Here is a 245933-nt window from a genome sequence, read left to right as displayed (position 1 = left end):
GCGAAATAGAGGTGATATCAGAATAGTCAACCAAATGATGACAGCACGATGTCACTTACGATATCGTCACAATGACGCTTACGTTATCGTTACAATGACGCATAAACAATATAGGGAGATATCGGAACTATGGGCAAAACGACGACGACACAATGACGCTTACGTTATCGTTACAATGACGCATAAACGATATAGGGAGATATCGGAACTATGGGCAAAACGATGACGACACAATGACGCTTCCGTTATCGTTGTAATATCGAATACGATATTGTTACGATAGCGAACGCTCTGTCGGATTAGACATCGTTTTATATCGTGACCCGATGACGCAGCGATATAGTATTGGTAAATTTTACGATATCGTCGTACGTTATGTGCTACTAGGGTATTCGCCGAAAAGGGAATACCTAAATTAAAACTTAAGCGTAAAAATAAAAACAAGTCATATTAACAATAATTATTTCACAGTTAAAACCATAGCTGCGGAGTCGGAGTCAATCTCATTTTGGGAAAAAGGAGTCAGAGTCGAATATCCAAGAATCGGAGTCAGTCATTTGTCCTCGGTGTATAAAGTTTCGCCAAAGCTACGAAATCAGAGTCGAAGTCGGAAAGTCGGAGTCCGATTAATTGTCGGGCACAGGAGACGGATTCGGAGTCAGGTGTCCCTAAATTCTCGGAGTCTGGAATTCGGCGTCAAAAGCTATTTTCAACAAATTTTGTTTGAAATAAATCCGCCTTCAAGTATGGAATCTACATTGACTTTCAGTTTCCCCGTAGGCGCTAATGTTAAGGTATTTGAACTGTTCAAAATTGAACGGAAAATTGTTCAAATCAAAAAAATATTTTATATACAAGTTTTTCATCAAAAGCTTTTTCCTACAAAGTTTGTTTGAAGCAAATTCGCCTCACAGTTCGGAATTGCCTTGAATTTCTCCGTAGGCGCTAATGTTAAGTTTTTTTTGAACTGTTCAAAATTGAACAAAAAGTAGTTCAAATCAAAAAGTGAAATATAGGAATGAGGTGTCTCGCCGAAATCTTTCGAACAAAAAAAAATTGTTCGAATCGGACTATTCATTCAAAAGTTATTGGGGAGGGGGGGGGACAGACAGACCGACGACAGACATTTTCCCCCATCTCAATACCCTACTTTCAAATTTTTAATTTTTCGATATTTATTTAATTATTTTATTTATTTTTGACTTTTTTTTTTTGTTTTTCGCGATATTTTTAAGATGCATTAAGCCTTCTTTCATGCTTTTTTCTTCTTTTTCTGACTTTTACCGGGAAAGTAGGCTAAAAATGATCTTACTTCGGTAAAGACTAATGGAAATAAATTTAATTTCGAGTTGATGCTATTGAAGGAAAGTTTGAGACAGTCGAAGGCCGCAGTGAAAAACAAAATCGAAGAGAAATTTGAAGAAAAATTGAGTACCGTTGAAGGCCGATGCAATGCTGTAGAAAATAAATTGGAAGGAGAAGATAGAAAATTTCATGAAGTTAAAGAAGACATCTTTAAAGACCTGGAAAGGAAATTAGTGACGCTTAGAAGCGGTGCTGCTGACGTTGTGCATTCGGCTACACGACCTTCAATTAAGCTCGCCACATTTGACGGCAAATCCTCGTGACAAGTGTACAAGACCCAGTTCCTGATAGTTTCCGAAGCAAATGGATGGGACTCGGTTACCATCTTGCAGCATCCCTGAGAGGTGACGCAGAGGACATTCTTCAAACCTTTTGGGACAGCCAGCGCCTGGATTTTGCCGCCCTCACATCTGCGTTGGAGCTTCCCTTCGGCGAGAAGTGCAAGAAAGATTTCAGCCGACCCAGTTGAAGTCCCGTTTCCAGAAAACCGGGGAAATCCTGCAAGAACTAGCGGCGTACGTCGAGAGATTGTCTCATTTGGCTTTCTGCGACTGTCCTGCAGATGTTCGAGACAACCTAGCACTCAATTACTTCGTCGACGGAGTTCGGAATTCTGAAATCCAGAAGGTCCTCCGGATGGCGAATGTAAACGACCTGAAATCCACTTTGGTGTATGCGATGAGATACGAGGCCGCCCAAGAAGCAACCCGTGTGGATCGCCATCTAATCCGGACTCAGAAAGCTGATGAGTCTGATTCCAGGTCGTCCCACCTCGCTGAACTTGAGAGACATTTCGGTGACATGGCAAGACATTTGAACAGCATAACAGCCCAAAAGAAACAAGAGCAGAAATGCTGGAAATGCGGTAGTGAAGGGCACCTGCGAAGGAGTTGTCCGGCTCGCCAAGCTACGCAAGGGAAGGAAATCACCACCACCAGAGCTCTGCAGATTTCCTCTTTTAGTAGTGGCAGTAATGAACTTTTCATTTACGCACATGTAAATGGGAATCCCTGCAAACTGATTGTCGACACTAGAGCCAATGTGACAATCATTGGGACAGATGTGGCCCGTGATCTTGGATTGAAACTGTTGTGAACATCGCCACGCGTAAGTCTCCAGACTGTGACTGGTGACAAAATCGAGATTGAAGGTAAAGTGGACTTGGAAATATTGTTCGGGAATGCCACCTACCATCATACGGCATTCGTCGCTGCTATCACGGACCCCTTCATTCTCGGATTGGACTTTTTAAAAAAATATGACTTCAACCTCGACTTCACGACTAATGAGCTGCACTCGACGAGAGAAGACATAACCGTTTTCCCCGCAGAAAGTGATGTAAAATCCGCTCATCAAATAATAGCCCAAATAGATTTATCGATTCCTTCAAGGTCAGAATGATTAATACCTGGCTCCATTGAAGAAAGCAATAGTTTTTGATTTGGACTCATTGAATATCCCAACTTAATCAATAACCCAAAAGGAGTGCTAGTAGCATCTACGCTTGTGGACCTTTCTAAGGGTGTAATTCCTGTGAGAATCGCCAACGTGAGTGAAAGGCCAAGGAATATCCGGAAAGGTGAAGTATTGGCAACTTGTACTCCAGTAAACTGCATCATTAGAAGAATCAATTTCCCCGAGACTGTGTCTTCAGAGTCCTTGACATCGAAGTTAATTGGGAGTGCGCCATTATCGAAAGATCAAAGAACTGCTGCGGAACAATTGGTGGACAACTTCAAGCATCTTTCATCTACATTGGAGGATGTTGGCCGTACGAATTTATCGCAGCATAGGATCTACACTGGAGAACACCCCCTATTAAACAGCATCAGAGACGACTACCGTTCGCCAAGAAGGAAGAGGTTGAGACCAGTGGCGGATCCAGCCGATTGTTTTAGGAGGGGCCATCCGAAATTTTTGAACAAACTCCGAACTCCCCAGAAATTTTATGAAAATGAAGTTTTAGAAACTCAATTTTCAGGGTATCGAGATTGGGTGAGGGGTAAAGTTAGGAATCTCCCTCAAAAATGTTTCAAAATTTAAATTTTCGAGTATTTTTGAAAATTAGGAAACTAAAAGCACATTTTGTCAATTTTTGATGATGTACAGAGAAAGGTCAGGTTTCGGGCGCTGGCCCCAAAGTACTTTTTGCAAAATAAAGCTTAGATACCAAAATATTTTGTCATTATACATTGAGAAGTTAGAAGAGGAGGGGTGCTCTTCTAGCTCTTCAGCTGTTCAGCCTAAAAATGCACCTTTAGGTAATGTTTGCTTACATTAAAGGAAGTGTAAAGGTGCTTAGAATCCTTCCTTCCTGGAAATGTTTTGCCTATAAAACTCTAAAAATTCGATTTTTAACTATATTTATACATATTTTAGAAAGGGATGGAAGATTCGTGAGCTCCTCTAAAAACCTCCTTTTAAAGCTATCATCACGATATAAACTAGGAAGGGAGGGGGTTCCATCAAAACTCGTTTGTAATTGAAGTTCCAAAAAAAAAATTAAGTTACTTTTAAGCAAGTTTAAGTGATAGGGCTGGATGAGCTAGTTTCCGTTGACATTTTTTCCAAATAAAAGACTTAAAATGCAATTTTTTGCTACATATCAAGGCATTTGTGAAAGGGCATAGGAAAAGAAGATTCTCTCCCTAGTTTCGAAATTAAAGCTATAAAAACGAAAATTTAGGCTCTCTGGTCTAATGAACAATAGGTATACTCTGAGAGCAGCAGCATTTAGAAATCGTCCAAGTGTATGTAGTTGGAATCAAGAAATGATGTAAAAGATGGAGAAACATTTTGGAAAAAAAGTTTTGTTTTGAGGACAGGGATATAATTTATCTCCCAATTAAGGCCTATCCTTCTTTTTCAGTAAAACAGATGTGTTAAATTTTGTTATCTTCTCAAAATATTTTTTTCTTTTTTCCCTTAAAAAAATTACTACAATCACAAGGCTTTGGGAGGGGCCATGGCCCCCTCTAGATCCGCCCGTGGTTGAGACCCTCCTGAAAGAGATTCAGGAGAATGATGTCGTCGAACCCTCATCTAGTCTTTGGGCCTCTCCCATCGTTTTGGTCCGAAAGAAAGATGACTCCACCAGATTTTGTGTCGATTATCGACGGCTGAATGAAATTACCAAGAAAGACAGTTACCCTCTTCCACGAATAGACACCTTGGACACTCTTTCCGGACACAAGTGGTTTTCGACCCTGGACTTGAAGAGCGGCTACTGGCAGGTTGAGACACACCCTGATGACCGAGAGAAGACGGCGTTTGCAACTGGACAAGGCTTATGACAGTTTAAAGTGATGCCCTTCGGCCTCTGCAATGCACCAGCTACGTTCGAGCGTCTTATGGAGACAGTGTTAAGAGGACTCTCCTACGAATCCTGTCTGGTCTACTCAGACGATATCATCATCGTGGGACGCAGTTTCGAGAACATCTGGCTAATCTTAGGGAGGTGCTGCAAAAACTTAAGGAAGCCAATCTGAAGTTAAGCCCGTTCAAATGTAATTTGTTCCGCCGGGAAGTGAAGTATCTTGGTCATATCATCTCTTCTGAGGATGTATAAACCGACCCAGAAAAGGTATCTGCGGTCAAGAGTTTGAGTCGTCCCGAAAACATCCATCAGCTGCGAAGTTTCCTGGGGCTCTGCACGTACTACAGGAAGTTTGTGAAGGGTTTTTCCAACATTGCACGACCTTTGCATAAGCTGACGGAAAGCAAGCTAAAGTTTGAATGGTTCAAAGAATCCGAAGATACATTTCTACGACTGAAGGAGGCTTTAACATCAACGCCTATCCTCAGTCGAGAAAATCCTTCATCCTCGACACTGATGCGAGCCACGAGGGCATCGGAGCTGTTTTATCCCAAGAAATTGACGGCAATGAACATGTCATCGCTTACTGGAGCAAATGCTTATCAAGGACGGAGCGAAATTACTGCGTCACCAGAAAGGAGTTGCTGGCCATAGTCAAAGCTGTAGAACACTTCCATCATTACCTCAACGGCCGAAAATTTCTGCTTCGGACAGATCATGCCTCGTTAACTTGGCTTTTGAACTTCAAAAATCCAGAACGCCAGATAGCCAGGTGGATACAGCGGCTCCAGGAATATGACATGGAGATCAAGCACCAAAAAGGGTTGTCTCACGGTAATGCAGACGCTTTATCAAGGAGATCCTGTCCTGTGAACTGCCACTATTGTTCCCGAATTGAAAAACAGTATGGAATGACTAGCCCTACTGCTTATCAGGTGACAGTGACTTCAACATCATCAGAACCTGATCCATGGAGTGACGATCAAGTTCGAAACGATCAACTTGAAGACCCAGACATAAAACCAATTTTGGAGTTCATGGAAAGTGACAGTCGGCGACCTAGCTGGCAGGACGTTTCCATCTTCAGTCCTGCAACAAAAAGATACTGGGCTTTATCGAACTCGCATTTACGGAACGGCGTACTGTACCGAAAATGGGAATCTGACGACGGCAAAACATTTAGATGGCAGTTATTACTTCCCCTATCAAGGATTTCAGATGTTCTGAAGGAACTACATAGTAGTGCGACTGGAGGACATTTTGGTGTCTTGAAAACCCTCAATAAAGTTCGAGAGCGCTTCTTCTGGAGCAAGGCGAAGGATGACGTGGAGAAGTGGTGCCATTCTTGTGACGCCTGTGCTGCCCGTAAAGGACCGAAGAAAAGAAGCCAAGGGAAGCTACATCTGTACAACGTTGGAGCTAATTTCGAACGAATCGGGATCGACATCCTGGGTCCTCTACCAAGAACTGCTGATGGGAACAAATACATCCTTGTTTCCATCGACTATTTCACCAAATGGCCCGAAGCATATCCCATTCCAGATCAGGAAGCTACCACCGTAGCAGAGACTCTAGTCCAGCATTGGATCTCGAGATATGGATCATTTTCGCAGATTCATTCCGATCAAGGGAGGAATTTCATCTCTGCTGCGTTTAAGGGCCTATATCAAATTTTCGGAATTGGAAAAAACTAGGACTACACCACTGCACCCTCAATCGGACGGTGGAGAGACTAACCGCACAATCCTGAATAATCTCTCGCTTATGGTCTCCAGAAATCAACAGGATTGGGACAAGAAGCTACCTTTGTTCCTGCTGGCCTACCGCAGTGCTGTCCACGAGACTACCGGATATGCCCCATCTCAGATGCTCTTCGGACGAGAGCTTCGGCTACCTTGTGATCTCGTCTTCGGTCGTCCTCCAGATGCGTTTAGAACGGTGTAGCATTTTCTGGAATATTTGAGAGGTCTCTTTCGATTTCTATAAATAGCCGTGCCGCATGATAAAAAGTCAGTCTCGATTGAGAAGTTGTACTGAGAGTGTATTAGCTCTGTTTATTGCGACGCATTTCGCTGTGTTGTTTTACGTATTTGGATGTAAATACGTGTGTAACCGTTGAGTTTACGGTGTTGATTGATATTTGCTTAATTGCTGATGATTAATTTAGCATATTTAACGATCTTTCCTGTACATGGTGTAAATAAATCTTCTGTGTTTTTCTCAAGAACTGTGTCGTCCTTTCAAGAAAGTTGGAAATCGCACCGGATCCGTTACAATATCTATGTTCCAAAACAATTTCCCGGGAGAGAAACCCCCGGACCCGCTGAAATTATGGATGTTCTGCATCCGATTTAAATGGACACTCTCCTGTTAGTTTTACCACTACAAGGTGAATAAAAAATAATAAAAATAAAAATAACAACTTTTCAACAGTGGAATCATTAAAAATCGAGACAATAAACATCTTCTACGTTAATATATTTTTATGCGTGTATGTGTGTATGTTTGTGTGTGTGTTAGGGCAATGTACGAATCCGGGCCCCTCCCGAAAAAAGCTTTTGGATACGGCCTTGGTTACCAGCCTGGTGATAATGCTACGGTTAAGACATCTGAACACCAGTAACTTTCCCTTTTCAATGAACTCCCAAATATTTTAGATTTTCCAAATACAGATTGTTTCCGTGGCGTAACTAGGTACCGCAAGACCCCGCACCGCGGGGAGGGGAGCGGAGTCAGAAAGGTCCCAAAAATTTCCCCAAAAGGTCCGCAACGATTTGTCGAATAAGCAATTTTTATATTGATTGATCTTGATTTGCAAAAGAATGCATAACTTTTAAAAGACTGTTTGCCTATTTTCTTCATATTTTTGTAGTCTCAATTACCCCATGTAAGGCCTCAAAAGACAGGTTTTTATATCAATTTTTCCACAAATTTCCCGGGGGAGAAACCCGGACTCCTCGAAATTATGGATGTAATACAACCGACTTAAAGGGACACTCTCTTGTTATCCTTACCACTACAAAGTAAATAAAAAAAATTATAAGAAATAAAAATAACAATAGTCCAGTGGAATCATTAAAACTAGAGAAAAAACATGTTCTAAGTGAATGTTTTTATGCATGTATGTGTGTCTATGTGTATATACATGTAGTTATCAAAACAATAGAAACACTTGAAATGTATAAAGAATTCTCTATTAGTATGGTATTGGACCACCTTTGGCATTTAATACAGCTTGGATTCGTCGAGGAATTGATTCATACAAGTGTTGAATAGTGTTCAGCGGAATTTTGTACCATTCTTCATGGAGACATTGTGAAAGCTCTTGGAGAGATGCTGGTGGAGGATGTCGATTCCGTATCGATTGCTCTATAATAGACCATAACGGTTCAATTATATTGAGATCAGGTGACTGTGCTGGCCAAGGCAGATGTTTAATTTCGTCTTCGTTTTCATCAAACCATGATTGGACAAGTCCTGCTACATGGATAGGTGCATTATCATCTTGGAAAATTCCATCTCCTACTGGAAACAAAAATTACATCATAGGATGAACTTGGTCAGCTAAAATCTCTCTGTACTTCTCGCCAGTGATCCTTCCTTTTAGGGTTACGACAGGTCCAGCGGAAAACCAAGACATAGCTGCCCAGATCATGACAGATCCTCCTCCATGCTTGACAGTTGGAAGGAGAGCATCACGATCATACGATTCTGCTGGTGTCCTCCAAACGTATAATCGTCCTGTAGTAGGGAAAAGTGTGAAAAACGATTCGTCAGACCATATTACTTTCTTCCAGTCATCAATCAACCAGGATTTGTGAGTGTGGCACCACTGTAGACGACGTTTAGCGTTAACATCTGTGACAAGTGGCTTGTTAATCGCTACTCTGCGATTCTGTTTGTGAAGATAATTCTAACGTATTCTAACTGTAATAACTGACATTGGTGAATTCAGATGCTGATTGAACTCTGCGGTCACTTTTGCTGCTGTTTGCTTTTTAGACATTACAATCCGCTTTAATACCCGTTGGCCCACTATTTTGCTTTGCCGAGCTTGTCTTACCGCTCTGTGTGTATGCTGTCATAATTTTAGACATTGTACCCATAGACTAGTAATAAGAGTAGACTGAGCTTTCCCAGACTTGCTGATAAAAAAATTGGTTCATGGATACATCATGTGACTGGTGGGAGGCTGGGCGAAAACTTTGGCAGCATGGTTGCTAGATGGCAACATTATCTATAGTTTGGCACTGACATGTATTTTAAGACGTAATGTGTTTTCATTATAATTTTTTTCCAGGTGCAGAGATTGAACTGTTTTTCTTTTAGTTATGCATTATTTTGACATTAATAATTAGTTTTTGATCACAGTTTTCAGTAACTTTTATTTCATTTGGAACTGCTACGTCAGCGTTGGCGTGAACGTAATGGCGTAAACGTTTTGCGTTAACGCACAAATGTACTAATCGGTATCTTAAATTGAATTTGTAGGTAAAAAATCTTACCGTTTTCCGATTCTTTTTGGGCGCTTGCATCTTTAATTGCTTAGAGAGTTATTGAAATTGACTGAAAATATGCACAATACTATCTAAACGAAAAACTCACTATAACAAAATATTTACAACTTAGAATAACAAATTGACAAATTTTACTCCATAAAAGATCATTCTTCCGTGTTCCATCAATTCTATTTATTTTATTTCTCGCGGGCGTTGATCGTCTGCTACGATCAACACCCGCTGTTGCTAGGATATCCATATGAGTCACATGGTTTGGTTTATGAGCAGCGAAAGGGTTGCCATAGCTCGGTCTGTTCTTATTATTATTAGTCTACTAGCCGCCTGCGGCGACCAGCTGGTCCGCCTTTTTACGCCATTCGCCTTTTTGCGCCAGAGTTGCCGCCTTCGGCGGCTGCTTAGACAATTTAGCGATGGTATTAATCAACGTTTTTCTCTTTTTTCTCAATATTATCATTCGCCTTTTTACACCGATGTTGCCGCCTTCGGCGGCTGCTTAAACAAATTTCATGGCGGTATCAATCAATCTATATCTATGTATATCATTAGTAGTTTGAATAAAATATTTTCTAGATCTATCTCCAGTTCCGTCGTTTGGAATATTTTTAAAGGAGGGGGTACGACGTACTCTTCATGCAAATTTTGTCGAAAAATAACAAAAAGCACTTCCACTTTTATGTGAAAGCATTGTTTTTTCAAAGTCATGGTGTGTGTGGGGAGGGGGGCACTGACACCCCGTTGAAATTCCTTAAATGACGGACATGCCTCTTTCATGCTGTCCATCTGCTATATCGAACTCTATATTTGTCTATCTATCAATCTATACGATCTGCGCATATCTACCTCCTGACAGTACAATCTTTTTTTATTTATATAAGTATTAATTCGAAAACAAAAACATTTTTTGTCCACTCAACCTCTATCTATCTCTGTATCTACCTAACCTAACCGCCAATTCGTAACAGAAACGAAGATCATGCAAAAAATCGCGGACTTTATTTATTTAATCAAAATAGCCCTCAAAAATAAAAGCTCTTTGTTCCCCGTAGTGTTCAAAAAGTAGCGCTTGCAAAAAAAAAAAAAAAAAAAAAAAAAAAAAAAAAAAAAAAAAAAAAGAAAGAAAGAAAGAAAAAGAAAAAAAAGAAAGGTGAAGACAAGGCAAACGATTTCAGTTGGATCACGTGATGAGGTACACTCGGAACTCAGCCGGCAAGCGAACAGCGCGCGTTGTGTTCTGCCATTAAAAAAATTGTAAAAAAAAAACTATTGCGTATTTTTCAAAACTTTTTTCTTCTGAAGAGGGCGGAATGTTTTTACTATTACCAACTAAAATTTTAGAATTGAGGGTTCAATACTTGTCGCAGGATGGGTTTCGAAAAAAACTAAACCCAGAAAAAAATGTAAAATAAAGGTTTTTTCAAAAATCAATAAAAAATACAAAAATTGCCCTATCTTCAAAATTTTTTCAATCATCATATTTAAAACTAAATTTCCTACATTATAGTACAAAAAATATTTCTGTGGTGCGATTGGTTCGGGGTCTGTGAGGTAAAAAGTACTAAAAAGTGCAAAAAAACGCATAAAACATTAAATAACTTTTTTTCTAATAAAAATATCAAAAATCGAAGCCCGAGGTGCACTTTTTCAGCAAAAACTGCACCTGTATACCAAATTTCATCTTTCTAGGCCTTACCGTTTTCCTGGGATGCGCGCCACAAACACACACACACACACACACACACACACAAACATCTTATTTTATTATATGTATATAAGATGATTGTACCTCTAGAAACGCCAAAAAGTTTAGATGTTTCAGTCACACTTGCTCCATCAGCTAGACGCAGTCCAACAATTTGTCCTCTTTGAAAACTTGAAAGGTCCGACATATCACGAGATTAAAAAAAAATCCAAGACTTCCAGAATTTCAACAGAATTTCAATTATGCTACCCTACACTTCCAGAACATGTACCTTGCCATTTATAAAAAAATCTGGTAGCCGTTTTTATTTATTTATGCTTACGAAGCTTATTCAAAAACGTCAATTTTATCCACAAGTGTTTCCATTATTTTGATCATTACCTGTATGTATTAAGACAATGTGCGAATCCGGGAACCTCCCGAAAAAAATTGGATACGGCCTTGCCCATTACAGTCCAACCACGGATTATATGGATTTGGCAAATGTCCAGTTAAGACAAGCCTATCTGAATGAAAGGGAAAAGTAAATTTTTTTGATTCGCTTGTTCCGTTCACTTGAATGAGACTCTGCTTAATTTAAAGGCTAACTTAATCTGCAAAAGCTGTTGCCCTGAAAACTAACAGATGCGTCTATTTTCATCTGCAAACTATACAACAGGTGGTCTGACAGTACTAGCGGACCCAACAGACGTTGCTCTGTTCAAACTTAGTAAATTGAAAAAAAATCAATAAACTATCAAATGTTTGGACCATTTTGTGGAAAAAAATATGTTAAAATAAATTTTTTTTAGATACTTGGTGTGATTTAATTATTATTTAATTAATTTATTTATTTTGTCTCCGACGCCTAGATGAGTAAAAGGACAACGTGTGGAGTTAGTTAAAGCAGTGGCTGTTCTCAAAATTTTTGTTAGTTTGATGGCTCTTACCGTATCTAAAATACGCAGGAAGATCCCCCTCCCCCCTTTTAACACCGATGATAAAGTTCAGGACGGTATTATCCCGCACGCGTTACGAATCTGTGCACTTTAATGGAAAAAAAATGTGATTTATAATTTATTTGAACATTTATTTTTTCTAGAACAACTAGATAAAAACTAAGAGAGAGAGAGGAAGAATTTTAAACGGGTAAAAGTGCGGGAAAGTACGTTTAATTTTGTTTATAATTTTTTTTTCTTATGGCGCGGGCACGTAGCATTTGCTACTTCTGCTCTATGGCTAATCCGGCCCTGATCGTTGGATGACATTAGTTAACGAAGATATTAATTAAAATCCTCTAAAAGGTTTTTCGCAATTTTTGCAGTGAAAGCATAGTTAACAATTTTAAAATTTAATACCAAAATTAAGCAAAAAAAATTTCCGCGTCTGATAGAATGCGTTTGGAACTTCCATGTTCCATAGAAAACGAATTATAACGTTTTTTTTTCAAAGCAAATTTCAATAACGACTAAGCCTTTATGCACGCGAATGATAACGAATTCATTGTTGGCCGACAAGGAAACTAAAAGCAATGATTTCAAATTTTTATCTGTTGCAAATTTCTATTTAATAGCAAGTAAAATACTGGACATTGATTTTTAATAATCTAAGGCTTTTAAAAGGAGTTTCAATTTTCCTTCTTGATTCTACAGTAGCGACTCAGTCGGGGATTTTTAAAATTCTTAACTATCCCTGGATAAAAACATTTAAAACATGATCTAAAACGGTGTATACTGGTAGTATTTCTTAAACCTTTTATTGAAAAGAAGAAGGAAAAAAATATATATATATATAAAGTACCTAATCGATACAGTTTTTATACTTGAAAAGATTTTTTTTCTTAACCTAGAATTTTAATTTTCTACTTTTCATTAACGGTAATTCTTTATCAACACTAACAATATCGATTGTATCAGTCGTTTCTGTAAAATGTTGTATAAAATGTCGTTTTTAAAAATGAACCCCTGAACCCAAATATGCAGGCTGCGTACTCGCAGACCCCGCGGTGGGGAGGGGGGGTGGCACGGTATTAAAGGACCCGACGACCCAAGAAACTGAAAAAAAAAAAAAGAAAAAAAAAAACTAGCACTAAAACTTATTAACGTTGCAAATATACACTGCTGGCCTCTGGGGAGAGGCCCTGCTGATTTAGTTGCAGGGGGTCCAAAATTTATAAATCCGAACCTGCAAATATGACCACTACTTCCCCCTATTACCCACCCCGTTTTGGAATTCTGGATATCAACCTTCTACCCCTCCCAATTTTTTCTTAGCCAATGTTTTTATTTGGAGTGGGAGGGAGCATTATATTAATAAAATTCTTCTGGGGGACTAGAAAAAAGAAAAGTTTAAAAAGATGAGCATTTGTAGCAAGGAGGGACCCTCTCAGGGTGGTAATCCCCCCTAAAATATTAAAAAATTCATCAAACCGAACTGTTTTTTCCACAGTTTGTCATCGATTGTACTTTTTGATGTACAATCATTTACTTTTTGATGTAAAATCCAAGTATCGGCTTCACCTCTATGAGCCCCATGTCCGAAGAAAAGTTCAGGTTGAAAAAAAATAATAATACTAAAAATAAATATAAATAAATAAATAATTAAAATGAAATAAATATAAATTTTAAGAAATAGTAAATCTTGAAGCACCGAATGTTGGATATAAGTCGCATCACAGATCTTCAGTCACAAACCTTCACGGATCATGAATATTTATTGAAGTTACGATCCCACTGAAGATTACGAATGAAATTAAGTGCGCCTATAATTTAGCGTTAATATCTTCTTTATATAAGTAAAACACAAAATCCAAATGTATATGTACGGGGTAAATTCAGAAACTACTGGACCGATTTCGTCAAAATTTTTAGTTTATGTAGGTTAGTGCTGGGAAGGTTTGTAGAAATTTTCGGAAAAATATCGATGAATAGTTCTTTTTTAATTCGAAATTTATGTTTTGGACTCAAACATGGATCTTTCTACCAGGGCCGGACTAGGTCCCCTAAAAGGGCGCCAACCTTGGCTCTCAAAGCCCCCCCCCCCCAAAAAAAGACACAAAGGCGCACAAGTTCAAAGGGCCAAATGAAAAAAGTCGCACAGGTTTGAGAGAGCAAAAAGAAACATGCGCACAGGTTCGAGTAGAGGGCACAGAGAAAAGAAAACGAAGGCGCACACTTTTGATGGCACAAATGAAAAAAAAAAGGAAAAAAGGTTCCAGGACGGGGGGGGGGGGGGGTGCTCAGGGTTGAGAGTGAAGAAAAAAAAACGGAGGCGCTCAGGAGATCAAGGACGCAAAAAAAAAAAAAAAAAACTAAAATAAAAATAAAAGAAGGCGCACATGTTCAAGGACGCAAAAAAAAAAAAAAAAAAAAAAAAAAAGCGAGAAGGCGCTCATGTTTAAGGGCGCAAAAACAGGCGCACAGGTTCGAGGGGAGAGCGAAAAAAAAGGGGAAAACAACCGAAAGTTCACATCTTCGATGGCACAAATAAAATAAAATGAAAAGAAAAAAAAAGAAAAAGATTCGAGGGCGCAAAAAAAAAAAAAAAGCGCTCAGGTTTGAGAGCGAAAAAAAAGAGCTCAGGATCAAAGACCCAAAAAACCGAAGGCGCACGCGTTCGAAGGCACAAATTAAATAAAATGAAAAAAAAAAGAAGCTTCAGGAGAAAAGGGCGCACCCCCCCCCCCAAAAAAAAAAAACCGAGGGCGCATAAGGTTTTTTAGTCCCGTCAAGGGAAACACGTGAAGGCGCAATCACGTTAGTTAAGGCAGTGACTGCTTGCAGGGGCGGACTGGCCCTCGGGTCGATGCGTCCTCGAACGTCCTCTGTGTGCCTTCGTTTTTTTTTGGCTCCCTCAAACCTGTGCGAATTTATATACATTATTTTTGGCGCCCTTTAACCTGTGCGCCTTCGTTTTTTCACGCCCTCAAACCTGTGCGCTTTCGTTTATTTTTGCACCTTTAAAGCCTTTGCACCCTTGAACCTCAGTTCTTTCGTGGTTCTTTCGAAGTTAAGGTTGGCGCCCTCTTGGGGGATCCAGTCCGCCCCTGCCTGCTTGTCGATTTTTGTGATTTATAATCCTCTCCAACGAGATTGTCCTCTCTCTTCTCCTCTTTTTATGTCAGTGCCAATGATAATGGTCCGCATGCATGTCAGTATCCATTATTTCATGCTCGTGCCTCAACGAGAACTGAAGAGTAAAAAAAAACATTTTGATGTTGATTTAGTGATACATCCCTAACAAAACGCCGTCTTAATTTAAAAAAAAAAGCCTTTTCGATGTTAATGTTGTGTTTTCAGAATTTGCCGCCCCAAGCAAAGTGCCGCCCGGGGCGAGTGCCCCCTTTGACCCCCCCGCGCTACGCCACTGCCAACAGACACACGTGGAACGCAATGTGTTACCTTTTTCTTTAATTTTGTAAATCACCGCAAGGTATTATCGTATTCGAACGGTGGAGGTGCGAATTTTTCCTCATTCTGTGTTTTTCAGTTTCTTTACTTACCTTAGCTCGTGATAATCTTTCAAGTAAATTCACAATTTTTGTTATCAACCCCCCCCCCCCCCAAAAAAAAATCCCATTAATTTTTTTTGAGCAATCACGATTGTTATTGTTCTCATTTGACGGTATTTGGCGTTGTGGTTCCTTTTTCAGCTTGGATCAGGGGCCTCTGCAGCACCACCGCCCACCTTCGCGACTCCTCTGGTCCTGATCCTTGTCCCCCAGAATCCACTTCTGCTGGACAGTGGCGTCCATGTGTGTGTCCTACACACGCATGCTCATACCCACATACGCACTCACACACACGCGCACCTTTACACACAAACACTCACATACACCTACGTGCACACACATAAGCTCACACACACTCAACTATACACACGTAACCACCCAAAAGGGAGGATATGCTTGGGGGAAGGGGGGGGGGGGCATTTCTAGAAAAAATTACTCCAATGAGTAGGGTCTTGTCGCAACTCTTGATTGCGAAAAACATAATTTGAATTCAAAGTTCCAGAATTCAAATTAGAGTTGATTGAGGAAAGTGGGTCACAGTTTTTTTTTTTTTTTGTTTCTTTCAAACTTTTTACAAAAAAATAATAAATTGCACTTCTTTACTGAAACCCCGCGAAATACGTCATCTCAGGCACCTGGATCACTTTTGATAAAGCAAAAAATATTTTTAGAGAATATTTCGCATACAAATTTCTAAACTTAAATAAATTTAAAATTTTTAAAACGATATAATGTTTAAAATCCACTTGAGAATAACTTTAGGTACTTTCAAACTGGCAACGTCTACCCCTGTCTTGTTGAACAAGTGAGCAACGCTTTTTACGCGCTTTTGCAAGTCTTCAAAATCGGCAACATGGAGAAGAGGATTGAGTTAGAAAAACGGGGAAGGAGTCCTTCAGTGGTAATGTTTTTCAATGCAAAACTTGTTGATAAAATTTTATTATTTTTTTCCGAACGATTAATTATTCTCCTGATGATTGTTTTTAATTCTTGGACTTCTAAACTAACGTGATGTACATTTGTTAGCAATGGCGAGTCCCGTGCCTCCATACTGATGTGCGTTCAAAAATAGGCGCGAGCCCACCGCTGAATTCTGATTATAGCTTAGATGTTTTTTTAATGCTTTTCTGAGGCAGCAGATCGAAGCATTTTGGTATTAATTATGAGTTTAAATTTTTGTGGTGTGTTTTTTACTTCGATAATTTAATTTATATTGCATTTTACTTCAGTCGTTGCTTCTCTAAATATGTTTCCCACATGAGTTGGGGATGCAGCGTAGCGTAAGAATTAAACGTAATTTGAGCATTTTTATAAGATAAGCCGACATGTTGTCGGAATAAAATGGATGGCTAAAAATTCTGTAACATAAAATTCAGTTCTGCTGATTATTGCTGAAGAAGCAATGTTTATGTGAAGTTGCCTGTTGTTTATTAGAAGGAAAATGGTGTACGGGGAGGGGGTGGAGGCATGAAGATATTTAAACTTTTTAAAATTAAGGTCTTTGCGCGTATGAATGATCAATGATCAAGACTTAAATTATGATATTATTTTGATTTTTATATTCATTGAATTATTAAGTTTACTGGGGTTATGTTCTATTTTCTAGCCATTAGGTAATTTTAAATTTGCAAAAGTAGCCGCGTTTCGTGAAGAACTTATTTGGTACGATTAAAACTTGAAAATGAACTTTTTTAAAAATTTCAATCCTGGTAATATAATTGGAAAATATTGTCCCCAAGGTATCCAATTAAAAATATTATCTGTTTTCAATTTGAAGTTTGTAAATTATTTATTGAAATTGTTTCAAAAATGTACATAATTCGCATATTTGATGTGCCAAATAAGCTATTTTTGAATGGGTAAAAGTGCATTGAAAAATGTTTTTTATTTTTCTGTGTTGAAAGATGTTTGTTGTAGTTGGAAGTATTTATAGAAAATAAATCAGAAATAGTATGATGTGTCTAAGGTTGCTATTCTGCAGTATATTTGGTTTTACAGCATTCAAATTGATTAATATGAACTGTAGCTTCAAAGTTCCGAGTAAGGTACCCTGTTTTTGTCAACAAAAATGAATTCTGAGTGCACTGATTAATTGTAAATATAAAGTTTTAATTGCATTCTGACCATTAAAGCACCACCTTCTTTCCTTTAAAGTTTGGAGAAGTTCAAGAAATTCTGTTAATAAAGAGACCTAGATGTTTTACACAGATAAAATAAAAAATACTATCTGCTATAATATGTAAAATTTAAGTCGATAACTCATTACAGACGGTTGTGTTTTTGTTAAAATTTCTTACATTTATGACGGGTCTGATTTTCTTCTCAATGGCAGCAAAATGCATGAAAATGGAATTTCAAAGGTCCAATTTAAAGCACCTCCGGATTAATTTTTAGTCAATACTAATGTTAGTTTCTGATCAAGTTTTTCTCGAGATATTAATTTTATAGTTCCTAACAAATTGATATGTTGAACTGTGAAAACATGAAATCCTTTTTAACAATGAACTTTAAGGGACCCTTTGTAACAAGAATTTTGTCCAACCATTTTCTGTCTGAGGGCCTTGCCTCACATTAAAATCATTAACAGGCCTCATGGATCAGTTTTGTGGGCCGTAGGTTGGGCACCACTGTGTTAGTGGTTTCAAATAAAAATTAATTCTATTACAATTAATAAGAATCATAGGCAGCTGGTGCAAAAAAATAAAAAAAAAAAGAGGGAGTCAAAAGAGGTGTGAAGAGTTAAGAAGCGGAGCTACGAAAGTTTTTTTTCTCTGTAATATTAGACTTCAATTTTTATGTTTAACATTAATGATAAAATGACCTTTGAAAATGTGGAACATGGCCATAAAGTTTAGAATAGATGGCCATCATAGACTTTCTCCTTCTGATTCTAAATTTTATTCTTATGGGAAAAATACGAAAAAAACCCCATTACTTTGATTTTTGGCTTTTATTTTTGAGAAATATATTAATTCATCAAGCAAAAAATATTTCTCAATCGTTATTTTGAACTCTAAAAAGTGAGAGGGCAAGGCTGCTTTACTTTTGGAAGTGAGGGGACAGTTGCCCCCCCCCCCCTCCCCCGTATGAGCGCCCTATGTAGCGAATCGAGAATCACTATTGAGAAATTGGCTCATTATTTTTAAAATTGTTAGTTCCATGAAAATAAATGAAAAGTTCTAATTTTTATAAAAAGTATTATTTTTAAAAAAAATTCCTTTTGTATTTATAAGAAAACTGTGTGTTGATAATTTGAAAAAATTGATAGTATTTAGAATTCTATACGGCTGACTTTTTTGATGTATTAAAAATTTAAAAATATAATTAACTTGAAATAAGGCATCAGAGTTGATTGCACCTCCCCCCCTGCATTTAGGAAATTTTATAGATTTGTGTATGGTGTGTATAGATATATGTATATTTTCATCGTCTCAGAGCAACAGTAACATTAGTGGTTATTTCTGAGATAAGATATCTTACTGTTGCTCTGAGGTGACAATATGTATCAAGCAAGGTTGGCAAGGTTTTGGATACTACTGTGGAAACCATGGTAAATACTGTGGTTTTTACTGTCCTTTCCAAAAGCATTGAGTCCGAAGGTGTCTTAACTATTTTGTGATAAAATATAAAAAAACAGAATAAAATGTGCCAAAGTTATGTTTTATATTGAATATTTATTCAATGGAGGGGTGAACATTCAAGTATAAATATATACATGGTGTTCCGTTTTAACTGCAAGACCTCTATTTTCGCAATCGTTAGTCCTAGGTGCACACTTCCAATTCCAAAAATGTTCAAAATCAGAATCAGAGTTAAGATATTGAAAGTTTGAAGCAAAAGTAGAAAATCAGTCGAAAAATACAGAATTTAACTTTTTATATGGATCCTAGGTCCTCTTACTTATATTTAAAGAAATAATCTTCATTGAAAAATGAAACGAAACTTACACGAAAAGCAGTGTTTGGTGACTTACACCACTTTACACTCCCCTTCAATAACACCTTTTGGGTGGGATATACAGCGATTAAAAAGGGTTTAAAATTATATTTGTGCATAGAGTGGTTTTTCAAATTGTTCGAAGTTTGTAGTGTTTTTGTGCAATATGGCATAACATTTGCATTTGTTTTTGAATAGCAATGAAAAATATAAATACTTTGTTTTTTACTTTCTTCTATATCTAATATATAGAAGAAAGTATTGGATTCGTGCAAATTTTCGAATTTCGAATTTTGACGGATTCGAACGTTTTGAGGTGTGCTGAGTCCATTTCGACTATTTTTGGAAAATGTCTGTCTGTCTGTGTGTGTGTGTGTATGTGTGTGTGTCACGTCTGTGTGTGTCCAGTTTTTTGTGGCCGCTCTACAGCAAAAACTACCGCATGAAATCGAACGAAATTTGGTACACATATGTGCCCCTATGTGAACTTGTGCCCATTGGTTTTTGGCGCGAATTCCTCCAAGGGGGGTGGAGCAATGGGACGTTTTTTGAGTTACGCGTGATTGCTATTCCTCAGGAAGTAACTGGCGGAATCAAACAAAATTTGGTCCATATGTTGCCAGTAACAGAAACAGGTGCTGATTCAGTTTTGGTGTCAATAACTCAAACGGGGGTTGAGCTATGGAACGTTTTTCGTCGTCAATTGTGACTGCTGTATCTCAAGAAATAATGAACGGAATGAAAGAAAAATTTATTGGCAAGTAGTCCTTAGTGGGTATAAGAGCTGATTTTATTTTGGTGTCAACAGCTGAAAAGGGGGTAGCGCAATCGGCCGTTCTTTTTTCCCATTGTGAGTGCCCTAGCTCAAGAAGTAATGCTACGTTCTGGTTGAAATTTGGAATATATGTGAATCCATATGTAAACAAGCTTTGGTTCAATTTTGACGCCAATCGCTCCAAGAGGTGTTGATTTTTTTTTTTTGAATAAAAATAGTTTTATTAATGCAACAATAAGAAAGATAAATCGTAATAGATTGTCGTCTGCGTATTTCCCGTGATTTTAATTGCATGGAAATGATCGGAAATATTATCTCAATGATTTAAAATTTTTAACTGTTGCCATCTTATGTTTGTCAACAAATAAAATATTTGTAATTAATTCAAGCAAGGCTTTTAAAATAACTTTCAATTTTCGCTCTTTGCTTTGCTTTTGCAATAATTCAGACATTGGGATGGTCGTCAAGTTTTTGCATCTGTAATTTTGTTTTCATTGGGAATATTGCTTCCTCGTCAAGCATGGGGAGGGATCAGAAAAAAAAAGAAAAATATAGAAGAAAGTTTCGTGATGGCCACAACATACTAGTTTTACTTCGACTACCTGTCATTCTTCTGAAAGGGCGATAAGTTCCCCTCTCATCTTCTGTATGGTCCCTTAAAACTTTAAACTCGAATATCTCTTTGAGTTTTCGTAGCACAAATTTCAAGTTTTTTTGTGTTAGTAAAAAAGTCGGGAATTATGGATTTTGTTTTTTGAATTGAAAATACATTCAGTCTGAAATGAACGGCAAAAAAAAAAAAAGAAAATATTTGTTGAAAATTTTTTGAATGATTACTGCTGACTCGAGAACAGTCCAAATAAGATTGGAAACATATTGTCATAGCAGAATGTTATTTTTAACAAATCAAGAAACATAAGGTCGCTACTTTTGGCAACAGAGACTTGATTCTTTGGTTGTCATTTTCAATGAAATGGTCACCTGTTGGCGACTAATGACCTCTAATCTAGAGCTTTAACCTGGTGTTCAAAAATTGAAAATTCTGCTTCTTAGCTCAAATTATGAATATTACATTACTGATATCTGAAATATGATGTTCCAGGTTGTCAATGCCAGATGACTCATTCTTGATTGGATATGGTTGCTGTTGCTAATTTTGTTATGTTTTATGGACCATAATAACTATTTTTTTTTTTCAGATAAAAGATTTGAATCTTGATAACTGCCGGAGCACACAAATTGTCGGTTTAACAGAAGAATTTTCTAATCTTGAATCTTTGAGTTTAATAAATGTTGGACTTATAAGTTTGAAAGGTTTTCCTAAATTGCCAAATTTAAAGAAAGTAAGTTTTTTTTTCGTTAGTAGGTAACTCTTTTCTATTGGATATTTTGCATCAGCATTCATAATGAAATTTTTGTTTCTTAACTGTGTTATCTTTTGCAGTTGGAACTCAGTGATAATCGCATCTCTGGTGGTCTCACTTGGTTGCATGGAAGTCCGAAGTTAACACACCTTAACCTCAGTGGAAATAAAATAAAAGACATTGAAACACTAAAACCTTTGGTAGGTTCTTTAACTTAAAAATAAAAATAAGAAAAAAAACTTTTTTGGTCCAATCTAGTTAATCACTTCCCAAATATTATGCATCAGATATTCAAATTTTTATTTTTGTCTGCTCAGTTGAGGCTTATATGTTTATTGTATTTTATCACAACAGTTGCATATGAGTTAAGAAATGAAACAAAAAACCCATATGTAATTAAATTTAAACAATAGAATATTTTAAAAAATATTTAAATCTTGCAACACTGTTTAGCACTGAAAATTACTTCGAAAAAATTAATATTAATCGATATATATCAAAATTTTGGAACAATGAATTCAACATGCAAAGTAAAAATGACCACGTCTCTGAAATAAGGTTTCTATGGAGGACTCAAATATGTGTTAATGTCACAGTTGGGAATAGTAAAAAAAAAAAAGAAAAAAAAAAAAATATGGGTGAAAACCAAAGTATTTTTTTTTTTTTTTGCCGAAAATTATGTATTCATAAATTTATAATGCATGCATTTTAATGTTTTTTTTTTTTAAAATTTATGTTCAGTATCCTACATGAACACTAATTTTGTTAATACAATTTAATTTTCCTGTATACCAAAGCATTTTCTGCTACTTTTTTAAATTAACTTTGTAACACTAAACTAAATTAGTATATCGATAGTGTCAATTAGTAGGAATGTTTAAAATTTTTAATATACAGTATCCCTTTATCATATCGCATTTGCCGAAAAACAGAAAAGAGTGACGTATCTGAAAACTTGATGTAACCAAGGTCATAAAAAGTAACGGTTCAATTAATGTATAAATTAATGACATGTACACCAACAAAAGATTCATTTATTTATCATGTTACGACGATTTTCTTAAAAGCAAAAGAAAATTAATCTGCTAGATTTTCTTATTTAAAATAAATAATTATGGACTATTTTCTCTTGTTTTTTGGTGAAATACAAATAGAAAATTACAGCCAACGCATTAATGGCATGGCAAACATGTCAATTTTGTTCATTGACTTAAAACAGGAGAAAATACTTTTTCTGAGAAATATACCTTTTTATTTTCAGTGATGTTAAAATAACAGCAACCTTTTTTCCATTTAATTTTTCGGGTGGAAGAAAAAAAAAATGTTTGAATGAGCGATATGACGAAGGGTTACTGTAATTACATTTGATCTGACACATAAACGAATGCATGATAAAATCTCAAAATTTGTAGAAAGAAAATAAAAGTATAACCCAAAATCAGTGGTTGATTGATTTGACTTAATCTATATAATTTTTGGTGTTTTGTCAAAAAAAAAAAAAGCTTTTGGCTAATTTTTTTAATAGTTATATGTATAAGAAAGCAAAAGTTACTGTGAAAAAAAGTATCTTTAAACATTTGCATATTTAATGTTTTTTTAAAAAGAAAATACAGCTATTAAATAAATTTTTTAATGTAAAATTATCTTTTGAGGGGGAAAAAACTATTTATTCCACTGCCTCGAAATTTCCTGGAATTTTACATATCTTACACACCTAAAACTTTAACCAAAAAGTGCTAATGTGACTGACATTAAACAGTCAGTAGTAAGTAAATAGTTTAATTTAATTTAACTTGTGTAAAAAGTGAGAAGCTTGATCAAGTGGGGAAGGCAGCTTAGTATTTAGACAATGTAAAAAACCTTTTTTGGGTTCCAAATATCTCTCAGTATAATTAGTCCTGTTTAGTTTGATTGAAATGTCTTTCTTGGTTTTTGAGATATTTACATGTTTTATTCGAAGTTACAAATAGCTCCATTGTAAGAAAATGTATTATTTGTTCGAAAAGACTCTTGGTCTGTATGATTGTCTGATGATTCAATAATTCCTGGATGGACAGTAGTTAATGCAGTCTTACAAAAGATTACTGCAGGTTTCTACATGCTCTACTGTCCATGAAGTGTATTATCCCTCCCACCCCTTAAAGGGAGAAACCCGAGTGTTGGGTAGATAAACCAAACAATCTGAAGGTATGATGTCACAGCCGTATCATATTATGTCACAGCCGTTCAAGTAGTTAAAGTACAATGAAACCTGTGTAAGTTGACCACTACTTTAGTGGTCAACTTACAAAGAGTTTGTTATGATTCACAGCCAAATTTGGTGCATATTGGTGGTCAAAATAGACAGGTGATCAACTTACAAGGGTGGTCAACTTTACAGGTTTTACTGTACTGGTTATTCAAAACTGACATTTTAATAATAGTATTTGGCATTGTTTTGTGCAGATCTTATCTTGTCTGACCACATACTTACATTATAAAAATGGTTTTTAGGAGGAATTCAAAAATTTAAAAAGTTTGGACTTGTTCAATTGTGAAGTTACAAATGTCGAGAACTACAGAGATGAAGTATTTGGCCTAATTAGTAGTTTAAAGTATCTTGATGGTTATGATAGGGAAGACAAAGAAGCTGATGATTCAGAAGCAGATGATGAAGATGGTAAATATTCAATTGATTTTGTTTAAACTCTGATTGAAAGATAATTCATAATTTATTTTTTTGTGCTGAATTCTTAACTTTGAAGAACTTCAAGGTTTGAAACTTTGCATTTATTAAATATAGTGTAGTAGATAGAATCTGCTGTATCAGTTGATCGAGTGATAAATCCTTCTACAACTACTTTGAGGAACCAGTTCAAGTATAAACTTCAAATTTAATGTATCAATTTGAAACATCCATGTTTTAAATTAAAAGTTTGTTGTCTCTCAACGTCCCCCTAAAGCACGGGTCCTCAACCAATAGAACACTTAACGCAAGACCTAAGCCATTGCCTTAGAAGTGAGCTTGTCTCCCAATATCTCCTATCCTGTGAAAAACAGCTATCTCCACGACCAAGCAGATACAGTGAAACCTCCCTTAACGGACACTCCCGAATAACGGACACCTCTAATTAACGGGCATTTTTGCAAGTCCCAGTCCCTCAATATAGGCCATTCCATGTAATTCACTCTGAATAACGGACACTCCGAATAACGGACAGTTATTTCACAAAAAATTTTCCTTGCGATCGTAGCACTTCCGTTTTTTTTTCTTTTCACAGAATATCTTAGTAACTTGCTTGCCTTACAAAGCTTTTCATCCTCCACAACTGATACCCCCCCTCGTCAATTTCCTTATTACTGTTTCTTGGAATTAAAAGGGTGGTAATGGGCAGATGCAGCGTTTGGGGCTTAAAAGTTGGGGGCAGGAAAAAAAAGGAACTAAAAGGCATGGTACTTTTTGCGGGCAGCAAAAAATGAAAAAGAAAATAAAAGTCATAATTTTGTAACGGCTAGTTTTGAGAGTATTGAAGCAGATAAGTGAAAACTGATGTCAGGTCTAACAATTAACGAACGTTTTTTCAAAGATTTTAATGAATTTTATACACAATAACTATTCAAAAGTTAAGATAAAAAAGAGGAAACTGGGCGCTTTTTCTAACTGGGGCTCCCGGGAGATGCAATTGAGCAGACCGGCGCCGGTAGTAGTCGGCTTTATGGTGCCGTGGTTTCGTTGGGTTGTTTAATTTTTAGATATGAAAAAGATTTGCCCATATTCAAGGTCATATTGCCAACTGTCAATCATGAAATAGTGATACTCGAGATAAAATAAATAAATTAACCATAAAAAAATGTGTGGGGGGAGGGGGGTTGCTCGGCCGAATCGCCGCCGTTGGTAATGCAAAAAAGAGATGTCAAACTGTTTTAACTGTTTACTTTAATTGATTAAATGCTTTTTAAGACAAGTGTGTGCTGTCAGTATACCTTAATTAAGAAAAAAAAAAGATTAATTACACTTGACGTAAAATGTAGTAAACCTTTCGCAATTGTTTCGATTGTGTTCTACAAAGGGAACAACAGCCCATTTTGAAAAAGGTAAAGTAAGTAATTCCTCCTAATAGCGGACACCTTCCAATAACGGACAAAACTTCTGGTCCCTTGACTGTCCGCTATTCGGAGGTTTCACTGTAGTTCCTGTCCATTTCTTCTCCAGAATAACGAAGTGAGCAAGGTATATTGGTTAAGATACCTATTCGCTTCAAATGAGCGGCAAAGCAGTCCTTTCCAGTGCAGGGGGGAAATTGTAACTGCTTCTCGTCTGCTCATTCTATGCTCCTGCAGACTTTTATTGGTATCTCTTTGGACAGTGAAGTTGTGGTGATGCATATAGCCTTAAAGCAGTTATTAGCAAGCAATTCCAAATTTGAAAAGGCAGTCATTCGTTTCGATTCTCTAGAAGCCATTCGATTGATTAGCGCTGTCGATCATCCATTAACGCCTGAAACATGCCAAAGTCAAGAATTCTTGAAGTCTTACAAAGAAAAATATAGTTGGCTTTATTTATTTTTTTAAACATTCATGCTTTTCTTGAAATTTTTTCTATGCCCCTGCTCAGGGTTCGCCAATACATATCATGATATAATTCACGATATACATCCGATAATTAATTTTTCAACTACAGTGTTTTCAATATAAAAAGTATATAAATCATAGTAATATTGTTCATTTATTATTAAAAATAAACAAAAAGTTATGTACTACATTTTTATGATGTATTAATGCATCAATAATATAACAAAGTAATACAATATTCCTTTTTTACTTGTATTTTATATTCATAAATTATTAGTAATGTAACAATTTGAATTCATATAAAAAGTGCCTAATTAAATGTTAAACATTGCTCAGCAAAAATGTAAATGTCTTTCGACTGTGCACCGCACCGACTAATGCATATTATTTATTTCTGATGAATCATCTAACTGTACAAGTAGCTAACAGAAGAAAAAATGAGTAAACCAGCTAATGCCAAATTAGCTCCTTTAAAATTGATAGAGACGTAACACGAGATATTATATATAAATAATGAAAGAAACCTTATTTTTAAGTCTACATATTGTAATTATAATATAAGAAAAAATGATTTGAGGATGCATTTGCTATTTTGTGAAAATATCGGATACATATCAAAATATCCGATATATATTCAAAATGTTGGATATTTTCGAAAATATCATGATTTTTCGAACCCTGCCTGCTTTAAAGCAACATTTGTTTCGTCTCTTTCTGCATTATTGTGTTCAGAGTTTTCTGTAACCATAATATAGTTGGCAATTTTATCGTCCTAATATTCCTAACATGATCTCTTAAAGCGTCATCTTTAGCAAATGAAGATGATGATGATGAAAATGCTCACGAAGATGTGGACAGTGAAGATGAAGATGAGGAGGAAGAAGGTTTGTTATCTTTTAACTAATAAAGAAAAAAGAATCTGTTTTAACCAAAATAAACAAATCGTTTTATATTTTATTTACTTAGATGAACAAGATGATGATGATGTCAATGTTGAAGATGAAGAGGATGAAGAAGATTTAGATGATGAAGATGGTGATGATGATGTAAGTCAAATGTAGTTCTCATTATTTGCAGCTATTTTTTAACTCTTCGTTTGGGGACACCAATTTTTAAATCATTCTTTCAGTCAAGTGTTGAAGCCAGTGTCATTTTAACTTTAACAAGAGTAGGAGTTGTCCTAAAAGTCCTAAAATTTCAAATTTTGTCCTAAAATTTTGAGTTTTGTCTTAAAATTCTTAAATTTTTTATTATTTTATTCCCTACTTGCACAGAAACATTAAATTCAGCCTAAATATAAAACTTTTCTTTATGATAAAGCCCAAATTCTAAATTTCTAATTAGTTTTTTCTTAATTAAATGTTTTATGTGGTTTTTAGCCCGTTTTTGTGTTTCATTCGTTACTGACCCTTAACCAATATAGCACCAGGAAAAAATTTTTGTACCATAGTGTAAGGAATTTAATTTTAAATATGATGACCGAAAAAAATTAGGTATTTCTTTCTGAAAAAGGGGGGGGGGGGTTCTAGAGGATTTTTTTTCCTTTTCTCAAACGGCAACTTTTCAATAGTTAAATATTTCATAGGGGGGTACGGGATTCCCTTTTTGTCCTAGATGTATCATGTTTTTTAATTGTTGTTTTTCTGCTGGGGAGTTGAATCTTTTTTCGTACAGGACACGGGATTTCCCTTTTGTCCTAGATGTACCGTGCTTTTTAATCACAATTGCTTATCGGCCAGAGTTTGTTACGCTCGCTAATTGGGTGGGTTACTGTAGCACGGTCGCTTCCGCGGGCCGTTTTGCTGTATCTATTTTATGTTACATATTTGCGTACAGCAATTTTGGCATAAAAAGGTGATTGACACAAAACGCAACTGGAAATAGGTATAGAAAATACAAAAAAGATAGATATTGATTAATTAATACCGTTGCCATGTTTATTTAAACGGCCGCCTTAGACGGCAAACTTGGCGTAAAAACAGGGGGTAGGAGCGTGGATTTTTTAAATTCAACGGACTTCCTTTAAATTCTTAGCACGGGCATCGCCATGCAGGTACAGCTAGTTTTAGGATAAAATAAACTTCATAGACCCATAGAAATTTTGTCTAAAAAATAAAGAGAAAAACCTATGCTGCCGCTGCTGCTTTTTTTTTCTAGAGAAGGGGGGGGGGAGATGCAGTTAACTGAAACATATGCTCAATTTTAAGCTGATTAAAGTGAAGAACCAACGTAAATAAAGCACAAATTTTTAAGAAAATACAGCATGTAGCTATTTTGATGCTACCATGGAGTACTTCATCAGTGCAAAAAGCTCACCAACACAACTGAAAGTCGCGAGAGAACTGACAACAACCAACTGGACACCGGTATTTATACCAAAAAAGGCTATCCAATAGGAATTCACTACACAAGACTGCAAATAACCAATCAGCAAACAGCATGTCACCCTGGGCTCAGAGCAAGGGGAAGAGACAACCAATCAGAAGCCAGGAGACAAAAAGAGTGAAAGACAACAAAGAAACGGAAATTATTATAGAAATTGCTTCCAAATTTCATGAAAAAAAGGAGTGCTGGAGAAATCATTGACAAGAGAATGAGAATTTTTCCAAATATAGTAAGCCATTAATCTTTGCAGATGAAAAATCGAAACAGTGACCAGAAGTCCAACAATGCTGAGCGATGGAAAAACAAACAAGTTCTTTATGTTTAACATAATTTTCATGCTCTTTCAGACGGTACTTAAGAGCAAAAGCACGTTTAGTCTGTCCAACGTAACCAAGTCCACACTTGCAGGAGATGCTATAAATACCCCAGTTGCTATGGCAATCAATAGAAGTTTGATTTCGATATAGCTTTTTCTCCAGTAAATAAGGTAAAATTTAAATTTACAAACTTGAAGGACCCTATAGGTTTTCAAGATTGAATTTGAAACTTTTTATCATTTGCCACAAAAATTAAGCTTATAAATTACATTTAAAGTTTAAAAAGAAACTTGATATTTGTTGTCCTAAAAATGTCCTAAAATGTTAATTGTGTCCCAAAATTTTTGTAATCACCACTCCGACCCCTGCTATAATATTAATAATCATAAAAATAAATAAAAAAATTAATAAATAAAATGCTTTCAAACAAAACCTGCCCTAAAAGAATTAAACTAAACAGCATTTTCAAATATTAAAGGTGCCTTACTCTCATCATTAAGTTCATCTGTGTCAGGAATTAATTATGTGTATTGGGTACCCAGTGAGTAGGTAAAATATTTTTTGGGTATATACAGGGCCTGGGTAAATAACCATAAATTAGATAATTTTCAAAAAAGAAAAGTCAAACTTGATAAATATGTATTATACATAATATACGAAAAAATGTTATTGTAAGATTTGATGAGATTATTAAAAAAGTAAATTGAATCATAGAACCTTTATTTGCAATGTGATAGTTGAAAAAATTGGTTTCTATCTGCCAAGTGGGATAAGAAACAACAAATATTATGGTCATTTTCTACTATTCCTGTTGTAATTTGAATTAACAAAAAAAAAAAAAAAAAAAAAAGAATGAAACATAAGCTGCAGTACTTCATTATGATAAGCATTTTTCTTACTGTATGTTTTCAATCATTCTTTTACAGGAGGATAGTGAAGGCAATGATTTCAATCTTGATGGTGATGAAGATGAAGAAAGTGAGTTTTTTTAATGCTATCTTAATTTTATTAAGATAACATTTTTTTGTTGAAAGATAATAAGTCTTAAGCTAAGATTATTATTATTAAACATTCAATTAAAATCTGTTTGTTAAGTAAACATTTAAAAAAAAGTACTTTGACAGAAGGTTGTGTAACACCTGAACCAATGGTTGGAAAAACTACATTTTTTTTGTAGCGAATTACACTACAACTACTTTATTATAAATGTAGTTAACTACAACTAATTTTTTCAAAATGTAGCAACTACAAACTACTTTTAAAAAGTAGTCGCTACTTTGCTGCATTTTAAAAAATAAATAAATGAAAAGCATTGGATTTAAAATGTGAAAGAATTGCTACCAACTACTTTTTTTTTTTTTGTATCAAACTACTCTCTATTCTACTTTTTTTCAAAAGTAGTACACTACACTACAAACTACTAAAAAATGTAGCTACTACAGTAGCGTCACTACTTGTAGCGCTCTACTTCCAACCACTGACCTGAACAATCAAATAATTTTCAAGGAACCGGTTATAAAAGTGGGTTTTTTTCATTTAAAAAAATTATGTAAAAATAAGTGTACAAACAACAAATTCATTCAAATTTTTATTTTTGATATTTTTTGGATTGAAATTTTAAAATTTTATGAAAAAACAACAAGCAAGCAGCGAAAATTTAAGAAATACATCTTTTAAGCATTAAAAGAGAATTTTATTAATCTTTTTTGTAATTTATAAGTAAAGATTAGTAAATTTTTCTTGTGTGGTAAATTTCTAAGCATGAGGTACAGAGGCCAATGTCACAATCTGGACAGTAGTACCGAATTTCCTTCCTGCATCCCTGCAAATACATTTAAAAAATCGACTGGTGCTGCCATCTAGTGTATAAAAAGAGAAATAAAATGTGTTCCGGGCAAAAGAAATGAATTGATTTTAATCATTTCGTCGCATTAATATTGCACACCCCAGCACGGTAATATCACAGACGCAAGAAATGGAGATCAAAACCCCAGCCCGACATTTTCACAGGAGCGAGAGGGAAGGGGTTAACAACTTCCTTTTTTTTTTGGGTAGAATCACATCTTGAAACGTTAATAAGTTTGCAAACATAGCAAGATTTTCCGAGAACTACAGTAAAATATTTGCAAAATCTGATACTTGCTGATTAGTTTGTAATCGTAAGGTTTTTTTTATCAAAAGTAGCCAATTGAATCGGCCACCTTCACGAAATCTTGATACATCGTTCGCATTAAGGAGTATTTTAAATAAATTATCCTCCTCATATAAGTTGGTAAGCAAAGCAATGCATTGATGGGGGGGGGGGCATCATTTATTATTCTGGCTGCATTTTCAGGCATAAAATAGAAGCAAGACTTCCGCAAAAAAAACGTCCATCTTAAAAGTTTATCTTAAAAGGAGTACGTTCGAGATATAGAGACAACTTTATATTGAAAATATAAAATTATTTTGGGACGAAATTGAAACTTCGAGATAAAGCAACATTTGAGTTATGAGGATTCAAGGTATTGGAATCGACTGCATGTGGGATTACTATAATTTAGGGAGGGGCAGCTATGGCTCCTGTCCACCCCCAATGATGGGTCTGCTGTCAAGCATGCTTTATTTCTCCTTTTTGCCCTCTAAAATCTCTCATCACTGTAAAGTTTTTTTAAACAAGCAAAGACTTGTGTTGCCTGTATCAATCAAGAATATACAATGCTGCTAAAAAATTCCCAGATTTTGAGGCAATCTTCTTCTTCAAGGATTAGGCATATAGCCTGTTCCGGCTTCTTGGTCGCCCCACCGTTTCCTGGGCCTACCACGGTCTTGCTTGCCCCTTGGTCTGTAATAAAAGGCAGCTCTTGGAAGTCTCCCTCGTGCCATACGTCGAACATGGTTTTGGGCAATCTCCCGCTTTAAAAAAACTTAATATTTTTTAAGTTTCTATTTTTGGGAAAAAGTATTTTGTGTCAAAACTGCTCATATCTTGGCATTAGAATACATACCTGCCAACTCTACTGGATTTTCCGGGAGACTCCCGGATTTTTGACATTTCTCCCGGTCTCCCGATTTTTATTGAAAATCTCCCGGTTTTTATTAATCTCTAAAAAAAATCCCTCCATTTATGGATTTTCTCGAAAATGAAAAAAATAAACCCCTTTAAAATAAAGTTTTACATCGTTTTAGCGCTTTTACTCCATGGTTTGAAAGTTTCCTACTCAATTTCAAACTTCAGCACATTGGAATCTGGCAACATCAGTCCTTGTTTACATTTGCGATCTCGCTTCGCGCACTCATCGCTAAGCATATGTTGCTTAATTACAATATTTCTTCTTGTACATAAAACGACTGCTATTATCGGGCACTTTGGGCCGAAAAAAATAAATTAAATCTTGTTAAAGACCTGAAAAAACTTGCTTATGATTAAATTTTTACAGATAATTGAAATTATTTTTTTTCCCTAAATAACTTTTCATTCAAAAAGTATTACTTTAACTTTTATTCTTCCATTTAATATTTTCATTAATTTAACTCTGTGTATATGACTCAAGGAACTTGCATATGATTGCACTTTAAGAGATAATAAAAAAATCTCTATTTTCCTCTCAATAACATGGAAAAAAGTGATATTGCGCTACATTGAAAAAATCTACTGGATTTTTTTCTTTGAATGTTGGCAGGTATGAGAATAGAATTTCCCTGCAATTTTTAATCATGCGACAATTTTTGCAAATGTACTCTTAAGTGTTTAATTATCGCTTATATTCCAGCACAAAGGTATTTATTTATTTGGATCATCTTAAACTGTTTCCTTACTTTTTTACATAGCTCCTCGTGGTCAAAAAAGAAAAAGGGATGGCGATGATGGAGACGAGGATTGAAAAAACTTTCCAGTGGCATTGCTTCATCTATTCATCCTAACATGTAGAGTGATAATGTGTACAGCATATTTTATATCATCTTTCCTTTACGTTTTGCTGTTCCCAATCAGCATATGAACTGCAAAACTTAAAAGATCTACAAAGATTGAGACCAAATGGGAGGAAGTGGATCGCCATCTGCTTTTGAGTCGTGCCTGGTAGTTTGTACCCACAGGATCCCTATGCAATCGCTGCACTGACACTTTTTACTTTTTTGAAGCCGTTACTATTGTAAATTTGTTATCAAGTACTAAAAATTGAATGCTCTGATAGTTATTCTTGCATTTGATTCCAAGTTGTGATTGTTATATTTTATAATTTATTTTTGTGTTCCTTTTTTGCAAATTACTTATTTGATGCAGTCAAGTCTTATCCCTTTTAGTTGCTTCAACAACACAAAGCTTTACCATTATATTTCATGAAACATTTTTATAATGAATTATCGTATAAAGAGTTCGTGTTGAATAAATGGATTACTCTCCAAACCCACATTTCGTATTTGAATTTAGTGCAAGTAGGACTCCAGTCCTGCACAGTTTAAAATATGACCTTGACTGACTAGTAATTTTTACAGCTTATTAAATGTCAGTAACATTAACAAAGATGTTAAATAATTATTATAGGAAAAATGAAGTTTAAAAGTGTAAAGGTTTTCTACTGGGAGAGAAAGTTGATTTTTCAATTAACAACATTCCTGTGTTCAATGCTCAAATTTTTTAATTTTGTCTTTTTTGGAATTCTGTTTAATGATAACATAAATACTCATTTTCTGAAAGACTTGACTGTACCTAATGATTTTAAAAGCTATTCCTAGTTTGATTTTGTTTGGCTCAAGTTGTCATTGCTTTTACATCCATTGCTTACTGATGTCACAAAATCATTTAAGAGTAACAAGCTTATCTCGAACAAGCTTGTATATCACACTTGTTAATAAAAGTTTTTTATGGAACATTTCTTTCTTGCAATTTTTTATTTTTATACTAATTTAGTGAATAATATGTGAAGAAATTAAACAGGATACAAACAATGCATGAACGTAGAATTTAGTTCTTAATATGAAAATTTCTCCCAGATGTTGAATTTGGGAAATCATACTTTTCAGTGTATTGCAATTGCATTTTATGATTTTATCTGTATTTTAAAGTTGTAAATATGAAACAAATACATAATAGCATATGTTTGCAAATGTTATGGAGCTTTTATTGAAAGGAAATTTAATAAAAATTGCAGCAAGTAGACGTATTTTATGTCTGATATGTATAAAGCAATAAGATTTTTTTGTTCTGTTATCTATGCAAAAGCCATTTTCCTGATAGCTTGAAAATTGATTTTCTAGTTTTAGAATTTTTTATTCAACCCTTAAGAAAGGATATGATGCATATTTTTAAGATGTACATTGCTTTCTATGTACAGATTTTAAAATTTCAGACCTTCATGTATAGTAATAAAAATAAAGTTATGACTCAACCAGTTTTAGTATAAATAGAAATGTTTCACGAATATATTTTGTTTATATTAAATTATTCTGATATAATCGAATAGTTCCATATTTATGAGTAATGCTTTTTTAAAATTGCATGTTCAAAAATGCATGATTACTTTGCTTTAATGACTAGCGATACTGTAAGTAATTCATGATTGCTAATATTCCATCCTATTTGTACCATTTGTAAGTTAAGATTTTTATAAACCATGCTCTAGAACCAATACTCATACATGGTGTCCGTTTCCACAAACAGTGCCTCATTTGGTCTCAGTACTCTTCTTACATTACCTCTCATTCAAAAATGAATTTTATGCATATTCATTGTAGTCTGTCCAAAATCATAATGTACAGATATCTACAAAAGGAAAAACCTTTTCAAAGGCATTGAATTTAGTCATCTGTCGGAGAAGAACTTAGCGTGTTGGATGCACTTGTGATGAATGAATGAAATTAGAGTGGAATTTGTCTGCAAAGTGTTCAGAGCTTCATATTTATGATGAGCAAATATATTAAAACATTATTTTCTGTTCTGAATTGTTTTGTTTCCATACTCTAAATTAAAAAAAATATATATATATATTTTTATTATTTTGCCTGGACCAAAAAAAAAAAAAAAAAAAAAAGCATGGCAACAATAAACTGCAGTGAAATGGCTGCTGTCAATGCATGTGTGACGTAATTTTCATTTATAAAAGGGAGTACAATTCCTTTTTGAGGAGGTTTATTGGGGGTTATGAATTGCAGAATGAATGATTTCCTTGAATTGACATTGATTTAATATTAACCATGGATATAAAGTATTAACATGATGCAGTTTTTTTGAGAGAGAACATTATTAACAAAAGGCAATCCTATTGTAATGAATGTGTCAATTTTTGCAAAGATTTTAAATGTTAGTTTGTTTCATTGCGTGAACTGTTTAACTCTACAACATAATGCAGTTAAATTTTGAAGGTTTCTATAAAAATATTGAAACATTTTTGCGTGCATAAAAAGACATAGCATAAAATTAGTCCATTACTGAGCCAAAAATTTTGTTTCTGCAAATCTTCAAAATTTAATTGTCTTATACCCAAGTAGAGACCATGCAATGAAAAGTCTTACATTTGGAGTCTTTGTAATGCGTTATATGTAACAATTGATGCATCTATTATAATGGAATTGTCCAAAGAAGACAATTTTGTGGTAAGTGAGCTTAATGGGATACGTATTGCGTTCTTGATCTGCATTTTTTCCCCTTCGAAGGGCAGATTTTAAATTATTGATAAGTGTTGTATCCTTTCGTGCCAAGCTTTGAAATGTTGATTAAAATTCATAAGATGTTCAAGCTTTGTGTCAATCTAATGATGCAATGAATTTATCATTATGTATATAAATTATTTTCTTTTTCATGTTATCTCATTTTTAAATATTTATTTCTAAGATGTTAATGCTTTAAATCCTGGGATGTTTTGTCTGTAATTGAATTTGTTTATTCTGAGTGCTAAGACAAGTTGGTTGATGCTTTGGGTCTTAAAGTTACATTGGAATAAAATAATACATTTTTAAATACACAGTTGAATACTTGGTATCATTTCATCCACCTTGAACGACAAATCACATCAGAATGTGCACTGTTTTGTTCAAGAAGTACAACGGTACTTCACAGAGGACGATTCGTAAATTATCTGCTAGATTTTCATATTTTATCTGATGTGCTGCTAATGAAGGATTTTTCACATCAATATCTCCCTTGCAAAGAAGAATGCGGTATGGATCAGTTTTGTCAAAGTAGTTCTTCCTTGGAAATCATAAAGCTGAGAACTGTGTTGGATTGATTGAGACCCTTTTGAAAAGTACCGCTAAGTAGGCTGTGGAGTCTCAAACTACATATCCTTGATTCCCACCTTGAAAGCTTCAAAGAGAATGTGAGTGCATATCCCATTAAGCAAGGGAAGACTTGCTGTTACTGCAAAATGGGCTGTGGAGAGTCGAAAGTTATGTATCCTTGATGTCCACCTGGCAGCGCCGACACTAGTAAATACCGACAGTGCCTCCCCTCCCCCCGTTGAATAATTGTAATAATATTTTAATAAAATAGTAAAGTTCTTTAAAACGAAGTGAGTTTATAGTTAAAATCTAAACTGGGTTTTGCATATCCAAGCAATGGTACACTTTTTAAATTATCTTTTTTAACATAAACGTGCATCTTATGGCACTGAAACCGATATTAAAATTTTCAAATCACGCAATTTGCTGCCTCTAAAATTTAATTGAATTTCTAGTTAAATTCCTAAAAATGTCTTGCATATCCAAGCATTGATACTCTAAATTATTTTTTTTAGCATTGAAGCAGTTAATCTTATGCACTGAAACAGATATTCATACTTTAAAAAATAGTTTCAGTTTCGAAATTTGCCGCCCATAAAATCTGCTGATCTAGACCCCCTACCCCAGTAGCCGGGCCTGTTTCGTGGTATTACGTCATTGCCTACGTACACACACACACATCATAGTACGTAAACTTGGAAAGTTTACCTGTTAGTTGATAAAGATTTCACATTTCTATCTTGTTTTGTAGCTACAACATGTTCCAAATTATGTTTGTTAAGAAATTATTAACACCCTGGAATTTTGTTAGAATTTCGCCTATGAAATTCTTGAATTTGCACTCTGACCCCTGCCTATAAATCACAACTGTTTTCAAATGTCTTCCATATGCGTACCTATTTTGGTTAAAACTAATATCATTAGGCTAATATTTTTCTGTTCTGTTTTATTAAGTTTTATGGGGGAAGCAGCTCGGAAAAACTATTCTTAAAAATGGAAGTTTTAAAGTGAAAAAACAGATTACCACATATTAAAAGCAAAGATGTGAATGAGAAGTTAGAAGAACTTTCCTCGAGTAGTAAAAGGAAACTGAAAAATGCCGGTAGTTAGTCTAATGGTGAATTATTTAGGAAACAGAAAAATTGAGGCAGGGGCATTCCAAGGTATTTTTGACATTTATGTAGAGTCCGTAACGTGACCTTTTTTGCCATAACTTTTTAATTTACTGTTTGATTAACATGTTATTTTATTTTGATCTTTTCCTACCAACACACTAGCTCAAATTAAAATAATTTGCAAATCAAACGGTAAATTAAAAAGTTATGGCAAAAAAAGGTCACGTTACGGACTCTACATAATGTCTAAAATACCGTGGAATGCCCCGGCAGTGAGAAGCAAAGGGATGTCAGTGACAAAATTAAACATTTGGAGATAACCAGTACACATGGTAAGTGAACCTCTCCTGTCTTGGGGCAAGAGGTGGTACTTGTAGCGCCAGTAGTTGCTGCTATACAGCATGATTTAGAAAAAAAAAATCAGTGAAAGCCTACCTAGGATGTTATCTTTAAACGCATTTTACTCAAAACTTGAAAATGTCCACTTACATCCCTTTGCTTCTCATTGCCTCAATTCTTCAAAACTTTCCAAAAAAAAGTGCTAACCTTTGATAACGTCTGATGCATATTGCTGCAAACTAATCCAAAACAAAAAAGAGAATAAGTATAACTTTTAAAGCTTGTATGTCATGCACCTTTAAAAAAAAAAAAAATCATTTTGCATGTTAATTTATTCCCTAGAAACTTAATGTTATAAAACACTATTTATTCTCCGAACCATAGCAACTGTAGCACCTTTCAAAGCTTATGTGCACAGTTTGAACTTGCACAATCCATAATTTTGTTAGTTGTGAATTAATGACTGACAGAAGAAATAAAAAATACCATAAGCAGTGCTGTTGTTGGGGGGAAAAAAAGTTTGGAGGAATCAAACCAAAAGAAAAGGTGGTTTGAAACTAATTTACATTACATTATGTTCTCAGAAGTTGAAATATGAACTCTTTCATTTGGAACATTCCTTTTATAATTCAAGAATAAGTAACTGAGGAAAATAGTGCTTAAATCAGATTTAAAACTTTTAAATTTTTATTTACCAGGTTACAACAACCCATTCGTGTGGCAAAAGTCAATAAATGAAATTTATTCCATTTTTAATGCACTTAAATAAAATTTGGCGTGAGAAGAATCTGAGAATGCAATAAATATATTTAGGAAACATTTAAAACCCCTTAAGTCGGAATTATGAAATACTTGACCAAAAATGTTTATAATTTGGTACACAGTGTACTATGGTAAAGGGCATCTTATAGACAAAATTTCAAGTTTGTAGGATTAACTTCTTTCATCCTTTTAATCATAGATTAAAAGTTTTTTTTTAATGGCAAGTTCAATACTCCAGACTTATATTTTTGAAATTAGTACTTCATATAAAATGTTCTTCAAACAACAATGAAACATAATATAAGCGTTTGAAACAATAAATTAAAAATTATACATTTTTAAAAAACTCAGGAAAAAAAACCTCGTTTTTTAGAAAAGAATTCATGGTTGGAAAAATAAGCCACTCTCTATCTTCCAATCCTTATATCTCAGTGCTGTCAATCCGAAAACGAAAAATTATATCACATATTATAATAGGCAGAATGTTAAGAGTCAACTACAAAAAAAAAAGTAATTTAATCGATTATTAAACTATTAGCGGCTGTTTAAAGTGTGTCTGGTATACCAGACACCAGGTCTGAAGGGGGAAAATCATTATATGGTTAGTTGGCCTCACTAAGGCTTGTGTTGTATATTAAGAAAATTTGCAATTAATAAACAAACCAATTTAAAAACAGCAAATACATAAAGTACTGTAAAGCTTTAAAAAATGCTACATGTAAGCAGTTGTGTTCCTATAGGGTATACTCCATATACAGCCGAAACTGTCCATCTTGAAATTTTTAATTTCCCTGCATTTTCAGCCAAAATTCAATGTATTTTCCATGCTTACCTCGAAAAAAACCCCCAAATACCTCTATATCTGGAATTCCAGCAATGCTGCCATTTTTGAATTTGAAGCCCAGCAATCTTCAAAACAACAAACAACTTTGATTAAGGTGAAAAAACAACGTAAATAAAGCACAAATATTCGAGAAAAATTTCTCGAATATTTGTGCTTTATTTACGTTGTTTTTTCACCTTAATCATATTGTAGCACAAAGCTTATATGATAATTTTTCATTTAACAAACAACTTTCCTTAAACACAGAAACAGTAACATTGTCCTCAAGGGCAGTGTAAAAGAGGGAGAAATGCGTCATTTCGAGCGCTTTCTCAGAAGCAGAAGAGAAGGCAGAGAATGGGACGATGAGGAAAGGGCTGTTCTTGATAGATTTGACATGTGGGGTGACTTTTTCAAGTTCGTGGTTAAAAGTCATTCAAATTAAAACCCGTTTCACTATCTGGTTTAGGTACTATTCCGTGAGTGATCTTCAGGGTTCGTACGGGTCATGGAAATCCTGGAAAGTCATGGAAAAAAATTTTACAAATTTCAGACCTGGAAAACAAATATTTTTATTAAAAGTCATGGAAATTTATTTGAAGTCATGGAAAAATGTTTTGGGTTGTAAGAAAATTACAATAACTTAAAGAACGCTGCATATAAATTGAACAATCTCAAAAACAAATCTGAGTTTTGGAATCCAATTTCGTCTGCTTCTGTAACAACCGCTCGTCTTTTTTTTTTATTTTTAATGTGATTTTACTGCTGGGGCATCAATAATTTAAAATTCACCATTATTTTCAGCACTTCTTTTATTATATCTACAGATTCTGTAGTAGTGGACATTCTTGATTTTGCCATGCCCCCTCAAAAAGTGTAACTCAACTGCATCAGAGTTTGTTTCAACTACTTTTAAAAAATTCACTGTTAAATTTATCAGAGTTAATCTCAATATTTTGAAGGCTGTAGGAAATGAAGATTTTAGTCAGGCAATAGAACATAGAAATAAGGGAATTCTAATACTCTAAAGCAGAGGTGCCCAACATACAGCTCGTAAAACTGATCCTTGTGGCCAGCTGAAATATATCTGGTTTAGAAAAATGAATTTACTAAAAGTGTGGCTTTAATTTAATAAACAAATATACTGTCAAGTAACGTGGGTGATTAGATGCACTACTGACACCAAAGGACAATGTTTTTATGAAGTGAATTTGTTATTGGAAACTTAGTAATGACTCATTCAATTTTTGTCCCATATATTGCCCTATTTATTAAATATTTAGTAGACATTTAAACATCAGTGTATTGCATTCATTATATTTTTACTTTACTTGAATTGATATTATAAAGACGAATAAGAACAATTTATTAAGTTTCTGCAGTGTGCACTAATATTTTTTTCAGTCACAAGAGCTCCCATGAGGTAGTGGCATTCACGTAAAAGTTTTTCTAAAGCCCATTTCCAAAAGTTGGCAAGTTAAATAGTACTACACTCTTCGCATGAGATTGTCATGAAAATTTTTATGAAGTCATGAAAAAGTCATGGAAATTTTTTATCCAAATAGAGTATGAACCCTTGAAGTTGTAATTGCGTAGAAAACCAAGATGATAAGCATGAAAAGAAAGCTAAAAAAATTTTCAAATGATGAAAAAGTGAAAATTCTAGAATTTTTGGACAGCAATCCATTAATGAAGAAAAATGAAATTGCCGCCAAAGTTAAGTATGTATAGGCCAAGATGGGTTTTCTGCCATTGCCAACCTCGAGAGGATAGTTGAATCTAAAAAAAAATCAGGCACTGAAAAACAATAAAAGACTTACATATAGCCCTGGCTATAGGGCAGTAACTTACTGAATAAAAGACTTATTTTGTTTGCAAAAGGTATGCTTAAAATTTCATTACTGTCAAAATGATTCCTTAAACTTGCAATAAAGTGCTTAGCAGAAAATAGTAGAATAAATACCTAACAAAAAACTAATACAGAAGAATTTTAATCTTTCGCATGTATAGTCTTTGGTATAAAATTCAAATTTTCATGATCAGATTCCAAATTTCAATAAGTTTCTCAAAACCTCTTTATTCCGAATTTTTTTCCCTTCCCGTCAAATTCGAGATAGACAGACAGGTTCGACTGTACGCATATAATACTCTCGAACATTTTTTAGATATATAGCCTACACTCTCAAGCTTCAAAAGTTTTCATATTATGTATATGATCGCATACAATTGTGCATAACTGATTAGGGCATATACCCTCAGAAAAATGGATGGGAACATCACTGCATGTAAGACATTTTCTACTGCTACAATTTTCCTCAATTACCGATTACATAAACAATCTTTTCAGCTGTTCAGCTTCTATGTCTAATAAATTTTATCTTGCATTTTATTTAAAATCATTATAGTAATAATTCCATGGAAAATAGGAATGGAGATGGTAGGGGGAAAAAAAGAGGATACCCTTTTGATTTGTAAATAGAATGTTTGATATTCTGTATTAACATTTAAGAAAAAAATTTAAAAAAAAATTTGCCGCACCCTTTTTTATATTTTCCAAAATACTAAATTTTTATTCAAAATATGAATCAGAAAGTGCACTTGACAGCATTTTAAAGGCACTTTTTGGATTTTCAATGCATGAAATATGCTTGAAAAGGTATTAAAAATATATTGCATATACATTATATGTTTAAAAATATGAACTTATAAGAATGTTTATTTTAGAGGAAAATTGTAGCAGTAGAGATAAGACATTTGCTACCACTACAATTTTCCTCAATTACTGATTATGTAAACGATCTTTTCAGCTGTTCCAAGCTTGTATATATGTCTAATAAATTTTATCTTGTATTTTACTTACATAATATATTTTTGAAAAGAAAGATGTTGCTTAAGACAAGAAAATCAATACACAACTTTTAAAATGGACGAGTAAATGATCTACAATGTATAATAATGCCATCAATTTTAGACTAATGATTTTGATTAAGCTAACTCACACAATAAGATACTTCTTTTTAATTGCAAATTGTTAATACAAGTACTTTTAAACAACCGAGTGCATTGTATAACAATGGAATAAATAATGGCACAAATAATGATAACAGTAAAATACACATAAGAGCTATCTTATTACAAGTAACACATAATTTTGATTAAAATTATTTTATAAGGCAATTAATTGTATTTGTGAAAACAATTAACATAGTAAAAAAGTCTATACATATGAAAACAAATATTCATTAGAATATTTAGTTTAAAAGATTTCTCGACAAAATACAAAAATGTTATACTTTCGTACAAGAAAATTCCAACTTGTATAAAAAATATGATACAAAACTGACATATATTTTTACAAAACAAAGATGTGAAATAGGAATAAACATTGTACAAACTTACAGTTAAGTTGAAAAATACCCGTCTCAGATTAGGTGGGGATACCTTGAAGGTGCACAAATATAAAATGTCTTAAACACAAGTGCAGAGAAACATTAGTCATTATTTCAATCACATTGAAAGAGTCTGATTCTTGCAATGTTCAAGTGATAATCGTCATAAACATTCCCTGAGTTTGTAGGATTCAATGGATTTTAAATATTCATGTCAAAGTTAAATTTTATTCTAGTTAAGTATCTAAGAAAAACAGCTGCAGAAGAAAAGGGTCACTGAAACTAAAACTAATATTGATTAAATAATAAAAATCTACAAACAATCGAAGTAGAATTAAAAATGGAAAAGAAAGAACTATTTCTTTATTGCAAACATTTACTAATTAAATTTTAGCCGAAAATACAAAAGCTAAATTAAACTGGCATTTCAAGTAAAGGTTGAGAGTGTATTTTAGAATTTATACATATCCAACTCATTACCTTTTCTGCAATTATAATGTGATTTTAAAATTTATGTAATATTTAATTCTAAGGTCAGAGAAAATATTCTAGGCGTTAAAATTGTTTACTCCATCAGGCCTTCAAGGACCATCAACAAGTTAGCCTAAATAGTTCATACACTTAACTAAAGTAGGTAGAGTGTTTTTGAAAGCAATTCTTAAACTTTAAAAGGCCATAACAGTGAGAGACAGAAAGGTGAAGCAAGTGGTATGTAGGATCGACAGGTCTGGAATTGGTCATGCACTGGTTTTCAGAAATAGTTCCAAGATTGGACATCAGAGGGCATAACAGTCACCAAGTGCCTTCTAAATACTGTATGAAAGTTTGCCTAATGAACAAAGATCAAATCACGCCACAGTGATTTTAACGTGTGCTTTTTGACAACAGTAACAGGTAACGACCAAAAGATTAAGTTTGAAGTGCAATGTTCAGGAGTATGTGCACCAGTCTTAGTAGAGTGACTTCAAACTTTATTCTTCAGTTGTGCTGCTCAATAAGCACTTTATTACACCATTTAAAAGACAATTGTGACTTCAGTGCTAGCTAATGTCCGATCTTAGAACTACTTCTAAAAACTGCTGCATAACAAATTCCAGACCCAGTTTCACCTTTCTGACCACTGTTACGTCATTTCAAAGATGGGACCTTTCTGAAACCTAAATGCACAGTGTTTTGTTGCCCCTTTTAAGATATGGCTTCTGCAAACAATTCACAATTGTCACAAACATATAAAATCCATTTCTTTACTTTTTAACTACTTAAGTTTGTCATTTCATGCAATGATAGGTTCTTCATCTTCTGAACTGCTTCTCATACTGACAGTTACTGCTTTATAACGCTGAGGTACAATGATGTCTTCTTCATCAGAAAATTCATACCTATAAATTTTTCAAAAGAATTTAGTAAAACGAATACTTTTTGAAGCACTAAATTATCAAGATAGATTGGAAAAAAAAAAAAAAAAAAAAAAAAACGTTTTCACTAAGAGTTTTGAAACTGCCATCTCAAAAATCCACAAAAGAATACTGAGAAAAAATGAACAAGTAAACTTAAGTATGCAATGTACCATAATGTCATTAATCAAATTTTCTATCTTAAAACAACTGAAAAAAGAATTCTCCCTCCTCCCATGATTTACAAGTACAAACAGCAATAAGTTCTGTGATCAGCTGGGTTGGTCTCAACCTCCAATAAGAATCAAGAGCCCTCTACAAACTATTCACCCCATTGTAAGTCACAGTGCTATCCAGTACGCTATTTGAAATGCCTAACCCTATTGTAGTGACATTTCCTAATTTCATGGCAAGCTAAAGATTTTAAACGCTTATAACAATGGCTCTAGGTTCTGCCATCTGTGCAAAAAGTTTGCCAATCAACGTCTTCCATTTGAATCAAAGATGGAAACTTTTTTTTGTTTGTTTGATACTATAAAAAATAAGTTTTGTAGACCAGAATCATAATCTAAAATTGGGAAGTTCATTTACTAAATCAGTACCCCCATCCATCCCCAATGATCAATTTTCAGAGAAACTTAAGATTTGGTTAAAAGATCTACAACAACTCTTTTTTTATACACTAGGGATTACAAAAATCCACATGAGAGGGAAGGGGGGTGGGATCTCTTAGATATGGACTAACCTAAGTAGCGGGCATATTGTTTATTTCTCTTCTATGCCAAATTCCCTGAAGTAGACAACTTGAAACATTTATATCTTTCTTTGGAATTGATAAGTTTAATCTAGAAGTATATTTTTTCATACTTTTTTTATTTCAATCTTAACCCGTTCGCACCCAGTGTCACGCGGACGCTACGCAACAATTCCTCTCTTATCAGCCCAGCGGCACGTAACCGCTACGCGCTCTGATCGACGCTGATGTCCCAGCGTCACATATACGCTTTCTCGAAATGGACGATTGAATTGAATATTTAAACGATAATAGATGGCGCTAAATGGCTATAACTTTGATCTTATTCGAGTCACATGGTATTTGACCTTCATGTACACGCTTTAGTTTCTTATTTGGGCCTCTCAATGGGATAGATTTTTTTTTATGTAAACATCAGTGAATCACTGCTCTGCGCATACGATTTATGAGGTCTCAATTGCTCGTTTATATCTTTGCTTCTCTTTTTTTGTGACGAGTAATTGAAAGAGATATACATCTAGCTGAATAAATTATGGGGGAGAGGAGGATGGTTAAAATATTTTTGCTTATGTGTTCCAGACTTTTGGGATTCCCCGTTCGATGAGAGTACAGGAATGATTTCGAGCGGCACTGAAGTTTATGATTATTTTTGAATCCTTTCTGATATTGTTCTTCTTTATTTATTCTTTTTCATTTGGAGACTGGAACATTGCAATAAAAATGGTTAGCGAAGTGAGTGAAAGGGAATGTTTTCGAGAGAATTATGAAGCAATTTTGAGATTTGTTGCGTGGGAATTGGACTATTTTAAATTCGTTGACCTAAGTTGTTTAATTAAATTTACATATTTTTTTGCTACATTTCTTTTTCTTTGATTGCACACTCAAGATGTCTAACTCTAACTTTGTTTTTGTGCACATATTATTTAACTTTGTGCACATAGTTCAAGTTTTAGTATTCTACTTATTTCACTTCCTTCTAATAATGTAATAGTCTTTATATTAATAATTAGTAATCCGTAGTACATTGTTACAGCAAATTTAAAATTTCAAGCCATTATTTTGAGATGCTGATTTTATATGAATATTTTTGTTCAGTTAGGCTTAACTGCTGTAAATGCTCGGGCCGATGGCGGCGTTCCATTTCGGAACGTTCGGTCCCGTAGCTGCGCTCCCTGTAGCTGCGCTTCGTTTTCTTCGTTTTCCATGCGCTGGTCCTCAAGGGGTTAAAACTAAAAAAATGCGAATGCCAATTCTTCACTGTATTGCATGTTGAACTGCAAGCATTGTGTGTGAATAACAATGTTTAAATCAACTATTATTGCTAATATTCTCTTATTCTAACAATTTTCTCCAAATTAATCAAAAGAAAATGCAAAAAAAAAAAAAAATAATAATAAAAAAAAAGGATAAGTATTCTAATTGCTTTTTACTCACCATGGCTTATCTGAATTTGCCTTTTTTGATTTCTTTTTAATCTAGGAATAAATAAATAAGTTGATTAAAAGAAGCACATTTGAAAGGAAGATAATTATTTGAAATTTGATGCAAAATATATTTATTTTTAAAGAATTTAATTATGATTCCAAAAAACCTGTGCATAATGCTTTTGCATTATTTGCAAGTTTATCTTAATAATTTTAGATGACTGTTAGCAATTTTTTACGCTTTTTAAACATGTACACAGGCACTTATTGCTTGATAATATTTGGGGGAAAAAAAACAAATCATAATCACAACACTGAAGACTCTCTTAGTCAAGAAAATACAAAATACTATTGGCTGCACTTAACATCTGCATAGATATTCAGAAAGAAAAAGAATTCAAGTTTAATGCAGTGAAATCCCATTACAACGAACTCCCCAAAGGACCTATAAAATATTTCATTGTAACCGAATCGTCTTAAAATTTGCCTTATTTAAAAAAAAAAAATTATTATTTTGCAATTCTACTCTCTCTCTAATACAGCTTAATTTGCGACATCAACCTTTACTACCGATCTAAAATATAACTAAACACATTAATTATTCTGAAAAAAACAAAGGGAAAAATATTGAACACTGAACTTTTATTCATTGGTCGTCAGTACAAAACGTATTGCTATTCTGTTCGAGAGAGATTTGGTCCCAGAGAACATAATAAATAAGATTCTAATTTACGAACGTCACTTACACTAACCACAAGAAAAGCTGAAAACTTGCTGACCCCTTTGCAAATTTGCAGCGTGCCTTACATTTGGTGCGCGGAAATCGACTGCTCATGACAAGAAACTGACTTGTTGTCACACATCAACTTACGTTTCAGCATGTGCGAATTTCCACCTTGAATGGCCCTGTTTGGAAAGTACAAACGGAGCTTTCACGATACAACTTGTGAAACTTGTTTTTTAGTTTCTGGAAAGAGCATCAAGTATAAAATATTCAAGCTGAGGTTGAGAGAAACATTTCGCTGTAACGAAGTTTTGAAAAAATTCACTTCGTTAAAAAGAGATTTTTTATACCGTATCATCTTAATGGGTTTCAAAACAGAGCCGAACGTTTTGCTCCTTGTGACGGATAATTTGTTGTATCGGTATTCGTTGTAACAGGTTTCTCTGCCACTTAATTTGAAATTAACAATATACATTAAAACAAAGGAAAGTCCCTTAGTTAAAGTGCTTTCACGCCCTAGTTTGATTCATGGGTTGGGCTCAGTCACATCAGCTTTTCATTCCTGCGTTGATGAAATGAATATCAATCGTGCTTCAGAACTAAACACTGGGGTTCCACAATCAATTGGCCACCTGACCGGTATGTATACACATATAGAAAAACATTGTTCTTTCTTTTTTATTTTTAACTACAATTAATACATTCAGAGGCTTGAATTCATTTTTTATGTAGAGGACAGACTCTTTTTTAAGGTTTATGTTTAAGAAGGATAAAGAAAAATTATATTATTTGAAAATTAAAACCTTCTGTGCATTCCCATATTGCAAAATAAATATTCAATACCTTATGTTATTTGAAGAACTTTATCCAAATTCTTAATAATTACTCACTTTTATTCCACTAAACTTAAATTTTTGTTACAATTTAATAATTGCTTTTAATTCTAGAGTTGGGGCAAGACTAACTTGGCATCATACAAAATGGCATGATGAGGATTTTTGGAGCCTTCACAATGCTGCCAAGTTAGTTTTGGCCCCAACTACAATCAAGTGCAAATTCCATTTTAAGTAAAACAGTATTAAAGGAGAATATTAGCATATGCAACATTTTTAGCAATTGGCTTACATGCACGAAAATGCTCAGCAAAACTTAAAAACTTACTTTTGCTTCTGTTCTAGATTCATTACTCATAGTCTCTTTGATATTCTGCTCTTCTTCGTGCTCTAAATTTGACACTTTTATAACTGTCAGGTGTCCAGTTTCCTCTATCTTGCCCAATGGACTAAGATAACGAGTACTTTCAGTTTTAGAAACATCACTCGGGGGTGATAAGGCACTTTCAGTTTTCGACACTTCGCTCGGAGCCGGCGACTGGCGGCCTGCAGTAGAAGAATCTAGTGCAGATAACATCTCCGTGGATGCCGAAGTCGACTTGTTCAGAGAAAAGTTTTCCTCCCCACGGGATGGGGACTCGACTCGAGACGCCGATGATGCCGGCCGAAAAAGTGTCTTAGAGTCCGATGTATGCCACAAATCCGATGTCTGAGAGCCCATGAATGAATCATGAAGTGATACCGAAGCTTCCAAGGAGTCTGCAACACAAGATGACAATGATGACTTCTGAACGTTGACACTGCAGTCGTCGTCTGAATGATCATGCGACTGCTCCTCATCTCCAAGAGAAACAGGTGGAGCAGGAGGCGGATCACGTCTGGGTGGCAGTAAGCCACGCCGATTTCTGATTGGAGCTTGAGCCAACTGCTCAGGGGTTGCTGGAAATCTATTTCCATCAACTCTTTCGCTGCTTTCGGATTCTGGAGTAGTTACCGCTGGCTTAGGTTCAACTTTAGTTTTGATGGGATAATTTTTCTTCGCTGAATTGTCAGGTGTTGTTATTGATTGACTAGGAGGTGATGATACAGCATCGGCTGCAGCAGATCTGGAGTAAGTTTCGCGAAACTCTTCGGGCGAGATTTCATTTTTTAAGGCACGTGTAGGAGCTTTTGATGGCCAGCGCCCTTTCAGGGCAAATTTAAGCAGGAAACTTTTTTTCTTTATTGCTGTTCCTATAATAGGTAGTTCAGGATTGTGAATAGGTGTTAAACTATCTGGCACATCTGCGCTGGAGAAACTGCGATCTACTTCCAGACTTTCGCTGTCTGTACTTATACCAGGAATATCGGTAAGCAAAAGATCAGAAGATAAGTCTTTTACAGTTTTCTTTTCTTTTTCTCCAATAGCAGATGTTATTTTCTTCTTTTGAGTACCCTTGATTAAGTCTGGTTCTACAGAAATATTATCATTCCTTGATAAGTCATCATTTGATTCATTCTCTCCCATACTTGTGGGTGCCTTTTCACTCTCATCCTTAGTGTTAGTTTCTGAAACTGAATGGTTAGACGTGTTTTGGGGGTAGCTAGAGTTAGTGGTGGCAAATGGATTGGGATGAATACCACTACTGCTGCTGTGACTTCCAGAAGCTTTCGATCCAGATGATGATGGCCGACATGAATATGGACTGAGGGTCTCCAATGCGGAACTTGAAGAGCTCTGTTCATTCTCTTTTTCAGTGTCATAAGTTTTAGCAAGTCTTTTCTTATGACTTGAGCATTCTTCACTATCACTACTGGAGGGCTCCAGAACTTCAAGAACAGAGCATGTTTCCCCAGATTGCCTCAAGTTAGGATTTTGTTTGAAAAACATGCGCAAATTGACATCTCGATTGGCCGGCTTCACTGGTGTATTCGAGGGAAGATTCTTTAGATTAGGGGAGTCCGACTTCACAGTGCAATTTATATCGGGCTCATTTGAGGAAGCTATGAGTTTTTCTTTTGACATTTTACGCCTCGTATCCAAGTATGGCACAGATGTTTGTGGGGAGAGAGAATTCACAACATCAGGAGCAGCTAAGTAATTTGAAAAAGGTTGTTCGGTTGGCATCTTCTCTTCATCTTCACTGTGCCAGCTTCCATCAGAACTTTCTGGGGTAGATGGAATAGGCGGACTCTGGTTGATTACTTTATCCAAAATGTGGCTGAACTGAGATCTACAGAGAAAAATATTTAATTAAAAATAGTGTATAGTAACTAAAATCCAAATATATGAGAAAAATATTGTACAGTGCTGGTAAAAAAAATTGCATCACCCTCACATTTTCACAACAATGAGATATGTGAGAAGTTTTGGTCAACCGATTAACGATGAATGTATGTGAAATTCTGCAAAACTTATGAAATAAACATTTAACAACAGGAATCCGATAATTGTTCACTTTATTTATGGAAATACTTAGCGAAAACTGTAAACAAGTACAATATGAAGTGCATCCACCTTGCCAAGTGGACGACGAAAAAGTGAGTACAGGTTTTAATTGTAACTCTTTCTGTTCAAAAATAAACAAAAGAAATGTGGAAATGTTTGAACATCATAAAATATAACCTAATCTTTTGTTGGTCGTCCTCTAGCTTTATGATAGCTTGACAGCTACAGGGCATTGAATGGATGAGTGATTGAATGTATTCTTTACTGAGTTCATGGTTCCGGACACTAAGTACTGATTCTCGGAGTTTTGCAAAAGATGCTGGCTTATGTTTCATCACTTCTACACCCATTCTATTCCAACAATTTTCGATCGGATTTTGATCGGGGCTGTTTCCGGGCCAAGGCAAACTGCTGACCCATTATCATTTTTCCATTTCTGAACAATGTGTGAGTTTAGACAAAAAAAATTACTTAACCCCGTGTCAATTTAAGTCTCGTGGCAGGATAAAGGTTTTTGAATTGTTACTTACCAGTTTTGCCCTATGGCACGGAGCGGAATCATCCTGGAAAATGACGTTTGGAACTGAAGTAAAGTGATCCCGATAGTAGGAAGCAATTTCTCCTCCAAAATGCCAATATACACCCGAGCGTTTACTGTTCCTTGCACAATGTGAAGCCCACCAACTCCTTAATCAGAAATACATCCCCAAATCATCTGGGGTACGGGATGCTTGACTGTGTGTTGAATGCGGTCGGGATGATATTCCTCTCCTTTGCGGCGTCTAACTGTGTGCTGTCCATCGGATCCATGCATATTGAATTTGGATTTGTTCGAAAACACAACTGATTTCATTGATCGACATTCCCCCTGTTACAATCCATGTTTTTGGTCAACAATGGCTTCTTTCGTGGTCGACGCGCCAAACCCGCACCACACAGTCGTTTTCGTACAGTAGACTTGGATGCATGAACACCCAATTCGCTTTGCTCACAGACTTTGCTCTTTCTGATTACCACTCATTTGCATCAATGAGTCACGCACTAGCTGAGCAGGGCCTTGGTTTGTATTGAACGACAATGTGAAAAAAGGATTGAGATGAAGGGTTCACAACAAAACAGGAAAATTTTTACTAGTTTGGTATTCAAATTGCCCAAAAGATGAAAGAAATGTATAACCAGCTATGGAGCATATTTTAAACAGTTCCACTCTTTTATCTTTCTTCAGAATTTAACATAAGTTTTTAGGAAAACAATTCTGCTTTTCATACTTGCACACCTGGGACACTAGCCGTACGAACATTCCCCCCCCCCCCCTGAAAATCATGGCATTGCTTAAAGCTGTTTTAGATATCTTTTGCTGATCCATTAGCGAATTTTTATAACATTCACATCCGAGTAACTTTAAAACAGTCTTGGGACATTTATTTAAATTGCAAAACACTTGATTACATAAAACATTATCATAAATTTTATTTAAACTACCTTAAAATGTCCAAAGGCTTCTTCTTATTTTCTGATGGTTTTACATGCTTTCTGGATTTTTTCCATCTGTCTTCTACCATAAGTAGATTATGCTCTTCATCAGTCATAACGGTAGATAGTAGTTGAGAATAGTCATCAAAGAATCTGTTTTTTACATGGGATCTAGTAAGAAAATGCAGTAGTATTTAAAAAATAAGGCTAAGTAAGCAACTAAAAATTGTGAACATAAATAAAAGCATTATAAAAATAGAAACGTAATAGAGAGAAGACTCGACTACAGCCCTGTCTAGGGAGGTGGTGCTCTGCTGTGGGCAGTGGAGGGGACCAAGGGGTTTTTTTTAGAGTGGGCAGAAAAAGTAGAAATTCTATTTGACTATTTCCACAATTTATACATTTACCCATTCTAAAAGTTTGTTGTTAGATTTTGTTTTTAATTTTATCTCACATCTTAATCTTTTCCTTTTATTCCATAAAATTAGATAACTATTCCTAAGTTAAAGAGAGATTCATACACACTATACCTCTGTATACGCTGGAGCACAAAACTTAAGGGGGGATGTTATTTTAAGTATTCTATTTAGAAACTGATCTGCAACAACATGTGTGAATTTACATGAATGCCAAATGTATTCTGTGTTGTGAATCTTATGCAAAACCTGCATTTACACTTATCTTTGACAGCAAAACACATAGACTTCAAGAGGCTTTACTTAAAAAAGTGAGTGTTATTGCCTCCCAGAGCTCCTGGAGCATGTAGTTTTGAGAATGCCAGGATGTGTTAAGAATTGCCTGGAATCACAAGGTGGCCATATCCATTACCAACACAGTCTGATGTTTATTTGTTGTAAGTATTGAGCTTTTTTTTGTACAGCCACATATTTGGACAGTAAGCACTTCAGTTCTAAAAAGAAAATTGTGCAAAACAATCTGTTTACATCCTTTAAACAAAAGTTTTGCATAAAATCAAATTGTTGTCTGTTATTGCTATTGTTTGCCTCTTAATCTGACACAAGCTTGATACTAGATTTTTCTTCCCCCTCCCCCCTTTTTTTTGCATAAATCTATTTTATGCTTAGTTTCTCAGTGTATAATTGAAGATCCCATATTTCGTTGGATTGTGATATCAGACTACTACTAAGATCTAGCACTTTAACCAGATAGACACCTTTGCAGATAGTGAATGATATTTGAAGAGCTTTGCTGAATCCCCCATTGGGGAATGTCCCCCAAAATTTCTTTCAAGATGCAATAGGAGATACCTGAGAAGATCACCACTGCACTCCAACCCCCCCCCCCCCCCCGATAATTAACATTAAAAAATAAAACAGGAATAACTAAAATTGTGATTATTGTAAAAAAATTAATATGTGAGTCAGAGTCAGAAAAAAATATAAATTATCTTCGCACGCAACTCAAAAGTATCTGCAAGCTAATCATTGCCTATCACGTAAAAGAAGGGGGGGGGGATTGTCCGGATTCAAGAAAAAAAAACATTTGAAATCATAAGAAATAAAAACTTGCTGTATTTTCGGGTGTAAGCGCTGCGGCACGTACGAGAAAAACAAGTTTATAAATTGCCGATGCGGTGGATACAGCAGGTGCAGCGCATATGGTTTTTTCTTAGTGTACAAAATTTTACAGAAAATAAACTATTTTGAAAAGAAGGAAAATGAAATGCTTTGATCTTTCTTTGAAATGATCGTAAATGTGTTTAAAATGTGCTTTGAATAAAAAATAACCAAAATTTTCCTTCTGAATTTCTGGTAGCATTATTAAAAACGCTTTTTTTCCCCCCAAGCAATCAACTATGCAAAAAATTGATGAATTTATAATCGCCGTTTCCCGCCTTTTTCGCACAGTTTAGCTTCTACTGTAATTTAAGTTTTTATTAATTAACGGTAAGGTAATATAAAATTATGTCAGAATGTGTTTTATGTCTTTAGTTTTTAGTTAAAAGGATAAAATCGGAAAAATGTCCAAATTTTCGAGTGAAGATCGGAAAAAATTTCGGGAATTCTTATTTCACGGAAAAGTCTGAATCTCTTGCTTTAAGCATCGTTTTTGGACTAAGGTGCTGGCGAGTATATCCTATAATTACTTCAAAGTAAGTTCATAACTTTTTAAACATTCATAAAGGCGATTGTTCAAAGTTTTATTCATGCTCAATGTAAAAACTTTCGGCAGCGATCGAAATTACACTAAGTCTGTGGTTGTTGAATTTAGGGTAGTTAAGAAATTTTATTTTGAAATATTTAATCTGTTTAAATTGCGTTCCAGATACATTAAAAAAAAAAAACTAACAGAAACAACTTTTCTTTCACATTGTTCGTTCAACAGAAAGCTCGGCGCTTACGCCGGGTGCGGTGCAAACTTCCAAAAAAACGGCAAGTTCGAACTTACTGGCCGCATATGATAAGCTTTACAGCCACAGAGGTGCTTTTGAGCTTTTGTGATATATGAGCACACAAAAGAAGAGGGAAAAGGAAATACAAAGCCACATGAAAAGAATTGCGCAGCTGTCACCACTTGTTGCATAGGAGAAAAGAGATGATTTAATATTTTGATAATTTTTTAACAGAAGGAAAAAAAGGGTAGCTGGAAAACTAGAACATTACTCGCTATTATAGCGAGATGTGCATTTCCGCAATGAATATATCCGCAAAGCAGCAAATATTTTTTTACAGCAGCGAATGTATCTGCGTCCGTCTACATCATCTAGTTATGATTACTACGTTTTACATTAGCAATATTATTTTTAAACAAATTAGAAGTAAAGAATTAGAACCTATGACTGTCGCGAGATGTCGCGAATGTATCCGCACAGCAGAGAATATATTCACCTTACGCGCTTGCATATATTCTATCTATTAATAATTTTTACAAATTAATTAAATAATATCAGTTTAAAACAAATTAAAAGTGAAAAATAAGAACTTGAACGATTATTGCGAGATGTCCGTGCCCACAGCGAATCAATCCGCACAGCAGGGAATGCATCCACCTTACGCCGCTTGTATATATACAACCTATTTATACCTTTTACAAATTAATTAAATAATATCAGTTTAAAACAAATTAGAAGTAAGCAGTAAGAATTTGAGCGATTCTAGCAAGATGCGCGTGCCCGCAGCGAATACATCCACTGAACATGCGGGTGTATATACTATCTTGTAATAATTTTTACAATCTAAATAAATAATATCAATTCAAAACGAAATGGAAGTAAAGCAGGGTTTCCGCTACGGTCGCATTTTTGGCATAATGCGAAAATACTATCTGAATTGCGAAAATAAAGCAATGCATTTTCGCTTTTTTGCTCAGAGAGGAATTCATCCTAGAGAGGAAACATGCATGGCGATAATCAACGTAATCTTTTTTTAAATCTTAACTAAGATGTTTAAACTACTATTAAGTTCAATAACTATTAGCCTTATCCATCATTATGTCCCCCCAGTAACTGCTTTATTATCAGGAGGGTACTGCAACGTTCTAAATCGTGTTTTCTTTTTTTATTTTATGTTTTAAAAAAATAGCTGCTGTACTTATTTCTTCAAAGATGTCACAGATGAAATATGTATTTTATTTTCAACTGGAGTTAAAACACACTGAGGCACACATAAATGTATGAGAATGAATTTTAGCATTTTGCTAACATATTTCCCTCAATTTTAGCTTTTATGCTTAAGAACTTTTAAACCCAGCTTAAACCCAGAAATAAAGATATTACTTTTACTTCTTACTCATTTCAAATTGATCTTCTATTGATCTAATCTTTATCTTTTATTTAAGAACTTTTACGATTATCAGATGACGGGCAACTCCGCGGGGTATCTGCACACGGCATGCACGTGCGTCTACATTATCTAGCTTTGATGTGAGCATTAGAGGGTAACATTTCAAAAAGTATCAGTGTAGGCTGACAAGTGAATGAATAATTGAATTTTGAAACAAAAAATAAGGTTTCAAAAGCTTTTTCTTAAATGAATTGACAATTATACCTTCTTTCCATACATTTCCTATAAGAAAACGACTAGAAAATACTGTTTTTTTTTCCACTGGTTGGGGGTTGGTTGCTCATTTAACAGGCTTGGTGCACTTTGTTAAAATTTCAATTCCCCCCTCCCCCCAAAACACTGATGTAAAACTAGTTTTATGTCAGTATGCTTCAAATTTTTAAAAATAATTACAAATATTAATGTAAAAGTTCTTAAGGTCGTATGCCAAATAATTGTTTCAAAAGATGTAATGACTTTTTGAAAATGAAACTGCCCTTTACATGTTTATTCACTCGTCCATCTACCTAAAACACTTATTATTTTATTTATACTGAATAATAAAAAAAAAAAACATATGAATGCAGTGAAGAGCATCAAATATGTCCCCCAAAGCAGTAAAAAGTATCCAGCAGCTATTGTATTCATCCTACATACCTATCGCTTGAATTTAAATATTGGGTAGAGTTTCCATGGGTAATAGTATGAACCAGTTCCTTTTGACGATGTTGTAACCGCTTAGTCAATGTAAGAAGCTGGTAAGAAAAGATAACACATAATTACAAACAGTTGAGTCAATATATGGACACAAACATTTAGGACAGTCAAGTTGGTTTACCTCTTTAAAATAACTTTTTATCTCTGCATTTTCTTTCTGAAGCCTAAAAACAGAAAAAAAATTAAATTAAAAAAAAAACATTTTTATTTGAAAAAAAAAAAGTTTTTTAAAGAAATTAAAGAGCACATATTCACATGTGGTCATGTATACCTCTTTAAAATTATTATATGTCTTGATAGAAATTAGCCACTGAGTAAGGGAGAATCAATTGACAAACGTAACAAAAACTCAAAAACTTGAATTTTAACAGTAAAAGAAAAGTATGCAAGATCCTTTTTTTTGGCACAGATGTAGTGATGTAAAATACCTGGGTATTTATTTTTAGGGGTAAATACCCAGGGTATATACCCGGGTAAATATCCAAAATGGGTATTTACCCGGGTATTTATTTCAAAAATTAATATTCAACTAAAATACTTTTCTGTATGTATTCCACTATGAATATATATGAACAACCATATACAAAACAATAAATTTTTGTTCAAAAGTTGTATTTTTGATCACGTATTTGAAGAAGAATTGTGTGAAACAATTTAGCAATCTAATATGATATCCTCATTAGATGTGTTGGATATGCCTAATCAATGTTGATAGCCAAATTTCAGATATAAAAAGCCATTCTACAAAAAGTAAAAAGCTTAACGGGTTACAAAAAAAAGCAAGCATCAATTTTTTAAGGTCCTTGTCTTTTATAACCCAGTAATATGTTCCTGAATGACATCAAAATGTAACAAAATGTTGCTCAATTTATTATTACTGCTTATTTTCCTATACCTTTTGCAGAAATTTCCTCCAAACCTAGTTCAAATGTTCAGGCGTATTCTGCATATATAATGGCAAATAACAAAAAAGGAATTGAACATTTGAAAAAGGGGGAGGAATAAAAACAAAATTATAAACAAAGCCAAAGAAAAATTGCTTTGAGATTGAACTCATCAGCATTGGAAATCTCAAAGTTTTTTTCGTACCAAGACTACAAAGCAACACAAATGGATAGTTAGGCAAATGCATTACAAATTCAAAAAAAAATGCATACTTTGAAGCGGCAGCCAAATTTTGAAAAGATAAAAAATGGGGAGAGAATGTAATGAATATGTATACAAATGCCTGGTGTGAAAATAATCATTTACCACCGGCAAAGACAAATTCAGGAAAACTATATCAAAATTCTCCTTTAAATTTTCCTGTCATCCTATTTAAGTTTTAAAATAGTTCATTTTAAATTCTGACAGTTTTTTTTTTTTTTTGATAAGATTTCACTAAGCTTTTAACTAAAAAAATTATAATATATAAATTTTTATATTTTTAATCTTCAATTTTATGGTTTATTTTTTAAAAAGAAATTCATCACCTTTTGATATCACTTTTTTTTTTTGCAAAATGCGCAATTACTAAGGAATTTATTTACCCTGCCTTCGGATAAATACCCAAAAAAAAAAAAAAAAAAAAAATTACCTTCCCACCCTACATCACTAATTGCGTGTATTAAAAGTAGTTTGAATCATGAAGTACAGGGGGGGCAAGTGCAAATGAGCAAGGCTACAGAAAACAACATTTTGATTTGTTTTTGCTTATTAATGTGAAAACTTTTTCTATATTTGCCCAATATCACCTAAACAGCAATAAAATAAATAATATCATAGTCTTAATAACTTCTCAGTTTATTCTTCCAAACATCCCTACTGCTTCCTTTTTTTTTTCATTTTTGATATGACTAACCTAGATTGTAATTTTGAAATCCTGGAGTTCATCATTGAATTGTTTATACTCCTCCAATTATGACATTGAAAAGAAAGATTCTTTTCATACGATATGTTTCTTTCATAATTTCATCAAGTCTTTCAATAAAAAATACTATAAACTGTAATACCCATATGTGTGTTTCAGTTTTACCAATTATTTCATATTTAGATTTAAAAAAAAATCCCATTCACTTTTTGCATTTTTTTTTGTAAAATAACCAGTTTCTGGGTATTTACCCAGGCCTTGGGTAAATACCCGGGTAAATACCCAAAAAATATTTACCTACCCACTGGGCATTTACCCGATCCACATCACTACACAGATGTAAAAGAACATATATAAAATATAACTATTTATTAGCAGTTTTTAAAAATAAATATTTTTGAAAGAGGCTTGAATATTTGTCAAAACTATAATAGTATTTCAGAAATAAAATACAATATAAGGCGATAACAGTGTTTTGAAAAAGAAGGGGGGGGGGGGGGGGGCATTTCTATACAAAAAAAAAAAAAAGACTTTAAGCAAAAAGTTAACACTTTTCTCCTGACATCAGTTGAAATCTGCTGTAATTAAAGCAAAATTTCAACTTAGACATTCACAAAAAAATGATAAATAAATAGAAACCTGCGTATAGCAATAAACTTGTCTGTAACAATATTTTCTTCAGTCTTGGCAAAATTCTAATTTACCCAATGTATTTTCAACCCCCATATAGTGATAATCCCATTTCTGATGCAACCCTCTATTACGATAATTTATGCCTTTTTAAACTATGTGTCAAATAGGAGATAACAAGGATGGAAATGTAATTCTAAGAAAATTCAGTACAATTAGGAGAGAAAAGCTGAATTATACTGAAATTCAAATGATAAAGAATTAAGACAATGAGGCAGAAGAAAACTTAAGAATTTCTCTGCCAATCACAGCCAAAAAAAAAAAAAAAAGCACACTAAATACAGTTGGAACAAATAAAGTAAACACTAAAAGAAAACATTAAAAGTTCCATCAAAGACGATGCTAGCAAAAACTTTACTGGGTAAAAATGTCCCTAATTTTGGAAGTAACAAAAACGTCCTTGCCTAGTTCGAATAATTTTTATTTTCATTAATCATAAAAACTTAAAATTGCCAAAAGGTTAGATTAGGTATTAAATTATTATTACACTTAATATTTATTTAAATTTTAAATTACTTGAATCGATCATGGTGTTTTAAAATACATTATGTGCACTGGATATGTACGGGGAAAAGTTTGCATAAATGTTCAAACTGTCTATAACAATATTATTTTAGGTCACAACCCAGCAGCAGAACTTTTTTCAGCAATCTGTGAAGCAGATTAAAAAATAGTTTGCAAGATAAATCAATGTTAAATTTATCACAAAGCCTAAATCGGCACCGAGAAATGCTGAAAAATAACATGCTAATACAAGAACATGCTACCTGTGGATTAAACCCAGAAAATACGGTACAAGTCTTCATTAACTGAAATTAAAAATTTTTTTTTTGTCAAAAATGTTAAATATTTTTTCTTGGCCACCTAAGAAATTATCTAAAGGCATTTCTCAAGAATCTGGAAGCACTTCTGAGTGCCTTAGTTGTTTCTGTGCCAGAGAGTCCCAACAGTATGGTTATAGAGAGGTTTTACTGTATTATTGCTATTTAAGTAGTTTAAATAGTTTTCTAATGATCATAGCATTCAAATCATGATTTGCAGCATTAAAAGAACTCATAAATATATGAGTGTAGAAAAGATTAACTTTTTTCTTTTAGACAAATAAATATCTGTTCTCTAACTAACAGCCCAATGATGTAAGGAAAGATATTTTAATTCCTTTTTCCTCAAATTTTTAATTACGACACTTTTTTTATCCACTAAAACCACAAAACTTCAAACTACTAGTGCCAGTTTAAAATCATGACTAGATTTCAATTTCGGTTTTACTAAAAAGGTATCAATGCTAGATTAGTTTCAGTCTCTTTAAAAACATTTTTTTCTGTTTTATGTGGGGATTTTTTTTTTTCGAACCTGAAAAAAATTCCAGAAATAAGGAGAGGGGGGGGGGGAGGAATTGGAATAAAGGCGAGAAGGGATAAACCCACCCCAAAAATAGAGAAGAAAAGAAATAAATACAGAAAAAAGTAAAATTTACTTACTGTTGTACTTCTGTATGTTGTCGCAAATTCAGTGCTGATAAATTATAACAGGACTCCAAAGCTACCAAATAATCACAGCACTCTTTTTTACAATGCTTAACAGCCAAGTCTAATGGTTTCAATCCATGTTCATTTTTTGCTTTTAAATTTCCAGAATGCAATACTAATGCCTGAAATAAAGAAGGAATTGCAATGTCTAAAATATGACAACCTAAGAAATAAAAGTAAAAACAGACTAATTGAAACAAAAATTTTGAGATTTAAATTTAAGGAGTGTAAAAATGAAATAAAGTCATAACATTTGACAATTTACCAACATTTAAACTTTCTCATTCTCAAATTAAAAAAAAAAAAATGAAATTCAGAATTAAAATATTATATATATATATATATATATATATATATATATAAGCAAAAAAAAAATCTTTTAACAAATTAGAATTTGTATAACCGCAAGAGAAATTATATATTTAATGTGTTTCAGTAAGCTAAATATAAACACAAATGTACAAATGTACAATGCTGCCTATCAATTTTGTAGCAAGGATAAGTCTGGTAATGCAAAGAGAGTTTAAAAAAATTTCACATACACACACGCACACACAGGTAAACAATAAAAAATCTCAGACATCCAAAGCACAGTATTCAAATAACAATTTTAAAATCTTAATTCACCCACAAAATTTCTAAATTTAACCAAGGGCACCCATATAGGGGGGCAAGTGGGGGCTCAAGCCTCCCCTATAAAATTAGAACTTCCTTGCTTTTAATACTTTTTTCTGTGTAAAAATGAAAAAAACATTTCTTCTCCAGCCTATAGTGAATAAGTTATTAAAAATATCAAATTTTACTAACTCTAATCTGTAATAAAATCTGTTTCTGTGGGGAAAATATCCTGCTAAACCATGGGGAAAATATCAAAGCCCCCCCTTTAAAATTTTGCATATGGGCGCCCATGAATTTTAACGTCATAAAGATTAAACAAAAGGGTATCTTTAAAGCTCTTTTTAAAGGTACACAACACATTATTTAAGATAGTAATATGATAAAAAGCTAATTAGAAGTAAAATACCTTTACACAAGCAATCTGGCCATACTTTGCAGCTAAATGCAAAGCTGTATTTCCCTCAGGGTCAATAATATTGGAATCAAAGTCTTGAGCTGTCATATAACTTAACAACCATTCAACAATAGCATCCTGTAAAATACAATTAAAAAGAAATCCTTTTATTGCAATTCTTTAAAGCTTAATTAATAAGAATTAATCATAAGGTTTTGAAATGAATACAATTACAAACCAGACGACCACCAACACGTTTTAGGCCTAAGTGGCTTGATTTATACAAGCTTGAACTTTTCTGTGTAAGATACATAGTTAATGAAGAGTCTCTTTTCCCCCCATGAAGTTTTTTAAGAATACATTATTAAAATCAGTGGTGTCCAACCTTTTTTGACCAAAGGACACACCTCATATTAAAATGATTCTTGCAGGCCAAAACACACACGTAAAATTTCAGAATATTTTTTTAAAGATAATTAACATGGGAAAACATGGAAAATAAAATAAAATAAAAAACCAGTAAATGTTTTTATTATTAGTATGCTCTTGTCCCCCGTACCTACCATTATTTATGGTTTAACCAGTTAGATGGGACCCTGAAGACAGTTCTGATTTTTTTTATCTAGACCAGAAACCAAGCAATCCCTGGTCAACCACCTCCAGAGGTATCGTTTCATTTGGAGGGCTTTTTGACCACGAGCATATTTAACATTCCCCAGTCATCATTAATGAAGACGGTGGATCTTCGACCAGCTAGGGTTGAACCCGGGACCCTCTGGTCACAAGTCTGATCCCTTACGGATCAGTTTAGCGGGCTGTAGGTTGGGCACCACTGATTAAAACCAACCAAGAAAAACCATAGCAATGCATATTTTTTTAAGTCAACTACTTAAAATAATATATCAACTTTCTGGTCTCGTAGATCATGTTCCATCAATGATATTTTGGGCTGATGACAAGTCTCAGTCTGCTTGAAAGCCCAAATGAATTTGAAGAGGTCTGTACCATGTGGATTTTGAAAATGGCCTAGAAGCCTGAACAGTATTTTTATTATTAATGCTGGACGTGAAAGCTTTCATTTCTTTAATAAGCTTTCATTATACTTGCTCTGTTTGTGGGTAGGTGGGACAAGCTTTTTAATTGATGCCAAAAACAAAAATAAATATCAATTATAAAGTTGATTGTTAATAAAGTGAACAAAATTATTTTCAAGGCTGGTATTAAGTAAGCATGGAACTTATGGACTTATGAAACTTTACAAAACATTGAAAATAATTTCAGGTTTTTGAGGTTTTCCTTGATTCAAGATTTCAATTTAACATCTTTTTTTTTACCAGATACTACTTGTCACATTCAACTCCTTGAAATTAAAAGGAGAGCCTCATTCCTACACTTACAGAAAACAATAGAGTACCATATAAGAGGTAAAAATTTTAACATATTTGTCACATTGCATTGATAGTTTCATTACCTGTCCATATCTAGCTGCTACATGGAGTAAAGAACAGGAATCAGTTTGTTGTAGAAGTTGAGTCTTACTAATGGTGTTTTGAATAAGCCACTTCACAGCCAACAGACTCCCATGCTAAAACAGAAATAACACATAAGCAACTTTTCTTTACTTTCACATAAGTTATGCACAGACATGAAATATGTAGTAAAAACTACCTTAATTGCAAGAGCAACTGGTGAAAACCCATTCTTATTTTCATCTTTTAGTGCATCTACATGATGTTGATTATAAGAACATAACCAACTCAGGCATTCAAAATTGTTGTGGGCGGCACAAATATGCCACAGATTATTTCCATGATCATCGGACAGATTTCGAACAAGTGCAGGGTCAATGTCTTTTAATGCCCATTTCTGAAATAAAATAAAGCATAAGGAAAAGATGAGCCACATTTCATACACTGATCTTATCAATTGAAAAAAAAAAAAGATTGACATGGATTCAGGAGCTCAAAGCAGCACTTCTGAGTTTACCAAAAATATTCTGGCTGAAAGAAAAATATTCCAGAAAATAGGTGAACAAAGACATAGAACAAATTAAAAATTAAATAAATTAAAAAAAGAAAAAAAACGATATGGCACAAAAGCACAAAATATGTCTAGAAGGCCTGCTTCCTCTACAATTGTTAGGAAGTGTTTCCCTAAACATTAAGTCTTACAAAATTCACAAAATTTCATGAGCCCATATGCTATAATGGCATAAATGAGTAAACAAAATTAATAAAATATATGATTTTATAGATCAATAACAAATATTTGTGTGTCAGCAACTGCACTTATTATGATACTGAGAGGGACAAAAAAAAAAAAAAAAACCTCTCAATTGTATTTTTGGGACATTAAAGTAATGTACAGAACTTTTAGTGATCAAGGTTTTTAGTAGCACTACTTGTAAAAACTAAAACTGGAATAATTTTCCACAAACATCCTATAACATTTCAAAAAAAAAAAAAAAGCTGTTTGAGTATTAGAGAAATATTATGTTATATTTTGTATCATTAATAATAATTTTTTCTGTTAGAAATGAATAGAAATATAAAACAGCAAAAAGTACAAGTCCTTATCCTGTGACCATAAGACAAAAAAAAGAGAGAATTATACTCAGTAGATAGAACACAGAATAACCAGAAGAAAAATTTCTAACCCTAAAATTCTCTTGAAAAATATGTTGGAAAATGTTCAGTGGGAAAAACATGTTTCGTTAGTACTTTAATTTAAAATTATTTTAATATAAAAACTTAGTAATTTAAAAAGCACAAGCTTCAATTGCTGGGAAAAAAAAATACACTGAGCAATTAGTCATATTTTCAGTTTCAAATAATGAAGAGAGTGAAGTCACTTGTTTTTTTCTTATTTGCGTTATGTATGAAAATTAAAACATCAACATGTTAACTAAGCATAAGATTAGGATACAAACCATTTTTTCAGCATCTCCTTTCTTAGCAGCTGTAAATACTTCTTGAATCCAATTAGGAACGGCTGCTTTTGTTCTGTTCTGAAATAACGATTCCGGTTTATTGGACGGTGCTTTGACGACAGGATCAATAACTGTCAATAAACTTTTGGATTTTGTTCGTGGACTCAGATCTATTTTGTCCTTTTTGAAAGGAATCCATTGCTGTGGCACGTCTTTAACTTCACTGTCAGAAAAACACTGTCGAAGGACTTCATCCTCGTGGCAGGCATCCTGGACATGCTTGCGATTGCGAGGATCTTCTTCCACGTGAGTGGAAACAGCCTTCCGCAAATATTTCAAAGTTCTTTTTAAGGAACTACAAGTAAAGTTGCCATCATCAATAAAGTTTTGCCCATTGAAATTATTCAAGGCATCATACTGAGGTTTAACAGGAGGAGCTGTAAAATTAGTTTTGTTGATGTGATTGTCAATGCCGAAATTAGGAGAATTGAAATAATTAAACTTCGGGACTCTATCTCTCCTCGGAGCAGATTGGCGGATGTGCTTGGCTCTCGGCTTGTAGACATAACGGTTCAAAACTGCCGATTCGCTCACAGCCGACGAGAAACCTCCCTCATCTTCTCTATCTGTAGCTCCAGATGCCAGCTCACTGAGAGTGTCAATGATAGAAACAGTTTTTACTTTCCCAACATTTCTCACATGATGTCTTTTCGGAACATCAATGGGGATGTCATAGTAGTTCAACAAGCCAAGTTCGCTGTCATCAAGGATGAATTCCTCAAGCATTTTGTTATCTTGATAGCATCTATTAGATGCGTTTTTATCCGGCCATAGAGGTTTGTTTTCGTATGGCAGCGTACCATGATTGAAAGGAGGACCAAAGTTTCGGGTGTTCTTCTTTGGATGTTCCTAATAAATAAAAATAGTGAAGTTTTTAAAATTGGAACTTAAAATAAAATTCAGTGATGAAACTGAAGATCACAATGAAATACAACAAATGTAATTTAAGTAGAAAAGTGCTAAAATAAAATAACAGAACCAGGCCGAATGCTATGGTGAACCTTTAGGATTTCCAATTTTATGACACCTTAGATACAAAAAGAAAAAAGATTAAAAATAATTTTGAAGCATGCTGCAGCAAATTGTGAATCTCAATACTGTAATTTTAGTTTAGATATTCATCTCACTCCAGGTCTCTCATTTCAATTTTTCTTGGGGAGGGGGGGGGCAATCAATCCTTCTAAATGATTGACCTGGCTCACTCATTCGTGATAATTTAAAAACAGTATAACTTCAATTTAAAGATACCCAATTTAGCGATTTCCTCAGTTTAATGATATCCTTGATTTAACGATAACTTTTTCCAGTCCCTTGGCCATTGTTAAATCAAGGTTAGACTGTAAATGTCAGTCATAATTTACCTTAATTAAAATAGCATTTTCCTTGGCTTCATTTCATTTAATATTAAATTATTTTCTGGATGATTACTTTTAAAACTATAAGGTTAAGATATTATCATAGCTATTATGCGATCTCTCAAATCCTTGGATTATGACAAATGTGAGAACAGAAGTACATTTCAACTTCACTTTTTTTCTATTGAAATACAGGAGCAACTGCCTGATATGCTGTAAATGTGGCAATTTGAAATTCTTCTTGACAGAAAACTTAGATACATTCCTGCCCAGTAGCAGAAACTTTCTAGTCAGTTTGCGACACTATTTTAGGCAGCTGAAAATAATCTGCAGCATTATTATTTTTAACTTAAGTTTTCATAAAATACACAAGTCCCTTGTAAAGGTCAAGATTCAGAAATTTTCCAACTGGCCAGTGGCCACTAAACCCGAAACACTTAGTGGTCACCACTGTCACCAAGTTTTGAAGTATAAAAGAGAAGGGAGGGAGGCAGTCTTCACTACTTTCATAAAAATAAATTGAACTTTTCACACTATGGAAAACAATTATTCAATGCATATTTATTAAAATATGGAAAATTTAAGTTCAAATAGGTTTTTGAATTTTTTTTTTTTCAAAAAAAGTATAAAAAAATAGAGTAAATGAGAAGTTGGCTGAAAACTGCATTTTAGATAAAAGTTTTAGTCTGTAGCAAAGCCTCCAAAGCAATGATGATCAAATTGTGTAGACAATAATTCAAATTTGTCATGAAACTAATTTAAATAAAAACATGATTTATTGAACATTTTATGTTATTTTCAATAGTTTGCGTTGAGGTAAACATCCAATTCTTTTTTTGAAAACTTAGTAATAGTCTCGTCTATTTCCATCTTGCGAATGACCAAACATGACGTCTACGCGAGAACAATTCATGATTATAAACAGATTTTTGAATTTGTTACATCATAAAAGTAGTAATAAATTCAAAATCTTTAAAAAGCTACAATTTAGATGAAATAGTCAGTTTTTAGCATATTAGCCTCTTAAAGCAATGAAAATAATATTCTAAAGATGAAATTTTGCTTTTTTTAAAGATAATAATTCAGAATTATCCAGGGAAAAAAAAAACAGCACATTTTGCATAATTTTCAATAGTTGGCATTGCAATAAACATCTTGTTCCGTTTATGAAAACGTGGGCACTTAAAGAGTCTTGCATTCTTGCGTACCAACATCTTGGGAATGACCAAACATGGCAACTACGCCACATATTACGAGATAAATTTCTAAAATTTGTTGCAAAAAATAATTTAAAAATAAAAATCCTCAGACTACATTTTAGTTGAAAAGTTTTTAGCACTTTTGCTTACAAAACAATGAGGATAATGTGAAATTTTAAATATAAAATTTTTCATTTCTCCAGAAATTTGAATAAAATTTAAAAAAAAAAAAGACAAGACGATTTGCAACACATTTTTCGTTATTTTCAATAGTATGCAGTTAAAACATCCAATTCTGCTTTGTTTTCGAAAACTTAGGCACTTAAGCATCTTATCTACTTCGATCTTGTGAATGACCAAATATGGTGACTATGTTTCTAGTTGAAATGCTGAAAGCATTGCCTTTCCGGCCAAAAAACGATCTCCAAACGATCTTTGCCAAGTTGTATTTCATTTTTTTTTTCTTTTATTTATTTTCTTTCTTTCTTTTTATTCTTTTGTAAAATTATTTGCAGGCCACTGAAAAATCTGCGACGCAAGTCCCTCCCCTCTCGCAATTTCTGCTACCCGGGCACTCCTGGGACTACCCAGAGATTCAAAATAAATAAATAAATAAAATGATAATAATAAAAATAACTATGTATGTAAGAGTACTATAAACTTTTAATTTTGCATGCTGCAATTAAAAAACTTAGACAAGTTTAAAGCAAAGTAGTGCACTTGTTTGAATTTGTAATGGAAATGAAAGTGTAAACTTTTATTTAGCAATAAAAAACATAGCAATCAAAAGACTCTTTCAGAGTACTGAATTTAGAACAAAAAGCAAAAAGAACCCTTATAATGGTATCCATTGATGAATTTGTTTTAAAAAGCATCATAAATGCAATAGAAAGATTTAAATGTCCCATTAAGTTATGAGCATAAGTTTAAATTGTTTATAAAAACATTTTTCTCTCCAGATGAAGTTTACAAAACTGTTTCATATTGCATTAAGGGAAAAAATCATAAACCTTGCTCAGCTTTGTTAGGAGACAAGAATGGAAAACAGGAACACTACATTAGCAGTTTTGTCAACAAACCTTCGGAGAATGAGTCAGGTTCGTTTTTATCTAGCATTAAAGCACTTGGGGATACGATTCTTGTGAAATTTGTATTAAATTTTATTTGGTTAGGAGTAGTGATGTAAAATACCTGGGTATTTATTTTTAGGGGTAAATACCCAGGGTATATACCCAAAATGGGTATTTGCCTGGGTATTTATTTAAAAAATTTATATTCAACTAAAATACTTTTCTGTATGTATTCCACGACGTATATATAACCAACCATATACAAAACAATAAATTTTTGCCCAAAAATTGTATTTTTTTCACAGATTTAAAGAATTATTGTGTGAAAAAACTTAGCAATCTAATATGATATTCACACAACATGTGTTTGATAAGCCTAATCAATGTTGATAGCCACATTTCAGATATAAAAAGCCATTCTACAAAAAGTAAAAAGCTTAACTGGTTACAAAAAAAAAAAAAAAAAAAGCAAACATCCTCTCCAATTATAACATTGAAAAGAAAGATTCTTTGGTTCACACGATATGTTTCATAATTTCATCAAGTCTTTCAATAAAAAATATTATAAATTGTGTAATACATATGTATGTATCAATTTTACCAACTTTAAAAAAAAAAATCCCATTCACTTTTTGCATTTTTTTTTTTTTTTTTTTTTTGTAAAATATTCAAAAAAATATTTATTTACCTGCTGGGTATTTACCCGATCCACATCACTAATAAGGAGTAACTTTGAGGTTTTTTTATGAACACATTTTAATTCCCCAATGTCAATTTAAATAATTATCTTCAGAATCAGTTTTTAAATTCCATAGCAAAAAAGATCTCTCCGAAAATGACACGCATAACTGAATTGATGCATTTATTAAAAAAAAAAAAAAAGTGTTCAGTGTAGAGAAAGTTTATCAATAAAAACAGCACATTAAAAATAAAAAGCAGATGCAACAAATATTACACTGTTAAAACAGGTTTCTTAAAGTAGAGACAAAATCGCTAATTTTTTAAAACATCACTTACTCAAAATTTTGAATTGCTTATTTTTCAAAAATATGCAATTTTGTTTCAATTCCAAGAAACCTGTTTCAACACTACTGATGAGGGATTGTAGAGCTAACAATTAATGTGATAATTGTCCTGGCTAGTAATATCAAATTATTTCGCAAGAAAGAAAAATAAAGCAAATAAAAAACAGAGTCAGCAGAACCCTGAGCCTGAGAGAAACCTGTACATCCATTTCAGAACATTCTGATGTTTTAGAGGGATATGCATGTTATTCTTTTTTCATTTATTAAATACAATTTAATTAGAAAAAAAACCCCACTTATTTCACTATTTCAATTTTCTTTTTGATTAAATTTCTTCAGAAAGAACTACTTGTTTAAGAGAAATAAAATTACACAAAAAATTCATACATATATCTGAATTTTAAATATTTAGAAATCACAAAATTATGCATAAAAGTGGCATTATTCATTTTTTTCCTTCTAGCTGAAGTCAAAAATTTTGGGAGCCTCAAACACAGTCGTTGTTATATTTTTCAGAGCTATATCCTTAAAAAGCAAACAACTTACTGCATAAGGGTTCTTAGGCCATAAGCAACTGCACTGAACACGGCCATTTTTCAAACAGCAATCACTTGAAGAGTAACTTTCTCGATTTGATAAGGTTCTACTATTTGGCCAATCCTCATGTTTTTGTCTGTTCCTTCCCCCTGATTAAAAAATGTAAATATACAAATAAATAAAATAAATAAATAAATAAATAATATAATACATTAGTTATTTAAAAAACCCTAGCCATTAGCTTGTTCGAAATGCTGAAGTTTTAAAACATAGATTTTAAATTTCAACACTAAATCAAATTCCCTCAGCCATTTTAAGTGAGAATAATTTGATCATGTCATACACACATTGATCATAAAGTTAAACATTAATATAGAAATATGATTAATTCACCTTTTAAGAGCATTCACTTACAGTACATAAAATTAAAAAAAAAAGAGTATTTGAAATTTCTAAACAAAGATGAACAATATTTTTTTACAATACAGCAAACATGTTTAGATTTAAGAATATAGGATGAATACAATTTATAATGCAAGTGGATAAAGCAGAACATTTTTCACCAATTATTGTCAAAAGTGTATGTTTTCCAAAAAGAAATAGTTGCTGCAATGTTACAGATGGGACACCAAACTTTTCCCTAAAGGTGATATATTTACAAATACTCCCATTTCTTATAAGTATATGCATGTATTTTTTAATTTTAGAAATTGAGAATTGTTAACATTTGGCTATTATTTGTTGAAAAAGCAGTACTTATAGTTCATTTTTACATTTCTTTAATGGCAGGTGTTGCTGTAATTTTGTAGCTATCTTTCAGCATCCGCTTACGGTTTACGATATTTCCTTTAATTTACTCAATAGTACACAATGCAAAGCATATTGTGCAAAAAAAGCTATTTTCAATATAAAATTCGACGTACTGAAACTTTTTCCCCCCCAATAAATAGTCAGAAACATTTATGAGAGCACAGTAAAATTTTACTGCATTAGATGCAGCGTAAAATATGAAACAAGCGCCCCTCCCCCAACTCAACGAAAAATGTCATTAGGAACTTGTTATAAGGAACCCGTTAAAGGGATTTTAAAAAAAAATAAAACATCGAAAGTGTAAAAAGCGGCGTTAACTGCGAGCATAGCAAACTTAGATCGCGAATTACAGCAACGAGGTTAAAAGATCGTCCAAATCGAAAATTTGTGACAGCACATTCCAAGAAAATTGTCCTTCAACCAGGCAAGAATTATAATTTGGCGCAATAACTAAATCTTTGCGAGCGTGGATACAAGGGAGGGGCGATCGCCACTTCCTTGAGGGACTTGGCACCGACAATGTTTCGAAATGGAGATCCTAAAAACACAAGTGTAGCTATCTTTGATGACGTGAGAGGAAGGAATGAGGTTCCAAACTCCTCCTAGAAACTTAACGAAATTGAAGTTTCAAAACGGCAATTTTAGATGATTTTTGGTGACGTTGGAAAAAGAGAGTTTTTTTTTTTTTCAAAGGCTTCCCCCAGGTCTTTTTCAAAATTTAAGTTGAAAAGATGAGATTAAAGACCATATCATGTAGCGTTAGGGAAAGGGACGGAGTTCAGGCACGTTAAACCCAGAATTTTTTCGAAATTGAAGAACCAAAAAACGTAAATTTTGACGACTTTCCATGATGTTAGGAGGAAAAATATTCCCAAGGAAATTACGATATTGAAGTTTTAAAAACACAATTTTAAAATACCTTTTAGAACGGAAAAGGAAAGGAATGGATTACAAGGAACTCATACCTCCCCTCCTTGGTCCCCTATACTTTAACTGTTTTAAATAGAAATGATAAGTGGCAAGCCCTAGCATGTGTAAATCAAATACGTAGCAAGAGGTAAACAAAAAAAAAAAGTCCATCGCTCCCTCGTCCCTACTTAAAAAAATGTCTGGGAGCTCTTGAATTTTTATCATCATGGTTAGTTAGTGCTATTTCATTAGTTTTGGGGAAGGAAGTTCAAAGGTATCTCAGTAGACGGTTCAAATACCACAAGAACATAATCGAAAGAACTTCTGTTCTACTGTGTTTACCACTTATGTTACTGGGTACTCTAATCAGAGAGAGAAACAACTAAAAATAATTTGACTTTGGGTGTAGGTAACAACTGGAAGCAGTTGTAAACAAAAACTGCAGAAGAGTATTATGTGAGGCAAAATCAACATATTGGAGGCGGGTTTTTTTTTTTTTTTAAATTCATGAAATATAGGTGCGGTGAGATCTCTGGTATTACAGCTTCAAACTAGCATTTTTCCTGTCCAAATTTCATTTTTGAAAAGAATGAAAAATAAGGATCATTTATGATCGTTGATTTCTATCACAAGAAAATGAAATATTTCCCAAGATTACGAGTTTCAACAGATAATAAGGCATAAATTGAAACGAATTCTTATGCAGGTAGACATTGCTGAGAGTTTTTCAAAACCAGGGATACAACTTCAAACGGGGGAAAGGGGGAGGGGGGCACATGACTAGCCAATACGAAAGTCTGATCATTCGCTGATAAAATTATAAATCCATTTTCTAATGACAGAAGGCAGAAAAAGTATTATCAGGCTATCAACTTATCAGATTCACGAAACCAAAAGATCAGACAAGATGCGCTAGAGAAAGGTAAAATAATCCATTAAACCACGGCGAAAGAAAGCATAAGAAAAATCCTGCAGTGACTCGTGTGTGCTGCGCAACTTGGAAATGATGAGTGGACGATTGCACGTAACACTCCCAGAAGAGCCATTAGCATTACACGAAATCGAGTGATCATTTCAAAAGACGCGTAGCTGAACTTTCACCCGGGACACGGAACGATATGGTCTCAACCCCAAACAAAGGAATGCGAAGGGCACGTGGGCAGCAATTAGAATGCGGCCGTTCCTAAAACATTCTGCCTGCCCCTCTACCAGATCGGCACCACAGCACCTACAATGCTTGGAACGTTAATGGCAGGATAAAAACTTGCCTATTTGGAGACTACGGAATTTTTCCTTCAGCTCAAGTGGACGTAGATTTTTCATTTCATCTCTCTGGAAATTAAATGGACGAAAAGAATGAACTAGTATAATGTGGCCATCACGAAACTTTCTCCTATATTTTTCCTTTTTCTGATCCCTCCCCATGCTTGACGAGGAAGCAATATTCCCAACAAAAACAAAATTACACATGCAAAAACTTGACGACCATCCCAATGTCTGAATTATTGCAAAAGCAAAGCAAAGAGCGAAAATTGAAAGTTATTTTGAAAGCCTTGCTTGAATTAATTACAAATATTTTATTTGTTAACAAACATAAGATGGCAACAGTTAAAAATTTTAAATCATTGAGATGATATTTCCGATCATTTCCATTCAATTAAAATCACGAGAAATACGCAGACGACAATCTATTACGATTTATCTTTCTTATTGTTGCATTAATAAAACTGTTTTTATTCAAAAAAAAAATCAACACCTCTTGGAGCGATTGGCGTCAAAATTGAACCAAAGCCTGTTTACGTATGGATTCACATATACTCCAAATTTCAACCAGAACGTAGCATTACTTCTTGAGATAGGGTACTCACAATGGAAAAAAAGAACGGGCGATTGCGCTACCCCCTTTTTAGCTGTTGACACCAAAATAAAATCAGCTCTTATACCCACTAAGGGCTACTTGCCGATAAATTTTTCTTTCATTCCGTTCATTATTTCTTGAGATACAGCAGTCACAATTGACGACAAAAAAACGTTCTATAGCTCAATCCCCGTTTGAGTTATTGACACCAAAATTGAATCAGCACCTGTTCCTGTTAATGGCAACATATGGACCAAATTTTGTTTGATTCCGCCAGTTACTTCCTGAGGAATAGCAAGCACGCGTAACTCAAAAAACGTCCCATTGCTCCACCCCCCTTGGAGGAATTCGCGCCAAAAACCAATGGGCACAAGTTCACATACGGGCACATATGTGTACCAAATTTCGTTCGATTTCATGCGGTAGTTTTGGCTGTAGAGCGGCCACAAAAAACTGGTCACACACAGACGTGACACACATACATACACACACACACACACACACACACACACATACATACACACACACACACAGACAGACAGACATTTTCCAAAAATAGTCGAAATGAACTCAGCACACCTCAAAACGTTCGAATCCGTCAAAATTCGAAATTCGAAAATTTGCACGAATCCAATACTTTCTTCTATATATTAGATATAGAAGAAAGTAAAAATACCTACCGTTTATCCGAAGAGCCATATCAGTTGTTGAACTTCACATATCGAAATAAAATGTGCACTCTTAGATTTTGGCGATCGAAGTACATGTGGCCGAAAGAGGTAAATCAAACTAACAGGCAAAAATTTCTCTTAATTCTAAATATTAAAACAAGCGGGGGTGGTATCTCATGCGACTTAATTTAGTACAGACCCTTTACATAGCTAAGCCATTGTGAGCATCTTAGATTAGGAAAAGCAGGGGCAATCACAGGGGGGGGGGGGGGAGAGAAGAGACACTTGTTGGCCCGGACCCGAGTCTGAAGGGGGTCCAATATTTTTAAAACTAGGCGTGAAATATAAAGGTAAATAATATGAAGTGGGGGGGGGGGGGGGCGGAAAAGTTATTTGTGACGGGCCCCAAAATTTCTGTGCACGCCCTTGGGAATAAGTAAATGGATTGAGCAAGTCCAATCATTGGCTTTGCAAAAGCTGAATCAAAGACTCCAAGTCATGTGACTGAACAACGACGAATGGTTGACATGTTTTGCGTGAAACTAGTCAAAGAAAACTGACTATGCTTTGGTTTAAAATCTATCACGTGATTTGGATCTTTGCTTCGCAAATGAAAGTCTTCACTCCCTCCATTTTATCTCTTCTCAATGGTGAAAACAGTACAGTGCCGGATCTGAGGGGAAACAAGTTGGACGGCAACCAGGGCCGGATTTGGAAGTGTGGAGGCCCCGGGGCAACGAAGGAGTGGAGGCCCTTAAGCAGGGTTCGAAAAGATCATCATATTTTCGAAAATATCCGATACTTTGATATATATCCGAATATTTTGATATATATGTATATATCCGATATTTTTGACCCCTGAAAGTTAGGATATTTTGTAAAAAATTTATTGTCGGGGCCCCTTTTCTGTGGAGGCCCCGGGGCAGTAGCCCCGCCTGCCCTCCCCCTAAATCCGGCCCTGACGGCAACGTCAAAAGTAAATACAGGATCTAAGAGCGTATCAAATGTGGTCCATGTCCCTCTTGGATAAGAGCAAAAAATTGTGAAATTGCCTTTGATTCCTTAGTTTCGGAAAATTTCCGAAGGAGAGAGCCATCGGTCAATCTTAAAATTATACTTTAGGACTGTATTTACAAAAAAAAAAAAAAAAAAAAACCCACGCCAAGTGCCTCATCTGCCGTAACTCAGCCGATTAGCGAGTGATGCGAACTCCGATCGATTAGCAACACGATCAAAGAAAAAAAAAATTAAATTGAATTTTGTCATCTTGAATTCAAATTATGTTTTTCGCAATCACGAGTGTGTGCGTGTATGTAGGCGTGTGTGTTTGTGTGTAGGGGGGGTATGTGTATGTGTGTAGGCATCTGTGTTTGTGTGCAGGCATGAATGTGTGGGTAGTTATGTGTGTGTAGGTGTATATGTGCGTGTGTGTGGGTGTATGTGTGTATGTGTGTGTAGTTGTGTATGTATGCGTGTGTGTGTATCTCATGGAAGCAACCTGGAGACGGTTTTCGCTATAGGAGCAGCATCGTGAGGTGCCGGTCGACGGTGATGGTGCGGAGGGTGCTGGCGGGAAAATAAAATGATAGCACACCAAAACAGTCAAATAAAAGCAATAAGCAATCGTGACTGCTCAAATAAGTTCCTTGATTAAAAGGAATCCTCTCTCCCTCTCCCCCCCCCCCCCATGTAAAATAATCAATTTATTTTACTAAAATGTGCGCAAACAGCCTTAGCTAAAAACAATTATTTGCAGTTTAAATATTTCGTTAAATAAACAAAAAATATATCAAAATTACATTAACAGTAGCTTTTAAATCGTAAAAAAATCCCGCAATTCTATTGCTTATCGGTAAACGCGCCAAGCGACCGCGCTGCAGTAACCCACATAATTAGCGAGGGAAGCGAACTTCCACCGATTAGCGATCCAATGTTTTTAACGAAAATTATCCAGCATAAAAACAACGTAATTAAAAAACATAAAAGGAAATCTTATATCCCTCAAAATCTAAGAACATTTTTAAAATATACTTACATCGTCGTCATGCCTGCTACGTCTTTTCTAATTTCCATTTTAATGGAACGTTTGCATTTAGTTATGACTCGATTTGTTCATTTAGCAAATAATTTTACATGTTACTAGACCATTTAAAGTCTATTTGGCGAATTACTGGGGTTTTTTATTTGGCGGACTTTTTTACTTGAAATGGCTTGGTTCAATTATTTGGAAAATTACTTTTCATTTTATTAGTTTTGCTTCAATTCTTGTTTTTTTGTTTAAAAAAAAAAAAAAAAAAAAAAAAAAAAAAAAAAAAAAAAAAAAAACATAGTGACAAAATAATGCATGGTTTCGCCAAATAAATAGTTTCTACGTAGGTTTAATCAAATATGCTAACAATAAGCTAAACAAAAACAATCGCCAAGATAAATAATGTGCCGTAAAGTACCTATAACGAAAAAAAAACCGTGTCTCCGATATAACTAAAGGTAACAGTTTTTAAAGAGAGTCGACGCGACGGCTCTTTAAAAATACTCGTCTGGAATTGTTTCGAAAATATTCATCAGATAAAAAACACTTTTCAAATAAGAGAAATATTCCTCAATATCGCCATTAGAACAAAACATATACACTCACCCTTAAAAATAACGTAAACAAAACCAGTAAGAGTCGGATTTTTTTAAAGACTACGCATCCATTAAATTCGAAAACCTAACCAAAAGGGAATATATTTTAAATGCCCACAACACCTAAACTATAATTATAAAGCGTTTGGATGATCGTGCTTTATTCAAACAAGACAAGTGCTTGAACCAGAAGACAGTGAACCAATTCTTAGTTAAAAAATTATATGAAAAAAATGTTTTGATATTTTTAATGTCTTGTTAACAATTCTACGTAATTTTTTTTACAAAATATGTTATTATTTTTTTTTATCTTAATGAACGGATAAGTCTGCTTATTTCAGGATTTGCTTTGCACGGTTTATCCGGATTTTCAATCATCCGGATTATCTTTGGTCCCAGTTTGTCTAGATAAACGAGGTTTTACTGTATGTACCACAAACAAGTAGTGACTTTAAGCAGCATAACATCAAAATTCAACAGTTTTTGGAGCAGCTCAAGGTACTCTCTCGAAGTAAAACAAAAATATAGTTTGGAATTACTTTTGTCATTTATAAATCTGTAGTAAATTTGAAGTTAAATGTTATGCCCCCCAAACATATATTGCGGAGCTCTCCAGGTCGTGATGCGACTGATTTTGTTGTTGTCACTAGGAAAAAAAAAAAAAAAAAAAAAAAAAACCGTCACATTTCTCTCGTCCGGAATTCTATTTGCAGATTGAACCCTATTGCTTTGATATCCATACGGAGCCATGATATGATCGATACAGAAGTCAATTTTAGAAGTTGTTCAAAAATGCAGGGTCGTCGAGAGCCAAGGCAGGTCAGTTTGGTCGCGGGCCCCTCTCTATCCCTAAAACTTGTCAAAGTTATGCATGCTACTCCAATTCCGAAAAGGACCTCCTCATGAGACTAGCCCCTAATTTCCGACTAGACTGACATGGCCTCTCGTCGGCCCTGCATATATGATGTCCCACTTGGAGGGGGGGGGGGGTAGGATCAAAATGGCGTGTATCCGCCAAAACAAAACCCTTTTGCCACTAGAGTTACGATCCTGCGTACTATGGTAAAATTGCAGAATGCATTACCTACCAAGTGCAGAGTCCTCCCCTCCCTCAAAACCACAAGAGAGCCTCCCACAAGAGAAAAATCTCCCCCAAAACCCCTCTAAAAATTTCAATGGTGCAATATTGCACCATGATCCCCCCACCCCCTCTTCCCAGTGGGGCACCACTGCCCAATGATCTTATTAAAAATCATCATAAAAAAAATCCATGTAAACGCATCGAAAACAGGGTATCCCGAGAGGGAGGCAGCCGGTCGGAGATAGATATATTCCTCCAGATAATGTTCAGTGATTGCAACGGCAAATTTGGGGCCACACATGTCAGACAATACACGGTCCTGGCGAAAAATGTGAAAAATGCCAGTGGTAACGCAATGCCATTATCAGATAATGAGGAGGATAATAAGGGATGATGTTCGGATGAAATCGTGAGCAGAAAGCTGGCGTTGAAACGTCACGATCACGCTCGATTCTTTCTTTTTGACCACGCGCGAAAAGCCCCCCCCCCTTTTTCCCTCCGAGGAGAAGTTACGTAACGTGCCGCAGGTCACTTCATTCGGCACCGCTTAGCTTTATGACTTAGATGATGCCCGTTCCGCTGGCCGGTACAACACCAATTTCAACAGGCTCTCTATCGCACAAGAGTCAGTTAACGTTACCGCGAGTGTGTCAGTTTTCGCGAAAATAAAGGTATCGGTGTTTTCGCGAAATTTGTATGAACAGAGCCGAAAGTTGAAATATTTCGCGATTACAACGTGATCGCGAAAATTAAAGGCTAGCTTTTACCACCTGGGGCGTGCACAAAAATTTTGGGACCCTCACAAATGACTTTTTCGCCCCCATTCATATAGTTTACCCCTACATTTCAAGCCTAGTTTTAAAAATATTGGGCCCCCTTCAGGCTCGGGCCCGGACCATCAGGTATCCTTTCTCCCCCCTCTCCCTGGCTTTTCACAGGGGCGTGCACAGAAATTTTGGGTTCCGTCACAAATGACTTTTCCGAGCTCCCTGCATAATTTTACCCCTATATTTCACTTCCTTACAGTATATTAAAGCAGCACCTGACTACCAAACCAGACACAACACTACCAAAAATATCGGTTACGTAACAGATAAAGAAAAACGGGGGGGGGGGGCAATCTGTTTATTATGGGTCCGGCCTCATAACTTTCTTATTTCAAAACGCAATACAACGTATTTTATGAACCAGAATATTTTTTTTTCAAAGTTTTTTAACAATGTAGGCAGAGCTAGGGGGTTGGGGGCGGGGGTAGACGCCGCACTCCAAAATATTTGGTTTTTAATTGCAAAAAGAGTCTAAATGCAATGAAATTTGCTTTAACCAAATTTTATTTTGGCGAGTCCCACAAAATTTCAAGGCGAGTCCCCCAAAACATTTTTTTTCCAACTAGAGTAGTGAATGAAGTTACATATCTCAAGTTTTGTTTCAACCTATTCTGAATATCACACCAGGGCTTGCCCCATTGTCTATATACTGCAGGCCAATTTCTGATGTCCTATTGGTATATTAGTGGATCAGAGCCGTATTTAAGGGGAAAGTTATTAGGGTTCAAACCGCCTCCGAAAGTTTTTAAAACTATTCCAAAAAATGCTTTTTGAAAAAGTTTTTTTCCGAAAAAAATATTATTACTATTTTATTTTTCGATTTCACTTGAAAAGTGAAATTATTATTACAGAAGAGTTGAAGGGCTCGGGGGTAAGAATGTGATATGCCACATAATGTGAATTTTTCAGTAAGCTAATTTTCAACTTATAAAAGATAGTTATAGATTTTTTCAAAGGTATTTTACATTCGATATTCTGTAATACTAAAACCAGATATGTTTTTCTCCAAATGACAAAATCCGTTGTCATGTTTATTTCATTTTTAGCAATGAGAAACAAAAGTAAAAGTTTTGATCGAAAAGTCACTCCTTTTATGGCTTGTCACATATCTGCCCCGAGCACTTCATTTGTACAAACTCGGCTTTATTTGCAGTATTTATTTTTATTGTAGTTATTGCGAATATCTGTTCCTATAAACAATACCGTGTTTTCCTTCAAATTTTGAGTAACTGACGCGAACAAAATCATGGAAATTCTTTAAATTTGATAGTGTTAAACTCAATATTTATTAACATACCAAACAACTCAAAAAATATGAATTTAAGAGGTATTACTTTGAATGCGCGAATAAGAGTAGACGCCTCTATTTTTTCCAGTTGTTAAAAAGACATCGAATATTTTACACGGATGAAGAGTGAAGTTAATACACACATCAGATTTCTTGCCTTCATTTAATAGATGTGTCATTTTTTATATTTGCTCATGTTAATGGGAGGTTCTCGAAAAAATGTTCCGTGAGTAACGCTAAGTTTATTTTATTCAAGTAACTATTAATTAAATATGGGATTAACTGTTATGCTTTGACACAGTAAAGAACCAATTATCCGGGAAGTTTGGGACCATCGCTATCCCGAATATATCTGAATTTCCCGGTTTTCTGGATCGCTAAAACGCGCTACTGGCCGATTCTTTGTAAATTTTTAATAAATAGTTATGCATATTAAAATAAGAAGAAAACAGTTCAGAAATGCCTTTAAATATCGAAATATTAAAAAACTAATAGTGAGATTATGATTTAAACACCAAAAAACTTAAGTTATTCATAATACTTTTTTTTGGGGGGAGGGGGGAATCCAACACTTTTCGATGTTTTAAAACGAAAGAAAATAAGTTTTTAAACCTAAATGTGCGATTTTTCTACTATAGTGTAAAAAAGAATTCGCTTTCATGATCACGTTTTTTTTTTTTTTTTTTTTTTTTTTTTTTTTTTTTTTTTTTGTAAAGGTTTTGTGTTTCCGATTACGGTAGTTATTGATAACTAATGCTTTTGCATTTCGTTAATATCAACAGAAATTTGATTTATGAGTTCTTGCAGCCTTATTAGTCTTGCGTTTAATGGATTTCTAGATTTCACGATCAACTATTCGGAAAATTCGCGAATCTGGTTTTCGGCGTTTCCCGCACTTTCGCGACGTCACTTACGCTAAACGCCTTCAATTATAGGCCATTCAATAAAATACTGCATTAGATTAGAATTGTTTAGAAATTATTAAGAAATTAATGCGACAATATTCATTTCCTTAGCTTTCAGTTAGAATAAAAGACAAAAATTTCAGAGTTACTAATGTACTTTTCATCAAGAAAATATTTCGGAAATTTTGCTCAGCAAAAAGGATAACCACTTGAAGTTGGTGTTTGCAAACATTTTCTCGAGTTATACTTGGGTAATGTGGTGTTTATTAAGAAATTATTCAATATTCTTTTTTGTATTAAAAAAACATGCTTAATTTTCCCGAAAATTGCCAAAAATGCTTATTTTTAAAAAATGGCGGGAAAAAGTTGCCGGTTTTCTGGTTTCCCGGTTTTTTGGTTCCCGGATAAAATGTTCTTTACTGTAGTATATTAAAGCATGTATTATTCCCCAACAGCCTTATTTTTTGAAGGCTTTGGTTAGTTGGAAAAAAATAAAAAACTTAGTGTTGCGCACGGGACATTTTTTCGAGAATCGCCCTAATACCCTTAGCAGTTCCCACTAATGTAACAAAAATCATTAGAATATAAACATGAAATAAAATTTTATCGATCATTTAGATTTCTTGAGAAATGGATTTGGTAAAACTAGAGATGCACCGGATAGTGAGTTTTCTGGATACCGGATATCCAGCGTCTCTTAAGTCTACCGGATTCGGATCATTTGGCTCAACAGTTGATGTCAGTTACTTAAATGCTCATTTTCCTTTATGTAATGCTGCTTCAAAACAATAAATCAAATTTGTTTCACATATCATTTCTTTAAAAACGAATTAATTATGTTCAAAGATATTTTTAAAACTTCTATATTTTAATGCATAGGGCACTAGAAAGGCTGCATATAAAACGAAACACAAAAATATTTTGTTTTATTTTTAGATTTCTTTCAAGGTAAAAACTTCAGGCAAAAATATTTCTGTATATATAACCACAGTGTAAACTTATATAAATTGTTAGCTTAAATTTCGGAGCTTTTCTGTTTTAGGGATCATTCAATTAAGTTTTTATGAGTGCAATACTTGCATAAAATATTTTATTAACATTATATCCATGCTCAATTGATTTTTACGAAAAACCTTACCTTAGTTAATTTGTTTCCTTTTCTTAATTTTAAATAAATTACTATAATTAAAGCTCGCTTGCATTAAAATGTTTCGGTTTTGCAAACGGGATGTTTGAAAAGGGTTCGTTTATCGTTTGGGACTGTCCATATTTTTGCTAATTGTTTTTTTCTCCTGAATTAATACCTGTATGTATCTCTATGTATTAAAATCAAGTTTTGTCAAAAGAAATTGTGTCTGTAGCTCTAGATTAGTGATGGGATTCAAGCACACTATTATTCTAGAACCAGTACGATTAAAATTTTTTGAGGTTCTTATGGGGAAGGGGGGAATAATTATGAAAATTACAATACAATATATTAAACACATAATAATAAAATCTCAGGTGCAGGCTGCACACTAAATAAAGTGATTTTATAAAGGTGACTCACACGCTGCAAAAAATAAATTTAAACATTCTTAGTAGAAATTGCGCAAAAAAATTCATGAATAGAAAACTCACCACATGATAAAACATTCACAATGTCATCTAGTTCCCCCAGATGATTCGTGACCAGCCCCCTGCTACAACCCGGCCGATTCTGGAATAAATAAATAAATAAATACTAATTAAATTAATGAGAAGAATAAAGAACAAAAACACCGAATCAGAACTTGATTCATAACATAAGCATAAAAAAAATCACTGAAAAAATAAAACTTGAAAGGATCATGCACTAAATTATTTTGTACAAATCGCAATTTCTTTTCGAGCCTGTACATAATTGATGTCAACAACAACCAGGGGTGCCCATCCCCCCAAGCTCAATGGCGCAAATTCCCCCCCCCCCCAAAAAAAAAAAAATTCTCGCTTTCGAATTGGGTTAAACATAACAGTTTTTAGAGTGTTTAATTTCCAGTCAAATTCATGGGGGGGGGGGGGGGGGGGGAGCGCTAACAAATACCATTTGAACTGAAATGTTGTTGGATTGTTGACCCGCCTTGCCTTCCCTGATTTTGAAACGTGGACCTTAAACAAATTTTGGGTACCCATGAATTTTGCTAAACCTTTTTTTTTTTTTTTTTTCAAACGTATGAATGATTAGAGGGACAACTTTCTGGCTTGGGATGGAGTCATTACTAGATGTATACAACATGAACCGTGAAACGGAAATTTATTGTCAATTAAATAGGGGGTCCGGGGAGTTTCTCCCCCAGAAAAGTTTTGAAATTGTAATTTTAAAACCAGTTTTATACGATCTCTGGTGATGTTAGGAAAATAAAATAAAAGGTTAGGTGACCCCTTCCCGGTAATTTTTCAATATTGAAACTTTAAAAGCGCAATTGTAAATAGTCTACCGTTGTGTTAAGGAGGACTTTCCTTTGTTTTCAAAATTGTAGTTCTAAAAACGTAGTTTTAGACTATCTGTGGTAATGTTATGAAAGAAGAGATCCTAGGGCTCGCCCCTGGAAAATTTTCAAAATTAAAGTCTTGAAAACACTATCTATGGTTGGGAGACAAGCAGTTTTCTGAAATTGAAGTTCTGAAATCGCAATTGTAGCCACCTTTGTGACGTTAAGAAAAAGGGTTTTCGAATGCTCTCCCGGAATTTTCTCGATATTGAAGCCCCAAAAACCAAATTTAGGACGACTTTTTAATAATGTTGACGACAGTGGGGAGGAGGGAGAGGGGCGTTCCACTTAAATTTCCGAACTTGTAGCTTTAGAAACACTTTTGATATATCTTGATAATGTCAGTGGCAAGTAAATTTCGGTGCCATTCCCCCGGCAATTTTTTGAAATTTATACTCCAAAAACGCAATTCTAGGCTTGTCTTTGATCGTGTTAAGGAAAGAGGGGGGAATCAGGGGCTCTCTCCTATAAATTTTTCAAAATTGCATGACGAGAAACGCAGTTTTAGATGACTCTTGATAATAAAGAGGATGTTATTCTGGCGCTCAAATCTTCTGATCCAACTTTGAAATGGACACCAACTCCATGTCGTCTGTGAAGCTCCTTTTATTGGAAAAGAGACACGGTCATTAAATTTTGGAAAGAGCACCAGGGTTGTCGCTATTTCAAAAAAAACTGGGGGGGGGGGGGGGAGGTACGCTTTTTGCGGCCCCTTAGTTTTTTTCAAACGCATGTTCGAATGTGCAGAGAGAGAAGATTTGGCTTCTGGTTTAGCAGGGATAGTCATATTACTAGACCTTAGAACTAGCAATATAAATAATCATTAGGATAATATTCAATCAGAATTAGGGGGTGTCGGAGGGCTACCTTCTTGCATTATTTTGCAATTTGAAGACATAAAAACGCAGTTTTAAACTATATTTAAAGTTTGGGAGGAAGGGGAGAAGAGTTCCAGAGGATAGCATCTCCCGATAATTTTTCTAAATTTAAGTTCCCAACACAATCGTACGTTATATTTAATTATGTTCAGAAGAGGGGTCCAGGGGCTCTCTCCCTCGGGAATTTTCCCCCATCGAAATTTTTTGAAATTTTGAAGGCTTAAAAACGCAATTGTAGACTTTTTTTGTTAAAGTCTATTGCACCGCCAGTTTCTTGAAATCAAAGCTCCGGAAACGTAATTTAAACCAACCTTCGATGAAAGGAGGAGGGAGTTTTGAAGGGGCTCGTGACCAGAAATGTTTCGTAATTGATGCACTAAAAGCGATATTTAAGACATTTTTCGATGATGTTGGCGAGAGAGAGAGAGGCATTTTCTCGAAAAAAATTTCGATCCGTAGAAACCGCAGTTTTAGAAGATTTTTTTATAACGTTAATGGGTGGAGAGATTCGGAGTCCTCTCCTGGCAAATTTTCAAAATTGAAAATTCAATTAAAGTAATCGTAGACGATTTATTAATACTGCTAGAGGGGTAGAAGGTTTTGGAGATCTCTCCCCTGAAAATTTTTCTAAATTGAAGCCTTAACAATGTTATTTTTGAGGATCTCCGGTAATATCTGGAGGACGACAGTTTCGGAACAACTCAGGGAGTTTTTTTTAAATTAAAGTCCAAAAGACGAAATTTATTCGACCTTGAATGAGGATGAATGATTAATTGAGAGGGCATTTCTCGGAGGTTACGTTGGGAGCACTCTCATGGTTTTTCGAAATTGCAGTCCTAAATACTCAGGTGTAGGCCAGCTTTAATGACGTTAGGCTAAAGAATGGGGTTTGAGAACAATTTTTCCGGGATTTTTTCAAAACCTAAATTTTAAAAACTCACTTCCAGGCCAGCTTTGGGGACGTAAAAAGAAGGGTTTGGAGTTCCTCACTCTTCCTTTTAGTCTGGCTACGTCCCTCCTATCTTCATTGTAAATTTTAATTACTGATAAACATATTGTGGTAATATTTTCTTCCAATTTTCCTTTGCCAAACACGATTATTTGTTTGGATTTGCCATAGTAAAACTTTCAATTCCCCCTCAACTAATATTTTTTGTTTTCTTGCAATACAAGCGTTTGCTGCCTTGGAAAAAGGACTTTTAACATTTTGAACGGATGTGGTAATTTTCTGCGATACTTTAGGTCTCTATTCCACTTCATTTTATTTTAAATATGCCACCTGCATCTCTTGATTAAGCTGTGATTAAATTACGACTTTTACATTCAAAAATTTAGAACTTTTGGTGTGAGTATTCATTACAATACATTGAATCTCTCTTTGCATTTAACTGTTTTATTATTTTTTTTCCTCTCTATTTCCCATTTATTTTGGCGACCCATACATTTTTCTCAACTTAGCAATGATTTTCAGGACAATATTTTTCATCAAAAAAAAAAAAAAAAAAAAAAAAACATATAGGAAAGTTTCGGCGAACCCTATCCTATGGGCTGTTCTAATGAAGTTGTCCTATTTATTTTTGTTTCTTTGTTTCTTTTTTCTTTTTTTTTTTTTTTAACTGAAGAACCATAAAGCATAATTTTGTATAACCAGGGCCGTCGAGAGACAAAGCGTGCACCATGTTAGTTTTGTCGCCTTTCCTCCCTCCCATTATGCTAATTTTACTCTATGCACAATACTTTAATTTGAGCCGAGCCCATAGTTTCCGACTAAGCAGACATACCCACTTTACGGCCTAGTGAAGAGTGTACTGTACTGAATACTTTATTATTTTTTTTTTTGTTAATAAAAATATTTGAAGCGTACATTTCCGCGACTCTTAATAAAAGAGAATCATGGATGTTCCCAAATTGTATTTTAAAATTACATTTTCCATTCAAATTTTACAGAAAAAATGCTTTTTGTTACTATTATTTTAATTGTTCATTTTTAATTACCATTTTAATTTTTTAAAACAGCGAAGAGTTTCCCTTTCTCTTCTTTCGTTTTCATCGCTAAAATGAAATTGGCGGCCCCACTTCTGAAAAACTGGGGGTGTAGCACCCCCCCCCCCCCCGCCGTCTTGGCGACGGCCCTAAAGAGAACGTGAAAAAAGTATTATTAATGCATCTATTTCTTGTTCAGTAAGTTTAAATATTTTTTCTTTCCAAAATTCAAGAATTTCATGTTCTAAAGAAAAAAATGTTCTGGAAAAAAAAATCCCCCCCAAAAATTTTGATGGCGCAACTTGCGCCATAATCCCCCCTTGTGGGCACCCCTGACAACAACGCATTTTCAACAAATTTGACTTCCGCCCCTCCCCTTGTCACACGTCACGCTGTTTTTCATAAACTTGATGTTATGTAAAAAATAACAGATTTTTTAAAAAAAATACTAAGCACTTTTCATAATGCACTCAAACGGACAAAATAACTTTTCTGGGTCAGAAAGGACAATTTCAGTACCCCTGTAATCCTCCCGTTAAAACGTGACATCATTTTATTTGTGTACGATCCTTTAGCATTATCCTTTTCATTGATCATTAAGTGCTTAGTTTCATAATAATGATGATGATGATTTTCTTCTGGTAAAGAATAGCCAAATCGTCATTCTTCTACACTTCATCAAGTTTTGTGTTATGCAAAGTATTTTCCTATCGTTTTTTAGTGCACTTTCCCACAAAAGTTCAAATTAATAACAGTAGTTCAGAAATAAATCTTTATCTTCTTTACTAATAATAAATCTGAAAGTCTCTCTGGATGTCCGGAGGATGTCTGGATCTCTGTAACGCGTATAGCGCCTAGACCGTTCGGCCGATTTTCATGAAATTTGGCACGAAGTTAGTTTGTAGCATGGGGGTGTGCACCTCAAAGCGATTTTTCGAAAATTCGATTTGGTTCTTTTTCCATTCCAATTTTAAGAACAAAACTATCATAAGATGACGAGTAAATTACGAAATTATCATAACGTGGAACCGTAACATGGGCACAAGCCAATTGGCGAGATACGAAATTATCATAACGTGGAACCGTAACATGGTTACAAGCCAATTGGCGAGAAAATTCACCACAGATTATTTGTAAATATACAGGCGAACCAAAAGACCTTTTAATTTTTCTATTACGGGCAAAGTCGTGCGGGGGTACCATTAGTATATGAATAAATACTTAAAAAATAAAAATAAATAAAATAAAAGTTTTGATTTTCGGTACACGCATGTCTGCTTAACCATATGCCTCTCCCAACCCCCATTACTAGTTCGATTAGAATGTCATTTTATTTGAATTCTTCCTCCTTCGGTTGAGGGGGGTATTTTACTAATGTTCTAATTGTAATATGTCTTTATTTTAACGTCATTCTTCTTTGAGGTGGGGGCAGATATTTTTATTTTGTTTTATATGTGATGGGTGGGTATTTTAATTAAATTTGTTCTTCTACGGGGTGAGCAGAGATTCGCATTTTATACTTTGTTCAAATTATAATGGGTATTTTCAATTATTTCTTCTTAGATGTGTGGAGGGGAATCTCCCTTTTCTTCAAAAATTTTTTCATTTTGTTATAGTCGCAAGGAGCATTCTGATTATTTTCCTCTTTCTGAAGGTAAGGGGAGCAATTTTCATTTTGTCCTGCGTATTTTACTACACCCCCTAACTTTTATTTCGAGGCAGGAGATTTCTGTTTTTTTTCTACAGGGTGCGGCGAAAGGTATGCCCTCATTTTGGAGAGCAATAAATAAAATACTATTAAATAATTAAATATAGAGGATTGGATTTTTTTTATTACCTTTAGTACTTCAAACAGTTTTTTACATCAACGTTTAAAAACGATATCTGCAAGATGGGGGCCTCCAGTAGTAATTAGTGATGTTCCGGATATCCGTAGATATCCGAGGGAAAATTAAGATCTGTATCCGTATCTTCTTTAACGGATCTTAAACGGATCATTTCTATTCTAAATTTTTTTAAATATTTTAATAAAAGATTCTTATAAATTCCGTTTGAATTAGGTTTTATTCCCTATTTAAATTATAAGGTATCATTTCAGAAGCCAATTCGTACCCCCCCCCCCCCCCGTTTAAAAAAGGAAGAGGAAATATAAGTTTTAAAAGTGTGTATCAGATGTATTTTTGTGGCACCGTAGCTCCTAAATAGATGAACCAATTTTGACAGTTCATTTTGCGTTCAAAAGGTGACTTGATCGAAACTATTCTTAACTTAGCCTCGTTTTCGTAGAACTTTAACTACCGGAGATATTAATTAAAAACCGATTTAACGTTTTTCACAATTATGATAGTAAAAATTTACCCGTACGTTAAAAATGTTGTCCCTAATTGAAAGAACGAAGTTTTCTGCGTTTGATATTTATATATTTGAAACTTCCAACTTATTTACAGTAGGAGCTCTAATCTCGTTAAGTAAATTTTAAATGCAATTCTTAGCCTTTATACGCGTGATTGGTAGCGATTTCATAGTCGGAAGATAAGGAGAAAAAGCTCAATGATTTAAAATTTTTACCTGCTGTCAGTTCATATTTGTTAACAAATGTGTGTTCTGACCCGCGAAATTCATCTTAATATGAGGTCAGCTTTCTGGGACATGTTTTGTATTTTAATTTTTAATTTAATATTAGTTTTTGTTATTTATTTAGGGTTTCTCCTATTCTTCATTTTTGTTTTTCTAGACATTCTTTAAAAAAGTGACACTAAATTCTCTATTTACTGTTTGTAAAGGTGTTCCCGGCTCTGTATTTCGTCGGTCGGAGAAGTTCGGTGGAATGGGTCAGCGCTGCATTTTTGCTGAAATAAAATGGGAAAAATTATTTCTAGCCTGTCCAGTAGCAGCTTTACACTCTTGCTCCTGTATCCTACACCTACCGAGTAAGCTAGAAATAATTTTTCACATATCATCCAAGCATTAATGCAGCGCTGACCCATTCCTTCCAACTCTCCCTCAATTTTAACGGAGATTTCTTTAAAGAGTAAATCATAGTCTTGATTATATTTTTTGCCGCAGTTGACATTTTTTGAAGAAACTGCCATTATTCTGACGGGAATACGTTCCGCAACGAACTTTACAATTGGATAGTTGAATTGGGTAAAAAAAAATTAAGATCCGTATCCGTATCCGCGGATTTACTAACGATCCGGCACATCACTAGTAGCAATGCACTGATGCAGCCGATTTTGGCACATCTGAATCGGAATGGCGTTCACCTCTTCGATGATTCTCCTTTTCAGTTCTTGTAGGGTCGTCCCCATACCCTACAAGAACTGAAAAGGAGAATCATCGAAGAGGTAAACGCTATTCCGATTCAGATGTGCCAAAACGCAACCAGAAGCTTCCGAAATCGGCTGTATCAGTGCATTGCTACCGGCGGCCGCCATCTTGCAGATATCGTTTTTAAACGTTAATGTAAAACGAGGTGATGTGTGCATCACATGACTTCCTTTTACTCCAATTTAATGTCATTTCTCCATCATTGGCAATTTTAATGTGATTCAATTGTTTACTCTCTAAATATCACCAACAGTGGTCAAATTAAAATCAAATTTAAAATTAAAAAAATCGCCAAATTTTAAGCCAAGTTGGCGGAAAAACTTGGCGACCTAAAGACTGGCGATATATTGCCAAACGTCCGACAAATTATAACACCACTTGAGTTTACATCGAAATTAACAATGATTTCCCCTCAAAAAAGGGCAAAAGACCCCCTTAAAAACATTCGATTGCAACCAAAATTGAAGGTGCACAACTAGGTACCACTAGGACCTAGTGGTACCTAGTACTACTGGTACCATTACGTACCAAATTTTAACTTTCTAGGACATACCGTTTTTGAGCTATGCGAGATACATACACAGACACATACATATGTACATACAGACGTCACGAGAAAATTCGTTGTAATTAACTCGGGGGTTGTCAAAATGGATATTTCGGGTGTCTGTAGGTTTTTAGGCACATATCCATGTGTGGTCGGGTCGAAAAAAGAACTCAACATTCATTCGGGGGTGAGAAAAATGGAAATTAAGGCCGATTTTTGAGTGAAATTTTTTTCGCGAATACAATACTTCCTTTTTTGTAAAAGGAAGTAAAAACTGAAGTACAAAAGGTAATAAAAAAATTCCAATCCTCTACATTCAATAGTATTTTATTTATTGCATTCCAAAATGAGGGCATACCTTTCGCCGCACCCTGTAAATTTAATACGCAAATCAATTAAATTCAGGGGAAGGGGGAGGCTTTGAGGTACAGTTGTCGTTTTTTAACGGATTTTTCATTGGCAACATGGAATACGCTTGGAGTTGTGGGCCCTTAATTCAACATAATGATTTTTTTTACTTCAGGGGGGGGGGGGGGAGGTCGAGAAGGGGCTTCTTTTAAGCTCATAAGCGCCAGTGTGCGGGGTACAGCCAATTAGTTATGCAAATGGTTTTGGAAAATCAATTGATATTCTTTGGACTCTTCTCTGGGATTTCAATGTAAAAATGCTTATCCTTTCTTAAACTAACAGAATATATTTCAAGATAGATTGTTGGGAAAATTTTTTCAAGCTGTACAGAAACCCGTGGGAAAAATTAGACTGTTGTTTATAAACGAAGATTCTATTAGTAGTAGATTGTGGTTTCATATCTCATATTATTTTCTGTAGAAGGGTAATAAAAAAAAGATCGGGGGGGGGGGGGATACACATAATCAGTTTTGGTACCTTTCTACGGTCAAAAAAACAAGTATGGATGGGGGGGGGGGGAGTCATCCCAAAGTCTTCACAGGATACTCACATATTTTCTGGAATTTTTGAGAACATTCAGAGTATTGAGCCATGTGCTAGCTTAAAGCTTACGCTTTCCGACATTTCATAACTACTATTCCAACCGTTATTAATGTGATTAGGGATTACAATACCGGACCAAAAGTTCAATCCCGGTATTTGGTATTTTTAAAACGTGATACCGGTATTAATACCGGCATTTGAAATTTCTCAAAAAATGCTTGAAAACATTGTTTTGTTGCCTCATTTCATATCTTTGTACAAAAATTGTATCATTTCTGAAAACATATTGTGAACAAATATAAAATGAAGGAACAAATGTCATAACAAAAAACCAATATTTTTTAAAAACATAAGGCATCTATTGAACTGCCTCTAAGTCTGGAAATAATTTAACGCTCAACTTTCTAAAAGTTGAAAATACTCTTTCTGAGTTCACGCAGGTCGGTGATACTGTCAACAATGCGCGATACACCTCTTCTCTTTCATCTTCAAATAATTCGGTCTCTTGCGTGTTATTTTTGGAAAAATCCTTTTGTGTATGTGTTTCTTTTGTATTGAGTGCATACTTGCCAACCCCTGAAGGAAAAAAAACAGGAGATTCCACTAGAGCTATATAGGTGATTCACCAGCCACATATCTTCACAACAGAATTATTGAATTATGTTTTTAAATAACATGAATACCAAATTCAAAGTGAAATGGGGATTTTTGGCAGATGTAAGCTAATTGGTAGCAGCAAGAAAAATATACTGAGAAGGAAAAACAAATAATAAGGAGAGAATTTGTTTAAAGTTTCGTACATAACCCAGTCTCTAACGAAAAAGTAGCTACAAAAATTTTAATTACTAAAATCCGAAAAAAAAAAAATCAATGCATAATGAAAATAAAATATAAAATAAGAAGGTATAGGGTAGCACATGTTAAAATAACTTCAAATTTTCAAAATAATTGAAAAATTTTCAAGATGCAAAAGGACTGAAATCTGCTGCAATTTTCGGCAAAGCACGTGCTTCGTTGAACATGCAATGTGGAAAGCATCCAAAAAATTAATTTTTACTAAATGAGTTATTAATTGGAAAAATTCTTATTCCCTGACATTGGTAGACTAGAAAAGGGCGCCATCTATTGAGAAGAAAGTGAAACTTTTTGATGATTGACTGAAAAGCTGCAAAAACGGGAGAAAATCGTAAAAAAACGGGAAATCAGGAGATGCAAGCAAAAAACGGGAGTCTCCCGTTAAAAACAGTAGAGTTGGCAAGCATGATTGAGTGTATTATCATTATAATTTTTTTTAAGATTTATAGCTAGTTGTAATTTTTTTCCGAGAGACGATACTTTTCCAATATTATCATTTTCTCTTGAGCAGGAGAGGTTAGTGTTTGATTTTTATTATTAGCCCTTTGGATTGAAATTTACGATAAACTTGTTAGTTCTTATTCCTTTACGAGCTCTTTTCAAAATTCTTTACAATAGGGAAGTTTTCGATTTTTCAATTTTATTTTTATATGATAGAGTAACATGTATGAACATCATAGGTGAAAAAAATTTTGCGATACGATAAGTAGTTTTTTTTTTTAAATTAATTTTTAAAGTTCAAGCGCTTGTGACGTCAAATGGCACAGGAAGTGACATCATGCGCTCTTCCGGCAGAGGAGAAGCCGAAGGTCACGCATTCGACTTCGAAGGCGAAACGTAAAAGGCTTATCTCCTCGCATTTAACTCCTCGCGTTTCTGGAACATTAAACCTCTCATCCTCTCGAAAATATTCGAATATCATCATTGATGTTACACGAGAAAGATTATTTAGATTGTGCTTTAACGAATCCGGTCTCCATAGTGTGTTCAAAAGGATTATTGAATTTCTAAAAAATATAAATATCAGTGCCTCAAAATGTTCCTAGCGAAAACAAGGGATCTTCGGCGGAAGGCTGCCCATTCGCGCCCTGTGACGTAGGCTCGTGACGTTTCAGAAGAGCGCACTTTTGCGCGTGGATTTTTAAAAATTCATTAAAAATCAAGCACGGTGTTTTAAAATTCGGCGATAGTGAATTTTTTAGTTTTGAGGGTCAATTAACAATATCCAATAGCCAAAATATGAACATTTAATAGGTTGCAACTTCCCTATTATAATTATGCAGTTTTGTTCGGATACAGTTTAACACAAAAAGTCCTTGCGAGTGATGAGTGTTAGAAATCTACTGAAGAAAAAGAATATTATTCCAGAAATCTACATCGAAGAAAGTGATGCAACAACTTATCTTCATCGTCCATCACCTTCTTTTGAGAGCCGTGAGGATAAAAATTTGCTTCTGGGGCATTCCACGGTATTTTTGACATTTATGTAGAGTCCGTAACGTGACCTTTTTTGCCATAACTTTTTAATTTACTGTTTAATTAGCATATTATTTTATCTTGGTCTTTTCCTACCAACACTCCAGCTCAAATTAAAATAATTTGCAAATCAAACGGTTAATTAAAAAGTTATGGCAAAAAAGGTCACGTTACGGACTCTACATAAATGTCAACAATACCGTGGAATGCCCCTTCTAAAAGTGGAAAATTCTAATTTTGGAAACGAGTCAATATACGGAACAAAAATTCATTAATTACTGCTGGTTTTTTTAATATATAATACACGTAATGTGCTATTACTATTGTTACAAATTCTGTAAATAGTAATTATTTTTGTGATTAATTTGTTGTAATCTAGATAAATTTGGCATTTATTGCGTTATTTTCATCTAAAATTATCTAGTAACGTAACCTGTAAATAGTTTCTTGTAATGTACATACAACCCCCTGACATTCGACTGATGTATACGGTCCCCCTATTTTTCATTGATAAAATTCGTGAAAGAATAAAAGAAAATATAGCCCAGTCAATAAAGGTTTCGTGTCGCAACTAATTTAGGGAAAGCTAAATTTTTGCAGGTTGTTAGTACATAAAGTAGACATTAAAAAAAATACCAAGTCCCGACCCCCACCCCTCTTGCTTTCTCCCCCCACCCCCTCCGAAACATTGCAAGAGCAGTACTATGATTATACGCTTTTCGTGTCGCAACTAATTAGGGGAAAGCTGAATTTTGGTAGGATGTTAGTACGTAATGTATTCTTTAAAAAGTACAAAGCCCCGATCCCCACCCTTCTCGCTTTCCTCCCCACCCCCTCCGAAACATTGCAAGAGCAGTACTATGATTATACGCTTTTCGTGTCCCAACTAAATAGGGAAAAGCTGATTTTTTTTTTTCAAGATGTTGGTGTACAAAGTATACACTAAAAAAAAACACAAAATCCCGACTCCTATTGCTCCCCCCCCCCCCCCCCGCCCCGTCCGAAACACTGCAATTGCAGTATTATGATTATACGCTTACAGCTCGAAAACTAATGATGATACCGCAGTATATCTTTTTTTTATTTCACTTCTTATAATATTATAAACCAGTGGTGCCCAACTTACGTCCCACGGGTCACATCCGGCCCATGAAACTGATCAGTGTGAACCGTTGTTTTGCGAAATGTTACAACTCGAGGACTGTAGCAAATGGTTTCTGAAAAACAGGTTGCATTAAAAAAAAAAAGTCATCAAGTTATTATAACTACAATTTTTCTGTTATAAGGGGTCATTTAACAGTTTGTTGGCTTGTTCTGAAATATTGTTACGATGCATTCCAGTACAGTGTCCACACATAGACGTACAATCGAACCCAATTTTACGACAGCTACAGTTTGTAACACAATGTTTTACAGTTGCAAGATATTAGTAGGAGAATTTCACTTGGAGCAGAGAGGTTATTGTCATGATCTTAGGAATCAGTCTGTCGCTTGAAATATATTTCCAAACCCATTCTTCTGATGAAAGTTTAAAACCTAACCAAGTTTAAATAAAGGTTTGTGAAAAGCAAGTAATCACAAAAATGTCCACCAACTTCAGACGTCACTCGTCAACATCTTTTTCAGGTTTCCACCAGAGTTTTTAGGGTCAACACCAGATTCAAACTTGGTTAGGTTTTAAACTTCCCCCAGAAAAGTGGGGTTGACATTATACTTCATGCAACAGACTGATTCCTTAGTTCATGAAGATTACCTCTGCTTCAAGTGAACTTCTCCAATTAGTATCTTGCAATTGAAAAGATTATGTGTTTCAAAATGTATCTGTCGTAAAGCTAGGTTCGATTGCACGTCTATGTGTAGACACTGTAATGGAATGCACTGTAACAATATTTCGGACCGAACCATCGAAACATTAGAAGATTGCCCTTTATATAAGACTTAAAAATAAAAACCAAAAGTAATATTAAACGTTAATAATATCCGCTGCGAGAAAAATATCAGTTCAAATATATACTATTCCTGATTTATTTAAAGCTTAAATAGTTAGCCAAGCATTAACATTATTTTGTAGACAATCGCCGACACAAACGAATTATAAACTTTTGTAACAAATAATTGCATTATGGTAGTAAAAACTTTAAGTGAACGTCATTACATTGTTGATCCATTTCAAGAAAATGACTATTATCATATTATTACCTATAAATTTTGTTCAAACATTTTTTTCCAAAGCGTAATGATCAAAAGCTATTAATTTGTTGAAGTTACTTTTTGGTTTTTGTTGTGAGATTTCTGCATATGATTAAGTTGGTAAAATGGTGAAACTGATCCCTCTACATAAAAAGTGTATGTTTCAGAATTTGTGTATAACAGTGGTCCCCAACAATGTTGTCAGAAACCAATTTCTAAATATTTGGCTAACAATTTTTAACATTGGCATTAATCGTGCTCTTCGAGTAGTAACATTTCACAAAACAACGGGCAACGCGGATCAGCTTCGCGGGCCGGATACGACACCTGGGCCTTAGGTTGGGCATCACTGGTTTATAATATTGTTAGGAGTGAAATAAAAAAAGGAACACCCCGGTAACATCATAATTTTTCAAGCTGTACGCGTATAATCATAGTACTGAACTGATCAGTGTGCAGTGTTTCGGAAGGAAGGGGGGGGGGAGCAGCAAGAGGGGTTGGGGTCGGGACTGTCTAGGTTTTAATGTACACTTTATATACTAACATAGTGCAAAAACTCAGCTTTCTCTTAATTAGCTGCGAAAAGAAAAACGAATAATCATAGTACTGCTCTTGATGGTCTAAGTGTTTCGGAGAGGGTAGGGGGGAAGCAAGAGGGGTAGGGGTCGGGACTTTGTGGCTTTTTAGTGTGTACTTTATGTACTAACATCCTGCCAAACTCAGCTTTCCCCTAATTAGTTGCGACACGAAAAACGTATAATCATAGTACTGCTCTTGCAATGTTTCGGAGGGAGGTGGGGGGGGGGAAGCAAGAGGGGTGGGGGTCGGGACTTTCTGGTTTTTTAGTATGTACCTTATGTAAAAACATCCTGCCAAAATTCAGCTTTCCCCTAATTAGATGCGACACGAAAAACGTATAATCATAGTACTGCTCTTGGAATGCTTCGGAGGGGGGTAGGGGAGAAAGCAAGAGGGGTGGGGGTCGGGACTTTGTATTTTTTTAGTGTATACTTTATTTGCTAACATCCTGCAAAAATTCAGCTTTCAATAAATTAGTTGCGACAAAGCCTATTTTTTTACCTTCATTGACTGGGCTAATACGAGAAGCATTTCGAATTTTGTGAAAACTTCTTTCGAGATTTATAAATAGCCACAGCCGACAGGGGAGTCAGTCTCGAGTTAGTTTTTCTTGTGAATCGTGTCAGCGGTGCGCTGGAGAGCATGTATTAGCTCTGTTTTGTGAAGCCTTTGAGCTGTATTTTTGCGTATTTGGATGTAAATACGTGTGTAGCCGTTGAGTTTACGGTGCTAATTGATATTTGCTTAATAGCTGATGATTGATTTAGCAGTTGTAACTACGCTTCCTGTACATAGCTGTAAATAAATTTCCTGTGTTTTCTCAAGAACTGTGTCGTCATTTAAAGAAAGTTTGAAGTTGTATCACGAACTCTTAACACTATTTTAAAATTTTGTAACAATAAAGTACGTAACTCGAAAAGATAGTGCTCACTTTATAAAATATAGTGCAAGAAAATAATATTTGCAATTATTATCTTACACTTCACACAAAACCTAATTTATGCAACACTCATCGATGTTTACCCTTATCGAATTGCTAACACATCAGTTGAGGTAAGCCCAAATACATGGAGTAATATTTCATAATATTTATCATTTGAAGTTTTATTTATTAATAAGATTATTCATAGATATTTTATAACGAACTTATAATAGTTTCGGACTCAAACCATAGACTAATAACTAGCAAAAATACCCGGCGTTGCCTAAGTCAGAAATAGATGTAAAAAACAATCGCTACTTCCTTTCGTTTTCTGTTTTAACTGAAAGAACTCAAAACATATCACTTTGACGTGGTTAAAAATCGAGCTTTTTCCTTACCCATTAAAGCAAAATAGCAATAAGTATAAAGAACGAACGAATATTCATTTAGAAACGAAAGCACGAATTTAAGAATATAAAAATTTCAAGAATTTCCAAAATATGAACTAACAAAAACAAAGATCACTGAAAAAACCGTGCACTTTATTTCATTAAATAGTACAGACTCAAAAGAAACTAGTATGTTGTGGCCATCACGAAACTTTCTTCTATATTTTTCTTTTTTTTTTTTCTGATCCCTCCCCATGCTTGACGAGGAAGCAATATCCCCAACAAAAACAAAATTACACATGCAAAAACTTGACGACCATCCCAATGTCTGAATTATTGCAAAAGCAAAGCAAAGAGCGAAAATTGAAAGTTATTTCAAAAGCCTTGCTTGAATTAATTACAAATATTTTATTTGTTAACAAACATAAGATGGCAACAGTTAAAAATTTTAAATCATTCAGATCAGTGGTTGGAAGTAGCGCGCTACAAGTAGCGACGCTACTGTAGTAGCTACATTTTTTAGTAGCTTGTAGTGTAGCGCACTACTTTTTAAAAAAAGTAGTGTAGTGAGTAGTTAACTACAAAAAAATAGTAGTTTGTAGCGATTTCTGGGAACTACTTTTAAATAAACTGAAAAAAAAAAAAAATCAAGGTTCAAACGAATTTAACTGGCGCAAATTTTACACAAGGTACATCATCAGATGCAATGAGAAATAAGACTCATAAAAATACCAGCTGACCTCAGGCATTTCATTTTGACGCCATACGATCTACCTGTTTGACGCCATTAGTTTGTCATCGAAATTTTCATATTTCATCAATATTTTTTGGAAAAAAGCACTTATTTTCGCGAAAATGAAGATAGCGGTGCTTTTCGCAAGTTGCAAATTTTGTGAATTTTATATGAACAGACTGAAGATTGAAAAACAAAAATATTTTAGCGGGGGTTAAATTTTCGATAGTATTCACCTAATAAAAAAGAAGCTACTGAAAATGTTATAGAAAAGGAAAAAATTGAACTGTTCTGGAGGACTTACAATAAATACGAGCATTACAGTGTATGAGAGTATGATAACGGGCATTTTTCATAGTGTCTTCTGATGAGCTAATTTATCAATCGTTTTTGTTCAAACCTCTTACGGTGTGTGTGTGTGTGTGTGTATTAGGATGCCCCCCCCCCAAAAAAAAAAAAAATCAAAAGTTGATTTTTCAAGTCTTATTATATTTTATCCTTTTACGTCAAAAAAAAAAAAAAAAAAGAAAAGAAAAGAAAAGAAAAATCATATAATTCGAACAACGGCAACAAGTGCCCATTATGTCTGAAAGTGAGAACCAGCACTTGTAATGCTAGGCAAAATTAAAATAAAATGTTTTTTTAAAACTCAAAATTTATGTTGATAAAACATTGCTCCTATACCCCACATATGCACCACAAAAACATGTATTTAAATTAAAAGCCATTTATATGTCCCACATGTGGCCTAACATTTATAATTTTCATCAAAAAATTAAGTTTTTGATACACATTTTCAGAAAAGTAAGATTTTACGAAATTATCAAGCTGAAAAAAAAAAAAAAAAACAGTAAAATAGAAAAGTGGGTAATTAGTATTAAATAGAAATTTTTGTTTTCCTGCAATTTTTAAGTCACCCACGTAGTACTCAAAGATATGGATTTTTTCCAGGTTGAGTTAAAATTTTCATTTAAAATATATTATGTATTTATTATTCGTTTGTAATTGTTGATTTGTAAATGTGTTCGCCAGTAATTTTTGAACTTGATATTCCATTTAAATTTATATGTAATTTTTTGAAAGATAACTGACAAAAAAAAAAATCATTTTTTAAAATAAAATTATAAATTTTAGGTCAAGTGTGGCATATCAAAATGTTTTTTAATTTGAATAAATGTTCTTGTGGTACATGTGGGGTGTTGGGTACAGAGGAAATGTTTTATTAGCAGAAATTTCGAGTTTCTAAAATTTTTTTTTCCTTTTTTTCGATTTGGCCTAGCATACAAGTACTGTTTTACACTTTCATATGCAAGTCGGCACGGATTGCCGTTGTGCAAAATTATATGAAACTTTTTTTCACGATTGTTTTGACACAGGAGGAAAAATACAAGAGGGTATGCGACTTGAAATATTGACTTTCATTTTTTGAGGGACAACCTATTGTGTATGCTTTTTACTTACTTATTTTTTAGAAAGTAGCGAAGTAGCGACTACATTTCAAAAGTAGTTTGTAGTTGTTACATTTTGAAAAAAGTAGTTGTAGTTGTAGTTAACTACATTTGTAACAAAGTAGTTGTATTTGTAGTTCGCTACAAAAAAAATGTAGTTTTTCCAACCACTGATTGAGATCATATTTCCTATCCTTTCCATACAATTAAAATCACGAGAAATACGCAGACTATTACGATTTATCTTTCTTATTGTTGCATTAATAAAAATATTTTTATTCGCAAAAAAAAAAAAAAAAAAAAAAAAATCAACACCTCTTGGAGCGATCGGCGTCAAAATTGAACCAAAGCCTGTTTACATATGGATTCACATATATTCCAAATTTCAACCAGAACGTAGCATTACTTCTTGAGATAGGGCACTCAAAATGGAAAAAAAGAACGGGTGATTGCGCTACCCCCTTTTTAGCTGTTGACACAAAAATAAAATCAGTTCTTATACCCACTAAGGGCTACTTGCCGATAAATTTTTCTTTCATTCCGTTCATTATTTCTTGAGATACAGCAGTCACAATTGACGACAAAAAACGTTCTATAGCTCAACCCCCGTTTGAGTTATTGACACCAAAATTGAATCAGCACCTGTTCCTGTTAATACCAACATATGGACCAAATTTTGTTTGATTCCGCCAGTTACTTCCTGTGGAATAGCAAGCACGCGTAACTCGAAAAACGTCCCATTGCTCCACCCCCCTTGGAGGAATTCGCGCCAAAAACTAATGGGCACAAGTTCACATAGGGGCACATATGTGTACTAAATTTCGTTCGATTTCATGCGGTAGTTTTCGTTGTAGAGCGGCCACAAAAAACTGGTCACACACAGACGTGACACACATACATACACACACACATACATACACACACACATACATACACACACACACACAGACAGACAGACATTTTCCAAAAATGGTCGAAATGGACTCAGCACACCTCAAAACGTTCGAATCCGTCAAAATTCGAAATTCGAAAATTTGCACGAATCCAATACTTTCTTCTATATATTAGATATAGAAGAAAGTAAAAATGGTCGAAATGGACTCAGCACACCTCAAAACGTTCGAATCCGTCAAAATTCGAAATTCGAAAATTTGCACGAATCCAATACTTTCTTCTATATATTAGATATAGAAGAAAGTAAAAAGAAGCTCTCCACTATGTTTCTTTAAGGATGCAAAAAGTAGAGTTTCCAAATGTTTAAACGACTTTAAACTCATGTCTGCTCCGGAGAAGCCTTGATTCAAAAATTTCATTATGATTACTTTTATTATTGCTGTTGTTAGGCAACGAATTTTTGTAACAATGGGTTTTATATTCGCAACTTCAAAGCTCGAATACGCTACCTTGCGGTGATAACCAATACTAAAGAAAAAGGTAAAACATTCCATTCCACGAGTTTTCTTTGGGGTAAATTTTCGGCTTCACGCAGTTTGTGGTGTAATGTAAGAAAGCTTCGCACAAATACGATGAAAAAGTACTGTCATTCACTAAACGTCAAAGCAAGTTATAATTTATGGCATTTGTTTGTTTCACCTTTTTTCATCCGCCATTAGACAGTGGCTGCTGCGTCCCCTATAATTTATTGGAGTTGCGAATTTAATTATTTAATGGGGAAATGATATGAAATTTACTGTTTTCCACCATAACTTTTTACAACTAAGATTTTAAGGAATAAATTATAGCCAAAGTTGCTCCCTGATAATGTAGCTATCTATGGTGAAAAAAATGGTTAAATTCCCTCCAGTAGTTTTGAAGTTTACCCCGGACATCCGGACAGAGATTAGTCCTTTATGTATAAAGATGAGGATGCAATTCCTAAGAAAGCAATAAATATCATGCTTGCTCCAGAGAGGCCTTGTTTCAAAATTTACATTATGAGTACTTTTAATATTACTGTTGTTAGGCAACGAATTTTCGAAACAATGGGTTTAATCTTTAATCATTTGATGTGGAAATTACATGACATTTACTTTTTTCGATCACGACGTTCTTAAACTAAGTTTTTTAGCAATAAATTATAGCCTAAGTTGTTCCCCGACTATGGTGAAAAAATGGTTAAAATCTCTCCAGTCCAGTAGTTTTGAAGTTTACCCCGGACATCCGGACAGAGATTAGCCCTTTATGTATAAAGATAAGGATGCAACTCCTAAGAAAGCAATAAATATCATGCTTGCTCCGGAGAAGCCTTGATTCAAAATTATCATTTTGATTACTTTTAATATTGCTGTTGTTGGACAACGAATTTTCGAAACAATGGATTTTATATTTAATCTTTTCATTGGGAAAGTACGTGAAATTTACTGTTTTCCATCACGACGTTCTTAAACTAAGTTTTTTAGCAATAAATTATAGCCTAAGTTGTTCCCCGACTATGGTGAAAAAATGGTTAAAATCTCTCCAGTCCAGTAGTTTTGAAGTTTACCCCGGACATCCGGACAGAGATTAGCCCTTTATGTATAAAGATAAGAGTAGACCGAGCTTCCCCAGACTTGCTGATGAAAAAATTGGTTCATGGATACATCATGTGACTGGTGGGAGGCTTGGCGAAAACTTTGGCAGCATGGTTGCTAGATGGCAGGATTATCTATAGTTTGGCACTTGACATATATTTTAAGACGTAATGTGTTTTTATTATAATTTTTTTCCCAGGTGCAGAGATGATTCAACTTTTTTTCTTTTAGCTATGCATTATTTTGACATTAGTAATTAGTTTTTGATCACAGTTTTCAGTAGCTTTTATTTCATTTGGAACTGCTACGTCAGTACTGGCGTAAACGTAATAGCGTAAACGTTTTGCGTTAACGCAAAAATGTACTAATAATAAGAGTAGACCGAGCTTCCCCAGACTTGCTGATGAAAAAATTGGTTCATGGATACATGATTCTTTTTGGGCGCTTGCATCTTTAATTGCTTAGAGAGTTATTGAAATTGAATAAAAAAAATGCACAATACTATCAAACGAAAAACTCACTATATTAACAAAATATTTACAACTTAGAATAACAAATTTACAAATCGGACTCCATAAAAGATCATTCTTCCGTGTTTCATCATTTCTCGCTCGCGTTGATCGCCTGCTACGATCAACGCCCGTTGTTGCTAGGATATCCACCAGTCACATGGTTTGGTTTATGAGCAGCAAAAGGGTTGCAATATAGCTCGGTCTACTCTTATTATTAGTCTATGACTCAAACAATGTTTTCGGTGCGTACTGTAAGTCAAAGAAGTAAATACCTTTACTGATAGATAATCTTAACTTATTTTGATGTTTATATTTATTTTGTACGCACCTAAATTCTCATGTTGTGGCTTCTTTTACACTTGTTGGCTTTCATTTTAGGAAAAACGCAGTTTAATAAGCTTTATTTTTGAACGGAGTTTCATTTTTTTGACTGATAATAAAAAAAAAACGCGTTTTTAACGACTGCCTGCCGAATGACCCACCGAGATTTTTTTACCAGATGTTTTATCACACTCAGAGGTACCTGTGCACAAAATTTGGTTAAAATCGAAGGGGGTATACTGTCAGGAAATTTCGGTCGAAGTTACTCCGTTTTCGAGTCAAAAATTAAAAGTAAACCCTCACAGAAAAAAAAAAATTAAATGAGTTCTACAATTTAAACCCAGTTTAAATTCAAGTTTACATCATACTAAAGAAAAATAAAAAAAATCAAAGGTCTGTGATAATTTGTTAATGAGTTATAGCCATTTATACCAGTCTTTATGTCGATCAAAATGGCGGCAAAAAAATCATCTTGGTATATATTTAAAGGCTCGAAACTTTTCAACCTCTTCATAAATCTCAAAATACTTCGTATTCTCATAACCAGCATCAAAAAGTGCACTAAATTTGCATGAAATCGGAGATGGTGGGGGGCATTTTCAAAAAATCCAGGATGAAAGACACAACAAGAAAGACACGTGAATCAAGTTTCAGAAGGTTGTCACTTTTTTTCCCTCGATTGCGACGGAATATTTTTTTTTTTTTTTTTTTTTTTGAGGTAAAAATTTCTCCTTTTGATTTGGCGATTTATCTTTCTTTTTTTGGAGGGGGGGGGGATTTTAGTTGTATTTATGGAGAGTTGCGTTTAATTTTTCTGGGAATGTTTGATTTGCCGTTTTTTTTCTTATGATGATTTAAATGATTATTTTGGCGGGAAATTTTGTCGTTTTTTTTTCTCTAATTGAAGTCTGATTGTTGAACATGCGTCACTTGACAAAACATTTATTTTCGAGGTAGACCGTGCAAAGCCAGGCAATGCAGCTAGTTGTAAATTACGCAGAATTGAAATAAAATATTGTAATTACCTTGGCCGGTGCTGATCGCCGGGGCTGGGACCAGCAATTGCCAACCCTCTCATCTCGAGCCATGGGTGGGGGCTATGGATCCTGCAAAAGATTCAAACATTTTAAAACGCAATGGAAACAAGATTAACATTGAACATAAACATAGGACATACCACTTTTAGTAATAATTAGGCATTCAACACTCTAAAAATGATGAATACATTGTCACAAAATTATTTGTCCTAAACTGTTCACTTTATTAAAAAATTGGAAGATATTAATGTCTATAAAATTTTGGGAATTCCGGAGTACCCACCTAAGGTTTGGGGGGGAGGGGCGTCATTTCGCAACTGCTCCAGTGAAACTTTTAGGGGGATCGAGTGTTATTTGGGTCATTTTTTCTTGCTGGGGGGCTCTTGTTTGAAGGGGGGTTCTTCGTTTTTTGGGAGGAGGGAGGGGGACATGGTCAACCCTGGAAAATGCTTTACATGAAGTAAAAACGCTGAAGCGTGGGTATTAGCTTACTTTTATGAAGTTTTTGAATTTGTTTTGTTGCAAACATCAAGCGATTGCTTTGCCTTAATGTAGTAATACATTATCATTTTAACACTACATTTAATATCTAGTTTCCTTCTTCAATTACACATGGCTTGTGTTGAAGAAAGGTTCTTTTAAAAAATAGTATTTAGCCAAATTTAATTTTAAAAACTGACTTTTAATTTTTTAAAAAATTGCGTCATGGGACGCTCAGCAGAACTTTTATAGGATTAAATTATTATCATTATCTAATCCTATGAAAGTAACAATTGGCTTATCTTAATATACAGTGGCTCCCAAAAGTCTTCGTACACCTACGACTTTCAACGAAACAGACACCAATCCATTGGTTAGAATTAATATTTCGAAATAGGTATTTAATTATAAGATCTATGATCAATTTTTAACAAAACTACATGAAAAGTTTTTAAAAAATATTAAAACTTAATTTTTTAAAAATCAAAAACCAAAAAGTGCCGGAAATTTTATCTCACAAAAGTCTTCGTACACTTTATAAAATGTCTATATATTATTGACTAAGCTAACTTTTGATCAAGTTATTAATTAGTAGAATATCATACAGTATTCATAACACCTTTAAAACGTCTAGGAATATATTTCATTCTTTTTTTTTTTTTTTTTTTTTTGCGTAATTTCTAAGTAAGTGTTCAACCACACTTCGAGTCTTACTGTTTCTAGCTCTATTTTCGTTTTAAAGCCCTATTTTCGTAATCTAGCCTCCAGATATCTCTAAACTTTAAATCCACGTGCTCCCATTTTGTGCATTGAAAAAGGAATTCCTTGTAACGCCAAAACACGTGTGTGCAGTGTTCCTGCACTGTGCTTTTAACGTTGTTTTATTTCCTTTTATTTTTTAAGCAAAGGTATTTTTATATTTTTTATAACTAATTTTTGCTTGTAGCAAAAATCCATTTTTAAAATAAAAATTCCATATTTTCTATACTTACCTTTTTTGCATAATTTTTAATAAATAAGTTTAATTAACTTTGAGGACATAATAAAGATTTATTCCATTGAAGCATTACAAACTTCATTATTCTCAAAATTTAAATTTGACTTATAAATTTTAATTGTAAATGATTGCAGAATATATTGCCTGCTCTTTTTTATATAAATTTTAGTATATGCCTTGGACAATATTCAATTTTTTTGCAACTACTCGGTATTGGCCGAGTATCTGATCAGAATTTGGCCGAGTACCGAGTACTCGGCAAATTGGCCGAGTACCGAGTCGTTACCGAGTACTCAGTACGTCTCTAAAAAAAACTAAAATAAATGAATGATGCTAAGTGGTTATTTGATGCACTAACAACCGGATGAGACTAGTTTGATGTGGGAACTTTCACTGTCAGATGCTAAAAGAATGTAATAACAGTCACGAAATCAATATTTAGTAGTCAATAACGAAGCCTATACTTCCTTTCAAAAAAAAAAAAAAAAAAAAAAATCGCATTGTCGATGAGGAATTCGAGTTAACTCTAAAATTTGTAACTCGGAAAAAATTCGCGTTATAGCCATTTCGCGTAAGTTGAATCGCGTGGTAGCGAGAGTCGACTGTATTGCCTATCTCTCGGTAAGTGTATTCAACATTTTGTCTTTACTTTTTACGTAGTTGTTAGGTTAGGGTAGCCACTTTTGCATAAACATGCATCCTCGTGTACCTTGAAACCAAGCTCCATCTTGTACCTTGAACCACTGGATCAAGGTACAATAGGTTGTATTTTTTTTTTTTAATAGGTAGGATTTCATTATGTCTCGAAGTAAAACTGGAATCAAGAGGGATCCAGTTGATGTTGAGGCATTGAAAAATGCTATCAGGGTTCATACTCTATTTGGATGAAAAAATTTCATGACTTTTCCAAGACTTTTTCATGACTTCAATGAAAATTTCCATGACCTTGTTACACGAAGAGAATAGCACTATTTAATCTCAAACTTGGTAATATTTGGAAATGAGCATTAGCAAAATGTCTATATGAATGCCACAGCCTCATTGCAGCACTTACTCGTAATGGAAAAAATATAAGTGCACACTTAAAAAACTATTCCTATTTGTCTTCAACATATAAATTTTCGTAAAGTAAAAATGCAGTGAAACAAATATGATGATGCTTAAATGTTTTTTTTTTTTAAACAGGCAGAATGATATTGAATGGGACAAAGGTTAAATGAGTCATCACTAAGTTTCAATAAATTTGCTTCAAAAGTTTCCTTTTAGTGTCAAGAGTGCCTTTAATCATCCACATAACTTGACAGTATTTTGGTTCTTTAAAGTAAAGCCACATAATTTAGTTCTTTATGTTTCTAAACCAGATCTTTTTTGAAAAAAACATTCAGTAATGAATCAATCTTCTGCTTCAAAAGTATATTTGTTTTGTTTACAAATTTGCATATTTTCAAATGCATATAAATTAATAGGTTCAGAAATTCCAGAACACTTGTAATTTCCGACATTGAACGTAGTAGTGGGTCGCATGGATTAGTTTTGCGTGCCGTATGTTGGGCACTACTGTTTTAGAGCATTAGAATTCCTCTTTTTCTGTATTCTATCGCCTGACTTATAGATCTTTATTTTCTAAAACATTCAACAAATTAAGATAAACTCTGATAAATTTAATAATAAAGTCCTTACGAGTGATGGAATCGAACTTGCATGCAATTGAATTGCTTTTTTTTGAGCGGGCGTGGCGAAACTAAGAACGTGAAATTTTGCTACTACAGAATATGAAATATAAGAAGTGTTGAAAATAACAAAAAATTCAAAATAAGTGATGTCCAGGCAGTAAAATCACATCGCAAAAAATGGCAAGCAGCTGCGACAGAAGTGGATGCAATGAGATTTAAAAATTCAGATTTGATTTTTGAAACGTTCAGTTTTCCACTTTTAATAGCTTTTAAGTGCTATACTCTTAAATCACTCAAGATTTCTAATGCTCCTTTGGCTACTGTTCCTTTCTCTTTGTCCAGGACATTTTTCCATGACTTGAAAAAAAATTCCATGACTTTCAATGAAAATTTCGATTTTCCATGACTTTTCCAGGTCTGAAATTCTGTTAATTTTTTTCCATGACTTTCCAGGATTTCCATGACCCGTACGAACCCTGTGCTATTGAAGCAGTAAGAAGTAATGATCCTGACAAAAAATGACTCTTAGAGAGGCCGAAAAAGTATTCAAAGTGAGCAGGTCAACCATTACTAGGCATTCAAGAAAGTTGAATGAAAGTGGGTCCAATAACTTTGAATACAACGTAAGTTATGCAGTTAAGCAAGTACATGAGGTCTGTCTCAAGGTACACGATCATCATGTACCATGGACCAAATTACATAAAATTTGAGAAATATATACAAAAATAGAAAAAATATTTTTTTTTTAAATCCGAAATATTTTTTTACCTTGCAGAAAGGCTTGAAGTTAAGTTTTAACAACCAAAAACCATAAAAACCACACATTCTTTTTCTGAAAACCAAAAAGTTTTAGAAGTGGTCCAAGGTACAACGGTCTCCCCTACATTCAAAATAATAGTTTAAAAAACTAAAAAAAAAAAAACACGCTTTCGTAGCAAAATGAACTAAAAAGTGAAAAATAATCTTGGGATGATAGTAGTTGACCAATCATTTAATTATAATGTAATACAAAAAAGCGTGGGGTGCTATCTACTAGCATTTTTGCTTGGACAACAAATGGAAGAAATTCAAGACAACTGATAAGAAGCCCCCCACGCTTTTTTGTATTACATTAAAATTAAGTGATTGGTCAACTACTATCATCCAAAGATTATTTTTCACTTTTTAGTTCATCTTGCTACGAAAGCGTGTCTTTTTTTTTTTTTTTTTTCAGTTTTATAAACTATTATTTTATTTTTCGGTTTTTTAGTCTTATGTTAAAGAAGTATCAGGCGACGAAAATATTTATAGAACGAGTGCGAGGTAATATTTTAAAGTTAGGACAAGGGCACCCCGATGGGAAGCTAATGTGAGTCGTTGATGTATGTTTGCGGAAATCATATTTATATTACTTTGAAAATTTGAGATGCATTTGAATAAAAGTTTTTTTCAACAATGGTCTAATCAGCAATGAATTTCCAATTGAAGGCTCGCCTAAATTTTGGCATGAAATTAGTTAAAAACAATTATATTTCATGTTCTAATTACCTTGGAACATTGGAACAAATTTTGTCTGATGCAGAAAAATTAAAAGTTTTTGTAGATATTTTTAAATAATTTTTGCGAGCATTTTTTAATGTATTTTTCACATTGTTGGATTTATGCCAAAATATTGATTAAAATTGGAGGAACTAACAATTAAAAGAGTTAATTAATTTGATTATACAATATTGCATTGTCATCGGGTCTGAGGTCGCGTGCCAAATTTCAAAAGAATCCGATCGCAGGAAGTGGCCGAAATTTGAGCTGCAAGATTCCGTTACAAGATACATACATACATACATACATACAGGTGACCTAATAAAAGCGTGTTAAAAATGTTAAAAGCTTCGTCTATGTTTAAAATACGCATTTACTCAAATTTTTACACAAAAGGTTTTTTTTTAACAAAACACATATTTTTTGCTCATTAACACAAAAGATATTTTTTCACAAATTTTATAAAATCCTTACTTCAATAGAGCGCAAATTAAGTTGCACGGTTAAATCTTGCTGATTTTTTTTTTTTTTTACTGCGTAAACTTCACACATACGTCTGTATGTGCGTATGTATGCGTTTGTACGTATGTATGTCGCATAACTCAAGAACGGCATGTCCTAGGAAGTTAAAATTTGTAAGTAGACTCCTAGTGGGGTCTAGTTGTGCACCACCCATTTTGGTTGCATTCGGGTGTTTCTAAAGGGGTCTTTGCACCTTTTTGGGGGGGGGGGGAATCATTGTTAAATTCGATGAAAACTCAACTGGTTGAACGATGAAACTGGTTTTATAATTTGGCGGATACTTGGCGATATATCGCCAGTCTTTTGGTCACCAAGTTTTGTCACCAAGTTTGATGTTTTTTTTTTTTAAATCTGGTTTCAATTTGGCCACTGTTGGTGATATTAAGAGAGTAAACTATTGAATCACATTAATACTGCCAATAATGGGGAAATAACATTAAATTGGTGTAAAAGGAAGTCATGTGATGCACACATAAGCTCGTTAATAGAAGAATAAATCGAAAATACCCTTTTTATGAGCAGTGGCGGATACAAGGGGAGGGTCACAGAGGTCACGAACCTCCCCCCCCCCTCCCCAACCGTCGACAATAGTATTCGTTCACATTGTGTTCAAAGTCTATATGAATAAAAGTTCAAGGATTTCAGTAGTGTTTTCAATTCATTAATTAGTTTTGGAAGTAAATAGTTAGAATTCTACTTCTTTTCATAGCTTATGAAATTTTTAACGTTCATGCCCAATGAGTAACGTTTATGCTTTATTCCTGATCATTTCTGATCGATTTGTTGCTTTTTATTGACACTTAAACAATTTAAAAAAAAATTCGTACTCAAAACAGTAAGTTCGTTCACAGGGGAGGGGCATTTTTTAGCATGAGCCCCCTTGCCCCCCAAATTGCATTCTGCATCCGCCCCTGTCTATAAGTGTATTATAGACCTGGGTCTATAAGTGTATACCTGAGCAGAGAGGGCAGGCAGTGAGGGCGAAATCCCCGGAGCCTGGCCCGGGAGGGGGCCTAGGCGCCTCATCAAAGAGAAAAAAAAAAATCAGAGTATATGGTACTAACGAATTTTATTTCGGTGTTGGAAATGCAAAAACTTCTCTCAACATTTTAGCACATTATTCAACATCTCTATGTTCATAGCATCTAGTGCTTGTGGACCAGTTCCTTAGGGGGCTATTTTTCAGAGACTTTTCTATTGGAAGGAAAATGACCAGTAGCGGTACCACCGCTAATTAGATCAAACTCGTAAGCCGTTTAACTTACCACCCAAAGATACTCCAGATATATCCTATGTGTGACAATTCAGGGGATCGAGCAGGCTATAGAAATAGATAATGGTGAAATCGTCTCACATCCTTGATGTGTGTGACGAAGCGTTGTCCTGTTTAATAATTGCTCTTGGCAGCTCCACCGCAAGTGCCAACTCATCTGGCCCGGAATACGATTGGGTGACGTCACGCTAGGGGTTCCCAACCTAAGTGTCGCGACCCCCAAGCATTTCTTATGTGGTCGCGACATTATCCCTACATTTAAAAATACTTCACTTCATAGTTTAAAAATTAAAACACATAGAGGGGAAATGTCATCGTTTTAGAGTAGTATCAATACTTGAGCGCAGGTTGCGAATCCAGGAGAAGGGCTATAGGGTAACCCCCTCCCCCCTATACCAGAGTACCTGATGCCACAACGTCCTCTAAGATTATCCTTCATTTTTGTTTAGGGACTTCCACCCCAAGAAATTTCTACGAAAGAATCCCGAATTCACCTCCCTCTAACATCATCTAAAATTATCAAAAATTTCGTTTTTGGAACTTCAATTTCGAATAATTCCTGCGAGAGATTCTCTAAACTCCAGCTCTTATCCTGAAAGATGTCCTGTAATTGCGTTTTTAGGACTTAATTTTGAGAATGTTCCCCCCCCCCCCCCGGGAAGAGTCCTAAACCCCATCCCGTCTCCTAACTTCATCAAAAATAGCCAAGAAATGAGTTTTTCGAACTTTAAAATCGAAACACAATTTTAGAGGAGAGCCTACCGTCCTGTTCACAGAATGAAAGATAGCATTAAATTTCTTTTTTAGGACTTAAATTTCAAAAAAAATTTCAGGTGAAGGTTCTCCAAACATTTCTCCTTATCATCAAAGATAATCTTCAATTCTGTTTTTGGAACTTAAAATTTTCAAAAAATTCCTTGACAGTCCCCCCCCCCCCCCCCATTGATTCCCTTCACATCATAAAAATTCGTCCTGAATTTCGTGCTTAGATTTTCAATTTCGAAAAAAATCCGGCGGAGAGGCTCCGAATCAAAACTTTTTCCAGGGAAAGCTTCCCGAACCTCTTTTGTTTCTAAAACTTCAACAAAGATGGTCTGCAACTGAGCATTTTTGTAGGATATTTCATTTCCATTTTTGAAAAATTAGAGATCATCCCCGATCCTTCTCTCCCCTCCCCCTTTCCCTCTCGTTAAAAATCATCTAAAACATTTTTAGAACTCAAATTTCGAGAAATTTCAAAGGTAGAGTCTACAAACTTTAACCCTCATAAAAGTCCCTGAACTTCTCCTCCTCCTAACATTACAAGTGTTCTTCGTGTAAACTGAAATTTTAGAACTTCAGTTTCGAAAATTTTCCGGGGGAGGAGGACCTTTGCGAATGTTACACTTAGGAGTGTACGTTTATATGGTTATTTCTCTTTCCCCGCTTCACGTAATTTTCCGTGAGTCCCCTCCCCCTCCCAGCAAAAAATAAATAATTAAATAAAAATAAAAATGAGTGAAGAATTTTGAAAGTGTAGAAATTTTTGTTTTACATTATAGTGAATAGCCTTTTTTTTTTAACCAGCTTTTTTTATATTTTTTACGCAGAAAAACTACTAAATACGATTGATTCCGTTTTTCCGCTGTACACTGACTCGTGGAATGACGCCTAGAATTACTATGAAGCAAATATCGCTGTATAGAAGGCGCAATTGAAATTACTGAAATTTAAATAAGGGGTGAGGGCAATCAGCAGGATTTTTTTTTTTTTTTTAATGGTTGCAGGTGGGCCCACATGTTTGTATCTTTCCCCGGGGCCCGGTTGAGCTCTCTGCGGCCCTGTACCTGGGCAATGCAGGAATAAATTTATTGGTATGAAAAGGTTTATGAAGCTCTACTCCTTTGGTTAAGCATTCGTTGTTCCGTTTAATCACTCTAGAAAACAGGACATTTCACTCTGCGAGGACAAAGGGACAGGATATCTGAAAAAGGAACTCTCCCGTTCAAAAAGAGAAGTATAGTCGGTTACCATACCTTAATCGCAATTATGGACACTGCGGAGAAATGCGCGGCGTCGGCAACGATTAAAAGAAATAAATAATAATAATAAAAAAAAGTACCCCGAGGTTAACTATGGAAGCTCGATTTAATTACAACCATTTCCAGAAAGGTAACTCATTTCGATTTCAAGGTGGAAAGGAAATGCTTTTTTTTTGAAAACATATCATTTACTATGGATTCCACACCGACTAAATTTTGTTCTCCCGTTACTTCATTAAAGCTGAAAGTCGCCACTGTTATGCAAGCGAAGTGGCGCTCCCTATTTCAAGGTCAACTTCCTCTTCCAAGTGGAAAGAAAAGTCATTCATAGTCCCAAGAATGTCGGACTCGTGTCAGGGTTGCGAGAAATTAATAAATGAAAAAGTATAGAATTGAAATAAAAACACGGGAGCAAAGGGGGAAAAAAAAAGCGCATACATTTCCTACTACCGATCTGAGGGTGAAAGGGGGAGAAGGAATAGTAGAAACACACACCGGGGTAAGGGGATAGGGAATTGCATTATGCACGAATGGCATCCACCCCTCGAAAAGCAACTGCAGCTTGAAATCCTTAAAACTAGTGTTATCCGCCTTGCTCAATGAAGAGGTACGTCGTGGGACTGAATACAAACTACAGGGTGTTTATTAAGCAAGGGCGCCTATATGGGGGGTGGGGGCAAGTGGGGGTTAAAGCCCCTCCCCCATTTTTGAAATTAGAACTTCCTTGCTTTTAGTAAAAAAAATTTAAAAACATTTTTTTTTGCAAAAATGTAAAAACATTTCTTTTCCAGCAATTAATGAATAATTTATTAAAAATGTCAAATTTCAATAACTCTAATCTGTACTGAAATCAGTTTCTAAGGGAAAAACATCCTGCCAAACCATTTGGAAAATAACTGAGCCCTGCTTTAAATTTTGCATATGGGCGTCCTTGTATTAAGATAAAAATACATTCGAAAAAACTATTTATGATAGATCCGAAATCATTGCTGTAAGCAATTGCCTGATTCGTGATATTTGTAATGTAGAAGCAAATTTTCAAAAATGTAGAAGCAAAGTTTCACCCGGCATACCATGACGGGCGACTTTCTAGTCCTATTTAATAGTGATCAATTCCAAAAATAAAGCAAACTTTCGAAGGATGAAGAGGAAAAGGCGTGGAAAAAGAGATGTGTACTACGAGCATATAATTATTTTTAACATAAACGTTCCACATTTTGTGTTAAAAAATAACAAAACATTCAAATGTAATAGTATTTAAAAAATTGCAGTTGCTTTTTTTTTCTTTTTTCGTGATATCAATTTTTTTTCAAATATGAACGAGGAAAATACATTTAAACACCAAGTTTTTGAAGTATTTTTTCAACTTACAATGCGCGAAAATATGCTAGTCGAAGCGTGAAACATATTTAATACGACCGATATAGAGGATATTCCAATAGTCACACAACCCCCGTAAATTTGTTTCTCCCTTCGCTCGATTATCCCCGTCAAAAAACTACATGTACAGTGAGTATATAGGTGTATAGGTTTCTTTTCACTATGACATTTTATCTGCTGCCAAATTTCCGGGGGCGGGAGCATCCAGCCCCAGGCATGTATTCGAATTTTGACGTCTTGAATTCAAATTATGTTTTTTGCAATGACAAGTTGCGATAGGAGCCTACTCGCTTGGTTTCTTAATCCACAAATAAATGGATATGAAGAAATTCGTACCCGTCATATTATGACGGGTGATTTTCTCGACTAGGAAATACGAGGCATGTCCAAAAAAAAGGTAATTAGTATGCGGCAATAAATATATAGATATTATGGTCAATTTGCCCCCGTACATTCATCATAAAAATTATATTTGAGGTAGTGAGAAGCAAAAGGATGCAAGTGGCAAAATTAAAAATTTGGAGATAAACCAGAACACAAATGGTAGGTGAACCTCTCCTCTGTCTTGGGGCAAGCGATTGTACTAGTAGCCCAGTTAGGTGCTGTTGTACAGCATGATTTAGAAAAAAATTTCAATGAAAGTCTACTTAGGATCTGATCTTCAAACGCGTTTTACTCGAAACTTAAAATAGTCCACTTGCATCCTTTTGCTTCTCACGGCCTGATTTATAGAATATAATGTTTTCATATTTTTATTTCTTATTAATCTTAAATGTTTGGAATTAGTAATTTGGAAATTTTGCATTTAGATGAGGTTGTGCCATTAAGTTCATCTGTATAGGGTGTTTTTACTTTATTTATAAAAAACATTGGTTTTACTCACACATACACATTTAAAAAAAAAATTTTTTTAGTGTAAAATCTGATTGAGTTAAAAGCTTTGAATGAACGCAGACTATTTGAAACCCATGACGACGAAAAATAGTCTCTCTCTCAAAAATAAATAAATAAATAAATAATAATAATAACAATAATAAAACGAGCTGGACTCAGGGTCGGACTGGGTCCTCAAAAAGGCGCATACCCCAATTTTTCTGAAGGCGCATGCCAATGGGGGGGGGGGGGGGGGGGTCACGGAAAGGATATAGACGATCATTTTAGGGGAGCAATCAGTGGCGGATCCAGACGATCCTGTTGAGAGGTGCGATTGAGTAATTTATTAAGGGGGGGAGGGGGGACTAATGAATAAATTTTTAAAAAAGTTTAAGAACTGAAGCATGTTTTTTTTTTTTTTTTTCCGAATAAGTTGCTTCGTTCAAAGAGTTTGAATGAAAGTTATAAGTGTTTCGAGTATTACACACACAAGAATAAAAAATTGAAAAAAGAATTTTTACTAATATTCTTGATCTATTATCTAAATTACACCCTTTAACTTTTGATTCGTTTGAAAACTTGTGAAGTTTTTTCAGTTGTTATTCAGGTCCTCAACTGTACTTTTTTCCTTATAAAAGAAAGGTTGCAGCACCAAAATGGCATCTCTTTTTAACAGTTTACGTACCGAACATAATGAAATACTAAAATTGAATTTGTAAGTAAAATTTGAAGATCGTTTTGAATTTATTTGTTGACTGAGTTTTGTTTAATATTCGCCCAAAGGAAGGAGTGTTTGCAGGTTTTCTCCCGAAAAGTTTTGTTCGGAACGCATTTTTAGACTATTTGGAGGTTAACAAGTGAAAGGGAGGTTTGGGGGTCCCGTTCCGGATTTTTTTTTTTTTGAAATTTAAGGGTATATTTTTGAAAACACAATAATTTGCTATCTTTGTGTTCTTGAAGGGAAAGATGAGAGACATGTGTTCACCCCAGTCGTTTTAAGATAACTTCAAAAACGCAAGTATTGCTAAAAAGGTTTTTAGTATTGGGGGGGGGGGGTTTCCCCCGGAAAAAATTTTGGAATTGAAGTCCTAAAAACGCAGTTGTAGGCCATCTTTGATGAAGTAGCAGAAGACATGGGGTTCAGAACTTTTCAACAGAAACTTTTCGATGTAGGAGTTCCAAAAACGCTGTTTTAGACGATCTTTGAATGATGTTGAAAGATGAGGAAAAAAAGACATGGGGGCTCCTCTCCGGAAATTTTTTGAAATTGAAGTCTCAAAAACGCAGTTGTAAGCCATCTTTTATGACGTAGGGGTAAGAAACGGGGTTTGGAACTTTCCATTGGAAATTTTTGGAAATTGGAGCTTTAAAATACAATGGTTAGCCATCTTTGGTAGCGTAAAGGGAAGGGATGGAGTCAGGAGTAAACCGGCAAATTTTCAATATTGAAACTTCAAAAACATAATGTTAGTGGGTCTTCATTAACGTTAGGAGAAGGACTCGAGATCGAGGGCTGTCCCCCGGAATTTTTTCGGAATTAAAGTTAAAAACGTGATTGAAAGCCGACGACATTTTCGAAACGATGTCGATTAACGACATTTTCGAAAAAAATTTCGATTCCGGATATTTTTTTCGAAATTAAAGCTCCAAAAATTCAAAAGTTTTGACAATCTTCGATGGCATTGGAGAGAGGGGGTTGCGGGACTCTCCCCTGCAAAATTTTTGGAATTAAAGTCATAAAAACACAGTTGTAGACGATTTTTTGTGATGTGTTGGGGGTGGGGGGGGGAGAGTTTGGTGACCTTTTCCTGGAATTTTTTTAACACAATTTTAGACAATTTTTGTTTATTTGGGAGAGGAGAGATTTTGTGGACTTCCCATTGAAATTGTAAAATCTTGACTGTAGGCCATCTTTGTTAACTTTTAGGGGAAGGCACGTTTCACTAGTTTTTTTCAATCACGTGCCAAAAACGGCAATTTACAAGAAATAATGAATAAGTACATTCGGAATTTCGGAAGTCGCCCAGTGATTTGATTTCGCATCTTCTGAGTGATATTTTTTCCACTAGGCGACATTGATGTCAAGTGATCATTATGTTATAAAATGCGCACTGCTCCATATCTATACGAAATGCTCCATATCTATACGAAATTCAACTTTTCCACTATGAAATTCATTAAAAATAAGAGTTGAAAAACTCACTGACAAACGCCTAGACAACTGTATTCAAACGGCAACCACTACCGACTCTACCAATAATAATAAACTTGTTTATGTAATTCAAAAATGCAGTTTTAGACTAACTTCGATGATGCTAGAAGATAAAGAGAGAAGGTCTAGTGGCCTCCAACTCCAGAAATTTTTTTCAATTTTAATCCTAAAACGCTATTGCCGTCCGTCTTTAATGACGTTAAGGGAAAAAATGTGATTCGAAACTTTCTTCCAGAACGTTTTCGAAATCGAAGTTCTAGAATAGGCAGTCTTTTTGATTGAAGATCTCTCCCTTTTCTTTTTTTTTTGAAATAAGAGTCTTAAAAGCGCTCTTGTTGGTCATCTTTGGAAACATTACGGGAAGGGAGGGGAGGGGATAGAAGGAACTTTTCCCGGCAATTTTTCGAAATTGAAATTCAAAAGACGGAAAAGTTTTAGACGATAACATTAGGGAAAGCGGGCTTGGAGGAAAATTTTCGAAACTTCAAAATGAGGGGAAGGTATAAGAGCTTTCGAATCAATTAGAAAACTTTCGTTCTGAATTTGCAAGACAAGTTTTTATTTTTGTTTTTCAGCGAAGGCGTTTGCATTGCATTTCATCTTAAAAAGTAGGAAGGGCGCACCTGCCCTCGGGCAGGTTGGCAGGCGGGCCAGTCCGAGCCTGGCTGGACTTAGCAATGCCTGAAACTCTCAGAATCATAAACGTTCCGAATTTTGGAGCTCGTCGACCTATTATGAATCGACAACAAAATTTTCATAATGGTTGCACTTAACAAGGGGTGCCCACCTAGCGAGGGGGGAGGGTCATAACGCAGTCTGCACATTGAAATTTTTAGGGGGGTGTGTGTGTTTTGAAGGGAACTTTCCACTTTTTGGGAGGGGTGAATCTTGCTTTGGAGAGTGGGCTTTGCGATATTTAGGGGGCTGCACTCTTGTTCTTTGGGAGGGCATCCCTGACTTAACAACGTCAGTCATTGTCTTCAAAACTATCTCGTGCAATTTTACGTGAAGGGTGATGTTTCGAAAAAAAAAAACGAGCTGATGTGTGCATCACATGACTTCCTTTTACTCCAATTTAATGTCATTTCCACATTTTTGGCAATTTTAATGTGATTCAATTGTTTACTCTCTAAATATCACCAACAGTGGACAAAGTGAAACCAAATTAGAAAAAAAAAATCGCAAAATTTGTCGCCAAGTTGGCGACAAAACTTGGCGACCAAAAGACTGGCGATATATCGCCAAGTGTCCGACAAATTATAACACCACTTGAGTTTACATCGAAATTAACAATGATTTCCCCACAAAAAGGGGCAAAAGACCGCCTTAGGAACATCCGAATGCAACCAAAAGAGAAGGTGCACAACTAGACCCCACTAGGAGTCTACGTGCCAAATTTCAACTTTCTAGGACATATCGTTTTTGAGTTATGCGAGATACATACACACATACATACGTACATACGGACGTCACGAGAAAATTCGTTGTAATTAACTCGAATGTCGTCAAAATGGATATTTCGTGTGTCTCTACGTTTCTAGGCATATATCCACATGTGGTTGGGTCGAAAAAAAAAACTCAACATTCATTCGGGGGTGAGCAAAACGGAAATTAAGGCCGACTTTTGAGTGAAAATTTTTTCGCGAATACAATACTTCTTTTTTTGGAAAAGGAAGTAAAAATAGAAACTAACTTAAATTGCACAAAGAAATTGAGTTTTATATCAAATTTTTACTTTCATTTAAATGATTATTTTAGGATGTTCATTGTTTTAAAATAATTTCCGGTATCAGACCATCATGATCAGCTTAAATAAATCACATTTAAAAAGTTTCAGTCCCTCACACTGGTGGCGGTTCTCAAGCGATGCAGTAAACTGGAAATTTTTAAATCGGTTTTCTGCAAAATGCTTAGAAGTGAGATACGCCCCTTCGTCTTTTTAGCGACCAAGTGATGGTTTAAAAATTCATTTTTCTAAGTTGTATTTGAGAATACCAGCGATTTCACACAACCTCACTCAAAAGGTGATGAAGTCACGCTATTTTTCAAACATAATGTAATGAATAATTGCGTGATGTCATACTCCTTGTTACTCCCTTCACCCCCCTTGATATAAACTGTCACAATTTTACGATTTCCCTCTCCCTGAAAACGAGACATCATTGGTGGACAACCCCTATATTAAAATATACATCACAAGTACGTCAAAATGAAAATCCTGCTCTCCATCCTCCCTTCAAACAAAAAGTTCCACTCAGAAATAAACAATCCTGCTTTCCTATACATCAATATCACCTCTATCCATATCATCTGAATCAGTTTTAAAAATCTTGCAAATTGTTACGGCGCAGAATTATGCAACAAGGATTGCGCAGAATGACCCGCAAAGACATATTTTTTTTTATGTTGCCACACGGATTAAAACGTGTTTACATTTGCTGTGACTAACAAAACCAACCACGCAACGTAATTAACTGCAACCAGGGTTCATACTCTATTTGGATGAAAAAATTCCATGACTTTTTCATGACTTCAATGAAAATTTTCATGACCTCGTTATACGAAGAGAATAGCACTATTTAATCTCAAACTTGGTAATATTTGGAAATGAGCATTAGCAAAACGTCTATATGAATGCCACAGCCTCATTGAAGCACTAACTCATAATGGAAAAAATATAAGTGCACACTTAAAAAACTAAACTATTCTTATTTGTTTTCATCATATAAATTTAAGTAAAGTAAAAATGCAGTGAAGTGAATATGATGATGCTTAAAAAGTCAAATATTTTTTTAAAAATCAGGCAGAATGATATTGAATGGGATAAAAGTTGAATGAGACATCACTAAGTTTCAATAAATTTGCTTCAAATATTACCTTTTAGTGTCCAACAGTGCCTTTAATTATCCATGTTACTTGACAGTATTTTGGTTCTTTAAAGTAAAGCCACATAGTTTAGTTCTTTATGTTTCTAAGCCAGATCTTTTTTGAAAAAACCATTCAGTAATGAATCAATCTTCTGATTCAAAAGTATATTTGTTTTGTTTACAAATTTGCATATTTTCAAATGCATATAAATTAATAGGTTCAGAAATTCTAGAATACGTTTAATTCCCGACATTGAATGTAGCAGTGGGTCGCATGGATTAGTTTTGCGTGCCGTATGTTGGGCACTACTGTTTTAGAGCATTAGAATTCCTCTTTTTCTGTATTCTATCGGCTGATTTAAGATCTTTATTTTCTAAAACATTCAGCAAATTAAGATAAATTCTGATAAATTCAATAATTAAGTCCTTACGAGTGATGGAATCGAACTCGCATGCAATTGAATTGCTTTTTTTTTTTTTGAGTGGGCGTGTCAAAACTAAGAACGTGAAATTTTGCTACTACATAATATGAAACATAAGAAGTGTTGAAAATAACAGAAAATTCAAAATAAGTGATGTCCAGGAAGTAAAATCACATCGCTAAAAATGGCAAGCAGCTGCGACAGAAGTAGATGCAATGAGATTTCAAAATTCAAAATTGATTTTTGGATCGTTCAATTTTCCACTTTTAATAGCTTTTATGTGCTATACTGTAAAATCACTCAAGATTTCTAATGCTCCTTTAGCTACTGTTCCTTTTTCTTTGTCCAGGACATTTTTCCATGACTTTTCCAGGTCTGAAATTCTGTTATTTTTTTTCCATGACTTTCCAGGATTTCCATGACCCGTACGAACCCTGTGCAACAAAGGAAACAAATGTTAAAATTTTTGTAATTGCTATAAGATACGTCAGTCGAAAATATTATCACACACCCACACAAAACGAGCAAGCATAATGACTTCTTCACAGGAAGTTTTCAAACTCTCCTGCAAATGTGCTCATAATACACACGTAAACACGCTCATGTGCTCGTAATACACATGACCGAGTGTATCAAGAGAACTTCGGAACACAAGAGGGCAGAATTACCATTATGAGCAGAATTCGCCAGCCTTTGCCCTACTCTATAAAAAAGCAAGCTTTAGATTTCAAGTCCTGGCAAAATAACTATCGAGACGAATGGAGAGAAATTTGAAGAGAGAATGAAGAGAAATTTATCAAGAAAATAGAATTTTTCTGTTCTAATGCGCAAATATATGAGTAAATGAGTTAGAGTATACGATCGAAGTCGAGTGAAATTGCAATATAAATTACGTAATCAAGCATTTTGAAGAGACTTAAAAAAAAAAAGAAAAAAAAAAGGTGCAATAAAGCAGATATTTGCACACGAATTAAAAAAACAATTGAATGGCTTCTTAAATTTAGTCGAATTTTTGATAGGGGATCATCCACAAATGTCTCGCTTCGAGGGGAGGAGGGTCATGAAATTGGGACAGTTTGTGACAAGGGGGGAGGGAGGGTGGAACAAGAAGAGTGACAGCACACATTTTGGTAGATAAAATTTTTCGCAGGCCTCAGTGATATATATTCCTCCCCTCAATAACATTCGCTAGACTGGAGATACTGAAATAAAATTGCCCTTTGTGTCATTAGGTTAATTTCGGTTTAATTTGGAAAAATACACCCTCGAGGTCTTGGAGAACACACACAGGCAACCTGTCGGGAGAAATCTGCTGTCTTGGGAAGAAAATGGCTCGTGGGTTACTGAGAATTATTCGATCAAAACCTGTTGGATCGAAGTGATCAAACCGACCGTTGTTCTCACTAACGACATCACGAAGGGATGCTCCATCGGAAAAAAACTGGAGATCATACAACCGCCCGTTAAAAGGCGCAGGTGAAATCTCCGGCGGCATTTTTGTAGCCCGGGTCCCCTCTCTTTCTCTCTCAGAGCAAAATAAGGAGGACAGAAAATGAAAAGCGAAGGAGAAAAGAAAAAAAAAATCCCGCATAAGAAAATCAAAGCCAAGAAGAGAGAGAGAGAAACAGGGGTGGGGAGAGGCAAAAGAAAAAATAATAAACGAATGCAAGAAAAGAGCGCGCGCCACGTGCCCTCGCATACCACAAGCACTTGCCCCACCTTGAGGCGCGCTCGCAACAACAGGAATAGCGGCCGAGATGCCGTGTATAAAGCAGAGAAACGAGTAACCGACCGTCTCTTCCGCACTCGCTCCCAAGAACGGAAACTATTCTGCCAGCCATTTTGACGCAAAGGGGGCCCGGCGCCCCCCCTCACATTCTTCAACAGGGAGAAACGGGAGAGGGGGGGGGGGCATGCTTAAAAAAAATTATGAAAATGTCATGCACATATCTGGGCATCCGAGATATTGCTATCGTATTTCTTAAGTATTGAAAATGCTTCTGAACATTTTTTTTTAGAGTAGTGAAATTTAAAGAACTCACAGAAGAATATAATGGTAATAATAGTGCTGCCCACGATGGGGAAGGGGGGGGGGGGCGAAACTAGGCATTGGTAAAAGGTAGGGCACTTACTTTGACTTGCATAGCAGGGCACTCCTAAATGTTTATAATAAAATTCATCAAAAGAATTTCAAGCATCTTATTCATGTGGGACAGGGTAAAGACAAGCAATTTATGTAGGACGGGTGTCATTAATATCAGCTCACAAAACAGGGGGAATTGCATCATATATCGCTCATGGGCTGCAATTGCGACACCATTAAAAAAATCGTGGTTTTTTTTTTTTTTAATTTTTATAAGTGGGTTTAAAAAATTTTCATTGATAAGGAAAATGCATGAGAAATGCATTTTACTTCCATCTTATGGCGCAATATTGAATTATGAGTTGCGCTAGTATTGCTCCTGAAAAGAATGTATTTTACATTTAGACCTGTTCTTAGGCCAAAACGCGTGTTTTTTGAGTTGTGCCCCATGAGCGATATATGCGGGGAAAGACAATTGGCAATTTGAACTAGAAAAAGGGTACGGGGTCCCTCCCTCGGAAAAATTCCGAAATTATAGCTATAAAAACACATTTTTTAACGATCTTAAGTGATAAGGGGGAGTGGAGGTTCAGAGAACATTCCTGGTACATTTTTCAAAATAGAAGTTTTAAAAACACGTTGTAGACCATATTCGGTAACGTTAGAGGAAACAGGTAAGGTTTCAAGGAATCTTACCAAAAATTTTCGAAATTGAATTGCCAAAAATGGAATTTTATACGATGTCACATGATATTAGGTTGTTAGGGAACGGGGGGGGGGGGCATCGTAACGGGGGTTTGCGGGTTGAAGTCGTAAAAAATGCAATGGCATTCCATCTTTGAAGTTAGCAAAAAGCGTGAGGTTCAAAACTTCCCCGCGGAATTTTAAGAAATAGAAGTTCTAAAAAAAAAAAATACAACTGTAGACGATCTTCGGTGATGTTAGGAAGAAGGAAGAATTTGAGGGCCTTCCTATGGAATTTTTTCGAAGCTAGCTATCTTTTGTAACGTTACAGAAGTGTGGGATGGGGATCAGAGACTCTTCCTCGTCAATTTTTTGAAAACTGAAGTTCCCAAAACACCATTTTAGACGATTTTCTATGCTATAAGGTGTAGAAAGTAGGGGGGCTCTAGCCCGAAAAGTTTTTAAAAACGATGTCGTAAAAGTGCTACTGTAGGCCATCTTTGATGACGTTCGGGGAAGAAATGGGAACAATCCCCCAAAAGTTTTCGAAATTGAAGTCCCTTAAAACGTAATTTTAGACCATCCCGTTCTACAGAAGGAAGGTTCGAAGGCTTCCCCCCAAGAAATTTCTTGAAATAAAAAAACTCAATATCGCAATTGTAGGCTATCTTTGATGACGTAAGGAGAAAGAATGAAGTTCGGACGGGAATTTTTCGCAATTAAAAGTCTTAAAAATGAGATAGTTGGTCACCTTTGACGGCGTTGAGGAAAAAGATGAAGTTCGGTCCTCACCTCCAGAAATTTCTAAAAACTGAAGTAACCTAAAACGCAATAACAAAGGATCTTAACTAATATCAACAGAGGAAGTAAGAAGGAGAAGACTTCGGGCACTTTCCCCCGGAATGTCCCCCTTTTAAGTATAATTTCAAAGGTAAGGCATCGCCTACTGTATATCATATCTCACGAAATTTTTGAGCATGAGTTTCTTACTTGTGAAAAGAATCGTCGTATATGACGCATTTTGTCTAAAAATTAAACGTGACAGCTTCGTGTCTTTCCTCCGCGTAGGAAAAATCGAAGATCCTGCACAATTTAAATTTCTTAGTTTACAATGGTGGCTCATGGGTCAGAATACGCTTTGCTGACTGGGCCAAAGTTTAGCTTGTCCGCCTCTGTCCCCATCCAACCCTTAAGAGTGTGATCATTTATGGACAGTCCCACTCTCCAATTTTCAGAATCGATTTTTAATTTTTTTGGTTGAATGCAAAACCTTTTGACCTAAATTAGGTTTTTATTTTTACTGATACAGCGGCAGTGAAAATTTTGTCAAATTTTAACAAGAGTTTCTGACTCAGTGAGGAAAGAAACGACTTAATTTACGAAATTCGTTTTTTAGTGAAGAATCCTTAAAAGAGGGAGTAAATAATTCAGAGAATGTACACATATAGTTTTATTAAATTGATAGGAGGGCCAGCAACAAGGGATGTGGGGCATCCATATTCCAAAAGATGGTGGTAAGACAAATTTTCCGACCAAACATGGCGACGCATAGTCGACCTATATCCGAAGCAAGTGCAATTAAGTGCAGCATAGCTCTTTCTCGCTCGACTAACGAAAATGTGGTCCCCCCCTCCCTCTCCCTGGCATTTGCTTGGAGGAAACTTACATCATTAATGCGGTTTTCTGAGGGGAGGGGGAAGAGCAATCAATGAAGATGATGAATAATGAGAGAAGGGGCAGATGGACCTACCGACCCAAGTTCCCGAGTTCCACAAATATTGAAATTGTCCATCCGAGGGGTGAGCGCAGATGTAAGGACGAGGAAATAAAAACTCAGAGCTCATAAAATTCCTATGAAGATCGATGAAGAAAACTCAAGATCATGCAAATAAGGATTCTTATTCTTTTTGTAATTGCTACAGTTGTGATTATTAATCTTAAAAATCATCCAAATAAGGATTCTTATTCTTTTTGTAATTGCTACAGTTGTGATTATTAATCTTAAAAAATGACAAAGTGAAAAATTGTGATATGTGTGTTACAATGTAATCGGTAGTCAGACAGTATAAACACCAGGTTTTTTTTTTTTTTTTTTTTAAATAAAGAGAGATCAGCATGTGCAATCTTCTTCACTAGTTTGTTCATTAGAATTTTAAAGTATTTTTAATGACACATTATGAAGCGTCACATTCGGGACAAAATTACCGTTTTCCGTGGAATGCAGCCTTAAAGATTCTAGTTTGAAAAACTACTACATAACACCCTAAATGTGATCTTTCAATATAATTATTTCATTGGGAGAATTTCTTTGAAAAACGCTATAAAAATCTTCTACAGCAAAAAAAAAAAAGTTTTAGTCATATCTTGACTTGATACAATTATACAAAAAGTCAGGGTTGTCAACTGCTCCGCACTCCGCATTTTGCGGAGTTGCTCCTCGAAAATGGTGAAACTCCGCGGCTCCGCAAAGAAGTTCTTTTACTCCGCATTTCCCGCCCGAACGCTTTCAAGCTTAAATTTTACTATTTGATCCCAACAAACATGTAAATATGGGAAATTAACGATTGCCTATGCTCAAAGATTGAAAGCTATTTTATTAATTTAAAAATAATACTTTTTCATACTAGTGCTCAAAATGATTATTAAAGCTCAAAAACAATTTTAGATAAGTGGCTTTAGTTATTTTTATTCACTTTTATACAAAACTGGCCAAAATGCCAGGCGTTGCCTGGGTTAGTAATAATTATGAGAAACAATCGTTACTTGCACTTGTTTTCTGTTTTAAGAGAAAGAATTTAAAACACACCTTTTCGACATGATTAAAAATCAAGCTTCCTCCTCACCCAATAAAAGTAATATAGCAATAAGTATAAAGAGAAAAACAGTATTCATTTTGAAACGAAAGCACAAAATTTAAGCATATACAAATTTGAAGAATTTCCGAAAAATGAAATTAAACTTCACATGTTTAAAAAGATTTATCAGTTAATACTAATTTTTTTTTAACATGGAGTCTTATCTTCTCTGTATGTCTATTGAAGTACGAACTGTTTAAAAAAATGTAGCCGCTCGTAATCCCCATATACTTGCTTTAGTTATTTTGGTAAATTTATATTTTTGTGGGTTCTTTGTGCTATTTAAAACGTTTCCGAAATGCGGGAATCGTTTTGGGATACGTTGGATAATGCTCCCCCTCATTACTTCGTAAAACGGTATGTTACTAATTTTCGTTTAAGACATATTGTCGCCAGATGCCGAGACACTTTTGGTCACCATAAAATGTCGCTAAACAGTTTCATCCGAAATGTTTCCAAAATAAGGAGTAAAAATTGGCGATTGTTTGAATTCAAATGGAAAATAATCAGCCAAATCCATTTGCCAAATCTTGTGGAAAAAAGTTTCTTTAAGATTTAACTTGAGAAAAGCCTCGAAGAGTCAAGCGAAACCATAGAGTAAGATATATACATAGAGAGGCTCCGTCTATGGTAAAAAGGAGATGAAATTGAAGGCGGAATTATGGGATACAGCGGTGTAATGATGAGCGGGGTTATGATAACATGATCGCTTCGCGAGAATAGTTTTCACCAATCTCGCAAAGACACCGAATAAAGTAGCTGGCGGATTGGTTTGCATTTTAATCCTTATATCAGGGGTCTGTCCAGGATTTTTTACAGGGTCCGTTTTTTGTGAAAAATCAAATAATTTTGTGAAAAATGAATTAATTTTGTGAAAAATCAAATAATTTCGCAAAAAAAAAAAAAAAAAAAAAAAAAAAAAAAATTAAAACGAAATTTTAGAATTTAGAGATGGCACAAACTACATCAATTAAACTTAAAGTTGAGTGTTTTCCTCTTCTATGTGGTGAAAATCATTCTGGAGTGGTGTGATATTTGACGGGGGGGGGGGGGGGGGGCTCATCGCTCTCTCAAGTATCAATATTTATTTACCATTCTACATTATGTTAAATTATACTAGAAATATTTCTGTACAGTATTTAAAATAATTGTAACAAAAACATAAATAAATAAAATAAAATTCGGAATAGGGTTCAGCATTTAACTTTTTGACCCAAGATACTCTTAAAAAGCACAGAACTTCGTTTAAAACTTAAAAATTCCGTGATTTTACCAAAAATAAAAAGATATTTTAGTTGTTTACCTCTTAACAAAGCGAAATAATTATCAAAAATTCGAAAAATCGGATTCCCATAGCGGATACAAAGAGATCGCAATTCTCAAAGTGAAGGCATCAAAAGTATAAAAACGGCTTCTAAAAGAAATATTTTTGATAAAATTATTTTAAAATTGCATTTTAGAGTCCTATGTTAAACATTTCATCAATATACAGTGGCTCCCAAAAGTGTTCGTACACCTACGACTTTCAATGAAATAGGCCCTTATCCATTGGTTAAAATTAATATTTCGGAATAGGTATTTTATTATAAGATCTATGATCTATTTTTAACAAAACTACACAAAATTTTTTAATAAAACATTAAAACTTAATTTTTTAAAAATCAAAAACCAAAAAGTTACGGAAATTTTATCTCACAAAAGTCTTCGTACACTTTGAAAAAATGTCAAAAATTAGTAAATAATCTAACTTTTTACTAAGTTATTATTTAGTGAGATATCATGCAGTAACAACAACAGCTTTTAAACGTCTGGAAATAGATTTCATTGTTTCTTTCCTTCTTTTTTTGTGCAATTTCTGAGTAAGTGTTCAGCCGCACTACGAGTCTTACTGTTTCTAGTTCGCTTTTCGTTTCAATGGTGTATTTTCGTAATCTAGCCACCAGATATCTCCTAATATGTTCCATTAAGTTTAAATCTAGCGATTGAGGAGATATTTCCAAGTTTAAGGACAAATTTTGAGGCACCAAACGCGAACGTGTGCTTCTTATCGTTATCTTGATAAAAAACAAAGTTGTTTCCGATTACCAAATTTTGGGGTAATAGTTTTAAATTGCTCTTTAAAATATTTAAATGAACAGCATAATTCATTATTTCATCAAAAAATTCCAAATTTCCAAGTCCTGATGCTGAAATGCACCCTCACACAAGAACATCTTCACCGTTCTGATTAACCGATCCAACTAAGTTCTTAAGATTAAATTCCTCTTTTCTTCTTTCATTTACAATTATACAACAATTTAACCCAAAATGTTGAATTTATTTTCGTCTATAAATAAGACGTTGTTCCAAAACGTATTGAGCTTATTTAACATTGATTTTACGACGGAAAGTGTAAGCTTACTGTTTTTCGCACGAACAAGAAAATTTCTGCGGGAAGAGGTCCCATTTAATCTAGCTAATCCGAGAACTTTTCGAACAATTTTAGGTAAAAATTAAACGTAAAATGTTTCATTCAATTCTGTAGAAACTTTTTCAGTTCTGAAATGTGTATTTTTCATATTTTTTTAAACTGTAAACCTCCGATCACGCTTTGTTAACTTTGCCAGTTGACCTTTTCTTACCTTGTTTTCGATCCGATTCTTGTCTTTAAAGCATTTTATCAAGCCCTTCACTATAGAATGGTATAAATTAACCAATTTAGAGACATTTCAAATCAATTTACGGCTACTGTGAGGGAAAAAACCAAATTTCGAATCGTGTTTGTTGTTTTTTACGCATACCTGCCATTGAAAAATAATAAGCAAAATATTAGGGAATAAAAACACTAAAAATTAAAGTCAAATGACTTTACAGTATCATTACAATGCAAAAATAATAAAAAAACCACATATGATAATTTTAATTATGAATTTATTCGAAACTATTTCAGTGTACGATGACTTTTGTGGCGTATTTTTTCTCTGTCTCTTCGTTTTTTGACAAATTTCAAAAATAAAATCTGGCAATATTCCAAAAAAAAAAAAAAAAAAAAACTACTGGGTTTTATTCACAATGGCATAGGAATGGTGTGAAACAAAAATTGGACTTTCATATTCGAATTCAGTTTTTGCGTTATTTTGGTTTTACTACAAAATTTCAAGGTATACGAACACTTTTGGGAGCCACTGTATGTGGACACAGTTGACGCAAAAAAAATAAATAAAATAAAATAAACCATCTATTCAGCATTTTAATTTTTGACTAATAACAGAAAATGGAATTTTGCTTTAAAAACTTGAAATGAGAGTTCTAACAGAAATAAAGAGACTTTTCATTTATTTGCATCCTAATAAAGCGAAGTTAGCTTGAAAAAAGAACAAAATATGATTCTCATATCGTATGTTAAAAGATTGCATTTTTCAAAATGTAGACATCTAAAGAAAAAAAAACGGTAATTAAAAGAGTTTATTTAAAGTTAATCATCCTTGTTAGCATCGAAAAATCAAAACCCATATAATTTTCTCCCAAAATAAGTTAAACATCGCACCGCACTGCACCATAAAAACGCAAATATTGACAAGCTGGTAAAATGATGAGAATATTTTCTAATCAATTCATTATAAAGGTTCAACTCCAGATGCTAAGTGGTGATAATTTTGAAGTTGGTAACCCTATGTGAAGCGATCATTTTTTCCCCCCACCCTTACTATCCCTTTGCATCTAAGTTCATTGCGCAGATATATATTATTATTGTTTATAAAATCATGAGCAGGGAGAAAGAAGTGCTTACCAATGCCTTTTCAGAAAAGTTTACAACAACACCGCTGCTAATTAGCTGTGATAAAACAAACAACCATTATATTTATTTGGCAGTAGCAATTATTTATCCCTTGCAAGAGCATCGCTAGAGTGTCGATTTTTTTTTTTTTTTTTTCAAAATTAGCCGATTTTGTATAAGCTGATTCCTCTAATTTTACTTTAAAAAAAGGTTCTGAAAATTATCGGTTTATACACAGAAATATGCGTTTTATACACAGAAATATGCGTTATTTTGCTTTCAGATTTGCTCTTTCAATAAACAGTTCGTGAAAGATCCGATCCTGTTGATCAGAATTTTGTGAAGGGTCCGTTTTGTTTGATCGGGATTTTGTGAAAGGTCCGTTTTGGTTGATCGGATTTTTGTGAAGGGTCCGTTAACGGACCCAAATATCCTCTGGCCAGACCCCTGTATATATTATTTCTGTAACCTGTTTTTGCTTTCTACACGAGATTTTCCTCAATTCCTGATCGATTTCTTTGATTTACACCTTATTTTAAAGCTTATTGTGCAGGCTACTGACGAAAAATAAACCCGCGGTCTAAAAATTGTTTTTTTCGGGCAAAAAACCTCTTTTAAAGAACCAGAATGAGGTTTTCGGTTAAATTTAAAACTTTAATTTGCCCTGTTACCGACAGAGCTGAATAGCTTGATCGGCAGAGCGTTCGACTGGTAACCAGGAGAATGAGTGTTCGGGCCCACGTCCGGACAATCTGCATCAAGAAAATTAGAAAAATATCGCGCTTACATGAATACTTAATAATATAGAATAACAAATATGGGGGGAACAGAATAATATGAGATTGGAAACGCTCCTTGCTGTTATGAAAACTTGATGCAACATGGAGCTAAATTGATTCTCAATTGTAAGATTTTTTTTTTATTTTTTAAAGCTTTGGCTTCGGTAAGAAAATTAAAGCAAAATGCAAGCGAAAATATACGTATCAGGTTTAAGATTTCAGATTACCATGGAATTGTTTTTTATTCAGAAAAATATAATAAATCGTATGTTGAAATATAGATTCTTCTAATGAGTTTTCGACTCTTTGTACAAATAAAAAAATTACTACCTCAATTTGAAGGGTAATATATATATTTTTCTTCTTTTTCAAAAAAAATTAATAGCGTTTCACATTTTTACTACATTCGAAAAGCTACGCTTAATAAAGAACTTAGTTCAAATTATTTTGTATTTTAATCGTGCTGTTAAATGATGAACACGTGCTGACATCTAAGCTATAACGGTTTCAAACAGCCTGCAATAACAAATTGTAAAAATTTGCAAAAATAAAAACAATTCTCCGCAAGAAATTTTTTTTCAAATTAACCTGTGTGTATTTTTTTTTTAAGCACTGGGCTCAGTTGTTCCGTTAAATTAATAATTTTTTTTCCCTTAGAGCGTTCGGCTATAAACTGTCTGAACTTCGGACCAGTTCGGGCTGTCCGACATAATAGCAAATTTACATTAATATTACGCATTACATGTACTCATAACATACAACAGATAACACACGTAATAAAATAAATGCAGTGGGAATGCTATTTAGTGTTTCGACTCCTTTATGCAGGCTACAGCTATCATTCAGATAAGTTGACCGCTAATCGAAGGGTGTTCTTCCTTTTTTTTTTTAAAGCTTCGACTCCGTCCAGACCACTAAGCATAATGTAAGCATAAAAAAAAGCATTAGATATACTACAAGGGAATCCTTTTCATGCAGAAAAACATTTTCATTGTATGCTAAAATGTACATTTTTTCTAATAGCAGTGTTCGAAATTTTGTACAAATGAAACAATACTACGCCAAATTGAAATTACGAGTTTTGCCCAGTAAACATTTAATTATTTATTCGAATACGATATAAAACATTAAAATTATTATCAACTTCATTAGTAAGAAATCATTTCCTACTCCTCTGTTTTCAGCTGAAAAAAAAAACATTTTGCCTACGTTCGAAAAATTACACTTAAAAACAGACTCAGTTCAACTGGTTTTGGTTTTGAATTTTAAGTGTTCGATTAAAAAAAAAACATGTGCGGGCATTTAAGCCATAACAATTAAAGCAGCCCGCTATGAAAAATTTTTCAATTTTCAAAAATAAAAACACTTATTTTCAATCTAATTAATTTTTTCTCTAAAATGTTTGTTTCAATCGCTACGTGAGATCTTCCTCATTGTTTAATCAAATTCCAGGTTTTACGAATAATTTTAAATTGTATGATGCTGGCTAATGACAAAACATAGAGACGCATGATCTTATAATTATTATTATTATTATTATTTTTAGACAAAAAGCTTTTTTGCTGTTTTTTATTATGCATTCCTTTAATGAATAGCATTTGAAAAGGACTTCGCAATTGCCAGTTTTATCGGAGCGTCGTACTGTTAATGAGAATGGCGCCAGTTCGAATCCGTGCCAATAAATATCTCTTTAATGTTTCTTTTTTTCCGTCAGATGCTCACATGGGCAGGACTGTATTTGCCACAACCTGTTTCTTCACATGCAAAAATTACTAATTTTTCACATGTCACTGAGCCACACTTTTAATGATAGTTATATTTACAGTGAAAATACGTACAACCAAAAGGTGAGCTATGATCAAATTATCACAACGTTGTATTTAACGAGGTTTTGTTATTGATGTCTTCAAATTACATGCCTTCTCTTGTGCGCTTACTTTTTTCGGTTTTTCATCATAATGTTCTTTCTTTGAAATTTTTAAAGAGCGAAATGCCTTATGAAACGATTCGAAGTACAGTGCGGAGTTCCGCACGGGTCGACTAGTTCATGTTTTAATGCAATTTCAAGAACGTGCGTCATAAACTTATCAACAATATCTAAGTTTAAATTAACAACCAATTGAGATTCAGTAATGGAATGTTTTGTATCAAGATGTATCTCAAGATACTTAGCAAGAATCTAAGGATCTTGGGATACAGCGGTGCAACTTCCGGCTTCAATTTCTTAGTATCTCTCTAAGGAACTTTTCCTTCAACAATTTTTATAACAAGCTGTTAAGCATTAATTGCTAGTGAACAATAATTAACGACAATTAAATTTATTGCATCATTTGTAAGACAAAAAATCTGGTATAACTTTGATATACCCCCCCCCCCCCAAAAAAAAATAATAAATTACGCGATAAATTTGGCACTCCCTACGGACTTTTTGGGTTGCTGTTTCTTATTTTTGTGCTGCCAATTCAGGTTTTTTCAGCTTTTAGGTTTTAGCTGTTGCCAAATTTAGTATTTTCTTGTATTGTGTACCATGAGTGAGAAAAAAAAAAGTCACCAAATATCCAATTTGGGGGGGGGGGGGGGGTATATCAAAGTAGTTTAAAAATCTTACATTGAGAGAAACACGTGAGCATTTTAATAATCTTACAAAATAAAATTAAACACTTACTAACTTTTATAAAAAGTTGAAAATCAGACTTCCTTAAGTTTTGTTATATTACACTGAATATTATATACTGTATTTTAACTGCCCATTCTGTACTTTTTTATCTATTTAATGTGGAATATACTGGTGTTACGGACATAACGTTCTGCTCTTTGTTATGCCATCTATTAACCTTTGTTATGTCTGTAACGCCATTTTTTTTAAAAGTAAAGAAGTTGTAATGTTTTAAAGTATGGTAAACAATCACTCTAATGAATTGCTAAAATAACCACAAAAGGTTTCCTTTAATTTTGAGTTTTTAGAAAGTAATGACAACTTTTATTCAGTAAGTTACCGCCCTATAGCCAGGGCTAAGGCAGAAATACATGAAATACACCGCCAGCTCAGTCAATTCCAGCCGAGGACTGCAGTTTCGTGCTTATTAGCACTCAACAGCCCGGCATAGGACTAACCGAGCTGGAGGCGGAAAACCTCTTAAGGAAGCCAAGAGTGCCAAACAAACTGGTAGCTAACATAGAATTAGTAATGAGTGCTAATAAGCACGAAACTGCAGTCCTCGGCTGGAATTGACAGAGCTGGCGGTGTATTTCATGTATTTCTGACTTACCCCTGGCTATAGGGCGGTAACTTACTGAATATACCTGCCTTGCCTGCAATATTCGAGTTGAACCGAACCATTGTTTCGGTCACTCGTCTGGTCATTGCTAATTCTATGTTAGCTACCAGTTTGTTTGGCACTCTTGACTTCTTTAAGAGGTTTTCCGCCTCCAGCTCGGTTAGTCCTATGCCGTGCTGAGTGCTAATAAGCACGAAACTGCAGTCCTCGGCTGGAATTGACTGAGCTGGCGGTGTATTTCATGAATGACAACTTTTGCTCAATTTCTGTTACAGACATAACTTTAAACTTTAATTTTTAAAAAAATTTAAATTGTTTTATTTTATTTTGTAAAAAAAATAAGTAAATGCATGTTGTTTGAGTATTATATCAACAGTTAAAACTGTACTGCAATTAATTTTGTAATTTTTATTTTGCTATTAGAAATAAGCATTTGAAAATGTGGTATTTTTTCTGATTTTTACGAAAACCTGAATGTTATATACTTCCAACAAGGAAAAAAAATATTATTTTAACTTTTATTTAAAAACCAATGCAGTATTCTGAAACTACATATTTTAAGCTTTACAATAATATACTGCAACATAACTGTAATATGAAATTTTAACAAACCGGTTTCACTTTTCATGGAATTGCCCTAAACAAGTTTAAATGTTTAAAAATTGGTAAAAAGCATATCTTTTTAATGAATGAAAGTTACTGCATAATACCACAGTACAAAAATATTAAAAATTGTTTCTTTCTAATTTTATCACATCCAAAGTACTTTTTATGTAAGAGAAAGCAATTGGATGTTAAATTTAAATATTGTTGCTTTTCAACTTTTCTTAAATCGTATGACACATTACATGAACCTTCGGGGGGGGGGGGGGGAATCACAATGTTAAGTAGTAATAAATATATAGTTAATTCATTTCTACTTAACATAAACTGCTAATTTTTCATAAAATATGTAGTATATGAATATCTAAAAAGATTTTTCAAAAAAAAAAAAAGTTTTTAAGATTATCCATATTGTTTGTAATAGCTGTCTACTAATGAATACCATATTTTACGGACAATAAGGCGCACTTCCAAAATTCACATGCAAAATCATTGAGATGTTGAATGACAGAGCTTGAGTTGGACATCGTTTTCGGTAGTTGCAAGCTGACAACCTCAGTTTTTCCGTTGAGACCATCATACATTTTTTAGAAAGGTTTCTCTTCCTTTTTCATTACGTGATGTAATGATAGCCCCCCCCCCCTTTCATCAAAAAAGTACTTTGGTTATGGCTAAGTTATCAAGAGTGCCCATATGCAAAATTGTAAGGGGGAGGGTGCTCAGATATTTCCCCCATGGGTTAGGAGGATATTTTCTCCATGGAAACCGATTTCAGGACAGATTAGAATATTTATACATTAAAATATTTCATTTGTAATAACTTATTCATTAACGGCTGTAGAATAAATGTTTTTACATTTTTGCAAAGAAAAAAGTACCAAAAGCAAGGAAGTTCTATATATTTAAAAAGGAAAACATTAAAGAAATTTTGTCTTTCCACCTGTTTTATTCGCATAATGTTCAAAGTATTGAAAAATTAAAAAAGTTTTTTTAATTATAAAATATTAAAAAACAATGGTATTAATATACAACAGATTTAATATTGTCTAAAAATGCTGATGAATTTTTTTCTGAATTACTTTGGTATGTCCGTTACTAATTTCGGTTTAAAATGATGCTATTAATTTATTTTTTAGCAGAAAATTCCCAAATCGTAGGCTTACTTTTTGCTTCAGTTGAATAACATTATACTAAAAAAAATTATTATTTGATGAAAATAGTTTGGAAAATCAATGGTAAAGGAAGTACCAGTACGTCCGTTACCGAAATTAGGCATTTTTAGCTCTTCTGTTCTTAGATGGTTTTAGATTATTTGTATATTCTAAATACATAAAACTTATGTTTTTATTAATTCATCTATCATTTAATTTCAAATTAAAAAAATAATAATAAAATGATCAAATAAAAAAGTATGTTTAGAATGTTTTAGTTAGTTTATATTTAAAAAATAAAAAGTAAAAATTGTTGGTTTCTTGGTAATGTTTTTAATATTTATTTAGACATTCTCGATCTTAAACCATTTTCAATTCAAATTACTGAAAATTAACAACTATAACCATCCTTAATTCATATGTATGGTAAACAGGGTTAAAGTATAGAAAATTTGTAAAGCAAAGTGCATGTGAACAAAGTTGTTTTACAGGTGATTTCTTAACTTTTAAAAGTCAAAAGAAAATTACGAGTGCCTACAGGGCTAGTTCTCAAAATACTTGATACACTTAGATTTGCTGCTTCAGAATTTTGTTCATTTCCAATTGAGGACAATTCGAAAATGCATAATTAATATGTTACAATTCCAAACATTAATAAAAATTTAACTTGGTTTGACAACAGCTGTTGTACCTAACACCCCTAAGTACCTAATCTATAAAAGACTATCAAATCCTTGTACCTGATGAGTCTTCAGGAATGGATAAAATGAAGGAGTGGAAATTAAACAGAACAGACTGTGAAGAGGCTGAAAATGATCCTAATACTAAAAAATTAGGATCATTTTGTCAATGTTAAAATTGCAACTAAATGCAAAGAACTGTTATTCATAGCTGAGCTTACAAATCTTATGTGAGGGGATGTTGGGTATGAGGTGAAATATTTAAAGAAAACTGAAAGTAGAAAGATATTTATAGATAACGGAACTGAATATTATCATTGCATTATACTACTACATTATTATGATTGTGTTGATACTATGGATTCTAGAGACGTACCGAGTAGCACTTTGGCCGAGTAGCCGAGTACCGAGTACTCGGCCTTTCACTACTTGGCCGAGTTACCAAGTACCAATTATGTTTTATGAAGAACCACCGACACACATGTGATGAATTTTGAACTTATTGGAATAGTAGTATAGACCTCCTTGTCCATATAATAGTTTTTAAAACTAAATTCCTGCTGAAATTCAATTTACGCATTATATAAACAATTTTGTTTGTGTCAAAAATTTTACAAAAAAGTTATTTTTAAAATTAAAAATAAATAAATAAAAGGTATGATTAATCAAGTTGGAATTAAAACAAATTTATACCAATCAATTATAGTTTTAGTCCACCAAACATAAATAATTTTAATACAACAAATGTGCAGGAACACTGCAGACATGTGTTTCTGCCCCCCCCCCCCCCCCCGTTACAAGGAACGTCTTTTTCAGTGCATAACATGTGAGCTAAAGAATGTAAAGACATTCGACAAAAAAATCTGACTTTTGTCGGATGCCTTTAAATCCACGAGCTCCCATGTTGTGCATTGAAAAAGGAATTCCTTGTAATGCCAAAACACGTGTCTGCAGTGTTCCTGCACTGTGCTTTTAACGTTATTTTATTTCCTTTTATTTTTTAAGCAAAGGTATTTTCATAATTTTTTGTAACTAATTTTTGTTTGTAACAAAAATCCATTTTTAATATAAAAATTCCATATTTTCTATACTTTTTTTTTTGCATAATTTTACATAAATAAGTTTTATCAACTTTGGGGACATTAAAATAAAGATTTATTCCATTGAAGCATTACAAACTTCATTATTCTCAAAATTTAAAATTTGACTTATAAATTTTAATTTTAAATGATTGCAGAATATAATGCTTGCTCTTTTTTCTATAAATTTTAGTATCTGCCTTGGACAATATTCAATTTTTTGCAACAACTCAATATTGGCCGAGTATCTGATCAGAATTTGGCCGAGTACCGAGTAGTTACCGAGTACTCGGTATGTCTCTAATGGATTCATTTAATGTTTCAATTATTGACAACCAAGTTTGAAATCATTTTTAAAATCCTGTATTAAAATTTTAATTTAATCACACACATCTATTTATCAATTATTTTCACTCTTATTATTAATTTTTTGGAAAAGGTACGTCCGTTACCACTTTTGATACTTCCGTTATCGACACAAAATATTTTTTTTTTCATTATAATAAAAAATTATTTCTTTAAATGTTTTGATAGTCTTTGGATCATAGTACACTTTAGTCTGTAAGAAAACTATTTTTTCACTTGTGAGATGTAGTAAATCAGAGAATTTTAATCAACCTAGCCTTCTATTCAAAGTCTTTTCCAAAAATAATATGTCCGTTACCATTCACAAAAATGTCTAGTTCTCAGATTTATTTTATACATGAAGACAAAAACTTGCACAGGGTGAAAGAAAATGTTAGACTTGATCTAAAGATGCCAAAATTTTAATCAGAAAATCAATAAATGAGCTAGAAAACATCTTTAATAGTTGTATTTTTCTTGCAAATGGTACGCCCGTTACTTTGATTTTGCCCTATATTATAGTAGGCATCAAATTATAAAAAAGTAACTTTCAAGTTGAGTTATAAAATGTTTATCTTAGCACCTAATTTCAGTACAATATTTTTTGAAAAAAATTCTGTAATAGTGGCTTGCTTGCTCCAAGGTCTTTTGGGAATACTTTTCCAAGTCTTCTATTTCTGTCTCGTCTGCCCTGTTTTGCATTTTATATCATCTTTAAATTTATTGTAGTCTGAAATGTGCATATTTCTTTGTGTTATTAAATTTAATTATCGACTGTGCTGTTTATTGTTTTTTATAATGGCAACGACAAAAGAAATTAGATAGAATGGTATTATTTTGATGAAAAACAGAAGTTTTTTCAAGCCCATAGAAGGCAAAAAATGTTTTTTTATATTTTACGTCAACATTTGTTCCTACTTAACTTATTTCTAATTTATTCAAAAAAATTTTAGCAAAAATAATTGCGAAAGCTGATAAATATTATTCGATTATCTGTAAAGCTGAAAAGTGGGATATTTAGTTAGTAGCCTGAAGCCGGTAGACTCAGTTTTATTAGTGGCCACTTTTTAAAGTTAGTAGCCACTTTTTAAAACTGCAACTATGTTTCAAATTTTTATTAATAATGGAAAAAGACTATCATCAGAATATCCCTTGCACGCAAGAAAGGTGACACAACCAAAATGCGTAAAATTTTACAGAAAAGACAAAAAAAAAAAAAAAAAAAAAAATTAAACCTTTTAGTAGTACAGTGCAAAACGAGGAAAAAGTTCGGTTTTAGAGCATTAGTAAATCATTTTGCAAACCATAGGGACCTTTATAATGTTTTTCCTGTTGTAAGCAACATCTCAAACTGTTATATATTTTTAAATGAACTGCAAAATATGTGTTTCGAGTTAGTTGTGTTACTTTTTTTGTGCATAATGAGCAATATATTAAACATTGTTCTATGTAACCTGCCAACTATTCATGAGCATGTCCTATAAGATATATGCAAAATGCTTTTAGTTTTTAAATATAACTGGTAAAAGACACTAAAAATCTTGCATGAAATGTTTCTGTTTAATTCAAATCTTAAGAAAAAGAATTTGTATTGAACATTCACACTTCATAAACTTGATAGCAATGAATCTATCAAGAATAAAATACATAAAATGGAATTGTTCATATTTGTAGCATCGCACTAGACCACTAGATTATCATTAACTGGTATTTGTTGAATAAGATAGATGATTTAAAATTTTCATTAGTTCATTCTCTTTTTCACCTCCCCACCCATTTGTGCAAAATTATTAGTGCAATCCTAATAACAATAAAATTAAAATATTGAGAACATCAATAATTAACTATAGGCTTACAAAAAAAAAAAAAAAGAAGTACAGCTATGAGTTCAATGAGGAGGTATCGCTTTCTACAACATGATCCGCTGAGCAGCCATTGTAAGGTAGGTGACACATGCAGGGTTCAAAGGGCAAATGATGGTACACTGCTGCAGCTGAATTTTTCCCTCTTGCGGTTGGGGAAAAGAAAAGGACTTTTTAATCCCTTTAAAAGCTGGAAACTTCTCTGGTGGCAGGAGCCTCCTGCCCAAAGCAGCAGAATTGTCAGATTTACTTTTATTCTTTAATAATTTTTAGATGGGGTCAATAAGAGAATCAACAAATTTTTGGGGGTTGATGATTAAAAAAATTTGGCGAAACCAGGAGCGGACTTACATTTCATTCAAGGGGGGTGGAGGTTGAAAACTGTAAAAGCCACCCCCCAGACCCGTTACGTCGTGTGACCCTCCCTGACCTTCGGGGGGGGGGGGGGGAGAGAGCATAGTGTTAATTGCTCCCCTCACCCATCCACTAGGGCTTTGAAAAGTAATGTTTTTACACACAAGTTGAACATGGATTTTGCTATGCAAAATACCCGATGATTATATTTCTTTTACAACGTGAACATTTTTTCGGACGTGAGGCTCTTAGTATATAAACTCACAGCCTATAATCTGGATGTCAAAAATAAGTGAACAAATCGTAAAACAAGCCCCTGGGAAGCAAATATCGGTTTGGGTAATTTTTTAAATATTTAAGGGGTGAATACCCACTATGAGTCTCCCAACTTGCTCCAAATGTTTTATGCTTTTAAACTTTGCACCTCTCTAGTCCTTCAAAAGAGTTTTAATGGCTAATATAATGCTCCCTTTCAATCCAAATAAAAATAATGGCTATGAAACTGTTGAAAACTGAAAAAAAAAAAGGGGGGTGTCATTTCCAAAAAGTGGGACGTATAGGGGAAAACTGCAGTCGTATTTGGATTCAGGAGGTCATTTTACATCAAAAATGAGCAATTATGTCAGAATCATTTTCATTTTTTTTTTGCTGAGCAGTGTTGTTAACGTTTAAAAAAAGGGAAATTGGGCAAGTTTGGGTGAAAATCAAAAAGGGGCTAATGCCGTCCATCCTCGACTATACTACTGTGTAAAACTAATTTAAAGCAACGTTATAAAATTTACTTGATTAAAATAGTAGCAATTGCTAGTAACTTCTTCAATTTCATATTCTCGCTTTCAGGGAATGACGGTTACAGAGGGGGCGGTCACCCCCCCCCCCCTAGTAAATCTGCCACGGAGCAAAACCCTCCGTTACATCAAAACGCAGCCACCTTGGCATGTGCTACCCCATTCTTTTTTTCAGAAAAAAAATCACAATGTCATTCTATCAAATATTGTCCTGCACTCCCTTTTTACTGAACAGTACCCCATTACCTTTCGTTAGTTTTTTTTCTCTAAAAAAAAAAAGAAAAAATGGTTTTTGAGCTAACAATCACACAACCTATTTAAAGGCAATCGGTGCTATTGTTTGAAAACAGTCATTTCGTACTGCATGTGACCAGGGCCTCATTAAGATATTGGGGGGGGGCTCTAGGCCAAACGTTTTTTCGGCACTCCATTTAGTCAGACCTCACAGTTGGCAAAAAGGATTTTACCACTCGCTAATCCAAAATCAGTCACTTGGGGGCCCTCACAAGGCCATGGTCTATTCAGTTATCAGGCCCTGCATGTGACAACTCAATATTAATTTAAACAGGTAATGAACAAAATTTTGTTGCTGAAGAAATCACAAATATATTCGATTTCTTAAGCAAAAAATTGTCAATCAAATGTGCTTAAAAATTGTTATTTTTTAATGAAATATATGAACTGCCATGTGCGAGACAGATTGGCATCTTAATTGTGGAATGGCGCCACACGTAATTTTTTGCAATGGCTTAAATTATTACTTCTCAACAAATAAGATAAATTCCTTTACATTGGAACCTTAGCTTCCAAACCCTACAATTTGTTTCATCATTGCTATAACTAATTCATACAGCAAGACACAGTAGGTTTAAATTTTAAATAATCAGGGGTCTGTCCAGGATTTTTCACAGGGTCTGTTTTTTGTGAAAAATCGAATAATTTTGCAAAAAAAAAAATTAAATGAAATTTTAGAATTCAGAGATGGCACAAACTGCATCAATTAAACTTAAAGTTGAGTGTTTTCCTCTTCTATGTCGAGAAAATCATTCTCGGGTGTTTTCTTTGATATTTGGCCGGGGGGGGGGGGGGGGGCATCGCTCTCTCAATATCAATATTTATCTACCATTCTACATTATGTTAAATTATACTAGAAATATTTCTGTGCAGCATTTAAAATAATTGTAACAAAAAAAAATAAATAAAATAAAATTCAGAATAGGGTTTAGCATTTAGCTTTTTGACCCAAGACATTCTTAAAAAGCACAGAATTTCGTTCAAAACTTATAAATTCCGTGATTTTAACAAAAATAAAAAAATATTTTAATTGTTTACCTCTTAACAAAGCATAATAATCATCAAAAATTCGAAAAATCGGATTCCCATAGCGGATGCAAAGAAATCGCAATTCTCAAAGTGAAGGCATCAAAAGTATAAAAACGGCTTGTAAAAGAAATATTTTTGATAAAATTATTTTAAAATTGCATTTTAGAGTCCTATGATAAACATTTCATTAATATCTGTGGACACAGTTGACGCAAAAAAAAAAAAAAATAAATAAATAAATAAAATAAAATAAACCATCTATTCAGCATTTTAATTTTTGACTCATAACAGAAAATGGAATTTTGCTTTAAAAACTTGAAAAGAGAGTTCTAACAGAAATAAAGAGACTTTTCATTTATTTGCATCCTAATAAAGCGAAGTTAGCTTGAAAAAAGAACAAAATATGATTCTCATATTGGATGTTAAAAGATTGCATTTTTCAAAATGTAGACATCTAAAGAAAAAAAAAACGGTAATTAAAAGAGTTTATTTAAAGATAATCATCCTTGTTAGCATCGAAAAATCAAAACCCATATAGTTTTCTCCCAAAATAATAATTAAACATCGCACCGCACCCGTAAAAACGCAAATATTGACAAACTGGTAAAATGATGAGAATATTTTCTAATCAAGTCATTATAAAGGTTCAACACCAGATGCTAAGTGGTGATAATTTTGAAGTTGGTAACCCTATCTGAAGCGATCATATTTTTTCCCCACCCATATCCCCCTTTTCCCTATCCCTTTGCAATTCTAAGTTCATTTCGCAGATATATATTATTATTGTTTATTAAATCATGAGCGGGGGGGGGGGGGGGGGGAGAAAAGTGCTTACCAATGCCTTTTCAGAAAAGTTTACAACAACAGCGCTGCTAATTAGCTGTGATAAAACAAACAAACAACCATTATATTTATTTGGCAGTAGCAATTATTTATCGCTTGCAGGAGCATCGCAAGAGTGCCGATTTTTTTTTTTTTTTTTTCAAACTTAGCCGATTTTGTATAAGCTGATCCCTCTAATTTGATTTTAAAAAAGGTTCCAAAAATTATCAGTTTATACATAGAAATATGCGTTATTTTGCTTTCAGATTTGCTCTTTCAATAAACAGTTTGAAAGATCCGATCTTGTTAATCAGAATTTTGTGTAGGGTCCGTTTTGTTTGATCGGGATTTTGTGAAAGGTCCGTTTTGTTCGATCGGGATTTTGTGAAAGGTCCGTTTTGGTTGATCGGATTTTTGTGAAGGGTCCGTTAACGGACCCAAATATCTTCTGGCCAGACCCCTGATAATATAATATTTTTTAATACAAATATAACTGAATCAAAAATATCTTTGTTGTATCAAATGTAAAGATTAAAAACCATGCTTTATCTAAGTTAACTCAAAGATTGAGATCTATAACAAAATACAAATAAAATTATAAAGTTTGAATGTCCTGCATGTGATGGTGGAATGGCTCTCAATAGTATGATCCAGAGCCCAATTTCTCAATAGGCAGAGTAGGTAGCTGCCTAGGCCAGCAAATTTTTTAGGGGAGGCAAATTTTACTTCTATCTTATTCTTTAAATTATTATTCTTGAAAATATAACATCAGTTCTTTTTTAATTGTCCCCCAAAACAGCGACATAACTGATCCTAACTTATCAGCGGAGTTTACCATAATTGTCGAAACCACAGAAAATGCGGTGTGACAGACTTCCGGTAATGGGTAATCAGTTTCATTTTAGTTTGCAGCAGGGACGGAGTACATCTCCTATAGAGAACAGTCTTTTGATCAATGCTTTCCAAGAATTTCTTTCCCTAAACCTAAAGAAGGTCCTTTCAGAGGAGCGCATCAAGAAAAGAGCCTCAGGTAAAACAGACATAACATCTGGTTTCTCTTAAAAAAAGACTATGTGCAACACTGGAAGGGAGTGACCATTCTCTCCTTCTGTGCTTAAAAAGAGTATTTTATTCATCTTATACCCTGAGGAGTGTTCATCACAAATCATTACTTGAATGATTAAAGAATTGGAAAGTAATTTGGGATTATTTATTGTTGTTATTACTTCCGCTCAGTAAGTTAGTTAAAACCAACTCCGTTCGGAAAAGCTTAAATATGTACTGTTTAGTCCATTTATTTGTAGATCGAATCAAAATATTTTTTTTATTTGAATATTGAAAAAAAAAGTAAGTAAACCTAATGATTTTAAAATTACTGTGTTTTTTATTGCCCTGTTAATCTTGTTTGGTTACATTGTTAACGAAAAAAATATCAAAATTCTGTTTTCATCAATTTAAATGCTGTTGTTACTGTCTTATGAAAGTGTTTAAAATCAAATGCAAAATTTCAGACACACAAATACTAAAGGTAGAATATAATTGTAAGAAATACTTTTTAAATTCATCATGCATTTGAAACAAACTAAAAAGAATAAAAAAAACTCTCTAAGCCTCGTGTAGATTTAAAGCCCCATAGAGATTCAGCCTTACAGATTGCCTGAAAAGTTTGATTGTGAATTTTAATAGCAATCAAAATACTTGCAATATTTAAAAGGAAAAACATGGGGTGCATGCACTACATTTTGTGAACTTACTATTCACAAAATCAAAATTTGATTGTAATGTATAAAGTTGAAATATTTCGTGATACTTAAATTTTCTCTATTATGACAGGCTCGTGAAAATAAGTGCTTTTCAGTATTTAAATTGACCTTGGATAAATCACTTTTTGGAGGGGGGTGATAGATTTCAAAACTGCCTAGGGGTGGCATGAAGCTAAATTTGGCCCTGGTATGATCATGAACCCAGATAATATAGACGAACACCATCCACAGAAAAATTTCAAACTTTGCAGAAAATTTAGATATTTTTTAAACAAATTCTTGTATTATCAAAATGTTTGGGGATAGATAGGTGTCAGTTGTGAATTTTGACGTACCACTGATCAATGATACTGAAAACTAGTAAGTTTAATTGGAAACACACGTTGGTCGCTTACTTGTACTCGACTTGACTTCAACTTCTCATTTTTGCTGTTTGCGACCAGGTGAACCTCAGCGTTATTTTGAAGAAATTATTTGAGATGGCAGACCAGGGGCGCCTCTAGTAGTTCTGCCGCCCTAGGCGATATTGAAAAGTGCTGCCCCCTCCCCCATTGACTAATGATAATATAAAATAATAATATATTAATAAAATAAAAACCATAGTAAAGTGCTTAAAATTAAAGTGAGTTTCTAGTTAAATTCCAAACTGCATTTTGTATTATGAAAGCACTGGTACACACTTTAAATTATCTTTTTTAATATTGAAGTAGTGCCTCTTCGGGTATAGAAACAGAAATTAATATTTTCAAAAAACTTTTAAATCATGCAATTTACCGGCTCTAAAATTAAATTGAATTTCTTGAAAATTTCTGGACTATATTTTGCATGTCCAAGCACTGGTACACTCTAAATTATTATTTTTTTACATTGAAGCAGTGAATTTTATAGTGCTGAAGCAGTGAATCTTTTGGCGCTGAAACATATTCATAGCTACTTGAAAAGTTTCAATTTTGAAATTTGCCGACCCTAAATCCTGCTATCTACCCCATGAGCCAGCCCTGTGGCAGGCAGTTTTAAATTATATCTAAGTCTCACTATTATGTCAATAAAATTGTGCTCTTAAGATTTTCCTGAAGGACTTGCTTTTTTCTTTCCTTTTTCGAAAACAAGAATCAGCAGATATTCCAGACACAAAACAAAATTTCATCCAATAAGATTTTTAGGTAATGTTAAAAATGGAATTTTCTTCTTAATTCCTGTGCACTTAAATAACACGAGTACTTAAAAAATTCCTTCAAAATAATTAATTTTTATTATTATGTTATTAATGAATCAAAGCAGCCAAAACTTCTTTCAGATAAAAAAGCACAATTCTTCTAGACATTAAAAATAAATAAATAAATAAATAAATAAATATGCAGCAAAAAATTGATTAAACTGCAGTAATGAGATTTCATTTTCAGGATTTTTTTTTTTTTAATATAAGTTTTCTTATGTTTTCCTTTTATATTTTGACATAAAACTTGAAAAATGTTCGAAGTTTCAAGAATAAAATTCATAACATGTCGATTTGAACGGAAAGGCGAATACGGATATTGAAGAAGAAAAAATAAAAATGAAAAACTATCACTTACCTATTGGCTTCATTTGCATTAAGCAAGCATCATCTTTTATAAACAGTTCGGACATCAATGCATTTAATCAAAAACATCCCACTTCTCAGCATCTTCATCACTGATGGCTAAAGATCCGAATTTTCTGACACTTAACAACGTAAGCTTTTTTTTCTCTTCAATTTTTAACCGGCTGGAATGCAAAGAATCCCCATTCCGATGTGGAAACAAGTTTTCTTTTTCTCAATTAATCTATAGCGCTCATTCCTTATTTGCTTGTGCAGAAAGTATTATTTGATTTGCAGCTTTCCAAATAAACCGATTATTGGCTTTCTAACAACAACAAATATTAAGAATTCGCGGTAATTCCACACGACATTCCGGAAAAGTACTCTGTCGGCATGAAAGTTGACTGCAATGACAACACAGACATTCGAAAAGAAATATTTATTGTTGCTACACTTTATATGCACTAGATGGCGCTTGGAATTTCATTATTTCATATCAGTTCTAAATACACCAAAAAGAAAAAAATATTCTTGAGGCTATACTACAAGATGTTGTCAGGAAATTTTAAAAAATTAATCTTCTGAACACTAAAACTAGTTTACGACAACATAAATGTAATAAAATATTATTTTTTGGCTGTTTCCCCTGTTTAGACAGTCAAAATTTAAAAATAAAATTTAAAGCTATTACAACTTCTACACGTGCCATTTGTATTTTACTTCAAAGGCTTACGTGAAATATAAAATTATTTAATTTTTATTTTGAGTAAAGCTTTTTTTTTCGGAAGTTAAATGAACAGATTTTCGTGCATTTAACTTTTTTTATAATCATGCTATCGGCCATGCCTCTACATACATATCGCTGTTTATAACATTAGCATTGTTCTAAAACATTTTAATTCTAAGAAAATTAATAAGATTAAATGACCAAAAATCTTGTAAATTATAACTACAAGTTTAAGCTTTTGGTATTCTATGACCTTTAATATTCTAAAAATAAATTAAAATAAATACAAAATTTTATGATGGCTGATGGGGGAGCCATATTATTTGTTGTGATTGACGATTGGCAGTGTGAAATGAGTAGTAAATCTTACTGTGGGTGCAACTTTAGATTAATTTATTAACATACAAGTTAGATTATTTTGCAGTCAACAGTGTCTTTTTGAGTTTATAAAAAATCTTCCATTACATTTCTGAGTCAGCTTTGTGTATTTCTGAAGTTAGATGATACTCATTTGAGTACATAGGCTTAGCATTGAATTCATTCATAAAATAGTGTCAAATCATTGTATCTACGTTATACATTATCGTGGATATAAAGTGTAAGAAGGATTTTCACTCTAATTCATACATTTTTTGTGAATGAAACTTCAACCATGTAATGTGTTTGTGGGAAGTAAGACGAGAGTGTAAACAAATCCACTGAAGTCACTTTTTGTTTACAAATAGTATAAATAAACTCAGCTGTAACAACGTCTTATCATACACTAGCTCACAGATTGTATGTATATTTAAAAGTTTCTTTAAGAACACAAGCCTTCAACTATTTTTAATTATAGTTTCATTTCCTGTTTTTTTTCCTGATAGGATAGGGAACTTCTGATTTTAACTTAATATGGTTGTGTAGGCTTCCATATTAAGTATTTTCTTCGTTTAAGGAACATAAAACATTTTATTGTTACTGAATTAGTAAAAAGTAGACTACACTGCCGATAACAATTGCATAAGCGCTACAATCGTTTCCGTCACTTCTATCAACTGTCGGATATAAAAGAAAAGTAATTTAGAGCTCACTCATTGTACCGATTTAATAATTAGTTTTCAAGTGTGAGTATTAATTGATATTGAAACAAGCCACCTGTGAAAATTTTAATTCTAAAGTTTTTAAGCAGAACAATAGAATTTGTTAGATTTTGACATGCAGATCGCTCAGAATTGCTGTGTCAGTCAAAATAAAATTAAGAAGAAAATTAAATGGTGCAGAACTTCACTAATGTTTATTAATTGAAAATTATCAGCAAGTACATAGTTTTAAGTATAAAATGCTGCTACAGCCATGTACACTTATCATATATACAGACGTTGGTTTTTGTTTTTAAAAATCTTTTTACCAATCTTTTTGCAATTGTTAGTCAGATATCACTGAAGCATGGTGGTGAGCAGGCCTGTAATTTGGGCGATCAGCACCTGGATTAAAAAAAATATAATGTATTTGTTAATGTTTCATGTATTACGTTTTTTTTCTTCAAAACATATCCAGTATATACCCTTTGAACCCCCCCCCCCCCCCCTCCCGGTTCTCATTCCTGGAAAAATTAAAATGAAAGGCACAGTGGTGGGCTTAAAATAAAACCCTTTCAGAGGCATTTTAACCTTTTTGACTGTTGTTTTAGTGACTGTTTGTGGGCATAGGCAGATTTAGGACTGAATTCCTGAGGGAGGGGGGGGGGAGGGCAGGTTTTTGTTTTTTATATTAGTAACATTAGATATGATCAGGGCCAGATTTAGACTTCAAGGGACCTTAAGATATTTCAGGTTTGAGCTCTCTTGTAGTCCGGACAACTTTCGATCGGTGTCGAAAAAGGAAATTTTTTAAAATCCCACCCCCCCCACTAGCTTGTTGTCTTTCTCCTGTGATACAAAGGCCATGCATTAGTTTTTTGTGTCATTTTATCAATGTGTTGCCTCCTGTCCTTCTTGAATGAAACTTAAGGGGGAAACGAAATCAAGAGTATCAAATTTGTAAAATATATATAAAATTCTACATTTTTAAAGCCTTTTAAGACGTGTAATTGGAACTACAAAAATCTCTGGGAAAAGATTGGCAAACATACTTTTGCGAATTACAATAATATACAGTAAAAATTGTTTTCATGTCGACAAATCAGTGACGGCAGTCCTTAGAGGGGGGAAAAAGTGAGGGAGAAAAAGATTATGCGTTGTTATTTGCTTTCATCCGCTATTGGTTCAATTCAATTACTTTTTGATCACGTCTTCAACCCACTCAACAAATACAAAAATTTTTTAAATATGAAATGATCAATAGTAAAAATGCTTTAAAAGAAATGGTATACAGATTTATAGAAATATATTACTTTGAGTATATTATTTTGAAATAAGGTGATCGTATATTAATTATAACTTAATGAGTGTACGAATATATGTATGCGACTACCAGAAGCTTTCTTCGTTCAAAATGCTAAAAATAACCATATCAGTCAAATACACAAATGTGAGGGTCTAGTAACAGCCTGAGGAAAGGTTTCAAATAATCATTCAAACAGAAATTTCAGATTGAATGTGACTTTTGTAGTTATGAAATCAATTATTTACCAGTAATATGCAGGGGGGGGGGAGGGTTATTAAATACATTGTGAAATTTTTGAAAAGTTTTTTTTTTTTGATTTGTTTCATAGATTTTTGGTACAAATGTGTGCACATGTATACATACACTTTAAATGCACAATAGAAAACTTCATCATTTCCATTAATTAATATAATTCTATTCTGTTTACTTAAATTAATTTTATGAGAAAATTAGCAAATAATGCTTGGTGTACAGAAACATCAAAATTTTAGTTTCCTGTATTTATCAAATTTGGTGTTTGAATGGGGGATACTAAAATTGAAAGTATATTTGAAGAAAAAAAGAGTTACGATGTAATTATTACAAATTGCTAAGAACAATCTGGTATGCTAAACATTTTTCAATTTTTCTGGAATTAAACATTTTACGGTAAAACTGAAAAAAAACTTTTCCTCCTCCCCTACCACTCCCATCTCCAGCTATACGTATATAAAACTGTGCAATTTTCTATGTTTTTCTTTTGTTGCTGAAACAAACTTTTCATTGAAATTAATTTATCTAAAAGATTTGATTGGGTTTTTTCTATGTGTTAAAGAAGATTTTTGAATTCAACTTTTTCCATCCAGTAAATTTTGTTTTTTTTATGGTTTGAATTTCTTTCTAGCCATTCTAGTATAAAAAATATTTTTGTAATTGCTTATATTAGAGAGATTGATTTTTGAATTCTTTTGTTTACTTTTCAGATATATTCACCCGACTTCTCTTTGTTGCAGAGTATTTTCAAATTCATTAATTTTCAATCCAAGATGGTATGATAGCTATGATGGTCTGCCAGAGATAATGAAGGTAATTGCATTTTTTTAAGAAAGCTTGTTTTATCTCTATTGAAAACATATTTCCATTAAATGCCTTTTAAAATTTTTCTGCCCTAAACTTACTTCTGTGGTTTCCACTGAAAATGAAGCCTGAAAAGAAAGTTATATTCTAACATTTTACTAGTGTTTGTAGGGAATCAAAAACGTGTTTCTTCAAATATCCCCGGAACTCATTTTTATAATACGCTTATTTACCTATCCCCAGCAGTATTGCCCTTCATTTTGCTGAACCACCTTAGAGGGTATATGTAATCAGTTCTTGGAAAAACTTTTTATTTTAAGCTCTTTTTTAATTCTTTAAAAGTGGTAATCAAAACTGATGCTAATAAGGATCATTGTATACTCAGCTGCAAGCTTTCTTTAAAATAGAGAAATATGCTGAGCTCACAGGCAAAGGAAAAAGTTCCCAGCACCTTGTCCAATATTCAGTTGAAGTTACGCTCTTCACTGTTGAAATCAGATTAGTTAATTAAGCACACACATACATAACCTGTTTTTTTTTTGTCATAATTTTCTGTCAATTGTTAAATATTTTCAATTTTTCGAGCAAAACAGCTCAGAGCATTTCATCCATTTGAATCAAACGCGCCAGCCAATAGTAGCTCATAGATGATAACTTACGATGTTTAAACGAAAAGCCGAAAGGCTAAATTCCGTAAGTCAGTCAACAATATTACTTGTTTGTACAAGCAGAGATAATACCACACAGTGGAAGATGCAGAATCAAATGTTAATGTGAAGAAATGAACATTGGAAACTTGTTAAAATTTTACCAAAAATTTATTGGTCCATAGAAACTAAAATAAATAAACTAACAAAGTAAGTTTATAAAAATAAACCCTGGCCATAAGCAGAGGTGGAGTTCACAACTCCCCAACACCTACCGGACCTAACACACAAGAGGCCGACGAACACAAAAGAGGAGAGAACGATTGGAATCGTTCACTATTTATACTTGCCTCATTTGCATATGATTGGGCATCAAAGGATGCCAACCTAAAACTGAAACTTTAACACGTGCCGAAAGAGTTGAGAAGTTAATCTAATTTGAATAAAGTCGATTTCATTACATTAGGAATGAGAACACGGTTAAATATCGTTTACCGATGTCTATCAATAGACAGGTGGTGAACTCCTCTTATTTGCATATGTTCTGCTGCTTGACTGACACCCTGTTTTAGATTTATCCTTGATGTATTCCCACCTATCTTTGAAACACTTGTACCATCAAAACACATGCGCCTTTAACAGACAATTATCTTCGAACACATGCTTACACATCTCTAAAGTCTCTGAGGCTGATTTACCAAGTTCCAGACAAAACTTAATTGCATAACACTGTTCGAATGTTCTCTGCATTTTGGAGCTGAAACCGACGTTTGCAACAGAGGTACACTTTAACGACGATGCTGCCTGAACAAAGACTTCCATGTGACTGAGGACCGGAGTGAGTCCCATTAGTAACCCCCACCACCGACCTAACCAGTTTGTGTGCACTTGAGAGGTACAGTGGCATCAGAAAAAAAATGAGTCTCATTACTTATTATATATTACCAAGAGTTTGGGACTTCTCAAAATAGATTAGAGTAAATATTGTAAGTCTAATTCATGACTAAGTGCTTCTTTGGGAAAAATTATTTTGTTCATAATTCATCAGAAAACGTGAGTTAAGCTGTTAGATTTTCATTAATAACCACTCATGTACTCTCAAAACCAGCCTTAGCAAAATTTTGTACTTTTTTTTCTCTTTTTTTTCTTTCTTTTTTTTTTCTGCCGCTAAAAGTCCTATGGCGTTTAGCTGTCGTTTTTTTTGCCCTCCCCCCCCACTTTTCAGTTCTAATCGCCACCTCTGGGGTAGGAACCTAGTAAGTGTGACGTTTTATCTGTTAACTTGGTTTTTCTTCTGTGCGCCGTGGCGTCACTTTCAAGTAACTTTGCAAACAAGTGTAGTAGCTGAATAAAACGAATAAATAAAAGCATTTTACAAAAGCATTCTTGGTAATCGAGAGTTTTTTTTTTAAAGTTAATCATTCTCTTTACAATTCAGACTGTCGGTTCAGTTTCAGAAGTTGTACTCCCAAGTCTAGAGAGATTTTGCATTTGCATTTTCCCCCAAATTCTTTTGTAGTTACTTTCTGATCATAGGGCTTGCAAATGTGCTCTTGCTAAAATTGCTGTGGCTATTTTTTTCAAAAGTAGTCTTAAAAAATTAATTTCACTAATGCAGCAACTGTTCTTGTCCTTAAAATTAAATAAACCTAACTATTTTTAATTTTAAATAATGGTAAAATGTATCATGGCTATAACAGATTCAAAAGTTCCATAGACGTTCTGACACATGTGCGAATTATGCGGCAGCAGGATAGGATATGGTAAATAAAATAGCTGATGCACACGATCTTATTTGGAATGTTAAGTTTAAATTTGTCGGTCAGTAAATCTTCAGTAAACCGTCCCATGAAAACCTTCTACGGGTATTTTTGATTTTATTTATTCAGGGGGTTATCTTATACATTCAATATGCAAAGAACGCTATAAAATGGACAACATGATTAGAGAAAGTAACGACTTTAAATCATGACTGCTAGGTTTTACGTCTATGTTAAGTGCTTGTGCCTATATACAGTCAATTCTGCGATAACTCGAAGTCTGATAACTCGAATATTACTATAACTTGAAGTTTTAATCAAGTCAGACCCCTTTGTCTTTAATTCCTTGCTAATTACTCTCAATATCTCGAAATTAACTTCTTTTAATTTTAAGCTTTTTCCAAGATGACTCGAAATTTATTTCGAAAGAACGAAAAAAAAAGAAAGAAAGAAACAAGTGACAATGACAGAAAAATTATTTTACCTTCACTTGCACTTCCTGCACAATAGACCTCTAAAGCAAGAAAAGCACCTGTTGAGCCAGTGTGCGATAAAGGAGTTACACATGCGGAAATGAGTTAGTTTGTTTTCTTTTGTTTTACTGTACTTTTTGCACTTTGAGTTGTTGCTGAGCTGCGAATTTGCTTTTAAGCTGTCAAGTCAACTGATTGTACCTTTATTCAAAGGCTGGATGCATTCCCCTTCATTCTTTAATTCAATAATTTGCTGATAAGTTCCTGAGCGACAGAGTGAGTTTTCTTTACAATTAAAGATGTCTAAGCAAGTACTCTGTCAGTGATATTAAAAGAAAAAGAGAAACTTCTAAAGCGTTAGAATTCATGAATCCGAATTTGAAACGAATAAAGTGTGCCTTTCCTGAAGTAGAATCAGCTCGATTCAAATTGTTCCAGCAGTATCGAAATCAAAACCATGCATTTGATTTTTTTTCTCTCAATATTTTTGATTAAACTGCATATTATGTTTAAAAACTTTTAAGTTCTGTAATTTTGTCTGGTATATATATATATATGTACATATTAATTAAAATATTCGATGGTTTTTAATATTGAAATATTGAAAACTGAATCTAACGGTAAGTTGAACTTCTGGTATGTTGAAGTTTTTTTTAGGTCCCTTTAGATTCAAGTTATATTGCAAATTGACTGCATGATATCATAGTCATTTATTAGAATATTTTCCATTATCCGTGTTTCTGAAGGCTTTCGTGGTGAATAAAAGAGTACAAATTTGTTCATGCTGAAATTTATCCTTTTATCTTATAGTCCATTCAATGAGTGCTGCTCAAAACAGGGATGTAGCGTGCATGGAATATGCGCTAATTTTTGACTTCAGGATTGTCGAGTTCATTGAGGAAAGAGAAAGTACGCGATCCTTTCGAGTCAGTTTGAAATTTGTGAATGGCAAGTGTTCCATTTTTTGCCATGAAAGTGCGTGTTTGAAATTCTGTAACTTTTGATCGGTTGAATAAAATATAACAAAACAGCATATCAAATTGAAGGAAATTTAAAGCTCTACAACTTTGTGTTTGACAATTTTCATGAATACTGATCCTGGGAGGTCCTAGGAGCAAAAATTTGAAAAAAGTGAGAATTTTTCTGAAAATCATCGATTTTTCATAACATATACCCGGAAAATTATTGGAAATTTGACAAATATGTGTAGGAACATTTTTGCAGCAAGTTTAGCTTGAAATTTTATTTTAAATGCATTTTTTCCACCGTTTCCGACATTTTCCTTACTAACTATCCCTAACAATATTATAACCCCAAATCACAAATTATCGCATATTCCATGCTTTCTAAAATGTGTTCATTGACTGGAATATTAATACAATAAAATTTGCAAAACCACAATTTTTGGATTATGTGATGCAAAACATTAGGAATTGTATAATACAATGATATAATACGTTAAGGTTTTAAAAAAAATTTCATATGTCTCTTTTTGTTCTTTGCAGCTATTTCTTGCCAGTTGCAGACTCTGAGTCTGCGTTAAGGCTTGGCTCATGATGTTTGAAGGGAAACATATTCATTATTCTCCTGTAAACCAGAAACCATTGTGCTCATATAGTGCTAAGCTTTGTAAGCAGAGAAGAATTAATGGATATGCATTTTGCATTCGGCATATTTTGGAAGATAAATCTGCTCCTTTCAAGCAATGTGCACATGTTGCCCGTTATAATAAGCAGAAGTGTACCAACCCCATTCCTTGCAATGAAAATCGAGAGTAAGTTTTAACTTTTTATCATTGTTTAAGTTGTTTTACATTATCTTTTATAGCTGATTTCAAAAATTAATCAGTTATCAGCTCATTCCATATGTATGTTTTTTTTTTTTTACTTTTTTTGTTTGTTATTTTAGTGAACCGATTTTGATTATTTTTTTTAATGAATAGGGGAGGTCTAACTTTTAATTGACCACATTTGTTCTTTAAAAAAGGAATTATGGGCAAAAAACAGTAAATTTCATGTAATTTCCCCACTAAAAGAGGAAATTATAAAACTCATTGTTAAAGAAAGTAGTTCCCAAAAAACAGTACTATTAATAGTAATCATAATGAAAATTTTGAATGAAGTCTTCTCCAAAAATAAGCATAAAATTCATTTACTAGCATGGCAATTTTCGAGGCGGAGGACGGGACAGAAAGAAATTCAATGACTTTCCTTCTGTTTTTACTTTTTAAAAAAAGAAGAAAAATAATTGGGTGTTTGAAAATATGCTTTAATCATTATACTGTTCCATAACCATGAATTTACATTGATATTCTCTCAATTTTCTGCCATGGACTTGTTTTGTTTGCCACATGCTTTTGAAGTATTCTTTTTTAGGTAGCTCTGCTACTGCCAACTCACTGCATTGCAGACTGGAGTTTTCATTTTTTTTTTTTTTTTTGTCTATATTTTAAAGATTAGTCTTTTTTCTCACTATTTTCGATCATTCTTTCGCTTTTTCTTATTCATTTGCGTTTTTTTTTTCTGAACTTCACACGCATAAGCGAAAATCACATGCTCATAAATGTTTTAGGTTGAATCTGAATCACTGGTCAAGAAAGAGTGATTGCTGTTGGGACAGAATGTTTACACTAACGAAATGCCTATGCATAGCCGGAGCAAAAAGTATCCACATACCTGAAAAAAATAACGGGAATTATCAGGGATTTTGAAGATTCAATAAAAATCGGAATTCTTGAACAAGTCGGGAAAATTAAAAGCTAGTTGATATATATAAAACTCCGATGGGCAACTGTTCCTGCATTTTCGACATGTTACTCTTAAATATCAACCAAAACTTGATGAATCACAGAATTGTAATGTTTTTCAATCTAACACTTGCTAAAATGAAAATAAGGGGGAGAGGGGGAGAAAGAAAACAAAACAAAAACAAAAAAGGCATTGCAGTCTCGTGAAAAGAAGCTACTCTTGCAAAGGGCGTGAGCCCCTACAAATTTAACCATGTCTTAAAACGTTTATATCTTTAATAATCTAAAAGCAAAGGGGAGAGACGGATTGAAGGCTCCAGAATAAAAAAATCTAAAAATACAATTGTAGGCCATTTTTGAAGTTAAGGGTGGTACGGAATTTCTCCTCTGCAAACTCTTTAAGTCAGAAATGATTAGGCTGTCTTTAGTGATGTAAAAACTGGGGAAGGAGGGGGCTTTGAAAAAAATCAGAAATTGCAGTCTCAAAAAAATTGATTTACGCAATCTTTTGGGAATTTATAAGAGGGTTTTGGGTATTTTCCCATGTTCTTCAATTCATTTAGAAAACATTTTTTTACTTTCTGTGATAATGAATTTTAAACTTGCGGCGAATTTTAGTCATCACTTTTTTTTTCAAACTTGCCATGTTTTAAACCCAATATCAAAGAAAGTAAAAAAGTGTTTTCTAAATGAATTGAAGAACATGGGAAAATCCAACATCTATGAGGAACTGCTGTAAAACTTGATAACCGTTTAGATCTGGAAATTTTTTGTCTGTGACGGTTCGATTGAACCTGGTTTCTTTTTCACATTTATGTTTTGCTGGGATATCATTTCTTTTTAAAAAGCTAAATCAAAGATTATGTTCTAATTTGAATAATTCTTAATGCAAAAGCGCATACAAATATATGATTTCTTTTTTTCCCCTGCTTTTACGGTGCACTGGTTTGCGGTTTCTTTTTATTAGAAGTTTTAAAGATATTTTGATAACTAATGACTTGGCGCGATCGCCAATTTTGGGCAATAATCATCTGTTCTTCCCATTTAACAGCAAGGCCAAAGTACATTAGCTCTTGGTCTTTGGCGTCCTCAGATTTGTCGACAATTAGAAAAATTGTAAGACTCATCTCAAAATCTGTCTGGAATTTCTTTATTGTTCGGGGGTGGGGGGTATCATAACGTAGATCGTAAATCGTACAGAATTGGCGAAAATATTTCTCAATTGTTGAAATTATTGCTGCCATTTTTGCTCCTCCTGTAAAATTTTGCATTTAATTGAGACCTAAAATTTTAAAGCTGGTTATTTTTGATTTTAAAAGTTTAGCTCTTGATTTGTAATTTTAATTCTTTGATGGATCATTTTTCATTTTAGCAGAACTGTTTAAAGCCCCATTTTGGTTTGAAATTAAAATGTAAATTTAAAACTTCAACAACCTTGTTTTGGCAACGTTCGACGAACTCATTTGTTTTGATTTATTTGGTGAAATATTTTGCAATTGCGCGATAAAGTGATTATGCCGTGATACTTATAAAAAATAGCGTATTTTTTTGCTATTTTAATGTAGTTTTTTTGACTTTTTGGAAGTTCATAAACATTTTGATAAGTGAGTCAGTGTAAAAAATGACACTTTTTAGATCTTAATAATTCCATAAGTATGTGAGGTACATTCCTGAAATTTAGGATTATTGGTCTGCTATGCAGCTCTATTAGACATACAAAATTTCAAACATGGAGATTTAATAGTTTTTGAGAAATGAGGGGGTCAAAAGTAGCTTGAAATGATTCATGTAAGATACGCACTGGCAGATGTGTCGCCTGATTTTCGAACTTGGCTGACACACTGCTGTGTGTCTAAATAGATGTGGATTAAAATCCTAAGAAAGCAGTAAATGTCATGCTTGCTCCAGAGAAGCATTGATTCAAAATTTTCATTATAATTACTTTTTAACCAACTTTAAAAATGGAGGTTATGATTTCGTCAAGCGACTTTTTATGTATGTTTTTGGATTATTCCAAGACTACTGGACCGATTTGAAAAATTATTTTTTTGTTTGGAAGGGTATACTTCTCAGATGGTCCCATGGTAATTTGGTCTGTATCTGATAAGGGGTCTCAGAGAAATCTAAGAAACTTTGCAGTAAATTAAATATATTTTGCTACTTTAATTGCTGAATCAATGACCGTAATATTATTTTAACTAAAAATTACTTAATTTATTCACTTTTTTTTTTGAAGATATTTAGTGTTCAATCCAAGGGGAATTGAATACAGAACACTCCTCCGATGATTTAACTTATATTCTTTAATAATATGTTGTAACTGGTGTCTGATTTCTCAAGTTCGACCAGTATTCTAAATTTACTATTTCACAATGCCACCAGTTTAATTTGAAATTAGGATTATACTAATTAACAAGCTTCAAAAATAGGAGGAGGTTCTGAACTCGTGGGATTAGTTTTTTCTTTTCACAATATTCTATAAATACTCAAAGACACATGTACCCAGGGGCGTGCACAGAGGGGGTGGGTGGGTGGAGAAAGAACACCTGTTGGCCAGGGCTTAAGGATGAAGGGGGCCCAATATTTTAAAAACTAGATATGAACTACAGGGGTAAACAATATGGAGAGGGCCCCGGAAAAGTCATTTGTAACGGGCCCCAAAATTTCTGTGCACGCCCCTGGTGGTAAAAGCTAGCCTTTAATTTTCGCTAGCACGTTGTAATCTCGAAATATTTCAACTTTCGGCTCTGTTCATACAAATTTTGCGAAGACACTGATACCTTTATTTTCGCGAAGACTGACACACTCGCGGTAACGTTAACTGACTCTTGTGCGAGTGAAATTGGTGTTGTACCGGCCTGTACCGATTAAAAATCTTTTTTTGTTTGAAACGGTATACTTCCCCGGCGGTCTAATGGTAATCAAGTTCTGGTTTGATGAAATTGAGGAAACTCTTCAAATATCATACTAACATTCAAATTGATTTGTACTTTATTAACTTTGTACATCGTCTCATTTAGTAAACAGAGTTTTATGATTTTTTTTTAGTGGATAGGGGGTTGTCTAACTTTACTCTAAGGTCCTAAATATTTGATTTACCCTATTTGTTCTTTAAAAAGTAATAAATTTCATGTAATTTCTCTCACAAACGATTAAATATAAAACCCATTGTTGAACAAAATGCCATAAAACAAAGGTATGTGTTTTCTTTACCCATAGTTAAAGAAAGTACTGAAAAAAGATTATTATTAAGAGTAATCATAATGAAAATTTGGAATCAAAGATTCTCTGAAGCAAACATAAAGTTCATTCTAGTGGAATTTTTTATCTAAATCTATAATGGGGGCATTTGAAGAACGATGTGACTTTTATCACGAGTTACATGAAACATATTCTTGTGAAACATAAATTACAGTTTACAATGCTACAATTTATAATTTACAATTTTACGACTTGCAATTTGCAGTTTGTTTGTAGTTTGAGAAACCGTAAACATTTAAATGATTCTAACTAAATACTCTATCCAGTCTATACTTTTCATTAGAAATGTGATTTATCAATTGTTGCATTTCTGCTAATGCTCGTTCATTGTGAGGTTTAGTTGAAACTTTAAAGGATTCTAAATCAGATTGAACTATTACTTCAAGTTATGACTATGCTGAGAGCTACGTATATGCGTCCTTTCGCAAAGTTCTATTTTCCTAAATCTATAACAGCTCTATCGACTATCGAGGGTTGTGTGATACGTACTGTTGTGAAATATAATTTACAATTTACAACTTTAAACTTGAAGCGATTTCTGTTGTTTTTTTAGTGACTTGTGCATTTGCTTTCAGAAAGCAAACTTTAATAAAGCCGAACTAGTTGTCAGAAGTCTCAGAGAAGCTGTGATCCATTTCTTTTTCTATTGTGCTCATCTTAGTTGTTTTCAGACTCATGTGCTCGATGTTTTCTTACTCGACATGTGCATAAGAAAGACCTCAACGTCATGTACCACATACTCTATCCTACAAACTTATTTTATATTAACACCACTAAAAAGCGAAAAATAAATTAATTTTAAACAAAAAAAAAAGCTTTCAAAAACACCAAGGAACTAAAAAGCAAAAAATAACCGATTAATTACACTTACATCCCAGTTCCTACCCAAAATTAGAAATGAAATTTGTTTTAAAATTCCAGTACAAAAATCAACTAAACTAAACCTCCAATTATAAAACAAACACTGATTTTAATTACTATACGATGAATTATTTTAAATACCTAACTTATTACATACCATCTCTTAATTTTTAATAACCTTTTGAAGTCGGGCTCTCCCATAAACTACTACCTAACGTAACTGAGTAGGTTTAGTTTTAAGACTAATTTCGTGTTTAGTTAAATTAGTGTTTAATTCAGGATTCGGTGGGTTGTCAGTTACGTTATGTAGTAGTTTATAGGCGGCCCCGACTTCAAAAGGTTATTAAAAATTAAGAGATTGTATATAATTACTTAGGCATTTAAAATAATTTGTCGTATGGTAATTAAAATCAGTGTATTTCATAATTGGGTGTTTAGTTTAGTTGATTTTTGTACTGGAATTGTAACATAAATTTCATTTCTAGTTTTGGGTAGGAAATAGTATAAGTGTAATCAGTTATTTTTTGCTTTTTAGTTCCGTGGTGTTTTTTGAAGGCGTTTTTTTTTTTAATTTAAAAGTAATTTTAATATTGCTGTTGTTAGGCCACGAATTTTTGTAACAATAGGTTTTATATTTCATTATTTAATGGGGAAATTACATGAAATTTACTGTTTTCCATCATAACTTTTTTAGACTAAGTTTTTAGGAATAAATTATAGCCTAAGTTGCTTTACAGAAGTAGCCATTTATGCATATAGATGAATATTCAAAACATTGATGTAAAACTTTAAAATTTTGCAGGTTTTGCAATAGCCATATGCAAGTTGCTGGAATTCTACCCAAGAAAGAGCGTAAAATTAAAAAAGAAAAAGAGAAAGAAGTTTTATTACCTTGTGAAGGGAAATTGAAGTTTTCTGATCGTCTAAAAGCTTTATTAACCAAGGAGAATAGTGTTTCGTGTAATGACGACACATTTAACTCTGATGATCCTTATGCATTTCCAGACACAGTGTCAGAAACTGAAAATGGCTGCATTGGGTTTTCTGCAACTCCTATTTTACGAAATGCATGGAACTGTTCTCAGAAAAATTCTCCCGACATGTCATCGTTGGATTCCCCATCCAGATGTGATCCAACATCTAAAAACTTGGCTTCCATGGACAGCAAACTAAAAAGCAATGTTCCAAAATTATCCAAAACAGTAAATAGACTTCATGCGAAAATTGCACAAAATAAACTTTTAGATAAACAGAAAAAAACACAAGATGCTAGTCAAGGTTCTCTATCACTAATAAGCGCGCAACTGCAAGCTATAACCAACATTAAGACTGAGCCCCTGTCTCCAATGGACGTGAGTGTAAATTCTGAATCTAGTGAGGCCAAAGTTGTTGTTCCAGAGCTAACAAAAACTGAAATAATAGTGAAACTGGAGCCTGTGGAAGATCAAACCAGGTCGGAAGATTCAATAGTTTCAAATTATGTTTCTTCCCCTAATCCGCCATCGGTTTTGCAAGCGGATTCTCGCCTGTCTTCCGGAGTCAATTCATGCTCTTCATCGGAGAAGTTTTTTTGCAGCAGGGAAAAGTCGCCGACTCCGAGTGATGTGAGTTCGAAAGAGAAATCCCAGTTTGAGTGTGTTGATGAGCAAAAGACTGATACTCTAGGGAATTCAAGGGTCCCTCTTGTGTTGCGCAAGCTCCATAGAATATTCAAAAACAGGAAAAAGAAAAATAAATATATATTTCCTAGAGGTAAGTGTTGAAATCTATATATGTATATGGATGTACCTTATGCAAATCCAGTTTAAGTGTGGTCTTTGCCAAATTTGGCTCAGAGACATTTCTGAATTTTGCATGGGGGGTGGGGGCAGAAAACGTATGAAACGAAATATTTATACTTATTAATAACAATGACTGGACTTTTGGAGTTTTTAAAAAATTCAAGGAGATCTAAATTTAAGTATAAATTCAAAGAGTCATAAAATTAAGCTCTTCTACACTTGATGGGAAATTTTATGCTATTTTTATATCTTTTATTTAAACCTGAATCTTGAACATGTCACTTGATGCAACTTTTATTTTTTAAATAGACCATACAGCATTGGCTTATGAAATAAATATTAACACTGGAATTACGGAAGGGGTCATTTCGACCCCAAGCCCACTTGTTTTGCTAACTGCTCCTCGGCATTTTCAAAAAAAAGCTTAATTATTCCTTAACTTTTCCTAAATCATTATGCTGTGTAATAACATAAAGATTTCAAAAAAATAGTATTTTTTAAAAACCCAAACTAGGTACAGGGTTACACCTAGAAGCATGGGAAGTTGTCATTTTGACCCCTTTATGAAAAAAACAAATCCAAATATGTTTACTGATGTTGAAACACAGCAGAAATTCAAAAATGCCTTTTGGAACATATCACTATAAGAATTTAAAGCTTTCATAATGTTTTTGTAAATAAAAGGGAGCATTAGCTGCTAGTTTCTGAAATGCAACTGAAACAGCGCTGGTTATTTTGAGGGAATTTTAAACTCTTTTTAAATACTTCATTAGATATAATTAAAATCTATACATTCTTTAAATAAACTGTATTTATTATAAATATGTTGATTTTAAACTAATTTTCACAAATATATCACCTTATATTATGCAGTGAACTATGCAGAATTCTTCTCGGAGGGTCAAAATGACTCCTGCCATATTTCTAGGTACATGATGAGCGCCGTAATTTTAGTGTTAATCCAAGTAGATTGGCATGTATAATTTTTTTTCCCCTTCTAAATTGCAATAGTTTTAAAAAGAAACTTGCCCTGAATATAACTAAGATAGTCTCAATACCGTTTGTTTTATTTGCAATAAAAGTATTGAATTTATCTCTTTTAAGGTGTATGTTATGAATGTGTAAGTGTTATGGATGTAAAATATTTGATGGTGTTAAGATATCCAAGTGTTTCCCGATTATCAAATTATATTGTAATAATTTTTAAGTATAGTAGAACAAATGATGTAACTAACAAACGTAAGCCTAATAGTTGTTGAAAATAGAAACACATTAATATGAAAAGGTCCATAAAAGTTTGAATAAGTATAAGAAAACTTTTTAAAGTATGAAAAAGTGTACTTATCTTAAATGAAAGTTAAAAGTAACTAAAATACGAAAGACCATTCCTTGGCCTCCTTCCTCCACTAACCAAAGGCTAAAAGCTGAGAGGGGGAGGAGGGTGATGTGGACTTAGGGCATAAACTGATCAGTAAAAATCAGTACTAGTCTGAATTCTTCATCTTGATCAGTATTTGTCAGTTTTTTTTCAACATTTAATCAATAAAGTTGGTATTTTTTTGCAAATTTGCAAAAAAATTTATTTTAAGAAATGTATTGGCATTTTTGTGTTTCATATTTACCTTATAAACTTTATAAAATTCCAAAAAAGTGAGACATTGCCAATAGTGCAACGTAATTTTACCAACCTAGTAAAGTTTGTATTATTTGAATAAGAATATTTTGCTGTTAGCTTCTTTTTAGTCTACTTTCCACAAATATTTTTAAGAATGAATAAATATATTCTTCGTCTGTCGTAAAAAATTCTTAAAAAGAAATAATTACCAAATAAATAACTAAGGTATTGTCCGTTTTCTACGAGAAGGCACTTGACTCCTCCCCCATCACGTGGTATCTGTTGATTCTACTTCGCTGTTTTCGGCAGAAGGTATATCCGGATCATAGCATTTTTGTTGTAAAAGTAGCAATTTTTAAAGTGTAAGAATAACAACAAGTGAAGCAAGTGATGTAAAGGACACTAAGACTTTTTTGCACATTAAAATGCACGCCCAAGTTAAGGCTGTCTGGTTGTCTCATTTAGAAGCGCATGGATTGCTTACCGTTCGAAGAGGCGTGGCGATGTGCCTTCTCCTGAAAAAGACACTAATGGATACTGCAAAATATTTTTTTTAAAAAGTAAGTTATTGGGATGGGGAAATATGCGTCTGTTGGTCTATTCTGACCCCCCCCCCCCCCCCCCCCCCCCCCGCTCCCCTCCCACCATTGAAAAAAAAAATCTTGTTCTAAAAACTTTGGAGAGGGTGCATCATATTCCCTTTCTTTCCTAATGGTTCGAAAATAACAACATAAGCACATATGCGAAAATTCAAAGATCTAAATCTCGAAATAAAAGAGAGATTTGTTTTGAACAAACTTATTTCAAGACGGCTTGACGTACGAAAAGTATTTCTCAAATTAGGCTATTTTAAGGGTAATTTTGAGAAATTTAAAATGTTTCATCAGTTCTTTGTTTAAGAAATTAACAATGCGAAAAGTAATTTTTTCTTGCTAATATTTGCAGTGAGTAGGCGCATGTTTAAAGGTTGTTTTTTTAAATTTTATTTATTGATTTTTATTATTATTATTATCATTTTTAAATTTTAAGAAATGAGCAAAAAGCTTTATATTCTCTAAATGAAATAGTTTCCTATAAATTTTATGGTATTCACATGAGTTGGCGATTGGTTGATTGAATAAAAAGGAAGAGAATTCAAAGCATGAGAAAGCTGTATATATATATATATATAGAATAATAATAATAAAAGTGAAAAATATTGAAAAGACCACACCAAAAGCCCATAGATGCGCAACACAGCAAAACTAAAAAGCCAAGTAAATATAAAATTAAGCAAACAGAATTTCAAATATTAAACATATTATAAATAATTAATGATGATAAAAAGGGAAAATGCAGCCAGCTATTAAGTAGGAAAAGATAAAGAGTGAATCCAGAGCTCATCAGCCATGGAGGATTCATTAATTATGGTCAAAAGACCAAAATTTTAACTATGAACTAAAAGAGAATGTTTAAGCTCCAGTACATGCAATATAGAGTAACAATGGGCAAAAGCACCACTTGCTAAACTAAAACCAATAAACTAGAGCTCAAACCTAAAACTAAAAGCAGGGGGTTTCGCTTCGACTTATTAGGAAAACAAGTTCCGATGTTTGAGCTCTAGTTTATTGTTTTTAGTTTAACAAGTGGTGCTTTTGCCCATTGTTATTCTATATTGCATGTACTGAAGCTTAAACATTCTCTTTTAGTTCATAGTTAAAATTTTGGTCTTTTGACCATAATTAATGAATCCTCCACGGCTGATGAGCTCTGGATTCACTCTTTATCTTTTCCTACTTAATAGCTGTCTGCATTTTTCCTTTTTATCATCATTAATTATTTATAATATGTTTAATATTTGAAATTCTGTTTGCTTAATTTTATATATATATATATATATATATATATATTACAAATGATGATTGTTGTGTATCTTTATTTCCACAATAAATGTTTAAATAGCTATGAAATTCATTTTTATTTTGGCAATAATTTAAAAGGATAATTAAGAAATCAGTTGGAAAAAATTCAATTCATTTTCAGGAAAAAAAAATTATTTTAAATTTATCTGATTAAAATTGCTTCTAATAGCTACAAAATAAAACTTAAGTATCATTGTAATTAAAAAAAAAATGGTTTTATTTTTGTCTTTTGTTAATTAAAAAAAAAATCTCCCTTTCCCCAATATACTTTAAAGTTCATAGCAAATTAAGTTACACTTCATGTAATATACTTACCTATCTATATAAGGGTCATTCTTCAAAAAGTGTAACTTTTCTGTCACACGCCTTTTACCGAAAAAACTTTAAGGAACAATTCATTTAACAATGCTTTTTAATTTTGTCAAAAATATATCTATTTAAACCTGCCAACAACTTTTTTTATAATAATTTTTATTTTAGTATATTTTTGGTTCACAACATGTGAATTCTAACCTCCGTGGCATGTCACACACCTTGTGTGACTGTTTATGTTGCTTAACAACTTGTTTAAAAGTATATACTTGTTTATTTATTATTCTTTTCATAACTGTCTGAAATACTAATTGTTTATTAATATTCAATTTTTTAATATTATGTTTTATTTTGTTTTAGTAGGACAAGAACTCATATCACACAATAAATTCTCACTTCCATTACCTAAACACAAAATGCCATTCCTCATTAACACGTGGCAGTAATGATGTCAAATTTTATTTTTTATGAATCATGATGATACAAGGGAACCTCCTTGTTTATTTACCAGCAGTGGCGCACCCACGTGGGGAGCCAAGGGGCTTAAGGCCCCTCCCAGAAGCATGAAGACAAATCCCCTTGTCCAAAGAGAGCCTAAAATTGTGTTTTTTAGACTTGAGTTTTAGAAATTTTCTGGAGAGAGCACTCATTCTCCTGTTCCCATCATAATTTCACCAAAGATAACTATAATTTTTTTCAAAGACTTTAAATTCTAAAAATTTCCGAGGGAGAGTTACTTACCCTCTCCTTCTCCTCCAACTGGTACAAATATAGCCTAAAGTGAGTTTTGGGAACTTTATTTTCGAAGTATTTCCCGTACGGAACTTCTGCATTTCCCTCCTTTGTGTATCATCTCCAAAAGATAGCTGCAAAATCTATTTTAAATCGGGGAACTCCCGAATAGCCTATGCTGTCAGCGATCATATTTTTTCCTAACCCTTACTATCCCTTTGCAGTTCTAAGTTCATTTCGCAGATATATATCATTATTGTTTATTAAATCATGAGTGGAGAAAAGTGCTTACCAATGCCTTTTCAGAAAAGTTTACAACAACACCGCTGCTAATTAGCTGTGATAAAACAAACAACCATTATATTTATTTGGCAGTAGCAATTATTTATCCCTTGCAGGAGCATCGCAAGAGTGCCGATTTTTTTTTTTTTTTTTTCAAAATTAGCCGATTTTGTATAAGCTGATCCCTCTAATTTGACTTTAAAAAAGGTTCCAAAAATTATCGGTTTATACACAGAAATATGCGTTATTTTGCTTTCAGATTTGCTCTTTCAATAAACAATTTGTGACAGATCCGATCTTGTTTATCAGAATTTTGTGAAGGGTCCGTTTTGTTTGATCGGGATTTTGTGAAAGGTCCGTTTTGTTTGATCGGGATTTTGTGAAAGGTCCGTTTTGGTTGATCGGATTTTTGTGAAGGGTCCGTTAAGGGACCCAAATATCCTCTGGCCAGACCCCTGATAGAACATTATAACTTTTTTTTTGTGTGTGTTTGTGGGGGAGGGGAGGGGGTGACACCCATGCTAGGTGTGCCACTGGGTAAAATGAAGATAATTTCATAGCAATAAGGTATACATGACATACATTTTTGGTAAAATTTCTAGATGAGAAAAAAAAAATTGTTTTATTTTTAAGTTATTGTTATTTGTTGCCTTTAACTTTCATCATAAGTTCCTTTTAGTATAAGTGAACTTAGTTTCTGTTCGTGCAAAAATATTTGCTGATTAGTAATTAAAGCAATCTTCTAAATGTTCTGGGTTTTACTACAATATTTTAACTAAAAATAAGCAGGGTTAAATGTACAATAAATATACAGGTTTTTTTTTCCACTTTGTATTTCCCAAAATCAGAATTTTTCTTAAAGATGTGTTTTCCAGTGAGTTTTCAAAGAAAAATAATTGGAATGAAACATTGCTCTTAATCACTTAATAATTTTGACCAGTTTCAAGACCTTTTAATTTATTTTCCTAGTTTCAGTAAAGTTTTATTCATAATTCAGTATATATATGAATTAAACTCACAACTTTCATTCAAAATTAGTACCAAATAAGCTTTACATCATGTTGCTGTTCATTATAAATAAAGCTAGCATCTATTTCACCACGTAGGATACTATTTTTTGTTATGGCAAAGTTTATTAAGTTTTTAAATTTTAGTCAGTCTTGGTTAGTATTTTTTAAATTTTGGTCAGTAAAGTCAGTATTTTTTTTCCCTCCAAACTGTTTTACCCCCTGTGGAGAAAAATGCAGTTGTATGTGAGGGAGACTGAGAGGAAATGTAAAACTTTACAAACTCAAATTACTTTCTACAAAAAAAAAAAGAGGGCCTCGAGTCTTATATGGCGAACAACAGTAATGATATAATGTTATATACAAGTGGAGAGCTACTACCATGAGGCCAAGCTTGGCTACTAATATGTCATGATTTAATAAATGTTCAAAATTAAAAAAAAAAGTTTTATGTGTAACCACACACACACAGTTACTGCCACACAATCGACAAAATCAGCGCATGGTGCAGTTAGAAAGCTGGATAAATAAATGTTTAAAGAAAATGCCAAAACTGTCTGCAAACTGAAAATTTCAGCGAACAGAGTTCACTTGTTCGGTTAAATTATCTGGGTCCGTATGTGGGATTAATGCTAAGATAGTCAATGTATAAAAGAGAGAAATCGTAAATAATCAGTTCCGCTTCTTCATAAGATTAGAACCTGTTTATGCTAAATTTTTATAATGTAAATCTTCTACAATAAAAATGATTAGTTTTAAGTGACTGTTGTGAAAACTTTGAATTTCTTTTAGGATTTGATTCTTCTGAAAGTGAAAGTAGCGATAGTGAAGATGAAAGTCAATTGTTCAGTCGACTGTCTTGGTTTAGTGCTTGGGACAGGCGAAGCTCTAGGTACTGTGTCATTATTTATAAAAAATTTCTTGATTATGCTCGACTCAATAAATATATTTTTTGACGTAAACATTGCTTTTTAGCTCTTTAGAGAATATGAAGTCAGATTCCCGGTCAGCTCAGCGTGCTCAGCTAAAAGCAGAACTTTTGAGAAGTTATCATCATCTTTGCCACTTACATAACCTTCATCAACAAGAAAGGAAGCATCGCTTGAATGTTATGCAGCCACTGGTCGAGGCTGCTCGAGCTTATCCTAATCAAGCAACTGAAATTCTTACCAGGCATTTAAAAGGATCTCCAAAGCATAAAAAAATGTAATTATTTCCTATTAGCATCTTTTTTGGTGATAATAGCTCTTACATCCATCTACCAGTAGTCAGATGGATTCCCATATGTTTTCCTTCCATTGCTTAGAGTCGCCATCAAGGTTCGAAAATATATATTTTGATGTATACCCAGTATTTTCAACCCACACAAACTAATTTCTTTAAATAGTAATTGCATCCCCAGATCACACTGTTGTTGGTTTTCTTATATTGTCATTATAATATAGACTTAAAATTAATGTTTCTTTCATTATTTACATTTAAATATACATTTCTTCTAAAAATTTATGTACTTTAAATGGTATTTTTATATAAATGATTTTTACAGTCATTTGCAAAACTAGATAATTTAATGTTTTAAAAATATAATGTAACCTAACTGTTATTGATATTGGCTATTATATTGAATATTAACTACTATATTCATATGCTTTGTAAAACTGATTGCATAAATATATGTGTCATGTAAAAATCAGAGAGCATCACAGTATTAAAAACGATGTGAAATATTAGAATAATTTCTTGATTGTTAAAATATGAAATGTTTATGTATTTTGGAATTAATATTTTGCTTTAAATTTTTATTAGTTTTAATTGAATTCTTTTAGCTTTAGCTGCTTTACTCATTTTTGTTTTTTAGCTACTTTTAAATAATTTTATAATTCAGAAATAATATGATTAGTCAGTGAACAGTCATTCAACATTTTCTTTTTGTTTGACAAACTTTTAACTAGACACTTATAATCTATATTAAAGCTGTTACATTAAATAATTTTATTAATAAGAAAAAGAGGAATATTATGTTACGGTTATATTGATACATCATATAAATGTATGTTACTTTTTGGATATTTTAATTGATAACTGATGAGAATTAATAGATAATTAATATGATTAATATTAGAGATGCAACCTGAATATTCGGTTGGTATTTGATATACAGTCGACTCCCGCTACAATGCAATTCGACTTTCTGCGAGTTTTTCTCAAGTGAAGAATTTTATAGTTAACGCGAACCCCTCGCCCACAACACTAAAATTTTCGCCGGAAAGTAGAAGATTAATTCATTCCTCTTTCTTGTTCTTCCTTTTCTTCTGACGAGTTTCCTGACGTGCATGCAATGCCTGGGAAGACTGATAACGAATCTGATTGCATAGCATAAATTGTCACCATCTTCATATTTTAAGTTTTAAATATAATTACTGTATTTAAGTCACTTCTTTTTAAGTTTAATTTTTCAAATAAGACTTGCCGTGCCACTCTTAATACTAAGAGGTACAACCAGGTTCGGATCTATGAATTTTGGGAGCCCTGCAACAAAATCTGTGGGGCCTCTCCCTAAAGGCCAGCAGTGTAATATTTGCAACATTAATAAAAGTGTTAGTGCTAGTTTTTTTTCTTTTCAATTTCTTGGGACTAGACTCTTTAAGGACTTGGGCTGACACTGTGGGTATGCAGATTCGGGCCTGGGTGCAACACTGTGGCATGCATACATGGGATTGGCCATCTCCGAGTTAATGTATGGACTTTAGCACAAAATTTTATACTAGCATGGCTATCATACTTGAAGGGAGCTGGAATTATTTTCTGGTACTGTGGGTGTACTAATAGTACTGTAGAAAAAAGCGTACAGATCCTTAACGATTATCTTGACATATTCTACTATTCCATTTCTCTTGTTTTCTTACCTTCACTAAAACTGTTTTTTGCATTTTATATGTATTACTGTTGCTTTATTAGCAGCTGGTATTGATACAATTCCTGTTATGTGGAATTTCTCATGACATTTCCTATAAATAGAATTAAAACAGTTTGCAGGTTGTTGATATAACAAATTTTTAAACTAATTTTATTTTTATGCCTCGTACTTCTGTGAAAGTTAAAAGTAATATTTCAGAATCTAAAAATTATCTATTTTGTGACATATATATTTAGAAATTTTGTGTTATTTTTTTAGAAGCAAACCTCTGGAAACAGAGAAAAGAACCTGTAGTTATAAAAAAGATGATGAAGTTTGCAATAATACAGCATTACCTTATACTTGGCATTGTAAGAAACGTATCCTTTTCTACTTATTGGTATATTCAAAGAAGGTGTTACAATTTAGGGTGATCGGTTGGACCCTTTTAACTCTGTGGTTCCCAAAGTGGTCCACAGTGGTCCCCCAGGGGTCCTTGTGAGCAAAAAAGAAAGTTGGGGTTCTAGGAGCCAAGATTGTATTTAAGCGAATTTCCACTGAAATTTAGACATTTTATAGCTCCAAAAATACCATAGTGCACCAGACACAGTTTTTACTCCTTTGTACGTATTACTAAATTGTATGAAATAATAATGTTACAAGATAATCCAAGATTGCAAAACTATCTCCGGCAAGCTTAACCTAAAAATTTTATTTAAAAGTTGTGGAAAATAAAGCCCTCTTTTTCCCTCTCTCTCTCTCTTTATGCACAGTAAAAAAAATTCTGCATTCAATACCCATTGGCATCATCATATGCATGCCTGACAAGGTTTTTTATTTTTGATACTGTTTTATTGTTTTTGGATGCAGAAGATCACGATTTAAAACAGAATGTGATGAAATGGAAACCAGATATTGCTAGTTTAACTGATCTATGTTTAATGAGGCCAATTTATAATTACAAGGGTACAATTTAAATTTAATAAAAACCAAGTCAGTTATTGCGGCCTTGTTTGCAAGAATCAGCCTAATGAAACAAAACATAGGACTTCATGAATTCGCCTAGTTTCAATCTGTTGCAGACAAGCTACAAGAATGATGGCATTTCAACTTACGATCATCATTTAAATGCCATCCACACAGACTTTAAAATCAGGTTTGAGGATATTTTACCTATGAAAATGCCTCAATGGATTATCAATCCTTTCGGTGGGATTGAAAAGTCGAATGTCATGCTACAAGAAGAGCGGGTTGGAATAAGCACTAATGAAGAACTGAAGGTGCAGTTAGGAAATGGTAATATCACCATTTCTGGCTCCAGAAAGACATACCTATAATTTATTCTACCTTATGGAATTTCGCAAGAAAATTTTTGGCAGCTTTTCCGTCTTCATACCTTGTGGAAAGAGGTTTTAGTGGGGCGGCCAATCTTCTCACAAAAACAAGGAACAGATTGGAAATCATTGGTCAGGGAAATTTAAGGTTATGCTTTACAAATTTAAAGCAAATATTAAAAATTTCCTACCTTTGTTGTTTGTTTTAGTCTGTTTTGCACTAAACTCTCCCCCCCCCCCTCATTATTATAAAAAGTACGAATAAAATGTTAAGCTTTTCTCTTGGACTGTTCTATTTTAATTTTCTAGTATGCAGTAAACACTCAAACTGAGTGGTTTATCATTACAGTAACCCCTCATTATATCCGCTTTTCGGGGGACAAAGAAAAAGAGCGATATATCCGAAAGCGCGATATAACTTAGGGCATTAAAAATAGTTATGTGTAATACACAAGTAAATTGGCATTCGTTCTTTTTGACATTAGTTTCTAATGGTTTCGATGTGGGTACTATCACACCTATTGAAATTTAAACAAGATTGAAATTTAAGTAAATTTTCACCGTCAGAAAGTTAAAATCATCAAATGGCGAATGAAGACTATCTTTCTGAGCTACCGCGAGATAAGAATGAGCATTCCAATACCCTCTTATTCCGAGTAGATTTTCTAATCCGTTTTACTTGCTGTTGAAAGGATGTGAAAAGTAAAAGAAACCAGATTGTTTCCAGGAAACTATTTCGCCCGTCCAGATCATTATTCCCTTCTTTGATGCAAATCCTGGTTTGTGCAACCAAGTACAAATCTTTTCTGTACTAAAAGAAGGGCGTATGTTCTCTTCTACATGGGCTACTATGACACTTGCTTGATGTCTCTCACTCCTTGTAAAGGCAATGTATCAATACAAAAGAAGATGTCAAGTAGTTTACAGACCACCTTAAACTGAAATATACTGTGCGGGTATGTACATTTGGATGACAGGAATTGCTGCTGCTTTTCCAGCAAATTCAGAAGAATTGCTTCCTTTTGTTCATTGACAAAATAAAGAAGAAAGAGACCTTCTCTGTGCAATACCATATGTTTTCAGAAATGGTTTCAAACTTAAAGCAAAGTTTTTTTCTTATTTTAGGCTTTAATATTTCGGGAGACAGAAGAAAAGAGCGATATATCCGAATGAGCGATATAACGAGGGGCTACTGTATTTAAAAATTCAACAGTAAAAGAGCCCTCTCACTGTTGGGTAAATTTCTTATTCTTACCATTATATTTCCATATTTCTTGCTCACATCTGATGGAACGCTGGAGTTTAACTATTACAGCGCGTGTATAGCCTTGGACCGATCTAATACAAAAATTGGCGAACTTAGCAACGGGTTCACAGATCAAAAAAGTTTGGAAATTCCTGTTTTAACTGGTAGAGTTGTGGAAAAAAGTTGTGTCACATCAATCATAAACTTTTACTATGTGGGAATACTCAAAAGGTTGTAATAGTCATAACAAGAACAATATTTCTTCTTCTCCTTTCTAAAATTTGACTCCCTTTCTAATTAAAGAACTTTTCCCTTAAAAAAAATGAGTTTAAACTCCTGAGTTTAAGGTCCAACTTAGGTTGACCTACCCTCATTGAGTTTCCTAATTAATAAAAATATATAGATAAAATATTGCATACATGATGGGATGGGATTGTGTTAGCTAAAGTGAGCAAATCATAGGGCTGTCGTGATTTAAGATTTCAATAATTGTGTAATTCTGCAGATTTTCTTCTAGAAGAAACTTTGCAGAAATCTGCTTAATCTCTGCAAATTTCATGCAAAATTTTGTAAAGACATCACGTAATCTTTTTCTTGAAAAAATTTTTGAGTTTTGAGCCAAGTAAGTGCATTTGTAGGAAATTTAGATCTACTTCTAATTTTTATAACTCTGCAGAAAATTTGTTGATTCCTTAAAAAATTTTAAGTTACCTGCAAAAAAAATTGCATAATTACTTGATTATTGAAACTTTAAATCTGGACAACAATATAATTTGACCACTTTTGCTTACTCAACCCAATACCATTGCATTCATGGGTGCCCATATAGGGGGGCAAGAGGGGGCTCAAGCCCCCTCCCCTTAGAAATTAGAACTCCCTTGCTTTTAGTACTTTTTTCTTTGCAAAAATGTAAAAACATTTCTTCTCTAGCCATTAATGATTAATTTATTAAAAATGTCAAACTTTAATAATTCTAATCTGTACTGAAATCTGTTTCTATGGGGAAAATATCTGAGCCGCCCCCCCCCCCCTTTAAATTTTGCATATTGGCGCCCATGATTGCGTTTACAATATTTTTAACTACGTTTTTATGCATAATTTATCAAGAAACTCGATGTCGGTAGGTCAACTTAAGTCGAATTTTAGACCATAGGGTATAAAAAATATGTACTTAGATTTTTTTTTTCCAATGATAACTCAATATTAAAACTTATTATTAATGTTAACATTTTAATAATAACTTAATACCAACATTTTGATTCCTTTTAAAACATTGTTATTCTTTTGTGTCTTTTATTTATTTTATTATTATAACAAAAAACTTATTGGTAGATCCAAATTTGAAGATACATTTTTACTAACCAATTATAAGTGAAAAGTATGAGTACTTCTCAATAAAAAATGGTTATTAATGTTTAAAAATATTTTTGAGGACACAGCTGAAAATCATGGTGTAAATAAAAAAGTTGTTTGAAAGAGTTGTTTGACATTTCCATGTAATCAAATTTTGCTTTAACACTAGGAACGACCAGACCTGTCTTTTCGATTATAAAAGAATTTAAAATATCCTTTTTTTTTTTTTTTTGGCTTTAGCTAATCGGTTTGATATTTTTAGGAGTCTTCGTCAAAATATTGCTAAACATCTTCGGCAAAGAAATACATCCTTTTATCTTATTTTGTTTCTATGCAAATTTCAAATATACCTTGAACAACGGTCAAAATGACCTTGAGTTAATTTCGTTTAAATTTTAATTGGAATTTTACATATGCAAGACAGAGAGGGTTACGATTTTAAGTATACGATCGTTGATCACACTTTTCTCAGAGAAATATTTTCTTGCACAGAACTTTAGAATTTTCCTTTTTTTCCCCATGTCGTAAAGTCACAATCTTCTGTTGGATTTGAACTGAGATTTCATGAAAGATGTTTGAAATATATTCTCAATTTGTTTTAGCTATATGTTCCATGTTGAGCTGTATAAGTTATAATTTGTATTAGAACTAACTTAGAAATCTGTTCTTGGTTATATACATTTTAATGCAATATTTCCAACTTCTTTTAAAGATGGTCATTTTGACCATTTCCGGCCATACTAGGTATAACAGAATATCAGTCTTATGAGTGTAAACTGCTTTCCAAATTTAATCAAGATAGAAATAAAATCAAATTTGTGTAACTCTTATCATTTACATGCATGTACACTACAGCTGTGTTTTAACATTGTGCCTTTATGTACTATGGTACTATAATATAATTTCTCAAAGTACAGTATAACTTTGATTTAAGGGGAGTCAGTACCCCATATACCGTCAGTATTAATTTGCACAGGTTAATGTACCTTTTTCTGAAAATCTATTAAAGATACAATTATGAATTTTTTTTTTGTACCTTAAATAGACTCTTTTCTCTATACTGAAGTAAAATTTTACAAAAAGAAAGCTTAGTTTATATTTATTTTATTTTTTTAATTCTAATGTGTAAGTCACTATTTTTTTTCAAAAAATGCCATTTTGCAACATGAAATCAGCTCTATAAAAAATATTTTTCGATTATGAGAAAAAATTTACTTTAGTGTATGCATTTAGATGCATGGAATAGGTGCTAAGAATTTCAAAGCCTAACATAATTTAGTTTCTGAGAAAAAGGAACATTTAGTTTTAAAAATACCATTTTGAGATATTTCAATTTAAAGGGAAAAATCATAAATTATCAAAATAGGTTTATATTTTTTTAAAGCTTATTTTAACTTCTCTACTATGAGCACAATCGAGAAGTTTATATCATTAAAAAGGTATTGAAATGGAATTTCAAAACATATAAAAATAAAAAAAATCGAATTTTTGAAAGTATTTAGGGTATTGACTCCCCTTAAAGTTACCCGATTTAATGATTTCCTCAGTTAAATGATACATTTCACTGGTCCGGGTTTGACTATTAAATGTCTATGCTCCTCGATTTAACGATATCCTTGATTTTAAGATAACTTTTTCCTATCCCTTGACAATCGTTAAACAACGGAGGTATACTGTATGTTTATAACAAAAAAAAAGACGAACTATAAATTGAAAGGAAAAAGTTTAAATTATAGATTTTTGAAACAAATAATATATATTGAATAATAAATGTAGAATACAATTATTTTCCTTAACTACTGCACCAGATATTATGTACAACATTGATCAACTGTTATTTGAACACTGTACAGCTAAATTTTCAGATAACACGCAATGTTGTGTTCCAGTATTTGATGTTTGTCATGAACTTCCTTTGTGTTTTGAACATGCCAAAAAAAGGGTAATTATGATTGTCATTTTTGATTAGTTTTGTATAACTTCTAATGTTAGAATAAATTAAGAATTGTACTAATTAGCTGAATAGCATTGGTTTTGATATTTTCCTGACATAATTTTTTTCCCCCAGCGTTAAGTAGGTACAGTGAAATCTCATTCCAGTAAACTCCAAGGCATCTCAAACTTTGTTTGTTGAAACGGGAAATTCATTGTAATGAAATTAAAGCAATTAATCAAATTGAGACTGAAGATTTATTTCGCTGAAATGGATATTTTGTTGTATTGATATTTGTTGTAACCATTGAGAAGAAATAAACATGGAGAGAGTGTAACCTTATTTTCCTGAAGCAGCAACAGTACTGTGTGACTTGGCGAGCAAATTCGAGTTTACCGTAACCGCTGAACAAGTTTTTCCTTTGCTGACGAGCTGATTGTTGATTATTATTTAATTGATTTGGGAAAAAAATTATATTACAAGGGATGTTCGGAAAGTAAGTTCCGTTTTTGAATAAAAAAAAGACCAAGCTTACATATTGCAACGAAATGTATTGCACAAAAATCAGTACAGTACGACGGTACAACAAAACGGTTTTTGTTTACCCCCTTCGTAGAATGTTGCCGCCTGTATAGTCACCCACGGGGTAACATGTTCTTTGAGCTTATCACTGCTGTTGTACTGCCGTCCGCCGAGAAAAGGCTTTAGATGCCAAAATAAATGAAGGTTGCTGTGATTGGGGTCGTGGCTGTCCAGTGGTTATCAAAAGCGTCCCAGCTAAAACCCTATAAAAGTCCTCATGGATCACTTCACAGGTGGCAACGTTCTACAAGTAGAAAAATTTGTACCATGCTATGACAAATGCTTGGAAAATCGCGGGAACAATGTCAAAAAATAGTGTAAGGGTGGTAGATTTTTTTTGAAATAAATTTTTTTGCTCTATCTCTACTTATTCTTTTTATTATTTCAAAACAGAACTTACTTTTCAAACGTCCCTTGTATTATCAATGGTAAATTCTTATTGCATATTAAATAGCTACGAAAATGTGTCCTGTGATATTTCACAGTTATGTACGTATTATTTTTTTGTTTCTGAAAGAAATGAAATGTAACAAACAGATGCATTTTCAATGAAATATTATGCATCATGAGTCAACATTTTATTTCCATAAATACACTTTTACTTAACTAGGGTTTTTTTTTTTTTTTTTTTACAGCTCTGAAGTATTTTGTACACGTTTCTTTTGCTTGGGAAGTAATCTACTTGCCAAGCTCAAGCAAACGGCAAACGCATTTAAAACATGTTTTGGGTTTAAAAGTAATGATTTGATACATTTATGCTTTAAAATTAATATGCATGCCTATGTAATAATTTTAAAACAGTATTTAAAATATGAAAAAATTATGAATTTAAAATAAATAGCAGAACACTTCTATCTTTATTTTGTATCCATAATTTACTTATAACTGGGAAAAGTACCCAGATTTGCTAGAGTCAGTAGTAATAATGTGAAACAGTGCCTATTTATATGAATGGAAATAAATCTAATCTTATCACACTGATTTGCGCTAATCATTTTAGAAAACCTGGGACAATGTTTCCTTCTCCCGACTTTGGGGAAAAAAACTTAAATTTCCCCCCGTCAGTAATTATGTATCGTCAAAGAAGAATTGTTGCAAAAATGCCGAGATACTTTTGGTTTGTAACCAAAAAATCTACCTCTGAAACACTTCCAGAATGCGTAATGAAAATTTGGGGAACTTTTAAATCGTAATGAATTAAGCATTTAATCATGTTTAAAAGCATGCTTTATTTTTCTGGCGGATTATTTTACATGTTAACAAAAGTTTTGAACTCGTTTTGTTTCTGATTTTGTAATTGGTAAAAAGAGGAAAATTTCTAAGAAAATTTTCCAAAATGTGTTTTGCAAGTTTGAGACTGTTTTTCAATAACTGAGATTTTAATGCGGTCGCCAAATTTCGGACGATAATCGTTCATTTTTGGTTCGAACAAAAACAAAGCCAAAAGTTAATGCATAGTCTTTGGCGTCAAAAGTCTTTGCAACATGTGTAAAAATTGCTAAAAGTCTCAGTAATTGAAATCTTACGAGTTTGAAGTTCTGTTTTGTAATGAGCATCGTTGTCTGATAAGTTTCTAACAGCCAATTGAGCAATAATATGCCAATAAGTGACAACCATGCTCCCAAAATAGTCATGTGACTTGGGCACATCTTAGTCTCAAGTTTTACTCACGGAGACATTATAATCGCTCCCTCCATTGAGTCTGCTCTCAAGTTGTAACAAGATATCACTGTATTATTAAAACAACTTTAATCGGTCAAGTTTGTTATTTTGCGGCTTAAAGTTGTCCGATTTTTTCTAAAATCCTTTATTTTAAAAAAAATTCTAAAATTTTTGTTTATTTTTACTTTAATTATTTTAAAAATTAAAGCTCTGTTTTGTTTTGACTTAAGGTTTTTTTTTTGTTTGTTTGTTTTTTTAAAAAGAATAAGGTAGTAACATTGTTTTTTAAATGCTTAATTATGCTTTATTTCATGGTGCTGCATGCTGTATGTTCTGGAAAATGTAAAAAAGTAATTTTTTCCTTAAACATCAATGACATCTCTCGAATGGTCATATCTATCTCAGTTGTCATTCTGATAATTAAATGCACTAAGCTCCGTCTTATTTAGTAATTACTGAAATTCTATTTTAGTTGTTCAAAAAACCATAATGTATTTGTTTTGATCAAATACCAAAAGAAAACTAACTGATTTTTTTCTAGGATAATTACAATAAAATGGCCTCTGAGCCAAAGCCAAAGAAACCTAGAAAGAAACCAAAGCCATCTGCTTTGACAAGGCCTCCTAAAAGAGGAAAGAAAAAGAAGAAGCTTGCTGTTGTCCGTCCCACCTCGCCATCACCACTGCCTCTGCCAACTGAGCCTCTTCCTCCACCGACACTACCACCACCACCTCCACCACCGATTCCTTCTGTTTCTCCTCCATCTAATCCTCAAATCGGTTTGTAAAATTCAATATTATGGCTACTCAAACTACCAAAGCAATTGCTTAGCAAAATAAAAATATCAGTTTAGAATTTTAAAGTGTAAGAAAGCATTTTCCAGACAGATCAGGTACCCTAATATCGCTTCTCACAGTCTGATTCACTTGATTACTTCGCAGAAATCTGCACTTTACTTTACACAAAAGGTCGTCTCCATTCACTTGGAAAGTTTGTGAAAGATATTTCAGACAGTGAAGTGATTTGCCGCCTGAAGTCTCTTTCACAAAAAAGTGCAAGAAATATTTTTTCTTGGGCATTTAAATATTTCTTAAAGCAAATCATCATAAAAATGTTACAATTAACTGGTATAACAATTCTGTAGTATCATAAAATTTTTCTTGTTAAAAAATAAATAAGTAAAATAATTTTTTTTAAAAACCTCATGGTCTGTGAGTCAAAAGATGTTGTGAAATGCACATGTGGTCTGCAACTTTTTTTTTTCATACAAAAATATTTTTTAGCTAATAAATATAACTTTTATAATTAGTCATATACCAAAAAGTAGACTATCAAAACCAGAAAAAAGTTTTTGCATTTTGATTCAAGTTAAATTTCTAAGCTGAATTTCGGACATGCACATTAAGTATTTAGATTGGCAAAAATAAAATCTCATTAACAATCTTTTGAATCGTGAAAAAGTCGCTGTCATTGCAGTTTGCATCGGCAATTGCTGTTTGCAGTTTTTCACTTAGTATCATAAAAAGAAAACATGGGATGGACAGAAGTGCTGTTGGGGGGGGGGGGGGCTAAATGCATGAAATTAACTGGTAACTAATGCCTACATTATCATTCAATTAAAGTGTAGGTATAGAACATAGAAACAGTCATAGATTTGTATTTATAAATGGTTGAACTAAAAAGTTCAAGGAAAAAGTAAACTGAAAGAAAACATATGGGTTGCAAAAAGGTATTGTCCATGCCCAAGCAATATGATTGATGCCGTCAAATGGCTAGTTGTAAATTAAAAAAAGAAAAAAAAATTAGTCTATTTTCCATGAAAGAATTGAAGTTACATGTATTTTCTTGTTTTTAATTTGTTCTAAAATCAAAAAAAAAAAAAAATGTAATATGAGACTGGGGATTTTTACTATGTTATATTGGAAACATACTGCAATTTTTGATCACCGACAGTCGGTGAAATTCGACTTGGAAACCTGCAAGAAAGAGAGTTTTGATTAGAACAATTAGTGGCTTGCTGTTACACAAATTTATATTGCTCTTCTCTTTCACACATTTCTTCCACTTAATAAAAGTTACATTCATTTCTCAAATTTTAAAACCAAAAATTGCCACCTCAAAGAAAAAAACTCCCCCCCCCCCTATTTTTTTAGATCCAAACATATCTATACGAACTATAAAGCATGAACAATTAATGTAAATTTTCTTGTTTAGAAATTTATTATAAAAATTAGCTTTGGTTCCCTTTGGTTCTAAGCAATGATTTCTATTTCTTTCAGCTGCCATTTTACATTTGTGTTAATAAATAATATTTTAACAATTGATTCAGTGGGACTGACGTAATCAAAACAACCAACCGGGTAATTGGTTGCTGTATTCTGACATAACCTTTATTTATCGTCTGCCCTTTTTTATTTTCTACAGCCTACGTTCTTGACTCTTTTCAGCACATGAAAGTTATTTCTTCAGTTATGTTTATTTATTTTAGTGTAAGTTTGTTATTACCAATCTCATATTTTGGTAAATTTAGGATGCGCGACTAATTATGTTAATTTCTTAGACTTTTCCCCTTCACATGGGTGAGTTTTCGAATTGTAATAACTCTCTTTTTCCTTCCTGGTTTTACTTTTGAAAATGCATTTTGTATAGTGAAAAGAACACGTTAAATTAAGATTGTTTGGATTCCTTTAAATGAAACAGAGTTGAACAAAAAAGTTTGCTTTTAATGATTTTAACTAAAGCTTAGTTGGAATCTCATGACTTGATATTAAATTAAAGCATGTCGGTATTTTTAATTCTTGTTGCTTTAGTTTCACGTAATCGACCAAGCAGTGTGTCATTTTATAAGGAAAGCTGATTGTTATTGTACAGAAATATTTCAGATATAGTCTATCAGATGTAATTCAGTTTAACATGTGCACAGATTATAGTTGATAATGCATATATTTTCATCTTTTGTGCTAATTGAAAATACTCATTATATTTGATAACTATTATTAGCGTTAATGAGATTTTTGCCGAAAATATGTTTTACTGGTGTTTTGCAAACCCTGTATTACACGCATTTATTTATTCCTTAAGGCGTTAGAAACTGATGTCAGCTACAAAAACATCAGCTGAACATCTCTTTCATTTTTAGGGAGCCCGTGCAACGCCGGGCACGCAGCTAGTATTTATAATATGTATTTATATTATAGTAGGCACTTTATAATAATAAAATTCATAAATAAAATTAAATAAAAAATGATAATTTTGAAGGTTTTTTTAAAAGCCAAGTATTAAAATGTCTATCATTAAAGCAAACATTATTTATTGCTTTATTTCACATGCATCTTGAATTTTATTTCAAGTTAATTTTGAGAGCATGAGATTTGTTGCTAATATTTATTGCTCTGCTTAACTTGTGCATTTTTTATCTTTAAGGTTCAAGTAAGGAATGATTAAGACGTTTTATTTTTCCATAGAAAATTAAATGTTTCAGTCATCATGCAATTATATTTCAGTTATTATGAACTCTTTTTTATTTCCTCCTCTTATATTTTTCTCTGCCCCCCCCCCCCCTTAGGATATGAACTTCAAACATGTTTTACTCTGAACTATTAAAAATCCACTTACATCCCTTTTCTTCTCTGCCTCGTATGGAGGTTTCATGCAGTCATTAAATAAAGTTCATCTAGTAATGTCTTTTATAAATATTCTTTTCAGAAATGCCCACAATAAGTTATGTTGCTCCAAATGTGATTCAAACCTCAGCTGTTCATTCTGTACCCGGTTTAAATAAAGATGTCAATGGTCAAATGCCAGCAGATATAGAAAGTGACTTAGAAGATTTCTCTCCTGGTAAGTATGTTATATTTTAAAGTGGTTTAACGAGATTTCTCTGTCAGTTTTCTTCTTCATCATAAGATTTTTTATTTTTTTAATTCACATTTGTCAAAAATTTAAATGTAAACTTATTTTATACTATTTAGACATAATTTGAAACTGCGGATATCTTTGTCAGTTCTCATAAATCTGTCATTTGCACTATAATCTGTTAGCTGTGCTCCTGAAACAAATATATTTTTTACAAACCTTTAACTGATTCTGTGTGTTAATTAAAAAGGGTGAAGTAAATTTTCAATTATGTTTATAGGTGCTATTGAAAAAACATTAGAGCTCCCCCTAGATACCGCAGAGCTTGCAAATCAAGCTACAAAGTTGCTTGAAGAGCACGACTTTACCGAAGTTCTTAATAAAATTCCAGATGATGCTTTTAATGATCTTTTTATAGGTAAGTGTTTTGACTGTCGCTTTTTTGTCAATATTAAAGTAGCACCAACATTCATTTTTACTATGTATGTAAGTGTTTAATTTTCTGAAATTCATTAGTTTATACACATTCAATTATTTCCGACCTATATTTTATGTATCTCAATCGTGACATTTTGAAAACTAGCATGACATCATTATTAATGTTTCATTTTACGCATGTTCTCTTAGAAATATCTTTACTCGCTCTTGCGGTTAGTGGCAAGGAGATATTTTCAGATATAGCAATAACCATCGATGAAATTTTACCTCAGCATCATCTCAAGTACAGCATCTAGAGTTCAAAATAAGTGGTTGTTAAGAAATAAAGAAGTACCTTTCAAATGTACCTATTTATTTCTTACCAACGACTAGTTTTCTCAACACAAGGTTTGCTGAGAAGTATCTGGAAATGTAATAAAGCACAAATATACTTATTGCTGTTACGTTGGCTTCCTCCAGATAGTAGTTGTTAGTCTCAATTTATGGCCAAAGTTTTACTGTTTGACAAAGTCTTCATGTATGACGTATTTCTTTTGATCTTATGAAAAGAAAAATATGGGAACTTTGCAATTTAATATTTATTTTAAAATAAAACAAACTTAGGAATAGTTTCTGATTTTCCTTTCATGAAAAAACCTTTCATGCTAAATGTGAATAACTTTCTGATGTGGGGGGGGGGATATTTAGCTGTAATATTTGACAAATATCTTTAGCCCCCCCCTCCCCAAAGGGGGTGTTAGATTTTCAGGTTCTGTGAAAAGGCTGCTCTATACAATTATTATCATAAATTCATTTGGCCCTTGTAAACATCTGTAGGCTTTTCACTCATAGCTATATGTGTATGGGCTTGGTTTCCAGGGGTCGAAGTGGTCCTATATATCCTATATTTCCTATATTTTCAAAAAAAGTATGAAAATCGTCCTATATTTCCTATATTTTTGGAAAATGTCCTATATTTCCTATATTCCTGTATTTTTATCCAATTTATTTCTTTAAAACAACAATAAACAAACTATCTGACTTCGGATTTTTCGTCCAAAGTACATGTGCAAACGAATTTCAAATTAAAAAACACAACTCACTAAATCCTGCAACAGGCATCTTCTCTCATTGGCCACAGCAATATGACGTCACTGTAGTGGGTGGAGTTTCGAAAACGAATTCTGAAGTTGGTTTTAGAATTTTGCGTTTGGCAACAGCAGTTTGTTTTGTTTTCCAGTGTGGTTTTTTTTTTTGGTTTTGTTTTCGTGTTTTTTTTTTTTTTTTTGGTTTTTGTTTTCGCGGGTATATTTTTGTGTTCAGTGCATTTTCTGATCGGAATGTTATAATAGTCTTTTTGCAATATTTTCTTTTTGTGGAATTTTATAGGACAAAATATCTGTATGTTTGTGCTACAAAGCGTTGGTTATTTCCTGTTAGTTCTAAACACAAAGACGGTTTTTATTTATTTATATAAGCTATGTTTGTGAAACTTCTATCCCTGCAAAAATTGTGAGTTGCTGTGTTAATTATCAATAAATTTCCCTTTTTTCTTTTTTTTGTCTACAAAGTACACTTTTTTCAAAAATTATTCTTTTAACTACAGGAAAGTCATTTCAGGTGTAAGTTATAATTTTGTTTGAAGGTTTTTTTTTTTAAAACAAAATCATTGATAAGAATAAATAAATATGTATGTATTATTTCTTTTTTCATAGCGAAACTATTTATATAATGTGTCCTATATTTGTCCTATATTTTTTGTGGAAAATGTCCTATATGTGACAAGTCGATCACTTCTACCCCTGGGTTTCTGTTTTCATATTTTCTTTCTTCATGACACAGAGTATGTCTTTCTTTCTTTTTTTTTTGCAAAATTTTGTTTGTTGATTAGAAATCTGATTACTACAACAAAAGTGGAGATCATTTTCAATCATAATTTTAGTGTTGAAATGAATGAAATCTTTTTGCAAAAATGTTGACAAATATTAAGAGTGTTTGACTACACTAGTCATTGAGCCTGTGTCACTTTTTTTTAGAGTTCAATGTTTACTTTTGCTCAAATTTCAGTAAAAATACCTGCCTTAGTGTTTAAGAAGGAGAAAAAGTTTTATTTATTAAATGAACATTGCAAACTAAAATACTTTTCCCTATGTTCTATACAGAATCTTGCACATTCGCAAGTATGGATTGCAAATTAATAAGATTCTGTGAAGAACATAGGAAAAAGTAATTTTATTTTATTTTCAATGTTTATTAACTGATGAGAAATAAAACTGGCGTAAATAGCTCCCATTATAATTTCGGACAATCTTTACAACAGAAACACGATTCAATTCCTTTAAGAGAGCTAAAAAAAAAAAAGGTAAGAAGCATATTCATTAAGCATCTGTCCTCAATTCTGATGTAGTTTCTCTCCTAACATAAAAACAGCATGTCTGCAAAATGTTTTGCTGCTCTTAGGTACACATTTCAGGGAAAGATCTTGTTAAGAGTGAATAATCCCAATACCAAGCCTGAAGTCTTATTGAGGATGTACCTCTCTTCCAATGTAAATTTTACTCATCTTGAGGAGTACTTACTACCCCTGCCCCAAATGTTCTGTAATTTATACAGGTTTCGACCATCTTTTACATATGAAAGAGTTGAGGTCTGTATGTGATAACACAATCTAAGAATTTTAGGTGCTGATTATGTTTTTATTGTTCTATTTTTAATCATCATGAATTTGTTTGTATTACATTATGTAATTGGTTTTACTGCTTTTTTTCCAAAATACTTTTCCCATCGTTATTTAGTATGTTTATTATTGCTTTTGGAAGCAATTTATCTTGTTTTCTTTTACCAAGTACAACTGTTGATTTTTATTGATATTAGTGTCAGAAAATTTTTATTAAGTTATATATTTGATATCAAAGATAAAATGCATCTAAGTTATCATTTTTCACAGCCATGTGTGTTTTTAAAGTTCAACTAGTAAAATAAGCTCTTGGTTTGGTGATTAGTAATGTATCATTAGAGTTAATCAATATTAAACTTTAAAATGATTAAATTATTTTGGTCCCCGTTGCAGAAAGCTGCTGACACGGCGACATTGTCGCAGAATGGGATAGAGTTTGTGCAGAAAGATTTTGCATTAAGGGGGAAAAGGGAAAGGGAAGAAAAAAAAAGTCAACAATGAAACCATTCTGCAAGAACAATACCAAAGGACAGCTGTTTCACGGTAAAAAAAAAATGTAACTTGACTATGAATTAAGGAAAAAGCCTGATTTTCTGTGAAAAATAAAATTGCAACATTTTACATCAAAAAATAAACCAATCGAGCGATCATTGATGACTGTGGTAATCTACAACATTAGAGTTTGGGAGATATGGCATGGATAAAAACCGGTTCTAACCGGTGTGCCGACTTATTTTCGAGCTTTTTTTCACCTCTGTTGAAAAATTAATGTAAGCCCTTAAAAAATGACTTATTTGCAATGTCGTAGGTTGCAGCAACAAAAAACAGATGGAATACTTAAGAAATTGTGTGCAGTAGCGGATTTTAGGGGGGGGGGGGTCTTGCCCCTCCAAAGGATGAACTAAAAAGGAAACTAAAAGGATGAACTAAATTAACTATCTTATTTATTATTAATTAATTAACTTCTATACAGCAATTTTTTCATTTATTTTTTTTAATAGTTAAAAACACAAAGCATGTTTTGAAAAAAAAAAAAAAAAAAAAAACATTTTTGTTTGCTAAAGAAGTAGTATTGGAGTCAAAGGCCAGAGTGGCAGAATACATTTAACTCACTAGTGTCGAATTCAAGGAAAAGTAATATGACAGTTCGTCCATTAATTTTTCTTTTATAGAACAGAACAAAAAATTAACACTTTTTAAGAAATATATAGACGTGCCTACAAAAGTCATTTTGATCCAGGAAACTATTTTCCAAAAAATTAAATTTCTTTCTTATCTTATAAAAAATTCAAAATGAAAGAAATCATATGGTAGTTTCTTGGTAAAACCATGATATTAAGGGAAACGGCATGTGGTATCAATATGTTATCTCAACTGTTTTATGATTTTAAGAACAAATCAGCAACTGCTTTGAAACTCACTCAGAAATAGTTTCTGAATTCTTCGATGAAACAAATATTATGAAGCTATGATTTTCTTAATCATTTAATATTTTGTAAGAAAAAAGAAATTAATTTGTAAAAACTCAAATGAGGTATGGGTTAAAAAAAAACTTTAGCCTCATGTTAAAATCATTATGACACTGTTTCTAATTAAAATCGCTTATTGTATAGCATCAGCATCTTGATGACATTATGTTGAGTTTAGCATTTAATTGGCTTGAAACATTAAAGACAATTTATGTCCACATTCAAAGTATATTAGTGCATAATATTTATGTATTTTAAGTGGATTCATTGAACTGAAGGGATCTTTAAAAAATAATAATTAATAAGTCTTGTTAAAAAACAGTGTACCGGGGAGTTGGTATTCAATTTCCCGGGACCCCTCCAAAAGATTTTTCTGTTTCCGCCCCTGATTGTGTGGTATTTTGGGCTGACCAATTGCTATTCAGATAGGGGTGCTTATATGAATGAAAATCTTTTCTCTTTGGAAGAGTTATAGATTTTTTTGTAAATGCATATTCTAATTAAATTCTTTTTTCTTTGGATGAAAAGGGAACTTTTGTTTGTTCCAGTACTTAATTTAAATTCTTTTTTTCACATGAGGGAGAGGGCAGGGGGGATTTCTTTTTGCTTTAAATGCTTTAATTTTGCTTTAAATTTTGTTTAAGTGTTTTCATAAAATCCTATTTTCTTCTGGGGGGGGGGGGTTGAATTTTCGATTTGTTCTGACTAAAATGTGTTTTTTAAATTTATTTTCCTTTTTGGAGGAGGGGGATATTTTGTTTATAATATTATATATTGCATGTATTCATGAGGGGGTTTTTTATGGGAGGGTAACTTTTATTCATTCATTTTTTTCCCAAAAACACAAGCATGTTTTTTTTTTCTTCCAAACTGTAATGCATATTTTAATTAAATTCATTTTCCTTTTGGGGGGGGGGGAGAGGGATATTTTGTTGTAATTGTGTAATGCATATTTTAATTGGGGCCTTTTTTCGGGAGGAGGAGGGGGAATCTTTATTTATTTTTTCAAATCACATGCATGTTTTAGTTTGTTTTTTTCTTTGGGGAAGGGTTTTCCCCCCCGAACTGTAATGCATGTTTTAATTTAAAATAATTTTTTCTTCGGATCTTATTTCTTTGAATATTGAGTAGATGTTGCTTCTGTATTTTTCTGGTATTAAGAACTACAAATAAGTGCTAAGAGATTAAGACTGAAAAGTTAAATATGAGAGTGGCATCTCTGTTTAAGCAATCACCACCTGCTATAACATAATAACTTACATTAGCATTACATAAATTAGCATAATAGTTTACATTGCTTTTGGCTAAATTTTTGACTTTTGTCTCCACTTACCAATTGCTGTTACGATGGTGTTAATATTTTTAACCATATAGATTTAGCTCAAGGTCTCTTTTTTTTCTTTAGCGAAAACTGAAAATGTTGGAAGCCCTAATGCTGAGCTTTAATGCTTTTTGTTTTTGTATATATGAATTTACTTAAACAAGTAGTTGTGCAAAATTTGTTAATAAATAAATTAATTTTTCACTTCACGGAGCATTCTTACAGAAAGAAATTAGGTCTAGAAAATTTGTTGCAGAAAGTAAAATAAAATTCTGCTACAGGATTTTGGTCTCAAAAAAATTAATTATTATAAAATAAAATAATGTAATACAAAACATTAATTTTACGACATGTGAAAAAGAAAAATATGTGCAACTGCAATTTTTTAGAAACTATTTTTTTAACCACTGTATGTATATAGATGTGTGTATTCCTTTTGTGCAAAGGTATTAATTTCTTTTGTAAATAAGCATTTGAGAAATATGTTGTATATTTCCTATGTCTGTTTACTAATTATCAATTTATAATCATAAACCATTTTAGATACTAGGAATGGTGACTACCTTATTCCTACGAGAGAAGAAACTGAGGAACTAGAAAGAGCATTAGCAGCTGTCTCCAAAGACGTCCACTTATGTAAAGAATCTTTAGCCAAATTATCAAACACTACGACAGGACCTGATCTGGAAGAACTAGAACGTTCCATAGAAATTCATGAAGGGTTATTGGGTGCTGATAACTTGACAAGTGCAATTGATGACAGTTCTTTCCCTGAATTATCGAACAGCCATATGGACAGCTTAAATGTTATTTCTAGCAGCTTTACCACAAGTGATTTGAACTCATTTACGCAGGCATTGTCTGCCATGGTCCCCGAACCCCTCGACCAGAGCCAGCTTCCCTCGGCGTCGGAAAATTCGGCAATTCCCAACGTCGTAAATTTACCTCTCGTGAATTCAGATCTTTCTCACCCGCACATGCTCAATGGCCACTCTGAAATTCTGGCTGGGCTACATCCCATGCAGTTGGACCCCGCATTTTCATCCTCTCTCATGAATGCTTCTCCCGGGCTCTGTGTTTCGAGCTCTGCCGCCACCAACCAAGGGACTGCAGATGCGAGGATTCTCGGAAACGCCTCCCTGCTGTCTGCGGTCCTCTACAACCTGGGTCAAACCACCACCACCAGTGCACCCCAGCTACCCCAGACGACGTTTTCCGTATCGTCTGTGGGCGGGAACAATGCCTCCGAAGAGGCCAGTCTCATGTCTAATGCGGGGGGCCTTAACTCCAACCACTGGTTGCTCAATTCGCCGGATCAAGTTCTCGCACTCTCGCAGCTGGCCTACCAGAATGGTTTCCTAGTGACTTCGCAAGGAGCGGCATCTTACGCCAATGCCTTTGTCGGGAAGTACCCTCTCCAAGAACTGAGTGCAGAGATGTCGCTGGAATCGGTCGATTCGTCTCTGATGGCGTCCTCGGGCTGCAGTGCAGAAAATGTGATATGTAGTACAACTGAGCAACCAGTGCACAATTTAAACATTTCCAGTAGACCTGCATCCTCTTTGCAGCAGACTAACTCTGTAAAAGTAATAGTTCAGGAAGGAGCTTCCTAGCAGTTGCTTATGTTTAATGTACAGAAAACTGGCCGTACCATGTAGGAATGCATTTAGGTGTACGTTTTTGCACATCATTCTGTCCGGAAGGTCGGAGGAGTGTCGGGGTGCTTCTCCTCGCCCGATGCTTTTCGACCTTCACGAGGCAGGTTTCGGACGGGTATGTGTACCTTAATAATAGCATCATGCTCAACTTGGAATGTGTTTTCTTAATGTGTGTAAAAGATTCTCATTAAAAAGTGTGAATGTGTGTTATTAGATTGTGTGTAGCTTCTTAAACTCACTCTGATTATCAGTTTTATTTTGTACAGGTGTTTCGTGCTTTTAAGAATTATGTTTGATGACATAAGAGTTACTGGACCATCCGACAATATTTGCTGTTTCTATTGGTATGAAAATTTTCTGTGTAGCAGGTTAAACATTTTTAACCTTTATTTTAGTCACAAACAAATCTACCTCTTGGTATATAACTGGTGAAAATTTTATATGATTTTGTTATGTCCAGAGATAAAAATGTAAAGTGTTCATTTTTTGTAAACTAATATATGTATATACATATATATATTTCCAAACATTTTATCTTTTAAAGATAACTTTATTTTAATAATTTCCCAACATTTTCTTCATCTTCCTTTTTTTTTCTTTAATGTGTAAAAAAAGTTATATTTGTTTTATTTGTTAAAAAGAAATCTTTATTAATATGGAAAGTTTATAATAATTTTTCAGCAATTCAATAATGAATGAATAGTTTATTTTATTATTAAAATACTGCTATTGTGGGTTTAAAAGAAACTTTAAAGTGAATGTTTTTTAATAAAGTTATTTCCCCAAAAAGCAGCAGGGGTTCTGTTTCATTTCAGATAATAATGCATAGATTAACTTTTGAATTTATTAAATTTATGCATCTATTACTTTATGTGTCATACAAAACATTATAAAATATGATTTTAATAAAGTACAGTACAACCTTATCAATCAAACCAAAGAGGGAATGCAGTTTGTTTATCGTTAAGGATATTTTCAACTAAGCCATGTACCGGTGTTAATTTTTCATATCTAATTACAGTATGTAATCCTGCAATAATTTGAAGGTTGAAACCTTCTCTGTAGGAAACCCCTATTTCATAGCTGCCAACTTGTAAGATTTAGCCTTCCATTGTAAGATTTTTGGAGGTATTGTAAGTTTGTAAGATCTTATGGCATAATTGTAAGATAATTAGGTTTTAGATCTCTGGTATTGCTTTTATTTATTTATTTATTTTTTTTAAATAAGTTTCCTGTTATGTTGCTTCAGAAGAATAGAGAAACTGCAGATGAAGAGCCTAAGATAAGCTCCAAAGTGAATTTCGCTTTGTACAAATAGATAATTTGCCCGATGTTGTGCTAAAAAGGGAGAGGTTGTGCTAAAAAGTGAGAGGATCGATAAAAAATAGTCTGCTCTTCGAAGAAATTAGTTGATGTCAATGGTTCATTGAAGTATGAAAGGCTCTCCTTTTCTATGCTTTCCATTCTAGCCATACCTCACAGCAAAGCAGAGTGCAAAAGAATATTCATAGTGTCAGAAAGGCGAAGACAGAGTTTTTCAGTTCTGTCTGATAATAACCTGGATAACATTTTAATCATTAAGAAATTACAAAAAAAAAAAGTTTTGAATAAATTATTGAAATAAAATTTTTGAATGTTGCTAAGTCAGCAACATAAGAAAGCTTGAATTCCAGTTAAAGTAGTTTCAGCAAAAGCAGCTGACTGCATTAGTTTACGAAAGAAAAAGTAAGATAATACAGCAAGTTATTAGTTTCTTCCAAAAGAATATTTTTAAGGATTAATATTAAATGATGCATCTCTTACAGAAAAACATTAGACAATGTTTCAAAAGTGCACACTTGTATTCTTAAATTTTTAAATACACAGACCTGCCTTTTTGAAACTAACTTCTTGTTGTAATTCTATATTTCTCTTTTGTTATACAGTTTTTTTTTTCCCCCTGTGCTGATTATTTACAAGTAAAGATTTGAAAATATAATGTCTTTAGCTTTAATAGTTTGTTGTGTGTTGGTTAAAAAAGTGTACAAATACACCTACAACATGCATGGTAACATTTTTAAAGTTGATATGTTGGCAGCTATGCTATTTTCTTCATTAAAGTAAAAAATACATTTGAAAGATAACAGCAGCTATTAATATATGCTTAATAGATGGCCCACTCTTGCTTGTGCAACTATTCCCTTTCAGTATGTTTAATTTTTCCAAACAGAAGGTGTTTGGACTACTTTTGGGTTTTGTTAAACTGAGTTTAATTAAATGAAGTATTTTGCTTGTTTATGATTCTGATAAATATTTACAAGAACTTTTGTTGAAATTTCATGTTCTTCAATACATAATTTTTATTCATCACAAATATACATAAATTCACACAACATGCCTTTGGATATCCAGAAATATATTTTGATTTTAATATGCTTAACCATATAAATGTCTCAATTTTTAACAATTCAATTCAAGTGTTATTGCATCATTTTAAAATTAGGAGTAACATCTCTATTGGGGAAATTTTTTCTACTGTTCTTTATTTTAAACATTTTTACCTGAGACTCAAGCTATGTACAGTAAATAAACAGCTCTGCATATAAATAAATTCAAATGTGAGAACTTTCAAAACTATTACAATAGTTGCCACTATTCATTTTGTTATGTTTTTCTTGTTCTATATGAAACCGTGATAATTTTGTTACAAAATTTGTAAATTTGTACTGTATTAAATTTTTATCAAAGTCTTCATTGTGTTTTTTTGTAGGCTTTTTATGTGTTGTTATTTATTTATAATTGTAAATATTGTGTGTTTGTTCATGTCTTTGTATTATTTGTCATTTTTTAAAAAAAAACTTAAACCAAAAGCTAGTGATAGTGTTTGAACAAGCATAGCTTTTTGTTTTTATCGTTCATATTGAATAAAACCACTGTGATATGAATTTGATTTGTGAACTGTTACTTTTATTATTTTTAAGTGATTCAATATTTTATCAAAAAGTTAATAAAACTTAATTTAGTTTATTTTGTGCATTTCTTCCATTTTTGCAACTTAAAACAATAAATTATTGATTAATTTTTTATGTATGCGTTTATTACTTTCTCATCATCATATTAATGCTAAATATTTGAAACAAATTGTTCTGTAACCTTGGTGACTGCAAAGAACTTTGTAATCTATGATGCTTTTCCCCTGATATCACTGCATTAGAAATGCAATAAGTATAACTTATATGGATAAAATATTCATGCTTTTCAAGCTATTTTAGTATAATTTAATTTTAATTATGAAGAAGTAGATATCTTTTGTTTTAATATGCAATTAGGTCTTATTATAAAGCAATTGATTTTTCATAGTTTTTGCAAAGAAACTTTTATAATTATTTTCTTTCTGGGATTTTATATTTTATCATTATTGTCTGTAAAGGTAGAGAGATTAAGGAATTTACACTGTCTATATATCTTAATCGGAATTACTTCAAAATACAATCAACAATAATAATGAAACTAAGGGATCAAAATTATATTTTAGTATTACAGCATTGGATTCATTTAATATAATTTTTTATATTTAATTAAAACTAGAAAAATAGGATCAGAAACTGATTGTTTTACTACCCATAAAACTTTTTTGAGTTCCCCCACCCTCGCATAACTTTTTAAAAAATAAATATCACCAATGATCAACAGGCTTTGCTGAGGCTGCCTGCGTTCCTATATGATTTGTGATTTTTTAACTTTTGGCTAAAACAATTACCAATTCCAAATCCTTGCTATTTATAAAATCTTTTCTTTTTCATTCAGATCTGATATTGGCACCAGTGATGTTCCCATCAATTTCTCTAGGATATACTCCCATTAATCCGTTACGCACGATATTCATATGTGATCATATACATAATACGGTAAAAACCTTCCTAACTGACACCCCTCTTATGGGGACAGTTTTTAATTCCCCAGTTCCAATGCAAATAACATTATTAAACCCCTGTCCTGCTGACATCTCTCTATTGCAGACAAAAATTGTCCTGTTTGTGTCAGCATTAGAGGAATTTTACTGTATGTCATAACATGAAAGTTTTAGAAGTTTGAAGGTATACGCTATACATCTAAAAAATGTTTGAGAGTATATGGAGTATACCCTATGGGAACGCCACTGATTGGGGTACACTTTTTCTTCTTGTAAAAAAGTTTTATTAATTTTGTCTTGTATTAAGGAATTTCTAACTTTTTCTTTAGTGAACATCATGATGAAATATTTGTAAAAGTAGTCCACAGATAATATTTTTATTTCATTGACTAACTCTTCAACATTTTTTTTCAACTTCTCTTATTTTTCTTTGATGAGGATGTAGAAATTTAAAACAATGCCATTGTGGAAACAAATCAATATCTATTTGCTGAGGAGTAAATAGCAACCTCCTTTGATACACAAAATTAGCTGATTACTGCAGCAGTAGCTTTTTTCTGTTGCTTCTACTTAACCTTTCTTGCTTGATTCAATAATATACTTCACTTATGCTCGGTCATTATTTAATGGAGTTAAATTTTACGAAGGCTTTTTATCTTACTGAAAGAATTTGGATAATTGAATAAAATTCATTCCCATCCAAACAGCTTGGGTAAAAGTAGGTTTGCCAGATTTCTGAAATGTTTAACCAGGACACCAAAATCCCCCCCCCCCCCCCTCAGCGTCTCAAGCATTCAGAAGGTACGCATCCCTGGTTGGTTTTTATATTCTAGAGAGCAGTTCTTTCTGAATGCAATGAATAAATAGTTACTATTTATGAACCTAAACCAGGAGTAATAATAAATGACACAAGAAAAGAATTCTAGATAAATTTGAACATTTTATTTATTACTTGTTAATATTTATAAGTTATTTTAAAAAGAAGAAGCATTTTGAATGAGGAATAAAAATTTGAACAGTACTATTTACACTTACTTCTCATTGGTTGGGACTGTTTTTGGTTTTACTCAAGTAATAAAAATCCTCACAAGTAAATTCAATATTAATTTTCCTCGTCAATATTACAAATGACAAAGAAGTTATCACATAAATAATCCTTCGTAGTTAGTTCTTTTTAGACTTTTTTTGGTCATCTATAGTCAAATTTATCTTTTACCAAGACCTGAAGTAAACCGGGTCAGGGTTATCGGGATTTTGACTGAAACCAGGATTGTCCTGGTTTCCTAGGGTTGTCCTGGACAACCCTAGGTAAAAGCAACTGCAGGCATGTTAACGTCTCTGCTTTTAGCCCAAGATGCCCATACTTGAGTTGGGATCAATTAAAGATTTTCTTTTCTTATTACTTGTGTGTGTGTGTGTATGTATGTGCAAATTATTCATCACTTTGACAAGTTTCTTATCAGTTACATTTAGCAATGAAGGTATATTCAATAATAACTTATAAATTCTTTATGAAAAAGTCAGGTTGTACATTCATTTTAATGCGTTGTTTAAAGAATATACAAAATATATTTTAGTACTGCATTTTGTTCTTTGTACAAAATTTCTTTGAGATTCTTTATTATTAAATGTAATTTAAGTTGAAATAAATCATTTTTTGAAAATAAAGTTATGAAGCAATAGTTGCATATATATATATTGCTTGATTCAAAGTATGAAAAGATTATTGCAGACTGTTAGTATGAAAACAAGAGCATCATATTCTTACAGGCTTAGGTTTCTAAATGTTAAAACTTATGTGTTTAATATGTATGTACAATATGCTCTTTTGAGTTCTATTGTTCGAACTCCATATAGTTCAAGAAGTTTTTGATACAATTGCTAGACACAGTACTTCTGAAAATTATGTATACTGAAACTTGTCAAGTTTATCGAGTTTTTTTAAGCTGATTTGTACATCAGGTAACTCTAAAAATATAAAATCTGACACTAACAAGACTTGTTATATTAATAACATGATACAATGGACGACGGTTAATTGAATCAACCGCTGTAATGAATCAAATTGTCAAAAACAGAATTAAAATCTAGCTTTATTGAATAAGCTGCTTTACGGAATCAAAACTGTTTAGAAGAAACGTGATTCATATAAGCTACTATATACTCACATACAGAATTATTTACTAACTTGAACTTATGAATTAAGAACATAATTGCTTCAAATTAGGCATTACTAAACTTTTTTCCCTCTTGGGTTGCAACTTTTTTTTAATGATCTTCGTACTTTTCAGGGTCGAACCAAACGGCTTTTGTTTGTGAAAAGCAAAATAGTATAACAATAATAATATTATTAAATGTCAATGTAGTTTGTACCTGCAAAAAAAAAAAAAAAAAAAAATTATGGCTTGTAAAGTGATAGGACTGTTTACTGAATGAGTCCCCACTCAATGAGGCCCAGAGATCTGGATGATAACAAAATTATTCTTTAACAAAGGATTATTATAGAATTTACTTATAATTTTAAATAAAACTTATGATTCAATAAAATTTTATAAAATTTCACTGAAGACTTGCCAGCCTTACAAAACAGAAATGCAGGAGAAAGAAAACAAAGTAGGAGTAATTTATTTTTACCTCGGAATCAGATAAATGCTGGGACAAAATTAATAAGTTTCATTCTTACACGTAAATAATGGAAGTTCAATGTTTTAATGATTGGTTTCAAAATTAAAAATAAAACACTCATTTATACTATACTATTTTTATTATTCATAACTAACTTGAAACATCTTCCTTCTGTCTAGCAATCGAATATAGAACAAAACTTTAAACGCAATGGAAAAAAAATTGTTTCAATTAGCATTTGTACATGATTGTGGGAAGTCCTATTATGTACTAAAAGAAAAATGTTATAAAATAACAGCCTTCTGAAAACAATAATTGACAAAAGCGTTAATGCTCATTTAAATTTGCTTGAGTAATTGCCTTATTATTTTTTAAAAACTTGGTGTAACAACAGTCTGATTCTTTTCCTTTAACTGTCATAAGCTTTTTTAAATTTTTACTACTAAAATGATCGCAAAACTAGAAAATACTCTCAACTGTACTCTTGACGATCAAAGTTTGATGACTTTTTAATTGCTTTCTGTGATGTCAGAGTCAGAGAGAAAATATTATTATTATAAATGAGTATTTAGTTTTGTAATCATTTAGAAATGCTTAAATAGTGTATGTTTTGGATGGATACCCATATCTTCTTAAGTTTGTACGTATCCAAAGTTAAACGTTTCGCATTAAAAAGTATATATACTATTTCAGCAATTCAAATCTGTCTTATCTTCACAAATCACTATGATTTCCAAGTTCCTTTTTATTACTGTAAAGTGTTGAGATTTTCACATTGTTTGAAATTAGACTGATTTATTGTTAGCTCTTGTGCAATATTATAGGGAAATAATATTTCTTTGTATATTAAAAGAATCTTATTTATTTAGGATGGAATTGCTTATATGCAGATATAAACGAATTCTCGATGTCTTCCATTACCTTAAATATCTTGTGCCATAATACTTCAAAGTTAAGCTGAACAGTTGAGGAGTTTAATTATCTTTCAATGCATTATGTTTAAGGCAAATATTTTAGCCCAGGGACTAGTAGGTTTTTTTGCCCATCTTACTGCTTTGCTGTTGTTTTGTATTTTGTTAAAGCTATTAGGTTCAGAATTTTATTGTTTTATTCATTTTTTTGCATAATGTATACGACTAGAAACTGGCCTTTCTTTCATTTGATGTGAAGACTTCATAAAATGCTTTTCTCTCCCGAGAATTGTAAAATATTTCTTCTGAACTTTGTATGTAATGTAATGTAATGTTTTTCTAGGATGTAAAGAATTTAACTTTTTCCATACAGTAAGTATTCAAGGCATTCCATGTCCAACAGAATATTCAGGTCATTGCCTTCTCTGTCAAATACAAAATATATAAAAGAAAAACTTGTGTATCAAAAAAACATTGAAACTCTTAATTGCTAAACTGATAAATGATTATCAGCTGTGTTGATTAGCATGTGATTACCATTCAACAGTGAGTGCCACAATCATCCATTCATCAATCCAAACTACTAGCGCTGCCAGAATTTATCTTCTTGGGAAGGGGGAGGGGCCTTACCTTATAAACTATTGTCTACTGTCAAATTTGCTTATCAGAAGCCCATACGGAGCAGCGCAATATTTGTTTGTTATAGCAATCCTAAAAAAAGGCATCATGGAAAAACATCTTAAACAAGTGCACTTGCTTGGCTTTTTAAATCTCAACAGTACCAAAGAAGTTGGTTCTTTTGCTTTGTACTGTCTAATAGTTTTGTTCTGTTATTGCTTTTTGAGAAATACTAATGGCCCGGAAAACATCGTCATTTGCACCCATCGCTCGGAAAAAAAGTTCGAAAATTTCTGCACATTAAAAGCTATCAGTTATGCTGATGGTGTTTGAGCTTGATCACTAAGCATTGCTTGCTTTGACCAGGGTTTTGTTTGTTAAAATTTAGCTATGCATTATAGACTTACCTACCAAGTATTTCTGATTTCTTTGTCAAATAGAGGTTCTCCTTATATGAAGGTTTGTTATAAGCAAGGTTGACTGTGTGTAGTGTTACAACCAACAAAGGGATCTGGGGGGGAGGGAGTTGACCTCCAAACCCGCCTCATTGCCTCACCGACTTTTAGTAATCAAAAAAAGTATGTTGAATGTTATGTTTTTGGCATTGTAAAGGCAAGTGGTTGTACTTTTAAAATATACTTGGTACATTTCCACGAAGATTTTTTTGAAATAATCAAGATTGAACATTAAAATTTGCAGTTGAAATGATCCGATCGCATGCAGGATGTTTCAAAAGTGTAGATGAAAAATTAGTTAAATAAATACTACAGTATTTACCTTGCAAATACTCAAGATGCAGACGTCTGTCAATTTTATTTGCTTTGCATTCACCAAGGACTTGATATTTGAATATTTTTATACATGAGACTTGATGTTTCTAAAATTGGAAATTTTTTCTCCTAATCGAATCGATTTAAAAAATATTTGTGACCATTTTTCTACTGATTAGAATTTTAACAAACTGTACAAGTTTTTATATCTTTTGAAGCAATATGCACGTTTTGATGAAAATCAATAATCCATGTATTTATTGTAATTTTAAGATATTTAATACAGCTAATGAACTTGCAAAAAATTTTTACTTCACTAATTTTTAAAATAATGGTTGTGAATGTAACTGCATGATTGTTAGATTGTTATCTTAAATACAATTATACATTAATATTGCATTGAAGTGACAAAACATTAAATAGTTGAACCAGTAATTGTATTTCAGCAGCCCCGTCATTTAGGGGAGTCAGGAGGGGGAAATTGACACCATGGCTTTAAGAAATAAGTGTATTTACATATAAATGGACGGTGGTTTTTTCCGGTATAATTTGCATAGAATATACACCCTTTGATCCCCCCCCCCCCAAAAAAAAATATCAAAATGATGGGCCTGTATTTCAGTAATGGCTTGTTCGTTAACTTTGAAATGTCTCAGTTGGATAATTTTGATAGAACTATCTAGAATGATTTTTAACACTCGTGAAATAAGAAAAACCTTTAGCAACTCAGAATTGAACGTAATGCAGAAACTAACCCAGACATAGATAAGATTTGCCCATTGATTGACGATAATAGTAGGCATTTTATGGAATCTTTAAAAATCCTTATTTTATTTTTATTCATATATTTTCTGCAAAGCACAATTGCGATATTTTATGTTCAGCTCTGATGGAGTGCAAAGAGCAACTACCTTTCATTTTTCTGCTATAGTGATCAAAAATAAGCATATTTCTGATCATTATTGCATAATAGAAACTGAAAAATATTTTAAAAAAAAAGAACACCCAGACAAATCAGTGGATTAGTGGAAAAAAAGACCAAGCTGCCACAGCAGTGTACGGGAATGTGAAATTTTCCTTTTTGTAACGCCTGCACTGTGTATGGGTAGTTTAGTCAATGGTGAAATAAGTAATGATGAGTGGAAAATATTGCTTAGCAATGATAATCATTCAAAGCAAATATGGTTAAAGCTAAGGCAGTATTGCAAGCAAATAAAGAACAGCTTATTTGCTTGCAACTCTTCAAGGCTTCTCTATCCAGAGATTGCTCAAGTTATTCATTTCTTAAATCTTTTGATAAATAATTCAAAATAGACTTGAATAGGTCTTTTTTTACGTACGTTGGTTATTATTTAAAAAATTGTTAGTAATGTTACATTTAAAAATTTGCATGAATTTTGAAATGTTATTTAAATTTTAATAAAACAAAAATAAAAATCTGTTAAAAGCAATGGGATAAATTTTATGATAAAGAACTTGAGAGCTCTTTAAAACCTTTTTTACGATTGAATAGTTACAAAAAGTTCCCTGTTTTGAAGTCTTATTCCAGCATATTAGTAGTATCTTGTCACTTCGATGCAATCAAATTTGTTTCAGAAATCCAACATTTTCATTGTGTCTGCAAAACATTTAATATTTAACACAATTTGTTTATTTTAAGACTACTTAGGTGTTCAAAACATATGGTGCTTTGATGTTTGTTGGATTACAGATATGGCAATATTAGATAATACATCCTATATACGTATATACATTCATTAATGTTAGAAATTAATTACTGCCTCTTATACTATGGTGTTTAATTTATTGGGAAAATAAAGTATCTCATAATTCATCTTCAGAGTTTTGTGATTGTGTGAATTTTTTTAACATACAAATTGATTTCTGTAATTATTTTGAGATGTTAGTAACTAATTATTGTAAAGATTTCATGTTTATTGCCGAGAACCAAAACCTGTGAATTTATTAATTTAATTAAGACATTCTATAGTATTTTCTATAGTAATTGTTGTGATGTAAATGTTAGAATATGTTTTAAAAGTTGCTAACTGAAATTGTGCAACAAACAATTGTAAAAAACCCTTAAAATCATGTTGTGCGTTGAAAATTTGATTAACTTAGAAATGATACAAAATTAAAATGTGTGCTTTGTTTGAAAATTTCATAAAATATTTTAAAGAAATATGTTCAGTATAACTTCGATTTAACAATTTCCTCAATTTAATGACATTTCACTGGTCCAGATTTGATTGAATTGAATGTACATGCTCCTCGATTAAACGATAACTTTTTCCAGTCCCTTGTCAATTGTTAAATCGAGGTTATACTGTATTTAAAAAACGTGTAATTAGAGAAATTTTAGGTGGAATTCTGAACTCAAGATTTTTAACTGCAGCAGGCCATAATTAAAATGACTATAATTTGCTTTGTATTTTTATTGTTTTAATTTGCAGAAATGAGAAATCAATGCAATAGATATCCAATATGACGTTTAAAAGAGTAAGAAATCTGGAATGTTGTAAAAAAATCGGCTCTTTCTTCACGAAAGCATTTAATTGTTCATTTAAGCATGAAAATTTATTGTGAGACTTAAGAAGTCGAAATTTTGTAAGCATAACCATTTTTCGCTAAAGTTGCTTTATTATTTGTAAATTGTTTAGTTATTGTTAACTTCTGTGAGAATGTATTGTATGATAAATCATCAAAAGAAGAGTTATTTAAGATATAAAAATACATTATATTAATAAATAAGTTTTCGTAATAAAAGTGTGATAATACTCCGACTTGTTTTTAATATCTTGAAGATTTTTTCCCAATGCACTACACTAATATACAAGTAATTTCAAAACATCAGACATTGAGATTCGTTTTTTGTGTCATTTCACTTTTACTAATCAGAACAAATGCTAATTTTTACATTATTTCATATGTAATAAGTGACACTGCTATGTTAAGGGAGGCTCAACTCTCAGTTTATTTCATGACAGACAAGCATAGGTGGCTGGTGCACCAAAAAAGTGAGGGGTCAAAAGAAGTGTAGGGGTTGCTCTTGAAGCTGGTTTTTTCTTTTTTTTATATATATATAAAATTGAGCTATAAAACAGGCTATATACCCAATAGCAGAATTTTTTCCAACGGTCTGCGAGGCAGATAAAAAAATCAAGGTAAACCTGGCAGATTAATCAAAATTTAAATTAGTACCCAGTACGGAGAAATGCATAAAAAGAAACTGCTAATAAAAGCATGTTTCCAGTGAATTATATTCCAGAAAATATGGAATAAATCTTCATTAGTTGAAATTTTTTTATCATCATTAGCCGACTTTTTCGAGAATCTGTGACATGCCTCGCACTGTTTCTATTACCGGGTGCATATTTTAAGCTAGCAAAAAATAAACTAACAAGTCACGTTTTTGCTGTCATTCAAAACATTGCTTAAAAAATACAGTTTTTCAATTGCTTGAGTTAAACCTGAATGCTTCTCACAGGAGGATCCTTGAAGATACAGTCGAACCTCCATATATCGAACTTCCACATATCAAAATTTTCTATATATCGAGATCCCAGCAAATTTCTATGTTCATTACATAGAAAAATTGTTTCTATATATCGAAAAAGTCTCTACATATCGAAATTTTTTTTCGAGACATTCGTAGGTTTTTTTCCACTTTAGACTGTTTGTCTTATGAAAAATAAAGGTTAGCGGAGAAAACTATAATCACTAAAGGTTGCTACGAAACTCATAAGGAATATGGGGTTCAGGGGTGTGTAGATAGGGTCGTTATTCCGTTCTGGAGTTTTTACATTCCCTCAAGTTTATTTCAAATCTTAGTTGCAACCAGTAACACTAAAATCAGTTTCAAGTTATCCCTTTTGTCTGTTGATTATCATTCCTAGTATTTTAGCTTCAGTAAAAATCATTCAAGTTAAGTAGATTGATTTTTTACTTTTCTCTCGATTACATTGTTAAAACGAAAATCCCCTATTGTGGCGGTTCAAGTTGAATTTCCGAAGAATGAAGGTGTATGAAGGAGCAAAAATGTAATTTCTGTTAATTTTTTAATTATTAACTTTCATTTAATCCGATGCTCGTTTAAATTAGCAGTTGGGTTTCATGCACGAAAATTAGTTTTAATTTTAATGTTTTAGGATATTTTTATGATAAAATAAAATTGTTTCTATGTATCGAAATTTCTATATATCGAATTTTTTTCCGGCAATTTGCTACTTCGATATATGGAGGTCCGACTGTATTTTAAAAATATTCTACTGATTCGATATTAAAAATAATGGTATTTTCATTGCATCAAATTATTGTTATCAACATCTCTCATCCTACATTTCTAGAGGATGATTTATAGCCTACACCTACAAACAATGGACAACTAGATTTGACAAGCCGTGCCAAATTTAAACGAAACAATAAGGGTATATGTACTAGAAGAAAAATACTTTGTGTTATATTAGAATAAAAGGATTTCTTGATACTCTACAATAGAAAATGATTTATTTAGATTCATTAGTTAATTAGTTTTATGGACACAGAGAAACTACATTGACATACTTTGAGCTTTAATCACTTAAAATAATGTTACACACAAACATATTTTGCAAAAGAGCACAATTCATAAGATTTCAGTCTAAAATATATTTTCAATGATAAGTTTACTACATAAATATATTAATCATTTCCCCCTACACTGACTACAATAAAAATAGTATTTCAATGAATATATGATGCACGATGATGATGATAATAAATAAATAGAAAAGTACAATGCAACTCCATTGTCATTTAGATAAAACTGAAAAACTAGATTTAATAATATATCTAAGAAAATGAATTTGCTACAGTAATGCATGTGTATATAACGAGTTGAAATCTTAACCATCTGAATAATGCGCAAAATTCGTTTTGACAATAAACTACAGTCGCTAAAATCCAAGTAAGATATCATACTGAAATGAAGAGGATACCATCAATTGTTGAGGCAGAAACAAAAAAAAAAGTATCTTTGGAATAAATAATTATAGTTATACTAATGATGAAGTGAATTTCACTTTTCTTTTTAAAAAACAAAAAACCTTTTTTAATCACTAACAATTTAAAACTAGAACCAATTTAGTAGTTGAGAGCAAAAGTGGCATTAGTCGATATTTTTTACAATTTATTCATGCCATCAGAAATTAATTTTGACCTCATTCTACTTCATACGAAAGTGGTTAAGTCTAAATTCAACTATTTGCCGAAAGAGGCTAATTGTAAAATTGTACAGCAGTAGAGTTTTGTGAAAAAGTAACCAAAAATCTTGTTTTATTGACTGATGCCACTTTTACTCTCAACAGCTCAGTTATCAGCGCTCTGAAACAAGCAACACTAAATTTTGAATTTACGGTACACAGTCAAACCTTGATATCTCGAACCTCTTTATAGAAACCCTTGATGACTCGAAAAAAAAAAATTTCCCCAGCATTTTCTATAAAAGCGCCTATGTATTTTCTATAGTTATCTCGAAATTTATTTTTTGAAATCCATGATATGTCAAAATTTTTGCACAGAAGCAAATTTCAATTCTCGTTTTTCTTTAACAATTTTTGTAGTAAAATAAGTTTCAGGGACAATTGCTTAAATTTTTTCATCCCTTTTCTTGGAAATTTTGTGAACAGGGGATTGGTGCAAGATAATAGGGGAGTGTTGGTATGAGAGTGGTGCTGTGTTTCCCCTAGAGTTCAGAATCGTTGTGCATTTTTCAAAAACATGTTGTCCACTTTGAGGAAAAGAGGTTGATTTTTCGTCTGTCAGTTTTCAAGTGAAAACGGAAAATGCGTTCCTCATTTTCATCATTCTGCTTTTACAACTCCTACAAAATGGAGAAGTTTTTGAACGTGGGGTTACTGGTTGAAGATAAAATTAGAATTTTTAAATTTTAGGTGAAAAAATCAAGTTGAAATTGTTGTTCATTTCAAAATCTCATCCTGTGCACTTTCATCAATTATAAAATTTCAAATTTAGTAAAATATTGAAGACTACTTTATAGATCCTAATTCGAAGTGGTCCCTAAGTACATATATAAATGCATGTAACGTACGTGTGTGTAATTGTGAGAGTTTGTAGTGTAATTTTTTTAAAACCTTAATAACTCAAAAACTCGAATTTTTTTCCCGTCCCGAGAGATTTGAAATATCGAGGTTGTACTGTACTTTTAACCCAAAAGTACTTTAAAAAGGTTTTTGAATGTATGCAACTATATATTATTGCACAATGATACACATCAAGCAATTACAATTTGCACTAAACATATTTAGGACTCAAAAAGTTCAAGACCTGCTTTCTGGATAGTTAAATGATTAAGGAAGTCTATTAAGGACCATTCTACTAATTAATATAATTTAACACCACCACAAAATCAATATTACTTATTTTTAGCTTTAGATATTTGGAAATTCCAAAATAATAATAATAATAATTATAACTGCAGACACAAATGATTATTTTCAGAATTCCTCACACAAATAATACATACCTGACAAAAATTAACTATATATGTATTTATATACAAAACATACTTGGAACTTGAAATCAATTAATATTTATATATATATAAATAATATAAGGATTACCATTCACATTTGAAAATTGATATTTCATTATTTATTATCATTCAGCTGTCCATTATCTTCAAAAGCACACACCTCTAGATAACACACACACACAAACATTGCACATATTTAACTTGCTTGGAGGAAATGATATTGCTGTAACAGAGCATCAAAAATAATAAAATGCTTCAGAGAAGATGGTTCAATTTCTTCCTACAAGTACAAAAATAAAATATATGAAATGCTAGTTTAAAAAAAAAAAGTTAAAATTTTTTTAAATATTTTTCAGAGGAGACAAACTTATTTGGGAGGAGTGAAATGTATTTAATCGTGATCAATTCCATAAAAATTAAATTTCTAAGGATGAAATGGAAGATGGGAGGGGAAAAAAGAAATGTGAACTCTTTTTGATTTTGATTACAGTGAAGCACCGTTCATACGCTTATCTTAATATATAAAAATCTTCTGCGCGGACGTTTGTTACCATAAGGCTTTTAAACGGCTGGACCGATTTTAATCAAATTTTTTGTCTGTAATTAAGTGGTGGTGAGCATATGGTTTTTAAGCGTGATGGATCGAATTGGGAACGTTTTTGTTAATTAATTCATTCATTTAAACATTGGATGGTTATATCTCCCAAATGATTAATATTCATTTTAACCTACTGTTGAGCGAGAATTGAAATAAATATTTAACCCGTTGCAAAAGGACAATAAGAAAGCCAGCTCTGCTTTTTGTAATGAAATTTCCTACTGTGATATGAAAACGTAGAGAGAGAGTGAAGCCTTCATTTCTCTCTCTCTCTTGAAAGCAACGATTTTAGGTCCCGAGATATATTTTAAAGTAAAGTACTGGAAGGTTCACGCAAAACGTGTGTTCTGTCGTCGTAGTTGAACCATGTGACTGGATCGGTGCTTTAGGTTTTCCTAATTTAATGATCAGAAAGTACTGTACCTAGCAACATTTGTTTCTCGGCTGAAAACCATCTGAGTTTTGGTACCAATGTCAAGAATACTTTAAGGATTATCAAACTAATCAATGCATCATTAAAGGAAGAGATGATGGAATTTAAAGACGAAACAAATTTTATTTTCATCCAGATAAATTACAACAGGGTAGTTCTGTACACAAAAGATCAGTGCAGTGGAAGATCTTTATCTTTGGTGGAAAGAACAAACTAGGCAATATATGAAGTTTAAAAAGTTTTCGTTCAAAAGATCGGACCACTAATCGTTCGGAGTTAGCTTCGCTCACTGATCGGCAGGATTATAGTAACGTGGTGGCTTTGCGACTTTGGCTATAAACAATAGAGTTGCGTCATCATTTGTTTACATTTTAAAGCTACTGTTAATGTAATTTATTGTACTTTTTGTTTTTTTGGCGAAATATTTCAAATTGCAAAGAATTGTTTTTCGTTTTTAAAGAGTTTTTAGAAAGTTTAATAGAAGAATGTGTTTATTTTACATTAGAAGGAAGGGGAGGGGGGGAGGGATGAGTGATTTTCGCTTATTCAGAGAACTGTTTTTAGCTTTATCATTTTTTTAAACAATATCCTTTAGATTGTTTTATATTGTATTGTTTTTATTGATCCCGTTTTTTCTTGATGGGTAGTTAGTTTTTTACAATTTTTTTCTGAGGACGCTTTTTATCCTTTAAGTATGGCTGAAGGAACAAACAATCAAGTTAGGGGAAAAAATAGTTAACTGCTCAGTGGGCATTAGATAAATCAAGTTGTAATAAATGTACGCATTCTGACACCAAGCAGCTTAAAACATTTTCTTTTTACTTCTTTTTTTCAACAAAATGGTTCAAACACTTGATAGTTTATTGAAATGTTTTAACTTTTCAATTTACAAAGTTTGAACAGAACAACGTCTGTCGGGTCCTCTAGTCTTTTATACGTTTTTATCAGTTATACATTTTTCAATTTGGTCCCAGCAGAGCCTAATATATATTAACGCATACCTATTACACGTTTTTTTTTTTCAATTATACACTTTTTTCATACAGTCCCTTCAGAAATGTATAAACAGTGCTTCACTGTATTTTATATCCTGAATTTTTAATTTCAGAACAAAAAATGAAGGAAAAAAACATTAAAACATTAAATTTTAAAAATTAAAATTGCTTCTCCCTTCCCTTCTCATTTTCTACGATGCTAAATTTTTATTTAATATACAAAGAGCAAAAATACAATTTACCAAATCCTTGAAGCAAATTTCTGACTTTTAATATGTGAAACACATTTGTAGAAGTATTAAAAATATCTCCATAGCCACATATAGAATAACACTTTTCATTTTATACAATGCGTCAAAAGTTGCAGAATTTTTTTTATTCATTTAAAAAAAAAAAAAAAAAAAAACAGAAAACTATCTTTGAATTGCCAACCTATATAGAACAGTTTTCTATAAAACGCACAACTTTGCAGAAGTAAAAGTATCTTAAACAGTTAAAAAAAGCTTATATTTAAGAATTGAAAACTAATAGTATGTTCAAGCATATTAACTTTTGAAAGTTTTTCTTTTTTCAACTTTTATTCAAAGCTTTTAAATGACAAATCCTTACTAAACTTTTAAATGCAAAAGTGACTTTGCTTGTTTATTACCTTTTCGCATCTTAACTATGCAACCTATAATCATGAAATTTTGTGTGCACATTGAGAGGGGTGCAGAATAGAGCATAGGGTACTTTTTGTTTATATAGAAAAAATTCGATGATTTTTATCACAATTTCAGGGAAGATTCTAAATCTGAGACTTAATTATAAGACACAGAATCTCTGATCCCAGGGTGAGAATAATCTTCTACTATGCAACAAAATATAATGCAAAAATTTCACAGTGCAAATCCCTTTTAAGCCAATCGGTGCCAAAAACAAATCAGCACGAACCCACATGTTGGAACACACATTATTTTGTCTTGTTAAGAGACTCTTAAAGAAAACAAGACATTAAGTAAAACTAAAAGTTTCATTAAAGGGAAAAATAATCCACTAAATAATAGAATTAAGCCCTTAAAAGTGAAAAACTCTGCCAAAAAATAACAAGCCAATAAATAACATGGAAAACCCCATTAAAATAATTCACCAAATGAATAAAACAACCTTAACTACTACACTAAAATGTAAAATATTCAGCCAAATAAATATATTTAATCAATATTACGAGTAAAATTAAAATGTAAAATTAGAAAAACAAATGATGTACCTAGACAAAGGAACAATTATCAAAAGAAAAAAACTTACCTATAATGATTTATTTGTGAGTAAATGAAACTGATGGAGTACTGTTGACGCTAAAATCTAATTTCTTTTTCTTTGCATTAAAGTCATTTTCTGTTTTAAATTCAACACCAGGATTTAGTTTTCGTTTCCCATTACTTTTCACCGGGGAGGAACATGAAATTTTATTCCTTGTATTCTTCCTATTAGATGGTGTTCTTAACACAATTTTTTCACTGCAGATTTTATCCTTCAAGCTCAAATCTTCAGAGACCTCTTCTAGCGATTTAAGCTCCGCTAGAGAGTTATTTACCAGGGTTGAACAACCTTTGAAATCTTTATCAGTTTGTACCTGGGCAACAGAACTTAACTTTTTATCTTTTTTGATTATTTTTTTGCGTTCAGTTGGTTCTGTCGAAACTCCATCCTGAGAACTTTTTTCTTTGGAGCTTTTATTCGTGTCATCTGCCACTTCAAGTTTGACACCATGTTTTTCTTTCCCAGGCAACGCAGAATCCTTGGAATCTTTTAATTCTGTGCTATTAGTAGACTGAGAACTGTGGCATGAACAAGACTGATTGGACACTTCAGCTTTCAGTAATTCCAATTCTACTTTATGTCGATTTACCTCCAATAAGACTTCATTTATTTTACACACATCAGGTATAACTTTTTCTGAATCTTTTTGCTGCCACTTTATCTGCTGCACTTCTTTTTCCAAGGAATTAATTTTTTTCTTAAACACCTTCAGAGAGTGTTTTGCATTCATAATATCTGTCCCATTTCTGAAAAAGAATCTTATTATTTCAAAATATATGAAAACAGTACATTTATAAAGGTCCTTATTTTTGAAGTTGTAGATATTTTACGCGACACCCTCAATTTGTTCCATTATACAAATAAATGATCCTTGCAAAAATTTTAAGTCAATCCATGAATATGAACCTGTGTCCCTAGGGCCCCCTTTTTTGAGTTTCAAAGAAAAAGTTTAGTTTAGGTGATTTAGTTAAAGTTAAGTGGATTTTCTCACCTTTATGTAAAAATATTCTAACGTTTTATATTTAAAGTAATTTTGAACCTCAATAGATGTTGCTACTTCCAGACCAACCATTCTCTCACTTTCATTCTGCAAAATTTTATATGCTACAAAGGGTACATGTACACCAATGGCCTTGGGTCAGGCATACCGCTATACAGTGCTCGTTTCACACTAAGAGGAAGGGGAACATTTCTTTCCACCAAGATGGATACAAGGGTTTCTAAAGGCCATTAATGAATGGCTTAGGCCATTAATGAATGATCTTTAACAACAACAAATTGCCTCCTCCAGGCTTTGGAGGGTGTTGATTTACAAAATTTCCTGTGTATGTAATAGGTGTGGCAAATAGGGTCGCTAAGTTTCAATGCTATAAATATAAGTAACGGCACCTATATTTTAATACTCTGTTCTTTAATTATAACAGGGTTGGCCGGATTGGACCCAATTGGGTTGGACCCAATGGGTTTTTTTGAAAAAACCCATCTAAAAAAACCCATTATTTAGCCCACTTTTGGGTTTTTTAAAATTTTTTGAGAAGTTTTTTAAAAAAGTAATTAATTTAAATACTTTTACAATTTAAACTTCTATTTTATTTGTTCTTCACCACAGACAATGGACATAAAAAATGAATTTTGAACTTTAATAGTATTTCTTAACTCTTAACGGCATTAAAAATACTTCAAAGATTTAAAAAATATATATTTAACTTTTATCTTTAACTGGTCAATAAATAACTCAAATTATCTTGACTAAGTCCTGTCACGTCTGATTTTCTCAATATTTGTAGATTGTACCTACTCGAGCTAAAAGCTAAAAAGCTTTCATGTGAATTATTTTCTGCAACCCGACACGTCACAAATTTCGAATTAACAAGTTATATTTTTTTTAGAAATTAACAGGTTTTACAAATGGTCGGACAGAAAACAGAATAGGATGTACAGTATTTTCATTATCTTACAAAAAAGTTTAATATTTCTTAATCTGTACACAGAAATAGAAAAACAGGCAACATAAAATTCGAAGAAATGTTGTGATTAAGCTGGAATTCAGTAAAAAGGGAGTAAAAACTACTTGAGGTTCTACAGTAGTTTTGCATATAAAAATGAAATACAGGAAAGTAAAATGCAAAAAAAAAAAGTAGTAGCAATTAAAAACGAACAATAGATTTTATCACTCAAGAAGTAATTTTGCCTTAACTGTTGGTAATCATGGAAACTAAAAAATCTGAAACTTCACCATTCTTGGGTTTCGTCGTCTTTCATACTCTTCTTCAGAAAACGCTGAATTTTAACTAGTTTTCCAGCTTTTTTTACCCCAAGACAATTTTTGTGCTTTGTTCATATACTTACGCTACAATATGCTACAAGTACCCTACATTTTCCCTAAAAAAAGACAAAAAAAACCCACATTTATTTTAAAAAACCCAGCTTTAGTTGGGTTTTTTTGGGTTTTATTTAAAAAAACCCAAAAAAACCCTGGGTCCATGGGCTTTTTTAAAAAAACCCGGGTTTTTGCCAACCCTGAATTATAAATATACTTAAATGTTTATGCAATTTTTAATTCTAAAAATTTAAGTTTTGAAAAACCCGCAGCTACTCTAACATAAAAATATTCTGTATTTTCCATATCTAAAATATAAATTTTTAAAAATTCCAGATTGGAATAATGTAAAAATCTGTACTTTAAATTAATTTTCTTCTATTTCAGTACATAGTCCTTTATTATCATCAAATTCTTGCAATTCACAAGATTTAGGAACCAAAATGGGTATCTATCCTAAACTTTTGAACCTTTTTTCTATGTCTAGTCTACCACAACTCAAAAAAGCTTGACAACTATTGGTATCTGCTCACCTTTCATCACTGTTAGACAAATGCCATATTAGGGACAAAGATGCTGTTCATTTATTAACAGCCTATGTAGATGCAGTAAATTTAAATCCAAATGGCCACAGTACGTTTCAAGCAATTTTTTTTCAATTTAAGTAAATTATATTTTTTGTTGAAACCATAAGATGCTTACTCACTTTGTAATCAATAATTTATTTTTAAAATTTAAAAATATTGCTTACTTTTTTGAAAAATTCAAAACATTTGGAAATTTTCAATTTTTAAAAATCTTTAAGGCTTTTTTGTTTTTAAACTAATATAAAAAAAGCTTTTTGCTAAACGATCACAATCATCATCTCTAAAAATCTGTGCATTCATTTGCTTTTGTGTTTACTAGAAAATTTTCTGAGATCAATTTTACGTAAAAAATCTTAATTTTTTTCAAAAAAATTTGGTTTTTAAAGGTATAACATGCTCTAAACATTTGAGTAATTTATAAAATGCTTATCCAATGCACAGTTTTGCGAAATATATTATCCTAATTGCAAAAAGTATTACTTTAAAGCTGTATCTTTAATAGAAAAAAATCCTTAGGGATTCTTATGACACAAAAACACAAAAAAAACGGTCATCGAGAAGTTAAAGTTTCCTTTTTGCATAAGAACACATAGCGAGCATGACCTAAAACCACTCATAACTTTTTCAATATTTGAACTAAAGCAATGAAACTTTTCCCCTGTGTTTGGACTAGTGTTAAGCTACTAAAAAAGCAATGAAATTTTTTTTAATCGTTTGGTCATTTTTGAGGTACTGTAACCCCTTAGGAGACCAAGATAAAATCTTCGAGAGGTAAAATCAAATTTCATGAATTTTAATTTAGATCTTTTAGTTATTCACTGGGATACAAAGCTACCTCCAGATGTAACGGGGGTAAAAAAACGCCGATAGGCCTACCATGATAGCTTCAGGTCCCAATGTTGAACAGCTAATTGGAATACCTGAGATATTTCTTCAGTTGTATATAATATCTTAGATGATTGCTCTTTATTGCTAACTGCTCAAGCTGTAGTGTTTGTTACAACGGCTTGCAATACCGGCTGTATAAATTGTGCATGCAATTTTTAGAGCAAAAACTGAACGGTGATACATTACATATGGATTGCCATCATTATGCACTTGAAATCAAACTGCAGAGTGTGTCTTTAAAGAAGTTTTTGCCTTTCTTAGTTCTAGACCCAATATTCCATTATTTAAGCGCTTCAAAATTTTGTGAAAAGATCTCCATCAGTCAGAACTTATATCATTTCAATCAAGTACACATACCACTTAAATTATAATAGAGGAAGTTGGTGACACATTATTAGTCGTAAAATGCGGAATTGAGAAAGATTACAGAGAATTCTCATAACTTGTAATTATATTTCCTGGTGAAGTCACTCCTACAGGGATATGTTTTCGACAACCTTGAGCTTATCCCTGGGCCAGATGGGTGGCAAAAGGAATTTATTGTTTGAAAATTTCTATATTTAGGAAACAATATAAATTGATCTTACATGGAGAGAAAGCTTGTAAATGCAGTTTTACAGTTAAATGCTGCATAAAGATATGGTTTTCTGCAGCAACCCAATCTAGGCTCCATTAAATAATGTAATGTGTCTAAAAAAACTAGCAGCGTACAAAATGATGACAAACATGCAACAGAAGCAGTGATTGGAAAATTCATAAATCATTTATGGTATTTAGGGGATGAACTAGTAGCTTTGTCCGTATTGGATGGAGGAATTAACTTTGAAGATAGGAAAAAACTAGTCCAAAATATGTTTGCTGATAAGGAAGATGTGTCTGATGACTGCATAAAAAATTTCATATAACAGTAGATGATTTGGAATACTTTTTTTAGTAAACATCTTCCTCTTTATAGAATCAATTACAAGTCAATAAAACTGTTTGATAAGTTACGAACACTAAAAGAGGTTTTTCTATTTGATCCTGATTCATGGCAAAATGAAGGAAGCCTTTTAAAGGAAAGAGATATCGGTAAAATGCTGAAAGTTGTGACTGATACAAGTGAAAGAGGAGCACAATTAATCGAATTATTTCACTATCAATTTACCAAATATGAGTCACAAAAGCAATTTATTTTACAGAGACAAGACACAGGAAAAAATGCACACGATTGAGATACAGAGAGAAAAGCGTACGGATTAAGGTAAAGTTTCTAAAGCACTTTTTTGTTCTTATTTAATGTAAAATCTTTAGATTATATGAAATTAAAAAGATTAGTTTTAGTGCTGACTCACTGTAAAAATATTTTGCAAACCTAGGAGAAACGATGTACTGAGAAGTAAAACTTTAAAAAGGATTTGTAGGAAAATTATCAAAAGTGTTCAAGTTCAACGGCCTAGGGGCACGTGTTAGTGACTGATTGAGTTCAAATTTTGCACCGATTACTTTTTATTATAGTGTCACAAAACTAGGGAGTGTCACTTGTTGAATTCGAAAAAAAAAAATTCTCCCATATAAATAAGAACCACCCTACAGTACATACAATTTAGTAAGTCTTCAAAGTAACAAGCAATTAACATTTTCTTAGGAAATTGTTTAGCAATTTTCAAAACATGTAATAAGTTCAAAAAGTTATTTGCTTGTGCAGCAAGTATGAGCATTTTTAGCTCCTAGTGCACAAATGATCAGGGTTGCAGAGTCGGAGGGAAAATCACAGACTCCGACTCTTAAAATTGAAAAACTTTGGCTCCAGTCTCTTTTACCCCAGAAACAGTCGGACTCTTCAGGCCTGTAATAATAGTGGAGAGCAGCATCATTCTCTGATTCTGTACAAGTACTTCTCTGACCATTTGCATCATATCCATTTAATGGACATGGATTTTAGTCATTTTTTTTTCTTCAAGATTTTTCCTCCAACTATAAGTCTGACTTTATTCTTTTAACTAGTTTTCATAAAGAATGGAGCAATAAATGAAATTCATCTCCTAAATTAAGCTACTTTGTCGTAATCATTTGTATTTTCTATATTTTTTATCATAAAGAGAAAAGTTATGACAGCATTTTTCAGACCAAGAACTCTGGTACGTTGGTCAGTTTTATAGAAAAACTCACAAAAACAAAATTTTTTAGAAGAATTAGAAAAGCAATATTCCAGTAAAAGCAACAATAAAGTTGATGCCAAGTTGTCAAGGGCGGATCCAGACAGAATTCTCGGAGGGGGCCAGTTGGAAAAATATGATGCTTTGGAAGTTTTTGAATATTACAAATATCAATATAGCTCACCTTTAACCAGATCAATTTTTAAAGAATTTTCACATGGCAACACAAGTTTAACATAAAGGCTGTAACCGTCCCAATAATTTTCCTTTTTTCTTAACAAACAGGTGCATATATATCGTCACCTCAAAGTGGTATTCCTGTAATCAGTACAGTTTGTTCAAACGGTATAGAACTTCTGATTTAAGAGGAAGCCAATATGAACCAACTGTACGTATAATATTAACTCCGAAGTAAAGGGGGCCCAAGGGGTTTCTCTCACGTAAAATTTTGAATTTATAGTCTTAAAAACGCATTTTCGACGATCTCTGGTAATGGTAGGGGAGAAGAGATTTGGTGGCGCTCCCCTGTCTATTTTTCAAAATTGTAGCTCTGAGAATGCAGTTTTAGATCAATAATGTTAGATAATGTTAGAGGGAGGAGAGATTTGAAGGCCCATCAAAGGAAATTTTTCTGATTTGTAATCTTAGAAATTCAGTTTACTGTCTTTCGTAATATCAATGACTCGAGTGCGACTCCATACCCCCGCCCATTTTTCGAAATTGAAACTTTAAAAACGCAAACATTATCTCCAAAACTGTTAAACAGAGGGAGGTTCTGGATTTCTCCGGTAGATTTTTTTTGCAATTGTAAAGCTAAAAACGCACTTTAATATGATCTTTTCGTGATGATACGTGAAGGAGAGATTCGAGGGCCCGCACCAAGAAATTTTTCTAATTTACAATTAAATTACAGTCTTAAAGATGCATTCTAATTATCTTTGGTAATGGTAGGGCAGAAGAGGGTTGGAGCACTCCCCCGGAAATTGTTAGAAATTGTAGCTATAAAAAGGCTGTTTTAGACAATTTTTGGTGATGTTAAGGAGCGGAGAGATTAAAAGGCCCATCCCAGGAAATTTTTCTAATTTATAGACTTTAAAATGCATTTTAGACTATCTTTGGTAAGGTTAGGGTTTGAAGAGTTTCGGAAGTCCACTTAGAAAAAAAAAATGATTCGACTTTTTTCAATTTAAGCTAGGAAAGAGGGTTTTAAAAAAACTACTTGAAACTTCGTCAGTGTGGGTTTATGACTCCTCGGCATGGATTTTATATTCATGTTAGACTTCGAGAAATGATAAGGATTTTTTTAATATTTAGCTCTAAAACAGGTTTTCAACTATTTTTCAAAATTTCTCATGGTGACCATGCCCCCCTCCCTCTCATTATTTTCCTTATTGTTATACTTTGTATGCATTATAAGAGAAATTCTTTGCATTTTTGCTCAAAAAAAGGGGATTTTAACTATTCTTGAAATTTTCTCGGAGAGGGCCATGGCATGCATGTTGTGCTGATTCTTGAGAAAAAGGAGATGGTTCTGGCATAAATTGTGCAAAAGTAGATGTTGGTTGATTTGATATTTGGTTTAATTGAATAGGTTACATTGATCTTTAAACTCTGTTTCTTCATTCGAAGCACAAAATCACATAAATTTATAATATTGGACAACATTTGTAACAGAAACTTTTTGTAATGCGAACCAACGTATCCCGTGCCTGGGGCAAGATGGTCTGCTTCAAAAAGTTGTTACGAAATTAATCTAAAAAAAGAATAAATTGAACATTTTCAAAAAAAAAAAAAAAAAAATCTGGGAAAATGAGAAATATTTAATGAACCTTATAGAAAGAAATCAAATATCTAATTTTTTTTTATTTGATGAGACAAAAAAATGAAAAGTAGAAAAGTAAACCAATAAGACCAGACATCATTAAATGTTTTAAAAAAACAGTTTGTATGCTTGCCGCAGGTCAGAAACAATTTGTTTGTGGGTCATAGGTTGGAGATACCTGCTTTAGTACATAAATTATGCTCACAGTACAGGTTTATCAAGTTTCCTCTCCTGTCTTCTCAAACCACACTGGACTCGTACAGTATACAAAACTAAATTTACATAATATCAATGGTCACCACAAACATATTTTTAAATATTAAGTAAAACATACTTTTTGACAGTTTCTTTGATTTTTCTGAAGTGGCGGCTCAACAGTATTAGTGGATCCTTAGTCAATGTGGAAGATGAGCTTCGAGAATTTGCTCTAGCAATGGTTTCTTCAATAGCTAGCTGAGTCTCATGCGTCGCTATAAAAACATACATCATTAGAGTAAAACTAAGTGTGTTCCCCTTTAAATAAAATATAATTAGAATTTCTTAAACAACAGCTACTCTTTCAGATTCTTTGATACATGCCAGTGTTTTTCAAACTTTTTCCAACCATTGCTTTATTTGAAATGAACCAAATCATTGCCCCTAATTTAGAAACACTAACTTCTTTGCAAAAATCAAGCAACACTCTTTCAATTAAAGTATTTATAAATACATATATTTTTTAAATACTTATTTTGTTTGGCTGTTTCATTTAAATTTTAGTGAAAAGCTGCACTACAAACCAAATATTGACTAGCAAAATGTATTTGAATCAGAATAGTAGTAAACACCCCCCCCCCCAAAAAAAAACCTTTATTTGCAACTAATCATGCAGCATTTTTCTGTATATGACTATGCATTATTCTCAAGTCTACCTGAAACTTGCTTTCCCTGAATCTACTTAATTTTATATTTTCAATTTCTGAAATCCTTAATCTGCCACCAGAAGACAAGATTAATTCCTAAGAGAATCGTGCTTTATATATGTGATTAGTTTTCTTTAATTTTGGATTATAATTTCTTTTAATTAAAATAAAATCAAAGTTAAAACACTTGCAATCCTGCACTGTAGACTAAACTTGAAAGCCTGATTTTTTTTTTGCCATCCAAATCAATAACGTTTTCTGCCTGACTAATGACCAAACCCAGTAAATAATTACTTGTTTGCTTATTTCCATGACCTAAGTGTAACATTTGACATTTCCCAACATTAACTGCCATACCCTACCTATCTCCCGACTTAGTAATATGATCTGAATCCTTTTGAAGCTGTTTTACCTCTTCTTAGTTTTCTACAATCCCCTAACTTTGATGTCTCAGCAAAACTTTTCATGTTTCCAGAAATATTATCATTTTCATGAATAAAATTTCAATGAAATTCAAATTTTTTTTTTTAAATGATTAAAATACACACTGATACAAAAAGACTTAATTACACTCAAACTGTTAGGAAAACCTAACCTACTTATAAGCCAATTTTTGAATATTTTTCATAAAAATTATTTAAAAAAATATTTTTAGTTTTTTGTTTTCTTAAATAAAAGTTGATTTGTTCTACAATATCTTGACCATAATGATAACTGTTTTCATATGAACAGATAAAAAAGTTTAGTTAAAAGGCAATTATTTTGATAAGTTTTGAATAATACCTGTTGATGCTAAGCACAAAAGTCGTATCCGCACTTTTTGTCAAAATTGAGTTATTGTCACCAGATGGTTCTTGGCTACATATTTTACCCAAGTACAATTTTTATGGTCATTTGTCAATGGGTAATATTTTTTAAAAATTTCTGAAAAAGTTTCATTTGAACCATATACAGTCAACCCTCGTTTATCGTGGTTAATTCGTTCCCGACTTTACCGCGATAACTGAATTTCCGCGAAGTAGGTTCTGTATTTATAAAACGTATATTCCTAATTGGAGCACATAAAACTTACTTACGACAATTTAAATAGGTTTTTAACATAGGTAGAGCTCCCTAGACATGAAACGTAGCCACCATTACATTTGCATTGCTTAAAAAATTACACAAAATATGAGAAAATGAGATATGTTAGACGTAATAGGTATCACATTGTTAATTATTGGGAAATAAACTACACACACACATGCAGTTTGTACACACTACTACTAATCTATGAAAATAGCTCAACTTGTTCGATGATGAATTAATTGCCAGTTAGTGACCGTATGTATCCCCGTTCTTCCTCTACATTTATCCTCATTTAAGGTATTACGTAAAGAACTTAAAAATCTAGTACCTTGTTGAACACCATTTACAATTACAGATGTAATAATACAGTGATTTTTACTTTTCAGTAAGTGTTTAACGATTAAAATGAGATAGCGATTGCCAAACCTTTCTTCGACGATTTTATACCTCCACTCCCTCAACTAGTACAAAAGACGTACTTTGTTATTCTTATGTAGGAAACAGTTTACACGAGTGCATAAAAAAAGCTAATTACTATTTTTGAGGAAAAAAAAAACAGAAAAAGTTGCGATGTAGTGAAGCCGCGAAAGTGATAGACATAGTATGTCAATCTAAGTGAAGGTTTATTATCATTTTTTATCATGTTAGATAACATTTTACATATTTGCAGTTTTCATATCATTGTTCCTTAACGAACGCTAGAATCCGTGACGTAACTAGTCTTGGAATAGAGAACGGCACGTGTGGTGGGCGTTGCCCATGACGTGACTACTTTAACGTGAACATGTGACGTCACGTGCACACGCTTCGGGCTTGACCACTGAAGATCACGATCAGGTAGCATTGAAGTGAAGATATGCTAATGAGATTCTGAATATAAGCGAAGCTGTTATCAGTTGATCTCTCTCTCACTTCTTGCACAGCCTAGACGCGTTGGCTCATGTCAGGCAAAGCCAACTTGCTGTCTGTTCAGCAAGCTTAGGCTGTTAGCCTTTTTTGTTTAATTGAAGTAGTATGACGTTTGTCCATTGAAGACTTCGTTCCTCATGAACGATAGTCGGGTCAATTGATAATTACTTATTAGTCTAGGTCAACTGGGTATTTGCAATAATAGTATACTTATCCTTATTTACTTTTTGTCAAAGCCATATACTTTGTTTTTTATCTTTTAATAAATTAATTGATGTTTAATGAGCTATTCGTCTTCAATTATACTGATTCACGAACTCCAATTTCACTCTGCTAAATGTATTACGTTGTTTGGGCAAGAGTTAGTTTCAATCATACCTTCCCATCCAACAGAAAGTCGAAGCGCGAAGTAGTGAGGGAGGACTGTACATGGAGGCACACAAATTCAAAGGGTAATTTCTCATTTTGAACTCAGTTGCAGATACCCACTTTTGCGCTTAGCACGGCAGAATAAAAGAATCTCTCATTCATAGAAACAGTGAAAGCGAAACTTACAGCTTAGCATTGAATAATCAAGGAAATCTGGAGCAAAAATATGATATTTCTGGTAGCCTTGGTTCAATATGTTCCTTGAAATATTCCATAGCCATAGTGGACAAATCAAAAAGCTCATCAGTTACTTTGTATCCATGATTCAAGCAAGGAGTATTTTCTATGTATCTCAAAACTCGATAAACTTCATCTATAATCTACGAAATTTCAGAAATATTTTGCTTTAAAAGAAAATGAACAGTACTGATACATAATGAAAAACATTTCATACATATAATATTATAGCTGCCAACATTGAAAGATGAAAATTAGGGGGAGGGGAGACTTACACATAAAATTACAGAGCCTTTGCATGAATAAATTTGACTATTGTTACTTAAATCTATATAAATAAAACAAAGAATATGTGTGTATGTGGGTATATATATATATATATATATATATATATATATATATATATATATATATATATATATATGCGTGTATGTTTCCTATACAAATCCAGTTTTCCTCAGATCTCGACCAAATTTGGCAGGGGGGTACTTCGACAAACCGAGAAGGAACGTAGAGGGGGGGGGGGGGGTCAAATGCCAAAAAAGAACCTAACCATTCAAATTTTTATTTTAGGGCCCGAAAATTACAATAAATGGCTCTTTCTACTTGAAATAATTATCCGATCAGTTTGAACTTGGCACCATTCGAAAGCCCGCAACCACAGAGTTCATTCACTTCCTTCAAATTTCAAAAAGAAAAAAAAAAAAAAACCCTGTAAAATCACCAGGAAAAAATTAAGAAACAAGGGTATTTCACAATGCAAATTAAATTGGATATAGCAATACACTAATCAAATAAACATCGATTTTGTCCAAAATTTGCAGTTCTTCAGCAAAAAACCAAGCATGACCCTCATAGGAAAAAAAATCTATTTTAGAACGTAATGAAGTTTCTGGCAATCTTTTGCTAAATGTCCACAATGGATTATTTAATCTCAGTAAAACCAACTGCAGTGGAGTCACAGCATGTTTTCATCAAGCGCATTATTTTTTCCCCAAAAATCCTTTCACATGTCATACTAGCAATGCTTTGTTAAGACGAATTGGATTTTTTAAGGGTACACTTTGAATGATGAATTTAATTTTCTACATCAAACATAACCACTTTTGAGCAGGGTTGTCCTATTTTGCCCACCCCGGAAAAAACCGTCCCGGACAAAATGCCATTTTGTTCACTTCATCATAAACTTTAAAGTTTTGAGTTAAAAATTTGAAGTCTGAAAATAATAAATAATTATATAGATTTTTCCTATTCAAGTAATATTTTAATAAATATCATACATAAATCTGTATATAAACAATTGATGGTAGTTGAAGTTTATGTAAGTGTGTTAATAAGTCAAATGAGCATTAAAATAAATTGTAATGCATGTAATAGCATTTATAAAACAAGCACATCAGCAGCATATGATGTTTATCTGTGATGTGGAGGTTCATTGCCCATAATAAGTGCGTATTTATAAAATTAAAAAGTAGAAATAAAAAGTTTTTAAAGGTTGGAGTTTCAAAACATTAAAAATCGTATTTAAAAAGAAGGAAAACTACTTGATATTAATAAACGAAATTTTGGAATGAAGTGAAATCTGCAATACAAGCAATACAAGCTCTTGCAATACAAATACAAATGTGATGATCAGCAACAGGGTTCGACTAGGATGTTCCTAGTCAATTTATTATTCTCCAATGAAGATTAATGGCCCTTTTAAAGCTATCTACCCTCTTGCCTATTATAGCCTCTTCCGGTACACTGTTCTGAGTACCCACAACACTACTAAAGTAGTAATTTTTCTTCATTTGTATGACATTAACAGATCCATAAAATCTGCGAGTACATAAATATTTTACTATGGGGTGACATCAATAAAAAACTCGAAAAATATTATAGTTATAAAATATTTTTAGTCTATACATCTTTCTTTTGTATGTATGTCTCCAAGCATTTCATTTGACTTTCCTATTGAGTTTATTTTCTATCATTGTATGTAATGCCCAATAGCATACTCACATTGTTAAATTTCATTACTTTTAAGTAAATTCTGATCTAAAATTAGCTGCACCAATGTGTAATAAAAATTTTTTTAGATTTATTAAAATCTAAAGCTAATTATTCTATTTTAATTAAATGACAAATTCATAATAGAAAATGTATTAGAATAATATACTAATAGGGGCATTCCATGGTATTTTTGACATTATGTAAAGTCCGTAACGTGACCTTTTTTTGCCATAACTTTTTAATTTACCGTTTGATTTGCAAATTATTTTATTTTGAGCTGGTGTGTTGGTAGGAAAAGATCAAAATAAAATAATATGCTAATCAAACAGTAAATTTAAAAGTTATGGCAAAAAAGGTCACGTTATGGACTCGACATAAATGTCAAAAATACCGTGGAATGCCCCAAAATTATAACACCATAACAATAAATTTAAGTACGTAAAATCAGTTTATTTTACATTTTGTCCAGTTTCTACCAACGTCCTGGACTTTTTACAAAAAGTGGGCAAAATAGCAACCCCGCTTTTGAGTACATTCCAAACCGGGTAAAAATACAGCAGAAAAGGAACATTACCTCTCCTGGGAAAAAGCAGCAATACTTTCTTTCGATATGTTTTCCTAAAGTCATATGAAGCAATGACAGTCTCATGTTAAGAGTTTCGATGATATCATGTTCCCTAGCCAGAGCATGTTTCCTACGTGCTGATTCACGTCTTGGCATCTGTGATTTGATGCTGAGCAAACGTTGTTGAATCACAGATCGTAGCCGATTAAATTCGGAGTTCAGTATTGAAGAACACAGGTTGTCAAAGTGTTTACAGACCTGTAAAGTAATAGAGTTATAAACTGCTTAAGATTTCTGCATTAGTCATTATACATACCGTAAAAATAATATACATTAACTTTTCAAAAAAAGAAAAAAAAAAAACTTCATTGAAATTTTTTTGATACAGTGCTGAACCTTTTATCTGGGAACCAAAAAAACTGGGAAACCAGAAAACCGGCAGCCTTTTGCCGATTTTCTCGCCATTTTTTAAAAAATGCGCATTTTTTGGCAATTTTTGGAAAACTAAGCATTTTTTTTTGAAATACCTAAAAGAATATGAGCGGTTTCTTAGTGAATACCATATTACTCATCCATAATTCGGGAATATGTTTACAAAAATAAACTTCAGAGGGTTATCCTTAACACGGGGCAAAATTTCCGAAATATTTTCTTGAATTAAAAAGTACACTCGTAAGTCTGAAATTTTTGTGTTTTATTCCAACTGAATACTAAAGAAATAAATATTGTCAAATTGTTAGACAATATTTTATTGAATAGTCTCTAATTAAAGCCGGTTGAAGCTTAAGTGACGTCGGAAAAGCGCAGGAAACACGGAAAACCAGATTTGCGAATTTTTTGGATAGTTGATGGTAGAATCTAGAAATCGTTAAGCACAAGATTCATAAATCAAATTTCTATTGATATGAACTTAATGCAAAAGCAATAGTTATCAATAACTACTGTAATCGCAAACACCAAACCTTTATTGAAAAAAAAAATGTGTTCCTGATCTTTGATACACTATAGCAGAAAAATCGCACATTTATGTTCAAAACCCTGTTGCTTACCCTTCCCTTAATTTTCTTTCATTTTAAAACATGGAAAAGTGGTTTTCCCCCCTCCTTTTTTCAAAATGAATGTGAGGGACTCAGGTCTTATGGATTACTTTCAATAATAAGCAATTCTGAACTGTTTTTTTCTTATTACTTTCTTCTATATCTAATATATAGAAGAAAGTATTGGATTCGTGCAAATTTTCGAATTTCGAATTTTGATGGATTCGAACGTTTTGAGGTGTGCTGAGTCCATTTCGACTATTTTTGGAAAATGTCTGTCTGTCTGTGTGTATGTGTGTCACGTCTGTGTGTGACCAGTTTTTTGTGGCCACTCTACAGCAAAAACTACCGCATGAAATCGAACGAAATTCAGTACACATATGTGCCTCTATGTGAACTTGTGCCCATTGGTTTTTGGCGCGAATTCCTCCAAGGGGGGTGGAGCAATGGGACGTTTTTTGAGTTACGCGTGCTTGCTATTCCTCAGGAAGTAACTGGCGGAATCAAACAAAATTTGGTCCATATGTTGGTATTAACAGGAACAGGTGCTGATTCAATTTTGGTGTCAATAACTCAAACGGGGGTTGAGCTATAGAACGTTTTTTGTTGTCAATTGTGACTGCTGTATCTCAAGAAATAATGAACGGAATGAAAGAAAAATTTATCGGCAAGTAGCCCTTAGTGGGTATAAGAACTGATTTTATTTTTGTGTCAACCGCTAAAAAGGGGGCAGCGCAATCACCCGTTCTTTTTTTCCATTTTGAGTGCCCTATCTCAAGAAGTAATGCTACGTTCTGGTTGAAATTTAGAATATATGTGAATCCATATGTAAACAGGCTTTGGTTCTATTTTGACGCCGATCGCTCCAAGAGGTGTTGATTTTTTTTTTTTTTTGCGAATAAAAATATTTTTATTAATGCAACAATAAGAAAGATAAATCGTAATAGATTGTCGTCTGCGTATTTCTCGTGATTTTAATTGTATGGAAATGATAGGAAATATTATCTCAATGATTTAAAATTTTTAACTGTTGCCATCTTATGTTTGTTAACAAATAAAATATTTGTAATTAATTCAAGCAAGGCTTTTAAAATAACTTTCAATTTTCGCTCTTTGCTTAGCTTTTGCAATAATTCAGACATTGGGATGGTCGTCAAGTTTTTGCATGTGTAATTTTGTTTTTGTTGGGAATATTGCTTCCTCGTCAAGCATGGGGAGGGATCAGAAAAAAAAAAGAAAAATATAGAAGAAAGTTTCGTGATGGCCACAACATACATACCACAACATACATTATTTTTAATATGTATTACTACTTATTATAGTAATTTAAGTTTCATAAACAAACGGCCAATAGCGCTTTTTAAGGATCCAGAAACCGGGGAAATTCAGATATCCGGGACAGCGATGGTCCCGTTCGACCCGGATAATTGGTTCTCTACTGTAATACAAAAGCATAAAAAAGTGACAAGTTTTAAATTGTTATTCCTACTTTGACTCATCTATTGTTAAGAACTAGAAATGGTAACAGTCGGGAAAATTTTGGGAGAAAAAAAGGGTTTTTTTCGGAGGGAATCATATCCACTAGGGCAAAATTGAAAATTTTGAGATTTTTTTTGCACAAAATAATATATTTAGAAATTTAAATATTTATGCTCCAATGTCTTTTGTTAAAATATTTTTTTATGCTTACATGAAAACACTAACTTTGACCACACTAACTGTAAGATGATTTAATTTCACTGAGCATCAAAATAATAGTTACTTCATAGTTACTTTGCCTATATTTGTCCCTAAAACTATTGATGTGAACACAGGACAGTTTTCCACAAATGTTAATTAGTGCAAATGTTTAAGTTAAAATTTTAATACATTTTCATTCAGGGAGTGTCAATAATTATGCATGTGTACTACACATGTATGTAAATCCATGTAATACATTTTTTATAGAGAAAGAAAAAAATTTATTTTTTAAGATCTCCCAATTCATTTAAAAAAAATTAATTAACCAATTTTTTTTAAAAAACCACACACACACATATATAGAAATTTCTGTCAAAAAATTTTTATAGCAGTTTATAAAAATCGCACCCTACTCAAAACTAACTACTGAATGATGATTGGACGAATTTGGATAATTCTTGCTGTTTTAAACTTAGAAATCTACTGTAAGTTAGAAAACAGAACAGTTTTTCTCAATAACAAAAGCGTTATTGGTATTTCTAGGAAGGAAAAATACAGACTGCAAAAATAGTCTGTTAAGAACTTTTTATGTTTTTAGGAAACATAACTATTAAACTACATTTTAATTAGGAAACAATCAGTGTTTCTATTTTTTTTCCAATAAAAACCCGAAAAAACATGGCTTTTTTCCCCAGCTTCAAAACTTCCAGACACTTGACATCACTATTCACAAAATCAACATAGAATGGTTTTTTATTTTTAATTCTGCAGTCAAATTTTGTTAGTGAAGATCATCTAAAGTGGGGAATGTTGTAAATCTACCTCCACGTGGTGTATCCTGGGCAATGTTTTATACGGCAAAGTGATCTACAACTCTGGCATAAGATCAAGTTCTTCATGTGAATATCTGCGGATTTTGCAGTGCAATGGATGGGGGGGGGGGGGGGGGGTTTGCAAGCAAAGAAACAAGAGAATGCCATTGGAAATATATATATATAAAGATCAGCTAAAGTCAAGAGCATATTTAAGCTCCAATCAACAGGTATATAGCCTCAGCAATGTTGGCATTCATTATTGGAAGAGTCTGCTACAAAACCAGAGATTTCTAACTTAATTTTTTTTCCGTACTTTTTGGAGTGTACTATTATTCATAGCTCAAACGTTGAATGTGTTGTGAATCGTGCCCTTGTGTTTCTTTTTTTTACTTTTTTAAACACATAATTCAAGAATAGTTACTTCCATGAACTTAGTTTAAAATGTAGTGTTGTTTGTTGTGTTTAAAATATCATGTATTTCTATAAACAAAGCACAATTAACATCTAAAACTCTTGAAGTCAATATTTCAGAAGTAAAAAAAAAAAAATCTGATTTAAATAAAAAAATGATTTTTTTTTAATCCGAGTTTTTTGACCTTCTTAAAAATCTTATGAACACTGATAAAAAGTCTCAATTGTTTTAATAATGAACAAACATATTCAACTCACAAGTCTGATTTTAGCAATATTATCAAAGGAAACAAATTTCAGAATGTGCTGCATTATTTCAGGAGGCAAATTTGTGATATGGTAAGTTTGGGAGTCTGTAGAAACACCAGGCTTAGGATCATTTTTATCCCCAGGATGTGCATTCCAATCCTCTCTGGTAGGAGATTCAATCTTGGGAGACTTCTCAAAATTAAAATCATTATCGATTTCATCATCATCCATGGTATCTGAACACGATTTGTACATAGAATTAAACCACAAGAAGTTGAAATCGTTCTCCAGTTGTAAGAGTCTGTGCCTGAAGAAAAAAATTGGCAATTAACAATTGATTTACATGTAATGTACAGGGAGAACAAGTACAGTGAAACTTCTCTGGAGCGACCACTCTCCGTTCCTGAAAAAAGTGGTCGTTAATGGAGGTTGGTCGCTCTTGGAGGTCATTTTCGAACATGCAAATATAGCACCATAGTTCTTATTTACCTTCTTCCTGCAGTGTATTGACCAAGAACATTATCATAAGAATGTATTTAAATAAAGAAACTTTTTTTTTATTTTAAATGTAAAACATACTTTTCACATGATTTTTCTATTTAAAAACTAATAGCTTTAAAATTCGCCTGCTTTAGATTCTTTGTTTTTCCTAAAACAACTTTAGTTTCTAATTTAGTCTTCTGCTGCAAAAATAAATTAATGATGTGTGCTTATTATTAGTGCAAGATAAGATTATCTATTTTTGTTAGCGTGTGTTGTGGTGACAGCTTTTTTTTTTACTGCTAATTTCCTTTAATTTCCTTTCTAATTTTCTTTTCTTGTGTAAGTTCTGCACGTTTCTCGAGCGTGAGATTGCTCGGTTTTTCGAAATTCTGACTGTGATGTACGGTATGGTGATGAAAAGCAGAATGCAAATTCACTGAAACCAACTCTTGAGCTTACAAGGGCACTAAAAATAGATTTTGTCCACTCTGATGAAGTAGGAATGCTCCCTTCTAACCCCCCTCTCCCATAAGCAACCAAGAAATTCCAAGAAACAACGTTTCAACAAAGTTCTATTCTTATCAACCTCACTCAATGAAAGGTGCACACTTGACTTGCCTTGAGATTTGCATGTGCCACCTTAGCTTCCCTAGGGTCCGAAAAACGCCTTCCTTTTTGTGACTTTAACGGGGTTCCAAGCAGAGAGAGCAAGAAAGGAACACATTTAGACTCACTGGAGGATTTTAATCCCTTATTCTGGTTTCTTTCCACCTTTGTTAATACAGTGAAACCTGTGTAAGTTGACCACTCGCGGTGCAGTACTTTGGCGGTCAACTTATAAAGGGGGTAATTTTTTTTTTTTTTTGTCATTTCTTGCACCATGTATTCATTTTTTGAGGAATTCACTCTTACTCTTTCTGTTCAGCTCCACTTTCATTGTTTAGCATTATTGAAAGTGAAACAATAATTAAAAATACTATTCAAATACTTTTGTTATTTTTCCCTTGTTTTTAACTGTATTAGACACTGTAGTTTTAGAAATTCTATAAATGCCAGCTAATTTTCTCTGGCTTTCTCCATTTTTAATTACTTTTAATATTTCATACTTTTTATTAATCTCAAGCTCCACTAACTTTCTTTTTGAAGCTTTTTTATGTAAAACTTATAGCACAAAGAGCAACAAGCTCGACTCTCCCAGTTCATAAAGGCAAAATTAAAATGTCCTGTCTCTTAATCCCTTGCACCAGAAACATGTAACTTTACTCATTAGCAGGCCCAGATCTGCGTACCCGCAGTGCGAGGGGCCCGCATCCTTAAAGGGGCTAACGGCCCTAGATATTGTTGAAAAGATAGAAAAAAAACTAGTACTAAGGCTTATTCGCTTTTCAAATAGACACTGCTGGCCACTAGGGAGAGGCCCTATATATTTTGTTGCAGGGGGCCCAAAATGTATAGATCCGGGCCTGTTCTTTTTAGCATAATTCCTGTGTTGCCACAACGTATTGCAACTGAAAGAAAAGACTTTGAACTTTTCTACTGACACCTATTTTCATTAAACAGAGTAAAAAAAGCTATCTCAAGTAGAACAACAAATGAAAAACAAGTTTGGAGAATAAAAAGCAGCATAAGCTTTATGCTGCTGTTTAGTTAGTAAAATGCTAGTATGTAATCAAAGCATTAAAAACATTCTTTGAAAACTGTCAAAAAAATATTGTTATTATAAATAAATAAATAATAAAATAAAATAATATGCGGAAGAAAGTTTAAAAAAATAAACCAAGTGGTCAACTTACAAAGGGTTTTTTACAATACTCCAGACCAAACTTGGCGTACATTAGTGGTCAAGATAGACAGGTGGTCAAGATAGAGAGGTGGTCAAGTTACAGAGGTTTTCCTTCATTATATGAGATAGGGCTAATTCCATTCCTGACAAAAGCGGTCAACATAGACAGGTGGTCAACTTTACAGGTTTTACTGTATGAGAAAAGTGTTCTGTGTACATATGAACTTTATTTTCCATTGCTTTTCTTCTGTTGTCTCTCTCTTTTTGAGTTTTCTCTAACAAAAATTCCTGTACTTTTGAATGCTGAGGTTTACAATTTGCCGGTCGTTGAGAGAGGTTTCAATGGTCTTTCCCAGAGGTATTTTAACATTAGTTATATACGGGAGAAATTTGGTGCTTCAGAAAAGTGGTCATTAATGGAGGTGGTCACTATATAGAGGTGGTCGCTCATAGAAGTTTCACTGTACTGTTACATTTATTACATTTCAAAAGATCATGGGCTCCCAACCTGCGGGTTAAAAACTCAAATGCAGTTGTGAAACATTTCTTATGGGGTGCTGGCATTATCCCTACTTTTAAAATACATACTATCACAGTTTTAAAACCATTACAAAAGAAAAAAATAGCATTGATTGCAACGAATTTTATTAATAAAAATATGTTGCTAAACTTTTGTTTGAAAGGTTATCATCAAAATCCTACTGTAATAATATTTAATTGCATTGTGTTTTACTTTTCTAAAATTTAAAAGAATTGATTTTAAAAATAGAAATAAAATAGTAGGTACTTAGCAAAGTACTAGATGAAATCATCTTAGAAAAAGGTCTTTTGTATTCATTTATTTCCTACAATAAGTTTGTGCTGAACACACTCTTCTCTTTCTTTTGTTTAGTTTTCCTTTTGAATTTGTTTTGAATGTTTGATTTACCTGTGAGTTGGATACAGGATGCCAATACAATCCAAAAAAGAATAGAAAGAAACAGAATCATGATACCATAAGAAGTAAGCAACTCGGACAATCTTCGAAACATCAGAAACCCTTTTCAGTTCCTATAACTTTGAGATAAAAGTGTGACAAAAAGAATATCATTTCAATAGTCACCTTTTTCCTTTATGTAGAGAATAAAAATTTGAGACGTGGTGGTAAATCTTTACGTAAAATATATGTGCAAGGAAATAAAACATAGGAATTTCTTACTTTGCATACACTATTAGTACGAAAAAATTTAACTTGAAGAATCAAGACACATTAAAAGTTTCAACTTACATTTTCAGACATTTTCATGCAGGAGTCCCTGAAAAAATAAAATATATAAAAAATCCTACTACTTGAACAACAAAATTCATCTTAAAAGTCCTGTAGCAAACAAAATCACTGAAATTTTTTATAGGACACTTACTAATAACTTATTCATGCCACTGGAGTAGTATACTGGAGTATCAAAAAGTACCAATGAAAGAAGTTTTTTTAGAAGAACATTAGCTCTTCAAAGGATTCCCTTTTAGAAAAGAACACTGATTTAAGTTATGTGACTAACAGGGCCGGCTCTAGCTGTTTCATTGCCCCAGACAAATCTACAAATCTCCCTCCCCACGGAAAAAAAAAAGCTGAAACATAACATATTTTTCTTTTTCTTTACAAATATAGTTTGTTTCCCTTCCTTTTGGTAATTCTTTCTTTTTAAGTGAAACCTCCTTCCAAAAATAAAACTTTGCTCCCCCTCCCTGCACCCTTAATGCTTATGATTGAAAGCAGTTGTTTCAGCGTTTTCTTCACCTATTCATCAATTCATTGGTCCTAAGCATGGCCACAGCACAGCTTCCTACACTGTCCAAGAGTGGTACAATCAGAAAATATATTTGGGGGGTGGGGGGCACTAGGGTGGGTCAAAAAACATTTTTTTCCCGTAATCAATTTCTAATATCACAGAAAACTTGCACATTGGCATCCTAATAACGGGTAAAATAATTTTAAAAATTTGAAATCGTGCAAGAGTCCTCAAGTTGAGAAAAAATTAGAAATTTTTTTTAAAGATGTGTATTTTTTTCAAAAAATAATGTACTTCATTTCTAATGATATAGAAAATACACTTTGTAGCTTTGAAAATACATTTTTGTACTCTTCCTTGCTACAAGAGTAATTTTCTGCACAAATAAAATAATTCCTTTGTCAGATATAATGCCAAATCATAATGGGTCATTTTTTTCCATAACAATTTCTTTACTGCATACCTTATACTGTGTGACAAGCTTCGCCCTGATACTTTTTTGGAAGAAAATAATTTATAGTCTTCCACTGATATTTTAATCCAAATGGTTCACAAAATAATCGTCAAAAGTTAATGAAAGAAACAGACGTTCGAATATGCTCCTTGTAATATTTTTTAATGAATTAAAAACATTCTAGACCTATCACAGCACCTCTGAGGACCCAATTTGAAGTGAAAATAATCAAATCTTTTTAAATTCACCTGTGCTCTCATGTTATAACATTTTTAGGACATTATTAACTTTCTTTTTTACTAGTGAAGCATCATTTTCCCCCGAAAAGATCCAGACTTGCTAGTTTTTACTCTTGAAACCTGGGATAAAAAGGATTCACTGTCAAATATTTGCAGTAAAATACAACACAATTACAAAATAAACACCAGCAGCAGATACAAGATAAGCTGGTCCTAGTAAATGACTCAGTCTACCACCAAAGGTTAAAGGACTCTTAAATTATTCAACCCATCAAGAAACAGACTATTTTTAGTAAAGTATGCCAAATGGCCACAATTCGATTGAAATACAGTAGAATACCTTTATAACGCCGACCTGTATAACGCAATTCTCTATAAACTGCACAACTTTTCAGAAGTAAACAATAAGTTATGAAGTTTAAAAAATCCCTCTGTTTTGCATTGCAAACATAAAAATTTTTAGGAAAATTAAATTTTGAATCAGTTTTTCATCTTTTCATCTTAATTCAAAGCTTTTAAATGAAAATTAGCATTCACAGTAAAATGAAAATACCAGATGGTTCTTGAAAATGCAAACCATGAAGCTAGCAGAAGTGCAGGATATTTCACTTTCTTGTAATAAAGAAACATATTTATTTGTGAATGACTCATTGCATAATTAGTGCTTTAACACTCACTACAGATAAAACTCATTCTGAAGTGCTAATCTATAGATATATTTTGAATATTAGTTCAAAAATTTATGAAATGATCTATATAATGTCAAAACCTGTATATTGCAAAAACTCTGGTCCTAAGGTCTTCTACTGTAGTACTCTTACATAATTTTAAGATTAGCTTGGGGATTGAAAAGCTCAAAGCAATGACCCCTGGTTTTACCATTTGTATAGAAATTCAGCCCATCAACATCCTCCATTTTAATGAATTTTAAATAGATGAATCATGTCCCCACTCACTCTAAACTACTAACTTAAATAACCCATATTATAACAGGACTGCGGAGTTGGGGGGGGGGGGACCAATTACAGCAGTTTCAGAACCTTTGACTCCGACTCGGTTACCTCAAAATCAATCTGACTCCACAAGCAGAGTTGTGGACTTTGAGGGGGAATGACCAACTCCGACTCTTGGAGTTTTAAACCCTTGACTCCCGACTTTGACTCCTTTAAATCAAAATCAGACTCTGCAGCCCTGATTATAAAAACATTGGTGGAAATATCTGTTGAGGATACTATACATATTATATACTAATCATTTCACAATTAACAAGGACATAAACCTTCATCACCAAATGACTTTACTACCAGCTAGTTTATCTTTGCATATCATGTTTGAAATTGCCTTTTTTAAAAAGTAATGGTTAATTTTTGGTTCCCTGTAACAGATCTTATAATTCATGAGTCCCCTCCATGCCACAGATTTTATAATACCACCAGCGCTCAATGAGTTTCCTGCAAAGAGTATCAGCAAGCTTGAGTCTAACCTTACTATTTTCAGGGGCTTACATATGACAGAAAATTAAAATTTTCAGCTTCTGGTACTAAATATATTTTTAAAGATTGCAAACATTGGAACTTGTTTCAACAGGGGCACTCAACTATGCAGTCTGTGCCATTGAAATTTTTAGGGGTTTTTGTTTAACTGGGCATTTTTAATTTTTTTGGAGTCTTTCAATTTGGGGAGGTTGTAATATTTGAGGGGAGTCCTTGTTCTTGAAAGGGGGAAGGGGCAACCCTGAGTTCAATAAAATATTTTGGAAGTATTTTATAGAGTAAAGAGACATAGGGAGTATCATGGACACCTTCGAACTCCAGATCCGAAGGTCGCCATTCACATCACGTCCAATGTCACCATTATAGTGGGTTCTATGCCGCAGTGTAGTGATAGCGTTGGTGCAAGTTCTACAATTCATCACAAGAAACAATCCACATTTAAACATTTTTTTAGGAACAATAAAACGGTAAAAGCTTTAAAAGAACATAAAAGGTAAAGGCTTAAATAAAAACTGATTAAAGTCATTCCACATCCATAGTTAAGAATCATGAGCTTCTGACTCGTTTGTTCTTTTCAACTTGACCTCTAGCAAAAAGTTAGGGTCAGGTGGGGTGAAACGAGGCGGATTTTGTCAATTTTTTCAAAAGATGCCATTTGCAAACTCATAAACATTTTTTTGTACTTTTTTTAAAAATTCTTCTTTACATCTGATTATTCCCCTTTAATTTAAACTGATTGTCGTTGAAATTTGTTACCATTGACAATCTGAAAATTGCAATTGACGTATCTGACCCATTTCACCCCATTGTGGGGTGAAATGGGTCATAGCAATAGAAACATACAATAACTAAGTAATTATTACCAAAACACATACAATAGCTGAAAGAAATTATTTCCAATGAACTGCTTATTTATTTTTACTTATTCAACACCAAAATATTTTGAACTAAAACTCAAAAACATAGTGTCCACAACCTTTGAAATCTGCTCGTTCAATGTCTTCAGAATTTGACATCTTGAAATAATGTCTGTGTCTTCCTTCTTGAGAAAGACGTAGTAGTTGCCTGAGTTGGCTTTTTGTAGAAAATTTATGCTGTTGAAATCCTGGTCATTGTCAAGTGATTAACAAATTCTTTCGATGATTTCTTGCCCTTGTATTGGATAAGAGCCCATCTCCCGGGTGTTAGTTCTTGCATAAGTAACTCAGACATTTCTTCATCCAAGAGTTGTGTTTCATTTGGTTGCTGCTTCTTAGAAGATGTCCTGCCTCTGTCTTTCTTGAGCAATTATGGCTTCCTCTTACATTAGTGGCATGCCCACCTTTTTTCAAAATTCCTGGCCCATTCCATGCCAAGAGTGCCACAATTGAATTTTTCAGAAATGGTCTTTATGAAATGCTTAGCAACAATAATTATATCTTTCTATCAAATGGGAAGCCACACTAAGCAGTAAGTCAAGCTAAAGCAATACATCTTTCTTCTTCTTCACAGCGTTGTACGTCCACCCGAACACTTGCACTTTTTGTTACATTTAAAACTCATCTAAATTTCCTGTTAAGACCTATTTATTGATATTCAAAAGTCAATATTACTATCAATAAGGATTAAAATTTGCTAAGCCTAACTATGCCCCATTTCACCCCACCACATGAAAATAGCAACAAAAGAAGAAAGAATTGATACTTTTCTTACCTGTTTTTTGCAAATTATAGATGAATGTCTGTCCTATCTGATAACACTTGAGAATTTCAAGAAAAAAAAAAATGTATAGTAAGATTTTAAGAAGTTTGTCAGGTTTCCTAAAAATTCACATGAGACTTGAGAAACAAAATGTCAATGTAGTGGTCCAACCAATTTACACAGAAACTTTTTTTAAAATCAGAATTGTAGCCAAAAAGCCCCTCATAACTTGTGTAAAATTTGAGAAAAATTCAAACACACCAAAAAATTATATTAATAAAAATACACAGCATGCCCCATTTCACCCCACCTAACCCTACTCAATTCCCTTGACTTTACTATCCTTTGGTTTGTTCATTTGTATGACATTTTCTGTTGCAACAAGAGACATTTCATAAAATGCGATCACAAGGCATTTTTAAATGTGGCATGCAGCCCAACTGTGTTACTGTACTGTCAAAACATAATAGTTAATTTTGGGAAGTGATAAATTAGATTCAACTCTCCTTATTCATTAAGAATTTGAATGCAAACATATGCAATGAACACCATTTCTATCTGTTGAGGGGGGGGGGAATAAATGTTTATCTAAACTCTGCAAGGCCACTTTGGAAATAATATTTGCAGTTAGTATTTGTTGAATTTTCTTTCAATTTAATTGTTTTTTTAATTTTGAAAATTTTGTTAAACAAAGAGTGGGGGACCCAAAACAAGACTGAGCTTTCCTTAAATTCATAGGCTAATCGGGGTCAGTCAATTTGAGTGGTGCAAGGACTTAAGGCAAAACAGGAAGTCATTGTTTTAAGCCATTCAGATCCAATATCCTATCCTCAAATTAGAAAAAAAAAAAAAAAGAAAGAAAAAAAGAAAACCTATTAATTTAATGAGGTTGTAAGCTTTTGAAATACTTGGCTGGAAGAACTTATTCATTGCAATGGGGGTTGGACATATAATCATATCTAGTTGAAGAATACTTGCCAGAATTTGTAAGTAGCAAGGAGAGTCGACTTAAACAAGGTTCATTTAAAAAAATGTACTTACCAAATAGTTGAAGCTGAAGATCTTTAAGGACAACAAACATAATCACTTACATATTTGAAAATTTTTACAGAAGTTCAAAAAAATTAACAAACAATCAAAAATTATTTTCTTACTTTAACCACACCAACACACCCGCACACGAATGAAATATGAGAATACAAAAGAACTGTAAAAGAAACACTGAAACGAAGAAAGTAACCATCTAAAATTTCCACTAAAACAGTTTCGAATATACGTCAACAAATTACTTTTTTTCGTGTTCTAAAATAAGCCCGTAGTAATAAATGTTAAATGAAGGGAACTTGCTAAACTTTGATTTGACAACACTACAGTTATTTAATTAACAAAACAAAGAACACTGAGTTAATACTCACCAAATTAGACGTTATGCTTGTATTTTCTAATTAATAAACATAACTAACGGCAATTACATAGGATAGAGCTCAAGAGTATCGTAGTAGCGATTGTTTACCTTTGCTCTAGATTTCTCCGAATAACACGAATTCCCTAACTGTGACTTTGACCGAAAGCGCTACGCGTACGATTCCGCTAGAGAGCGCCACTGTTTTACTTACGCTCCTTTACGCCTTTTCAAAGATTGTAATAAATCATTCCTATGTATAATTTCATCTATTTATAAGTACAGATCAATCAAATTAGTAGCTTATTATTTCGAGTGAAAGAAAGAGGGTTCAGAAACTTATGTGACTGGAAGTTTTTTTTTTTCTTTTTGTTTTGCTTTGTTTCATTTGAAACTCATTTTAAAACGACGCCCAAGAGCATTGGAAATAAAAATCGCTACTTTTTTAAAGTAATTTTTACATTAGTAACCCTGAATCTTGAAGATTAGACTCTCCACTAGTCCTGTTTTTAATGGCTTGGTACGAAACGAAAGGAACTCAAAAGCTTTTCATACTCCCTGGAGCTCTGCTGATATCGAAAGGATGCAAAATGCCGTTTTCAGTACGCCTTTGGTCGCTGGTTTAATTCTGGCTCCAGGTGGTGCATTTTCCAGATTAAGAAAACCGTCAGTTTCTTTCTGGACGCACTATTATGAGCATACAGAACCCATGAATGCTTATTTGACTTCAGCATTCTCGGCCTAAATTAAGTTTTGTGTACCATACAATGGAGGCATATAGCATAACATGAAAGACTAGATGTTCACTTTTGACGATCACGATGGTAATAAAGATTTGCAATAGTATCTTCTAGTGTCTCTATGGTACACAGGACTCTAGAGTCCCGTGTGTCATGGAAATTTTATGGGGGTATAGTTTGATACGGTTTGTTGATCTCTTTCAGGACGGGAGGGGGGGGGGAGGCTATTCTCCTTGGAGAGATTGACATCCCTGGAAAATGGGGATGGTTATGATCTTTTCAACACTGGCGAATAGAATTTACCTTTTGGAGAGGTGTGGATGAACTAGATTGCATAAAACTATTAAAAAAATAATAATTTGAATTTTGACATCTTGAATTCCAATTATGTTTTTCGCAATCACGAGTGGCAAATTAAAATCAAAGGAGGGACGGACTCTTAAAACGATCAAATGAGAACGAAAAGCAATTCGTGATTGCTTAAAAAAGAAGTATCTTTGCTAATGGGTAAAATGTTTCGATCTTAATGTACTTTTTCACTGGATTGAAAAATGAAACTGATTTTTTTTTTTTTTAATTTAGTAAAATGTATAAAAATTGCCCTTTTTTGCTAAATATTTTCCCCCTTCCCGGTCATGTTTAATATTGGATTTTCTATAATCGGGTAAGAAAACTGACGCAACTATTCTAGCACAATGTTAGCAAAAATTAAGTACCCCTGTTACACCAAATTTTACGTTTCTAGGCCTTGCCGTTTGCCCAGGAAGCACGATGCCAATGCCACCAACACTGAAGCAAAAAACGTTTTATCTTATAAGAAATTGCAAGGCTCTTATCAGAAAAAAAACCACTAATAAATAATACCCAAATGTGTTGAACACCTTTTGTACGAGAGTAACATAAAATTATTAAGTTTCAATTAAATAATAATTTTTAAAAAAAGTACATATAAATACAAAAAAATATGTGTAAGGGAAAGTTTTCGCCACTTTTTTGACGGAAATAAAATTTCTAAAAATGAATCAAAATCGAATGCAATGAACATCATCCTGAAATAACCGGAAATGAACAATTTTCAAACTCGCGTGGGTGGGAAGGTTTCGTCTTCGCGATCGCGATTTTCGAACAGGGTTCGATTGCCTAACGTTTTTTGTCAACTGTTGCTATTGCTACCCTGGCTTTGAAAAACTTATGTTTTTACTGAAACTGTTTCCCGGTAAAACTTGCATTAGATATGCAGCCTTAGCACCCATCCCCAGAAAAAATTCGAAACAGAGGGCCTGTAGTGCATACTGGCATACTTAACATGAAAACAAAATGCTTAGACGCTACGTGTTTTTGTCGTTTACAATGAACTAAATTAAAATCCCCCTTTTTTTAAAATTTTAATAGACAACGGATTTCCCTAGACTTTTCCCCCAACATGAAATTTCCAACCAGGCTCCCACCAATTGGGGAATGAGGAAGGGTCAATTGACCCCCCTGTATTCTAAAAAGAAAGTTAATTTTCAGGGCCCGACTACGTCAAAATGATACTCAGGAAAAATTTAGTGCCCCTCTCCCAAGAAAATCAGCATTTTTAAAGTGGTTATTTAAAAGATAAATTTACTCCATTATGGTGCCTAGGTTCATGCATCAACAAGACCCTGATAATTATGCATTTTTGTTCATGTCTTGTTTTTTCCCTATAAAATATTTTAAGTATTAATACAACCTTTTCTCTCTCCCCTCTACCGTACAATTTTAAAATGACGGGTCTGTTTTTAGTAACTGAAACTGCAGCCTCTGGATGGGATAACTGGGCTGATGGTACATTGCATCCATACTAGGGGTCAGAAAAACTACATTTTTTCCATAGCGAACTAAAACTGTACTTTATTACAAATGCACTTAACAATGACTCCTTTTTTAAAAATGTAGGAACTACAAATTACTTTTGAAATATGCATTTCAAAAGTGTTTGTAGTCACTACATTAAAAAAAAAATAGTCAAAGTTGAATACATTCGTAATAAAGTAGTTCACTATGAAAAAAATGTAGTTTTCTAACCCCTAGTATGGATGCAATATACCGACAGCCCAATAATCCCATCTAGAGGCTTCAGTTTCAATTATATAGCCACTACTTCGCTACTTTTTGGAGAGAAAAAACAAATACCGCTCTATTACAGACAAAAATGTTTGCCCTGTTAGTGTCCGCACACACATTGGAGGGGTTTTACTGTATTCTTTCCCTTTTTTAGCCAATTTGTCATTCTATTATAAACCATTTTTTTAGGATTTTTAAGAACATTCATTGCAAGAAAAGAGTAAAAAGTCGAAATAATAAATCTCTCAAATTTTTAATCTATTCTAGTCAGCAATTATCCAATTTAAGAAGTGCAACTCGGCTACTTGAGAACGTAAATAGAAGCAGCAATAATTTGATTGAAATTTTACACAGACATACATGTAACATAAAATTGATTACATGATGAAAAACATCTTTTAAACAGAAGAGAAAATTTTAACTATCATTATAGGAACTGATATTTTGTGCTAAATTAATTGGAGAGGCACTGGCCTTCTCTGGATGCCGAAGCCGAATTTTATTCCCAGTCCAACTCTTATTTAAGATACTGAAGCAGCGCTGGATCTAGGGGTAGCAAGCCGAGGTCCAACTCCGGAAGAAAAAATTCACCCAATTTCTGTGTGTGTGTGTGTGTGTTTTTTTTTTAAAACTTGAAGGAAGGTAGGTAAGGGCGACAGTTTCAAGATTGTCTCGGCTTAGAAAAGTCGAAGTTCCAGCACTACTAAATCAGCAATCGAAGTATTGCTAATAAATATTAAAAATTAAATTAAAAAAATTAATTTGAATTTTGACATCTGGAATTCAAATGTTTTTCGCAATCATGAGTGTGTGTGTGTGTATGTAGGCGTGTGGCGGGGGGGGGGGGGGTTGTGTGTAGGGGGTATATGTATGTGTGTAGGCATGTGTGTTTGTGTCTGCGCGCAGGTATGAGTGTGTGAGTAGTTGTGTGTATAAGTGTTTTTATGTGTGTATGTGGGGGGGGGGGAATGTGTATGTGTGTAGGCATATGTGCTTGTGTCTGTGTGCAGGCATGAGTGTGTGGGTAGTTATGTGTAGGTGTCTGTATGTGTTTGAGAGTGTATGTGTGTGTGTGTGTAGCATATGGATATGGTTTTCGCTATAGGAGCAGCATCGTGAGGAGCTGGTCGACGGTGATGCTGCAGAGGGTGCTGGCGGGAAAATAAAATGATAGCCCATCAAAACAGTCAAATGAAAGCAATAAGCAATCGTGATTGCTCAATTGCAAAAAATAATAATTTGAATTTTGATGTCTTGATTCTTTAAATTGTTTTTCACAATTATAACTTGCAATAAGACCCCACTGTTTTTTTTTTTTCTACAAATGGAAATTGCTAAGAAATTTTTACCTGTCATATTATGACTAGTGAGTTTCCAGAATAGGTAATAATCCATAAAAAGAGAAATGGTGATAAGGATGTGGTAATAAAGATAAAAGATTTCATGGCTGATATCAACCAGTACACTTATCATAAAGATTATATACAGCACATAACGTTATGTATTTTTATTTCTTGTCAATTTATAATGATTAAAACTAGTAACCAGGAAATTTTGCATTTGGATGAAGTTTTGCTGTTTAAGCAGTGCTCGGAAAAAAAAAAGATTGGCTCCGACTCAAGACTCCAGGAATTTTAAACCTCCGACTCCAACTCCGGCTTTGTTGATTTTTTTACTTACTTTTTCAAATCACCCCCCCTCCCCTCATGGGAAGGGGGAAAAACCCTAAACAAAGATTGAAATATTAATTCCTTTTTAAGAAATTTTCACGTTGTATTCTACTGTAAATCTAAGATGCATAAGTTAGAAATTCAATTTGAAAATCAATTACCCAATAATTGTGATTACAACAGTGAGATTACTTGAAAATCCCGTTTTTAAAAAAATTGAAAAGGATTAATTTACTCCCCTTTAATGTTTGAAAAATAGATGTTGATCAAATACTGTGCTTTCAATTTTTGAAAGCACAGATAAGAGTTAGAGGAAGAGTTTTGAGAGAGAGAAAAAAAAAAACCTTTTTCATAAAGTCAAAAAACTTTTCTTGAGAGGGGCTTCCCCCCCCCCCTGCCAGGGGATACCCATTTGGTGGGTGACACCTCAACTTAATTTCAGAGTTTATAAAAATTGAAATACTTAAAAAAAAGCCTCAATAATAAATCTTAATTTCATCATAAAAATTTCAACAAAAACATGGCACTATACTGCATAGAGAGGTCGGGTACATGTACGTCTGGAGTAAGTTTTACATAAAATGCGGCGATATACAGTTTTGTACGAATAGCTTTTACTATATCTACATTTTTTGGCTTAATTTTTAATTTTAATTCGATTGGCAGCTTCAGAATTAACCTTAAAATGAAGATTTTAGGGTTAACTACAATTATTGTGTGTTGTAACAAATAAATCATGTACTAATTTTATTTTGTATTTTTCAGTGATAACCAAGCTTTCTTAGATAAAGTATTTAGATTTAAAAAATAATGTATGTTTTATCGGATCTTTTGGATTTGCGCTTTCGTGACAACACTTATTTGAATTTACCAAGCACCCTCAGAAGTTTTCCTACTTGCTCAAGCGATACATACATTCCTTTTACTATTTCATAACTGAGATCGAGGTAAAAAATATATTTTTATTTGAGAGTGATTAGATAATGTTAGGCAACAAAACTGTTCGCTGACAGTTGCTATCAGTTAAATAAAGTTAGAAAATAAGTAAATTAGTAGATGGCGTAGGTTAGCTGTTACAGACAGAAACAATCAAGCCAGCTGGTTGTCACAATGAGTTATTTCCTTATGAGTAGGCTTTTATACATGCAATCAAATTAATTGGTAGTCAGTTTTTTAAAAAATGCAAGGAGAGTCGGTGAAAATTAAAGAAAAAAAAGAAGTCAGGAGTCGGCATATTTTCGTCCAACTCCACAGCCCTGTGTTTAAGTTCATCGTTTTTTATTGAAAAACATTATTTTACACAAAAAAAAAAGGGAAAAAGACTCTTTTTTAAATGTAAAGTATGCTTGAGTTAAGCCCAAAAAATATATAAATAAAATCTAAATGCAGACTATTTGTAACTATAACGGAAATTTCCCTCTCTAAATAAATATTAAAAACAACCCTCAACATGGTAATATGAAAAATCTGAGCAACATCAACTTTGGTCAAGTGAGGATAAATAAATTCGTGATTGCTCAAAAAAAAAAAAAAAAATTATATTAATTTGAATTTTTGGCATCTTGAATTCAAATTATGTTTTTCGTAATCACGAGCGTGTGTGTGTATGAATGCCGGTGTTTGTGTAGGTGCATGTGTGTGGGTGCATATGTATGTGTGTGCATGCGTGTTGTGTATGCAGTGCTGTGTGTGTAGGCGTTCGTGTGTGTGTAAATGAAGGCATATGTGTTTGTGTCTGTGTGCAGGCATGAGTGTGTGTATATGTGTGTAGGCATGTGTGTGTAAGATATGGACGCAACCTGGAGACTGTTTTCGCAAGAGGAGCAGCATCGTGAGGCCAGTCGACGCGACAGAGGTGCTGGCGGGAAAATAAAATGATAGGAATTCAAAACAGTCAAATGAGAACAATAAGCAATCGTGATTGCTCAATAAAAAAAAAAAAAATAATTTGATTTTTGACATCTTGAATTCAAATTATATTTTTCGCAATCACGAGTGTGTGTATGTAGGCATGTGTGTTTGTGTGTGGGGGGGGGGGTGTTTGTGTGTGCGGGGTATGTGTGTTTGTGTCTGTGTGCTGGCATAAGTGTGGGGGAGGGGGGTATGTGCATGTGTGTGTGTGGGGGGGGTATGTGTATGTCGGCATATGTGTTTGTGTGTGTGCAGGCATGAATGTGTGGGTAGTTGTAAGTGTGTGTATGTATGCGTGTGTGCTTGTGTGTGTATGCGTGTGTGCTTGTGTGTGTATGTATGTGCGCGTGTGTGTGTAGTTGTGTATGTATACGCGTGTGTGTAGGACATGGATGCAACCTGGAGACGACTTTCGCTATAGGAGCAGCATCGTGAGGAGCCCGCCTGTCCAAGGTGATGGTGCAGAGGGTGACGGTGAGAAAATAAAATGATAGGACATCAAAAACAGTCAAATGAAAGCAATAAGCAATCGTGATTTCTCAAAAAAAAAAAACCCTTACGTATACATTTTATTTATTAGCTATTCTCTGTCTGGCTCATTCAAGTACTTTTCATTTGAAATCCACAATCCGTAGGATTCAAAGCACACATTCTATTCCTCCTTTGAGGTTTTTTTTTTTGTAACTTTATGGTGTTTTCAGTTATGACACAGAACAGAATATCCAATAACAGCTCCTCTTATACATAGGTGTGGGCACATACTTTAACACATAACATACACCTTGAATTTTGACCCGGGTTTCAGCTTAGACCAGAACAACATAAAAATGGAGAGATATACTTTGGAGAATACAAAATACTTTCGTAATGATTCGAGCACTTTAGTTATCTGCTGGTTTAAGGTGCTGCCTCCATTTCCCCCAGACTTACAGGAGTAACAAGGTTCATACTCTTCCAGACAAAATGAATTTCAGGAGTTTTCAGGAGTAATAACACGAGCGGTTTTTACAAGAAAAATAGTTTCAGCAACATTTAATCTACTTTGCTGTCAAATTTTTAATCGATTAGTAATTTTTTTTCGCACACTATTCAATCAAAATAAATATATAAATAAAAATTGGATTCAAAATATTTGAAAATAACAGGAATACACAAAATATTGGATATTTTGGCATATTACCAGTACTAAATATACTACAAAATAGCAACAGCACTACTAATTAGCAATATAGAAAATATGCTTAATAGCTATTGCTGTTAATACAAAAACTAGCACATGCTCTTGGTTCGTTCTCTAGTGGCAGTTACAATCAGCAACCGTAATGGGCATGTTTGAACAGAGTAACAGGTCAGTCGGTTCGAACACACCCCATGTCTTTGCGAAAAGCACTGGGTGATCTGTATAATACGAGAATTTTGATTGGTTGCCAGCGATTCAATATGGCTGCCTAAACGGAGATGACATGGAATTAAAATTAGCGATTGTTGTTGAAAATTATTCTCAGGAGGAGAGGAGAAAAATCAGGAGGTTAAAACAAAAATTTAGGAGTTTTAAGGGCCCTTAGAAGAAAAAATTAAATTTCAGGAGTTTCTCAGGATTTTCAGGAGGCATACGAACCCTGGGGTAATATCAGCAGAAAAAGAAATTGAAGCGCAAATTCTTGTCCCGAACAAAATCCGAAATAAACAAATCGCAAGGGGTTAGATATAGTTATTTTGATGCAAGGACATGTAGTTTGACTGAGCCTGATCAATCAAGAGGTGGTTAGATTATGTCCCTACTATGGACATGAAACTGATTCACCCACCCATCAATGTTGTGACAATACAGATTCAATACTGAATTTCACATGAGAATGCCTTTGAACCATGATATACAAAGACTTTTTGGTGGGTTTCAAAAGGCAATATGCTTTCTCTTTTTTCCTGCGTGGATGGCACCATTTTAAATAACTCCCTAGAGGCAATTTTGAAAGGGAAAGATTTTCGCTGTTGCAATACAAAACTTACATGATTGTAGCTGCAGCATTAATTTGCTTTGGGTAAATAAATCAATTACAAACCATGTGCTATGCTATTCTTTTTGTCCCATTTAATGTGAAATACTCTATACTTGTGATAAGTACAGACCCCGAAGTGGTTTTTTGGGGGGGAAAAGTAGGAAATAAGGAATCAAAAATTTAAAAAGTAGGAGAGGTAGGAAAAAAATCACTTAAAAAAGTAGGAAAAAATAGGAAGAGATAAGACTACACACACGTCAAGACGACCGACAATCATCAGTATGAAAAATGAACTGGAGGAAACAAAGAATTTAATTACAAAAATATGAAAATAAAATCCAAACAAAGAACCACCTTTCAACAATACAGTAATACAGTAGAAGACCGTTATAACGCCGACCTGTATAACGCAAGTCTCTATAAACCGCACTACTTTTCAGAAGTAAACAATAGTTTTTGAAGTTTAAAAAATCCCTCTGTTTTGCTTTGCAAAAATAAAAATTGTTAGGCAAATTAAATTTTGAAAGTTTTTCATCTTTCCATCTTATTTCAAAGCTTTTAAATTGAAAATTAGTACTCATAGTAAACAGAAAATACCAGATGGGTCTTGAAAAAAAATTTTGAAAAAAAAAAATAGAACTGACTTCAAAATTGCTCTAAAAAGTGAAAAATAATTTTATTCTTTAAACACCATCGATAATACTTTTAAACATAATTTTTGAAGTTGGCGCAAAAACGATCGATAAAATCATTCACAGCCATAACTCAACTACAAGTATAAATTTAACCACGTCCAGTTTCTTCACTGCCACATGCATTACGCATTGATGACAGCATATTTGAGTAACGATATAAATGTTCCGTTCCTAAGTTTGGATGATTTTTTGATAAAAATATGAACGAAGCATGGTTACAATGGATTTTACTTTTTGTTTTTGCGCCAACTTCAAAAACTATGTTTAAAAGTATTATCGATGGTGTTTAAAGAATAAAATTATTTTTCACTTTTTAGAGCAATTTTGAAGTCGGTTCTATTTTTTTCTTTTTTTTTTTTTTCGATTTTTTTTATTTCATTCTTTTTAGTGTAAATGTAGATATTTCAGTAAAAGTAAGAAGTTACCTAGTAAGAAGTGCGGCTCTATATCACTGTATTGCTTTAGAAAAGCCTTTATTCAAAATTATCATTACAATTACTATTAATGTTACAGTTATATGGCAACAAACTTTTATAACAATGAGTTTCATATTGTCGCGTAGATGAAGATAGCGAAGACAATGTGAAAGCCAAATGAAGCGAATACTCGTTAGTCTCAACTCGAGATCTTTATTCAGAACCACGAATGAACGTTACATCTCCTTATATACAACTTGAGAAAGTGCTGGAACTTTCCAGACTTGAAAAGATACAGAAATTAATAGAACATTCGAGAACATACGGGAAACAGTAGAAACGAAATTTTAGTAAAATTCACTTTGTCCTAGTCGGGATTTGAACTCGGGTCGCTCGTGTGGGAGACGAGAATTCTACCACTGAGCCACCGTTATCCACGGATGAAAAGAGCGAACTTCGCTACAATATGATTTTAATCATTTAATAGGGAAATTTACTGTTTTTTGCCCATAACTTTTTTCTAAAGAACAAATATGGTCAAACAAAGTAATGGGACCTAAGTTGAGCCATCCTCTATCCATTAAAAAAAGAATCATCAAAATCGGTTCACTAGGTGGAACGCTATGAGTGGACAAAAAAAAACATACATACGGTATGAACTGATAACCGCCTCCTTTTTGAAGTCGGTTAAAAATGCAGCTGTTATGCAAACCATGAAGCTAGCAGAAGTGCAGGATTTTGATTGTGAAACATATTTATTTGTGAATAACTAATTCTAATATTGGTGCTTTAACACTCATTGCAGATAAAACTCATTCTGAAGTGATAATATATAGTTATATTCTGAATATTAGTTTCAAAATTTGTGAAATGATCTATATAACGCAAAAACCTGTATAACGCAAAAGCTCTGGTCCCAAGGTGTGCGTTATAATGGTCTTCTACTGTAAAATTTTTAAGTGTGAAAGAATAAAATGCAATATAGCGATTACAAAAAAAAAAAAAGAAAAACAATAATAATAATAATAAAACTACTATTTTGGAGCAATAAAACCATTTTTTTAAAGATTTGTTTTGTCAAAAACGAAAACATTCCTTCGAACATCCATTTATCATTTGAAAATACTTGCACTTTCAGCTCTTGTTGTCATAAACTATGATACAGAAGCAAAGCAAATATTAAATTAGTTTTAGTTAATAATAATCAGCAGCTGACATGCATTCTTGCATGTCAGATG

The 245933-nt window shown here is 33.2% G+C and overlaps 5 protein-coding genes across 6 annotated transcripts in view; 3 read left to right on the top strand and 2 right to left on the bottom strand.

Moving 5' to 3' along the window:
• The first annotated feature begins 16170 nt into the window (after window positions 1-16170).
• Window positions 16171-35658, top strand: LOC129216934 (acidic leucine-rich nuclear phosphoprotein 32 family member A-like). 2 transcript variants are annotated; one of them, XM_054851152.1, is made up of 8 exons: window positions 16171-16290; window positions 21300-21443; window positions 21545-21664; window positions 23958-24123; window positions 26828-26899; window positions 26982-27061; window positions 29644-29695; window positions 32528-35658. In XM_054851152.1, exons 1-8 carry the CDS (start codon window positions 16243-16245, stop codon window positions 32578-32580), a joined length of 735 nt encoding a protein of 244 aa, XP_054707127.1. In that variant the 5' UTR covers window positions 16171-16242; the 3' UTR covers window positions 32581-35658. The 2 variants fall into 2 exon arrangements, with proteins under 2 accessions (XP_054707127.1, XP_054707126.1); XM_054851151.1 differs by having other exon boundaries at window positions 26816-26899.
• A 6340-nt stretch (window positions 35659-41998) lies between these two features.
• Window positions 41999-145709, bottom strand: LOC129216933 (uncharacterized). The gene is made up of 15 exons (XM_054851150.1): window positions 145290-145709; window positions 103260-103340; window positions 81721-81799; window positions 69136-69275; window positions 63881-64789; window positions 62620-62817; window positions 62423-62536; window positions 60964-61089; window positions 59892-60061; window positions 55993-56035; window positions 55812-55909; window positions 51382-51543; window positions 47800-49684; window positions 45925-45965; window positions 41999-43721 (listed from the first exon to the last, which is right to left on the bottom strand). Exons 2-15 carry the CDS (start codon window positions 103320-103322, stop codon window positions 43616-43618), a joined length of 4134 nt encoding a protein of 1377 aa, XP_054707125.1. The 5' UTR covers window positions 103323-103340; window positions 145290-145709; the 3' UTR covers window positions 41999-43615.
• An 8147-nt stretch (window positions 145710-153856) lies between these two features.
• LOC129217191 (INO80 complex subunit D-like) lies at window positions 153857-189159 on the top strand. The gene is given in 10 exon segments (XM_054851454.1): window positions 153857-154077; window positions 159974-160923; window positions 167594-167700; window positions 167787-168007; window positions 169977-170077; window positions 175439-175572; window positions 178349-178637; window positions 181561-181647; window positions 181943-182080; window positions 188090-189159. Coding segments are annotated over 10 exon segments (3318 nt in total).
• A 29927-nt stretch (window positions 189160-219086) lies between these two features.
• On the bottom strand, window positions 219087-235287 carry LOC129235143 (F-box only protein 28-like). Its single transcript, XM_054868833.1, has 5 exons — window positions 235189-235287; window positions 229406-229433; window positions 225882-226179; window positions 221690-221938; window positions 219087-219263 (listed from the first exon to the last, which is right to left on the bottom strand). Coding segments are annotated over exons 2-5 (726 nt in total). The 5' UTR covers window positions 229408-229433; window positions 235189-235287.
• A 2376-nt stretch (window positions 235288-237663) lies between these two features.
• Window positions 237664-245933, top strand: part of LOC129235141 (INO80 complex subunit D-like) — a 31879-nt gene continuing 23609 nt past the window's right edge. Inside the window, exon 1 of the mRNA XM_054868831.1 lies at window positions 237664-237724. Within this exon, the coding sequence (XP_054724806.1) occupies window positions 237664-237724 (61 nt within the window). The remainder of the gene's footprint in view (window positions 237725-245933) is intronic.

Source organism: Uloborus diversus, chromosome 2, assembly GCF_026930045.1.
Source record: "Uloborus diversus isolate 005 chromosome 2, Udiv.v.3.1, whole genome shotgun sequence".
NCBI classification, from domain to species: domain Eukaryota; kingdom Metazoa; phylum Arthropoda; class Arachnida; order Araneae; family Uloboridae; genus Uloborus; species Uloborus diversus.
The sequence above is the reverse complement of the archived record's forward strand: the minus strand, read 5'-3'. Positions and strand labels throughout refer to the sequence as shown.

Excerpts from the sequence above, each read along its gene's own strand:
- LOC129216934 (XM_054851151.1), top strand. The coding sequence starts at position 16,243 with ATGGAGAAGAGGATTGAGTTAGAAAAACGGGGAAGGAGTCCTTCAGTG. Across the intron at positions 21,665-23,957 it reads TTGAAACACTAAAACCTTTG|GAGGAATTCAAAAATTTAAA; the intron begins GTAGGTTCTTTA and ends AATGGTTTTTAG. Across the intron at positions 26,900-26,981 it reads TGAAGATGAGGAGGAAGAAG|ATGAACAAGATGATGATGAT; the intron begins GTTTGTTATCTT and ends TTATTTACTTAG.
- LOC129235143 (XM_054868833.1), bottom strand. Across the intron at positions 221,939-225,881 it reads ATATTGCTAAAATCAGACTT|GTCTGTAAACACTTTGACAA; the intron begins GTGAGTTGAATA and ends ATTACTTTACAG. Across the intron at positions 219,264-221,689 it reads GCTGCTTTTTCCCAGGAGAG|ATTATAGATGAAGTTTATCG; the intron begins GTAATGTTCCTT and ends GAAATTTCGTAG.
- LOC129216933 (XM_054851150.1), bottom strand. The coding sequence starts at position 103,322 with ATGGCTCGAGATGAGAGGGTTGGCAATTGCTGGTCCCAGCCCCGGCGA. Across the intron at positions 81,800-103,259 it reads GGCGATCAGCACCGGCCAAG|AATCGGCCGGGTTGTAGCAG; the intron begins GTAATTACAATA and ends TATTTATTCCAG. Across the intron at positions 62,537-62,619 it reads CAGTTGCTCTTGCAATTAAG|CATGGGAGTCTGTTGGCTGT; the intron begins GTAGTTTTTACT and ends TTTCTGTTTTAG.